General features: G+C 39.7%; 3 protein-coding genes, 1 non-coding gene and 2 pseudogenes across 11 annotated transcripts; 2 read left to right on the forward strand and 4 right to left on the reverse strand.

Annotated features, from left to right (window-relative positions):
* The first annotated feature begins 4,124 nt into the window (after positions 1–4,124).
* Positions 4,125–150,636, forward strand: CLOCK (clock circadian regulator). Of its 8 annotated transcripts, XM_044226110.1 has the most exons (24): positions 4,125–4,300; positions 5,525–5,603; positions 71,125–71,215; positions 74,628–74,760; positions 78,241–78,330; positions 80,964–81,023; positions 84,833–84,981; positions 88,058–88,149; positions 107,196–107,285; positions 113,185–113,305; positions 116,482–116,595; positions 116,722–116,840; positions 118,832–118,914; positions 119,546–119,652; positions 121,689–121,836; positions 122,360–122,435; positions 127,400–127,541; positions 133,029–133,129; positions 133,659–133,748; positions 136,286–136,438; positions 137,296–137,505; positions 138,194–138,399; positions 142,565–142,808; positions 145,493–150,636. In XM_044226110.1, exons 5-24 carry the CDS (start codon positions 78,284–78,286, stop codon positions 145,670–145,672), a joined length of 2,532 nt encoding a protein of 843 aa, XP_044082045.1. In that variant the 5' UTR covers positions 4,125–4,300; positions 5,525–5,603; positions 71,125–71,215; positions 74,628–74,760; positions 78,241–78,283; the 3' UTR covers positions 145,673–150,636. The 8 variants fall into 8 exon arrangements, with proteins under 8 accessions (XP_044082045.1, XP_044082042.1, XP_044082049.1 ...); XM_044226107.1 differs by lacking the exon at positions 74,628–74,760; XM_044226114.1 differs by lacking the exon at positions 74,628–74,760 and having other exon boundaries at positions 138,197–138,399.
* On the reverse strand, positions 55,528–55,612 carry LOC122890654 (annotated as a pseudogene).
* Positions 113,551–113,685, forward strand: LOC122890634. Its single transcript, XR_006381109.1, has one exon. It is a non-coding gene; the product is annotated as a U4 spliceosomal RNA (small nuclear RNA).
* A 3,405-nt stretch (positions 150,637–154,041) lies between the features above and the next one.
* TMEM165 (transmembrane protein 165) lies at positions 154,042–185,335 on the reverse strand. Its single transcript, XM_044226116.1, has 6 exons — positions 184,907–185,335; positions 170,932–171,157; positions 160,299–160,474; positions 159,555–159,737; positions 155,690–155,795; positions 154,042–154,858 (listed from the first exon to the last, which is right to left on the reverse strand). Exons 1-6 carry the CDS (start codon positions 185,111–185,113, stop codon positions 154,782–154,784), a joined length of 975 nt encoding a protein of 324 aa, XP_044082051.1. The 5' UTR covers positions 185,114–185,335; the 3' UTR covers positions 154,042–154,781.
* An 18,970-nt stretch (positions 185,336–204,305) lies between these two features.
* On the reverse strand, positions 204,306–218,933 carry SRD5A3 (steroid 5 alpha-reductase 3). The gene is made up of 5 exons (XM_044224077.1): positions 218,655–218,933; positions 211,885–212,027; positions 209,854–210,051; positions 206,349–206,483; positions 204,306–205,266 (listed from the first exon to the last, which is right to left on the reverse strand). Exons 1-5 carry the CDS (start codon positions 218,873–218,875, stop codon positions 205,007–205,009), a joined length of 957 nt encoding a protein of 318 aa, XP_044080012.1. The 5' UTR covers positions 218,876–218,933; the 3' UTR covers positions 204,306–205,006.
* Positions 218,934–267,059: 48,126 nt separating this feature from the next.
* LOC122890193 lies at positions 267,060–268,821 on the reverse strand (annotated as a pseudogene).
* Positions 268,822–288,358: the final 19,537 nt, after the last annotated feature.

The raw sequence follows: 288,358 nt of genomic DNA on the forward strand, positions 1-288,358 counted from the left end.
GATCCTTAAGTGACTGGGCAGCACTCAGTATCAAACCCCTTAAAGACATCTTGTATTTTTTTTTTTAAGATTTTACTTATTTGACAGAAAGAGACACGGGGAGAGAGGAGAACACATGCAGGCGAAGAGGGAGAAGCAGGCTTCCTGCTGAGCAAGGAGCCTGATGCTATGCAGGCCTTGATCCCAGACTTTGAGATCATGACCGGAGCAGAAAGCAGACGCTTAACACTTAACTACTGAGCCACCCAGGTGCTCCTTGATGCCTTCTTTAACTGTTCCTCTGCACTCTTAGTTATTAAGAGTTATCATATTTTGCTATTTGATTTCAGTTTATCTCCCTTTTGTACTTTAAAACACATTTAAAAAAAATTTTTTTTAAGATTTTTACTTATTTATTTATTTGTTGGAGAGAGAGAACACAAGTAGGAAAAGAGGCAGGCAGAGAGAGAGGGAAGCAGACTCCCTGCCGAGCAGAGAGCCCGATGCGGGACTCAATCCCAGGACCCTGAGATCATGACCTGAGCCGAAGGCAATGGCTTAACCCACTGAGCCACCCAGGCACCCTTTAAAACACATCATTAAGGTTAATGTTTCATAGGATTATAATCTGCCTGCATTCATAATAAGATTCAAAGATAATCCTAAAAATCTTCTTTCTAGCATGTTTTACCTTTCATGTATTCATTCATCCATTCATTCATTCACCTCAGGTACTGAAATAGATGCTGCAAATTCAGTGGTGGACAAAACACATAGTCCTTGCTTCTTGGAGTTTACCCTGTGATGGCGGGGATGTTAGTTAGTAAATGAGAAAACAAATGTCAAATATACATGGAACTTAAACTTAGTATTATGGAAGGAACAGTGGGCAAAACAACAGAGAGTAACTGGGGGTACTCTGTGGGGGAGGGCGGGACAACTGAGAGGAGAGACCCCTACTTAAAAATAGGGTAGTTAGAACTTTGAGACATGAACACTGAGGAATCAGCCATGAGAATAGGTAGAAGGTGGTTCAGGCAAGGGCACAGCATGTACCAATGCCAGAGAACAGGGCGATTAGCAAGGAATTGAAGGAAATTTCTAGGTGGGAGTGTTATGGGAAAAGGAGAAAATGGGAGAAATGAGATTGGAGAGATAGCAAGGGCTAAACAGGGTATCCTGACCGTGATTAGGAATTTGAAATATTTCAATTTGAAATACTGTCAAATAAATACAAATCTTAAAGACCACAAGCTTTCTGTATATTACCAATTATACATATCTTGAATTTCCTATGTTCCAACTTAAACTATAGTGGTGAAACTAGTAATGCCTACAAAAGGATGGATAAGAGAAATATTATGAAAGGGCAAACAGGATTTGGTAACTGACCGGACCCAGGAACTAGGGGGAGAATTTGAGCAAGAGACTTAAGAATTACACAAAAGTGGATCATCATTAGTAACAGCCAACACTAAAGAGCACCTGACTGGCTGAGCTGGTTGCGGGTGTGACTCTTCAGGGTCATGAGTTTGAGCCCCACATTGGGTGTGGAGCCTACTTAAAAAAAATACTAGCCAACACTTAAACGAGATCTCTTATGTGCCAGGTACTATTACTTACACACACACACACACATACACATACACACTACATCTATTTTTTATATCTCAATTATCCCATGAGATAGATTTACTATTCCTCATTTTACAGATGAGAAAAATGAAGAGCAGAGAAATAACTTGCTCAAAGTCATGCAAATATTAAGAGGTGGGATTTCAATCCAGGCACTGTAGTTTCCAATTTTGCACTCTAACAACTAAGCTATACTGTCTCTATCAAGACATCAACTAGGAGAATCAGTTGCAAAAGTGTTGGATGTTCTCAGTGTAAGTAACAGCAATGTATATCAGAAGGAATTAACAGAATATTTAAATTATATATATGTATCTGTATACATATATATATATATATATATTGTGTTTAGGGTGGGGACATAAATTTAGGATCTGTGCAACTATGAGGCAGAATGATGGTTTTAGGGAAAAGTGGAATCTGGAAGTTGGAAAAGTTTTTAAAAACATGATAGTTTACTTCTTGGAGAAAATATGGGAGAAACAGATAAAGTGAATCAAACTGTGGGAAATGTTCATGCAGTGGCAGAGGAGCAGAAAAACAGGACTATCAACAGGTCTTGGTAAATGATTAAACACAAAAAGAGAGAGTAAGGAAGGAGTCAAAGATGAATGAGTTGACAGTAGTGACTAAGAGGACAATGGAACCATTAAAAGGGGCAAAGGTATTTTTGAAGATATGAAGTCTAGAGATGATGTAGAACTGAGGAGGGATCACTTTAGAACAGAACAGAATGTAAACATCCATGCCGCAGGGGAAGCATTCAAACCCTCTGGTCTGGCTACAACCTACTTTATCTGTATTATCAACCTTGCCTCCTCTGGGGCTACCAGCATCCCTTGGAATTTTTAGTAGTAAGTGACTGGTTTAAGCAATAAAACAAACGTATGAAAGAACTAATTTAACTGAAATTTCGGTTATTTAGTCCACACTGGATTCAGGGCATCAAACACGTATCTAGGCCAAATCTCCATCTTTTAATCTGCTTTTTTTCCCAAGTTACCTTTCTTCTTAGAATAACCCATGAGTGAAAAGATGGCTTCAGGCCCCCCTTTTGCTAAATTTAAATCCATTGTCAAAGATAGAGCACCCTTCTTGGTAAAACCAGCCTAAAGCCGAGCATTAACTCAAATATGCTTTCACCCTGGAGTCCTGCCGCAGCCATATGGGCTGAGTGAATAGTTTCCCAAAGGAAATGATCAGAATAGGGAATGAAGAACAAAAAGGTCTACTAAAATCCCTTCTGCTATATAATGGAGTAGCTTAACAAATCCTCTTTCCCCACACTTGACAGGAAAATCCTCAGGTGAAGGATGAGGGGTAAGTTCCTCAGTTTTGATGTTCTTTTTCCTCTGAGCATACAGCAAGAATTTTGTTTGATTATTTTAAAAGGATTTTGTCAGAGTGCACACAAGCTGGGGGAACACAAGGCAGGAGAAGCAGGCTCCCTACTGAGCAAGGAGCCCCATGTGGGATTCGATCCGATCCTAGAGCGCTGGGATCATGACCTGGCCCATCCAGGAGTCCCCATCAAGAATTTTAAATGCTTACTGAGGTGCATGTTACCTCCAAGGGAGCAATTTACAGCCCAAACGGTTATTTTTTTGAAACAAGATGGCTTCTATTTTAAATCCAAAGGACATTCATTACAACAAAAAAAGACTAGGAATTAGGACTGTATAAACTTCTTTTCTAATCACTTAGAACTACTGAAAAGTGCTTTCCCATGTGGACTGTGTTTTATGCATCAAGGGAAGTAATTTCCCCTAACGTAAGTAGGAAGTCACACATTTTTCTAACCAGGGAAGCCGTGCAAATCAGATCCTGGTGTATCCCACTGCTTCATTCCCCATCTTCCACTGAACTGTCGCCAGGCCTTTAAGGCCAGGTGAAAAACTCCCAACGAACACCTCCTGACCTCCTTTAACCTCCCGCTGCAGCCCGGGCGCAGACCCGGCCTCCGCAGGCCCACCCACCAACAAGCAGCGACCCGAGCCGCGCTCCTTTCAGGGAGAAGGAAAAGACGTCTCGGGATGTCTCTCCACCTTCGCAAACAACCTCTCCCAGTCTCAAGAGAGGAAACGCGAGTGATGCCGCTGGAGAATGAAAAAAGCCTTCCGTCTGCCAACACCCAGAAAATCTTCCCCGGCGTGCTGGCCAACAGAGAGAGGGTCCCCTTTCGGGCCTCCGGGTGCCTCATCCGGCAAGGAGCTCTCCCTCCTCCTCCTCGCTCCCCGCAACCGGTGAAAACCAAAGCCGCCCGGACCTAACGCCAACGCTCCCCGGTCCGACCGTACCCTCCACCCGAGCAGGCCCCGCCTCCCCAGCTTTCCAGTAATGAGAGCCGGGAAGGGGGCGCCGGGGAGATCCCGATTTCCCTCCGCAGACGGCGCAGACGCACGGCCCGAGGGAGCCGAAGTCTCATCGGCGCCCGGGATCCCCTCCGCGGTTCCGCGCTGCCTAACGGGGCAAGTCGCATGCGCACGGGGTTGCGCCGGGGAAAGGGAGAGTGAGGGGAGGGGCAAATACTGAGCGCCGGCCGTCGGAGCCCGCGGGGGTCACTGACGACGCATGCGCCAGCAGGGAGCGCAATCACAGACTGGGCTTGCGGCTACCGGCTTAAAAAGGAAACCCCCGAGAGCGAGAGCGCGAAGGAAATCTGGCCGCCGACGCGTGCGCGCTCCCGGTGAGTAGCGCCCCACCGGGTGGGCCCGGGGCCTGAAGTCCGTCGGTAGGCTTGCCTCGGCGGCGCATGCGTGCTCCCGGTGCCGGTGGAGGAGGGGAAGGGAAGGGAGGGGGAGGAGCGGGCGGCAGTAGCGGTGAATTTTTTTGGGGGGGGGGTGCGCCACTCAGCCCCAGGTGCTGCTTGTGCTGGGAGCCGCTGTGTCTCCTGGACGCTCCGGGTTAGTGGTTCCGAGTCACCGCAGCCAGACTCCAGGGTGGGGGAGGGAAAAAGCCGGAGCCGCCGCAAGCCACACGGTAAGGGCGCGGAGAAGGGGAGGGAGCGGGGGGCGGTGTGTGTGTGTGTGTGTGTGTGTGTGTGTGTGTGGCCGGGGGGCGGCGGCCGAGGGAGGGGAAGGCGGGAGCTGAAGCCCAAGTTTTGCCTGTCGCCCTAGTGTGCCTTTTCCCGGGAGTTGGGGTGGAGTCGCGCCCTGGTTGAGGGGCCCTCCGGGGCTGCCGGGGTTACCTGCGGGGCAGGGGCGGGATTGGGGTGCACGGTGGGGCCGGTGGCCGGAGCGCGCCTCCGGGCTGGGGCCGGTTCCAGAGGCCGGGAAAGCCGGAGACGCGGTGCCGAGAGGGCTTTCGCTGGGGACCCGCTAGGCCTTGTGACCCACTTTATTCCTGTCACAACTCGGGCACGTTTGGAGCGGGGCCCAATGGGGCGCCGGGGCGGCCAGCTCCTCCGGGGAACCCCCGCCCTCCCGGCTGCCGGCCCGCGCGCCGCGGTCCGCTGTCCGAGCGGCGGCCTCCGCCCGTGGGCTGGTTCCGTTAGTGGTCGTGGTTCCGGGGCTCGGTTCCCGGGGAACGCGCGGCTTCGCGCGTCCAGCGCGGGAGACTGCGCGGGTTCGAGGGCTCGCGGCGCGGCGCCGGGTCTTCCTTCTGGCGACCCGCGCCTCCCCGCGCCCTGTCACCACCGCGGCTGGCTGTTCTAGATCCCTTTCCGCCCGCGAAGCTGGAGTCTGTGGATCTGGTCCTGGCGCTCTGGCTCCTGGGGTGTAATTTCCAACACGTAGCGCCGCAGAGCTTGTATTCTTCAGAGTGTTTCGTTGGGGTACAGGTCGTCCTGTTGATAAGTCAGCAGGATCCTGAGATAATGTCTTGGCCTCTGATCTGGGGATTGAAGATCGAGTCAGGTGGTCGTTGTCTTGCTCTTAGGAAGGCTTACTAGCCTTTATTTTTTCCTTTACAGTGAAAGAAAAGCACAAGAAGAAAGTTTTACAGTCATTATTGATATGACTATTCTGCTGATCCCCCAAATCAAAAAAAAGGTAATTTCACGTGAAGATTGCTTTCTAAGTTGTCGCTTTATTTTTAGTGATTTGAGAGTTGTGGTATGTTTGTGTCTTCACCTGCTTGAAAAACAAACGTTCTGAAACGGACGTAATTTAGCTAATGAGTTGCTTTCTTCAAAGTTCTCTCCTGGGACACCTCAGATCTGGTTTGTTTTAAAATCTTGTTGGGGGAAGGAAACTAACTCAGGTATTAGGTATTTGAATGAACAGAATGTCATTAGAGGTTAGCCAGAAGACGACAAATGAAAGTGGTGGTGGAGCTAGTCTTGATCAGCCGTGAGAAAAAGAATGAGGAAGCTTTTTGTGCACTGGCATGGAAAGATCTGCAAAATACGTTATAAAGAGGGGGGAACCCCAAGGTGTAGGACAGTGTGAATAATGTGCTTTATGTGTTAAGATGTGGGGGAGGAATAAGAATATGAACTTGTGTTTGCTCTTCAATTATAAAGATACTCTGGGAGGATGCTGGGGAAGTAGTAACAGTGGGAGAGAGGGAGAAGTAGTAGCCTGAGGAAGGGAGGTGGGAAATGAGATTTACACCGTAAATGTCTTTGTATTCAGAAATTTTTTTGACTATGGTACAGACTCATAAACTAGATTAAACAAAAATCCTCCTCTCCCAAATAATTTGCTTTGTGGGTTTTGTCTGTTTGCCTGTCTCTGTTCCATTACTTGTGATTTTGGACATTTTCAGTGTGATTTCTCTTAATGTTTTTTAGAAAAATGAACTAATATTGAAAGAAAGTTTATGATAAGCTGGGCTCTTTCAACTTTGATTTTTAAGATGCTGACGTCACAGACTAACTCATAAAGATGCTTAGTTGTATTTTGCTTTGCTAAAGCACAATGGCATTATTTACTTTGGGCATTATTGCTGGAATATGTTGTTTTCAGAGGGTAGTTTTGTGTCCCTCTTCCTCTTTTTTTAGGAGTCATAGTTGTATAAAATTTTACTTTTTCTAACCACGAAGTTGTGATAAGTCAAGAATATGGACCCCATTACAATTAATAATAGATTTGATTGTCCAGGTATCTTGTTTTTCAGACTGGGAAACTTTTTTCTCTTAAGGAAATCAGACCCGTACCTCAATAAAATGTCAATTTGTAAATATAGTTCTAATGAAAAATTAAAATAAAATGGAGAAGCAGTGTTCTGTTGGTGCAATAAAAACTTTTTATGATTTATGGATTGCTGTAAAAATTGTATTAAGATATATTTTTTTCTCCTATCGTAACCTTTTTAATTAGGTTAAAATTGAAAAAGGGCTTTGTTAGAGTGGATATAATTTTGAGGGGAGGGTACTGAAACTCCCTCTGGTGGCTAATACTGTATAATCAAAATAGTGAACGTTGAGTAGTGGGTGACAGTTGCTATGGGCATTTTTGTTATGTTACCAGTATTCCTTTTTATTTTGTAGGATTGGATAATTGCATTATTTCTGTTTGAACTGTAGGTCTGAAGTAGCCAAGCTTCTGCAAAATGGCATTTATTTTTCATCTGAATTCCATGTGGGTCTATTAATCCTTTTTGAAAAAAATAGAATCACATTTCAGCATTTTACTTAATATTTTTTTAAAATTACCAAAGTAAATTGATGCTCATGAAAGATGAAAACAATACAATATGTATGTAAGTGAAAACCTCCTTTGAAAATTAAACTTTTGTTTCATGTCCCTCTCCAGAGATAGCTGCTGTTAACACTGTTTAATCTTGTAGATCTTTTTCTGTGTGTTTACAAACATAGACTTTTTAATATTGGAAAATGAATTGTCTTTTCTGTCAGTTTGCCTCTACTATGGGCTCTGTTTCTACTCACAGGTCACAGGACAGGAAAACAACCTGGAGTATGTCAGAAAGTTTAACATATGGTGTACTCTTTATACTCATCTTTTCACTTGTGAGGGTCCACTCATCTTGGGGGGCATTTACAGTTTGCAATTAGGTCATACCAGTGTGAGTTTTATCTGGTTGTAGATTGTATTCAGCTGAAAGAGTTGGATTCCTTGGGTTTTGTAGGACTCTTTAGAGTCCACAGTCTAGGGTTTTCTTTGGATTTTGACCCGGTCTTGCAGACCACTAGAAACTCCCTAGATTACATCAACCTCTCCAGGTCCTCTGAAGGCCCGCTCTGTCCTTAGCTAGGAGATGCTGATTGACTTAGATGGAGTCTAGCCTTGGAAGGGAAAAGGAATAGAAAGGCCTTTTGGTCTGGTTTGTGCTTACCTGACAGCAGACAAAGGAGTATGCACACCTTCACTCACCTCCTATTTCCTCCTGCAAGAGAACACTACCTTTCTAATAATTCTTTTCAGGTGATGGAGTGTGCAGAAAGTTCAGGGGATTAATCAAGACTAAATCTTTACTATTTAGTCTTTACTACAATATGTGATATACATAGAAAGGTGCAGTATCAGTGACGCTACTCTCTGTCGGTTTGAAATCTAGTGTAGTTAAAAGAGCATGTGTGTAATGATTTTAACACAAGGTAGGAAATGATTGATTCCAGAAGAAAAATATACATAAGGTTTATAAGGGTGAGAATGTTTCCAGCTTTTTATTTTTACAGGCATGGGGATTGGAGGAGGGGTTTATATCTCAATCTTTTAAATCGTTAAGAAAGGATAGAACAAATTTAGAAAGCTCAAATCTTAGCTTTTAATGAGCAAGGAAGTAAGGAATTAAATTGCCTTGTTATAGGCAAGCACTATAACAAGGACTAATTGATAGTTGCTTTTTTTTTTTGTTTTTACAGTAGTCCAGTGGAAAGAGTCATCTGATGTTTAGTTTGATAATTATAATACAGCCTCTGTTAGATTTCAGGATTGTTAGGAATATTAGGAAATTTAATTCTGTCAGTTAACTGTTACCTACCATCTAATATATCAGAGAGTATTAGTGTTAAAAGTAAATTGCTTCTTATTAACTTTTCTCAAAGGACATATTTAATATACCACCTCCCCATCCATTTTTACTCATAGTGTTATGTCAATTAATATGTTTGCTGCAAATATTTTAAACTATGAAAGCAAACAACAACATTGTAAAAAATTGAAGCTCCATATTACAGCAAATCACTTTGTTTTGTGTCTATTTCCTTCCAGTTCTTTGCAGATGCATACTTTTTTTAATGTGTAGTTTCTTACAGACATTGTACTAGTCAAGACTGCATTTTCCCTTTTACCAAGTCTAAAATTTTAGATGGAGTTGTATGAATTACTTAAAGAATAAAGTGTCAGAGCAATTTATTGCTTACTAATTAACTCTAATTATTATGGCATTTTTATTTATATGTTGCGTTACAACCATTTGTTAGTCATTTATATAGCTCTGTTAGTGTAACTTCTGGGAATTATGTGGATAGGAGATTACTGTTTTTCTCCATGTTTTTAGTTATGCAGGTTTCAAATTATCTAAACCCATCCTCTTTAGTGACGACTGGACTATTTTCGCTACCTGCTTTAGGTGTGTATTTCACAAAGATGTAATTCTGCTTATTGTTTTAAGTCTTAGAAGTCAACAGAAAGAAATCACTTATAAAAAATTTTTTTTATGAATTCCTTTTGACTTATGCTGCTAAGGATGTGACTTACATTTATTTTTCAGGAATATTTTAATTTCTACAATTATGAGGTCAAATAAGACAAAAGTTCAAATAAGACAAAAGTAAGACAAAAATTCCCATCTTTTTTCAGAGTTCACATTTAATCAGGTACTTTAATTTTTAATTCTTACACAGAATAGTGGAAAACAAGAATACAGGTTGGTTCATGTAAAGAGGTTTTGTATTTAAAAACAAAACAAAAAAGTGGGGGCTTTACTAGTAAGGGTTAAGCCATATCTCTAGTTAAGAATTTGTGATTTGTATTAAAATAAAGCTTTAATGTAAATAATTCCTTTGTCTCTTTCTTAATCTCTTCCCCCTAGTTATAAAAATAGCACATCCCTAACATAGAAAGTTTGGGAGACACAAAAAAGCATGAATTAAATTTTTATCACTGGAAATCCCACTACAAAGAGGTGCCATTGTTAACCTTCTGGAATATCTTCTTTCTGCATTTTGTTTAGCCATTTTATAAATATATGTGTACTTAAAGACATATGATATTTACAAAATGGGCTAATAATGCATCTACTGTAGTGCAAATTATTCTATTCACTTAACAACGAATCCTGAACATTTTTATGTGTTTTTCCACAACATGATTATTCTTAATGGCTATGGAGCACTCTAATCTATGTTTGTGTAATAATTTACTAATTCATCTTTTTCAAGTTGGACATTTAAGTGATGAATTTTTAAATGGTGTCACTTTTTTTTTTTTTTAAAGATTTTATTTATTTATTTGACAGACAGAGACCACAAGTAGGCAGAGAGGCAGGCAGAGAGAGAGGGGAGGAGGAAGCAGGCTCCCTGCTGAGCAGAGAGCCCGATATAGGGCTCGATCCCAGGACCCTGGGATCACGACCCGAGCCGAAAGCAGAGGCTTTAACCCACTGAGCCACCCAGGTGCCCCTAAATGGTGTCACTTTTCAATTAGAATTTAAGTAGATACTGTATTTGTATTACTCTCCAGATTAAACTAAAATTTTATGCTTTTTGTTTAAAAATATAAGTATATAATAAATTAATAATGATCCATAATAGTGAATCCAAGGCTTTTATAATGTTTATTTCTAAACTGTGTTTTACTTTGAATTAAACTAACTTTGCATTTCATGAGCATAAATCATTTGGATAACAGTTACCTAGATGAGCCTGCTAAGTAGGGTGGGGATTTATGAATTAGTCCATACATGAATAAAATGAAGTTCAACAGAGAGGTTTCTTTGCTTGCTCCAAAACACTTCCTTAAAAGGAAAATGTAAATACTGAGAAAGAATCCTTCATCACCCAAAAAATTGACATTAGCTTTATTTAGGATTTCTGTGACATTTTATTCTACTCCTAGGTGTCTGGATCTTCCAGTTTAAGTTGGGGAGAAAAACTAAGTTAAATTACTTTCAAGAGAAAATAGATAAGATTTTGTAGACAGTTTAATGCAGTAGTTTTTTTTTTTTTTTTTTAAAGATTTTATTTATTTGTTAGAGAGAGAGAGATACAGAGTGCAAGCACAGGCAGACAGAGTGGCAGGCTAGAGGCAGAGGGAGAAGCAGGCTCCCTGCTGAGCAAGGAGCCTGATGTGGGACTCGATCCCAGGACGCTGGGATCATGACCTGAGCCGAAGGCAGCCGCTTAACCAACTGAGCCACCCAGGCGTCCCAGTTTTTTTTTTTTTTTAAGATTTTATTTATTTATTTGACAGACGGAGATCACAAGTAGGCAGAGAGGCAGGCAGAGAGAGAGAGGAGGAAGCAGGCTCCCCGCTGAGCAGAGAGCCTGATGTGGGGCTCGATCCCAGGACCCTGGGATCATGACCTGAGCCAAAGGCAGAGGCTTTAGCCCACTGAGCCACCCAGGCGCCCCTAATGCAGTAGTTTTTAATGTGCCTTCTATTGTCTATTTTTGGAAGTTCTCAGGTTTAATGAATATACTTTTAAGAGTGACTGCTTTTTTCTCTGTCATGAAAGTACGAAGTTTTTAGATATTATTTTCTCAGCAACAGGACCACATAGTTAAAATGTTTGGTTTTATTCTAAATAAAGCTTATTTGTAGCCTGAAATTTAATAACAAAGACAGCATACTACTTTAACAAGATCGTAATTACTTTCATTGATAGCATAGTGTAGTGATTAAGAGTGCAAGGTTCTAGAGCTAGCCTGCTTGGCATTCAAATCCTGGCTTTACTGCTGGGTGGTTGTATAACCTTGGGCAAATGTTACCTCAATTTCTCATCTGTAAAAGGAAGATAATACTAGTTTATAGTATGATGTGAAGATTAAGTGAGACAAAAATGCAGATTACTTGAGCAAAGAGTATCCCATAGTGAAGTGGTCAATAAATGTTAGCAGTGATTCTGGTTTTGTTATTTTCATAGTGTATATCAGACAGGGCTTTTACCTTTTTTTTTTTTCCCCTCCCAGTTTAAATATATTTAAGTAAGTTGCTTCGAGTTTTGTTTTTATATAGAGAGTTTGGGAGTACTTGATCTTTTTATGTGACTTAGAATAATAAAGTTACTAGAATATGGTTCCAAGATGCATGGTATTGTGTATTTTTCCTTGATGCCCTTTAACAAGTTTTGATTCATGAAACTGGAAACTGGTTTTCTTCTGTGTTGAAACTTAAATTTTAAGTTTAAATTTTAAACTTAAATTTTTCATTTTAATTTGTGGGTTGTTTCCTAAATAAGATTTTTAATACTACAATGAAAAATGTTAGGACTTAAATTTTATTTTATAAGTTTAACATATAATATATTACAATGGAAATATCAGAGATTTTTATTAGAAGTAAGAGAAGTGAGGGAACCATTTGTTAATCGGAAAACCTGTTTCCAACTCTTAACCTGATAAATTTAGTCTCCATCAGAAATGGTGATGATATAATGTATTTATAATTATAAAACTTTCTTAGTTTCCAGATTAAAGTTTATTGTATGAAATAAGTTTATATTTTTTAACTTCTTCTTAGGCCTGATCATGTTCTTTTTCTGTAAGTCTGTTATTTTGTTGGAGCTGATCATTAAAATTTGTAAACTGATTTTTTTTTTTTTTGAAAAGTGTTGTGGTTTTTATGAAAATGGGTCTTGCTCCTTAGAAAAGAATTAAAGTGCCAAAAACTACAAAGAAAGTTATGATAAAGAAAATCACCTAAAATCTCAGGGATGAGCCCTGAGATTGAAATTTTTTTTTCAGTATTTTCTGAGGCATTTGTGTGTATTTACCAGTTGTAGTTTTAAAGTGGAATATGTGCAGTTTTGTAAACTTTCATGTTTTCTGGATGTCTGTGAATAAATACAGATTATCATTATTGAACTGTTAGTCTTTTACTTTGAGTATTTAATTCATTTACTTTTTTACTGCTCAGTTTGCCACTACCATCAACTTTGACTTCTTTGAATTATCTGCTTTGATTCCTTTTTATCCCTTCTGTTTTGCTTTCTTTTAAGTTAAGTTATTTTGATTGTTTTCCCTCCTGTTTGCTTGTGAGTTAAATATTTTTTCATTATATCTTTAGTGGTTATTCTAGAGATTATAACAAGTATACTTGACTTATTATTATAGTACAAATGACTACTATCATTCCCCAATAAGTCCTCCAATGTTTTTGCATCATTATTCTGTATTTTATTTGTACGTATTTTAAACTGCAGAAAGCAGTATTAGGCAGCTAATTTTTGTTAATATTTACCCTTTCTAGGTTTTTTCCTTCCTGTCTTTGTGTGTTTCTTTCTAGGATCATTTTCCTTCTGTTTGAATAGCTTCCTTTTCATATTGGCAACACTACCAACAGTGATTTTTTTTTTTTTGAGACCGTCTTTCACATTTTTTTTTAAAGAATATTATTTACTGAATATGGTATTCTAAGTTGGTAGTTATTTTTTTTCTTTATTAAAAAAATGTTTTGTCTTCTGGCTTTTTGTTGAAGTCAGCTGGCAGTCTTATTGAAGGCAATTATCATCTTATAGTCTGGCTGAGAATAATGTGTCTTTTATTTTTCTTTGACTACTCTTAAGACTTTCTCTTTTGTCTTAGTGTTTTAGCTATTTGACTATAATGTGTTGAGGTGTGCTTTGTAAGTATTTTGCTTTATGTTCATACAACTTTTGGAATTAATAGCTCGATGCCTTTTAGTTTGAGGATGTTCTGTTATTCCTCTTAAAATATTGCTTCTGTTTCCCTCTTTTCAGATTCTAATTTAGATGTTACAGGTCAATGATCATGTTCCACACATCTCTTAAATAGTTTTTTCTCAGTATATCACTCAGGTATCTTCTATTGACCCCTCTTCCATTAGTAAAACTATTTTCTCTTTTGTTGAAACTGGTCTCTTATATTCTTTTTTTTTTTTTTTTAGATTTTATTTATTTATTTGACACAGAGAGAGATCACAAGTAGGCAGGGAGGCGGGCAGAGAGAAAGGGGAAGCAGGCTCCTTGCTGAGTGGAGAGCCAGATGCAGAACTCAATCCTGGGACCCTGAGATCATGACCTGAGCCAAAGGCAGAGGCTTAACCCATTGAGCCACCCGGGTGCCCCTGATTTCTTGTATTCTTAATTTTATGTTGTGATTTTGAGTGCTAGAGCATTAATCCTATTTTATAGATTTTTAATACTCCCAATTCTCTTGAATATATTGGTTAGTTACTTAAATGCTTGTCTTTATTTGTTCCAGTATCTGCATCATCTATTGGTCTGCTTATATGGTTTGTTGTTCTGTTGATTATTGGTCCTGTTTGTTTCCAGCTCTTCACATGTATGCTGAGTTTCTGAAGGAGCTTGTCCATTTCATCTATGTTGTAGAATTTATTGGTAAAGTTGTTTATAATCTTAATATCTTTAAATATCTATAAAATAGTGAATTTTATATATAATCCATAGAGATTCAGTTGGACTTTAAATCTGTGTCTTCTTTTTTTTTTTTTTTTACTTGATCAGTCTGGCTAGAGATTGATTAATTTTTTTAAGGTTCCCAAAAAATCTGCTTTTGGTTTAGCTAATTTTCTCTATCTTTGTTGTTGTTGTTGATGTTTATTTTGTACTTCTGCTCTGAACTTCATTATTTTCTTCCTTTAACTTTGGTTTATGTTTTTCTTTTTCTAGTTTCTTAGGGTACAAGCTGAGGTCATTGATTACCTCTCTGCCTCTGTGCTTCCCTGTGTGCTATAAACTTCCAAGTACTGCTTACATATTTTTATATGTATATATTTTTTCCATTTTCACTCAGTTCAAAATAGTCTCTAATTTACTTGGATCTTATTGTTTACCAATACATTATTTAGAAGTGTGTTAATTTCTAGATATATGAGGATTTTCCAGAGGTCTTTCTGTTATATTCTAGTATCATTGTGATGAGAAAACGTACTTTATATGACTCGGATCCTTTTAATTACATTGAGATTTGTTTTGTGGCCTAGAATATGATCTGTCTTGGTAAATGTTCTTTGTGCATTTGGAAAAGAATACATATTCTGTTGTTACTAGCTGATGTTACATAAATGTGAATTAGGTCAAGTTGGTTGATTGTTTTATAATTTTTTATTGGATACCAGACATTGTGATTAAAAACAAAATAAAGGAAGCATTACTGAGTATGTTTTGCCAGACTGGGTCCCCTTTTTCTTCTAGACAGGTAGAATGGGGAACCAATCATCTTAATTTATATGGAGGTTAGATTACTGTTTTAGTAGTTTGATGATATACTCTTCCTCTTATTTGCCTTATTTGTACAGTGTTGTTTTCCACAGCTTTCACTTCTAAGCCTGATGGTCTTTATCCTCTTAGCAGTGCCAAAGGTGGGAATTTTCACTTTGCTTTTCAAAACTTTTCAGTTAACTATTTAGCCTTCTTACCCTACATGGTTTTAAAATTAATCAGATGTTCTTGTGGAGATAGTAGCTTTTTGAAGTCCCTTGAAGTCCCTGTAGTTGTCCAGTTTTGTTAATCTAGCCCTGTGTGAACACAAAAAGCTCTTTTGAACTCTTGATTCTTTAGCATCAATGTTCTGCACAGGACAAGTATGTTTTTAGCCTCCAGCCCATGCTCATAATCAGGAAATACCTGATTATACCCAGTGATAACTGCAGATCATCTAAACATTTTTTTTTAAAAGATTTTATTTATTTGACAGAAAGAGGCACAGCAAAAGAGGGGAACACAGCAGGGGGTATGGGAGCGGGAGAACCAGGCTTCCTGTGGAGCAGGGAGCCTAATGCGGGGCTCTATCCCAGGACCCTGGGATCATGACCTGAGCTGAAGGCAGAAGCTTTCTGACTAAGCCACCCAGGCGCCCCCCATCTAAACATTTTTAAAAGATTCTCTCTTCTCTAATTTTAGACTGACTTGTTCTCCATCTTTACACATCTTTCTGCGGGCTTTAAGAATAGGATTTTTGTAACTTACTTAGCTTTTCTAGTTGTTCTCAGCAAGAATATTGGGCTACTGTAAGCTGTTCTATTTTCCTTAATATAGACTTCTTATTTTATATTTTAAATATGTGGGAAAAGCGAGATCAGTTTTTTTTTTTTTTTTAAAGATTTTTATTTATTTATTTGACAGACAGATCACAAGTAGGCAGAGAGGCAGGTTAGGAGGAGGGGAGAGGAGGAAGCAGGCTCCCCACCGAGCAGAGAGCCTGATGCGGGGCTCGATCCCAGGACTCTGGGATCATGACCCGAGCTGAAGGCAGAGGCCTTAACCCACTGAGCCACCCAGGTGCCCTGGACTTCTTATTTTTAAAGCTACACAGAATACTTAATTTCCATGAGCTATTTTTTGTTAAGTATTCTATTGCATATTAGGTAGTTGGATTTTAGTTTTTGACCTAGCTTACTTCTTAAAACTCAGGTTTATTTATACATATTAAAGTTTACTCAGTGTAAGTATACACTGATTGAGTTTTGACAGATGTATTCTTGTACCCACCATCACAATCAAGATATAGAAAATTCCTTTCACCCTGAAAAATTCTCTCTCCCCTGGCAACCACTAATATGTTTTCTATTAACACAATTTTGTCTTTTCTGCAAATGTAATATAAAAGAAATCATACTTTATGTTGTCTTCTGGGTCTGGCTTGCATTTAGCTTAATGCTTTTGATACTTCTATCAATAGTTTGTTTCTTTTTATGATTGTGGACTATTTTATTGTGTGGGATATGACATAATTTGTTTATAGTTGTCAGTTGGTGGACATTTGGATTGCTTCCAACTTTTGGCCTTAAACAGAACTGCTAAACTTTTTTAGGACATGGTTTTTCACCTGGGCAAACATCTAGGAATGGAATTGCTGGGATGTATGTTTAATTTTATAAGATGCCATCAAACTATTTTCTCAAGTGGGTGTAATACTTTATATCCTCCTCAGAAACGTGTGAGTTTCTGTTTCTTTTTTTTTTTTATATATAAATATTCTTTTTTTTTTTTTTAAAGATTTTTTATTTATTTGAGAGAGAGAGACAGTGAGAGAGAGCACGAGCGAGGAGAAGGTCAGAGAGCGAAGCAGACTCCCCATGGAGCTGGGAGCCTGATGCGGGACTCGATCCCGGGACTCCAGGATCACGCCCTGAGCCGAAGGCAGTTGTCCAACCAACTGAGCCACCCAGGCGTCCCTGAGTTTCTGTTTCTTTACATTTTTGTCAACACTTGGTATTGTCGCTTTTGAATTTCAGTCATTCTAGTGGTTGTGTAATTGTATATCTCATTGTGGTTTCAGTTTGCATTTTTCTAATGACTAATGATACTGAGCATGTTTCCATGTGCTTATTGGTCATTCTTGCATTTTGTGAAGTGTCTGCTAAAATCTTTTGTTCATTTAGAAAAAAATGGGTTGCTTATTGTAAGCAACGTCAGACATAAAATGTTCTTTTTCTTTAATGTATTTTGATGTGTTCTATTTCTTTAATATATTTTGGTATGAAGTTCTGATCAGATGTTAGAATTGTGAAAGTTACCTCACAACCTTTTCCTTCATTTTCTTGATGGTGTCTTGAAAAGTTTTAAAGTTTGATTTAAATTTTCAGTTCTTTTATGCTTTAGATTTTGTGTTCAAGGAAATATTTATCTACCTCAAAGATTTTTCATATGTTTTCTTGCAGAAGTTTTATAGTTTTAGCTTTTGTGTTTAAGTCTGATTCATTTCAAGTTTTCTTTTTTAAATATATAGTGTGAAGAAAGGGTTGAGATTCTTTAAAAAAATTTTCACCCCCCACATAGATATACAGTTGTTCTAGCACCATTTGTTTAGAAAAGATCATCTTTTCTTCACTGAATTATCTTTCTGTTTTTGTCAAAAATCAACTAAACACGTATGTGTGGGTCTTTATGAAATCTGCTTTAGGTAGGGATCCATATGTCTGTTCTTACATCAGTATCTTAATGTCTTGATGATTATAGCTTTAAGTCTAGTAATGGAAGTTCTCTAGCACTGTGTTTCTTTTTCAAAATTGTTTTTGTTCAGATTCCTTTCATTTCATGTGAATTTTAAGATTAACTTGGCCACTCATATAAAAATGGCTCCTGGGATTGTGATTGATTATATTGAATCTATGGATCGTTTTAGAAAGAATATCTTAATACCAAGTCTTTTGATCCAGAAATACAGTTGAACTCAATTCATTTAGGCCTGTAATTTCTCTCAGGATTGCTTTTATAGTTTTTTAATATACTTTTAGTAGTGGACTTTATCTTGCTCATTCAGCAAGCAATGAGTATCTACTCTGTGCCCCAGGTACTGTTTTAGTTGCTGGTGTTGTAGCAGTGAACAAAGTAGGCAAAGAACCCCTGCTTTGGGGAGCTTATATTCCAACTGGAGGAAGCTAGATGAGAAACCAGTAAGCATGTTAGATGGGTTTTTCTCCAACGGTACTAATGACCATCAGGCTCTAGGGGGTTGTGATATATGAATGTGAGGGGAGTAGGCAGGGTTTACAATTTTAAATTGGTGAAAACAGAGAAGTCTTCATTTAGAAGTCAGTATTTGAGCAGACCTTATTAGTCTTCTATATACATGAATAATGAAACAACTATCAATTTCAGAAGGAGACGGGGAAAGAATGTGGGAGCTTGAGTAAGTGTGCCAAGTATGCTAATTACCTCCTGTGAAATAACTAGGAATCAATAGCATTTAAAATCAGTAAGTATAGTAATAGAGAAGTATACCTAACAGTAGAAAGGTAAACAGTTAACAACGATAATGTGTTTGATTGAACTCTAGTGATGAGAAAGGGAGGAGGGGAAAAAAACCATATTGAATCATAGCTTGTAATAGAGAACCGGAAGGAAAAATATAAAGAAATAGAGGGCTAAGTTCATTATATATGGAGATGATTATAAAGATGTCCATTAGTACAATAATAAAAACCTTATTAAAAGTAACAGAAAGCTATTCTGTAAAATATAAAGAGGATGGGATTAAGCAATATAAGGATGAGTACTCTAATTGTAATGTTTCATTTCATAATGAAGTACCAAATATCTGTACAAAAATAATAATTAAAAATTTAATATTTTAAAGACAAAAAACATTCTAGAGATTTATTCACAAAGACCATAACTGGTAGAAGACCAGAGTATCAAATGAACAAAACCTTAAAGCAGTAGAACACCTAAGTAACCCAAGTAATAAGCAAAATTTGATGGATAAACTGAATTCTGTCTTCAAAATAGACACCATACCTTCTCAAGCACATGTGGAACATATATAAAAATTGATTCTAATTCTAGATTGTAAAGGAAACTTTATGCCAAAAGACAGGAGTAATATAGAGCTACCCACCTAATATGGTAGCTGCTAGCTATACCTAGCAATTTAATTAACATGAAATAAAAGTTAAATTCAGCTTTTAGTCTCACATGCCTCAGTAGGATTGATTGACTTCAGAATGAGGAGAAAAGAATGCAGATTGAAGATAATATAAGTGAACTAAATCATTCTTTTGCATAACAGGGAGTCCATAGACGTAATCTGGTAATAAAGACAAGGTTACGTGACCTATAATTTTGGAGATAAGTATAAAAACAAGTGAAATGCAAAAAGTAGCTGAAAGTGATTGTTTCTAGGCAGCACGACTGCAGATAGGGATAGGCTGGCTGCCTTTCCATTATAAGCCTTTTTTACTGTTTTCTTTTTAAACCATGTATGTATTACATTAATCATATGTAAGTTTTAAGAAATTGGTAAGATAAGTAAAATAAAAATACCCTAGAAACTGTCTTGTATAATAGTTTCTTATCCATTAAACAATAAATATGATTTCATTCCTTTGTATAAAGTGAAAAATACTCTAGTTCTCTTAAGATTTGATTACAGCTAATTTATACTGAAAATACAAGTTTTTTTTTAGGCACCAGTAGCCTCGTCTTCTCTTCTACTTACGAGGATAGCAAGTAGTTCTCTGTGATGGGCATATGCAGCTTCTCTTTACTTGACAAGAATACTTTTTTTTTTTTTCCCAATTTACTTATTTTCAGAAAAACAGTATTCATTATTTTTTCACCACACCCAGTGCTCCATGCAAGCTGTGCCCTCTATAATACCCACCACCTGGTACCTCAACCTCCCACCCCCCCCCGCCACTTCAAACCCCTCAGATTGTTTTTCAGAGTCCATAGTCTCTCATGGTTCATCTCCCCTTCCAATTTACCCAAAAGCCCATACCCTCCCCAATGTCCATAACCCTACCCCCCTTCTCCCAACCCCCTCCCCCCAGCAACCCACAGTTTGTTTCGTGAGATTAAAAGTCACTTATGGTTTGTCTCCCTCCCTATCCCATCTTGTTTCATGGATTCTTCTCCTACCCACTTAAGCCCCCATGTTGCATCACCACTTCCTCATATCAGGGAGATCATATGATAGTTGTCTTTCTCCACTTGACTTATTTCGCTAAGCATGATACGCTCCAGTTCCATCCATGTTGTCGCAAATGGCAAGATTTCGTTTCTTTTGATGGCTGCATAGTATTCCATTGTGTATATATACCACATCTTCTTGATCCATTCATCTGTTGATGGACATCTAGGTTCTTTCCATAGTTTGGCTATTGTGGACATTGCTGCTATAAACATTCGGGTGCACGTGCCCCTTTGGATCACTACGTTTGTATCTTTAGGGTAAATTCCCAGTAGTGCAATTGCTGGGTCATAGGGCAGTTCTATTTTCAACATTTTGAGGAACCTCCATGCTGTTTTCCAGAGTGGTTGCACCAGCTTGCATTCCCACCAACAGTGTAGGAGGGTTCCCCTTTCTCCGCATCCTCGCCAGCATCTGTCATTTCCTGACTTGTTGATTTTAGCCATTCTGACTGGTGTGAGGTGATATCTCATTGTGGTTTTGATTTGTATTTCCCTGATGCCGAGTGATATGGAGCACTTTTTCATGTGTCTGTTGGCCATCTGGATGTCTTCTTTGCAGAAACGTCTGTTCATGTCCTCTGCCCATTTCTTGATTGGATTATTTGTTCTTTGGGTGTTGAGTTTGCTAAGTTCTTTATAGATTTTGGACACTAGTCCTTTATCTGATATGTCGTTTGCAAATATCTTCTCCCATTCTGTCAGTTGTCTTTTGGTTTTGTTCACTGTTTCCTTTGCTGTGCAAAAGCTTTTGATCTTGATGAAATCCCAAAAGTTCATTTTTGCCCTTGCTTCCCTTGCCTTTGGCGATGTTCCTAGGAAGATGTTGCTGCGGCTGAGTTCGAAGAGGTTGCTGCCTGTGTTCTCCTCAAGGATTTTGATAGATTCCTTTCTCACATTGAGGTCCTTAATCCATTTTGAATCTATTTTTGTGTGTGGTGTAAGGAAATGGTCCAATTTCATTTTTCTGCACGTGGCTGTCCAATTTTCCCAACACCATTTATTGAAGAGGCTGTCTTTTTTCCATTGGACATTCTTTCCTGCTTTGTCGAAGATTAGTTGACCATAGAGTTGAGGGTCTATTTCTGGGCTCTCTATTCTGTTCCATTGGTCTATGTGTCTGTTTTTGTGCCAGTACCATGCTGTCTTGATGATGACAGCTTTGTAATAAAGCTTGAAGTCCGGAATTGTGATGCCACCAACTTTGGCTTTGTTTTCAATATCCCTTTGGCTATTCGAGGTCTTTTCTGGTTCCATATAAATTTTAAAATTATTTGTTCCATTTCTTTGAAAAAGATGGATGGTACTTTGATAGGAATTGCATTAAATGTGTAGATTGCTTTAGGTAGCATAGACATTTTCACAATATTTATTCTTCCAATCCAGGAGCATGGAACATTTTTCCATTTCTTTGTGTCTTCCTCAATTTCTTTCATGAGTACTTTATAGTTTTCTGAGTATAGATTCTGTGCCTCTTTGGTTAGGTTTATTCCTAGGTATCTTATGGTTTGCGGTGCAATTGTAAATGGGATTGACTCCTTAATTTCTCTTTCTTCTGTCTTGTTGTTGTTGTAGAGAAATGCAACTGATTTCTGTGCATTGATCTTATATCCTGACACTTTACTGAATTCCTGTATAAGTTCTAGCAGTTTTGGAGTGGAGTCTTTTGGGTTTTCCACATAGAGTATCATATCATCTGCGAAGAGTGATAATTTGACTTTTTCTTTGCCGATTTGGATGCCTTTAATTTCCTTTTGTTGTCTGATTGCTGAGGCTAGGACTTCTAGTACTATGTTGAATAGCAGTGGTGATAATGGAATCCCTGCCGTGTTCCTGACCTTAGTGGAAAAGCTTTCAGTTTTTCTCCATTGAGAATGATATTTGCAGTGGGTTTTTCATAGATGGCTTTGATGATTTTGAGGTATGTGCCCTCTATCCCTACACTTTGAAGGGTTTTGATCAGGAAGGGATGCTGTACTTTGTCAAATGCTTTTTCAGCATCTATTGAGAGTATCATATGGTTCTTGTTCTTTCTTTTATTGATGTGTTGTATCACATTGACTGATTTGCGGATGTTGAACCAACCTTGCAGCCCTGGGATAAATCCCACTTGGTCGTGGTGAATAATCCTTTTAATGTACTGTTGAATCCTATTGGCTAGTATTTTGGTGAGAATTTTTGCATCTGTGTTCATCAAGGATATTGGTCTATAGCTCACTTTTTTGATGGGATTCTTGTCTGGTTTTGGGATCAAGGTGATGTTGGCCTCATAAAATGAGTTTGGGAGTTTTCCTTCCATTTCTATTTTTTGGAACAGTTTCGGGAGAATAGGAATTAGTTCTTCTTTAAATGTTTGGTAGAATTCCCCCGGGAAGCCATCTGGCCCTGGGCTTTTATTTGTTTGGAGATTTTTAATGACTGTTTCAATCTCCTTACTGGTTATGGGTCTGTTCAGGCTTTCTATTTCTTCCTGGTTCAGTTGTGATAGTTTATATGTTTCTAGGAATGCATCCATTTCTTCCAGATTGTCAAATTTGTTGGCGTAGAGTTGCTCATAGTATGTTCTTATAATAGTTTGTATTTCTTTGGTGTTAGTTGTGATCTCTCCTCTTTCATTCATGATTTTATTTATTTGGGTCCTTTCTCTTTTCTTTTTGATAAGTCTGGCCAAGGGTTTATCAATTTTATTAATTCTTTCAAAGAACCAGCTCCTAGTTTGGTTGATTTGTTCTATTGTTTTTTTGGTTTCTATTTCATTGATTTCTGCTCCGATCTTTATGATTTCTCTTCTTCTGCTGGGCTTAGGGTTTCTTTCTTGTTCTTTCTCCAGCTCCTTTAGGTGTAGGGTTAGGTTGTGTACCTGAGACCTTTCTTGTTTTTTGAGAAAGGCTTGTACCGCTATATATTTTCCTCTCAGGACTGCCTTTGTTGTGTCCCACAGATTTTGAACCGTTGTATTTTCATTATCATTTGTTTCCATGATTTTTTTCTATTCTTCTTTAATTTCCCGGTTGACCCATTCATTCTTTAGAAGGATGCTGTTTAGTCTCCATGTATTTGTGTTCTTTCCAAACTTCCTCTTGTGGTTGAGTTCTAGCTTCAGAGCATTGTGGTCTGAAAATATGCAGGGAATGATCCCAATCTTTTGATACCGGTTGAGTCCTGATTTAGGACCGAGGATGTGATCTATTCTGGAGAATGTTCCATGTGCACTAGAGAAGAATGTGTATTCTGTTGCTTTGGGATGAAATGTTCTGAATATATCTGTGATGTCCATCTCATCCAGTGTATCATTTAAGGCCTTTATTTCCCTGTTGATCTTTTGCTTGGATGATCTGTCCATTTCAGTGAGGGGAGTGTTAAAGTCCCCTACTATTATTGTATTATTATTGATGTGTTTCTTTGATTTTGTTGTTAATTGGTTTATATAGTTGGCTGCTCCCATATTAGAGGCATAGATATTTAAAATTGTTAGATCTTCTTGTTGGACAGACCCTTTGAGTAGGATATAGTGTCCTTCCTCATCTCTTATTATAATCATTGGCTTAAAATCTAATTTATCTGATATAAGGATTGCCACTCCTGCTTTTTTCTGATGTCCATTAGCATGGTAAATTCTTTTCCACCCCCTCACTTTAAGTCTGGAGGTGTCTTCGGGTTTAAAATGAGTTTCTTGGAGGCAACATATAGATGGGTTTTGTTTTTTTATCCATTCTGAAACCCTGTGTCTTTTGATTGGGGCATTTAGCCCATTAACATTCAGGGTAACTATTGAGAGAGATGAATTTAGTGCCATTGTATTGCCTGTAAGGTGACTGTTACTGTATATTGTCTCTGTTCCTTTCTGATCTACCACTTGTAGGCTCTCTCTTTGCTTAGAGGACCCCTCTCAGTATTTCCTGTAGAGCTGGTTTGGTGTTTGCAAATTCTTTCAGTTTTTGTTTGTCCTGGAAGCTTTTAATCTCTCCTTCTATTTTCAATGATAGCCTAGCTGGATATAGTATTCTCGGCTACATGTTTTTCTCGTTTAGTGCTCTGAAAATTTGACAAGAATACTCAATTTTGATTTTGGCAGTCAGTAAAAGATTGGGAGCACCTTAAGATTTTAATTTAAATAAATACCTTTCAAACAACAAAAGCATACTTAAGTGGGTCAGTACTCATAGCCTCTAAAGATTTATGATCTATTTCAAAGGCATTTACTCCTTTGGAATTTCTAGGGAATATTTTAAATATAAGGAGTGACATCTTTAATTATGACCCAGGGCAAATTTGAAATTTTTAGTATTTGTAAAATGAAGGTACTCAATATTTAAGGTACCACTTTGTATTAGATAATTTATACACAACTGCTGTAGTTGTTATATTTTTTCAAAATATATTATATCTTATTATGAAGTCATTATGAGAGAGGAAACATAGGTAAGGGTTAGGGTGAAAAAAGTTTTGTTCCATGATCTGAGAATATTACTAGAAAGCATATAGTCAGACTATATCAAGACAATGTCACTTGTTGAATGGGTACAGTATTTGTTTCCCAATTTCCTAGATAGACTGGCTAAGCCAGTTTTTGCAGCTTGACAGTCTGAAATTTGTAGTTTGATAATTCAAATAAGCTTTACAAGTAAATAAGAAAATTAAACATAGAGGGATTAAATATAAATACTAAGCTTAGAGGAACAGTATCACCCAACAAATTCTCAAAAAGAAAATTCAAAAAATAAATAGAAACCATTAAAATAAACAGAAATCCTAGAGTTGAAAAATACAGTGACTGAACTGAAGATTTCAGTAGGTTTAGCAGTAGATTCAACCAAGCAGAAGAAAGAAGATGACAGGGCACTCTATGTAGTCAGAGCAAAATTAAAGGGGAATGAAAATGAGTGAAGAAAGACTTTGCAATGATGAGATACTATTAAACTATGCATTACTGAAATCATGGAGGAAGTTAGGAGGAAAGGAGCAGAATGCTATTTTTTTTTTTTTTTTTTTAAGATTTTGTTTATTTGAGGGAGAGGAAGCATGAGAAGGGGAGGGTCAGAGGGAGAAGCAGACTATCTGCGGGGCAGAGAACCTGATGCGGGACTCGATCCCAGGACTCCAGGATCATGACCTGAGCCAAAGGCAGTTGCTCAACCAACGGAGCCACCCAGGTGCCCCTAAAATGCTAATTTTTAAAGAAATAATGGCTAAGAACTTACCAAATGTAAGGAGAGATTTGGCTATCCAAGTTCATGAAGCAAATAGGTTCCCCCAAATTTTAAACCCAAGAATTGTTTTCTCCAAGACATTATAAAAAGATTATCTAAAGTCAAATGTAAAAGTTTAGACGCATCAAGGGGGAAAAAATTGCTTCCATGTAAGGGTGCCCCCATAAGTCTGTCAGCAGATTTCTCAGCAAAACTTGGCAGTGAGGAGAAAGTGGGATGGATGATCTATTCAAAGTGCCAAAAGAGAAAACCTGCCAACCAAGAAAACTATCCACCAAAATTGTTCAGGATTGGAGGAGAGTTAAAGACTTTCCCAAACAGACAAAAGTTGAGGGTGTCACCACTAGATCTGACCTGCAAGAAATGCTGAGAGGTATTCTTGAAGCTGAAATGAAAGGATGCTACTTAGTAACTTAAAAAAGAATTACAGAACATGTTGGTAAAGGTAAGTATATAATCAAATTCAGAGTATTCTTATGATACAATGTGGTATGTTAATCACTTATCTAGTATAAAGTTTAGAGGGTAAAATTATTAAAAATTGTAGCTGCAGCAGTTTATATGGACCATAAAAAGTAAATTCAACATCAAAAACAAAATATTGGAGGGGGCATGAAAGAATGGAATTTTTGTATGTTTAAGTTGTTAGCTTAAAATAGACTATTACGCTTATAAGATGTATGTAAGCCTCGTGGCAACCACAAAGCAGAACCTGCAGTACATTCACAGAAGACAGAGAAGGGATTCAAAACATACCACCACAGAAAGTCAGTTCACAAAGACAGCAAGACGAAGAAAGGAATGAGGGGACTACACGAAACGGTCAGGAAACAATAAAATGGCATTAGTAAGTTCTTACCTATCAATAATTTGATGCAAATGGATTAAATTTTCTAATCAAAAGGCATAGAGTGGCTGACTGGATTTAAAAACAAGACCGAAGTATAGGCTGCCTACAAGAGACTCATTTTGGCTTTAAGGACACATGTAGGCTCAAATTGAAGGGATGGAAAAAGATAATCTATGCAAATGGAAACCAAAGAGAGCAGGGGTAGCTATACTTATATCAGGCAAAATAGATTTCAAGTCAAAAACTGTCTTAAGAGACAAAGTCATAAAATGAAAAAGGGGTCGATTCATTAAGGTATCTCAATTATATATATACCCTACATTGGAGCATCTAAACACATTAAGAAAATAACAGATAATCACGGGAGAAATAACAATACAAGAATAGTAGAGGACTTCGATACCCTACTTTCAACAATGGACAGATGATCTAAGGAAACAATGGACATGAAATACACTTTACGCATAGAGCAGAACATTCCACCCAGCAGCAGCAGGATACACATTTTTCTCAAGTGTGCATGGAACATTCTTTAGGATAGAGTACATCTTAAGTCACAAAATAAGCCTTAGCAAATGTAGGAAGAATAACTTCATATCCAGTATCTTTTCCAACCACGGTGGAATAAAATTTTAGAAACAACAAGAGGAAAACTGGAAAATTCATAGTTGTATGGAAATAACACCCACCTGAACAATCAACAGGTTAAAGAAAGTAAAAGAAGTGAAAATATAGTTGCTTCTTGAACAACACGGGGTCAAAAATCCTGCATAGTCAAAAATCCACATATAACTTCTGGCTTCCTTTAAACATTACTAATAGCCTACTGTTGACCAGAAGGAAGCCTTTTGGTCAACATAAGCAGTTGACTAAAATATATTTTGTATGTTTTGTGTGTTATATACTGTATTCTTAACAACAAAGCTATAGAAAAGTGTTATTAAAATTATATGAAAAATTTATAGTATGTATATTAAAAAACCCCATATATAAATGGACCTGTGCAGTTCAAATCTTTGGTGCTCAAGAGTAAACTATATCCCTTAAAAATGGGAACACACCAAAACACATGGGATATAGCAAAGACAGTTTTAATAGGGAAGTTCATAGTGATAAATACCTTAGATTAAGAAAAAAGGAAGACAGAAACAAACAATATAACTACACTTCAAGGAACTAGAAAGAAAAAACAACACTCGAGGCCCAGAGTTTGCAGAAGGAGAAAAACAGTTGAAAGAAGAAATAAATGAACTAGAGGCTGGGACAACAATATAAAAGATGAAGGAAACTCATAGCTGGTTCTTTGGAAAGAGGCTCGACAGATCTTTGTCTAGACTTAGAAAAAAAGAAGACTCAAATTCAGAAATGAATGAGGAAACATTACAACTGATACAACAGAAGCGGAAAGGATCGTGAGTCTACTATGAACAATTATATGCCAACAAATTAGTTAGCCTAAAAGGAAGGGTAAGTTCCTAGAAACATAACCTACCAAGATTGAATTATGAAGTAGAAAATATGGAGACTGAAATAGTAATCAAAAACCTGCCGATAAAAGCCCAGGATCAGGTTTCGCTGGTGAGTTCTACCAAACATTTGAAGAATAATTAACACTAGTCTTATGCTCTTCCAAAAATAAAAGAGGAAGGAGTACTCCCAAAGTCATTTTATAAGACAAGCATTATCCTCATACCAAAGCTGGGTTAGGATACTTCAAGAATTCTAGAGGCCAATGTTCCTGAGAAATATAGATGCAAAAATTCTCAGCAGAATCCTAGCAAACTAAATTCAGTGGCATATTAAGAGGTTCATACACCATGATCAAATAGGGTATATCTTTGGGGTACAAGGATGACTCAACATATAAGAGTCATTGAATGTGATAAACAGCATTAATAGAATGAAAGATAAAAATCACAATTTATTATTATTGAATAGATACAGGAAAAGCATTAATAAAGTTAAATGTTCTTCAAGATAAAAACTTTCACAGATTGGGTATAGAAGGCACATACCTAATCTGTGAGAGAGTAAGTATTTGTTGTTTTAAGCCACCCAGTTTGTAGTCCTTTGTTTTGGAAGCCCTAGGAAACTAATGCAAGTCCTATTAAAAAAAAGTGATGTGAAATTAAAACTTAAAAATTGGCACAGGCCTTAAGTAAAACTGCCAAAAATATGAACAAAAAAGTAACATGGAAAAGGCAGATGAGTCAGAATAAAACTCATTTTAGTAAATGGAAAGAAACTTTATAGACAAAATATACTTTGCACTCGATAAACACAAACAGTATAGCAACAAAAAATAGCAAGGTTTATAAAAAATAGAAAACGTAAAAACAGACACATTAATTTACAGGGTGGAGAGCCTTTAAAAAATTTTTATTGTTAATTTTCTAGTTTTGTTACATTATAATTTCTACCAGGATTGTTTTTTAGTACTTTCTGTGGTGATGAAAGTATTCCATAATTGTGCTGAACAGTAGTAGCCACTAGTCATAGGAAGCAATTCGTAAAGAGTATCTTTCCATTTATTTGTATCTTTGATTTCTTTTAGTTGTATTTTGTATTTTTCACTATACACGTTTTTCACTAAGTTGGGGTATTTTATTTGTTTTAATGCTATTGTAAATGCAGTTGCTTTCTTAATTTCCTTTACAGATTGCTCATTGTTAGTGTGTAGAAACATAACTGGTTTTTGTTTGTCAATTTTATATTACGTAGCTTTGCTGAAATCATTTATTGGTTTTAAAAGTTTTTTGCTGGGTGTAGGATCATTAGGGTTTTGTAAATATATGTCATCAGTGAAAAGAGTAAACTTATTTCTTCCTTCCCTATTTAGATGCCTTTTATTTCTTTTTCTTGCCTAATAATTGTTCTAGGTAGGATTTCCAGCACTATGTTGAAGTGATGCCTTGTTCCTAATCTTAGAGGAAAAGCTTTCATTTTTTTCATTTTTGAGTATGATGTTAGCTATAGACATTTCATATTAGGCCTTTATTATGTTGAAGTAGTTCTGTTCCTGGCTTACTGAGTGTTTTTGTCGGGAAATGGCATTTAATTTTGTTGGATGTTTTTTCTGTATCAATTGAAATGTTCATGTGTTTTTTTCTCCTTCATTTTCTTAATGTGGTGTGTTATAGTGGTGTATTTTCATATGTTGAAACATCCTTGCATTCTTGGTATACATACCACTTGATCATAGTATGTAATCCTTTTAATGGGCTGTTGAATTTGGTTTCTTAGTATTTTGTTGAGGGTTTTTACATTGGTATTCATCAGGGATATTACTCTCTGATTTTCTTATTGTGTTTTTTTCTGGTGTTGGTAACAGGGTAATGGTGGCCTTGTAGAATGAATTTGGAAGTGTTGCCTCCTTTTTAATTCTTTGGCAGAGTTTGAGGAGGATTTTTTTTTTTAAGATTTTTATTTGTTTATTTATTTGACAGACAGAGATTACAAGTAGGCAGAGAGGCAGGCAGAGAGAGAGAGAGGAGGAAGCAGGCTCCCTGCTGAGCAGAGAGCCCATGTGGGGCTCCATCCCAGGATCCTGGGATCACGACCTGAGCCGAAGGCAGAGTCTTTAACCCACTGAGCCACCCAGGCACCCCTGAGGAGGATCCTTAAATGTTTTAGAGAATTTTCCTGTGAAGCCATGTGGTCCTGAGCTTTTCTTCCTCTGCGATCTGCTTTTATTTCTTGATTAATAAACCTCAATTATGTCTCTTTACTTCCTGCTAAAAAAGATGAGGATTTAGCTATTTATCCTTAGACTTCTTTTTTTCTCTATATATTCCAGTTTAATACTTACTATATTTAGGGACGCCTGGGTGGCTCGGTTGGTTGGACGACTGCCTTCGGCTCAGGTCATGATCCCGGAGTCCCGGGATCGAGTCCCGCATCGGGCTCCCAGCTCCATGGGGAGTCTGCTTCTCCCTCTGACCTTCACCTCGCTCATGCTCTTTCTCACTGTCTCTCTCTCTCAAATAAATAAATAAAATCTTTAAAAAAAAGGATTTTATTTATTAAAAAAAATACTTATTTTATTTAGTTCTTTCATTAATGTTTTCAACTGTAAATAAAATATTTGAATTCCTCAGATATTGTATTTTAAATCCCTACTATGCAAGTTAAGAACAGTAGGCCTTTTGGGGTACCTGGCTGGCTCAGTTCGTAGAGCATGTGACTCTTGCAGGTTGTAATTTTGAGCCCCCATATGCGATGTAGAGATGACTTAAAAATAAACTCTTTAAATAATAATAAAAAAGAACATCAAGACTTTATCCTTTTCTTTGTCTTGTGTCTTCTACTCCTTCATTTCCATTTCTATCTTTTGTTTTGTATTTGAGTAGGTTTATAATGTAACATTTATGTTTTGTTCTGTAATGACAAGAGTCCAGGCTTGTCAGGTTGATTTTAAATACAGTAAATTGTAGTTATTGAGCTAAGGTTAATTTTTATTCTCGGTGGGTTCAAGGTCATGATGCTAATGGAACTCAAAAAATAAAATATTGCTATCTATGTTAGATTATCTTTATTTACAAATAGGAAGTTTTTCAAAATCTTACTACTAGTTTGCTTTATAATCTGACTTGATTTTCTTACTAGTTTGCTTTATATTGTTTATCTTCTGCCATTATCATCCTTAATTGCTTTTTTCCTTGAAAAAGATACCTTTACCATATCCTCACATGTTTCCTGCTTGAATCATAGCATCTATTATTTGTTGATGGAATCTTTAGTTGTCCTGGAGAGATCTCTTTTAGAGCTCTCTTCCTGCCTGCTTTAGTCATGATAGGTTTGGAAGTCTGTATAGCTTCCATTCAAAGGTATTCCTGCATTTCTGGGTTAGATTTACTGTTTCTTAGATTCCTACTATGTCTCTTTCATGGTATTCTCCCTCTTTCTGGAATGTGTCCTAATTAATGTCAGTATCCAAAATACTTACAAGGTCTAAATTTTTGCTGTCTTCAGATGGCTTTGGCCTGACTCATAATTGCTTGATAGTTCGGCTGGGTGTAGAAATTTAGGTTTAGGTTAATTTTTCCTCAGAACTTGAGGGTTTTGCTCTTTTTCTCTGGGTCAAGATGGTGAGAAGTCTGATGTTATTCTGAGACTTGTTACTTTCTAAAGGACTCCTTTTCTTTCTTTTTGGAAGCTTCAGGATCTTTGTAATTCTGGAATCTTAAAGTTATTTGTCTAGGTATGAATTATTTTTGTCCTCACTGGACCCTTTGGAGTTGATGGGCCCTTTGTGGTTGAAATGCCTGTGTCTTCCATCAGGTGGGAAATGTTCTTTTATTATTTCTTTGGTAATAGTTCTTGGTTTTCTTTGTTCTCCTATTTTGAAATGCTTACCAATAGAATGTTGGCCTTCTGGATTGATTTTACGTCTTTTATCTCTTCTCATGTTTTCTACCTCTTCTTTTTTATTACGTATTCTGACAGATTCCTTCAACTATATCTTTCTGCCTTTCTGTGAATGTCTGTAAATGCATTGTTAATATTCCTTGTATCATTTCAAAAGGCAGCATGGTATAGTAGTTACAAGCTGTGCAGTAGAACCAGACTACCACACTGTGTGGGTTTAGATCTCAACTCCACCACTTAATATATTATCTTAGGTCACTTACTGTAACCAAAATGAAGATAATAACTAGTTTGTGGGCAAAGGAGTTTATATTTGTAAAGCATTTTTAACAGTTATTGGTGTAGCAAAATATGTATTATTGTTTGTTAAATATATAGCATCCTGGTTTTGTTTCATGCAGTGCAGTTTATTCAGGAGTGTCTTGAGGATATTTTGTTTTGTTTTGAGTTTTCTTCTGTACCCTAGGTAATCTGATTCTTCCAGAGTTAATTGATATTACTTATTTATTTTGTTCTTTTTTTTTAGCTACTGTATTTTATTGTGTGTATATAGTTCTCTAATTTCATAAGAAAGAAGAATCTTCCTAAAATAACTCATGATTTTGTTTTAATGGAATATTTTAAACTATACAAGAGTATACAGAATAGAATAATGAAATGACAGAATTCTGTCACCCAGCTTTAATAATGGGGTCTTTTTTCATTTAAACCCTCACTCCTTTCCTAATATTATTTTGAAGCAAATTCCACATGTCATTGTTCTGTATTTCTAAGTATATTTTTAAAACTGAAGACTTTGAGTCTTTTTAAATTTCACAACAATTGATGGGCCCTCTCCTCCATTTGCCTTTACCTTACTTCCATGTTGAAGGAACTGTTCTATGGAATATTTCACATTCTGGGTTTTTCTGATTGCTTTTTCCTGATGTCATTTTATTTGTTTTCTTCCAGTAGTAATGTAAACTGGAAATTTGATCCAAAGTAGTGTTTATTAACTTTTTCTTTTTTCATTACTGTCCCATTAAAGGGCCTTTTTAGAATTTTTTGTTTTCTACCTCCTGAGACCCAGGGGACAGATGATAGTGTTGTGCTTTGGAGGGTAAGAAACTTTTAATTTATCATTTTAAGATCTTTTTACCTTTTGGGTGTGATATTACTCCAGTTAAGAATATATGATCTAGGGGCACCTGGGTGGCTCAGTCATTGGGTGTCTGCCTTCGGCTCCAGTCATGATCCCAGGATCCTGGGATTGAGCATTGGGCTCCCTGCTTGGCGGGAAACCTGTTTCTCCCTCTCCCACTCCCCCTGCTTCTTCTTCTTCTTTTTTTTTTTTTTTAAGATTTTATTTATTTATTTGACAGACAGAGATCACAAGGAGGCAAAGGCAGGCAGAGAGAGAGAGAGGGGGAAGCAGGCTCCCCACTGAGCAGAGAGCCTGATGTGGGGCTCGATCCCAGGGGCCGGAGATCATGATCTGAGCTGAAGGCAGAGGCTTTAACCCACTGAGCCACCCAGGCGCCCCTCACTCCCCCTGCTTCTGTTCCCTCTCTTGCTGTGTCTGTCTCTGTCAAATAAATAAATAGAATCTTTAAAAAAGGAATATATGATCTAAAGGTTTGATCCTATTTTGACTCTTTTCAACAAGAATATTTTATAAGTAGTACTATGTATTACGTATTACCTCAGGGGGTTCTTAATATTTGGTTGTCTCACTTTTGGAGGTGCTAAGATTGATTAGTGCTAAGAGCTCATAAGTTCACATGCAGTTGGTAACCCTATGATCCATTGTGAAATTTACTATTCCTTTTTTCCCTAATTGTTTCAAATCTAATAATGATTATTGCCCATCTGTGTCATTTCTTTTGTTCTTATTAGCTGAAATTCTTTGAAGGACTAGCCCTCTCACTATTAGGTCTCTTTCTCTACCTTGAGATATGGTATCTCTTTGAATAGCTTTTTTGTCATTGCTTTAGGAACTGTTTTATGTATACATAATTTATCATATCCTGCTGGTTCTTAAGTCTCTTTATCCCCCCTCCATTTCTAATATATTGCCTTTTTTCCCCTGCATTTTGAGAACCATACCACACAGTGTCATCATTTTTGCTTAAGCCATTAAAAATAATATAAGAAGAATATAAGAGAAGGAAAGTCTGTTATATTTATTCATGTTCTATTCTTGCCATACTTCCTGATTTTCCAATACTTCTTTTAGATTTTTTTTCTTTTAAGATTAAAAAAAAAATTAACTGAATTAATGTTGTAGTCTTTTATTTTTGTTAATTGATATTTAAAATGGTACTTTTCTGATAGAAGGGTAATGAAAATGCTTTTAATATTGTGGTGAGAAATGTTAATGTTTCTAATCATTTTAACTTTAATTGTTAATAAGACTTACTGGCCATGATTGGATGGTTTTATAAAATCTCACTGGAAATAATAAAAGTACCTACTTCATAGAGATATTATGAGGATTGAGTTAGTTAATACATATATAAATGTATTTTCTGTCTGAAGGACCTCCTTTAGCTATTATTCTAGGGTAGTTTTACTGGTGACAGATTTTCTTTGTTTGCCTTCATTTGTGGATGTTTAATTTCCCTCTCTTTCCTGAAGAATATTTTATCTGGATACAGGATTCTGGGTTGGTAGTTCTTTTTTTTTTCCAGCACTTGAAAAGTGTTTCTGGGCATCAAAAATATGAATGTAAATTGAAATTTTTAATGTTTACTAACTGTGACCATAGTGGTCTAAGTGTTAAAGAATTTTCTTCTACATTATAATTACTATGAGTGTGACATAAATATATTCTTGGTTTTGTTTGTTAAGTTGTTCTTAAACATAAATGCATCTCTTTAGAGCAGACTGCTCTTTTCATGGGATTTATGTATCCATGGATGAATATTACTGATGTTAGAATAAGACTGGTTTTTGTGGAAATTAATAATAAAAAGAAATATAAGGCCATTAGTATGAGGTTTACAAAAGATTATTTTTACTTTTTGTTAAGTATATCTTGAATTAGAATTCAACATATACTTGAATGTATAGCATATTCCTGATAAATTAATCTGTATCTCATAAGTTCACATAGGGATGAAAAACTGGGCAAAGAATTGGTTGATATGTGACAGTATGATGGCTTGTCCAGGTTAGAAAAAAATATGGATTCACTGTGTCCAGTATTCTTTTAACAAAAGTTAATGAAAATGTTTCTCAATAAAAAAATGTAAAACACTAACTTTAGTGTTCACTACTTTCACTTGGAAAGATGCTATTGATTTGACAGTAAAAGCTCTTTCTCTCTCTCTCTCTTTTTTTTTTTTTTTTTGGTAAGTGCTCTTTTCAACTGATTAAAACCATGCACAGTATTTTCAATTCACAGACATATGACACAGGTGACTGTTGTTTTTTTTGAGAATGGTTGAAAGTACAGATGTTGAATTCCAATTCAAGATGCTTTCCAGATCTTGGATTCTAAATAATTCTAGATAAGTTATGTAAGGACTCTAGTCATACTGTTTTTACCTGGATGAACTAAATGATAGCACTTTTCAATATTTATCATCACTGTTTTCATTGGATTCTCTCTCATGTGAGCTTTCTTAATCAGAAGTTTTTCTTATTTTCACCTCCCAAATTTGTAGCAGCCCATTTGGTCCAAAATATCTCCTTTTTAATATCAGGTATTATTGTTAAGGAATTATTGTGTAAGGTATTATTGTGTAAGGAATAGGAAAAACAAAACCACCTTAGATATATGGTGCTTCCATTAAGTGTTCGCCTGATACAAATATTTCAAACTACTTTGGTGTTCTGGATGTTTTTTAGCAATTCGAGGAGATACATTGTAGTGAGATGTTAGATGTGTGAGAGATACATCTTTTGTGAACTGCAGGAAGGAGGATTATTACATGTATAGTGTAGGGGATGTAGAGTGTAGGAAAGGAGAAACGAGTATAAGGCTCTGACCTTGGTATTAATTCTAGTAATTGGTTGGTAACTCTGGAAATTAAGGATATGGAAGTTGATTCTTCTAAAACCATCTGGTCCCCAGTGTGAAGTCTGCTGGATTAAGGTTTAATCTTTCGTCACTAGATTATAGTCTTGAATCTAATGCTGCAGAATATTCATATACTTTTTATTTTCATTACTGTTAATTTCCTAAGGACCTTCATCACTGTGCACTAATTACTACTATTTCTCTCTGCTCTCTTTGAGTGAGGATTCTTTTTCATTCTTCCTGAGTATACTGCTCAGTGGAACAGTTTCTTATTCTCTCTCTTCCTCTTTTAACATTCGTATATTTTTGCTCACAATCTGCTCCCTCAAGTTTTGATTGTCTTTTGTTGCATCAGATTTTGTCTATGTGATTGTTGTTTCTTCATTCAAAAAAACTTAGGACCCCCCCCAAAACCCCAAAACTTAGTATATGTTGCAAAATGTAATTGCCCAGGAGTATCAAACATCATTGTATTTCAGTGCCTAAAACTCCATGAGGCCAGGAATGTGGTGTGTTTTTCTTATCGAACAGACCATAGTGAGCGAATGAATAAGGAGAACAGGATTTTCCAGATTCTTTCCTTAATAGAACTGCTAGTTTTTCAAAAAAATTAACTGAATTAATGTTGTAGTCTTTTATTTTTGTTAATTGATACTTAAAATGGTACTTTTCTGGTAGAAGGGTAATGAAAATGCTTTCAAATATTGTGGTGAGAAATATTAATGTTTCTAATCATTTTAACTTTAATTGTTAATAAGAATTACTGGCCATGATTGGATGGTTTTATAAAATCACACTGGAAATAGAGGCTAATAAAAGTACCTACCTCATAGGGATATTATGAGGATTGAGTTAGTTAATACATATGTAAAGCACTTACAGCAGGGCTTCACACATAGTAAAGTGCTTGGTAATTGTTAATAACTGAGAACGATGCTGGAGACTGACTTCTTTGCCATCATTCTGCAGGAGGTTTTTTTTTTTTTTTTAAGATTTTATTTATTTGATAGATATTACAAGTAGTCACAGAGGCAGGCAGGCAGGGAGAGAGGAGGAAGCAGGCTCCCCTCTGAGTGGAGAGCCCTATGTGGGGCTTGATCCCAGGACCCTGAGACCATGACCTGAGCTGAAGGCAGAGACTTTAACCCATTGAGCCACCTAGACGCCCCATGCAGAAGGATTTCTTGATGGTAGTTATCCATTTCATTCATAGGGAGGTAGGCTGTCGGCCCCAGGCAGTCTTGGGCCTTGCAAAAGCCCCCTAAAAGGCTCATCCTTCACAAGCATTTTTTCCTCAGCTTCCTTCCAAGGGCCCCCTCTGAACCCTCAAGGCTAGTGGGTTGAAAAGAACTTAAGAATGGGTAGTATATCCCAGTCAGGTGATGAAGGTTTGAAATGGGCTCTGCCTTTTACCCCTTTGTGACTCTGTGACTGGGGCAAATTTCTTCGCCTGTTTCCTATGTTATCTGTCTCACCTCCAAGAATGTTATTTTTATCTCCTTTCTTACTCTGAGCAGCCACATTGCACTTATTTTACTTCTACACAAACGCTGACTTCTCTGTTATATCTGGCCCTTTGAACCTGCTGTTCACTTTGGATGAAACACTTTCTCTTCCCTCCTGCCTTTCTTTATCTGGCCAGATCCTGTTCATGCTTCCATTAAATGCTTCTCCTTTAGGAGGCCGTTCCTAACCAATTCTTACCAGACTGGTTTGTTTTTCTGCCATACCTTCCCCTCACAACGTCATGATTCTTAAAGCCTTTCATCCCGTTTGGAGTTGCTCTACATAGTGAGCTCCCACACGGGTTGATGGGATCTGACATGTTCATTGCTGCATCCCCAGTTCCTGGCACATAGGAGGCCCCAATTAATGCTGTATACATGCACGGGAAAAAAAAATAGTAGAGATACTTTTGCTTAGGCTTTGGCTAACATTATCTCCACAGCTGCCCTTGTTTTACAGTATTTTTATTTTATTTTTTCCTGTAAAGCCGCTGAAAGTTAGAAGCTGACTCTGTCACAGTGTAAGAGTGTTTGGAACATTCTGCATTCTTCTTAGATGAATTTTTAGAACCTGGTGAGTTTCACTAGATACCTTCAGTTTTCGTTTTGAGCTCTGAGGTATGTTGTATTTTTTCTTTTTTCTGTGTAATTCATAATTGTTGGTTATAGTAAGGTATACGATCACCTGGCAAGAAGCATAGGACAAAGTATTATAAGAATATTTAGAGCATGATCTCCTACTTGTTTTGATAGCCTTAATTTATCTTTAGAATTTTGGAAAAGAAAATCTAAAAAGAATACTATTTTGTGAAGTGAAAATGATATGAAATTCAAATTTCAGCATCTGTGAATAAAGCTTTATTGGAACACAGTCTCTCTCTCTCTTTTTTTTTTTTTTTAACATAATGTGCATGGCTGTTTTCATGCTCTAGTGGCAGAGTTAATTTAAGTACGTGGTTGCATTAGAGACCCTAGGGCCCAGAAAGCCAAGAGTATTTACTATGTAGTCCTTTTCAGAATAAGTTAACTGACCTATGCTCTTCATGGTTGGAGAGGTATTTATAGGTTGAGTGTTAGTAGGTTTATTTTCAAAATAGGGAAAAAAATACCTTTTCTATCTGAAACCAAGGGTGTTGGGTTTACTAAATTGTAAGTTTCCTAAGGGTAAATACTGTGCCTGTTTTTTAAACAATGGATGCCACCATGGCTATTGTAGGCCTGACACATGGTTGGCACAAAGTCAGTGTTGAGTAAAAGAATAAGATCTGTTATAGCTCTAGTACCTATTATATATATGAATGGTCACAGTAATTCTAGTTTCTTTAAAGGTTTGCTTATTGGGAGTGGGTGTTTTTTGTTGACTGTAGGAGAGAATTAAAAAAAAAAAAACTAAAACAAAACTAGAAGAGAATTTTGATGAAAACCGTAATTTTCTCTGGATCTGTTTTCTACAGATAGCCATGAAATCATTGGCCAGATTTATTTGTCTAAGTTGTTTATAAATTGTTACTTTTTAAAATAAACTAATCCAGAAATTACCAATCTCAGAAACTTAGAAGCCTTCTTCTTATAAAGCTTTAAAATATATGTGTGTAAATATATAAATATATATATAATATATATTTATTTATATATATATTAAAAACTTCTCTTGGATAGCAAGATTCATATATTCATCTTAAGTCGTCTGAAACTTCCCCAACTTATCTGTTGACTATCGTTTTTTAATGAACCTTCCCTGTATAGTTTGCTGAAGAACCCAGCTTTTAAAGTATTATCCTGCAGAACACCTTGTTAATGAGATAGTTTAAGTGGCATTTAGTGGAGGAAAACTGTTTCATATTAAAGGATTCTAGGGAGATCGGACAGCTAAATGCAGTCATTACATGACTGGACTGGATCCTGTGTTGGAGGAGGAAGAAAGCCTTAGAGAACTTCATTTGGTCAGTTAAAAAAAAAAAAGAAAAGAAAAGAAAATATGCATTAAATTAAAATTTTGTGTAATTGTTAAATTTCCTGAAGGTAGTAACTATATTGTGGCTATTTAAGGGAATGTCTTTGTTCTTAAGAGGCATATATTCACATATTTAGGGGTAAAAGGGTATGATAGATACAATCTATTCTCAAATGGTTCAGTAAATGTTTATCCAGATACATTGAGAAAAATGATGCGAATGTTAATTGATCAGTCTGGATAAAATATACATAAAGTTCTTTGAACTATTTGTGCACTTTTCTGAAAGTTTGAAGGTATTTTCAAGTAAAAAGTTTAAAGAAATGGCATTAGCAATTACTAAAAACCTAGAGATTATGTCCAAATACTGTTGCTTTTAAATTATTTACTTTGATTAAAAATACACTTTACAGTGTTTGTCCTTTTTTCAAAATGCTTTCCACACAGCCTCTGTGTACATGGTGGTACTATTCTGAACAATATTTTTTATTGGGTGTTTTATGCTTAATTTGTGGTAGTCAGTGCAGATACTCTGTTCTGTGATTCTTTATTAGATTTAATAAGTTTGACTTATAAATAGTCTATAAAATTTAGTTATTTTATAGTAATGTGGAGATAAAATGAAATAGAACTTAGCAAATGTAAAACTGCTATGCAAAGATGAAGTCTTTATATTAGCAGTATTCTTGCTGATTATCTCATCAGTTTTTTTAATCATAAAATCATAGTTAAATACCAATTAGTAGAATTTAGAACTTGAAAAATTTTAGATATAATGTGTTAAATTTTCTTCTATCTACTACTTTGCTTTAATATAATGTCCACTATAGCTTGTTTTATGGGGCGCCTGGGTGGCTCAGTGGGTTAAGCCTCTGCCTTCGGCTCAGGTCATGATCTCGGAGTCCTGGGATTGAGTCCCGCATCAGGCTCTCTGCTCAGCAGGGAGCCTGCTTCCTCCTCTCTCTCTGCCTGCCTCTCTGCCTACTTGTGATTTCTGTCAAATAAATAAAATCTTTAAAAAAAAAAAAAGTCTATTGTGTTCCCTTAATGCCATAGAGCAGCTTTGTTTTTAAAAGTAGATCTGGTTTTACTGTCTTACATTTATTATATTTGACCTTAAATTTATTATATTTTTAAGGAAATTCAAGAGTAAGGATCTACTGTAGTGGTTTTTAAACTGCTACTAATAATTGATGACCTTTTTGAGCTTTTTATTTTAGTGCCAGACATTATATTCTAAGCATGCTACATTTAGTAATTTATTTCATTTTCACAACAGCCTTATGCTAACACCTTGCCTTGATTTGCTATGCAATTTTAGTTAAAATTGCATAGCCTCAGAAGCCTTAAATTTCTTTTTTTTTTTTCTTTAATCCCCCGCCAAATACAAATTTTGGGAACTGGGGATCTGGAATTAATATAGAAAAATTGGTCAATAGGGGCACCTGAGTGGTTCCATCAGTTGGGTGTCTGTGTCTTGGTTTCTGCTTGGATCACAGTCTCAGGGTTCTGGGATTGAGCCGAGCATTTGGCTCTGTGCTCCACAAGGAGTCTGCTTGAGGATTCTTTCCCCATCTCCCTCTGCCCCTCCCTCTACTTGCACACACACATTGTCTCAGAAGAAAAAAAAAGTCGTCTTACAATTTTTAGGTTGTAAATAATGGGATGGGTCTAACTTCAACCTAGACCTTCTGTTACCTTCATAATTTGGGAAAGATCAGTATATCAAGATCATTCTTCAGTGACTGTATTGATAAAGGAAGTAAATACATCTTTTAATAGCCAATTAAGAAGCAAACTGATGTAGAAATCTTGTTCTCCTAGATTTGAATTTTACCAAGTAAAACAACCAGAAAGTTAAAAATTTTAAAATTAAGGGACTGATACAATATTGCTAACTTTTAAAACTTTTTGCATTGAATTAAACCATGCTTTTTATAAAGTGGATAAATCTTGAGTATCCTTTTGATTAAATTTTATGAAGTCAACACTCGTTTAACCAAGATCAAGATATAGAATATTTTCATCAACCTAGGAGCCTCCTTCATGCCCCCTGACAGTCAACACACATTTCCAAAGGTAACTATTATTCTAACTTCATTTACTATTCATTAGTATTGTCTATTGTTAACCATCTTTTGACTATCTTTTTTGATCAACATCTTGTTTATGTGAGTCACCTATGTTGATTCACACAACATTAACTTACTCTTTTGCATTGCTTTGTAATACTTCATTGTATATTGCCTCAGTTTATCCATTCTACTGTTGATGAACATTTGGATCATTATCAGTTTTTAGCTATTATAAACAATGTTGCTGTGGATATTCTTGAGCATGTCTTTTGGTGCACATATACATGCATTTTTTTTTTTTTGAGTGAATATCTTAAGAGTGAAATTATTGATCACGGTATTTCACTGCTGTGCTTTAATAGGTGCCCCTAATTTTTGAAAATGGTTGGAATTCTTTGTACCTATCAACAGTGTACAAGGGTTCTCATTGCTCTACATCCTCACCAGCAGTTAAAATTATTAGTGTTTTTTAATATTAGCTTCTTTGCCATATATGTGGTGAAAAAATTATTGGAGTTTTAATTTGAAATTCCCTGCTGCCTTTAAGGATTTAGCACATGTTTGTATGCTGGTGACCATTTGGATATCCTCTTTTGAGAAATGCCTTTTCATGTCATTTGACCATTTTTCTGTTGAGTTGTTTTTCTTGTGGATTGGTAGGAGTTCTTTATTTCTAGGGTAAGTTTTTTGTTGGATTAAGTATTGAAGATATGTATCCTACTTCTTTACTCTTTTAACAGTGTATCTTTATTTTTAAAAGTTTTTTTTTTTTTTTTTGATAGAGCACAAGTAGGCAGAGTGGCAGACAGGAGGGCAGGCAGAGGGAGGGGAGAAGCAGGCTCCCTGCTGAGCAGAGAGCCTGATGCAGGACTTGATCCCAGCACTCTGGCATCATGACCTGAGCCAAAGGCAGACACTTAACCGACTGAGCCACCCAGGTGCCCCAGTAGTGTGTCTTTATTAAGAAAATTTCTTAAATTTAATAAAATTCATTTTACCAAATAGTTCTTTTATGGTTTTTGCTTTTTGTGTTTTAAGAAATCTTTGTCTATCCCAAAGCCAAGAAGATATTCTTGTATGTTCTCTCTTACAAACTTGATTGTTTTAACCTTTACACTTAGGTTTAGGCATGGCATATGGTAAGGTTCCTGGTTCATTTTATTTTCCTTATGGAAACCCATTTTGTCAAACATTGTTTGTTGAAGAAAAGATTATCCTTTCCCTGTGGTAAGGCCCTAGTGCCTTTGTTGCAATTCAGATGGGTATTTATTCGTGGGTCTGTTTTTGGGCTCTTCTGCTCCGTGGGCTGTTGTTGTGCCAGTGCCCTACTCCTCTAATTACTATAGCTTGAAATCCTCCAATTATGTTCTTCACAATTGCCTTGGTTTTTATTGGTCTTTTGAATCTCAATAAAAATATTATAGTCAACCCATCAGTTTCCTAAATAGATAACCTTCTTTATAGTGAGCAAGTTTTTCTAAAAAGCAAGTTTAGGGGCACCTGGGTGGCTCAGAGGGCTAAGCCTCTGCCTTCGGCTCAGGTCATGATCTCAGGGTCTTGGGATCGAGCCCCACGTCGGGCTCTCTGCTCAGCGGGGAGCCTGCTTCCTCCTCTCTCTCTGCCTGCCTCTCTGCCTGCTTGTGATCTCTGTCTGTCAAATAAATAAATAAAATCTTTAAAAAAAAAAAGCAAGTTTAATATTATTTATTTAATATTTATATTGGCCAGCTTAATATCAGATCTATAGATCAAATTAGGTATATTGGACATTTTTCAGTATTGAAAATTTCAGAATCTTAGAATTTTATTTTGTGTATGGAGGTCTTATACATCTCTGTTAACTTTTTAAGCTAGGGTAATGATATTGTGGTTATGTTATTTATTGGTCCTTATAATTTATAGATTCACACTGCGGTATTTACAGATGCAGTGATACAGTTTGGGGGTTTACTTTTAATAATACAAAGGAGGGTGGGGAGGAATAGAGAAGGGGCAGTATAGATGTAACCAGATTGACCATGATTTGATTATTGTTGAAAATAGGTGATTTGTAGGTTAATAATTATATTATTCTTTTTACTTTTCTGTGTGTTTGCAAATTTTCATAAAAATAGGTATAAGAAATGTAATGACTGTAGTAGGTTGATACACATATAAGATTCCAGAAGTTCATCATAATATTTAAAAATTCCCCTGGGTATCAGGTCATTACTCTGAAAATCATTTATAAATGAAAGAATCAACCATTTAGTGCTTTTCTGCACAGATTATATTCCAGGATAACCAAATAGTTAAGAGGGAGTTTACCTATGTAGAAGAATCACAGCTGATAAGAAATGTTGAGAAAATAATAGGATTAGAAACTCACCACAGTGCAACTTCTTTTTTTTTTTTTTTTTTAAAGATTTTATTTATTTGACAGAGAGAGAGAAAAGTCGCAAGTAGGCAGAGAGGCAGGCAGAGAGAGAGAGGGGAGAAAGCAGGTTCCCTGCGGAGCAGAGAGCCCGACGTGGGGCTTGATCCCAGGACACTGGGATCATGACCTGAGCGGAAGGCAGAGGCTTTAACCCACTGAGCCACCCAGGTGCCCCCACAGTGCAACTTCTGATGAAATAATGGATCAAGATAATGGTAAGTGATTACTGAAGCCACTAGGTGAAAAGTCTTTTGGGACATGGTTATAATACAGTGGGTAGACCAAGATATGGAATAAGCCTAATTCTCTGACTGATTAGAAATAGAAACTCCTAGTGAAATACAAAAACAACTATTTTAGACTGAAAATTAAAGCAAATTGAGAAGGGAAGTTGTAGTTTGCAGGGTAACTTGTATAATTGTGAGTTTATCATTTTTTTCTTTCTTTGACCCAGTTTTGACCACATGGTGGGCTGAATTGTAGAAATACACAGCGGGTGTAGCAGTTAGCTAAAAGTTTAAGAGAAACCTACATTTCTAGTCAAAGAATAAGGAAGAGGGGTCTGCTTATTTTCCTTTTTCTCTCTCAGACCTGCAATAAGACTATCTCCACTTCTAAAATTGCACTGCCATGGCGGCACTAGCACTTAAAACTCTGAGAGAAGTTGATTTCTCTGGGCAGAGGAATTGGGAAAGGGGCTGCTGGAAACTGGAGCATGTGAGGAAAATCTCAGGGAGAAGAGAGCTGAGAGGAGATTCCCTAATTTTGAGTACAACCCCACAAAGGTCCTACATTTCTCATGAGCTATACATGCACAGAACAGATCCAAAGGAACAAAGCAAAGACCTAGAGAACTGAACTATGATATAAACCACTATTCAGATCCAGGCTTGCCTCTGAGTGTTTCATGCAAAGGATAAACCCAAATAATATAGTTAAAGTAAAGGCTTTAAAAACTGAACTGACATTTGAACTACTACCCATGGAAGGCAATACGGAAATTACAATAAACTTCAGTAAAAAATCAAATTATCCAGAAGGGGTTAATAGAATCTGGAGTTTTATAACCTGATACTCAGGTTATATATGTCTAGGATATAATCCAAAATTACTTGACATACCAAGAAACAGGAAAAACGGACCACTTTTTAAGTGAAAAGATCATGAATGGATGCCAAACCTCAGATGATCCAATGGTGGAGTTTTTAGAGAAAGGCTTTATTTTTTAATTTTTTTTAAAGATTTTATTTATTTATTTGACAGAGACGCACAGAGAGAGAGAGAACACAAGCAGGCTGGCTTCCTGCTGATCAAGGAGCCCAACTTGGGGCTTGATCCCAGGACCCTGGGATCATGACCCTGAGCTGAAGGCAAATGCTTAACAACTGAACCACCCAGGTGCCTCTAGAAAAAGGCTTTAAAACACCTATTGTATCTGTGCTCCTTGAGGTAAAAGTGAACACTTTTGAAATGAATGGAACATAGTTCTCCTCTGAAAAATAGAAATCATGTAAAAGAATGAAATGGGCGGGGCGCCTGGGTGGCTCAGTGGGTTAGGCCGCTGCCTTCGGCTCAGGTCATGATCTCAGGGTCCTGGAATCGAGTCCCGCATCCGGCTCTCTGCTCGGCGGGGAGCCTGCTTCCTCCTCTTTCTCTCTCTACCTGCCTCTCTGCCTACTTGTGATCTCTCTCTGTCAAATAAATAAATAAAATCTTTTAAAAAATAAAAAAATAAAAAAAATTAAAAAAAAAAGAAATGGGCGGCACCTGGGGGCTCAGTGGGTTAAAGCCTCTGCCTTCAGCTCAGGTCATGGTCTCAGGGTCCTGGGATCGAGCCCCACATCAGGCTCTCTGCGCAGCAGGGGGCCTGCTTCCTCCCCTCTTTCTGCCTGACTCTGCTTACTTGTGATCTCTGTCTGTCAAATGGATAAATAAAATCTTTGAAAAAAAAAAAAAAGAATGAAATGGAAATTTCAGAACCAAAAAACAAATAATATATGAAATACAAATTTGCTCTCTGGGCTCAGTAGCAGACATAAAGATAAATCAGTAGAAATCTCAAATCCTGCGTCTTCTGTATCATGAATGTCTCTGTTCTGTAATACTTGTCAAGTCTAGGTTGCACCTTGTGAAACCTGGTCATAGGCCTTCTGGCTGTGAATTAGTCTGCCACTCACACACTCTCTTTTGTCCTTAAATATTCCTACTTGCATGCTACTGAGATGATTTGTCTGTGCAATGTGAGCCCCCATCTCCCTTCCTATTCCACAGATCCAGATAGTGTCTGGATCTGCCGTTTTCTAAGACCTTAACATTTCAGGTGAGGATTTGGCAGTCAGTTTAAATCTGTTTAATCAGGTTTAAAAAATAGTTAATAGTCAACTAAGAGACCCACATATATTTATTTCAGAGTTTTGAAGGTAAATAAGGATAAGACAGAAAAGTGGAAATGGATAGCATATGAGTCATACTGCAAAATCTTAAATGTAAAGGGCGTAAATTTTATCTTAAAGTGTAGATATATTAATTATCTCAGTGAAGAAATGTTGTAGTTTTCTGAATAATCTGTGGTTCAGGATCCATCTAAACATATTTGAACTAGTTTTCAGATAGTTGTGAACTTGTTTTGCCTACTTGGTTACACAAAAGCAACCTGGCAGTTAACCCAAGTTTTAATAGGTCAGAACAACTGCCTGTTTTATAAAGGGATTATACTGCAAAAAAGAGGAATACTTGTGGCCTTAAAAATTGATACATGTTTAGTGGCATTTTACATGGGTCTGGTGGCATTGTCATATTTGTACATAATAGTTTTAAGTTATTAAATAAGTCATGAGCTAGCCCCTAAGCCTGTTATTTCACACTACTACTTAATAACAGGTCCCTGGAAATTTTTATCACTAATAAAATTCTGTACTTCTAGGTTGATACGTTTTATTCATTCATTCTCGCCCTCCCTTTCCTTTCCATTTCACTCCTTCCCTCTCTTCTCCCTCTCCTCAGATCCAGCTCAGAAATTTACATACACCCAGGGGCACCTGGGTGACTCAGTTGGTTAAGCGACCGACCGACTTTTGGTTTTGGCTCAGGTCCTGATCTCATGGGTTGCGGGATGGAGCCCTACATCAGGCTCCATGTGCTCAGTGAGAGTCTGCTTAGGTATTTTCTTGTTCTGTTCCATCCCTCACTTGCTCGCTCCCTGTCTGAAATAAATAAGTAAAATCTTGGGGAGAAAAGAGAAATTTACATACACTTGTCTTTTTAAAACGGGCCAATCCACAAAGGACCAGATTTAATTTATCTTCTTTGGACAAATGTTTGACGCTTAGAAATTATGCCTTTTTTTTTTTTTTAACTCAGTATAGCACATGAAATAGTTGTCCAAAAGGGAAAGAATGCTTTCATATTCTTTTGGATATTAAACTAACTTTTGCCATCCAGAGAAGACATAGAGCCTCTTGGGGCCATATAGCAATAATGTTAGGCTTGAAAGTTGCAGTTGAATTCCTAGAACATGAATTATCATCCACATTATTATTTCTGTTTCCTTGAAGAAACAGAAAATGAAAAGACAGCTCAGAAGTTACAATACTTCAGTAATAAAATACCAAAAAAACAAAAAAGGTTACAAACTACCTGCTATGGTGGTGTGGTCCTTTATCTATTGATGGATCAAATTGTTCTTTAATGTCTTATCTTCCCCAAAGATACTTAATTTTGTCCTCACCAAAGAGAGACTTCTTTGGTCAAGGAATGTGGTAGGCAGAATAATGGTCCTTCAAGATGTCCATTCCCTAACTCCCAGAACCTGTGATTATGTTAGGTTGATTGGCAAAGAGGAATTACAGTTGGGAAGGTTCTCTTGGATTATCGGGGTGGGCCCAGTGTGATCAATTACTAGGGTCTTTGTAAGGGAAAAGGGAGGCAGAAGAGATGACAGCTTGAGAAGCATATGGCCTGCTGCTGGGTTTGAAGATTGAGGAGGGGAGCCATAAGCCAAGGAAGGTGAGAAGCCTTGAGAAGGTTGTAAAGGCAAGGAAACAGTTTTTGCTAAAGTTTCCAGAGAGGAACGTAGCTCTGCTGACACCTTGAGTTTAGCCCAGTGGGGTTGGAACTGGGAGAGAATAAATTTGTGTTTTTTTCATTCCATTAAGTTTGTGGTAATGTGTTTTAGAAGCCATAGGAAACTAATACATGGTACATCCGTTTAGTTTTTCACTAACAACATGAATTTTATATACTGATTAATTGAATCCTGATGTGAATGACAATGTGATTTCCTGTGAATGTTAATTCTAGTTTATTCAGAAGTTTTTTGTGTTGATAATATGTTGGGCCCTGACGTGTGGACCTTGGCTTACCCAGGGGTCTTTTTGTTTGCTCCCTTCTGGGACTGGTGAGAAGTTCACTGTTGTTCAAGAATAGGGAGTATGTCTACAGTGAGGATGGAATGGGGGATGAGGTTAGAGAAATACGAAGTTAGAAAGGAAAATTGGTACTGTGCAATGTGGTAAGAGATGTGACCTTCAGAAGCCTGGTTTCCCCTCCACATGTTTTTCAGTATTTGTGTGATTTGTGCCTGTATTAATAAATGCTGTAAGTTGGAATTTTAAGAAGTTTTTGTCATCAGTATGACTTGCACTGTATAGAATTGTAAGCAGTCATTGCATTTTGCTACAGAACGTCTCATGGAGTGGCTTATCCATGATAAATATACAAAGGATTCAGTGGCAAAAAGGAAGGCATTTAGACAAACACGGAAAAGAAGTAAGCATTTCTGTCTGATATTTCCTGGCCATCTCAGATAAACTTGCCTTATTCCTTTGTGCCTTTTCTGGGATGAGAAATTGTGGAGGCCCAGCAAAGATTAGGAGGCTAGGAGAGGTTGGGGGGTAAAAAAAAGTCAGAAGCATAAATAAATAAGAGCTGTACTGCCAATTTTTAAAAAATCTGTTTTTTGTGTTTTTGAATCAAGCAGATCACATGCTAGCTATCTCAGCTTGTGTGAGCTATGGAGGGATCAGTGTTTGAAACAGAGAATATGGAGAGGCATGTGATTATTTCTAATGGTGAGTTCTAGAATAACTCAGGGGAATGAGCTGGAAGGATTTTGGAGGAGAGAAAGTGTGGAGAGAGTTAACAGCCCTGAAGGAACAAGAGGGTTTATTTTGGGAGTTCATGAGTAGTTCTAACACAGAGAGGGTTGCAGCTGACATCATCTGGAGACACGAGAAGGGAATAATTCAGCAGTGACAGTGAGGAACAGGGAGGTCCACCTCACCACCAGGACTTGGTCATCTGTGACATGGGAGAGGGAAACAAATGTCATTTGAAAGGACTGGAGTTAGAGCAGAACTTCTAGAGGAGAGTGGGGTTTAATTGGGTGCAAGCAAGGCGAAGAGAGTGTGCAAGAATATATTGAGGAAGTAGGAGATTTTGTTAATGATAGCACTATGAGTTCCAGAGAACACAGTTAAAGGAGTTTGGAAATTGGGAAAGGAAGGGAAAAGGGATCGATGTAGGGCTATAAAGAGTGTGTAAGGACAAGAAGCCAGGTAATTGTGTGTTGGAGGGGGGAGGAGGGTCTTGGGCCTCTTTTAGTAACTGATATAAAAGGAAAGTAGGGCATAATGGGATTAGTCTTGATGGTTTCTAAGGCAGGTTATTGTAAATATTGAGGGAGAGAGATTTATCAAGAGCAGCCAGACATACGTGGATTTGTATTGTTTCTGTTGCTGTCCTACAAATTACCACTTAATGACATAAAACAGTAAAAATGTATTATCTTACAGTCAGTCCTGAAGCTCAGAAGTGCCACATGGGTCTTACTGGGCTAAACTCAAGGTGTCAGCAGGGGTGCATTCCTTTCTGGAAAATTCCTTCCTCTTTTTCCAAGGAGAATCTGTTTCTTGTGTTTTTAAGCTTCTTGAAGCCTCATATTCCTTGTGTTATGGCCCCTTTCTTCCACCTTCAAACCCAACAACATTGTATCTTTCTGACACCACTTCTCGGTTTCATAAATTCTCTGACCACAGCCAGGAAAGGTCTCTGGTGTTTTTTGTTTGCTTGTTTGTTCGTTTTAATTTTTTCAATTTTATTTCCAGTTCAGTTAACATGCAGTGTTGCATTAGTTTCAGGTGTACAATAGAGTGACTAAAGACTTCCACACAACACCCTGTGCTCATCACACAAGTGCGCTCCTTGATCCCCTTTGCCTATTCCACCCATCCCACCTCCCCTTCCCTCTGTGAACCACCAGTTTGTTCTCCAGAGTTAAGGGTCTGTTTCTTGTTTGTCTGTCTCTTTTCCCTCCCTCTCTCTACCCCTCTCTCCCTCTCTTTTTCCTTTTGCTCATTTGTTTTGTTTCCACATATGAGTGAAGTCATATGGTATTATGGTATATGAAGTCATACGGCATTTGTCTTTCTCTGATTTAGCATTATACTCTATAGCTCCATCCATGTTGTTGTAAATGGTAAGATTTCATTCTTTTTTATGGCTGAATGATATTCCATTGTGTGTGTGTACACCTATATATACATATGTATATACTACATTTTCTTTATCGCTTCATCTATGAATAGACACTTGGGCTGCTTCCATAATTTGGCTATTGTAAATAATGCTGCTGTAAACATAAGGGTGCATGTATCTGAAAGGTCCTCTGCTTTTAGAGACTCACATGATTGCACTACACCCACAGGTAATTCAGGATGATCTCCCCATCTCAAGATCTTGAACCTTAATCACATCTGCGAAGTCCTTTTTTGCCATGTAAAGTGACATTTTACAGACTCTAGAGATTAGGGCATGAATGATCCTTTTAGCGGCGCCATTATTTTGTCTACAACAGGGCCCCTCTATCTTCCTGCTGAGCCTAGTAAAGAGTCCTGGTGTGGGGGCAGGAGGGCTGTGGAGTGTAGCTTCAGGGTTGTGGTACCTGGTTCCTGTGTAATTCACTTGGACTCAGGCTTCAGTTCTGTACCTTCAGATCTTCTGTGGGACTCAGTGGAGGCTGGGGACAGGCTCAGCCCTCAGTCTCCTCTCTGAAAAAGGAATAAGATGCTCCTAATATTCTGTGGACCAGAATAGTCCACTACATGAGTAGGGATCTCAGGCATTATTTGAAGAAATACATTAATTGAATCATTGGAATACTCTTGTATGTCCTACTAAGAATGTTGTACTAGTTTTTTAATATTTCTTTATTTTAATGAAGCTTCAAAAATACTTCACATTTAGACCTTTGAAAGACAATAGTTCTGGCCGTTTGTTTTTTGTCTGGAGCCAGAATTTCGTCTGGTTTATAGTTCAAGTTTGCTTTGGGGTGTGTTTCTTGTTCTTACTGTCAGTTCTCAGTTTCAGTTAGTTTCAGAAACTCCTATATAGAGAGGTAAGAATGTTTTTCATCTTGCTAATATTTTATCTCCATTCTATATAGGGGTAGGCTAATGTTCCCATTTAGTATTGAGTAAGTTAAGAACTATTTAATTTCATCTTTACTCATGTGTTAATTAATTTAAAAAGCATTTGAATCTTCACAAGTTAAAATTGTTCTCTTAAGAATAATTATCTTTTCAGTTATGATACAAACATTGAGTGATCTGCAGAAGCAAGTTAGAGTTTTTCATAAATCATGATAAACGTAGTGAGGATTACTGCTTGGATTTTGTATTATCCCAGTCAGTTAAGTTTCAGCACTACTTTTAATTAATGTTAGTAGATCCATCAGCTCCAGAAATAATCTGTGATATCAGATTTAACTGACCTAAATTCCAAAGTAGGTCAGTGGGTCAGTAGGTTATTAGGTTAGAAAAAGATCTATTGTAGTTTCCATTTCTTAAACCCAAGTTCCTGAGTTAATCATTTAAAACTAATAATTTAAAGATTATTGATATTTAGTTGAAATTACAAGTTTTTTCTTTAAACTATGGCAACAGTGCATAGGAAAATAGCCCCTGTTGCTCCTATTTTTTAACAATAACATGTTATTTTGTTACTCATACTTTGTTTTCTGGAGTGGATAAACATGTAATTTATGTTCCTGAAGTATCAGGGCTCTAATGTTGGACAATTAAAAAGAAAAGGCAGCACTTCAGTTTTTCTAATTATAATAATCATGCATGCTCATGCAAGAAATTTTAGAATGTAATAAAGAAGAATATTAAAAATTCATAAGCTACTTAACTACAGTTTTACTTTTGGCTTATTTCAATTTATATTTGATATATCTTGGTGCCACTGTTACTGCTATTAGATGCTTAAATTCTTTCTAACTTTACACAGATTTTGCACAGTAGTGCATTGAATACAGAATTTGGCTACACCTTTGATTGTTCCCTTTTTTCTCAAAGTAAAATTACTGGGTCAAAGGGTATAAATATTTTCAGGCTATTGATACATCTCACTAAACTTTTTCTCATCAAACTTTAAGGAAGGGGTTTCCAGTTTACTCTCTTAAAGCAGTACTCAGTGTCTGTTTTCATATCTCCTTCACCAAAGGTATCAAATTCTTTTGTTATTAAATACAATGGACATTTTAGAATCATTGTCTCATGTGCACTGCAATATTAACATTGTCAAATTGTAAAAACATTCTTTTCCTTTAATTTTAGGGATAGTAATCCTTCTTGGCGTTCTTCTGTCTCTTTGATCCTTTGCCATCTCATCTAATTAATAATATTAGCACTAATCATATTTAAAATTCATTTGCTCAGAGTCCACAGTCTGTCATGGTTCGTCTTCCCATCCAATTTCCCCCAACTCTGAGAAACAAACTGAGGGTTTTGGAGGAGACTGGGGTGGGATGTTGGGTGAGTCTCGTGGTGGGTATTATGGAGGGCATGTATTGCATGGTGTACTGGGTGTGGTGCATAAACAATGAATTCTGGAAAGCTGAAAAGAAATTTAAAAAAAATAAAAAAAATAAAATTCATTTGCTGTTTTCTATGTGCTGTCCCAAACATGGAACATATTTAATCCTCAGAACAATGGCATGTACCTACTGTCATATCTCCATTTTAAAAATGAAAAAAAAAAAATGATGCATAGAGATGAACTGACTAGTCTGAGACCCAGAGCTAATAAAGGGACTGAGCTATAATACATACCCAAGAAATCTGTTTTCAGAGCCCATCTCTTTTTTTATTTGTTTGATTCTTATTTAAATTAAAGATTATTTATTTACTTATTTATTTGACAGAGATCACAAGTAGGCAGAGAGGCAGGCAGAGAGAGGGGGGAAACAGGCTCCCCGCTGAGCAGAGAGCCTAACTCAGGGCTCGATCCCAGGACCCTGCGATTATGACCTGAAACAAAGGCAGAGGCTTAACCCACTGAGCCACCCAAGTGCCTCTGATTCTTATTTAAATTACTTAAAAATTTTATTTTATTGAAGTATAGTTTACACACTGTGTTACATGAATTTCAGATGTACAGCATCGTGATGGACAGTTCTATACATTATGCTGTGCTCACCAAAAGAGTAACTACCATTTGTCACCATACAGCACTGTGACAACACCATTGACTGTATTCTCTGTGCTATGCCTTTTATACCCATGACTTAAATTCATTTTGTAACTGGAAGCCTGTATCTTCTACTCCCCTTCCCCTATTTTGCACATCCTTTGATGGGCACCTCTACCTCTGGCAACTACTAGTTTGTTCTTTGTATTTATGGGTCTGTTTCTGTTTTTTTTATTTGTTCATTTGTTTTTTAAGCTTCCATATATGTAAGTGAAATCATATGGTATTTGTCTGCTTATTTCACTTAGGTTAATGCCCTTTTGGTCCATCCATATTGTCACAGATAGCAACATCTTTCTTATGGCTGAGTAATATTCCATTTCCCAGTACCATCTATTGAAGACACTGTCTATATTCTCTCCTCCTTTGTTGTAGATTAATTAACCATATATGCATGGGTTTTTTGCTTTTTTTTTTTTTTCTGTGTTCTCCATTCTGTTTCATTGATCTCTTTGTCCATCTTTGTGCTGGTATCATATTGTTTGGATAACTATAGTTTTATTGTATATCTTGAAATCTCTGATAATGATATTTCCAGCTTTGTTCTTTTCTCAAGATTGCTCTGGCTATTTGGAGTCTTTTGTGGTTCCAGGAACGTGCCAACATGTAGTTGGCATCATTTGTTCTAATTCTGTGAAAAATACCACTGATAATTTTGATGGGTATTAAACTGAATCTCTGGATTCAGTTTAGGGGTAGTATGGATATTTTAACAATATTAATTCTTCCAGTCCATGATCATGGAATATCACTCTGTTTGTGTCATCTTCAGTTTTTTTCATTAATGTTTTATAGTTTTCAAAGTGTAGGCAGAGCTCATTTCTTTAAGTTCCTTGCTCTGCCTCCTTCCCATTTGATTAATCTTCTGGTTTCTGAAATATGAATTTTTTATCCAGTGTCAGCCTTAGCCTTTCTTATATGTTTTTCTTAGAATATCCCATCAGTGTCTTTAATTTACATATTTATTTTGATGGTTCCTGATTTACATCTTCATCCAGTTCTATCTTGAATGCCAAGCTCACTTCTAACCATCCACTGGATGTTTTTCCTCTTGCATATCCCTTAGGTATCTCAAACACAACATGTATAAAACTGAATCCATCATCTGAAATATATGTGAGGTATCTGTAACATAGTGATTAAGAACATAGTTCAAGCTGAATTATCTACATTCATATCTTAGCTTTATTGCTTAGTTTACCTATAGTCTTTGTTTTTTAGCTTCCTCATCAGTAAAATGGAGCTAGTAATAGAGTTTACCTCATATGATTATTGAGAGTATTAAATGAGAGAAGACTGAGGAATGAGGGGCACACAATAAATGTTCAATAAATAGTAGCCACTGCTTTCAGTGTCATTAGTTCTCGTTTTCCTCCAGCTTATTCTTCCTGTGTTTCCTATCCAACCCGTAGATATGTCCAAGCCAAAATTTGGATGATATTCTCAACTGCTTCCTGAAACGCACTTCTGATTATTAATCACCAGGTTCTGTGTAGTTATCTTAATATATTTATTAAAATTCTTTTTTTTTTTGTTTTGTTTTAAAGATTTAACTATTTATTTGAGAGAGCGAGAGCGAGTGTGTGCAAGTGGGGGCTGGGGCAGAGGGAGAGAGACAAGTAGACTCTCCAATGAGTGAGGAGCCTGATGAAGGGCTCAGTCCTAGGACACTGAAATCATGACCTAAGTTGAAGTCAGACGCTAACTGACTGAGCCATTCAGGTGCCCCATTTATTGAAATTCTTTAATTTATATGACCCCTGCCTCATTATTTTGCCTAAACTATTATAATAACCTACTTCTCTTAGTCTCCCTAACTCTAGTCTTGCCTTTCTCATTTCATTCTCTATATTGTAGCCAGAATGATACTTTAAAAGAACAAATCTATTAATTTCACTTCCCTGCTTAAAGTTACTTCAGTGTTTTCATGTTGCCATTGAGGGGCAGGTGATTTTTTTTTTTAAAACTTCATGTGACCTTTCATTATATACATACCTCATCATTCTTATCTCTTACCCCCAGTTTTTACCCCACCCTGTGCCTAGGTTTTTGCTCTGATCATACTGAACTACTTAGAGTACCCTAAAATTGTAGTTATTACTTATGTCTCCAGACCCTTGCATTTACTGTTCTTTTGGCATCACTGTTCTCTGTCTCTCAGCCTGGTGAATTTTATTCATCCTTCAGATCCCAATTTAGGGATTACTTCTTCCAGCAGGCTTCCTCAACCTTTGTGTTCCTCGTATGTATTCACAGAGCACTTTGTGCATGCCTCTGGGAAGTGCCTCAATTGCAGTTGCTGTGTCTGTTTTGCCACTTTAAAACTACCATAACATAGTGTTGGACACTTGTATTGGTGCTTAGTAAATATTTGCTGAATGATAAATATGTGAAGTATAATTTTTAAGGAGCCACTGATATTTATAACAAGTTTTTAAGTTTCTTTGATTTCTAGCTGGGAATAATTTTACATTTATTAGCCATGTATTTTCTTTGTGCCTCATTTAGTTATACTTTTTGCTCATTTTGGAGTTTGGATTTTATTTTATTTTGTTTCACTTTTTAAATTAGCAATAATTGCGCCTCAGATAAACCTCATTGGCTACGATACTGCCACTGTGCAAAGCTTGTTTTACTTTTTTCAAATAAGTCTCAGTTTTAATAATAGCCTCTACACAGTTGCTACTGAAAATTGAAATAGCACACCAAAAAATTTTATTACAGTTCAGTTTTTGAAAACCAGAAAATCTGGCCTATGCACCCTACCAGTTATGCTCTAACCAAACCACCCAAAGTTTTCTGTGTATTTCTTTTGCACAAGTTACTTAGCTTCCAATTTTTGGTGATAGGTTTTATCTTAATAACTTCAAGCTTCTCAAACACAATGGCCACATTCGAAACCTATTAGTGCTTCCTTAGGTCAAATCAAAATGTGGAAGTATATTGAGGTCATTCAAATGTAAACTATAGGATTCCTCACAAATTACTGGTATCAAGTTAGAAAAGATTAAAAAAAAAAGACAGAGCTTATACCATAGATTATCAAAATATTATATAGTTTGCCCTAACGTAGAGCAGCTTTCCCAAGTTGCTACATAATGATTCTAAAATTGCTAGCAAGAAGGAACAGTACAAGAATAAAGTTTATGTTTACATTGGTTCTGTGTCATAATTATTTTCCATGCTGGTATCCTCAGGAAGATCTTTATGATACAGGCAATAATGATGGCTATATCTAAATCTTTCAACACTTCTGATTCAGCCTGTTTGCTTCCGCTTAGATCTTTTTGAAGTGTGCACTGCTGGTTGTGGTAGCGCTGGTATTCGATCAGTCACATCATCCTTCCATCCTTTCTTTCTGAGCTGTTAACAGGGTCCTTCTCTGCCCCTCCTCCTGCTGCTGCGGCTGCGGTCAGTGAGCCCCTGTGGTTTCTTCTTTCTGTCCTCCCATTGGGGTGGATATTCTCATAGAGGAGAAAGGAGTTGGATCCTAGGGTCGAGTCAATTTACTACGGTTCTTTATTAATACTTCGGAGATAGTTTGAGAGGCAGCTGAGCCTTCCTGGGGATTCTCTTCACTAGGCTTCTGAGATGATTCTGGGGCCCAGATCGGGTAAAGCTGCTTTGGTGAATCCACTGAAAGCCTAGGGCCAGGGGTGGGGGGGATGGATTTTAACATTTTTCTGAGTAACTTCTAAATATCCTTATGTGGTAAAGATATTAACCCTTTGTCATGCTGCAAATGTTTAAGCCTTCTGTGCTTTTTTTTTTTTTTTTCCAAGGGGGAGTTACCATTTGTGTTTATTTTGTTAACAAAATTAGGTATCCCTGAGCATTATATCTTCTATTTTTCACAAGAACCCTTTTAGCTCAGAGTTTTGATGCTTAGTTTGGTTAAGTTATTTTCCAGAGATTTCCATCAATGCCTTTCTAAATTCCGAAGGTCTTGAGTTTTATACTGACTCCTCCAGCATGCTCTTTATTAGCTGCTTTAATTCTGACTGGGGAGCACTATTCCAGAGTGCTTAAAACCAACTAGGACATAGGGATCTGGCTTCTGAATTTTGTTTCATGCACATTTTCGGAACTCAGTCCTTTTGCTCTGGTGCTTTTGAGTCAGACCATTTATTTTTTGATTCCTTCAGTTTTCCAGGGTAATGTTTCATTATAAAAAAAAAATCCCCTTTTCTCAAAAATATATCAGTCTTTTCCTATAAAAAATATCCCTTTTTGTTGCTGTGATACTGCATATACAATATATTCTTTATTTTAAAAAATTTAGAATGGGGTACCTGGGTGGCTCAGTTGGTTGGGCCACTGCCTTTGGTTCACATCATAATCCTGGAGTTGTGGGATCGACTCTTGGCATCGGGCTCCCTGCTCAGTGGGGAGTCTGCTTCTCCCTCTGACTCTTCCTTCTCTCATACTCTCTCTCTCTCATTCTCTGTCAAATAAATAAAATCTTAAAAAATTTAGAATGGGCATTAAGTGGGACTAAAGCAAACTTGAGTGTAAAGTTTTGTACTAATTTTGTGGGAAGGTTGAATTGGTCTCAGTTAATTGAGTTACTCACCAGTGCCAGTTGAGTATTAGTATTTGTCAAATACTCCGACAGGTTCCTCGTAATAGATGAATAAATTATTACTCCTATTTTGAAGGAACTTATGATTTAGAAGGCTATTGTCAATGAGAATGTTATAATGATACTCCACTTTTACAATGAAAAATAGTAAGAACACAGTAATTCCTAATTTTCCTTGTCCATAAAAGAGCATTGATAACTGAAATTGACAGGTTTCTGAAGTTTTCAGCACCAAAAAATTTGAGTAAAATTCACCCTAATTTTCCTTCTTGAAGGCGACAATGAAAACTAAAGTATGCACGCACACAAACACACAGAAAGTAGGGAGACAGTGGGAAAAACCAAGTATGAACCAGCCATGTGAATAGTTGACTCTTTAATAATATTATGTAAAGATGATTATCAGTCACTATTGGGTCATGACCTTTTTTATATTAGCTGATGCAGAGATTTCAGTGAAAATAATTCCTCTATGTTCATTGGTGTTTTTAAAGCAAGCATTTGAACTATTGAGAACTAATTCACAGAAAAACTATTAAATAGTAAATACTGTGGCAGCCTCTGTACAGTTGGTGTTATAAAGCATTAGATCATGTCATTAATTTGTACCATGGTCTATTACAGGAAAAGGCCTAAGAAATTCCTTGTTGTAAATTAGTTACTTCAATTTATAAAGTACCTATAATCTCTAACATAGAGTTTCAACTTCTGTTGATCCTTAAATACTTACTGACTTAAAATGAGTAATTGACAGCCTTAATCTAATCTTGGGTACCTTTATTTTTCTGTAATTTTTTACTGTAATAAAAATTCTAATTGAAAAAAAATTGAGTCTCTCATAAATTTTTTTTATTTTAAAGTTCCTAGGTGAAAATACATTTGTGATATAAACTTTAAAATTATATTATTAAAGTGACACTAACTTTCAGGGTTTAAGAAAATTATTATAAAGGGAAAAAGAAAACAAATACAAAGTCACCACTTTGTCCCAAAAAGCTGAATGATCTAAAAAAACAATTCTTGGATGCATAAAGAAGGGGGGGGGAACACAGGAAAACTTGATTACAGGGCAATCTCCCCAAGATTAGAGTCAGACAGGCAAATATAGGAGGTCATAACTTCCTAGAACAGAGACTTAGGAGCTGAAACCATTTCAGAAACCAGTACAGAACTGGAACTGTAATTCTGGTAATTGTAATTGACAATTTGCTGGAGGTTTACTATGGATAACTTTGACAATTAAAAACTCCAAAGGGACCTAGTCACAGGGGGGGCCTTAGCAGTATCGTGAGATTTATCTCTTAAGAGCTCAACCAGGTTCCCATAGTGAATATCAGAAAAATCTCCTCTTGCTTCCAGCAGGAGTGAGGAAAAAAGAACCATTTTGAAATACACCAGCGCCCTCTTTTCTTAACAAGACCCACTCTCAGGGGAAACTAGTTAATGGAAGTCTAACTGATTTGGAGGAAGGAAAATATCAAATGCCTGCCTACTCTAACCATGTTAGTTTAAGGAGGGAGAAAAAAACCTGACAAACTCTGATGAAGTTCACAGTCCAGGCTTACTAAAAGACTGAGACCTAATCATGGACTATCGAATGCTTCCCCTCCCCCAATGCCCCATCACCACATTACTCATGGCCTGTTTATAGCAGTTCCTTTTACCTAGTGCATCATATCCAGCAATTAAGAAAACATTATAAGGCATACCAAAAGACAAAAAACGCAGTTTGAAGGGACAGAGTGAATATCAGAACCAGACATGGCACAAGGGTGTTGGAGTTACCAGATCAGGAATTTAAAGTAACTATAATTAATGTGCTCAGGGATCTAATAGATAAAATAGTCAGTGTGCAAGAACAGGTGGGCAGTGTAAGTGGAGAGATGGAAATCCTAAGAAAAAAAGTAGATAAGGAGTTAAACACTGTACCAGCAATGACGAATACCTTTGGAGGGCTTATTAGACTGGAGACATGAGTAAAGAATTTCTGAGCTGGAGGATATCTTAGTAGAATCTTCAAAAATGAAAAGCGGGTACTGGGTGGGTCAGTCAGTTAAGTGGCTGCCTTTGGCTCAGGTTACAATCCCTGGGTCCTAAGATCGAGTCCAACATTGGGCTCCCTACTCAGTGGGAAGCCTGCTTCTCCCTCTGCCTCTGCTGCTCCCCCTGCTTGTACTCTCTCTTTGTGTCAAATAAATAAATAAATAAATAAATAAATAAAATCTTGGGGAAAAAAAGAGGACAAGACTGAAAAGAACAGAATATCCAGGGACTGTGGTGTTGGACAACTACAAAAGTAACGTTTAGTGGGAATAGCAGGAGAAAGAGGGAAGTTTTGAAATTATAATGACTGAGAATTTCCCCAAGTTAATGTTAGACCCCAAATCACAGATCCAGGAAGTTTGGAGACCACCAAGAAGGATAAATACCCCCCAAAACAACGCCTAGGTGTATCATTTTCAAACTATGGAAAATCATATAGGAAGAAAAAAATCCTGAAAGATGCCAGAGAAAAAAAAACAGCTTACCTGCAGAAGAACAAAGAATTACATTTGACTTCACCTCAGAACCTGTGCAAGTAAGAAGAAAATAGAGCGAAATATTTAAAGTATCGAGAGAAAAACTCACTAACCTAGAATTGTTTTTTCTGTGAAATTATCATTTTTTAAAAAGACTTTATTTATTTGACGGATAGATATCACAAGTAGAGAGAGAGGAGGAAGCAGGCTCCCTGCCGAGCAGAGAGCCCAATGTGGGGCTCGATCATGACCCAAGCCGAAGGCAGAGCTTTAACCCACTGAGCCACCCAGGCACCCCTCCTGTGAAATTATTTTTGAAAAATGAAGAGGAAATAAAGACTTTCTCAAACAAATTGAGGGAATTTGTTGGTAGTAGACCTCCCTTGCAGGAATTATTAAGTTATTTGACTTGAATGAGTCTCACTTGTCAGTTTTTGCTCTTGTTTCCTTTGTTTTTGGTGTCATATCCAAGATACCATTCCAAATCAAGTGTCCTAAAACTTTCTCTTTTGTTTTCCTCTAGGAGTTTTATAGTTTCAAGTCTTTTTTTTTTAAATTTTTTAATTTTTTATAAACATATATTTTTATCCCCAGGGGTACAGGTCTGTGAATTGCCAGGTTTACATACTTCACAGCACTCACCAAAGCACATACCCTCCCCAATGTCCATAACCCCACCCCCCTTCTCTCAACCCCCCTCCCCCCAGCAACCCTCAGTTTGTTTTGTGAGATTAAGAGTCACTTATGGTTTGTCTCCCTCCCAATCCCATCTTGTTTCATTTATTCTTCTCCTACCCACTTAAGCCCCCATGTTGCATCACCACTTCCTCATATCAGGGAGATCATATGATAGTTGTCTTTCTCTGCTTGACTTATTTTACTAAGCATGATACGCTCTAGTTCCATCCACGTTGTCGCAAATGGCAAGATTTCATTTCTTTTGATGGCTGCATGGTATTCCATTGTGTATATATACCACATCTTCTTTATCCATTCATCTGTTGATGGACATCTAGGTTCTTTCCATAGTTTGGCTATTGTGGACATTGCTGCTATAAACATTCGGGTGCACGTGCTCCTTCAGATCACTACGTTTGTATCCTTACGGTAAATATCCAGTAGTGCAATTGCTGGGTCATAGGGCAGTTCTATTTTCAACATTTTGAGGAACCTCCATGCTGTTTTCCAGAGTGGTTGCACCAGCTTGCATTCCCACCAACAGTGTAGGAGGGTTCCCCTTTCTCCATATCCTCGCCAGCATCTGTCATTTCCTGACTTGTTGATTTTAGCCATTCTGACTGGTGTGAGGTGATATCTCATTGTGGTTTTGATTTGTATTTCCCTGATGCCGAGTGATATGGAGCACTTTTTCATGTGTCTGTTGGCCATCTGGATGTCTTCTTTGTAGAAATGTCTGTTTATGTCCTCTGCCCATTTCTTGATTGGATTATTTGTTTTTTGGGTGTTGAGTTTGCTAAGTTCTTTATAGATTTTGGACACTAGTCCTTTATCTGATATGTCGTTTGCAAATATCTTCTCCCATTCTGTCAGTTGTCTTTTGATTTTGTTAACTGTTTCCTTTGCTGTGCAAAAGCTTTTGATCTTGATGAAATCCCAATAGTTCATTTTTGCCCTTGTTTCCCTTGCCTTTGGAGATGTTCCTAGGAAGATGTTGCTGCGGCTGAGTTCAAAGAGGTTGCTGCCTGTGTTCTCCTCAAGGATTTTGATGGATTCCTTTCTCACATTGAGGTCCTTCATCCATTTTGAGTCTATTTTCGTGTGTGGGGTAAGGAAATGGTCCAATTTCATTTTTCTGCATGTGGCTGTCCAATTTTCCCGACACCATTTATTGAAGAGGCTGTCTTTTTTCCATTGGACATTCTTTCCTGCTTTGTCAAAGATTAGTTGACCATGGAGTTGAGGGTCTATTTCTCTGGGCTCTCTATTCTGTTCCATTGATCTATGTGTCTGTTTTTGTGCCAGTACCATGCTGTCTTGATGATGACAGCTTTGTAATAGAGCTTGAAGTCCGAAATTGTGATGCCACCAACTTTGGCTTTCTTTTTCAATATCCCTTTGGCTATTCGAGGTCTTTTCTGGTTCCATATAAATTTTAGAATTATTTGTTCCATTTCTTTGAAAAAGATGGATGGTACTTTGATAGGAATTGCATTAAATGTGTAGATTGCTTTAGGTAGAATAGACATTTTCACAATATTTATTCTTCCAATCCAGGAGCATGGAACACTTTTCCATTTCTTTGTGTCTTCCTCAATTTCTTTCATGAATACTTTATAGTTTTCTGAGTATAGATTCTTAGCCTCTTTGGTTAGGTTTATTCCTAGGTATCTTATGGTTTGGGGTGCAACTGTAAATGGGATTGACTCCTTAATTTCTCTTTCTTCTATCTTGTTGGTGTAGAGAAATGCAACTGATTTCTGTGCATTGATTTTATATCCTGACACTTTACTGAATTCCTGTACAAGTTCTAGCAGTTTTGGAGTGGAGTCTTTTGGGTTTTCCACATAGAGTATCATATCATCTGCGAAGTGATAATTTGACTTTTTCTTTGCTGATTTGGATGCCTTTAATATCCTTTTGTTGTCTGATTGCTGAGGCTAGGACCTCTAGTACTATGTTGAATAGCAGTGGTGATAATGGACATCCCTGCCGTGTTCCTGACCTTAGCGGAAAAGCTTTCAGTTTTTCTCCATTGAGAATGATATTTGCGGTGGGTTTTTCATAGATGGCTTTGATGATAGTGAGGTATGTGCCCTCTGTCTTTACACGTTGAAGAGTTTTGATCAGGAAGGGATGCTGTACTTTGTCAAATGCTTTTTCAGCATCTATTGAGAGTATCATATGGTTCTTGTTCTTTCTTTTATTGATGTGTTGTATCACATTGACTGATTTGCGGATGTTGAACCAACCTTGCAGCCCTGGGATAAATCCCACTTGGTCGTGGTGAATAATCCTTTTAATGTACTGTTGAATCCTATTGGCTAGTATTTTGGTGAGAATTTTTGCATCTGTGTTCATCAAGGATATTGGTCTATAGCTCTCTTTTTTGATGGGATCCTTGTCTGGTTTTGGGATCAAGGTGATGCTGGCCTCATAAAATGAGTTTGGAAGTTTTCCTTCCATTTCTATTTTTTGGAACAGTTTCGGGAGAATAGGAATTAGTTCTTCTTTAAATGTTTGGTAGAATTCCCCCGGGAAGCCGTCTGGCCCTGAGCTTTTGTTTGTTTGGAGATTTTTGATGACTGTTTCAATTTCCTTACTGGTTATGGGTCTGTTCAGGCTTTCTCTTTCTTCCTGGTTCAGTTGTGGTAGTTTATATGTTTCTAGGAATGCATCCATTTCTTCCAGATTGTCAAATTTGTTGGGGTAGGGTTGCCCATAGTATGTTCTTATAATAGTTTGTATTTCTTTGGTGTTAGTTGTGATCTCTCCTCTTTCATTCATGATTTTATTTATTTGGGTCCCTTCTCTTTTCTTTTTGATAAGTCTGGCCAGGGGTTTATCAATTTTATTAATTCTTTCAAAGAACCAGCTCCTAGTTTCGTTGATATGTTCTATTGTTTTTTTGGTTTCTATTTCATTGATTTCTGCTCTGATCTTTATGATTTCTCTTCTCCTCCTGGGCTTAGGGTTTCTTTCTTGTTCTTTCTCCAGCTCCTTTAGGTGTAGGGTTAGGTTGTGTACCTGAGACCTTTCTTGTTTCTTGAGAAAAGCTTGTACCGCTATATATTTTCCTCTCAGGACTGCCTTTGTTGTGTCCCACAGATTTTGAACTGTTGTATTTTCATTATCATTTGGTTCCATGATTTTTTTCTATTCTTCTTTAATTTCCCAGTTGACCCATTCATTCTTTAGAAGGATGCTGTTTAGTCTCCATGTATTGGGGTTCTTTCCAAACTTCCTCTTGTGGTTGAGTTCTAGCTTCAGAGCATTGTTGTCTGAAAATATGCAGGGAATGATCCCAGTCTTTTGATACTGGTTGAGTCCTGATTTAGGACCGAGGATGTGATCTATTCTGGAGAATGTTCCATGTGCACTAAAGAAGAATGTGTATTCTGTTGCTTTGGGATGAAATGTTCTGAATATATCTGTGATGTCCATCTGGTCCAGTGTGTCGTTTAAGGCCTTTATTTCCTTGTTGATCTTTTGCTTGGATGATCTGTCCATTTCAGTGAGGGGAGTGTTAAAGTCCCCTACTATTATTGTATTATTGTTGATGTGTTTCTTTGATTTTGTTATTAATTGGTTTATATAGTTGGCTGCTCCCACGTTGGGGGCATAGATATTTAAAATTGTTAGGTCTTCTTGTTGGACAGATCCTTTGAGTATGATATAGTGTCCTTCATCATCTCTTATTATAGTCTTTGGCTTAAAATATAATTGATCTGATACAAGGATTGCCACTCCTGCTTTTTTCTGATGTGCATTAGCATGGTATATTCTTTTCCACCCCCTCACTTTAAATCTGGAGGTGTCTTTGGGCTTAAAATGAGATGGCTTTTGTTTTTTTATGCATTCTGATACTCTGTGTCTTTTGATTGGGGCATTTAGTCCATTAACATTCAGGGTAACTATTGAGAGAGATGAATTTAGTACAATTGTATTGCCTGTAAGTTGACTGTTACTGTATTTTGTCTCTGTTCCTTTCTGATCTACCACTTGTAGGCTCTCTCTTTGCCTAGAGGACCCCTTTCAGTATTTCCTGTAGAGCTGGTTTGGTGTTTGCAAATTCTTTCAGTTTTTGTTTGTCCTGGAAGCTTTTAATCTCTCCTTCTATTTTCAATGATAGCCTAGCTGGATATAGTATTCTTGGCTGCATGTTTTTCTCGTTTAGTGCTCTGAAAATATCATGCCAGCTCTTTCTGGCCTGCCAGGTCTCTGTGGATAAGTCAGCTGCCAATCTAATACTTTTACCATTGTATGTTATAGACTTCTTTTCCTGGGCTGCTTTCAGGATTTTCTCTGTCACTAAGGCTTGTAAATTTTACTGTTAGGTGACGGGGTGTGGGCCTATTCTTATTGATTTTGAGGGGCATTCTCTGAACCTCCTGAATTTTGATGCTCGTTCCCTTTGCCATATTGGGGAAATTCTCCCCAATAATTCTCTCCAGTATACCTTCTGCTCCCCTCTTTCTCCCTTCTTCTTCTGGAATCCCAATTATTCTAATGTTTTTTCGTCTTACGGTGACACTTATCTCTCGAATTCTCCCCTCATGGTCCAGTAGCTGTTTGTCCCTCTTTTGCTCAGCTTCTTTATTCTCTGTCATTTGGTCTTCTATATCGCTAATTCTTTCTTCTGCCTCATTTATCCTAGCAGTGAGAGCCTCAATTTTTTATTGCACCTCATTAATAGCTTTTTTGATTTCAACTTGGTTAGATTTTAGTTCTTTTATTTCTCCAGAAAGGGCTTTTATATCTCCCGAGATGGTTTCTCTAATATCTTCCATGCCTTTTCGAGTCCGGCTAGAACCTTGAGAATTGTCATTCTGAACTCTAGACATATTACCAATGTCTGTATTGATTAGGTCCCTAGCCTTCGGTACTGCCTCTTGTTCTTTTTTTTTGTGGTGAATTTTTCCGCCTTGTCATTTTGTCCAGATAAGAGTATATGAAGGAGCAAGTAAAATACTAAAAGGGTGGCAACAACCCCAGGAACATATGCTTTAACCAAATCAGAAGAGATCCCAAATCGTGAGGGGGGAGAAAGGGGATAAAAAGAGGTTCAGAAAGAAAGAAAGGGAAAAAAAAAAAAAGAAAAGAAAAAAGAAAAGAATTTAAAAAAGAAAACGAATAAAGAAAAGTTAAAAAAAAGAAAAAATATATATATTAGATAAACTAGTTAAAAAATGTTAAAAAGGAAAAGGGTAAAAGTTAAAAAAAATTTAGCAAAAGAAGAGAAAAAAAAATTACTTTAACTGCAAGACTAAAAAATCACAGGGAGAAAGCCATGAGTTCCGTGCTTTGCTTTCTCCTTCTCTGGAATTCTGCTGCTCTCCTTGGTATTGAAACCGCACTCCTTGGTAGGTGAACTTGGTCGTGGCTGGATTTCTTGTTGATCTTCTGGAGGAGGGGCTTGGTGTAGTGATTCTCAAGTGTCTTTGCCCCAGGTGGAATTGCACCGCCCTTACCAGGGGCCTGGCTGAGTAATGCGCTCAGGTTTGCTTTCAGGAGCTTTTGTTCCCTGAGCGCTTTCCGTAGAGTTCCTGAGGATGGGAATACAAATGGCGGCCTCCTGGTCTCCAGCCCGGAGGAGCCGAGAGCCCGGGGCCCCACTCCGCAGTGCGCCCTCAGAGAACAGCGCCCAGTAACTCCCGTATGCCTGACCTCCGGCCGCGCTCTGAGCTCACTGAGCCTGCGACCGGTTCAAGGTAACCCCGAGCTGCGAGCTTACTGTCGGCTCTGTCTCTGTAGCCGGCTTTCCCGTTCCAATACCCACAAGCTCTGTGACACTCAGACACCCCCGATCCTTTTGTGACCCTGTAGGACCTGAGGCCACGCTGACCCCGCGTGGGCTTCGCCCTGGTTTAGCCTCTGGAGCGATGTCCCTCAGCGGAACAGACTTTTAAAAGTCCCGATTTTGTGCTCTGTTGCTCCGCTGCTTGCTGGGAGCCCCCCCCCCCATCTTCCTGTCGCTTTGGATTCACTTCTCCACCAGTCCTACCTTTCAGAAAGTGGTTGTTTTTCTGTTTCTAGAATTGCTGTTCTTCTTCTCTTCGATCTGCCGATGGATTTGCAGGTGTTTACAATCTTTAGATAAGCTATCTAGCTGATCTCCTGCTAGCTGAAGTAGTCTCAGCCTGCTACTTCTCCGCCATCTTGACTCCTCCCCTATAGTTTCAAGTCTTAATATTTAAGTCTTTCATCCATATTGATTTGGCTTTTGTGTATGGGGTAAGGTAGGATCCACCCAGTTTCAGTCTTTTGCACGTGGATATACTGTTTTCCCAGCGTCGTTTGTTGAAGATACTGTGCGTTCTGATTATGTAGTCTTGGCACACTTGTTGAAGATCATTTGACCATATATACCAAGGTTTATTTCTAGGCTCTCTGTTTTTTACCACTGGTCTATGTGTATGTCTTTATGCCACTTCCATACCATTTGATTACTGTAGCTTTGTAATACCTTTACAGGTTAGGAAGTGTGGGGCCTTCAGCTTTGTTCTTTTTCTCAGGATTGTTTTTGACTAGTTGAGGTCTTTGTTGTTCCATATGAATTTTAGGATTTTTTTTTTCCCAGTTTCTACAAAGAATGCCTTTGGGATTTTGATAGAGATTACATTGAATCCATAGATGACATTGGGTGATATGGACAATTTTGATGATACTAAATCTTCCATAAACATTCTCTGAATGTCCACTGTAAATGTCCCTCCATTTATTTGTGTCTTATTTCTTTCAGCGTTTTTTTGTAGTTTTCAGTGTACAAGTCTTTTGCCTTTTGGGTTAGGTTTGTTACTAATTATTTTATTCATTATGATGCTATTGTAAATGACATTAAAAAAAAATTTCCCTTTGAAAAAAAAAATTTCCCTTTGAGATTGTTTGTTGTTCATGTATAAAACGTGCATTTGATTTTGATGTGTTGATTTTGTGTCTACAACTTTCGCATTTGTTAGTTCTAATGTTTTTTTTTTTTTTTTGAATCTTCGGGGTCTTCTACATATAAGATCATGTAATCTGTGAACAGGGATAATTTTTCTTCATACTTTGTGATTCGTGTAAGCCTTTTATTTCTTACCTGATTACTCTAGGTAGAATTTCCAGTACAATGTTGAATACAAGTGGTAAGAGTAAGCATCATTGCCTTGTTCCTCATCTTAGAGGGAAAGCTTTTAGTTTTTCACTGTTGATCTGATGTTAGCTGTGGATTTTTTCATTTATGACCTTGAGAAAGGTCATAAATCTTATTATTAATTATTTATTAATTAATTATTTAATTATCTTGAGAAAATTTATATTCCTAGTTTATTGTGTATTTTTATCATGAAAGAGTGTTGAATTATGTCAAATGCTTGTTCTGCATTGACATAATCATGTGATTTTTATGGTTTGTTATGTTGATTTGCTGTATCATATTGATTTTGATTGGTATTGATACTGATTTGTATTGATATTGATTGAAACATGCTTGCACTCCAGGGATAAATCCCAGTTGGTCGTGGATATTACCCTTTTAATATGCTCTTGGATTTGGTTTGTTAGTATTTGTTGAGGATTTTTGCACCTATTAAGGATATTGACCTGTACTTTTCTTTACTTATAGGGTTTGGCTGACTGGTTTTGGTGTCAAGGTGATGTTGGCTTCATAAAATGAGTTTGCATGTGTTCCCTCTTTAATTTTTTGGAAGAGTTTGGGAAAGATTGATGTTAATTAATTCTTCTTGAGGTGTTTGGTAGAATTCTCCATTGAATTTTTTGGTCCTGAGCTTTTCTTTGTTGTGAGGTTTTTGATTACTGATTAGGTATCCTTAGTAGTTACATATTTGTGTTCAGATTTTCTCCTTCTTCATGACTCAGTCTTGGTAGGTTGTGCATTTCTAGGAATTTATCTGTTTCTTCTTGTTTATCTAATTGGTATCTAATTGTTCATAGTAAGTAGTCTTTTATGAATCTTTGTATTTCATACAAAGTCAGTTTTAGCACTGCATCTTTCACTTCTGATTTGAATTTTCTCCTCTTTTTCTTAGTCTGCTTAAAGCTTTCTCAATTTTGTTGATCTTTTCTAAAAACTCCTTTTTTCATTTTTTTTCCTATTGTTTATCCTGTTTTGTTTAGTCTTCTTTAGTCTTTATTATTTCCTTCCTTCTGCTGATTTTGGGCTTGTTTGTTCTTTTTCTGGTTCCTTGAGGTATAAAGTTAGGGTTCATTTTTGAGATTTCTCTTTCCTTCCTTTCTTCCTTACTGGATTCTGGGTTGTTTTTTTGTTTTGTTTTGTTTTAATTTTCTGTTTTATTCATTTATGAGATTTACTTATTTATTTTTGAGAGACAGCAGGGCTGGAGGAAGGGGCAGAAGGGTTAGAGAGAATCTCAACCAGACTTTGTGCTGAGCGTGGGCCCTGATGCAGGCCTTGATTTCATGTCCCTGAGATCATGACCTGAACTGAAACCAAGAGTTGGACACTTAACTGACAGCGCCACCCAGGTGCCCTCAAGATATTTTTTCTTTTTTTTAATGTAGTATTTACCAATATAAACTTCCCTATTGGTACTGTTTTTGCTGCATCCCATAAATTTTGATGTGTTATGTTTCTGTCTCCCAAGTATTTTTTAACTTTCATTCTGATATCTTCTTTTATCCACTGTTTAAGGATATGTATTGTTTAGTTTTCATACATGTGTGAATTTTCCATTCTCCTTTTGTTATTAATTGCTAGTTTCATTCCATTGTTGGTTGAAAAGATACTTGGTTCATACCAAATCTTCTTAAATTTGTTAAAACTTATTTTGTGACCTAATATGTGACATGTCCTGGAGAATGTTCCATGTGCAGTGAAGAAGAATGTGTATTCTGCTGCTGTTGGGTGGAATGTTCTGATTTGGTCTGTAATGTTACTCAGGTTGCCTGTTTCCCTGTTGAAATTCTTTCTAGATTTGGTTTTTTTTTTTCCTTTTTTATTTTTTTCAGTGTTCCAAAATTCATTGTTTATGTACCACACCCAGTGTTCCATGCAATACATGCCCTCCTTAATACCTACCACCAGGTTCACCCAACCCCATCCCCCTCCCCTCCAAAACCCTCAGATTGTTTTTCAGAGTCCACAGTCTCTTATGGTTCGTCTCCCCCTTCAATTTTTCTCAACTCCCCTCTCCTCTCCATCTCCCAATATCCTCCATGTTATTCCTTAGGCTCCACATGTAAGTGAAACCATATGATAATTTTGCTTGACTTACTTCACTCAACGTAGTCTCTTCCAGTCCCATCCATGTTGATACAGAAGTTGGGTGTTCATCCTTTCTGATGGAGGCATAATACTCTATTGTATATATGGACCACATCATCTTTATCCATTCATCTGTTGAAGGACATCTTGGTTCTTTCCACAGTTTGGTGACTGTGGCCATTGCTGCTATGAACATTGGGTCTGTCTAGATATTTTATCCTGTTTGATACTGGGGTATGTTCTGATGTTGGGTGTATATACCATTCTTACATCTTTCTGATGAATTGACCGTTTTATCATTATATATTGTCCTGTTTTTTGCCTCTTGTCAGTTTTTTACTTTTTTAGACATAAGTATGGCCACTTCTGCTCTCTTTCAGTTATATTTGCATAGAATATCTTTTCACTTTTACTTTCATCCTCTGTATGTCTTTTTAAATCTAGAGTGAGTCTGTTGTAGACAGCAAATGGTTGGATCTTACTTTTTCTGATCCGTTTAGCTACTCTGTCTTTTGATTGCTGTCTTTAGTCCTTTTATATTTAAAATAATTACTGATAGGGAAGACTTACTGTGTCCATTTTTTAATTTGTTTTTGACTGTTTTGTAGTTTTTTGTCTCTTTGTTCCTCCTGTTGTTTTCTTGGTGGTGGTGGTGGTGATTTTGTTGTTGTTTTTGGTTTTTTTGTGACATGCTTTGATTCCTTTTCCATTTCCTTTTTTTGTATCTTCTATAGGTGTTTTCTTTGTGCTTAGCCATAGGTTTTAAATAAAACATCTCATAGTTTTGACAATCTATAATAAACTGATGGTGCTTTAGAACTCTCTTACATGTCTCACCCTTCTACATTTTATTATCAAAATCACAAGTTACGTCTTTTTATTGTGTAGTTTATTAATGTATTTTGTAGTTATATTTATACATTTGTGTTTTAACTTCTATACTAGAATTAAGTTACTGTTTTCATTTATTTTCCAAGTTATTTTCTCTTAGAAACAATTTATAGAGTTTAACATTTGTTATGCACACTTTTGTGACTAAGTTCTAAACTTGTTTAAAAATTACTTTAAAACTTTTCATGATAAACTTCTACATAAGTTCAGTACATCTAATAAATTTTTTTTGTTGTTTAAACAGAATTTTGAGAGTGATGGTCAGCCATATAGAAGAATATATTGAACCTATAGTTTTCTGAAGAATCAGTTCAAAGATCCAAAACATACAAAAGGTAATGAAAAGGTTGTATCTTAGAGTTTATTTTCAGCAAAATATATAAATGTATCCGTAAATGTATTTTGATATAATAATTTGAGGAATGTTTTATTTTAAAATTTTTCCTGTTGTATTAATTTATTCCAAATGCTTATCGTATCAGCTATATTTAGATGCTACTTTAGATACTGAGAATCTAGTGATGGACAAGACAGAAGCGGTCCCTGCTCTTATTAGGATTGCATTCTAAAGGGAGGGAGGACAAATAATAGACAAACCAATGAAACATTTGTAGTTCAGTGCAGAGAGTAAAATGGATAATGTGATAGAGACTGGTGACTGCTTTCATAATTGAAAGAAATGTGAAATATTTGAAAGCTCTCATTGAAGAGGAATAGTTCAGTTAAGATCTGAATGGCAAGGAAGTGCCAGCCCTGTGAAGATCTGAGAGAGGAGATTTATGGGCAGTAAACAAAAATGACCATGGAATACTTGAGGAACCGAAAGGCAAAATGTGACTAGAGTATAATGAGGGGAAGAGCATATGGAATTTAGGTTGAAGAAGAAAACTGGGAGAGGAGCAGATTTATAAATTTGTAGAAACAGTGTTCTGTAAGGAAGTGCTTTGTAAGAAGTTCTTTCTTTGTAAGAAAGTCAAGTGTTCGCTTTTGCTCTATAATATTTTAGGTACCTGTAAAATTTGTAGAAATATCAAAGGTAGTTGGATATAAGACTCTGAAGTTGAGAATTTGGTGTTAGGGGTATGGATTTGGGATTTATTGGCATAGAGAGATACTTAGAGGAGTATGTCTGGATGAAATTATCTAGGAAGTGTACATAGATTGGGAAGGATTTAGCCTTAGGACATACCAGTATTAATCAGAGGAGAAGGAACAGCCAATGAGATGGGTGAAAAATTAGGAAAGTGTTCTGTCACAGAAGGCAAAAAAAGAAAAGTAATAAATGCAGAAGTGATCAGTTACATCATAAGCTACTAAGAAGTAAAATAGAGAGTAGAGTAAAGCAGCCATTAGATTTGGCAGCCTTGAATGTCTTTTATAACTCTAATAAGAGTGAGCAATCTCAATGGGATTGTGTGAAGGTGATGAAGAGAAAATGGGGTATTTCCAGCTGAAGATGGCAAAAAATGCAATTAAGTTCTATTTCTTCTTGAAACTCCATTAAAGCTAAAGAATTTTTTTTTAACAAAAGACATAACTTCATAAGAACAAAGAGAAGGGGAGAAAAAACAATTACAACAAAATTTTGGAAGCTGAAAAGCAAAAGGAAGTGTGATATCTATCTTAGAATCCTGAGCCACCTGTGAGAATGATGAGAAACTTTATGGCACTGTAGAACCTCTAAAATGTCTGGAATTGTGAGCATGCTTTACTTCTGCAAAGGAGTAAAAATGGGACTAAACACAGTCCGATTTGTTGCCAGTCTAAGAGGTGATTATATTTTATAGATCTTTTCTTGACCTTGGAATTCCAGGCAACTATCCCATCACTATCTTAGCAGAAGGCTAAACATTTATTCTCTAGGAAAGATAAAATAGCATGGGTGAGAATGGGAGTACCATATTGAAAGTAAAGAGATTAAAAACTTAGGCTACCAGATTTTTATAATTTTCAGTCAGTAGTTTAGAAGATTCTTTTCTGGAAATTGTAACCAGCCTAAGAGAAAAGATCTGAAGATACAGACTCAAAGAATTTCTCCAAAGAAATAATCCAACCTGGTATCCCTGCAATAAAGTTGATAGTCAGAAGGCCTATCACACAGAGCTTCAGGGATCCTTTTAGATCCCACCCTTAAATGAGCTGGTAGCCATAGATCACTAAACATTTTAGGAAAACCTCTTATGTAAGAGCCAAATACCATGCCAAAAGAAAATACCAAGTTGGGGGCCAGCAGGCAGGTAAAAATTGAAACACAAAACTGTTGTTTAATAGTTTCAGAGAAGTAAGAGGAGATGCTAAATCCATGAAACATGAAAGAAAAACAATTACATTAGAAATGAAAAACTCAGTGGAAGAGTGGAAAAGTAAAACTGAAATTTTGAGAGTAAAGCAAAGTTAAATGGGAGAGAAAAAAATAAGAAAATTGAAGCAACTGTCAGCATATTCAGTGTTGAAATAATGGGAATTCCAAAAAAGGAGAAAAAGAGTAAAATAGGAGAAATGAAGAATAGAGACTGATTCATCAAACTATCCAGAATTAGAGGACAGAAGTTTCCAAGTAGAAAGAGCCTATAGTAAGAAAATTATGGAAATAAGTCCAAAATAGGACATATCACTGTTAAATTTTAAAACACAAGGGAGCTTCCAGAATAAGAGAAATAGGTCACATGTAAAGATCAGTAATCAGAAAGGCTTTAGGCTTCTTGAGAATACTCTGGACACCAGAAGACATTTGAGCCTTCATAATGCTAAGGGAAAACTTACTTCCAATCCAGTATTCATTATGGAGCTAAACTGTTGATTAAGTACAGACTAATGACAGTTTCAGACTTGTGATACCTAAAAATACTTATCTGCCATGCCCCCTTTCTTGGGGAGTTATTGTAGGAGGTACTCAACACAAATAAAGAAGTAAACTGAAAGGGATGAAGCCATAAGATAGAAGAAACAGAAAGTGCACCTTACGTAGAAACCCAGGAAATCACCAGGAAGTTTGTGAATAATGATCCCGAGATGATCGCTGGTTGCTGTTTATGGAGAACGTCTAGTCCCAACAGGTGTAGGTCAGAAGGTATCAAGATAAATAGGTGTGAGATTACATTGGTAGAATGTGTAATGTGTTTGGAGATACTAAGAGGAGATTTAGACAGGGAAGAGTTTGGGGCTAAATTGGTGATAAGTTTATAGAAAAGTAAGTCAATTATAAAACAATGATTAACTCTAGGGAAAATTATTTAGAAAGGGAAGGCAATTGTACTATGCTGTATGGCTCAGCTGTGAATTGCATTTAGAGTCATCATAATGTTAACTGAATATAACCACCTAGCCAAAATTATGGTACTGGAAATTTGGAAGGCAGCTATGCTCACCACTATACCACCAACGCTGGTACTGGGAATTTGGGCATATATGCACATATATGAAGTAAGGATGGGGAATCAAAGAAAACTAAATTCGTATTTTTCTTAGTGGAATTTAGTGAGTTATGCCTGAAAAATAAGACTTTTTTGAGAGCAAAAGGAGACATTTTTATAATTACATTGGGACAACTTGAATTATTAGGACTGTGTAGGTACCCTCCCTAAAACAGAAGGAATCAAGAAGTCACAAAATAAAGAATATTGGAACATTAACTGCCAGAAGAAATAGTTTAAGAGGTGAAAGTGGTGAAAAGTGGGAAATGGGGATCTTAGGATAGAGGATTTCTGATTTTTTAATAATTCCTATAAAACTTTGTGGCCACTTTAGATCTGAACATGTATACAGTGGTGAAAATAAACACTGCATTTTAAAGGAAGGGAGAGAATGGAATTAAAGATGTTGGAACAACAATTGTGCTGTGCCACACAGTTTTCCTGCGAGAGGGAGCAAAAAAGGAAAGGTAGTACCTGAATGGGGTTGGTGTGTCAAGGGTGTTTTTTTTTTTTAAGGTAAAATACTAAGTTGATAATCAGAAAAATCCATTTATCAAGAGACAAGTTCATGATGTAGGAATGGAAAGCCTTGAGAGGTGACAGCATATGGGATTCAGAGGACTAGTATTATGTCAGTAGATACTGCACAGTTTACTTGTAATATAGAATGTGTTATTTTTGCATAGGGATTCTTTTCCAAAGATGGATTTCCAGGCACTGAGATTTTCTGTTAATTATATTTAATGTTGCATGCTGAATTAAAAACATATCTGCTTCTGTATTTGGCAAAGTTTGAATGTTTTATAATCATATTTTATGATCATGACCTGAGCCACAATCAAGAGTTGGAAGCTCAACTGACAGAAGCACCCAGGTGCCCCAAGAAAAAAGATTTTTAAGAATAAAATTTGATCCATATTAGATTATATAGTTGAAATTTCATGCTGTGTATAGGGACATTGCTTATTTTTAAAAGCTGAATCCTTTGAATCCATAGAATGGAAAGTATGACTCGGGATAGTTTTTTTCGTACTGAAAATGTGAGACCTTGGGTGGTTCTAAAACAAGACCTTTTGGCTGTTCCACCATTACCCTGTGTTTTGATAAAATTAATTTGGCACCATTTAAAGAAGTTAAGAGGAGTCTTCTCATAGTTGGCCCTAGAGTACTTAGTTGGGCTTATTTCACTTTTCCCCTTACCTTTCCCTTAACTGTATCCTGTGTGTCACTTGGCTAGAAAGGGAAAAAAAAAAGATCTTGGACTAGACTGGTAGAGAAACATAGTCTATGTCATTTAGTTAGCAGCACAATAGATGTTTGGAAAGCATATTGTTAATGACATTAGTAAAATAGCCTAATAAAGCATCGGCCTGTATCGTCTAAACCATTTTGGGTTCAGTTATGATGGCCCTTGATATAGTCTAGGCCCTAATTCTTGGGGTCTTTTTTTTCTCCTAGTTTGTTATATTTTCTACCTTTTGATAATTAAAGAAGCATATACTTGGTGCCACTTAAGGCTCAGATCTGGCCTTTTAACTTGAAAGTGAAACCGTTCTTTTTTAATTCACCCAACTTGGCTGTTACCTTTGCACCGTTCTTTTTGTTCTAGTGATAGAACCAGCCTCTGTCATTACCGTGATAGGTTTGTCTCTTAGACCAGAGAGTTGTGCTTGGGTCATCTTTAAAGTCTGCTCTAACTCCCAAATTGTGTAATTCTACGCTTCATCTGCTGATGTTGACCCAGACACTTAAAACCAACATTTTATCTAGTGTTAGTTCTTTTTATTTTTACCTCTGACTCCCCATTCATTTTCTTTTAAGAGCTCTTAGCCCTTTGCAGTCTCACTTCTGTAGCCATTACCACATGGGCACTGCAGCGTCATTGAGCAAGGACCATTCCCTCGCTCCTTCGTGCCTGTACATTTGAAAACAGTGATAGAACAGTTCAGACTCCTGTGTTCTTAGGACAACTTTCATCTGTTCTCACCTAGAGTGCCACCTTAATTTATAGTATTTTCTAAATTTTAAACAAAAGATATAATAGTTAAAGTAGAATTCTCATGCCTCAAAATGGTTAAGGTTTTTATTAGCGTTGAGGTGGTTGTTCAATATTTAATTCGCAGCTATAGGATATGAGTATGTTGTTAGAATAAAACCTGCCTTACACTTTATAAAAACTGTAAAATACAGGATGACAAATTTTAGGCTTATGATTCCATTTTAAAGTAGTAAATCTTAATTCCTTCAATGTAGGTATGAGACTCCTTATAATAAAGCTCTTTCCTCCCTTTTTTTCTCTTCTCTTCCTTTTCTTCTTTTTTTTTTTCTTTTCCTTTCATTTCTTTTCTCTTCATTCGTTTTATTTTTCAGTAATCTCTACACCCAGTGTGGGGCTTGAACCTCTACCCCGAGACTGAACTGCATGCTGTACTGACTGAGCCGGCCAGGCACACCCTAATAAGGCTCTTTTCTACTTGTCTTACCTTCACCCTTCTATCCACTCTTATTCTCATTTTATGCTGTAGTAATTAAACTTTAAGTTGTAACATGACTGGATTTTTCCCTAAAGAAAATGCTAACCCTCTTCAGTCTCTCAAATAGGGTGCTCCCTTGTCTCACAAAGGCCTGTGCCTTTGCAAATTGCCATTCCTGTGGCTTTCCAGCCTTTCACATATTACCTTCTCTTGTCCTCTAGTCTGTTATTTCTCATACCCAAATGGTCATACAAATCACATGGGGACCATGTTAAAGTGTAGATTCTGATTCAGTAGGACTGTCTTCTAACAGGGTCTCAGATGATGCCATCGCTGATGGTCTCTGCACCATATTTTTAGTAACAATCTAGACTTACCTGACAAATTCATTGTCATCAAGAATGTTTCCTCTGACTCCTCTCTGTATACCTTCATTATCCTTTTTATTATTCTTTAGGTATCTGTCTCCCTATTCAATTGCAGATTTTTGCCTACAGGGACTTTGTGTTTTCTTGTTGTATTCCTAAAGCTTAGCCTACTGTTTAATAGAAAATAGGTTTTCAACAAATATTTGTTGTTGATTCGATTTTTAAATTAAAGAATAGTTGACATACAATGTTGTATTAGTTTCAGGTATAAACAGTGAGCAATTGTATACATTATACATGCTCACCATGGTAAGTGTAGTTACCATCTGTTACCATACAGTGTTACTACAGTATTATTGACTGTGTTCCCTATGCTGTACTTTTTATTCCCAGGGCCTATTTATTTTGTAACTGGCAGTTTGTACACCTTACTTCCCTTCACTTAGCTCACTCATCCTCCCACTCCCCTCCGCTCTGGAACTTTCAGGTTTATTCTTTGTATTATGACTCTGTTTCTGTTCCGTTCTGTGTTTTAAATTTCACATATAGGTGAAATCATATGGAATTTGTCTTTGTTTGACTTATTTGATCCAGCATGATACCCTCTATGTTCATCCATGTTGTCAAGATTAGCAAGATTTCATTCTTTTTATGGCTGAGTAATATTCCACTGTACACATAAACATACACACAGCATCTTCTTTATCCGTTCATCTGTCTCAGTGGGCATCTAGGTTATTTACATATCTTGACTCTTGTAAATACTGATGCATGAACATAAGGGTGTATGTATCTTTTTTTGAATTGTAGCCTATTCACAGTTACATACTCTAATCTATATACTAAATATAAAGAGTGGCCTTTTTTACTGCTTTATAATAGAAAATGAATCCTCAATTTTCTTCCCCTGTGTTCATTTTTTTTAGAAGGGAGCCTCACATTTGCCCCAGTTCTAGGTATTTGCTTGAAAATATGTTTTAGCCTTGGGTACAAACCAAAACATTTGAATTCTCTATAATAACATACAGTGTTCCTCAATATTACTATGTCTGTAGAAATAAATTTTTTGAAAACTAATGACTGTTTATTTTTCCTTCCACCCAAGGAGAAGTACAAATGTCTACCACAAGACGAAAACGTAATATGTTATGTTGTTTACCGTAAGCTGTAGTAAAATGAGCTCAATTGTTGACAGGTATGTTTTTAGAGACTCTTTATTTTGAATCCTATAAAGCTATTTTAAAATTATTATTAGAGTAGTGGTCTATATCATACTGATAAAAGGAGTTTCGTATTTAAACATAATTCCTATTATACTTAATTTCCATATTGAGTAAACAGAGTGTAATAGTAAGACATACTGATACTGTCTGTAGCCAAAGTCAGCAGCATATGGTTTATGTCCCGAACAGATCATGAACTGTAATTTTGAGTGTTTGGTCAGAGCTGCTCTGAAAGAAATTGTGACAGTTGCAGATGTTTCCTTGGAATCTTATGGAATCTTCTATCTCCTTACGTCTTATTTTTTTCTCCTTATTGCTGCTAACTCCATCCCTTTAAGTGTTTTAGCATTTGTGATTGATAATTGGTAACTTTAATTAGGATTTTATTAGTTAAAATTACAGTCTTTAAATCATACTCTCACGAGTAGGATAAACCTTGTTTCTTTGATTTTTTTTTTCTCCCAATTTATTTATTTTCAGAAAAACAGTATTCATTATTTTTTCACCACACCCAGTGCTCCATGCAAGCTGTGCCCTCTATAATACCCACCACCTGGTACCCCAACCTCCCACACCCCCGCCACTTCAAACCCCTCAGATTGTTTTTCAGAGTCCATAGTCTCTCATGGTTCACCTCCCCTTCCAATTTACCCAAATTCCCTACTCCTCTCTGTTTCTTTGATTTTAAGACTTTTGTTTGTTTGTTTACGTTTTAACACCTCTGACACTAAGATTCATCTTACAATTGCCTTATCGTAGTTTAATTGGTAGCATTTTTCCCCAATGTGATGGCATATAAAATACTGATAAGTCTTTATAAAGATTAATGGTGTTTTTAATTTGATGAAATACAGTAACATATTTTAAGCTCTTATTCTTTGACAGATCTTTGTTGTTGAGTACTTTTTATATGTTATTTCATTTTACTTCCCAGTAATGCCATGAGATTTTACAACTGAGGAAACAATAGGTCAGGGAGGTTGAATAACTTGTTTAAGGTCACATAGTTAAGTGCTGAGCTGGGATTAGGACCAGTGTTGGTCTGTCTGACACTCAAGTTCCTGTATTTTTATTATAGTGTACTGTGTGATTCTTCCGTAGGGGATTCTTTAAGAGTTTTGTAGCTAGAATTGTATACAGAAGTGACCTTTGACGTCTGGGGCCAGCCCGTCTCCCTTTCCTGTGAGATAAACAGTGAAGATACATACTCTACCAGAACTTAAGACCTAAGGGGCAAGGAGTTTCCTTAGAGAGGCCTGCCTGCAGCACTGCCATAGATTTGGGCTATGCCATATTTTCAGGTGGGCTCTATGTGTAGTTGTCTCCTCAGAGAGGATGTTCCTTCAGTGCTCCTAAGTGGTTAAATATGATTGTGGTATTATGCTTCTTGATGATTGCCAATTCTCATTCTAGACAATATGACATCTAGAGACAACATCATGTTCAGACAGAAGCAGTGATTCTTCATATGAGTTAGTTATCTCTGGGAATATCATGAAAGTTACAGACTTTCTCCTCAGTAATGTGCATATACATACAAAAATTGTCATATATTGCAGTGCACACATGGAACCCTGAAAGTCCAGACATGGAACTATATAATATAAAATTTGTAGATATTCTCAACAGTGGGTCCAACAGACACCATATGTGCCTTTGTAGGCCTCAGAAAGTTGTGGTTAAAGTAGTGAATAGTGAATTCATATAAAGGTCATACATAATTTTTTAATATCACTACTTAGGTTAAGGAATTAGCCACCAGTGCTCTTGATTTTATTTGTTAGAATGCTGTTTCCCTAGATCTTCCCATAACCAACCCCTTCTTGTCAATTAGATCCCCGCTTAAATGTCTGCATCTCAGCATGTCCTTTCCTAACCACTCAGATTAAAGTAACATCACAGTAACTAAAAAATCACCCCTTTTTAAAAAATATAAAACTTGTCATCATATATTTCCTTCTTGATTTGTTTTGTTCTACTAGAAAATAAGCTGTAGGAGAGCAGGGATTTCTGTGTTACCTGTGTTAATGCTCTGTAATCATGTCCAGAGCAGAGCCTGGCACATGAGTATTAGTAAATATTTGTTGCATGAATCAGTAATGAATGAATTGTAGTAATATAAGTATATATAAAAGCTATATACTGTGATGTTTATGAGTGATTTGTGGCTTTATAACATGAATGTCTCAAAATTTTTTAAGCCATGCTATTATAATTAAAAATAATTTCAAATGAATCCTTTTATATAATGACAAATACACTGACTTTCTATAGTTCTCATTGATTACTACCAGTTTGAAACAAGGTATTAACCTCTGATTAAATTAAATTCTGGTTTTAGCATGTTGTATGTATAGTACATAAGTAGTTTTGAAATTCACATTTGTGATAAACTTTTAAAAATGTAATTAAACATGGATTAACTTTAGTTTTCTAATACTTCTTAGAGAACAGGTGAGCAGTTAATTCAATTTGAATTTGTACAATCCTTTAACACTATAAAAATCCTAGGATAGAACTGATTTGATTCACATGTCATTTTGAAATTGCTATTGATCAATGAGTTTGCTCTTATTTTCTCTATCCACTTTCTTTTTTCTTTTAGAGAAGATGGTAGTATTTTTGATGGGTTGGTGGAAGAAGATGACAAGGACAAAGCAAAAAGGTAGTTCAACTTAAGATGTAAAGTAGTAAATAAATAAGTAAATGTAAAAGTAAGTAAATAGTAAATCAGTGATTTCCGAAAGCTGTCTGCTTTAAGAACTTAGGTATATTAGCAAGGTGCAAAAGCTTAGAACATCAATATGCATTTTATAATTTAAGTAAAAGTATCCAGTAAAAGTGCTCATCTCATCACATCATATTACGAGTATATAATATCTATAAGGCATCACTAAGGATGTTAACTTTCATCACTCGGCTAAGGTAGGGTTTGCCAGATTCACCATTATAGTTACTCTTTACCCCTTGACTTACTCTGTTCTTTGGTGGCAAGTTATGAAGTGTAGCCTACCTTCAGAGTAGGGATGGAGGGAATTAAGCTCCACCTCCCATAGGGAGGGATATCTATACACATTTGGAATATTTCTGTAAAAACATTTTCTTCCTTTTTTTTTATGTCTGTAGGGACTCATTGGTTTATTTTATGCTTTAGATTATATACTCCATGCTTTTTTATTTTGTTGCTCAAATTGTTTCAGCTTTGGCGATTGGGAGTTCTTTCAGGGTGGGCCCCTGGGACCTCCACGTGCCTCCATTCTCCCAAGAGAGGAGAAGGTAGACAATGGGGAAAGGGAGAGGAGAATTGTTGGAGAGATATCCTCAAATAGGTGAAGGAATGGGATCTAGGGCCATGGTGGTATTGATAGGGGCTTCTACCTTAAATAAGAGCGTGGGCAGTTAGTTATAGTATCGGGAGTGGGAGAGTCCAGGTAGCATTACAGCAAAGTTTGTGTAGTCCCTCAGAGTGAGTAGTAAACACTTTCTGGGTTTTTTCCCCAGCTATGTTGAACTGTGTGGGTGCTTAGACAAGGGTAGATGTTGTTTTATACATATATATAAAGATAAACATGTAATAAGTAATAGTTCTTACATGTCTGTATTTAGCTAAAAAAAAGGGAGTGGGGATACTGGGATATGAAAAATACAAAATTTAATGAATGGTTAAAATACATCTAAGAAGATTTTGAAGAAAACTATACAATGTTTCAAGGAAATAAAAAGACCTGGATTTGAAACTAAAAATGTATAGGACAACCCCTTATCCCTTAACCTCAGTCTGATGAAGGAAAGTTCTTCAGTCTTGCTTGAATGAAGAGGTAGAAGTATAAGGAATTGACTTGGACATTCTTAAAGGCCAAGCTTATTGATGGGTAAGGTAAGCTAAGGGTATTCTTTTTTTTTTTTTTTTAAAGATTTTATTTATTTATTTGACAGACAGAGATCACAGGCAGGCAGAGAGAGAGGAGGAAGCAGGCTGCCCGCTGAGCAGAGAGCCCGATGTGGGGCTCTATCTCAGGACCCTGGGATCATGACCTGAGCCGAAGGCAGAGGCACCCAGGCACCCCGGGTATTCTATTTTTGAAGATTCTGAAAGTTTGATAATGTTTTTAGGGAACCAGAAATATACTGTGGCTCTGAAAGATATCGGAGAAAGAAAAAAAATCTCACTTTACTATCACAATTAAGGAGTACCACACTGAACTCTGACTAAAACAGTGATGAGTTCAAGTACCTTAGTGTTGACCCAAGAACAAAGGGAGTTTTATAGCCACCCTCAAAATGAACCATCTGTGGCCTGTTCTCAGTGAAGTTATCATAAGGGCTGAGATATTCCATCCTCCATGGAGTATGAAATAAAGTTTGCTTTAGTGGTTGTCATCCAGTGATAGAGTTGGCAGTATATGATTTCTGTATGTTTTCTTCCCCTGGAATAAAAATGGCTGATGTGAATTACTACTTCATGGTAGCTGTGTGGTACTGGACATGTTCTCTTTGTGCCTTGAGTTGTCACCTGTAAAATGAAAAGTGGTAAGAAAGTCTACCTTGTAGGAGTAAATGAGATTTCATCAGTGTGCAATGAATATTGGCTTTTATTTTTATTCCAATTCATGTGTTCAGATACTTCATACATGCTAATTCTCAAATGCTTATTTCTTACTGTTTTCTGAAGGGATATTACTGGATTTGTATATCGAAGCCTCTTGTGCATATCTTTTAAAATATGCAACAGGCAATTTCATCATATCTAAATTCTCTCCAAACCATCTGTCCACCAAAACCAGTATCACATGTTATTATATCATATTAATAAACAGCATTATCAGTAACTTGGGAATCCTTATAGGTTTCCCTTTTGCTTCCCACTGCAAACCAGGTTTGATTTACCTAAAACAGATAGTTCTGCCTCTTAACCCTCAAACCTACGCTATTGTTAACACTGCCACTGCCATGGTTTATAGGCTAGGATGTTGCACTTGCCTCCTACATGGTCATCTGGTGTACAGGCTTGTTTGCCATACAGTAAGTTTTCAAGAGTATTTGTTAAATGACTTTGTTCACCAAGCGTTGATCCTTTCCTCACTCTGATGCCAGAATGATCTTATTAATGAGCTGTTCCATTCCCATAATTTCTTTGCTTTAAAACCTTTCAGTGCCTTCCCATTACTCTCAGGATTAAATTAAAATTCCTTTTTATGTAACATAAAAACTTCATGATTTTTTCCAGCATTTATGTCCCCCACCCAGGCCCCAACTCTAGCATACTGGGGCACAGGAAGCCTATTCATGAGCTGTGTTAGCCATATCAGACTACTAGTGATAGGTTTTTGTTTCTGTACGAGCTTTCTGTACCCGCAGTGCCTTGAGTACACTCCACTACCATCCTTTTCTCAGCCTTCATGATTCACTTCAGTAGATGAGGATGCCATCTCTGGTTCCTCTGAGTCCATTGGAATTTGATAAATTTCTTGAAAGAGCTTGTCTTTTCTCAGTATCCTTAGCCTTTATTAATATAATCTCTGTTATTATAGCAAGCACTCACTGTTTGAAGGAGGAGTAATAATATAGAATATATGCGTCTTTGTTACCAAGCAAAAAATAAATAAAATTGTCCTCAGACCTTTTGAAAAGTGAGTATAAACAAGTTTTGCTTAAACAAGAACTGAATTAGAAAATCTAACTTCACGAAGTATACAATTAGTGTTTAGAGGTATTGTAGAATGATTAGTTGCTATATAAATAATTGTATTTGCTTGTCTAAAGGTCTTGGTGCCACTTGATATATGTTTATTGGTTAGCTACTTCACATACAACAGTACTAATTATTCATTTGGTGGGCATATTTTGAGTGCTTATATTAGTTGTTACCCTTAAGTGCTTAGGTGAAAATATCGGGGCTCTGTTATCAAGGTGTACACAGCCTAATGGAGAGAGAGATGCAGATGCATGGTTCTAGCACGGTGCTAGAGTCTGGCCGTACAGGAATAAAGAGGAAGACTGTATGGATAAGCTTGAGGGTAGATTTTCACTTTTAGATTTGTTTGTAATTTAAAACTTAAAGGAAATGGTTAACTTTCTCCTACCTAGTAATTTTTAATAATTTGTATTTACACATTATACGCACTTCCACAAATATGTCTCAGTAATACTCATAATAGCCAAATAAGTAAAATACAAATTCTTGGTAAATATTAGATCAGATACAACCTATGATTTGAATGAGGTTTGTCTTATTGGCCCTTTTCCCAAGAACATGTTTGCAAGTGCTGAATATGTAAGTTCTTCAGTGATAAACTGAGAAGAAAATTACTGCCCCAGTTAACTGTACATTGTTGGTAACCTGTGGATAAATGTTTATTACACCTATATTGTTGGAAGTACATACGTGTGTAGTTGTGTCCAAAGCGATCATTGTGTTAAACTATGTGTGTAATCAAATGGTTTGAAAGCTGCTTAATTTTTTTTTTCCATCAGAGTATCTAGAAACAAATCTGAAAAGAAACGTAGAGATCAATTTAATGTTCTCATTAAAGAACTGGGATCCATGCTTCCTGGTAATGCTAGGAAGATGGACAAATCTACTGTTCTGCAGAAGAGCATTGATTTTTTACGAAAACATAAAGGTAAAATTTTAACTTTATAAGACAGATTTTTTTAAATAACAGAGTCTCCTTTAAAGCATAATGTGATGGAATCTTGACAGTGATTCTTAAAATTGGATGCTTCCTCACCTTTTTTTCAGAGAAAGTGATCAGTTGCCTTTTTAAAGGTTTCCTGGTATGTCCTTTATTTCATTCAACAAACATTTATTTAATGCCTACTGTATCCTAGGTTCTTGGGGTGCAGAATAGCAGTCCTGGCCCTCAGTTAACTGAAGCCAAGGAAGAAAGATATGGAAACAGCTAATTTACATTGCAGATACTTAAAACATGAGTAGTGTTTATAAACAAAAACTAACCATGAGAACACAGAGGGGAAATAAATGTGTCAAGAAAACCTTAAAAATAGTTGCAGCTAGTCTTCCTTTTAGATTAAGGAGAACAGCATTTCACCTGGAGGAAATAGGAGTAGTGTTGCAAACGCAGAGAAGCAGGAAGTCAGTGTAATTGGAGCATAGTTGAGTTGGAAGATCGTGGGTATATTTCAAAGACAAGAACCACATCATGAGGGCCTTGTATGCTATTTAAAAGATGATTTCAGTGTATGTCTAGGAAATAAATACTGTTCATTAAATAAAGTGATTATTAATCGAAGAAAATAATTTTGACTGAGTTATGAAAAAGTTAAAGAATATTGAATGTTTTGGTAACAGAGATAATAGGTGAAAAACTTGTAGAGGGACATGTCCTTTTCCAGATGGCAAATGAAACCATAAAACGTTTCAGAAGGAGAATTTGTAGCTACTACTTTCAGTCACTCCTCTGGATCTCACTCAGTCATGCATTATCAGGCTGGTTTATGCTTCCCCACCCTTTGAAATTATTTTTGTTAATTTCACAGTTGCCAGCAGCCCCACCTGTCCTGCCAGTCAGACAATAGCAATAGCTTTTTCTTATATCGAATGCACTGGACATTTTTTTAAAAAGTTTTATTTATTATTAGAGAGAGAGAGTGTGTCAGTGTATGAGTGAGGGGAAGCACAGAGGGAGGGAGAGAGAATCCCAATAGGCTCCATGCTTAGTGTGGGGCCAGATTCGGGGCTCTGTCCTAGGATCCTGAGATCATGGCCTGAGCCAAAATCAAGAGTCCAGTGCTCAACCCACTGAGCCACCCAGGTGCCTCTGCGCTGGAAATTTTAATTCATCCACCACTGGCTTTTTCTCCCTTGGCCTGTGTTATCCTGCACTTCTTCATTCGCCTCTCCTCCCTAACTGAAACTCTTTCTTTCCCCCCCAAGATGTCTTCTCTTTTGTGCTCTTGTTTTATACTCTTTCCCTTGGTTATCTCATTCCATAGCTTCAGCTATTGCCTCTCTGTTAAACTACCATATCTGTATTTTTAGATGCAAACGTTTCAGTCTTTTGTTTCCATATAACTTCCAGATCTTTCTTTTGCATGTGCTCAAACTGTGCATCTGAAACTGAGTTCATTTTCGTTTTGTCAAGTCACCTCTTTCTCTCAACTTTCCTTTTTACATTTTTATAACACTACCCTTTCAGGCCCTAGGACTCAAGCCTGAAAAGACAGATTTTTTTTTTCACCTTCCTTAATACTGTATCACAGTTGCCAAATTCTGTTGATTCTTCCGTAAATGTGTCAAAATTGCTTGTCTTCCTTTTTTATTGTCACCATTATCATTATATTTTACCTCTGCAAATCGTATTCTCACTAACCGTAGTGTCCCTTGTTAGCACACCTAGTCCCCTCAGACACTGCAGTTCAATAAATGATTGCTGAATGAAATGAAATCATATGAGTGCATTTGCCCCTGATAATAGAGGATTAATTCTGCATTAAGTAGGTCAGGGGTTTTTTGTTTGTTTGTTTTTGTTTTTTTTTTCCAAAATTGGATATATAATTCTCACAAAAGCAAAGTTTACCTTAAATTAAAAGGGAGTTCTTAAATACTTTTATTAGTACTCTAAGCTTGTGTTTAACTAAACTTGATGGATTTGCTTGTGGATTTAAATTCTTTTTCTGGATGTATATAATTGGTGTGAATTTGAAAAGCATGACTATATTCTACAGAATTAGTAGCTAGATTTCTTAGTTACTTATAATATTGTAATACAGGCATTTTCAATATGCCAAGTGTTGGGTGACAATTTAATATCCTACATTTATATATCTGCTAATAGAACATCAAAACCGCTTGGTCCCTACTTTTCACTGCAAAGTTGAATATTTTTTATAGAGTAAAATCTGTGATACAGATTTTTATTTTGCCAAGTTGTTGAATATGTCTGTATTTAAAAATGGAAAAATATTTGTTAACTAAATAGTTCAAGTTTCATCATTTTTAGCTTTCTCATAACTAAATCCATTAGAAAAATGTTGCAAAATAAACTAATAATTTTGTTAAAACATGTGCCCCAAGCCAGGGATTTCCAGATTTCTGACGAGTTCCTTACCACTAAGAAAACATTCAAGAGGACACTAAGCAAAATCACTCTGGGATTATTACTTTAAAGTTTTTCTGCAAATTTTAGTCTCCTTGATTAGTTCGGAATAGAGCACCTCAGGTTGGGAGGAATCTTTCTGCCTGGTAATAGGTAAACCTAAAGTCATCTTAGTTAAAAGCAGACTGATTGACTGACCTCCTTGGCTCCTTTCCTCCAGGTTCATGTCGGATTGCTCTAGCTAGGTTCCACTATTTGAATGTCAAGAGAAAGATGATTCTTCCCAGTGCTTGTTTCTAGTATGCCTATTTTGATTCTTATTTGGTCATTATGTCAAGCAGGAAGCATTCTCAGGCCTTCAGCAATACAGCAATACCAAAGCTCCCCAAAGAAAAACCAAAGACTGGTATTTCCAAAAGACCGAATCCAAGGAGATAACTTGCCACGTTAGTGCATGTGTTTCACCATACCCAAACCTGGGTCTCCTGATACCTACCTAAAACCAATAAATATTACTGCTTGTGGTTCTCATCTTAAGTAGAGAGGGAGGAGAGAATGCAACTTGTTGGACTTTTGAATCACCCCTTGCCCCTACCCTGTGTTTGGAGTATGCCACTAATGTGTCAAATAATCTTTACAGAAATCACTGCACAGTCAGATGCCAGTGAAATTCGACAGGACTGGAAACCTACATTCCTTAGTAATGAAGAATTTACACAATTAATGTTAGAGGTATGTTTAGATTTAATTTTTGAAAAGTTTGTTTTCCTCAAAAAAATCATTGAGGTGATGAATATTAGTATGGTTTTAACAATATTAATTTAATATTGGAAAGTCTTAATTCCCTGTAAATCAATAAACTATATCTTCAATTAAAATTAATATATGTATAAGTAAATAGTATTATGTGGCAAGGTAGTGTTAAACTTTTATATTTTTTAATATTATATGATTTTTGAGAGGTTTAGTAAAAGTCAGAAACCTATAGCTATCAAGTTCTCTACCTGAGGCCACTAACAACATTCAAGTGAAGAATAATGTATTTTATTCATCACATTAAATATTATTTATGCCCAGGTGCCCCTGGCTGGCTCGGTAAAACCTGAGACTCCTGATCTCTGCGTCATGAGTTTAAGCCCCATATTGGGTATAGAGATTACTTAAAAATAAAAATCTTTAAATATTATTATGAAATGTATACTACTGGGCCAAGGATAATTTTTAACAAATTGAAATTCACCTAAATACAATGTGGAATGATAATAAATGAGGTATTTTGGAAATATTAAAATATTGAATATACATTGAAAGAACCTTTCTTAATTTAAGTAGAAACTTCTAAAAGGAAATAAGTAAGTGTAACAAAATTATTTTTGAAAATAGTTCAGAACATGCTTGCTTATAATTGAAAAAACTCAATACCTCATACAGTCAATTATTAAATCCAGAAACATTTTGAGTCCCTCATATCTATCAATTTTACTTTTCTCCTTTTTAATCATTTCCTGTGTAGAATAATATAGGTATCATCTTTGTATACAAAGTACACAGCTCATTATCAAATTTCCATGAAAACTTAGATAGGAAACAGAGGTGGTATACTTTGGCAGTAACAGTTAAGGACAAGAAAAATAAACTCTTAACAAAGTAGACATAGAGCTGAAGAAAGCAATTGAGATAGAGATGTTAGAGTTATTCTAACAGATAATTTACATCTCCTAAACCCTGTTAGTTTGGATATATTATTTTAGCCCATAAGCATTTATCTATGTCATGTATATGTGTGTAATGACCATATTGCAAGTGTCTAAAGTCTAAAGCAATGTGAGATACTTTGGAAATTAATGAGTTATTTTTCTGTTGATACTTTAGATAGAACAGTTAATTGCTGGATTGCTTAGGTACATATTCAGCAGAAATGTTGCCATATGAAAATTTGTTGGACTGTAAATATATATATACATATATATATTTATTGCTGTGCTTTAAATCTGAACAGTAATTGAACATATTTCACATATTAACTCAATGAATGCTCACAGTAATCTTATGAAGTAGAGTCTGTTAGTATCCCTTTCTCACTTGCCTCAGATGAGGAAATGGAGGAACAAAGGGATTATATTACCCAAAACAGAGGAAGTAGCTCAGCTAGGATTCACTGCAGCCTCTGCGCTCCATGGCCTGAGCCTCTGTGCACACTGCCACTCATGAAACTTCTTTTCAGTGAAAGCTAGCCAAAGAACAGATCTTGTAGCTCAAAAACCAGCAACCGGGTCCTTAAATTAGCGGACACTTTAGTTACAAACCAAATAATAGTCTGTAATTTTAAGAGTCTTTTTCCTAAAAGGTAAGTGTTCTTCTGTAACAAAATTGTTTTATTACTTCTAGAGTTTATAGGAGTGGTCTGTAATAGCCTTCTGATCTACTCATCACTAAACTCATTGAAGTTGTCCAAAATTATCTTGTTAGATATAAGTAATGTGTTTATGAAAGTGTACACACATCCTAATGTCTAAACAGAGAAGGGAAATAACTCACTTAATCATTCCTTAATTTTTGTTTTATGATTATAACCTCAATGCAGTTGTTTAATAAGCTCTTCTATATTAATCATAAAATACCCACTTTGTTTTATTGGTATGAAACATTTCTTATAAATTCACAAATTTGTATAATATCTTCACTTGTTTCTTAATATCTTAATGAAGGTAAATTTCCTAATAGGCTATACAGAGAAGCATTATCTCCAAATTTTCTTTACACTGGTCAGATTTTTTTATTATTATTTGTTAAGACACAGTACTACATAACATAGGTAACTACAAAAAATAAATAAATTTGGAAATTAGAACATTGTAATATGCAACAGAGAAAATTGGAACATATTAAAAAATTTTGAAAACATGAATCGTCGTATTATCCTTGCAACTTTTAAGATTACTAAAAAGTGTGATATTTATTTATTAATAAAGACTTTTTGCTTTTTAATGAATATTAACAGCTACTATATATTAACTACATGTACAATATATCTACTACTATGTATTAGCTACTATATATTATATATATTCTAACATTAATATGCCAAGATATGTATAAGATACAAGGAGGACATGTATAAATGTGTAGATATATTACAACCTTGGTCCACCTAAACTAGTTGTGTTACTGTTGGCCACTTGTGTTGATTAGATTACAGACAAGCAGTCCTGAAAGCATTTTCAGCAGAATTTTAAATATAGGCTCTATCTTAGAATATTAATATTTAATATTAGAAGATATTAAATCATTCAGCTCATTTTATGGATTAGGTTCAGCAAAGTTGCAACTTGTCCAAGGTCAGGTAGCTAATTAATTTAAGAACTGGGAAATTTACAACTTGTGTGTTGGCTGTTTCTCACCTTTCCTCTATTGCCACCCGTCTGTCTCCCTTTTATCTTTATTGCCTGAGGAATATTCCTTCTTATCCTTGGGAGGGAGGAGGGTAGCTTGAGAATTGTCTAGGAAATCAGGAGGATTTAGGTTGATCAGATCTTTCTACAAAGTCATCTATGTGAAATAATCTAGTATGTACCTCATTCCCCTTGGCAGCTGGCCACTCTCTCCAGTAATTTATAAGGGAAGGGCTAGTGCCCTGTCAGCCTTATCTTAGATACAGATCCACAAGGAGGTACTGTCCCTTTCTCTAAACTTCCATTTTAAGTTTTTATTTTAATTCCAGTTAGTTAACATATAGTGTTATATTAGTTTCAAGGGTATAATACAGTGATTAAGCAGTTCTGTACATCACCCATTGCTCATCAGAAGTGTACTCCTTCGTCCCCATCAGCTCTTTAACCCCTTTCCCTACCCACCTCCCCTCTGGTAACCATCAGTTTGTTCTCTAGAGTTAAGAGTCTGTTTCTTGGTCTGTCTCTCCCTCTTTTTTCCTTTGCTCGTTTGTTTGGTTTCTTAAGTTCCACGTATCAGTGAAATCTTATGACTGACTTAGTTCACTTAGCATTATATTCTGTAGCTCCTTCCATGTTGTTGCAAATGGCAAGATTTCATTCTTTTTATGGCTGAATAATACTTCATTGTATATTTGTGTGTGTGTGGGTGTGTGTGTGTGTGTGTACGTACATAAATACATACCACATCTTTCTTACCCGTTTATCAGTTGAATGGACACTTGGGCTGTTTCCATATCTTTGCTGTTATAAATAATGCCGCTATAAACATCAAGGTGCATGTATCCCTTTGAATTAGTGTTGTATTCTGTGGGTAGATACCTAGTAGTGTGATTGCTTGATCATAGGGTAGTTCTATTTTTAACTTTCTAAGGAGCTTCCATACTGTCTTCCACAGTGGTACACCAGTTTGCATTCCCACCAACAATGCAAGAATGCTCCATTTTCTCCACATCCTTACCAACACCAGTTTTTTCTTGTGTTGTTGATTTAGCCATTCTAACAGGTGTAAGGTGATAATCCCATTGTAGTATTGATTTGAATTTCGCTGATAAGTGACGATGAGCATCTTTTCATGTGTCTTTTGGCCATCTGTATGTTTTTGGAGAAATGTCTGTTCATGTCTTCTGCCCATTTTTTTTTAATTGGTTATTTGGTTTTGGGGTCTTGAATTTTATAAGTATTTCGAATGCTAACCCTTTATCAGATAATGTCATTTGTAAATATCTTGTCCCCTTCCATAGGTTGCCTTTTAGTTTTGTTGATTATTTCCTTTGCAAAAGCTTTTTATTTTGATGTAATCACTATCGTTTATTTTTGCTTTTGTTTCTCTTGCCTCAGCAGACCTATCTAGAAGAAGTTTGCCATGGCTCATATCAGAGACTTTACTACCTATTCTCTCTTCTAGGATTTTCAAGTCTCATATTGAGGTCTTTAATCCATTTCAAATTTATTTTCGGGTTTGGTGTAAGAAAGTGGTCTGGTTTCATTCTTTTGCATATTGTCCAGTTTTTCCAGCAGTGTTTGCTGAAGAGACTGTTTCCCATTGGATATTCTTTCCTGCTTTGTTGGTTATTGACCATATAATTGTGGGTTTATTTCAGGGTTTTCTATTCTGTTCCATTGATCTGTATGTCTGTTTTTGTGCTAGTACCCCACTGTTTTGATTCCTACAGGTTTATAATATAATATAACTTTAAGTCCAGAATTGTGAGGCCTCCAGCTTTGCTTTTCTTTTTCAAGATTGCTTTGGTTATTTGGGGTCTTTTGTGGTTCCATACAAATTTTAGGATCATTTCTTCTAGTTCCATAAAAGATGCTATTGGTATTTTGATAGGGATTGCATTAAATGTGTAGATTGCTTTGGGATTTTTAACAATATTTGCTTTCCCAGTCCATGATCATGGAATGTCTTCCCATTTTTTTGTGTCACCTTCCATTTCTTTAGTAAGTGTTTTACAGTTTTCAGAGCGTAAGTCTTTCATCTCTTTGGTTAGGTTTATTCCTAGGTATCTCCTTAATTTGGTGCAATTGTAAATGGGATTGTTTTCTTAACTTCTCTTTGTGCTGCTTTATTATTGGTATCTAGAAGTGCAGCAGATTTCTGTAGATTGATTACTGAATTAGTGTATCAGTTCTTGTGATTTAGTGTAGCAGTTTGTTGGTGGAATCTTTTGGGTTTTCTATATACAGGATCATGTCATCTGCAAATAGTGAAAGTTTTCCTTCTTTCTTACAGATTTGGATGCCTTATATTGCTTTCTGTTGTCTGATTGCTGTAGCTAGTAAGTCCAGTACTGTGTTGAATTAAAGTGGTAAGAGTGGATAGCATTGTGTTCCTCCTGACCATAGCAGAAAAGCTATTTTTCCCCCATTAAGGATGTTAGTCATTTGAGTTTTCTATATACAGTATCCTGTCAACTGCAAATAGTGGAAGTTTTGCTTCTTCCTTACCAAATTGGATGCCTTTTATTTCTTTTCTTGGTTGATTGTTGTGGCCAGAACTTCCAGTGCTGTGTTGAATAAAAGTGCTAAGATTGGACATGATTGTCTTGTTCTTGACTTAAGGGAAAAGCTCTCAGTATTACAGCACTGAGTCTGATGTTAGCTGGGTGTTTTCATCTTTGGCTTTTATTATGTTAAGGTATGTTCCCCTAAACCCACTTTATTGAAATCTTTAATCATGAATGGGTGTTGCACTTTGTCAGATACTTTTTCTGCATCTATTGAGATACTCATATGGTTTGTATCCTTTCTCTTACTGACTTGATGTATCACATTAATTCATTTGTGAATATTGAATCACTGTATCCCAGAAATAAATCCCACTTGATTGTGATGAATGCTTTTTAAAATGTATTGTTGGATTTGGTTTGTTGATATTTTGTTAAGGATTTTGCACTTACATTCATCAGGGATGAACTACAGGGATTGCCCTGTAGTTCTCTTTTTCTCTCTCTTTCTTTTTCTTCTTTTAGTTTTTTAGTGGGTTTTCATATCAGGGTAAGTGGTGGCTTCACAAAATGAATTTGGAAGCTTTCCTTCCCCTCGGTTTTTTGGAAGAGTTTGAAAAGCATAGCTATTATCTTTGAATATTTGGTAGAGTTCACCTGTGAAGCCATCTGGTCCTAGGTTTTTGTTCGTTGGGAGTTTTTTTTTTTTTTTTTTTTAAAGATTTTATTTTATTTATTTGAGAGAGAGAGACAGTGAGAGAGAGAATGAGCGAGGAGAAGGTCAGAGAGCGAAGCAGACTCCCCATGGAGCTGGGAGCCTGATGTGGGACTCGATCCCGGGACTCCAGGATCACGCCCTGAGCCGGAGGCAGCGTTGGGAGTTTTTTGATTACTGATTCCATTTCTTTCTGGTAGTTGGTCTGTTTAAATTTTTATTTTCCTGTTCAGTTTTGGTAGGTTATTTGTTTCCAGGAATTTGTCCATTTCTTCTATGTTGTCCAATTTGTTGGCATGTAGTATTTTATAATGTTTCAATTATATTTCTGTACAAACTCACACCCTAAGATCAAGAGTCCTATGTTTCACTGACTGAGCTAGTCAAGCATTCCAGTCTTTGTTTTCTAATTTTTTAAATTTAAGTTAATTAGCATATAATATATTATTTATTTCAGGGGCACAGGTTTGTGATTCATTAGTCTTACACAACACACAGTGCTCACTACAACATATACCCTTCTCAGTGTCCATCCCCCAGCCACCCCATCCACCGCCGCCGTCCCCTCCTGCAAGCTCAGTTTGTTTCCTAATTTAAGAGTCTCTTATGGTTTGTCTCCCCCGGTTTCATCTTGTTTCATGTTTTTTTCTCTTTCTTGTGGTCCTATACCTTGTTTCTTAAATTCCACATTGAGATCATACGATAATTTTCTTTCTCTGGTTGACTTATTTCACTTAGCATAATACCCTCTAGTTCCATCCATGTTGTCACAAACTGCAAGATTTCTTTTTTTGATGGCTACATAATGTTCCATCAAATACATATATATACCACATCTTCTTTATCCATTCAGTTGTCAATGGACATCTGGGCCCTTTCCATAGTTTGGCTACTATAGACATTGATGCTATCAACATTGGGTGCAGTTGCCCCTTTGGGTCACTACCTTTGTATCTTTGGGATAAATCCCCAGTAGTGCAATTGCTGGGTCCTAGGGTAGCTCTATTTTCAACTTTCTGAGGACCTACATCCTCTTTTCCAGAGTGGCTGCACCAGCTTGCACGGCCACCAGCAAGTGTTCCCATTTCTCCACATCCTTGCCAGCACCTGTTATTTCCTGACCTGTTGATTTTAGCCATTCTGACTGGTGTGAGGTGGTATCTTAACTGTGTTTTTGATTTGTATTAGCCTGATGCGGAATGATGCTAAGCACTTTTTCATGTGTCTGTTGGCCATTTGGATGTCTTCTTTGGAGAAATGTCTGTTCATGTCTTCTGCCTTTTTTTGATTGGATTATTTGTTCTTTGGGTGTTAGGTTTGATAAGTTCTTTATTGATTTTGGAGACTAACACTTAACCTCATAAGACATTTGGAAATCTCTTCTCCCATTCTGTTGGTTGTCTTTTGGTTTTGTCAACTGTTTCCTTTGTTGTGCGAAAGCTTTTGATCTTGATGAAGTCCCAGTATTTCATTTTTGCCTTTGTTTTCCTTACCTTTGGAGACGTGTTTAGCAAGAAATTGCTGTGGCTGAGGTCACAGAGGTTGCTGCCTATGTTCTCGTCTAGGATTTAGATAGATTTCTGTGTCCCATTTAGGTCTTTCGTCCATTTTGTCTATTTTTTGTGTGTGGTATAAGGAAACGGTCCAGTTTCATCCTTTGCATTTGGCTGTCCAGTACCATGTGCTGAAGAGACTTCGTTCCATTGGACATTCTTTCTTGTCTAGACAAAGATTAGTTGACCATAGAGTTGAGGGTCCATTTCTGGGTTTTCTGTTCTGTTCCATCGATCTATGTGTCTTTTTTTGTGCAAGTAACATGCTGTCTTGATGATTACAGCTTTGTAGTAGAGCTTGAAGTCTAGGAGTGTGATGCCACCAGCTTTGGTTTTCTTTTTCAACATCCCTTTGGATATTTGGGGGTCTTTTCTGGTTCTGTACAAATTTTAGGATTATTCATTCCAGTTCTGTGAAAATAAGTTGATGGTATTTTGATACCGATTGGGTTGAATGTGTAGATTGCTCTAGGTAGCAGGGGCATTTTAACAATATTTGTCCTTCCCATCCATGAGCATGGAAAGATTTTCTAATTCTTTGTGTCTTCCTCAATTTCTTTCATGAGTATTCTGTGTTTTTCTGAGTATTTCTTTGGCTCTTTGTTTGGTTTATTCTGAGATATCTTAATGATTTTTGGTGTAGTTGTAAATGGGATTGATTTCTTAAATTCTTTTTCCTGTCTCACTGTTCATGTATAAAATGCAACTGATGTCTGTGCATTGATTTTATATCCTGACACTTTGCTGAATTCCTGTATCAGTTATAGCAATTTTGGGGTGGAGTCTTTTGGATTTTCCACATAGAGTATCATGTCATCTGCAAAGAGTGAGAGTTTGAATTCTTTGCTGATTTGGATGCCTTTTATTTCTTCCTTTGTCTGATTGCTGAGTCTAGGATTTCTAGTACTGTGTCAAACAACATTGGTAAGAGTGGCCATCCTGCCATGTTCGCTGTGGGCTTTTCATGGATGATGGCTTTTATGATGTTGAGGTATGTACCCTCTCTCCCTACACTATGAAGAGTTTTAATCTAGAAAGCATGTTACTTTGTCAAATGCTTTTTTTTGCATCTATTGAAAGGATCGTATGGTTCTTAGTCTTTGTTTTATTAATGTAGTGTATCACATTGATTGATTTTTGGATGTTCAACCAACCTTGCAGCCCAGGAATATATCCCACTTGGTCATGCTGAATAATCCTTTTAATGTACTATTGGATGCTATTGGCTAGTACCTTGGTGAGAACTTTGGTATCCATGTTCATCAGGGATTTTGGTCTGTATTTCTTCTTTTTGATGGGGTCTTTATATGGTTTTGGGATCAAGATAATGCTGGCCTCATAGAAAGAGTTTGGGAGTTTTCCTTCTGTTTTGAGTTTTCTGAAACAGTTTCAGAAGAAAAGGTATTAGTTCTTCTTTAAATGTTTGATACAATTCCTCTGCGAAGCCATCTGATCCTAGGCTCCTGTTTGTTTGGAGATTTTTGATTACTGCTTCATCTCCTTGCTGGTTATGGGTCTGTTGAGGTTTTCTATTTCTTCCTGTTTCAGTTTTGATAGTTTGTATGTCTCTAGGAATACATCCATTTCTTCCAGATTGTCTCATTTGTCAGCATGTAATTGCTCATGATATGTTCTTACAGTTGTTTGTATTTCTTTGATGTTGGTTGTGATCTCTCCTCTTTCATTCATGATTTTATTTATTTGGGTATTTGCTCTTTTCTTTTGGGTAAGTCTGGCTGGGGCTTTGTCAATCTTACTCTTTGAGAGAACCAGCTCCTAGTTTCATTTATCTGTCCTACTGTTCTTTTGTTTCTGTTTCATTGATTTCTGCTGAGTCTTTAGTATTTCTCTTCTCCTGCTGGGTTTAGGCATTATTTGCTGTTCTTTTTCCAGCTCCTTTAAGTGTAAGGTTAGGTTGTGTATTTGAGACCTTTCTTATTTCTTGAGAAAAGCTTGAAGTGCTATCCATTTCTCTTTTAGGACTGCCTTTGCTACTTCCCAGAGATTTTGAACAGTTGTATTTTCATTTGTTTCCATGAATTTTTAAAATTTTTCTTTAATTTCCTGGTTGACCCTTTGATTCTTTAGTAGGGTGCTCTTTTACCTCCATGTACTTGAGTTCTTCCCACCTTTCCTCTTGTAGTTGAGTTCCGGATTCAAAGCATTGTGTTCTGAAAATATGCATGGACTGATCTCGGTCTTTTTACTGGTGGAGACCTGATTTGTGACCCACGATGGGATCTATTCTGGAAAATGTTCCATGTGCACTCAAGAAGACTGTGTATTTCTTTGCTTTGGTATGGAATGTTCTGAATGTATCTGTGAAGTCCATCTGGTCCAGCATGTCATTCTGTGCCCTTGTTTTCTTGAGAGTTTGCTTAGATGATCTGTCCATTGCAGTGAGGGGCATGTTAAAATTCCCTACTATTATTGTATGAGTATCTGTGTGTTTGATTTTATTATTAATTGGCTTATGTAATTGGTTGCTCCCATGTTAAGGGCATAAATATGTATAGTTGTTAGATATAGTGTCCTTCCTCATCTCTTATTATAGTCTTTGGTTTAAAATCTAATTTGTCTAATGTGAGGATTGGCACCACAGCTTGCTTTTGATGTCCGTTAGCATGGTAAATCGTTTTCTGCCCTGGCCCCACTTTTAATCTGGAGGTGTCTTTTGGTCTAAAATGAGTCTCTTGCGGAGAGTGTATTGATGGGTCTTGCTTTTTAAAAAACCTATTCTTGTACCCTATGTCTTTTGATTAGGACATTTAGCCCATTTACATTCAGGGTAACTATTGAAAGATATGAACTTAGTGCCATTGTATTGCCTATAAGGTGACTGTTACTGTATGTTGTCTCTGTTTTTTTCTGGTCTGTGTTACTTTGGGGCTCTCTCTTTGCTTAGAGGATCCCTTTCAATATCTCTTGCAGGGATGGTTTAATGATCACAAATTCTTTTAGTTTCTCTTTGTCCTGGAAGCTTTTTATATGTCCTATTTTGAATAACATCATAGCTGGATAAAGTATTACTGATTACATATTTTTCTCATTTAGCACCTTCAATATATCATGCCTGTACTTTCTGACTTAGGAGGTCTCTGTGGATAGGTCTGTTGTTAGTCTCGTGTTTTTACCCTTGTAGGTTACAAATCTCTTCTCCGGAGCTGCTTTCAGGATTTTCTGTCTCTGATATTTTACGTCTTACTCTTAGATGTCAGGGTGTTGAACTGTTTTTTATTTTGAGGGGATTCTCTGAGCCTCCTGGACTTTGATACCTATTTTCTTCCCAAGATTAGGAATTTCTTTGCTATAATTTGCTCCAGTGTACTTTCTGCTCCTCTCTCTCTTTTCCTGTTCTTATGAGATCCCAATTACTCTAATATTGTTTGCTTTATGTTGTCACTTACTTCTTGAGTTCTCCTCTTGTGATCCAGTAGTTGTTCATCTCTCTTTTTCTCAGCTTCTTTATTCTCCATTGTTTGGGCTTCTTTATCACTAATTCTGTCTTCTGCCTCATTTATCCTAGCAGGTAGGGCCTCCATTTTTAATTGTATCTTATTAATTGCCTTTTTATTTCAACTTGGTTAGATTTCAGTTCTTTTATTTCTCTGGAAAGGGATTCTCTAGTGGCTCCTATGTTTTTTTCAAGCCCAGCTAGTTTATTTAAAATCATTATTCTGAACTGTAGTTCTGACATCTTATGTCCATATTGATTAGCAGTCAGTATTACTTCTTATTCTCTTTGTTGAGGTGAGTTTTTCTGTTTTGTCATTCTTTCCAGAGAAGAATAGATGAAGAACAGAACAAAATACTAAAAGGGCAACAACAGTCCCAGGGAAATATACACTAAACAAATCAGAAGAGACCCAATACCGGGGGTGGGGGGAAGTGGTAAATATAATCAGGTAGGTGAGCTGAATAGAGCAGTATACTGGATTCTATGCGTATTTTTGGTTTGTGTTTATAGAAAACTAGATCCCAAAATTCTAACAAAGGAAAAACCTGTATATGTACAAAAATAAAATTAAATACAATGAAAAGATAGAATGTAACTGTAAAAATGAAATTAAAAAACAAGAAAAAACAAAAGAGAAAGAAAAGAATCAACAACAACAGAAAGGGATACAAATAACAACAACAAAGGTGAACAGAACAGAGCAGTACACTATCTCCTGAGAGTATTTTGGTCAGTTTGTTAGGAGAAATCACCTCTCAGAATTGTAAAGAAAGAGAAAAATATATATAAAAATCATATTAAATGGATTGAGAGGATTGAATGTAAATGTAAAGGTGAAAATTAAAAAAAAAAAAGAAAAAGAATGTGTGGGATGCCTCGGTGGCTCAGTTGGTTAAGCCACTGTCTTTGGCTCAGGTCATGATCCCAGGTTTCTGGGATCAAATCCCACATCAGGCTCCTTACTCAGCAGGGAGCCTGCTTCTTTCTCCACCCTGCCTGCTTCTGTGCGCGCTCTCTCTCTCTCTCTCTCTCTGACAAATGAATAAAATCTTTAAAAAAAAGAGAGAGAGAATATGATCAGACAGGTGAATAGAACAGAGCTATATACTAGATATTGGGTATATTTTGGTGTGTTAGAAGAAACTGCATCCCAAAATTTTAAAGAAAGAAAAACTTAGATATATATACAAAAATAAGGTTAAATACAATGAAGGGTTAGAATGTGACTGTAAGAATGAAAACTAAAAATATATTTAAAGAAAGGTTGATAAAATAGGAAGTTGATTGAAAAAGGAAAGAAGAAAAATTTTAAAGAAAAAACATTTTAAAAATTAAAGTCGGAAGACTAAAGAATCATGGGACAAGTCATGAGTTCTATGTGCTGTATTCCCTTAATACTGGAGTTTTGCAGTTCTCATTGATCGGTAAACTTGGTCTTCGCTGGATGTTCTTGCTGATCTTCTGGGGGAGGGACCTGTTGCAGTGATTCTCAGAATATCTTTGCTCGAGGTGGAATTGCACCACCCTTGCCAGGGGCCAGACTAAGTAATCTGCTCTGGTTTGCTCTTATGTGTCTGTTGTTCCCTGAAGGTTTTCCCTGCAGCTTTAGAGGAGGAGAATGAAAATGGCAGTCTTCTCATCTCTGTTCCCAGAGCTGAGAGCTCAGGGCCCAACTCCTCAGTGAACCCTTAGAGAAAAGAAGTCAGTCATTCCTGTGTCCCTAGTCTCTGGCCACCATGTGCTCACCCAGCCTATGACCGAACATTTCAGTCTCTGGCACACAACCCCATGCGAAGTATCCAAACTCAGCAGACTCTGTGGCATGCCTCTGCACTGCTCCTCCTGGGGGAGGAACAGGCGTCTCTCCATGGTTCTCCTGCTTGCTGGGCTGCTGCTCGAAGAGGAGGGCAGTTATGGCAGCCCTGAGCCGAGAGCCCTCTCTTGGGCTGACTCTTTGTGGCTGGCTTCCCCGCTCCAATACGAACCCCTGGGTCTTCCTGTAACCCTGATGATCCCGAGACTGCACTGCCCTGTGAGCCTTCTACCTCCTGCTTAGTTGCCTAAGCGTCATCCTTTCACTGGAGCAGACTTCTGAAAGTTCTGATTTTTTGTGCTCCTTGCTCTGTCACTTGCAGATGGCTGGCCGATGGAGCCTCCCTCCCCCACTGTCTTCCCATATATCACTTTGGATTCACTTCTCTGTACCTCCTACCTTACAGAAAGTGGTTGCTTTGCTATTCCTGGAGTTGTAGCTATTTTCTTAGATCTCCAGTTGAGTTTGCAGGTGTTCAGAATAGTTTGATAGCTATCTAGTTGAATTCCTGGGGCCAGACAAAATTAAGGTTTCCTACTCCTCTGCCATCTTGGAAGTCACCCCATCTTTGTTATAAAGTTTAATTTGTCCTATGTAAATATTACTATTCTGGCTTTATTTTTTTTTTCTTCCAAGTTTTTATTTAAATTCCAGCTAGTTAACATATAGTACAATATTAGTTTCAGGTGTAGAATATAGTGACTCATCACTTACATACAATAGTCACTGGTCATCACAAGTACCCTCCTTAATGCCCATCATGTGTTTGGCACCCACCCTCCCCAAACTCCCCCCACCTCTCCTCCAGTAATCATCAATTTGTTCTCTATAGTTGAGTGTTTCTTGGTTTGCCTCTTTTTTTGACATCCACTTGCACAATAAATATTTCTCCATCCCCTCACTTTCAATCTGCAGGTATCTTTAGGTCTAAAATGAGTGTCTTCTAATCAGCATATAGATGGGTCTTGTTTTTTTATCCATCCTGTCACTCTATATCTTTTGATTGGATCATTTAGTCCATTTGTATTCAAAGTAATTATCCAAAGGTATGTATTTATTGCCCTTTTAATATCTGTTTTGTGGTTGTTTCTGAAGATTTTCTCTGATCCTTTCTTGTCTTTTCTCTTTGATGGTTTGCTGGTTTTCTTTAGTGATATATTCGGATGTATTCCTGTCTGTTCTTTGCATATTTATTAGTATCTTTGATCTGTTGTTATCATTAAGTTTGTATATAACATCTTCTGCATATAGCAGTCTATATTAAGTTGATGGTTGCTTAAGTTTGAACCCATTCTTTACACCTCTCCTGCCCATGTTTTAGGTAAATGGTGTCATATTTTATACCCTTTTATTTTTAAGTTGCTTGACTGATATTTTACAGAAATACTCATTTTTCTTGCTTTTGTGTTTTCTGTCTTCACACTTGTCTCATTTGGTCTCTCTTTTCGACTCTTAGTCCCCTTCAGTATTTCTTGCATGGCTCATTTAGTGGTTGTGAATTCATTTAGTTTCGCTTGCCTGGGAAAACCTTTTTTGTTGTTGTTGCCTGGGAAATTCTTTATCTCTCCTTCTGTTATGAATGATAGCCTTTTTTTCTTTTTTTAAAGATTTTATTTATTTACTTATTACTTTGACAGAGAGAGACATAGCAAGAGAGGGAACACAAGTCAGGGAGCAGGAGAGGGAGAAGTAGGCTTCCTGCTGAGCAGGGAGCCTGATATGAGACTCGATCCTAGGACTCTGGGATCATGACCTGAGCTGAAGGCAGACGCTTAATGACTGAGCCACCCAGGCACCCCTGCATGATAGCCTTGTTGTGTAGAGTGGTTTTGGCTGCAGGTTTTTTTTTCCCATTAAGTACTTTGAATGTATCATGCCCACTCCCTTCTGGCTTGGAACGTGTCCGTTGAAAAATCCCCCTCTAATCTTAGGGAGTTTCCCTTGTATGTAACTGTTGTCTTTTGTCTTGCTGCTTTTAGATTTTTTTCTTTACCACTGGATTTGCTTTTGTTGATTTTGTTGGGGGTTCTCTGTGCCTCTTGGGTCTGGATATCTGTTTTCTTCTCCAGACTGGGGAAGTTTTCAGCTATTATCTCTTCAAATAAATTTTCTGCCCTCTTTACTCTCTCTTCTTCTGGGACTCCTATAATATGAATGGTACTAAGTTTGATGGGAGTCACTGAGTTCCCTAAGTCTATTCTCATTTAGTGTTATTCTTTTTTCTCTCTTTTCTTCAGCTTGATTATTTTCCATGACTCTGTCTTGTAGGTCATTCATTCATTCCTCTGCTCTTCCATTCTACTGTTTATTCCATCAGGTATATTTCTCATTTTGTTCATTGAGCTCTTTATCTCTGCTCTGTTATTCCTTATCTCTGTGTTGAGAGCCTTGCTGATATCTTCCACTCTTTTCTCAAGTCTGGTGAACATATTTAGGGTCATTACTTTAAAATTCTCTATCAGCCATGTTAGTTATATCTATTTTACTTAGGTCTCTGCCTGTGGCCTTGCCCTTTTATTTTATTTAAGACAAATTCCTGTGCTTTCTCATTTTGTTTAAGTCTCTGGCTGCTGCTTTGTGCTAGGAAAGTCACCTTCATCTCCTGTTCTTGAGGGTAATGGCCTAATGAAGGAGAGGTTTCATAATGCCCTGCTAAGGTAGTGTTACCTCTTCCCCAGAGCCTAGCGCTTCAAGGAGTATCTCCAGCGTGTGCTGTGTATTTTCTGCTGTTGTGTCCTGGCCACTTTATCCCTTAGGCAAGTCGTCTGCAGAGGCTCTCTTCACCTGTTGTGAAATGAGACCTGTCACTACCACCAGTGGAACTGAGGCCCTGTAAGACTTCTGGGTGGGGAGAAGTGGTGTGGCCACGGGTTTGGGCTGGGTTTTGGGGGTGGTGTGTTGGGGGGCCATCACACTGGGACTGACACAAATGTGACTGGAAAGAGTGGTTTTTCTGGAGCACAGAAGGGTGGCGCTCGGTGTAAAGGAGTTAAGTAGGGAGTGCTGAGGCTGCCCTCGTTCCCACAGGGCTGTGTGCTTAGGCTGAGGGATGGGAGAGGGAAATGGTACCTGCCAGTTCCTTTGTTCATGGTGGGGGTCTTTCTATGAATGCTGTCTCTCTGGGATATTCTGAGATGAGCAAATAACCTCCCCACTGTATGTCCCACCTGCTCTTTAGATCTCCATTTCCGCACTGTGTCCGCAGGATGTTTGCCCTGCCTTCTTCCCCAGTGACCCCGGATTCTCCCGAGCCACACCTGCAGATCTTTAGAACTCTAGTGTTAAGCCCTGCTGATTGCCAGAACTCATGAAATTTGGCCCCTCTTACATTCCACGCCCAGGTGCTATGGGGATTTGTTTTCCTTTTGTACTCCCCTGTGTGCTAGTCTGTCTTTCGTCAGTCTCTGTTACTGGGGCTCCCTCCCCACTGTAGCAGCCCGTCTTTTTCACTGCCTCTCTGCATTTTCCTACCTTCTTCGATGTGGCCTCTTCTCTACCTTTAGTTGTTTGCTCTGCCAGTCTTCAGATGGATTTCTGGGATATTTAGGGTGATTTGATAGTTATCAACTTGTATTTGGGGACAAGGTATAGCTAGGATCCTGCTATTCTGCCACCATCATTGAAGACAAACAGTTTTAACTAATGAACTCTTCCCATTATATCATACAGTATGGGAAAAGGGATAAGCCTCACAAGCTTCAGTCTTGGGAGTAGGATGTCCTTCCCTCTCTCACTTTCTCGTCCATATCTCTCCAGTCTTCCTCCTTAGGGCCCTCCTCAAGACCCCTTAAGTTTTTGGTGTGCCATCCACTGTGCTCGAAAATTATATCCTTCCTCTCAGAAGAAGTCCTGGGCCCTGGGTCCGTCCTTGTGTTAAGACTTTTGTGGTACGTTGGTGGAGGCTTTTCTCTGCTTAGTCTTTGCCTGTGTCGAAGATGAAAGGCTAGGCTCTGGTTCTGGCAATGGGCTTATGTTATTAAGAATTCTGATTTCAGTTCATTCTCTTCACAGAAGAGAGCTTCACTCAGCTTCTAGCAGATATCCTAAGAGCAAATACAGATCATCATAATAAATATTAATTTACTTTCAGAGATAACCGGATCTAGCTTCACATGAATTATGTTCTTCTTAACCCATTCATTATGAAATAATAATACAGGCATTATTGTACTAAGGAGTTTTGGTAAAAATAATTTCATGAATTTTCTTTTCTTCTTTTTTCTTTTTTTAAGATTTCTTTATTGACTTGAGAGAGAGAGCCAGCACATACACATATGTGTGTGTGGAGGTGGGGGTGGTAAGAGGTAGGGGGAGAAAAAGAGAAGGAGAAGGGGGAGAGAGAGAGAGAAGGAGTTTGTGTACCTTAAGCAGACTCCCTGCTGAGTGCAGAGCCCAACACAGGGCTCAATCTCATGACCCTGAAATCATGACCTGAACTGAAATTTAGAGTAGGCACTTAACTGACTGAGCTACCCAGGTAACCCTTGAATTTTCTTAAATTACAAGGTTCTCTTTCTCTTTCTCTCTCTCTCTCTCTCTCTCTCACACACACACACACACACACACACACGCTCAGCCAAGATGGGTTTTTCTGAGCCATTCTAGAAGATAGGCATCTCCTCAAAGGAAGTTCTTTCTGACATCCAGATCTGTCCCCCAGTAGAAGGTGAGATGAGGTGGAGGGTGCCTTTTTCCATATATTCAGCAATTCTTCAACAGTTATTTTGAAGTAGGAGATGACTCTTAACTCCCAGGTCCATACATTATATACTACAGATTTTTTTTTATCTACTACATGCCACATATCTGCGAGGTGCTGCAAGGTGCTGTACATATAATAACAGTGTTCAAGAAGATATGTATGGTTCTTACCAGCAGTTGCTATCCTTTGAGAGAGCCCTATAGTTAAAAAGAATTTTAAATTTAGCATGATAGCCGTTTTGATAAGCAGAGAGGAACTCTTCTTATGGTGTGTCTTTTCTGCTGTGTATCTTCAGCATCTTTTTCACTGGATCTTCTTTTTTTTTTTTTTTTCTTCCCAATTTATTTATTTTCAGAAAAACATTATTCATTATTTTTTCACCACACCCAGTGCTCCATGCAAGCCGTGCCCTCTATAATACCCACCACCTGGTACCCCTACCTCCCACGTTTTCCTTCAACCTGCATATATAGTTCAGTTACTTCCCTTGATACTTGGTCCCCTTAGAACTTGTCCTTTTCCTTCCTTCCCTCTGAAGTTCATAAACGAGTACTTTGTAATGGACAATATCTACTGTCTCTAAACTCAGTGTAGTCTGATGCACCTTGCTACTGACATAACTCTTAAAAGTCATCAAAATTCACTTGTCATTTTCTTAGTCCTTATCCTATTTGATCTCTTTTTATAGTGAACAGTCCCTCTTTCTCCTCACTCACCTTGTCATTTGTTCTTCCACTGCCTTCCTTGACAGTGTCTTTATTCTCTGTCATTTTCTCTGGCCCTTGTCCTCCTCCTCATCCCCATGTGTAGATAATTATTCCAAGGATTTGTCTTTGGCATGCTTCTGTCTTTTGCAGATCTCATTTCTTCAGCTGTCACTTCTGTGCCTAGGGTTTTCAAGTGAAAATACTTTATAAAATATAAAGTACAGGGTTGCTTTATTGTTAATTATCTTATCCCCTGTACTAGCTTCTCTCTGAACTCTAACTTCCCATTTCTCAAAGTTTGCCTCATTCTCTGTTCTTACTGCTACTCATTTCATTCATATTTTCATTAACTTCCCTGACTTCCAGAAGCCACTGAAATTTTCCTGACTTAATTCTGTTTCTTCTGAATCCATGTAATACTGCTTGTAGACTACTTTTGAATGAAGTCCTTGTGTCTTGACCTGGTATTCAAGGCCTTTCATGATCTGACCCAGCCTACTTTTTCAGCTTAATTTCCCTTTCACTTTAACCTCATGTATCTCCTTAAGTTTCAGTGGAACATCTTTTTATTAATATACCCAAAAGGTGGGAATGTGTTCTTTTGTGCCAGACATATCATTGATGTCATGTCAGATACCAGCATCTTCAAATAAGGCAGTTCTCTTAAAATGTACATATAGTAATGATAGAACATTACGTATCTGTTTTAGAAGGCAACTCTCCCATGTATGACCATATTGTGATCTTTTTCCCCCCAGAAACATTTAAGAATGCACAAAGATATGTACTAAGGTGTTGTCAAGGGAAAAGTTAGCATTTGGCAGCACTCTGGAAATTACACACTAAGTACTTTGTCATTTAATTAGATTTTTTTTTCTGTCCTATAGTTTTTTTCTTTTCGCTTAACTGACCATTATGTTTAATTTCAGGCTCTTGATGGTTTTTTTTTAGCAATCATGACAGATGGAAGCATAATATATGTGTCTGAGAGTATAACTTCATTACTTGAACATTTACCAGTAAGTATCCTGTGATCTTTTTCTTATTTAAGACCTATTTTAAATGTTCTAAAGTATGAGGAAGAGGATCTCCAGAGCAGTGTTGAACAGTTGTTAGAGTCAGGGGAAGAGCTTTAACCATGTCTCCCTATTTGGCAGTAACTAATATTTAACTGCCACTGTATCTAACCTCTGCCCTTCTTACTCTCATGCTGTTCTCAGGGTTTCCTTTTTAATCAGCGTGGTGACAGTGTTGCTAAGTTACTGGAAATACCTTAAGAATAAGTAAATTTGGGGGGAGTTATTTGTTCCTTTTAGAGGAACTCAAGTAATTTTCTCAAAAAAATAACTTAGAATAACATACTAAAAATAATAGGTACAGAGTTTTTTGTTCTGTGCTAGAAATGAGAATTTGATAATGACCATATTCAGTTTATTTTCAATATGACCAAGCGAATTAGAAAAGAATTATATTGTATAATTTTGATCAGGATGATGAATACCTGAATTATATCTTATTGCTTGCTGTTTTATTAAACGTGTATTTGTTGACTACTCTGTGTCACCCTGTTATGCTGGGTGCTGTGCTGTGTTGACAGTTTTTATGAATTTAAAGTTTGTAATTGTTTAAAAAATGTAATTCTTATTTAAGATAGGACTTGTATAAATATTCTGAAGTTATTTATAAATTACTCTTTAATTGCCCATCTTTTGAAGATTTATAAGAATACAAAGTAAACTCTTCTATAAAGGTCTCTTTCAAGAGATAGCAAAAAGCACTATCACCCTTCCTTTGATTATTCTGCTACTTTATATGTTACCAAAAGAATAGACTCCACACTTTAAGATCAGATTCTACAGCACGTCTAGTTAGGATTTAGGTGTTTGATCATTAATGTTTTTCTTCTCAATGCAAACCCTCTTTGCCCTCACATTCCCTCCTGTTTTTTTTTTTTAACTTTTAATTTTAGAACTGGTTTTATATTTACAGAAAAATGAAGAAGATAGTACAGAGAGTTCCCATATGCCGCATGCCCAGTTTCCTCTCTTACTCACATCTTCTGGATCTTTTTAGTTGATTGTGTAAGCCAAAGCTTATAGACTGGCAGGTGTACTTTTTTGGCAGAGAAGATTGCTAGTGATCCAGTAGACCCATTTTATTTCATTCTGAGTTAAGAGTAGCCTTTTTTTAAAACAGTTTTTTGCTTTTCTCTGCTTACTGTACTTTCCCTCACATCACTGACATTGCTGAATTATAGGTTATTTAATGATTTGAAAACATAAGCACAAGTGTCTTTTGAGAAAATGAAATAATACTTGTTTAGGATTATGCATAATAGGAGAAAACAGTATGTGCTTTCCTATTTTGAGTTGTCATTAAAAATTAACTGTAACAGGGCACCTGGGTGGCTAGTGGGTTAAGCCTCTGCCTTCGGCACAGGTCATGATCTCCGGGTCCTGCGATAGAGGCCTGCATTGGGCTCTCTGCTCAGCAGGGAGCCTGCTTCCCTTGCTTTCTCTGCCTGCCTCTCTGTCTACTTGTGATCTCTCTCTCTGTGTCAAATAAATAAATAAAATATTTTAAAAAATGGAGTGTAACAAATAGTTTAAAGTAATTTTTTCATTTTAATATGCAAACCTTTTTTGTCTAAAATAGAATTTTGGCTGTTGCCTGAAAGGCAAGAAACATTAGCAAATCCCAAAATTAGGCTTTAGTGTTTATAATTCAGTTCTCTTGAGAAATTAGAATTTGCCATCTTAGTGTTCACTGGGACTTAAAATTTTTAAATTCTAATTCTGACTATAAAATTATAAAACTGATACTTTAGGTCCTGCAAAAAGAACATTTTTCTTTGTCACTTCATACTTATGAAATTAACTTAGGTACATTTTAACTATTTGTGGCTAACAATTAGGAGAAGGGATTTTGTTGATTTTTTAACCCCCTTCTTGGTTTGACATTCTGTGACAAAATCATAGGGTCATAGAACCTCAGCATCAGAAGGGATTTAGACCTCCTCAGCCCAGCCTGCCTTTATGTTATCAGCAGACATGTTCCCAGAGAAATTGGATTTAATTATACAAACATTTAGTAAAAGTGGCAACACAGAAAGTCAGGCCTCTTGACTGGGAACTTAAAATTGGTTAACACTTGACAACTTAAGACTTGATTTCCTCACACTTGCTTAAATGTGCTCCTGAGAGAGAGAGTATATTAAACTTATAATCACCTGTAATGTGGGGCGGGGAGGGGGGTGTGGGCAGGAGAATGATTAACCGTGTTACAGTGTGACAGAGTCCAGGAGTGAAAGTGCTGCTCTGAAGATCCTTTTCCTTTCCTTTTCTGTTCTTCTTAACTTGTTAGTTGGGAATTATAAACATAAGTGTGTTTTAAGAAAGTCAGTACAGACTTTGGTATAAATATAGTATGCCACAATATAATTTAGAATTTTTTTGAATAGTTATATAATGATTTTGAAAGCTTATTTGATAGGGCCAGAATTTTTGTTCCTGGTGCCTGTACCAAAAGAACATAGTTATTATATCCAACATATATTTGACATTTTTCTCAGAGGAGCTTTTAATCCTTTTTAAGCAACTTGTGTTTATATTTCCAAACTAAAAGCAGTTATCTGACTGTTGGTTGTCTCCCTGAAAGAAAAGGAAATTGGTGGGAGTGAATAGTTTCCGCTTAATGGTCCCATTGACCTACTGTAGAGAAGAACAGAAAGACCTGAATGATGGAGTAATTCCATTCCTGGGTATTGACCCAAAGAAAACATGAATACTAGTTCAGAAAGATACATGTACCCCTATGTTTATTGCAGCATTATTTAGGATAGCTAAGGTGTGGAAGGAACCCAAGTGTTCATCTATAGATGAATGGATGAAGAAGGTGTGGTGTATATATATAATGGAATACTACTCAGCCATAAAAAGAATGAAATCTTGCCATCTGCAACAACATGGATGGACCTAGAGGTTATTAAGTTAAATAAGTCAGAGAACGACATATCCTAAATAGTTTCCCTTATGTGTGGAATCTGAAAAAGAAAAGAAATGAATAAAAAGATCCCAATAGACTCTTAAACACAGAGAAGAAACTAATGGGTGCCAGAGGAGATGGGGGAGGATGGATAAAATAGGAGAAGAGGATTAAGAGGCACAAATTTCCAGTTTAAGAAAAGGAAAGAAAGAAAACAGTCTGTTGATTTAGGTCACATTATAAACAGCAGATTTTATATTCCTTCTTCATGAAAATGATTGAGAGGGATAGAAGGATCCAGATAGCTACCATTTTCTTTTCTTTTCTTTGAATTGTGTTTGGGAACTGAGTGGGTGGTATGCCAACATCAAGTATGATTACCTTCATTTAGAGATTTTAAATGTAGTGGTTAAAGGAAAGTTTGACACATTAATTAATTCATTAGTTGCCTGCTAACTCTGACATTTCAGATTATCAAGTGTCAGGGGAAGCAGAGTGGTGGGGAAGCATTACCTGTGACCATACCACTCTATACTAGCCATTCATATTTTCTCTATAAATATGAAACCTCCTATAAGTTTATAGGTGGAAAAGCAAGGGTAACATGGCTCACATCATAATTTACTGGAATAGAAGAAATTGAAGATAAGAATAAATAATAGAAAACAATAATCATTTCCAAAATGAAAGTTTTAGTTTTTCAAATTGGTGTCTTATTTTTCTGTTAAGACAATTTTTATATTGGTACCAATGCATAGATTATTGATACTTTATTTCATCAATAAAAAGCAGTTTTCTAGCTTTTGTTCTTATTCATGCTTCAATTTTTAGTTTATTACTTCTGGAGATTTTTCAGACTTTCAGAAAAATCTCATTAAAATACAGATATATTTTTGGTATCGTTATCCCTTAAGCTTTATCAAATAAATCCTTAGCCCAAAATATTTTACTGTACTGATGACATTTATGTGCAAAGCATTGTGCCAGTGCTGCCTTGATTTGAAGGACAGGAGATAAAGGTGTAAGAGATAGGGCATAGCAGGACATAGACATTAGAGATAGGGTAGCAGGACATAGACATTAAAATAGAACCAATTTTTTTTAATGAAAAAGGAATGATATGAGTAATAAATACTAAAGGAATTTTATTTTTACTGTGGATTATGGTGTTTAGAGAATGCTTTTTTAAAAAAATTCATTTCAGGGGTAGAATTTAATGATTCACAGCTGTGTATAACCCCCAGTGCTCCTGTTACATCAAGTACCCTCCTTAATGCCCATCACCCAATTATCCCTTCCCCTCCAGCAGCCCTCAGTTTGTTTCCTAGAGTTCAGCATCTCTTATGGTTTGCTTCCCTCTCAATTTTCATCTTATTTTATTTTTCCTTCCTTCCCCTATGTTCATCTGTTTTTGTTTCTTCAATTCCACATGAGTGGAATCATATGTTAGTTGTCTTTCTCTGACTGACTGATTTCACTTAGCATAATACCCTCTAGTTCCGTCCACGTCATTGCAAAGAGCAAGAAGAGAATGCTTTTTTGGAGGAAATAATTTGAATTAAACTTTGAAAGGTAGAGAGTACAAATCTGGAAAGAGGAGGGAAGGATATTCTATTTCATGGGGTGGACAGTGAGGGCTAGAAAAAAAGAAAATGTGTGGAGAGAAGCAAAACATCCTTTCTTACCTCTCACTAGCCCCCATGCTTGTCTTTTATTGTTCTTTGAGGGTTTTTTCCTTTGTTTTGCTTTTTTTTTTTTTCCCCTTATAACAAAGTGTTTAGTGTTTAAAATAGAAACAGTGGAAGTGCTTTGGTTGAATGCAGGGGCATAGACCTTTAGCCCGGCCTCCACAACACCTTCTCACTCCCCTTGCCCTCCACCCCTTCCTCCACAGTTCTTGGCATACCACTTCACTGTTCCCAGAATTCCATGTGGCAGTTTGAAAATGTAGAGAAACCAAGTCAAATGGACTGGATTTAATAGGAAATGTGAAGTCACTGAAGTTTTGTCATGATTCTTTTAAAATTATTATTATGTTATTATTTTTATTTATCTGAGAGAGAGTGCACATGTGCCTGAGTGCGGAAGAAGGCAGAGTGGGAGGGAGAAGCAGACTCCCTGCTGAGCATGGAGTCTGAGGCAGGCTTGATTCCAGGACCCTGAGATCATGACCTGAGCCAAAGGTAGATAGATACTTAACCAAGCGAGCCACCCAGCTGCCCCTCCTTAGTAGTCCTCAAGGGTAGGAACTGTCTTAACCGTTTTTTATTCCACAACCATGGCACATCATAGACAACCTGATGTTTGTCAAATTATTTTTGGTTACTAAACCATGGTTAAAGCCCTATTTTTAGCAAGGATTGTAAAGCTTAACATACTACTTAACATACTACTTGCCTCTTTTGTTATCTAAAAGGAAGGCTTTTTGTCAGTGGGATACAGGATAGATGGCAGGAAAAAATGAAATAAAAAAGAAAAGACACACTAGACAATTGAAATAACACCGAAATCAAATCTTCTCTTCACTTAGCCAGTGGCTAATGCTTTGGTCCTTTGTTATAGTGTACACCACCATAATTTATGGTAAGGTTGTATCTCCTAGCCAAAGATACTTGTATTAAACCTTCTTAGTCCTGTTATATAGTAAATGTTCAAATTTGGTGAAACTCACGTTTGCAAATAATTTATCAGACTTTCACAGTCCTATTGATCATTGATCTGATGACGCTCATAGCAGAGGCTTGGGAGTCATGTTAACCTTCTTCCACCTTCTCTTGTTTTTTGAGCTGTGCTTTAGAACTTAGAGTTTGTCAGTTTTTATAGATGATTGAAAGTTAGCTATATGCTCATGTGGTGTTTTAAGAAAGATGATATACTTTTAAAATGTACTTGAATCGCTAAAATTATTGTGTTTTTTAAAAATTTCTTTTTTAGTCTGATCTTGTGGATCAAAGTATATTTAATTTTATCCCAGAGGGGGAACATTCAGAGGTTTATAAAATACTCTCTACTCATCTGCTGGAAAGTGATTCGTTAACCCCTGAATATTTAAAATGTAAGTAGTCACTGTCAAGCAAAAAGTTAAATGTATTTGGTTGCACTTTCCTTTAGTTTTATAACAAACACAGTTTAGTTTTTGTAACAAACACAGACATGTCAAACCATATCAACACATAGCATCATGCCATATACCCTATTAGATCCTTTTTAAATATTAATATATACATAATGGAATTATGACCATATTAAAAGTCTGCACTCTCTTTCAGGGTATATTGAAACCCACTCTTTTTTGTTGTAATAGTTTTGCCAGTGGCAGTATCGTAGCCAATGAGGTTTATCCGAGGCGCGATTATTGCTAATTGAAAAATACATTTCACACAGAAGTGGAACCTGGCAATAAATTATGAAAAAATATTTTTGAAAAAAAATAAAAAAGAAAAGAAAAAATATTTTTGTATGTAATGAGAGAAAATAGTCTTATTTTTACCATCACTGACCAATTGAACACTGGAACTGTAGAAAAAAGTAACTTCTGTATTTCAGAATATTATTATGTAAAGGAAATTGCTTTATTAATTAAACTGAATTAAGTTATCATTTATTGTATATATTTAATATGCCTGGAACTTGGGCTATCTCATAAGAGTGCCAAGAATAGTGAAAAATAGTCCTTGCCTTCAAGAAGTACAAAATACTGTGGTATAATTAGACGTTTCTCTTAGATTCATTTGACAAATTAATTTGACCAGACTGTTTCATTTTCTTCACTAAATTACCCCTTGTTTAATCTGAAATTATTATAACACTTTAGTATTTAATCACTTTTTTTTCGTGATTTAAAATATTTGAGTTTTCTGGTAATACTGCTTAATCATTTTAAAAGTAATTTTTATTTTGAACCCTGAAATTCTGTAGCATACTTACTAAAAATAGACACACACACACTCACGTTTATGTGTAACTATGTGTGAATGTATATCTTTGTTAAGAACAGATTAGGAGGAGTCAAGAAGAACTAGAGATAAGGAGAATCCATTTGAAGCCTAGTTCTTATGACACTGACCAATAGACCATTCCAGGAAAGAGATCTGGACTGGACACAGAGGCAGTTGTGTGTCTGTAAATAGGGCTTGGCGTCATGGATTGAATGGCACTGTTTAAGGTAAACATATAGAACAAAGAGGAGAAAGTTGGAACTCTGGGCCATAGCAGTAGGTGGATAGAGGAGAGATGGTCCACGTTAGCGACCTTTGTAAGGGCAGAATTGACTGGAGAACTGAATGCAGGCAAGCTTCTGGCAGAAAGACAGCTCTCGGACTTCTGCTTCCAAGATCAGAGGTGAGGTTGGCAACAGTACTTTTTGATAGAGAAAAGCTTTAATTAAATGACTTCCTGACCCCCTAGTTAAACAATTAGTATACAAAACAAATTTATTTCTCTCCCAAAAGTGTTGATGCCAAGTGAATAATGTGATATATAACAGGGAAAATTGCTTAGAAAATTCAGGATCCTACAAACTGGTCGTTTGGGCCATAGTGAAGATGGGGTGATACAGGTGGTGTGATTTGTGTCCAGAGAAGGAAATTGGGCTCACTAGTTCATCCTAAGGAGTTTGAGTTTTATTTTTTACATAATGAGGAACTAGTGAAAGGGATTTGGGGGAAAACAAAAAAAGTGGTCTGAAAAAAAGTATACCTCAGGTGAAAAATTTTGGAAGGACCAGACTGGAGGTAAGAATAGCAATAGAAGTAAGGGTGGAAAGAAAAACCTATATATGAGTGATGAGTAAATGAACTCAGGAGGACTTGGCATTAGGCACAGGTGACCAAGTGGCCAGGGATCATAAGTGAGGAAGGTTTTAGGAAGAAAGTAGTTCGATCTGCTGAGTTTGATAATAAAGCCTTTTGTGGTAAGGACAGAAGAGTATGAGTTTGATGCTGTGAGTGAAAAGAGGCGTTACTAGTCCTTGAGTGCTGAAATAATGATGAAGGTACTATTAGTCTAAGACTAGTAGGCAAGATTTAATTATAGTGGCACGAGTGTAGAAGCTTAAAAGAATACATTTTGCAGCTACTTGAATGCAGCGTAATTTCTCTACTAAATTGGTGGTATTGGATGCTAAGTTGGAAAAAATGACTAGTGAGAGCTTGGTGAAATAAACAGCAGGTCCTGGTGACAGGTTAGTTTTGGGGCATATGATAGAGAAGAGACCAAATTGGTAGGGTTTCCAACTGGGGAGATAACACACATAAGACAGAGGAGAACAGCTGGCTTAGAAGAAAGAGGGATAAATTCACTTCCAGATATTTCGAGTTTAAGTTGCTTGGTGGGACAATCAAGTAGAAATGTCCTAAAGCAAATAATGATATGAGATTTGGTCTTAAACATAAAATGTTAGAATTAGAGAGAGATTTAGGAGTAAATAAATTTACCAATGCCAATAAATTTATAAGGGGATAGTAAAAGATAAAAAGGAACTCTTGTGAATGCTCATAGTTTGAAAATTGATTGATGGAGAGTTTATGGAAATAGTAAGGTAGGAAGGTTAAGTTTCGTGTTATGGAGATGAAAATGTAATGAGTCTTAAAGAGGTAGAAACAACGAGGAAAGATCACTGATTGTATTGTTAACTCAATACAAATGTTGGTGATCTTAAAAAGAAATTTCTTCAGAGGTGTAAGGACTAACACCACATTTTATGAAAGTTCAGGGAGATGAATCTATGGAAATAGAGCACATAATAAAAAGGAAGATCCATGATCCTAAAAAGAGTAGCATGAAAAACCCTTTGTTTAAGGTGGAAAGACCTCAACAAATTTTAAAATTGGAAAGTAAGGACCCAAAGAGAATGTATGGATGCTAAAGGAATGAATGACCGTGGAGTAGCCCTAGTCCTAGAAAAGTTCGGAAAGACTGTTTGAGGTGGAGAAAAGCATTAGCTTTGTAATGGGAAGCAAAACCTTTCTTTCACATGAGAGTGAAGAATGAGAAGGAAAAACAGATGAAAGTGGGGAAATATACAGTTGCTTATAACAGAAGATATGTCTCCTCTATTAAGAATAAGATGAGATCGCCTTCTAAAGATATTTTACTTTTATGAACTAAACAAAATGTCATTGAGGACTTCTGTTGGAGAAAATAATGATTATAAACTTACACAACTTTTATCATGTTATAGATCATTCATTATGACAAATCACAAATATATCACATTTTTTCTCATTTCAGCAAAAAATCAGTTAGAATTCTGTTGCCATATGCTTCGAGGAACAATAGACCCAAAGGAGCCGTCTACCTATGAATATGTGAAATTTATAGGAAATTTCAAATCTTTAAATAGTGGTGAGTTAAAAATATGGTGAATTTTAAGTTGGTTCTTTAGAATTTTAAAGACACAGATGTTTGAACATCAATAATTATTAGATTTTACTGGAGTAACTGATGATAAGTATTTCCTTGTTTTTTTAGTATCCACTTCAGCACACAATGGTTTTGAAGGGACTATACAACGCACACACAGGCCTTCTTATGATGATAGAGTTTGTTTTGTAGCTACTGTGAGATTAGCTACACCTCAGTTCATCAAGGTATGTCTCTATCTTCCAAAGAGGATTTCACTTCATATTATGAGAACTAGCTTTATGTAATTTTTTTGTTGTTTCCAGAATAACTGATAGTTCTTACAAACATTAAAGCAGTAATGATCATGAGCCATTAAATATACGTGGTTGTGATAATTTTTTTAAATTTAAAATCAGTTAATTAACATATATTGTTTTATAAGTTTCAGAAGTAGAATTTAGTGATTCATTAGTTGAATACAACACCCAGTGCTCTTTACTTCCAAGTGCCCTCCTTAATGCCTATCAGCCAGTTACACCATCCCCCAGCCCCCGTCCCTCTAGCAACCCTCAGTTTGTTTCCCAGAGTCAAAAGTCTCTTACGGTTTCTCTCCCTCTCTGATTTCATCTTAATTTATTTTGAAGCAAATGAGTTGTCAAGGCACTCATTAAATTATAACTAATTTAAAAATACATATCCTTTGCAGTTAACCAGTGGTTATATATCACCACTGTCCTGCTTTTGTGCAAAATGTTAGGTTACTTTTTTATATAGTTCACAATCTATACTCAAGGGGAAAGACCAAAAATCTAGGTGATTTTTAAAGATTGCTTTTGAAATTTTCTTTTGAAATATGCAAGTGACCTTTTACTGCATATAATTTTACCTTTTTAATTTTAAAATTCAGTTAAATAATGTATTTTATTCCCTGGGGCTCAAGAGGTAGATGATTAGTAGTAGACAAGTGGGAAAATAGTTCAGCCACTAGAAAGTGGCTTGAAATAAGCCAGGCTAAGATTTTAAATTTAGAGGGAGACTGTATTCTAGAAGTAGCAGTTTGAGAACCTTAGTCCAGTCTTGTTCTGCTTGTTTTGTTCTTAGGAAATGATAGCAGTGGCTAACATTTGCTGATGGCTGCATACTTCATATGTACAGTCTCATTTAATTATTCTGATAACTTTATAAGATAGATGCTAGTATGAACCTCATTTTATATGTAAGGAAACTGAGGCTTTGGGAAGTTACTTGCTCAAAGTTGCAGCTGTTAAGTGGTAGATTAATTACATTTCCCATTTTCTCAAAGCCCAAACTCTTAATTCACTTCAGTGAGCTATAAGAGGTCATTCAAGGACACAGAGGAGGTTGGACTGCATTGCTGAGTATGACTAGGGTCTAGGATTATTGTGAGTGGAGGGCATAGGGATGGTGGAAGATGAGGTTAGACCAGCAAGCAGCGTCCAGAAATAAAATATGTTTCTTTGTTGTTTCCCCATGCTAAAGAGTTTAAACTTTATCCTAACCGGATGAGAAATCATCAAGGTTTTTAAGCAGGGAAGTCGTAATCTTACTTGAGTATCAGAAGGTAACTGTGGCCAGACAGAGTAAAAGATGGGTTAAAGAACAGGGAGACTTGTCTGGGGAGAAACTATGGCAATAACATGAGCCAGAGATGGCAAGTCTAGAGTCTAATAAGACCCTGCAGATGGATGGGATTACGTTTGTTTGTTTGTTTGTTTGTTTTTTTAAAATTAGAAGGTGAAATTGAAAGGATTTGGTAACAGCCGTTTAGGTGGTTTTTAAAAGGGGAAAACGAGAGTGTCTTGTGACTATCGGATTTCTAGACTGATGGCACAGCACAGGTATGCCTCCAGGAACGAGATACAAAACTGTGTGCATATAAGGAGTAAGGCAGCTAGTTCATTTGAGGACATACGGAGTTTGTGATGCGTGGGGACATCCAGACAGAAATGTAGAACTGTCATTCAGGAGAGAGATCTGAATTTAGAATTAGAGTTCTACAGGCATGTGAGTGAATAGAGAAATATGTTGAGTGAGAAATACTTCCCCAGAATTCTGCCTGTTTATTGTCACATTCTTTAATACTAGAAAATTAAAATGTGATTAAAAAATAATTTAGGGAAAAATGATCTAATAATGAGTTTCATGGCTGACAATATTTAGGATTCTCCTAAGGGCACAGAACAGTATTTCTAAATTTTAATTAATTTGCTTTTAGGAAATGTGCACTGTTGAGGAACCTAATGAAGAGTTTACATCCAGGCATAGTTTAGAATGGAAGTTCCTATTTCTAGATCACAGGTAACTTCATTTTAAATTCCATTAAAAGCTAAACGTCACCTAAGTCTTGAAATTAATGGGTTTCAGAGACAAAATTTTTCTAATGAGATGTTCAATCCATTATCCATTTTTCAAAACTTAAGATTGCCCCCAAAGCTGATTTCTTTTTTTAAGATTTACTTTATTTTTTATTTTTTTTTTAAGATTTTATTTATTTATTTGAGAGAGAGAGACAGTGAGAGAGAGCACGAGCGAGGAGAAGGTCAGAGAGCAAAGCAGACTCCCCATGGAGCTGGGAGCCTGATGCGGGACTCGATCCCGGGACTCCAGGATCACGCCCTGAGCCGAAGGCAGTCGTCCAACCAACTGAGCCACCCAGGCGTCCCTATTTTTTATTTTTTAAAGATTTTTAAAATTTATTCATCCGAGAGAGAGATCAAGCAAGAGTGCAAGCAGTGGGAGAGTGTCAGAGGGAGAAGGAAAAGCAGGCTCCCCATTAAGGAGCCCAACACGGGCTCCAAACCCCAGAATCATGATCTGAGCCAAAGGCAGATGCCTAACCGACTGAGCCATGTGCCCCCCAAAAACTGATGTCTAGTTGAAGTATTTCTTATTATGGAAAAGTTATAATATTGATTGTTTTCTAATTTAGGGCACCACCTATAATAGGATATTTGCCATTTGAAGTTCTGGGAACATCGGGCTATGATTACTATCACGTGGATGACCTAGAAAATTTGGCAAAGTGTCATGAGCATTGTAAGTAGATTTTAATGTTTCTGGTGATAATAACTGCTTCTGGTCAACTAAATAGTGTAGTAATAGAGGGTGGTAAAATGCAGACTTGTAACCATTTTTGTGTTTGTTTTAAAAAAATACTGGAGGATTTCCTTTTTTGGAAGATTTTTACTTTATAGCCAATCCAGTAGGAATTATAGATCAAACTTAAACTTGTTTCTGTTTTACATATTTTAATCTGTAATAGTAAGTACAGGTTTATAATATGGCATCTAATGAACCTTGTTTTTGAAGTGTATAAGTTCTAAATCTGGAGTAAGAGAAATAGATTGCTTTGAAAATACTGTAACCTTAGTTCATGAGTTTTAATACCCAGGCATCTAATTCTGCCCAGGAGGCGAGTACACATTTAAAGAAACTCTTAGAAAGCCACAATGAATGCTTAATGTGACCTGTTGTGTTGTGGTTATTAGCAGCAGGACCAGTAGCCTCTCGTTGTGCCTGGCTGACACAATTGTAAACGATTTATGTATGTTATCTCCGTTATTCATTACCAGAGTTATAGAAAGTAGATATTCTTGTGATCTCCGTGAGTAATGTGAGGTACAGCAAAGCCAAGTAATTTACTGACAATCGCACAACTCATTAGTGGCAGAGCCAGGATTAGAACCTAGACCCTTTACCACATGCTGTTCTTTTTTTGTTTCAGAAATGTGTTTTATTTGCTTCTCCGGTTCTCCTCCCCAAATCCTACCCTCTTGAAGTGTCCTCTAAAGCTTAATTAGGTATTTTAGATATTTTCATGATGTCTTAGGCTGGTCTAGTAAGCCTCTATATGAAAAACAAACCATGTTACATAACAGCATCAACTAAATGGAAGATTTCAGAGTAAAGCTATTTCAGCAGAAAAAGAACATTATTCACTCCCTGTGATGGGGCACTAAGCTCTATGATCTATTGACAAGATTGGACACTTCTCTTGACTAGCTGGGTAATTTTGGACAAGCAGTTGAGTTTGTGGACCTCGGTTTCCTCATGGAGAGAGAGAGGGAGAGGGAGATTGATTCCTGACCAGCATTTCTTAAGGTTTGTTTCATAGAATGCTAGACCATTAAAAACAGATTTTATGGTCAAGGAAAACTGGGAAACACTTCATAATCAATCCCTACCACCACCTCCTCACCCCCAGAATCATGGCATAAATTAGCATACTCAAAGTTTTAAAAAGAAAAACTAAGTAAAACTATTTAACAATGCTTCCCAAATTAATTTAACTATAGAACTCTTTTTTTTTTGCTTAATATGTTATAAGACTTCAGAATTTATAATCTACAGAGAATGTTTTGAGTAATTCTATACTTACCAGTTACTTTAAACAATTAACTTATTCTGATTTTCTTTTTTTTTTAAATTTTTATTTATTTATTTATTTATTAATTTTAGATTTTTATTTATTTATTTGACAGACAGAGATCACAAGTAGGCAGAGAGGCAGGCAGCGAGAGAGGAGGAAGCAGGCTCCCTGCTGAGCAGAGAGCCCGATGTGGGGCTCGATCCCAGGACCCTGGGATCATGACCTGAGCCAAAGGCAGAGGCTTAACCCACTGAGCTACCCAGGCGCCCCTTATTCTGATTTTCATTAAAGTTTTGAATTAAGTGCTCCAAAGGTGCTGTCTCTACCAGGGTACCTGTGAGGGGAAAAACCTCAAATGGGACTATTTATTGCTGTTATCCTTAGTCCATGTTACTAGGAGGAAGCCAATATGTGACTGCTTCATTCTTAAGTATTTGGAAATGTATCATGTGTGACAGGTTTCTGAGATCAGCGCTGACTTTAAGGTGGGCACCGTGGAAGATCCGTTAATTGCTTGGGACCTTAAGCTTAAGGCCTGTAGAATAATCTCTGTGGAATAACATTTTCTTACAACTGATATATATGTTATTGAAAAGCCAGAGAATTGTGTTTATAGATTTAAATATAAATGATAGCTTTGACTAAAAACCAGATTCATAGCTAATGATATGAATCAATAAATTTTTTCTCTTTTTCTTCTTAGTAATGCAATATGGGAAAGGCAAATCATGTTATTATAGGTTCCTCACCAAGGGACAGCAGTGGATTTGGCTTCAAACTCATTATTACATCACTTATCATCAGTGGAATTCAAGGCCAGAGTTTATTGTTTGTACTCACACCGTAGTAAGGTAATAATCCTTTTATAGCATTTCTGAATTACAGAAACACTGATAGTTTGGCAATGTAATTTTTAGGCATAACTTGTTAAGAACTACAGTGGTCTTTCTCTTAATTTTTTATGCATGTTTTCAATGCATTATTAAAGGCATTATATGGAGATAGAACGGAGGTAATATACATATATAATTCTTGACGTGAATGTCATAGTTTAGAGCAGAAGCTGTAACTGTCTTTTATGTACCAAAGTCCATCGTGTAAAAGGAGCACTGGAGTAGATAAGCATACTTTTTCTTTATTTAATTCCTCTTAAGTATTGTGAGTCACAGATCATTTACAGAAGCATATAAAACTTCTGAGATACCTAGGTTAAGATAGAACACTATAGATGTGTTCTAGGTTTGGGTAGTGCATAGCAGATACTGTGGAATCTGTGATGAACAAGTAAGACACATAACAAACACGGAACACATCTCTACGTTATTTTAAGTGAATGATTAAGCACGAAAATTCTGGTTTTTTTTTCCATTTTAGTTATGCAGAAGTTAGGGCTGAAAGACGACGAGAACTTGGCATTGAAGAGTCTCTACCTGAGACAGCTGCTGACAAAGTATGTATTTTAGAGTTTTAAAAAAAATTATTTCTTTCCAATGAAAGGCAAGACTCAATATGAGAAAAGTATTTTTCAAATATTTCATTGCTTCACTTGTGACAGGGTTATAAATTATACATTACTATTTATTTTTATTTTAAATTTAATATTTTAAAATCTTTTCTGCTTCTAAAAAAGATTTGAAGGGCCTCCTATTTAGTGAGAGACATATTATCTCGGATTTAAACTACCATTTACTAAGATCCTGCAATGTGCAAGGCTCTGGCTAGTTCTTCATATGAAGTATGAAGAGTCATTTATTCCTCAGACATCTTTATCTCATAGGTAATATCCCCATTTTGAAAATGTTGAAACTGAGGCTTTAAGTGGGGGGAGTCTCCCCTAAAGACACATGGCTTGGAGTTGTAGTCAGAATTTAAACTGTGGTTTCTCTTTTCATTAATACCAGGTGGAAGTTTAGTATATTAGTTACTTACTGTTGTGTAACAAAACTTAATGATATAAAAATAATACACATTTATTATCTCATAGTTTTTCTGGGTCAGAGATCTAGGCAGTTTAGATGGGCCCTGTGCTTCGAGGGCCAGGGTCTCTCACAAGGCTGTAATCAAGGTGTCAGTGGGGGCAACAGTCAACTCAAGGTTCCCCTGGAGCAGAATCTGTTTCTGAGCTTCCTCAGTGCTTGTTGGAAGGATGGGGTTCCTTAGCAGTTGTTGGACTGACAGCCTTGATTTATTGCTGGCTAATGGCCAGAGACAACCTTCAGTTCCTTTCCAGGTAGCTGTTTCCATCTGAGCAAGTAGGTAAGAAGATCCAGGGAGAGACACCAGCAGCAAGATGGAAGTCAGTCTTTTGTAACCTATTCACAGAAATAATAGCCCATCACTTTTATCTGTTCTGTTCATTAGAAACAAATCACTAGGTTCAGTCTTTAGGGGAGGGATTATGCAGGGTGGTGACTAGCAGGAAGTGGGGATCATGTGAGCTGGGTCAGAAGCTACCCACAACAGTTACTTGCAATGTGCAGAAAATGAGTGGAATGAAAAGAATCAAGCATCTGTTCAAAAAGTGAGTTAAATAGGCAGCATTGCCAGGGTCAGTGTGGGAGATTGTCAGTTTTTCCACAGCCCTTATTAAGAACTCTTTCCATGTGCCAGGAAGTACTGGACATGGCTCCAGATGTTCAGAATACATCAGTGAATAACCAGAGAAGTGCTCGGCAGTCACAGATCCCACGTGAAAGAATATTTTCAAAGAGGCTTTGTATGCTTAGTGGAAGAAGATCGGGTATATTTTAGTGAAATACATTTTCCGAGAAAAGCGCTTAACTAGGGTTCCTTGAAGTGAGGGAGGACAGTTCTAGAAATTAAAGTAAGATAGAGGTCATTCCTCCTTGCTTTGTTTTCTCTTATGCCAGTGTATAATTAGTAAATTCAACTAGCCCTACTTCCAGAATATACTCTGCCTATGTCACTCCAGCTCTGCTTACTCTTACTACCACAGTCCTCTTAGAGATTAGGGAAGAGGTCCATTTGACACATGTTTTTGAGAAACTTTAATGTGTGGATGGATTTGAAGGTCGTGAATCTAAATGTGGTCACCAGGGAATGAGTGGAGAGAGAGAGAAAGAGAGAGAGGATGAGGAAGGGCTAAGTCCTAGGGCACTCCATCATTAAGACGTGAAGGAGACTCAAGGGAAATATCCAGTGAAGTGTGAATAAAACCAGGAAACTGAGTTGTCCTAGAAGCCAGGAAAAAGTGTGTCCATGAGGAGTGAACAGTTAGCTTTGTCAGAGTCACCTATAGTAGATTAAATTGGATGAGCACTGAGAAGTGAGCAGAGTTTAACAACATGTATTCGTTGATCAATAAGAGCAGATTGGGTGGAATAATAATAGGAGTGAGAGCCTAATTAGGGTGGGCTTAAGAGAGAGTTTTCTGGGACAAGGGGATTTAGCGAGGAGGGAAGGTTTCCGTACAAAGGAGAGGAGTCGGGCAGTAGTAGGAAGAAGAAGTAGGCTTAAAAGAAGTTTTTGCTTTTTAAGGTAGGAGAAATAATAGCATGTTTGTATACTGATGAGAATGCTCTGTTGGAGAGAGAAGAATTACTGATAGAGACAGAGGTAGAAATGCTAGAGCAATGTTCTCGAACAGATGAGAGAGGGGTCCATAGTGGAAACATAGGGCTTGGCTAGTGGAAAAATTATTCAGTGAGAGAAGCAAGCTATGGCCTTTAGGCCAAATCTGGTCCTCTGCCTGGTTTTGTAACACCCACAAGCTAAAAATGTGTTTTCCAGGGCTGCCTGGGTGGCTCAGTGGGTTAAGCCTCTGCCTTCAGCTCAGGTCATGATCTAAGGGTCCTGGGATCACGTCCCACATCGGGCTCTCTGCTAGGCAGGGAGCCTGCTTCCTCCTCTCTCTCTCTCTCTTCCTCTCTCTCTCTCTCTTTTTCTCTCTGCCTGCCTCTCTGCCTACTTGTGATCTCTCTCTGTCAAATAAATAAAATCTTTAAAAAAATATATATGTTTTCCACATGTTCTTAAGTGATTGAAACAAAAAAAGCCAAAGAAGAATAGTATTTGTGACACATGAAAATTACAGCTTCCGATTCCACAGCCACACTCAGTTATTCGTATATGGCCTATGGTTGCTTTTGTGCTGCAACAGCAGAGTTGAATGGTTGCAGCAAAAACTGTGTGGCCCTCAAAGTCTATGATACTGACTCTCTGCCCCTCCCAGACTGTGTCTGCTGATCCCTGCTCTGTGGTGACATGAAGAAAGGCAGAATATATGAGTACAGATGCTGCCAAGTAGATTGATAGAATGATGGGAGTATAAAGCTGTGCTCTTCAGTCAAACAGGAAGCAGAGGAACTGGCTAAGAGTGAGGTTAGGACAGGACTTGTTGGAGGTTTGGGAAGAGGGGAACAAGGATTAAATTGTTTTCTAGGAGAGTAGGAAAGGGAACAAACGAGGTAATTTTAGTCTGGCAGGCAGGATTAAGGGCCTGCTTGAGGTTCTTGGCCATTAATTTAGAGAGAGAACAGTCACCATGTTGAATTTCTTCAGCCATGTTTAGAATAGATTAAGAATTTGGCTTAACCAGCAGTCCCCTGGGATTTTTCCAGGGGAGTGTGGTGAAGGAAGATAGGAGCAGGAGAGTTGATGATACCCCTAAGGGTGTGGTTATGATGGCTAACCATGAATTTAAGCTGGGTAAAGAGGAGAGAAGACAAAGTGAGAGAGGGATTGTGAAAATGGGGTAGAATCAATGTATTTTTTGTTCTGCTAAAGGGTTATTGGAGTTGAGGTACTAAAGAGAAATGTGGAAGATGCTGCTCCTAGAGGAGGGTGTTTGAAATTGAGATTATGGAAGGTTTATTCTTAGTGGTAATGACAACCGAATGAGTGACTGAGGACAGGTAGAAATCAAGAAATCAAGGCATCAAGGAAGAGAGAACTCATGATGTTGAACATGTGAATTAATACTGATATTGGTAACTGTGGAAGTAGGAATTAGTGAGGGTAAGACAGAGCCAGGAGCAGAAATTTCAATTCAGGTGCTTAGTGAGGAGTGGCCACAAGGTCAGTAGATTACTGACCATAGCAATGAGAGTTAGTCATAGAGTGATAATGTGAAATTCTGGCTGTGAGTTTTGGGAAGAAGGAAAGGGAAGTGTTCTGGAAAGAGCAGTAGGAGGACTTTTGTTCCTCTCCAGAGCAGGCTCTGACTGTTAAAAGATAGAAAAGAGCCACCACTTAAAAGACCACATTTTGTTTATCCATCATCTAGTGATGGACACTTGGGTAGCATACATATTGTGAATCATTCCGCTATGAACATGGGGGTACAAATACTTGTTTGAGTCTCTGCTTTCAGAGTGTTTACCTAGAAATGGAATTACTGAATCATGTAGTAATTTTATACTTAATTTTTTGAGGAACTGTCATACTGTTTTCTATAGTAGGTTCACTATTTTATATTCCCACCAGCGGTGTACAAAGGTTCCAATTTATCCTTGTCAGCACTGAGGTTTTTTTTGGTTGTAAGTCATATTCATCTTGATGGGTTTGAAGTGGTATATATCTCATGGCTTTGGTATGCATTACCTTAATGATTACTGACATTGAAATCTTTTCAGTGTGTTTTATTGGCCATTAATATATCTTCTTGGGAGAAATGTCTTTGTAACTTTGTTTTTAAATTTGGATTGTTTTTTAAAATATTTTATTTATTTATTTGACAGAGAGAGAGAGATCCCAAGTAGGCAGAGAGGCAGGCAGAGAAAGAGGAAAAGCAGGCTCACTGCTGAGCAGAGAGCCCAGTGCGGGGCTCAATCCCAGGACTCTGAGATCATGACCTGAGCCGAAGGCAGAGGCTTAACCCACTGAGCCACCCAGGCACCCCCAGATCTAATTTTCTAGATCTGTTGAACTGTAGGGTTCAGCTGTAGGGTTCTTTGTATATTCTGGGTGTTAATCCCTTATCAGATTTGTGGTTTGCAAATGTTATCTGCCATCCCATGGGCAGGCTGTCTTTCTATTCTCTTTATAGTGTTTGATGCACTTTTGCTGCCCATGCTTTCAGTGTCACATCCAAGAAGTCATTGCCCAGTCCAGTGTCATAAAGCTTTTCCCCTTTTCTTCTAAAAGTTTTATAGTTTCAGTTCTTACGCTTAGATTTTTGATCCATTTAACTTAATTTTTGTATGTGGTATGAGTTAAGAGTCCAGCTTCTTTCTTCTGCGTCTGTTTCTGTAGAGAATGAAGCCAAAATTTTCTGGCAATAGAAAAATTTTTATTTCTTTTCCTAATATTACACAGGTAAATATTATATAGGTACCTCTGCCTTGTTGTGGGTAAAAACTGATTTTGGGGAGGAAGGGGGTTAGCAGGCTGTATTGCTAATTAGGGATCTCTGAACTGAACTACAAGAAAACATATTTTACTCTGTCTCCTTAGAGCCAAGATTCTGGGTCTGATAATCGTATAAACACAGTCAGTCTCAAGGAAGCTTTAGAAAGGTTTGATCACAGCCCAACCCCTTCTGCTTCCTCCCGGAGTTCAAGAAAATCATCTCACACAGCTGTCTCAGACCCTTCCTGTGAGTACCCTAACTTGAAAGCACTCTCTCTCAAGAGAGTGCTTTAAATTGTGTTACTGGTGTCAGCATTTTTCATCAAATGCTACTTTATTTTTTTACATGATAAGGTTTACTGTAGCATTGCTTACGTTAGAAACACTGTTTTTAAATTTATTATTTTTTTTAGTTGAAGTATAACGTACAGTGTTATATTAGCTTCAGGTGTACAATATAATGACTTAATTCTGTACATTCTGCTCATTATGATGATAAATGCACTCTTAATCTCCTTCACCAATTTAAGAAACAAAACAAGTTAACAAAGAAAAAGACAAAAAGCCAGACTCCTAAATATAGAAGAGCATGGTTTGTTGTCAGAGGGGAGGTGGGTGGGAAGATGGGTAAAATGCTACTTCAAAATGATAAATTTATACTTTTCTGAAATATACTAACCTTTCCAATGAGCAAAAGCCATGTTGCTCACATTGAACAAAGGATTAAGTTTATAAAATAGGGTATTAAATATTTAGGTAGTAGTATTGGTATTGTTAAGTTGCCTTTAATCGTCCCTCAAAAAACCGAAACTGTTTATTCATTTTTTACTGGTAGAACCAGTGTTCTTTAAGTTGGCTTTTTTGTTTGTTTTGTTTTTTAAGATTTTATTTATTTATTTATTTATTTAGAGAAAGGGAGTGAGCCAGTGCACGACTTGGGGGGAGGGGCAGAGGGAGATGGAGAAGCAGATTCCTCACTGAGCAGGAAACCTGATGAGAGGCTTGATCCCAGGATCCTGCGATCATGACCTGAGCAGAAGGTAGAAGCTTAACTAATTAAGTCACCCAGGCACCTATTTTAAGGTTGCTTTCTGAAAGTTTTTGCTTTTTTTTTTTTTTTAATTTATTCTGGTACCCTATGTCTTTTGATTAGGACATTTAGTCCATTTATCTTCAGAGTAACTATTGAAAGATGTAGATTTAGTGCCATTGTATTGCCTGTAAAGTTACTGTTACTGTATATTGTCTCTGTTCCTTTCTGGTCCGTGTTTCTTTTGGGCTCTGTATTCGCTTAAAGGATCCTTTTTAATTTTTTTTTGCAAAGCTTGTTTAGTGATCACAAATTCTTTTAGTTTCTCTTTGTCCTGGAAGCTTTTTATGTTTCCTTCTATTTTGAATGGCATCCTAGCTGGATAATGTATTCTTGGCTGCATATTTTTTTCATTTAGCACCCCAAATGTATTATGCCAGTCCTTTCTGGTCTGTCAGGTCTCTGGATAGGTCTCCTGCCAGTCTGTTGTTTCTGCCTTTGTAGGTTACAGACCTGTTGTTCACTGTAATATGCTCCATTATACTTAATGCACCCTCCCCTGGCCATCCTCCTCTTCTGGGATCCCAATTATTCTAATACTGTTTTGTTTTATGGTATCACTTATCTCTTAAATTCTCCCCTTACAATCCAGTAGTTGTTTATCTCTTAGCTTCTTTATACTCTGTTATTTTGTCTTCTGTATCACTATTTCTCTTCTGCCTCATTTATTCTAACAGTTAGGGCCTCCATTTTTTATTGCATCTCATTAGTAGACTTTTTAAATATATTGTTATGTATTGTATCTTTATAGTTGTTATTCTGAACTCTAGTTCTGAGCCTTACTTTTCATATTGATTAGGTCCCTGATAGTCAGTCAGTATCACCTGTTACTCTCTTTTTTGAGGTGAATGTTTCCATCTTGTCATTCTATCCAAAGAATAGATGAATGAAAGAATAAAATATTAAAATGGCAACAATGACCCCAGAGAAATATGCACAAAACAAATCAGAAAAGACCCAAGACTGAATTTAAAAAAAAAAAGTACAATTAGACAGTGAACAGAAAAGAGCAATACACTGGATGCTGTGTGTATTTTGGTCTGTTTATTAGAAAACTAGATCTGGGGGTGCCTGGGTGTCTCAGTGGGTTTAGCCTCTACCTTTGGCTCAGGTCATGATCTCAGAGTCCTGGGATCGAGCCCTGCATCAGGCTTTCTGCTCAGCAGGGAGCCTGCTTTTCCTCTCTCTCTGCCTGCCTCTCTGCCTACTTGTGACTCTCTCTCTCTGTCAAATAAATAAATAAAATCTTTAAAAAAAAAACTAGATCTAGAAATTGTAAAGAAAAAAAATATGTACACAAATAAAATTAAGTACAATGAAAGGATAGAATGTAACTGTAAAAATGATAGTTAAAATACCAAAAAAAAAAAAAAAAGAAAAAGAAGGAATGTAAACAGAAAGATAAACAGAACAGAACAATACACTATATCCTGAGTATATTTTGGTTTGTTAGAAGAAACTACCTGTCAATATTATAAAGAAAATACATGTACAAAAATAAAATTTTAAATACATTGAAAGGATAGAATGTAACTGTAAAAATGAAAATTAAAGACTTTTACAAAAAAAAAGGAGAAAAATGAATATGATCAAATAGGTGAAGAGAATAGAACCATACATTAGTTTCTGGGTGTGTGTTGGTCTGTTTGTTAAAGGAAACTGCATCCCAAGATTGTAAAGAAAGAACAACTTATATACAAAAATAAAATTAAATACAATGAGAGGATTGAATGTAAATGTAAAAATGAAAGTTAAAAAGATTTCTAAGAAGTTCATAAAATAAAAATTGGTTGAAAGAGGAAAGAGGAAAAAGAATTAATTTAAAAAAATTAAAAATCGGGGGTGCCTGGGTGGCTCAGTGGGCTCAGTGAGCCTTCAGCTCAGGTCATGATCTCAGGGTCCTGGGATGGAGTCCCGCATCGGGCTCTCTGCTCAGCAGGGAGCCTGCTTCCTCCTCTCTCTCTCTCCCTGCCTCTCTGCCTACTTGTGATCTCTCTCTGTCAAATAAATAAATAAAATCTTAAAAAAAAAATTAAAAATCGTGGGAAGAAGACCATTTATTATATAACCTGTCTTCCCCTAGTGCTTGAGATTTGCAGTTCTCTGTGATCAGTAAACTTGGTCTTGCCGATCTTCTGGGGGAGGGGCCTCTTGCATTGATTCTTGAGTGTCTTTGCCCCTGGTGGAATGGTAACCACCCTTGCCAGGGGCCAGGCTAATCTGTGCCTGATTGCTCCTTGTGGCTTTTGTTCCCTGAAGGTTTTCCATGCTGCTTTAGAGGGTGAGGATGAGGTTGGTGTCTTCCCAGTAACCAGTGGAGCAGAGAGCTCAGTGCCACACTGCTAAGTGCACCCTCGGGGAAAAGCAGTCAATGACTACAGTCTCCCTTGTTTCTGCTCACGTGGCCTGTGACCCAGCATTTCTGTTTCAGTCACATGCCCCATTTTGAGTCTCCAAACCCTGAAGACTTCCGTGGCGCATCCTCATGCCACTTCCGGAGGGTTCGCTGCGGTTCTGCTGTGTCCCGGTGTGTGGTATACGGCAACCCCAAGATGGGAGCCGACTCCTGGGCTCACTGATGATAGGCAGCTTCCCTGCTCTGATGCCGCCTGGAAACTCGTCCACACTCAGGCAGTCCCAGTCTTCTTGTGACCCTGGGGATCCTGAGACTACATCATCCCACTTAGTATTCCGTCCTGCTTCCGCCACCTGAGCACCTTTCACGCGGGGACGTCTGTCACCTGAGCAGGCTTCTAAAAGTTCTGATTTTGCACTCCACTGCTGTATCATTTTCCAGTAGCCAGCTTTTGGAGGCTTCCTCCCCCGCAGTTAGTTCATCTTCAGACATATGGCCTCAGCTTCACTTCTCTGCACCTGCTGTCTTGCAGAGAGTGGTCGCTTTGCTATTTGTAGAGTTGCAGCTGTTCTTTTCTTAGATCTGCAGTTGAGTTCACAGGTGTTCAGAATGAGTTGATAGCTGTCTAGCTGAATTCCCGGGGCCAGACAGAATTAAGGTTTCCTATTTCTCTGCCATCTTGGACTAACTCCTGAATGTTATTTTTAATTCTTAATTTTTAATGAAGACTTGCATAATTATCATTGGATTAGTAACCTTCTTTTGTTTAAAGAGTTTAGCAGTTTAATTTCCCAGGGTATTACAACCATGTAAGGAAAAAGGAGGTTGTTGGAACCACTGAACACCATAGGTAGAACATTAAAGAGGTGTTAAACATAGAATTTCTTAAATCTTAGGGGAAAAAGTTTTTCCTTTGTAGCTATGTTTCTCTTTTTATACATTTTATTTTACTGTGGTATGAATACTTCAACTGAGATCTATCCTGTTAAGTTTTCCAGCTTACAGTCCATTATTGTTGGCTCTAGGTACCGTGTTGTAGTGCAGATCTCTAGAGCTTATTCGTTGTACTTAATGGCAATGTTACGCCCATTGATTATTAACTCTTTATTTTCCTTATCCCCCCAGTCCTTGTCAGTCACCATTCTACTCTGATTCAGTGAATTTCTCTGTTTTAAATACCTCATAGAAGGGAGTCAGGCAGTACTTGTCTTTCATTCACTGGCTTTTTCCACATAGCATGATGTCCTCAGGATTGATACGTTTTGTCTTATCTTGCAAAATTTCATTCATTTTAAAGATTGAGTAGTATTTCATTGTATATATATTACCATATATTTGTTTTTCCATTCATCTCTCGTTTTGATTGTTTCCACATCTTGGCTATTAAGAATAGTACGAGATCACTCTGCAGCCATCATGGAGAATAGTGCTGCCGTGAGCACAGGAGTGCAAATCCCTCTGAGATCCTGATTTAAATTCTTTTGGCTAAATACCCAGAAGTGGAATTGCTGGATCACATGTGGTAGTTCTATTTTTAATTTTTTTAGAAACTTCCATTACGGTTTCCCACAGTGGCTGCACCATTTCATAACCCCACCAATTTTAAGTGTGGAAGGTTCCAGTTTCTTTACATTCTTAGCAACACTTCTTGTTTTTTTATAATAGCCATCTTGTCACGGGTGAAGTTGTGTCTCATTGTGGTTTTGGTTTGCATTTCCCTGATGGTGAGTGACCTTGAACATTTCTTTTTTTTTTTTTTTTTAAAGATTTTATTTATTTATTTGACAGAGAGAGATCACAAGTAGGCAGAGAGAGAGAGGAGGAAGCAGGCTCCCTGCTGAGCAGAGAGCCCGATGCGGGACTCGATCCCAGGACCCTGAGATCATGACCTGAGCCGAAGGCAGCGGCTTAACCCACTGAGCCACCCAGGCGCCCTTGAACATTTCATATTCTAGCTGGCTGTTTGTGTATCTTCTTGAAGAAATGTCTTTTTGTCTGTAGGCCATTTTTAAATGGGATTATTATTATTTTTTTTTTTACGATTGAACTCTAGGAGTAGTAACCATTTTTAAATATAAAGTTTTCCTATTTCAGATATATTCTTTGTCCTTAAGAAAGAAGTAATTAAAGTGATTCCTCTTATTGTCATAGACTTCACTTCTATGAAATAATTTAGAAAAATAATTGAAAGTTTATTTTTAATTTATTGAATCCATCTTGAGATTTATCTTTGCAAATTATATTTTGTTAAGTACTAACACTGTTTCATTTTTGTTGACTAACCTCAGCAACACCAACAAAGATCCCAACGGACACAAGCACTCCTCCCAGACCACATTTACCAGCTCACGAAAAGATGGCATCGAGGAGGGCATCATTCAGTAGTCAGGTAAACTTTATCTAGGTAGTACTCGTCTGAATAAAGATTTATTATAAGGGGGGAAATCATGTAAATTTTTAGAAATTCATTAATTCATTACCCCTTTTTATAAAGATCAGAATTGCTGTTGATAAATAATACTTGAGATCTTTCCCTTTTTGTGAAATCATTCTCAGACATACTCCTTTTGATTATTTTCCAGGTAAAATGTTAGATATTTCTTTTACTTAAGGAAAGTTAATAATTTAGAGCAATTTCATATCTGATTTCGAATACCAGTCACCTTCAGTTATGTCCATTTCATTATTATTGAGAGCCCATGCAAGGTAATGTGGCAGACGACTTAGAAGATGAAAGGATAAATAGGGAATGGGTGCATCCAGGGTAGAGGGGCCATATGCATGCCTGTACGCCGCCAAAAATGTTATGAGGCAAATTGTAGTTCAGTTATAAAGATACCATGGTGCTATTTCTGGTGGAAGGACTTATGGATGGGAATAATTGTCACTCCAGTGTTATTTTTTGTTTTGCTTCCTAGTCCATAAATTCCCAATCTGTTGGTCAGTCGTTAACACAGCCAGCGATGTCTCAAGCTGCAAATTTACCAATTCCACAAGGCATGTCCCAGGTATTTTTTGTTTGTTTGTTTCAGTTAAGTATTTTAAAATGATAAATTGTTTTTAAGCTAATAGAGATTTTAAAAAATATATACTTCTTAATGCAGTGACTCTCACCTGTTGGCATTTATAATGTCTGGGGGATATTTCTGATTGTTGGTGATCTGATCAGTGATCTAATTGTGGAGTGTCACTGGCCCTTAATAGACAAGGGCCAGGGATGCTAGTTGTCTTTCAGGATGCAGGACAGTTTTGTGCAACAAGGAATTATCCCGGTTTATGTGCTATGACACCCCCACTGGGAGACACTATAGACAGATCTCATATTTCATTGAACGATAAAGCCAAATACTTTGTCTCTTAGTTCTGTGATATTATTTCCCGTTATTCTGCCTTCTATGTTTGTATCTATTATTTGCATTTAATAGAAATCCTTTCAGTGTTGACAATGTTGACAATGTTTACCCAAAAGTATAAATAACTTTTGTTAGGATAAAATACAACATTTTAAATATTTCTTAAAGGCATGAGGGAGCTAAGGCACAAAACTCGTAATGTTTTCTCCTACTTATTGTGATCTAATATAAGATACGGTCTGATGATTGTCAATTCAAAAGACAGAGTTCTATACTTTTTGAAAGGTAATATTCAGTATCTTCAACACAAACTTTTGAAGATAGAGAAAAAGGCTTTTTGGAGGGCTTTGCTCACTTTTAGATGCAGTTCACTGTAGGAGACTTTTTTTTTTTTTTAGATTTTATTTATTTGAGAGAGCGCACAAGTTGCAGGGAGGAGCGGATTTCCTGCTGAGCGGGGAGCCCAGTGTGGGCTCGATTCCAGGACCTCGGGATCTTGACCTGAGCCATAGGCAGATGCTTAATTGACTGAGCCACCCAGGTGCCCCTGTAGGAGACTATTTTAAGATTAAGACAATTTCCAATAAATTGGAATTCTTCCTGCAATATCCTGTGCTAAATATTCATGGAAATAATTAAATGAGCAGGATACACTTAAGTGATGAATCACTAAGTGTGACTAAATTTCAAGCAGTAGTAAATAGAAGCTGTTTATGACTCAAGTAAAACCATGAAATAAGATTGAAAATCCTGGAAGTAGAATAGCTGTTTGCATTCATGTATGCATTTATTCATTCATAATTGCTTAGTCTATAAAAGTCTACATTTCATACTTGTGAACATACAACTGTGAATAGTTTCAGCTGAAAATATGAATAAAAATATGGTTAGTTATCTGTTAGATTTTTATAACCTTCTAATGATGTGTACAAAGAGGCCATTCTAGGGATGACCGAATTTGATGTGAATAACTCTAGGAGCAGGCTACTTTTTCATTTGTTACATGATAGAAATTAAGTAACTTGTTCCAGGAAATGATAGAGCCCCAGTATGAGCTCTGGTCTTTTTGTTTTTTGTTGTTGTTATTTATCTTAGAAGAGAGCAAGGACGCATGTTCACAGGCAAGGGAGACACAGAGGGAGAAAGAGAAAAAGTCTTCGGGTCCTGAAAGAGGAGAGGGAGAAAGAGAAAGTCTCATGCAGACTTTGTGTTGAGTGTGAGCCTGACACAGGGTTCAATCTCAGGACCTGGAGACCATGACCTGAACCAAAATCAAGAATGGGTGGCTCAGTGGGTTAAGCCGCTGCCTTCGGCTCAGGTCATGATCCCAGGGTCCTGGGATCGAGTCCCAAGTCGGGCTCTCTGCTCAGCAGGGAGCTTGCTTCCTCCTCTCTCTCTGCCTGCCTCTCCATCTACTTGTGATCTCTGTCTGTCAAATAAATAAATAAAATCTTTGAAAAAAAAAAAAAAAAAGAATTGCAGGCTTGACCAACTGAGCGCTGGTCTTCCAATGCCAGTGTGTACTTGTAATCAGGCAGGATCTGGTCAGAAATCAGAAGCCATACCAGAAATTTGAAATAGGGATAATAATAAAAAAATTTATTAACAGGGTAACAGGGAATCCTAAGTAATACAGGGATAATGGATGTAGAGAACAGCCACTAACTGTGAGAGGGGGGAGTATAGTATGCAAAGAAGGAGCAACTTGGAAAACTCCCCCAGGCCTCCTCAACTTTTCTTCCTCCAGGCCAAGTTGAAACTCAGTTTCCAATGGGGCTGGTGTGGCTATAGCCACTGGATGAGAGAGAGGTTCACTGAGGTACCACAGACCAGGGCTGGAGTGCAGGAAGCCACCAGCTGGGTTACCAGCAGGAATTGCAGGGGAGCCTCCCATAAGGATGCCAGTAAGACTTGCTGGAAAGTCACGGGCTACTCCTTTTGCAGTATCCCTCCAGCACCATCCACGGACATGACTCAGTTTGTGTCTGCTGACAAAGGAGAAATGTTTATAGGGTCCAGCTCCAGTAGCAGAAAACCTAGCAAAGGCGGGTGAATTAGGAGCTAAGAGATAATACATTGAAAACTAGTGTAACATTCTTAGCTTGTGATATATACTAATTTTTCACATCACACAATTATGAAGAGTAAATGATTCTAAAATATGTTACACTTTTCTCAAACTGGTACTTCAGTTTCAGTTTTCAGCTCAATTAGGAGCCATGCAGCATCTAAAAGACCAATTAGAGCAACGGACACGGATGATAGAGGCAAATATTCATCGACAACAAGAAGAACTAAGAAAAATTCAAGAACAGCTTCAAATGGTCCATGGTCAAGGGCTGCAGGTAAAGTTATTATATTTGAATACAAACAAAACAAATGCTATTCACATTTTGGTTTCTTAGGAAAATTGACTTTTCTTAATTAAAAATGAGAAGCAAGAGATAACATTTCATCAGTTTAGTTCAATAAATACTCATTGGTTACCTACTCAGTATGATGGCATTTACACTCTGATTCATTCCTAAGAGTATTTCCATCAACATCGTTGTTTCTCCAAATTAAAGTCCTCTTTTTAGCAATCTAATTTTTAGTAAATTTAAACCCATAATATTGTGTTTTGTGTAGATTTCTAGGTACATGTAGGTAGAGTTTATAAATCAATCATCAATCATTATTTTAGTAAACTTCTGATAGATATAATTCTAGTTAGTGTTATTTGATCAGTAGACAGGGCCACTAAAGTTGTATCTTTCAGAAGAAACTAGGATTTTGGAGAAGGGAAACTAAGTGAAAAAAAGCTACTTCTGTCTGATGCCAGACATTATAAACAATGATTGATGAAAAACTGCCTGTCCATAGATTTTTGAGTAGCACTGAGTTGGGGTAATGCTAGCTGGTAGAACAAACAGTGACCAACATGTAAAATATTCAAACAAGTAGAGGTTTTGAAATTTATCACCCTTTTTCTGACAGTTGGAAACATGATAAGGTTATGGGATGACTGGAAGAATGGATAAGATGGGTTTTTTCCAGTAATTATTTATTGCTAATTGATCACTGAAAAAGACTTAACCATCCTGTTATTTGCTTTTTAAACTTAATTTGTAGCTTGTTTTTGCATTCTCTTTTTTAAATTGCTCTCATTCTTCTTTGTTTTTAGTTTACAAAGCTCATTTTAATGTAATCTTTATTTTTAAAGATGTTTTTACAACAGTCAACCCCTGGTTTGAGTTTTGGTTCTGTTCAACTTTCTTCTGGAAATTCATCTAACATCCAGCAACTCACACCTATAAATATGCAGGGCCAGGTCATTCAAACTAACCAGATTCAAAGTGGAATGAATACTGGACACATTGGCACAACTCAGCATATGATACCGCAGCAGACTTTACAGAGTACATCAAGTCAGGTAACGGACCAAGTGCAGTGAGCTCTGGAGTGTTGAGTGACTGAAATGTACACTATTGCAGAAATGAAAAGGAAGGTCTATTGGAAATAATTCCATATTTTAGCTTTTAATAGTAATAATTAGAAGTTTAGTTTTGAGGGTGGTCATTAAAATATTTTGTGCAAAATTGTTAAAATGTCAATGTTATAAATGCTTTCAGTATCTTGACATTTAAAAATTTTGCAGTTTGTTAAAAATGAACATATGGGCTACTTCTGTATGTTATAAAGGTTTGACTTACAAAAGAGGGTGACCAGGAAACACATTACTATGAAGAATAAGCTGTTACAGTAGTGATAGTTTAATCAGTAATCTGGGAAATTTGATGCAGGTAATTGGTATTCATTAGTGACTGTAAATCCCAAGACTTCAGATGAAATCTATCAATATGTCTAACATCCATCACTCACTCTGGGCATTTAACAGAAGTTCTAAAGTTCATAGTTTATATTCCAACAAGATACTAAAGACTAATTCATTCTCAATTACTACAGGTTTTTTTCCTTTGTAGTTAGAGTTCTCCCAGAGTAATATGTCCTGCTTCTCCTTTTTTGGTCATGTCAACTATTGTTAGAGTAATGAATAGTAGATGCATATTTCAAAAAAAAAATTTTAATTTAATTCATCTGTAATATCTTCTGTTTTCTAGCAGAGTCAACAGAATGTGTTGAGTGGGCACAGCCAACAAACCTCTCTTCCCAGTCAGACACAGAGCCCTCTCGCAGCCCCGCTGTACAACACTGTGGTGATCTCCCAGCCGGCAGCCGGCAGCATGGTCCAGATCCCGTCTAGCATGCCACAGAGCAGTACGCCGAGTGCTGCAGTAACTACATTCACTCAGGACAGACAGATCAGGTAGTTGCCATAATTCAGTCATTCCAAAGTTGTACAAGTTGATGAATTAAAAAAATGATATGATTTTTAAAAATTTGATTTTAGTTTGTAGCCAACTCCCACCAGCATTCTTGAATTAGAACGAAACATGCAGAGGGGTTCTGGATGGTTCTGTTGTTTAAGTGTCTGCCTTCGGTTCGTGTCATGGGCCATCTCAGTGTCCTGGGATCAAGTCCCGCGTCGTGCTCCCTGCTCAGTGGGGAGTCTGCTTCCTCCTCTCCTCCCTTCTCAGGCTCTCTCTCTCTTGCTATCCCTCTCTTCTCTCTCTCAATTAAAGCAAGAAAAATGCAGAATATGTCCATTGTTTAAGGATGTTATAATAAAACAGTAACAATAAATTTTGTTTCCTGTCCAAAAATGTTCTACTGAATGTTACAGAGTCCAGTATCCATAGCACACCGTTACAGGAGTTTTATGCCAGGCTTTGTATGATTCTGAAACTGTAAACGTTTTAATACAAATGTTGATGAGTTTTCATGCAGTAACAATGGCTAAGGTTTATACTCCCATGATTTGTATGGGTTATGGAATAAAAGTAGCTTCCCTTTCTTGAGTTTGTTGAGTACTGTGCTAGGTGCTCAAAATAGACTATCTCATTGAATTTTTTTTTTAAGATGTCTTTTATTTCCCAGATAAGAAAAGAATGAGTTGGTAGTAATTTGGTTAGGGGCTTGTAGGTAGTTAAAGGGGTAATGAGTAGTTTCTAAATTTAACCCTGGGTATCTGATTTCAAAACTCAAGTACTTAAGTTTATAGTACACTAAACTTTTGTAGGCCATCCTAGAAAAACAGGCATTTATGACTTATTTGAGTGGCAGTCCAAATAGTTGACATAGAAACAAATATTTTGAAGAAATGTCGTTATTTCAAATTATTGGGAAGCTTTCTCTTAACTACTGTGGGATCTCTATGGTCTTAAAACTTCTATTTTAAATACTTCTTAGTTTTTATTTTACTGTAATACAAGTAGGGTGCTGCTTTTATAATACAATTTTGCTGTATTAAACTACCTAATAGATTTGATTAAAATCCTATTACTTTCCAGTAATAGTGGAAAGTAAAGTGCTCTCACTCCAGGCAGTGAGAGCACAGAGAGCTTATTGCTTCTCTTTGGAACTCAGTTCCTCAAGTGAAGTCCAACTTCTCGCTTCAACATTCTAAAAGGAGGTATTATGAATACCTTCCATAGAAATGTAGAGGATTACTTTTAAAGCCTGAGGAAGACATCGTTAATCTAGAATGCTGATGTGCATTTTGGAGGATACAATTTAGCAACTATTTGTGGACTTTTTTTTTTTTTGAGGTGAAAATACATGTTTCAGCAACCATTGGCATTCTACTTAAGTGAATATGGCACATTCCTTGTCCCAAGAGAATGATCAGACTTACAAGCCATAGAGGGTTAAACAAATCAGTATTATTTGTCATGATAAATACTTCTTCCTAGGTCTTTAGAAAAAGGAAGTTAGTTTTATGGGTTGAGGCAAACAGGTGAAGAGAGGAGTGTGGTCAAGGCCAAGCTTCACAGAGGAGGTACTTGGCCTGAGTCTTAAAGAGCTAGACTTTTTCATGTGGCAGGGACTCTTACAAGGGTATTCTGAACAAAAGGAATATGAAATCATAGAAGTGAGCATTAAGCATTAAGTAGATTGAAGAATGTGTCTTGGTGCCAGAGATGGATGAAGTATTCTCATCACATTCTATCAGTGATCAGATAGGGGAATTTCTTTTAAGATTAGAGATAAATGAGCATTTAGTACTTCTATGCCCAGGCCACTTTGAAAATGTTACTTTCTCTTTGGGCATCATTCTCTGTATGTCAGTTTTTAAATTATTTTCTACATATTTTTTGCATTAAGTAATACATTCAGCCCTGAAGTATATAAAATAAGAGTATTTTATTTTCAGGATTTGGTATGGATTCAAAAATGGATTTATTTTGTCTTACAGACCACATAAATAATAAAGTTAATTTCTACTAACTTTAATACCATTATGTACTTGACACGGTGTATAACTGCAGTGATGTCGTGCTCCAGTCACAGTGGAGTCATAGCTCTGTAATGGCCAATGTTAGAAACTAACTTCATCTCACAGAAAAGGCAAATAGAAATACTATTGTTCCCTGAACAGGTATCATTTTTTGTTGTTGTTTTATTAAAATAGAAGAAGGAAGGTGGGGAGGGAGCAAATATTAGTGAATTCTAACACAGTGGGTGTATGCTACATTGATGAATTTACAAATTGAGGATATTTTTATTCAGTGTTAGAAGGTCATTTAATTTTGAATTATGTTCATAAGGTACAACTTGCAGTATAAGTATCTTCTGTAAACTTAATAGAAAGGTCTTGAAAAATTCCTTATGATAGCTTTAAGTTTATTCATGATTAGCAAAGTGAACACATGCCACATATAGCTGATTCCCCAAGTACCTAGAATTTTATAAAAGGAAGATATTTTTTAACAGGTTTAAAACTTTTTTTTTTCATTGTGGTAAAATATACATGAAATTTACCACATCGGCTATTTTAACATGTACATTTCTTTGGCATTGAGTTCATTTATACTGTTGGGACCATCACTACCATCAATCTCTGTAACTTTTTCCTTACTTTTTTTTTCCCCCCTCCAGAACTTTTTTCTTAGTCCCAAACTGAAACTCTGCCCCATTGAACAATAATTCCCCATTCCCCATTCCAGGACCCTCTAGGTCCTGGAAGCCACCATCCTGCTTTCTAAGCACATAAATCGATGACTCTGACTACTCTAGACACTCTAGATTACTGATGGAATCATACAATATGTGTGTCTTTTGTGACTGGCTTATTTCACTTAGCATAATGTTCTCAAGGTTTGTCCATGTTGTAGCATGTGTCAGAATGTTATTCCTTTTATTTTTAGATATTTATTTATTCATTCATTTGTTCATTCATTCATTTAGAGAGTGCAAGTGGGGAGGGACAGATGAGAGAGGATCTTAAGCAGGCTGCACATTCAGAGCCCAGTGTGGGTCTTGATCTCAGGACGCTGAGATCATGACCTGAGCCGAAATCTAGAGTCGAATGCTTAACCTACTGAGCCACCCAGGTGCTCCGATTTTATTCCTTTTTAAGGCTAAATAATATTTCATTGTGTGAATACACCGTGTTTTGTTACTCACTCATTGATGGACACTTGGGTTGCATCCATCTTTTGGCCATTGTGAATCATGCTGTGAACATGAGTGCACAAGTATCTGAGATCCTGCTTTCAGTTCTTTTTAGGTATATACCCAGAATTGGGATTGCTGGATCGTGGTGATTCTGTATTTAATTTTTTGAGAACAGTCCTACTGTTTTCCTTAGTAGCTGCACTATTTTATTATTCCTACCAGCAGTGCATGTTGTAATTTCTCCACATCTTCACCAGCACTAATTTGTTTTATAATGGCCATCCTGACGGGTGTGATTCACATTTCCCTGTGCATCTTTCCATTTGCTTATTGACCATTTGTAGATCTTCTTTAGAAAACCATCTATTCCAGACCTTTGCCCATTTTTTAATCAGATTGGTTATTGTTGAGTTACAGGATTGTTTTATATAATCTATATCAGATATAGGATTTGCAGATAATTTCCTCTCACAGACTAGGAGAAAGAGAAATTGTCTTTCCCTGTGCTGATAGTGTCCTTTGATATACAAAAGTTTTTAATTTTGATGTCTGGTTTATCTTTCTGCCTGTGTTTTTAGCGTCCTATCCAAGAAATCACTGCCCAATCCAGTGTCATGAGACTTAGTTTCGTAGTTGTAGCTCTTATGTTTAGTGCTTTAATCCAGTCTGACTTAAATTTTTTATGTGCTGAATGGTAAAGATCCAACGTCATTCTTTCGCATATAGTTGTCCAAAAAATTTATATTTTTGTTTGTGATCATTTCATTTTGCTACATACATTTTTGTTTTACTGGTATTCCTAAAGGCATCTTTAAAAACATGAAACAGGAAACGAAATTGGAACGTACAGCTTTTAAATACTAAACGGGCAGTATCATTGGGTATTATCTTAGAGGAGTATTCAGCCCACCGCCTTTTATAATATATCCCTTGCACTTCTGACTCCCCTTCTTCTCTTTCTTTCCTCTTCACAGATTTTCTCAAGGTCAGCAGCTTGTGACCAAATTAGTAACTGCTCCCGTAGCTTGTGGGGCGGTCATGGTACCTAGCACAATGCTCATGGGTCAGGTGGTGACGGCCTACCCTACCTTTGCTCCACAACAGCAGCCGCCGCAGACACTGTCAGTCCCGCAGCCGCCGAGCTCCCAGGAGCAGCAGCTCGCTCCGGTTCAGCAACCGGCTCAGGCTCAGCTGACGCAGCCGCAGCAGTTCTTACAGGTAATTCCCCCGCGGGGGAGCTCTCCCGTTTCCTTTTACAGAGTGAAATTAGGCACCCAAAGAACAACTTTGTAAATCATCTGAAAAATCCACAAAAGCTTATTGTATAAGTTAAATTTCTGGAAGGGCAGAAAGCTTGTCCTCGTTAGCTGTTCTTTCTTCCCTTGTTTGGTCTTTGGAAGACATTTAGCTCTGCCATGGGCATACCCGCTTATCTGAACTCCTGGATAGAATGAGGAGCTACTTGCTGTCCACATCAAGGTACTTTATATAGAGCTCCGTCTGGCTGGAGTTTCTGGAATTCAAACCCTGTCTTCCTTTTAGTGGCCCATCAAACATACGCTCCTACAGGCCAGGGGCATCAAAAGGGATTTTTGGAAAAATTAGAGGCATTACCTTAAATGATTATGTTGGGTTAAATCTTAGAAATGATGTTTTGGTTGTAAGTTAATGTCAGAGGAGAAATACTGTGGCGGTACACACACACACACACACACACACACACATACACGCTCTGAAGTCAGGCTGCCCGGAGACGGAGTCCCTGCTCTTCCACATGCTGTGTGCCCTTTGGCAGGTCACTTACTAACTCAGTGTCTTCGTCTATAATATGGAGGTGCTCACAGTTCATACCTTGTGGGTAAACAGTGTGCGCAGGTCACTGAACATACAGGCACAGAACTAGCTGTAATTTATGAGCACTGTCTTGGTCAATGGAGTAAACACTCAAGATTAGCCAAATATGCAGACACGTATTTCATCACGTATCTCCTGTATCTCAGTAGACTGGATCTGTTTATCTAAAGGGTAGAGAAGAAAGTTAACCTAGGTTGGGATCCTCAGCTGGGAATTCAGCAGGATACGTTTCTGGACCTCAGCACCCTCCTTGGAGCACACAGTAGCAGGTTTGACTCCTGGAAATCCAGCTTCTTTGTTCTGGCCTACGGGGAGCAGTTTTGAATCCAGGCTAGCCTAGATTCTTCTGGAGACCGGTCCATCGAGGCCAGCCACATACCAGATCATCAGTTTTAGAGTCCTGCAGATGTATGGTTATGTGTATATGCTGGTATGATTACAGAATTCGGTATTAGGCTGTATACTCAGGCATAAATACATCCTTACTCTACCACCCTTAGTGTTAATGGTGCAAATGGAGTTCTTGGAGAGAACAGAAAACTAAAACAGGTTAGTTGCCTCAATACCTCTGAGAGTCCTGATGACAGCCCCTTAGACCCGAAGCCTGTACTGCAGCTCTTAGTGACTAGGTTAGCTGTTGTTATAAATGAATTAATAACTAGAATTTACAATAAGTTATAAACTGTTTTCTATAGAAAGTCATACTCAATGACAATTGAGCAAAACCTTAAAAAAGGAGAGAACCTGCCTTAAGATCTCAGTCTCCTAAATCAGGGAACAAGGGCCCTTGAACAAGCACAAGAACAAGCATTCTCTTCTCCCTTGCTTCTGAAAGAATTCCAGAGACATGAGACCCCTAAAGAAATAAGATCAACAGTATCGTTTAGAAATACACTTCTGTGTAGAGAGTGAATATAAATTTGGCTTCTCTGATTATATAACATCTCGTTCCAAAATATTCCTCTGTTGTAATTCTGTAAAGCTCACAAATATCCTGAGTTTTTTGTTACAAAAGCTTTTCCTAAATAAGAGAAAGAAGTTTGTCCAGGTCTTTGGCAAAGCTTAAGGTTCTAAGATCTGCCCGTGTGTGTGTGTGTATACGCGCTCGTGCCCTTTCTATGCATTTGCGAAGGTCTCCCATCACAGTCCCGTGTTTGGATTAGGAGCCCTACATCAGTTTGTGTTGCCAGTAGTGAGGAAGAAGAGTCATTGTAAAAATTGGGCTAATTTTCTTTGTATCACCAGAAATCGGAATCAGGTGAAAGAAACTGGCTCATGGAGTTGAGACTTGCCCAAGGTTACCCAGCTGATAAATGGCAGAGCACAGCTCAGATCCAGGGTTTCTGGCATCACATCCTGTGCCCTTGTGTTTTTTTGTTGTTGTTTTGTTTTTTAAACCACACTGCTACATATATAGGACTTAAGTCTCTCACTTTGCCCTCATTTTTGTGGTACTTCTAAATAATAATGTTAATATTTAATCTTCATAAAGACCCACTGTGGAGGCACTTTATCTTTATTTTGTAAATGAAGAAACCGAGGCCCAGAGAAGTAAGTAGTTTTTTACAAGTCTCAGTCTTGGGAATGGCTTCGCCAGTCTGAGCCCCGCGGCCCACCCTCCTGGCTCCTGAAGGGCTGCTCTGACCCTCCGCGGAAGGCCCTGTCTGACTGCGGAGTATCTGTGTTTCATGCATTCTCAGCTGTGCTCGCATTTTACTCATGTTACTGTCTGCTTAAAATTGCGGTCTTTAAGGTGTACAGAGGGAAAAAGTATGTGTGGTTGTCTCTATAGAATGCTTTCTATACCAAAAAATATCTAGCTCATTTCCCTTAAAAAATAAATTTTAAAAAATTCTATATTGTCAAAAAGAAAGGAAATGTCATAAGCATTTTCCAAAATATTATTTTTAAATGAAAATATAAAAAATGATGTAGATTATGTGGAATTGAAGGATTCTGTCCCTGTCCAGAGTAGAAAACTTGAGTAAATCTCGATGCGGACAGATTAACCGGGTAAAGCAGTGCTGCATAATGCACTTGTCTTTTAGACTTCAAGGTTGCTCCCCGGGAGTCCTTCTGCTCAGCTCATCCTCTCCGCCGCGGTCCCGCTACAGCAGAGCGGTTTCCCTCCGTCGCGGCACCTGCAGCACCAGGCGCCACCGCAGCAGCCACTGCACCGGCACAGGACTGACGGGCCGAGCGACCCTTCCAAGGTTCAGCCGCAGTAGCGCACGCGCCTCCTCTCTGACCTCGGGGGAGGAAGGGCTTGTCCAGAGCAGTTGCTCAGACGATCTGAGGCTGCAAGGAAAAGTTCCAGCAGTTGCACAAGATGCAGTGTTGAGTGTCGTAGTTTCTGGGATTGGTTAGCAGGGAAAACGCTGCCTAGAGCTCCAGAAGTCCGTGCAATACCAGCCAGCAGGAGAGGATCACGGGGCCATGGCCAGTTCTGACAGTGTTTTCCTCGCCCAGCGATTTTCTCGATGGAAAGAGTGTATTGCCAAATGTTAAGAAGCTCAGCTATGAAACATGACCTCCAGTCAATCAGAAAGGCACTAACAATGTTAGTAACTTTTAGTGGTTCTGTGCCTGTTTCTGTGTTACAGAGGACACACCACTGTCACGGCAGGGCTTGCTTACAAGGATGCCATGAAGACAGTCCAGTAGATGCAGTAGGCCCCCTTCCCCATTCCCTCTCCCCTTTTCAGATAATGATTGGATAGTCATTAATTTCAGAATGTTGTGTGGTTCAAATTCTCTATGTATAGATGCTGTAAAAAATTATGTATATGTCTGGATAAAAGGAGAAGAAAGCAAAACATTTTGTAAGCTGCATGAAAGCATCTCCTCGTAGGTCTATTTCCTTAGATTGACACCATGTACAAACCAGTACTTTCTCTGTTTCCCCTTTTGTTTACAACACAGTAGTGTTCTGCTCACTTTCCGGGGCACAAGGCTTTTTGTTCATACTTTGGCTGTGATGTCACAGTTTGTTCCGTGAGGTATGATGTGCTGCTGGGAATGGATATTTTTTTCCAGGTTAAATTATTGAAGCAACAGGATTTCCAGAAATATCCCTCATTTCATTATTTTTCATGTAGGTTTGAAAATAGGATTTGCACTGCTTTATTTTAGATGGTTGGAAGTTTTGGTCACATATTTTGATATAGTTCATAGTTGGAAATAGTTGTGTAAACGGCTTTCAATAAGCCTGAAAGTCATTTCAAGAATGTTCCAGTTATAGGCGTAAAATTTGCACACAAAAGATTTTAGGCACTTTTTAACATTCTCACTGGTGGGAATTTTAACTTTTAGGATTTGTTGGAATCTTTTTATTATATCCTTCACAATTTCAATGCTTCTTTTAGTCAGAAATGATTCAGGGTTATTTGAGAGAAAAAAAAACAAACCCATAGTGCCTTGATTTTGATTCAGGTGATAACTCACCATCTTGATCTCATTGTCTGGTTTCAGTAGCAGTTTCGAAACCTTAGTACATTTTTAACAGCATGTGGGTGTCAGTGCCATTAAGATTCTCCTCAGTTCCCAGGAAGACTGCTTTGAGTCTCTTGGACTGGAGGTACAAGTAACTTGGGGTGGGGGGGGGTGACATCCAAAACACTACCAGAGTCATTGATGTGATCACACAATTATTTCCCTAAATCAACATCTTCCTTTCAAGCTAAACAGTTAAGAATTACCTGTAAGTATTTTCTCAATGTGATGTTGATATTCCTACAAAGAAAAAAGAAGGGGTAGGAATTGGCTTTGCCTTCACTGTAACAATAGAATATTGTAAACTCACATGCTTTCTAAACATGAACTAAGATTTCATTTGGCAATATTAGATTCTAAAGGTAATAAATTCCAACAGAAATTACATAAAGCATTTTATAGATTTTTATGGTACTAATAATTAAATTTACAACTATAGAGCAAAGGATAATTAATGGAAGTATCTTATTAGAGTATCAAAAATTATTACTGAGGAAAGGGAGAATGGCAAGCTGGTAATATATCAAAATTGATCTTAAAAGAAAATGTATAACAGAACTGAGGCTGTTAAGCAGAAGGTTTTGAGCAATGAAAACAACCTACTACAGAATTGCTCTTAAGCTCAGTTCTTAGGACTTTTCTGTCCTCCACTTTGCTCTCATCCCGAAGGGATATACTTTGTCTTTCTGTAGACAACTGTACTTGGGCACACTTAAACTAAAAAGTTATATTGAAAAAGAAAATAACCAAAGAAAGTTGGTACCTACCCTTCTACAAAAGAAGTGTCACTAGATACCAATCAATAATTAACATATCAAGAAGCTCCTCTTCTAGCTAAATGATCTGGATGAAGAGATTTCTGACTTCCTCGTGAATGTCACGAACAGTTGGCGGAGTGTGTGTGTAACTGGAGCACAGGTACACAGAGACGAAACTGATGTGGTACAACACGGCAACAGTATTCATTTTCTCCCCTTTCAAACTGCCTTTCTCAACCTTATGGCATCCCATATGTATTTGAGTTGTGCCTCATTTGTTCAGTGGCAGTACCTAGCGGTATGGGGGACAGAAGGTACGAAGAACTGTTCTGTTGAGATTCAGCCTCTCAACACCATACTTAGAAGGAACGCCGGCCAGCTGGGGGCACGGTGTACTTAGGTCGACAAAGGCAGAGCGTAAGACAAGCCACAAGGTACAGCTGTAGACTGTTCACATTCTCCTCCACCAGTTCCTTCAAGTATTTTCCATATTTGGGAAGGAGAATTAGACAAGACGTCATTTTATAATTCCTGTTGTTCTTCACAGCTCATTTTTGCCCGTGGAGTGGATTGCTGAAATGAAAGGAGCGGCTAGCTGCTGTCCCTTTTCTGGCAGCACGAACCGTTGTCCTAGAGCGAGGGAGCACCAGCTGCCTCGGCTCCTTCTGTGTTGTCCTCCTGCTCTCCTTGAACTTGGATTGCAGAGCTGTCCCTCCCCCCACCCCCCAGTCACTGAGACCTGACGTTCTGGTGAAGATTCCGCAGTTGCCTCTTGTTCATTTCTGGAGCCAAAGTTGTTCCTTAAAATCCCAAATCTGCATAATGAAAAAATACCAACTAGAGACACGTTTCAGCTACTTCAGGGTCATTACCCTCCCTCTGCTTTACTTTCACAGAGATTAGATTTTTCTTAAAAAACATCTTGTTCTGGGTGGCACTTTTTGGTCCGAAACTGTTGAAGCCCTGGGGAAATGTTAGCTGCTGTGCGGCCACCCTGCTGGGGACACCTCGCGGGAGGACAGCGAGGATCAGTCAGGCTGCTGCTGAGAGTGGGGTCAGACCAGAACCCGGACACTCCAAAGTTACTCCCATTTTCGGTAGAACGTATCAGAGAACAAGCTAACAGGAGGGATGGGGAAGGCACGTGAGCGAATACGACCCTTCGCCTCCAAACTCTGTCCTAAGCTGAGGGGGTCATTTGCATCCCATGCTCTGCTTTGTCACTTAAATTTGGTTTAGGAATGTACTAGAAATCAGAGGATGCCAGGGACGTTGAGAAGTTGCTTACAGAATACTCCGTGCAGAACAGTGAAAATGTGATTTGGTTCCTGCCGAAGCACTAGTTTGTGGTCATTGCCTTAAAGCGGTCCGCTTGCGGTTCGCTCGCGCGGAGGCGGCGCGGCGCCCTGCAGGGCAGGTGCTCCGGGGAGGGGAGCCTCAGTGCGAGAAGCCTTGGAAAGGGGCCCCTTCAAGTAGCACTTTCTCTGGCCCCACACAATCCTTTAAAATGATTTTAAACTGGATATTACTCAACTTGTTTTCTGATGTTTCCACTACAGTGAGGTAAACCTTTTCATTTTTGTAACGTGGAAGGCAAATAGCAGTTTACTCTAGGATTGACCATTTCTTCCTTTTTCTTTTGCTCTAGTTCTTTGATGATTGCAAAAGTTTGTCAGTGAACATTTGTGTAAAAACTCATTCGAGTCTGTGACCTTTCCGATATCTGTGACCCTTCTCTTCAGCCTCTGGGAGTCGATGTTGGAAGGTGTAAACACTGGAAATTACTATTGCCGAGTGAGTCTAGCCAGGAGTAGGCGGACTGGGATTTTCGAATGGTGGAAAAGAAACGGCACAAAGGCACTTGGCATTTTACTAGTGATTGGAGAGCGAGACCCTCTGAAGTTTGTTTGGGTTGGGTGAGCATTCCTCTGAAAGGAGCTTCTGAAATAAATGCAAAGGAAAAGAGTCGACTATTTTTATAGCATATTTAATATATTTGTATATAACTAGGAGTATAGTAGGAACCCTCCACATGCCTCCCCCTTTTCTAAGTTTCTCCCCCTTTGCCATAGCACTAGTAGAGCCTCATCTGCATGAGTAACGTGCCTGCTGTCAGCCTACCACGAGATAGTGCTGCTGCTTCCGAGACAGGTGAGAGGACCCACCTCTCATGCCCGGGGATCCGTTCTGTAGGACGAGCACACACTCTCCCAACAACATACCGCAGTCTGAAAGCATCATTTTGAAATGTAACAAGCACTTTATTGCAACTACTCATTTTGATAAAGTTGATTACCTTAGGCATTACCATTTCTAAAGGATCCCCGAATCATCACTTAGGTGAAATTTAAAAATAACACATTTCTGAGAAATGTTTAGATCCAGTGAACCGTAGCAGGTTTATGGGAGTGATTTCAAGGTAGCCAAATGAATTTTGACTTTGGTTTTGAATGTGGTGGAGTCAGGAGATTGTAAAATGCCTAGTTCCATTTCGACACTATTGTAAACCTATCTTGCCTATCGTGTGGACACCAAAAGAGACCAATGAGCCTGTTTATTTTCAGAGGTCTAGGAAAATTGCATCAGTGTGAATAGATGTACAGAACTAACCTAAAAGTGACTGGTAGTAATATTTTAGAATACAATAATTTCAAGAACTATTCTGGGTGTTTTAAATGTGCTCTGAAATGTTGGCATGTCATTTCAGTGTTTCCATTTGAATTGCTCTTGTAATATTTTTGCACAAAAAGGACTGAGAAAAAGACTACTTTGGTTGAAGAAAAGTATAATTTGGTCTTATTTTAAATGTCTCCTGTGGAAACACTGGGGATGCATTTTGTTGGTATAGTTATTAATTCAGGATATTCAAAACAGTATTGAACAGCTCACAAGAAATTAAGCAAACGTGGACGTTTAAAAATTAAAACTTTCTTTCCATGTGACTGTTTTTGCATATTTTTCCCCTTGTCGTAATTTAACACTACATTCCTTGTTTTTCGTAAATAAAATAATACTCTGCAGGTTCTGCTTTGAGTATTTAACCATATTTTGTAAGCTGCCTGTTCCTAGAGAAACGGTCTTTAGTGGAATTAGGATAGTCTATGAAGAGACTGTTTAAGTGGAATCCATCACCACCACCAGCAAACACTGAGGTGCTGCATTAAGTGACAATCAAAATAGTGAGTATTTATGGAAGAATTTAGAAAGTGATTTTAAAGACGCAATTGCTTTGAAAGCAGTTCTCTGGGTTTCTTGAATGAAAATGGCTAAATGTATTTATTTATATTTTAAAATATCTTTTGTGTTGTTTTCTCATCAAAGTGATTTCACAGTGTCATGTATTTAATTTGTGGTTTATTTTGTTTTGCTTCATGATCTTTTATGTAAAGAACTGACTCTTCTTACCTGGGGCGCAGTCTCTGGCCCTCACGAGGACTGTCCCGGGCCAATCCCAATCTGTGTCACTTCAGGACGGCAGTGCGGGGCCCAAAGCCAGATGCCCTTGCACTTCCTCCTGTTCTCAACTCAGTTAAGAAAAAATAAAGGTAACTCCTTCCGAATCTGCTCTGTACAGCTCCAGCCTTTTTCTAGTTTCACTTGCTGCCTTTTCTATTCTATCGGTACTTTTTATATGATTACTTCCCCAACGCAGCCAAAGGCCAGTATGACAGAACCAATGGCACACACTGTGTTTTGCCCATTTGGGGAAATGTTAGTAAGACGATCAGCATCTTCTAATGGCCGTCACTATCCTATCCATATTAAAATCCATTTAAAGTTCTTAAATATAGGTAGAACAATGTATGTGCACTGTACTCTTCTACAAAAAACGTTTGCTGTTTTTATATAGTGACTGTTGCTTGGACCTTTAAAAACAAAACAAATCCTTCATACACAGCACTATCCAGTGAGAGTAGTGTTTGAGCCTTTGAAGCCTAGAAACTCGGAGGATGCTTCTTACCCAGTATACGTTGGAACAGAATTTTCCACGTTAGGGCTCCCCGAGTGAGCCCCACAGGCCAGGGACAGGGCATACTGTCTAGTTCCCGGGACCCCTTCAAGAATGGTAACGAAAGCATGTCAACCACAAGTTGGAGCTAATCACGTAAAAAATGTTGAACTCCGAGGGCTACATTGAAAATGTGATGTTTTCAAATGTATGCTTTTAAATTTCTGAGGAAACGAACTGTGACATCGCTTTAAAAATGACATTCGGATGTTGTGTGTGTGTGCTGAGTTGGTCTGTGCGGGCGCGACTCACTGCGGGCAGTGGAGCCGCCAGTGCCGGAGAGGCCGGCGCAGGGAAGGCTGGATCGCCCTGTGACTGAAGCACGGAGAACGAGACAATCGAGCAAAAACAGTGGCCAGGGAATGTCCTTTTTTTTTTTTTAAATTCATGACAGCCAGAACAGCTATAATTCTTAGACCATTCTAGAAAGATTTTGAAATCTTATTTTACTATGGCTGAAGCTAGGGAAGGGCCTCATGTGGCACTTGCACATTCACTCTACGTAGAGATTGAAGCCCAAAGATGAGTCACACTCAGTGCTGTACTGAAACCAGTTAGTGCAAAAAAAGTTTTATCTTTGTAAATTTTTAATTGTTAACATCAGTTAGTAGCTGTAAAAACATACAACAAATTCTTTCTCATGTTCTGTGTGGTTTCTCGGTGTGCTACTATTGACATTGCTGTCCTTACTGCTTGGTTCTTGGTTTTAAATAAAAATTAGATGTAGCCCATTGTTCTTAAACCTCCAAAAGGGTAGAGCTATAAATGGCTAATTGGCTTTAAGAACACCTACTTTTCCTAAAGCAAACATTTAACTGAAATCCAAACTGATTAAAAAAAACGAGACTGCCATTTTCTAGGTACTGTCTTCTGCCCAAATCCTACATTGCACAGAAGCAGGAAGGGATAATGAATGGTTTCCATGGTGCTACATTAGGTTCTCTGATGATTTGCATGAGCTGAGTTTGTTAGTACAATATTACATAAAATGTGGATCATTCTGTTACCAACTTACTCTTGACTGCCATTTCAATTTGGTGTTACAGTTGCTTACCCTTGTTTTTCAGAGCTGTCCTTTGAGAAGAGGTAAAATGTCTTATTAACCTACCTCCACTCAGGCCTCTTGGTATCTGATCATTTCTCCAGCTTATGATGTGCATAGTTTTTTAAAACTACATGTCCTATTAAAATGCTCTTTCCCACAGACTTTTGTAATGTTTTCAGAACCGAAAATCCTAGCAAAAGAGCCAAGCAGTAGCATTGGTTGGTTTTTTTTTTTTTTTGTAAATGTAAAAATAATTAGATCCAGACTTTGTTTCCTTATTCAATTTTAAAAATAAAAAATACCTCAGTGCTGTTTTTCAGTATCACCTGCATTTCTCAAAAAATAACACTTGCTTTATGTGGCACGTAACTTACACGAATCACATTATTTTGGATTTTAAAGGAAGACTATTAAATATTTTAAAATCAGTGACATTTTCTTTTATTATATTCAGCAATGGAGTCTTAACAGTATTCGTGATTTTTACCTTGTACCTTCAAGACTGAGCTACCAAATTCTGTGAGTAGTTCTGTCCTGTTAGAAGGTTGTGGTGCCTCAGAAAGCTACGCTGTCATTCAAGGACCGCTCCCGGCTCGTTCTCCGGCCAGGCTGTCTGCACTGCTGGGCCGGGCTGTGATGGGACCAGCTGCTGCCTAACAAGGACTCATCCATTCTCTTCTTGCAGAAGATAAAATGTAATTACTCGTTGGCCCTGTTTCCAGTCATCTAAGGCTGTACTAGGGGAATCAGTGGTGTATTCTGGGGTCTTGCCTGAAATTTCTCTGAAGTATTTTTACACGTGGGCCTTGTGTTTACGACCCTATAATGGCCCTTGTTATGCTGGCTAGAGAACTCCTTAAAAGAGTTTCCAAAAATGACTTTTTCATCAATATGTGCTGTTGCTACTTTTACAAGGCTATTAAATAGCAGGGCTACTGCGCATGCGAACAGAACCGAGGAGGCCGGGAGAAGTGGTGATGCTGTTTGGATAGAATCATTAATAGTCAGACTGACGTGACTGTGATTACTGCAGTCAGTGTGATAAAAAGCCTGGTGGTTATGGGCTCTAGAATCAAACTGGTCTGACGCACTGTTCTACCATCCAACTTTTTTTTAACCTTGTTAGTAGCTACTATGTCCCAGAGTGATCTGAGGTAGTTAAAGACAGGCTTTCGAAGATGCCTGGCTCCTGTTTTTTAACATCAACTTTAGAAACTGGTCTATAAATATTACTACTACTTTGATAAGTTACTGTTACAAACTCACTTATAAAATGCACAAGGGAAAACAAGCTCTGGTCATACCACTTTTATTTACACTGTATCTATGTTACATTGTTTATTCAATATAGAAAAAATATGAATACACTCATAGTATTCTCTTTTAATTTAGTAATTCCACATTGTCAAATATTGACTGTTTTTATATTGGGTGTCCTACCCAATTAAAAAAAAAAGAAAAAAAAAAAGGAGGGAGAATGGACCTGGCAAACAATTCTCATCCTAACAGTAATACATTATTCATTCTTAAAAAGCAAAATCAAATTTTAAAAGACTTTGTGATTACACTGCTTTCTGGCTTAAGGAACTACTTTAAAAGCTAAAAATTCATTCCTCCCAAGAAAACTTTTAAGGCAAATAAATCACTCAGCGATCCAGGAGAAAACAGATCTTCGTCATTAAAGGGGTCGGTGCTAAAAGAAAATCAAGGATAGACCCCATTGTACAGTGGTTCTATGTATCATTGTCCTACCAGAAAACCCAAAAATATTTAAAAAAAACAGTGACCATAAGAACATAATTGTGCTGGAGAAAAGAAAAACCCACACTTAGATATCAGGTTTCTTAAAAATCCATGTTGCAAATAGAATCAATGATTACTTCTTTCGGACATAATACTTTTTCATTAAATGGTACAAACTCACAAATCAATGCTACAAAATACAGTCTTTTCCGTCACTTTTAGTTATAATGTACACTATGTACATAAACAGTTACCTATCTTAAATGAAATACAAACGAGCAAACGGCTTGTTAAAAACCAGAATCGGGACTTATAAACAGTGCAGAAAAGGCAAAGGCCAAAAATACGATGCCTCCTATGATTGTCACTGTAAGAGAAGAGAAAAAAAGTGCAATCAGGCAAAATTCCTCTATGAGGGAGCTCAGATGTTGCCCATTATTCTTCCAATCTCTTGAACTAACCTTGAAAGTAAACTAGAAACACTCAAACCACACTTCCACAGCAGAGAATACGACCTACGCCTGACTGGGCAGTCCTCATCCACTGCTTCTCCAGCACTGTTTCCAGAAACAACAATTCTATTAAAATTGAGACAGTGCTGAGAAGCAGCAACAGAACTCTAACTCCTCTCAAAACCCAGTCACTAAAGAAAATGCTCAGCAGCCTCTGACAAGCAAAGAGACTTTTTCTATTCCGCTTGTAGGCCCTTTCGGCTACACAGGAACTCTTCAGTGGAATCCATAAACCGTCTCCACCTATGAACCCCAATCTGACAAAACACACGTGGAAGGCCTGGAAGCTTGATTTCCCACGTGATGATTTTTTTGCTTAAATACATTGATAAAAAGGGACTATAAATGCGATAAGGCTTTTAGATGAATTCGTACTTTCCTAAATCTATGCACGTAAACAGTCCACGTGTCCAACAGCAGCGGCAATGAACTAGACCTCTAGGAGATCATCACTGCAGCGACCAAGGGTGCTCCAGAAGTAAAAACTTAAACTCCCCTTTCTCTCTCAGTAATTCTAGAAGTTAAAACAAACGGTACTGTCTTTGTAATCTAATAAAAAAGAGTGCCTGGATGGCTCCCAATTAAGCATCTGATTCTTGATCTCTGGGTGAGTTCAAGGCCCGAGTTGAGCGCTCCGTGCTGGGTGTGGAGCCTACTTCAAAAAGAATAAAAAGCCGAAGACTCACCAGTTCTGACAGAGATTTTTTGTGCGATCATTCTTCCTCCGATCACTGCCAGGCCGGTGCATAAGCAGTGGCCCACTGTCCCGCCCACTGCGACGCCGTACGGGTCCTGGAAGCAAGTATAGGAACGCTCGTTTGAAAGCAGCTGAAATGGTTACCCGAGAACCGGTCGTCACTGAAAATGGACAACAGCCGCCTAAAAATGGCTCCACGGGTCCAAGTGTGTCATTTACGAAAAGCGTAAGCGCTGCTCGAAGGGATATGTTCCAGCTACATCTAGGAACAGAGCTACAAGCGGCAGAAACGTTTCTGAGACTGAAACAGCACGAACCCAGCCTTTGGGCCGCTGCCGCCCCTCATTCACGGCGCTTCAGTGACGGGAGCTGCTGGGACTCCGCCCAGAGCGCTCCCCGCGGGTGCGGCCCGAGGTCCGCTCTCCTGAGGCGCCGCCGCGAGCGCTTCCAGCACAGAGCCTGCCTGCCTTCCCTCCCGGTCCTCGGCGCTTTGACTCAGCGCAGGAACATCGTACTCATTCGTCAGTGCTTGCTTCCAGCACAACATGGAGGTGCTCAGACTGGGAAGACCAGCCAGAGCTCTCCAGAAAAGCAAGCCCTGGAGAACAAGCAGGAAGATCTGACTCTGTTTTGTGGAGGAGAGAACATACTAGGAGGCAAAGGGCCACTGATAAGAGACGACTGCAGACCTTGTTAACATAGAACATAACATGGTAGAGGTCAGCTCGGGAAGGACCCTATCTAAAAGCTTAGCATTTGGACTTTTTAACAAGATTTTACTTATTTGACAGAGATCACAAGTAGGCAGAGAGCCCACCACAGGACTTGATCCCAGAACCCCTGGATCATGACCTGAGCCAAGGCAGAGGCTTTATCCCACTGAGCCACTCAGGCGTCCCAGAATTTGGACTTTTTAAGACACTGGTGGTTTTTTTGCCGGAGAGTCACAGAACAGGTTTATGCTTTAGAAGTCCGGTGCAGAGAGTGAACTGAAGGGAACGAGAAGGGAACAAAATTAAAGGTAAGGTGGTCAAGGGAGATGCTATCGCCTGGACTTGGGGAGGGAGACTGGAAGCAGAGAAAACCAGGTAGATGGGGAATTTTAGGAGGCATAAGTGATCTACCTTAGTGATAAGGGAGTGTTAGGTGTTAAGGAAGAGAAAAATCGGGCCTGACATCCGTATTTCTCACCCACAATTCTCTGGATGAATTGCAATACTACCAGCATGACTTAAAAAGTTAGTGGAAGGAATGAAGACGGGGTTTACGGGTGCCGACGGGAGTGAAGAGCGGAGAGGTTCAGAGGCAGTTGAGTTCAATGGTGAGTAAACTAAGAGAATGACCCTGAGCGCGAATACAGCCGAAGGCAAGCAGCCGGGAGGGGACCACAGTGGCAGGGCAGCCCCGGGAAGCCGGCGGCGGCAGCCAGGCACGGAGCCTCCCGGGACGAGCCGCCCCGTGGCTGCAGGGAACACTCGGCCCCACACGTCCACAGAGCCGGTGCGGTCAGTCGCTGGGGGCCAGTGGGTTTAGAGGGCAAGAAAATGGACCAACACCCGTTTCCCCTCAGAGCCAAGCCCGTGAGACTGGAGGGGGAGGAGAGAGGGGGGCACCTGCAGGAGAACGGAACTGAGGGAAGCGGCAAAACCCTTACATGACAAAACTCGCGCATGCCAGAAGGCTCACGAAATTGGGCTGGGAGTTGGGCTGGGAGAACGGCAAAGATTTCAGCAACCCAGTGGGGACGTGGAGCGGGGCGGGGATGTGGCATGCAGCAGGGACAGCACTGCCACTGAGGGGGCGGGCGGGGGGGTGAGCCGCGCTCCCCCGTGAAGGGGGGGGCAGCAGCGTGGGACTGCGGCGCTCAGATGCTGCACATTCGCGCCTCTCAGCTGGCATCCTAAGACGGGGCCATTCTACAGGGAAGTGATGCTTGAAAAATCAACAGATTAAGTTCAATTAAAGTTTCTTGGATACAGAAGTTTTCAGTCTTTGTCATTTGCCAAATTGATTTGACCCAGGTACTTTGGAACCTTATCCCTTACCCCTCCCCTTTTTTTCCAATCTTAGTACCTAATGAACATCTCAAAGGACGCAGTGTTGGAAGCAGAAATAAAGTTCAGATTAAAATGAACTGAACTGCATTTCAGCATGGTTTATATAAAAAATTACCAAAAAAAAGCTAGGAATGTTAAGGGAACAAAAACAGAACACCCGTACGTCTGCTCCTGAAGAGCTCACCACGTGTCCCCTCGGTGCTGGCAGCAGGGCAGGTGGCTGACGGCGCTGTGGCAGGGCCCCTGCGTGCCTTCTCTGCTTCCTCCACACAACCACCCCATAAAGTAGAGAAATGCCCCATCTTCAGACAAAACAGGGCGCAGTGACCTGGTCACAAGACACAAGCCTGCTCGGCACGCACCAGGCTGCCAGGTAGCGGCGGGACCGAGGGAACACAGGCACAGCGGACCCGGACCTTTCATAAGGCCCTCCGTGCCACACAGACGATACTGTTAAGAAAAATGCAGTGATTTCTTCCATCATGACCGCCCACCACCACCACCAAAAGCTCACTTCCTTTCACGACCCAATCCTGGCCATCTGAAAGCCAACAAAAAAGGCTAGAGATCAAAAAAATATAGGGCACGGCCACTATGGGGATATTTTGCAAGAAAGTTTTAAAATACAGGACTTGAGTGAAAAACTGAGTTACTTTTGTTTTTTTAAGTACAGCATTTTTTTGCTTCTGGCCGGGCCTGACTTCAGCCCTGTCCTGGCCTTTAGCTCTTGTCTGAAACTGGGGCCGATGTTAAGGAACTTGTTCTTTTGTGGCAGGTGTCCCCCAGGAGCTAAGGACACCTTCAAATCAAGCTCGTTATCTAAATCCTACCGTTGGGTAAAAAGTGTAATTTAATAGGTATAAAAAAGACCCTGTATCCGCTAAGACCAGAAGAGAGAGAGAAGGAGCAGCAGCGCCGCTTTCTGCCACCCCCTCCCAGGACATCTTAAGAAACCGGTGTGAACGGTTAAGACGCCTCATGAGAAACTAATTCCTCCCAGGAGAAAGGTGAAAATTTTAAAAACAACCCCCACCCCAAAGCTATCCTTTAAATAAATGGCATCTGACAACTACAAGCAAGATCTAGAAGGAAACGCAAGAAGGCAGCCTTAGCTTCCAGTCCTTGCCCCTGCTACCAACTGGCTTATCTTCGGACAAGTGGCTGAGTGTCTGCCTCAGGTTCTGCATCTTTAGAGCAAAGGAGAGGACAAAGTGATCAGAAATCTCTTCCAGTTTAGCACTCAGGCCTTAGTATTCGGGACTAAGATCCGCCAAACTCTACATCCAGAAGCAAGTCAAGTGTAACCGCACTCGCCAGAGACAAGCACCGGGAGCGTCTCAAGCTCCATCTTCTGCTCGCCGAGGAGTGGATACTCCCAGAACTACCCAGAACTTCATACATAAATGAACTCACTTCCCCACGCTGGACAGTTAGGCTGTTGTTAACATTCTACTGAGTGGTATCTTGTAAAGCGACCCCCGCAATACTACAGGTCTAAGGAGAGACAAAACCAAGTCAAGGCAACTGGCCCAGTATCATTCCGGCAAAATCGAAGGGAAGAGGATCAACGAGAGAAATGTAAAGACGCCAGTTCGGCCGGGACACAATGCCATCTGATGCAGAAATGGGACACCGACATTTTAAAGAGAATCAGGATAATTAGGTCTAAAGCAGTCCAGCACATGAAGCAGTCCCTCGGCCCAGACTGACCGTCCAAGGTCCTCTGGAGCAAAGTAACATCGTTAGGCTTAGTCTCACTATTAATCCAGAAGCAGCCGTTTCTCAGGTATCACTCACCTCTCTGGCTGCCAGAACAATTGTCGTTAGTTGTGAGCGATCACCCCACTCTGCTAAGAATGTTAACGTCAGAGCCTGAACAAAGATGGGCGAGATAAAATGCAGCCATCTTTTCTGGGGTATCGTGGTGCTGGCTCCCGTTTCAACATCTCCTGGTCCGTTTAAGAGCTTGGTTCGCTGAAACTAAATTTTTAAAAGGAGAGAGAGAGAGAGGGGCAGATTAATCCCAGGAAGCAAATCAAAATAGTACAAAATTACTTAATCTTTTAAAAAGTGTTTAAATTTTATAGACTATGCTCCCAGAAACTAAAATTACGTGACCCCAAACTTTTCTTCTGAACCTCTCACACACGACGACAAACACTATACTCTCAATTCTCCCATTCCTCTGCCACAAAATCAGGATTTACTGCGCACTCACCCTCCTCAATGCTGTGGGAAGCCACGTAACACACACGCATAGTTCCTGCTTCGCGGGAGCTTATCCCCGCGGGGGGAGGCGCCTGCCCACACGAGGTCGGCACTCGGCGCAGCGGCCCCGCCCACCACAGCCCCACTCGCCCCGAGACCCATCACCGACAGCCCTGAGATCGCAAACCGGGCGCGACAAGCCATCGACGAGCCATCTCTGGGTGGCCCGCACACATCACACGGGGAGGGACAGCCACTGACGAACCTCAGGACAGTGAGGGTGCTTAGCTGAGTGCTTTTTTGGTCCGGATATTTTATACTGCCATGACTTACTTCCTCGTCTTTTTTCTTTAATTCCGCTTGAACTTCTTCCAGTTCCTCTTGACCTTCATCTGGACTCATCTTCAAGCCTTCTCGAAGCATTCTAATGCCAAAAATGGCAAATAACGCCGTGGAAACATAGTACGTATACACCCTGGGGATGACGGTGGTGGCGTAGCCGAACAGAACTGGAAGAAAACGCAGCAGTGTGTCCAGTGAACGAGCATGCGCACAACCAACCCACGCAGTCGTGCACTTCGGGAATCCTAACTCAGCCCTGGTCTCGGGGCGCCTGGGGGGCTCAGGTCATGACCGCAGGGTCCGGGGACCAAGCCCCGTGTCTGCTCCTGCTCAGCGGCAGAGCTGGCTTGAGATTCTCTCTCCCTCTCCTCCTCCCCCACTCACACACACACTCTCTCTTTCAAATAAATAAATCTTTCTTTTTTTAAAAGATTTTATTTATTTATTTGACAGAGAGAGACCACAAGTAGGCAGAGAGGCAGGCAGAGAGAGAGGAGGAAGCAGGCTCCCTGCTGAGCAGAGAGCCCGATGCGCGACTCGATCCCAGGACCCTGAGATCCTGACCTGAGCCGAAGGCAGCGGCTTAACCCACTGAGCCACCCAGGCGCCCTCAAATAAATAAATCTTAACCCGAACTTTGTTCTAAAGGAAAATGGTTCAAATGAGAAGCTAATCTAATCCGTATTAAACCTTAAATAATTCCACTTCTTTCCCTCCACCAATTCTGGATGCTTCAATCAAGCCAGTGGTCTAATCCAATGAAATCGGCGGTCCCGTCCGGTCTGGCTAAAGATGGCACGTCTTCCCCGGGGAGATGACGAACTTCCTCTCCAGGCACACTCAGCCAGGCACTGGCTTGCCACGCGTCATGCAGGGCACAGTACCTCAGGGAGAAAGTTAACGCTGATGCCCTCTAAGGATCCTGGGATCCTATAACCTGGAAGCTGGGTACCACCTTCATATGTAAGCGGTATTTCTTCATCACAGTTCTTTAAATTATAAACTTCTATAATGAAACATCACGACAAGATTCTCATGGTAGGTGTGATTCCAACTCTGCTCCTTTTAAACTACTTGAATTAGATCTCATAAAAGAAAATTCCTATACATATATTGAAATAACATTTACAGCAGACTCAAATTTATTCAGTACCACTCTTTCCTATCATTAAAAAGAGGACAACTGTAGAAGTTATACAAAAAACTATACTTGGAACGATATCAAGAGTCCAGAGCCTAATTATGAAACACAATTATACCAGTATTCTCAGTTCAGTATTTAAAACTTAAAAACTATGGAAAGGCCAGAGGATGTTTCCATACACATAATTAATGCAATTACTTTAAGATTTTATTTATTTGACAGAGACACAGCAAGAGAGGGAACACAAGCAGGGGGAGTGGGAGAGGGAGAAACGGCCCTCCGCTAAGCATGGAGCCCAAGGCGGGTCTCGATCCCAGGGCCCTGAGATAATGACCTGAGCCAAAGGCAGAGGCTTTAACCGACTGAGCCACCCAGGCGCCCTAAATGCAATTACTCTCTACTTCACACACTCTTTTTATAAAATGAGGACACTTAAAATCTGCCTGAACACTAAATGTATAACCACATCAAATGTATTCCCAGTTCACTACATGACAAAATTGAAAATTTTAAAATCCTGTTTAGAAAGACATCAAATCTATGCTTATGTGTACATGTTTTAATTTTATGTATGAACATGTATATCTGCACAGATGTGTGTGCACATCCATGATACACCAATTTTCTAGCTCCGTCCACTGAAACAAGGCCACAAAGCAAAGACACCTCAGGAATGAGGCCACTTCAAGGGCAGACCCCGGTTTCTCGCGGCATTCCTCTGGAAAAGGCTCCTCAGGCAAACAGCTAACTCCAGGGCTGGGCAGACGGGCACAAGCTGCGCCTGCACTACCTCGTCAGGCGGGAAAACAAGCGTGAGCAAAACCAATGATGGGGAGCATGACATGAGGACCAGGAGCCGGCCTGCAGGGGCTCCCAGCAGTCGGATCTGGAACAATTTAAGCACATAGTTAAGTCATTAAAACCCACTGAAAATGTGAATTCCCAAGTTTATTACTGACAACACAGAGACAAGCCCATGGGATAGGAAGGAGCTCTTAGCGCCCTGTGCCGGGGCCCGTGGGCAACGGTGACGGGGCCCCAGCAGGAGAAAGCCACCGTTCCGCAGTCATCAAGGGAACGCTGACATCATGTGAGAATCAGCCCAACAGTGGGGACAGAGTATCCGTATTGTCTTACAGTGTCCCCTTAAAGTCTGCATTTTGCAGGGAAGAAGATACAAGCAAGAGAAATGCTGACATCAGTGAGGGACAGAGGGACATCGTGTTCTCCCAGACGTGACACTCTGAAGGGACAAACATCCCCTACGCCGTATTCTGGTCAAGAATACACAATCTTAAAGCAATCACGAGAAAACAGACAAACACAAGATGAGAAATCCATGAGAAGGGGAGGGAGTGTAGTCTTTAAAAAATATATTAATATTGTAAAACATGAGAAAAGGCTATGGAAGTATTTCAGATTAAAAGACTAAAAAGAACCAAATGTAATACCTTCCCTAGACTCGCTCCTCTACAGGAGGGGAAAAACTGCTAGTTTTAGGTCGGCTGACTAACACAGAGCTGGTAAAACATGCACCACTCTATCCATGTATATAAATCTGTATATAAATTATGTGTATATGTACATTCTTACCTACAAAGCATGTATAGGTCACGTATATTTACAAATATATAAAGCATGTATGTACATACACATGCATAATTTTATTTAGATATGGACAGGTCACAAACACTAAAGCAAATGAGGTAAAATGTTAACAGTGAATCTGGATAAAAGGTACATAGGTGTTTGTACTGTTTTATTTATGCAACTTTGTAAGTTCAAAATAATTTCCATAAAAGCTTTAAATTTAAAAATGGAATGAAGCAAGCCTCTTTAAGTCTCCTAAACTCAGTTTTCCTTCTACTTTCAGATAATCTAAAAAGCAAAACAAAAAAAAAACCCTGATACTTACAGACACTTCCAACGCCATGTTTTCTGCCTCACATCTCCAGAGAAAGCAGAAAACGACCTGCTTTCTTCTACTTTTTCTTCTCCTGGCTACTGTCCCTGTATTTCCTCCTGCTTTGGAAACCTTCCCTCAGACACTCAGGCACTTTTGCTCTGGGAACAGGGAGACGTTACTTGTCTTTAAGCAAGTACTTTGCAACAGTCAGAACAGAGCTGCACGTCCTGGTCCTTCTACACCTTGGCGATGTGGAAGTTCCCAGAAAAATCCCTTGGACGGAGACAGAGATCTGGGACTCGCCGACTTTCAGGTAATTAAGCTGAGAAACTCTGCATAAGGACACTGTGTGAAGGGGGGAAGACAGGCCAAGAATAAAACTGGGGGGAATATGAATATTCATTGGCACAAAATTTTCCCCCAGAGACAGAAACAGTAATTACCCTGTAAACACAGGGCGACACACGAGCCAAGAGAATAAAAAGGTGGGGACAGCCAGGAATGTGGCGTGAGGGGCTCACGGAAATGCAAACTGGACTCTAATGAGGAAAGCGGATCACTGAAGCCTTTCCGAGGGCGTCAGAAGCAGAAATCGGATGATGCGTGGAGAATGAGATGGGCGAAAGGCGAGGAGGAAGCAGCAATGGAACCCCGAAGCACACAGGACTAGACCGCGTCGTGGAAGGGCCGAGATCGGCCAGGTGAACCCCGCGGCGAAGTGAAGGGCCTGCCTAGCACTGAGCCCTCCAGCAGCGTCTGAGAGAGACAAGACCTACAAGTGCAAGCTCCAAACCCGGACTGACGCAGGGACAGACAAAGGGGCCACGATGACTACTTTCTCAAGGACTTCCCCAAAGTCTGACTTCTCTTTCCTAAAACTCATCTGCCTGACATGTGCTTCAGGTTAAGGAGTCAGTCAGGCTCCCCTTTCTCTCATCCCTTCTTCGCTTCCCTTCTGTCCCCTTTACAGCAGTGTGCCTTTTGCCCAGCTTTCTATGGTGCATCTCCCCAAAGTATGGAAAAATATAGACCCTCGGGCAGCAAAGAGGGGGGCCTAAAACCACTGGGGTCCTCATTCAAGGCATCATAAACCAGACACAAGGCTTTGGGGCTTCCCTGTCTTATGCAAGTTTCTGGTAAGGTCATGACATCAGAAATAATGGCATTTCGTTTACTGGAACTAACACTCAGGGCATTAGAAATACGGAGTTTCAGCCTTGGCAGGAATGACAGTTTTCACGGAGAAATCCTGCCTCTTTCATTCCCCAACCACTGCCAATGAATGCCTTTTCCCTAAGGCAGAGTCTTGTTACCACAAAGCAAAGAGAGCATCCGAAGGCAACACCAAAGACTGTGGGGTCTTCTCTCGCCCCAGTGACACTCCAAGCAGGCTGCCGTGTCTAAAGCGGAGTTGTCATGAGATGCGTGTCACATTCATTTCACTTCAAACACCAAGTCAAATGACTTCAGACCGAAAGCAAGCCCGGCCTGGATGATTTACTGTTCACCTATTAGAGCCACTACGGCAGGTCAGGCCGTAGACAGTTTCCGCAAACTGAACGACCTAACTCTGCAGCTCCCCGGCCTGGCAAAATGTATTCAAAATACATGATGTGATACAGTTTTTAAACAAAACTCCTTATTGGCAGAAGTACACTGAAATGAACAATATTCCCATTTTCTCGATCATTTCTAAATACAGCCAGTTAAACAAGGTACTTCTAAGGAAAAGACTAATGTGTATACGAAGAGTCATTGGATAAATTTCAGAGAAACTCTTTTTGGTATACTTGATGGTTTCCAATTCTCTGCTTTCAACAAAATCAAGAGCAGTATTTAAAATCTTACTTAGTGTTACTGCCAGCTGGTAAACCATTAAACATTATTGTGATGACAGACCAGTATATAATTTTTAGCCTAAAACTCAGGAGGACTCCAATGAACTGAGTACAGTTATAACAAAATTTCTTACTATCTACTTATTTAGGTCAATAAAATTTCCCCGCCTTTACCTCTCTATTAAAAAAACATAAAGATTAGAGTTGAGGCTAAACCTTACTTCATTTAGTCAATAAAAATATTTGTCCACAGACATATAAACTAATTAAAAGAACAGTTCTGGGGCGCCTGGGTGGCTCAGTCGGTTAAGCATTTGACTTTTGATCCTAGCTCAGTTCTCAATCTCAGGCTGAAGTCAAGCCCCACACTGGCCTCCACACTGGGCACAGAACCTGCTTAAAAACAAACAGTTCAATCATTTCATTAAGAGATGCATGTCCAAATTTGAAAAAATGTTTTAGGTAGTGTGATATACTAGCTAAACAAATGTAATATAAATGTATTTAGTTTGTGATATATTTTGCATTTAATCAACTGTGTACTATTAAGAACTGTAACTTCATCTATAAACAATAGTAACATTTGGAGACTTAAAGAAAACTGCCAGTCTCGGGTGCCTGGGTGGCTCAGTGGGGTAAGCCTCTCTCTGCCTTCGGCTCAGGTCATGGTCTCAGGGACCTGGGATCAAGCCAGGGCCATCATCGGGCTCTCTGCTCAGCAGGGAGCCTGCTTCCCCCCCAACCCTGCCTGCCTCTCTGCCTACTTGTGATCCCTCCCTCTGTCAAATAAATCAATCTTTAAAAAAACAAAGAAGAAGAAGAAAACTGTTAGTCTCTTTTAAAATTCAATTTATGGGGGCATCTGGGTGGCTCAGTTGGTTAAGCCTCCGACTCTTGACTTCTGATCAGATCGTGATCTCAAGGTCCTGAGATCAAATCCCACATCAGTCTCCACATTCAGCGAGGAGTCTGCTTGAGATTTTCTCTCCCTCTCTCCCAGCCCTCCCCCTGCATGTGCACTCTCTAAAATAACTAAATCAATCTTTAAAAAAATTTTTCCATTTGTATGCATATTTGTGCAGCAGATGACAGTGTTGACCAAGCTAGATCCGAACAAGCAAAATCCGTAAAAGATTTTGAGGCACAGAGTTATAATCATTTCTCTGGTATTATTCAAACTCATTCCCAACACACGACTTCACCAACAACTCGCTCCACTTTTCCTATTCTCTATATCAAAATTTGCTTTTGAAAAAAAAATTGTTTTTATTATGAATTATGAATAACACTAAAGCAAACTTCTAAAATGTGAGAAGTAGATTATTTTAATCTGTAAAATATTCATGTGTAATAGGTTTAACATGACATAAACCATAACAGGCATCCAAGCAGCCAAAAACGAATTTGCTCTGTATTTGAAGAACTAGCTTCCATGCAAGTTCGGAGAGGTGCGGAGGGGTGAAGGACCCAGCACCCGCAACACTACACAGACCTCAGCCCTCCAAGGGAAATGGGAACTCGGCGTGATCGTCTCCACTCCACAGAGGGGGCACTGAGGCTCACTGGTTAAGGAACTAACTCATCAGCAGGCCACTACTAGCAGTGAGGTTCCCACCAAGGCCTGACTCACAGGGGAAAGCTGTTTTCCGCCCGACTGGGTCGCTTGGGGTGGTTTCTGAAACAGCGACTCAACTATGCTTCATGATTTTGTGTTAAGTTTACTTTCTCGTGGTCTAATTCTTTGAAAAACTGAAGCCGATACAACAGTAACACAAACTGGGAATCTGAGAACATTTCATCCCTGTATTATAATGGGTAAGAAGAGCTTAATCAAACACAACAAACTGAAAGTGACTCTTGTTACTGATTACTGTATGTCCTTCAACAGCTACTGCTTTCCAACATGCCCTTGAAATGTCCTGCAATCTATAATCCTCTGTTGGGACTTGAGTCCTATTTCTAAGAAATCAGACAGAAGCTTATCTGGACTGAAAAACAAACAAACAAACAAACAAACCAAACAAACAAAAAAACCCAGAAGGGTATACACAGGCAAACCAAGGATAAAAAACTAGTGAATAAATGAGGAGTATGGATCTGGGCTGTGACGAGCTGAAATTTTTTAAAATTACTGTTATGTTAGTCACCATACAGCACATCATTAGTTTTTGATGTAATGTTCCATGATTCATTGTTTCCGTGTAACATCAGTGCTCCATGCAATCCGTGCCCTCCTTAATACCCATCACCAGGCTCACCCATACCTCCTCCCCTCTAAAGCCCTCAGTTTGTTTCCCCAAGTCCATAGACTCTCATGGATCATTTTTCCCTTCCTTCTCTTAATGTCCTCCATGCTACTCCTTCCGTTCCACAGGTAAGTGAAACCATGTAAGACTTTGTTTGACTTTTAGCATAATTTCCTCCAGTCCCATCCATGTTGATGCAAAAGTTGGGTATTCATCCTTTCTGATGGCTAATATTCCATTGTGTATATGGACCACATCTTCTTTATCCATTTGTCTATTAAAGGGCATCTTGGCTCTTTCCATAGTTTGGCTATTGTGGACATTGCCGCTATGAACGTTGGGGTGCATGTGGCCCTTCTTTTCACTACATCTGTATCTTTGGGGTAAATACCCAGTGGTGCAATTGCTAGGTCACAGGGTAGCTCTATTTTTAATTTTTTGAGGAACTTCCATACAGTTTTCCAAAGTGGCTGCACCAATTTTCATTCCCACCAACAAGTGTAAGAGGGTTCCCCTTTCTCCACACCCTCAAGAATACTTACCATTTCTTGCCATGTCGATTTTTGTCATTCTAACTGGTGTAAAGTGGTATGTCATTGTGATTTTGATTTCAATTTCCCTGATAGCTAATGATGATGAACATTTTTTCGTGTGTCTGTTGGCCATTTTTATGTCTTCTTTGGAGAAGTGCCTGTTAGTGTCTTCTACCGATTTTTTTTTTTAAGATTTTATTTATTTATTTGACAGACAGAGATCACAAGTAGGCAGAGAGGCAGGCAGCAGGCAAAGAGTGAGAGAGGAGAAAGCAGGCTCCCTGCTGAGCAGAGAGCCCGATGTGGGGCTCCATCCCAGGACCCTGGGATCATGACCTGAGCCAAAGGCAGAGGCTATAACCCACTGAGCCACCCAGGCGCCCCCTTCTACCGATTTTTTTGACATGATTATCTGTTTTGTGTGTGTTGAGTTTGAGAAGTTCTCTATAGATCTTGGATATCAGCCCTCCGTCTATAGTGTCATTTGCGTATCTTCTCCCACTCTGTGGGTTGCCTCTTTGTTTTATTGACTGTTTCCTTTGCTGTGCAGAAGCTTTTGATCTTGATGAAGTCCCCAAAGTTCATTTTCCATTTTGTTTCCCTTGCCTTTGGAGACAAGTCTTGAAAGAAGTTGCTGTGGCCAGTGTCAAAGAGGTTATGTTCTCCTATGTTCTCCTCTAGGATTTTGATGGATTCCTGTCTCACACTGAGGTCTTTCATCCACTTAGAGTTTATCTTTGTGTCTGGTATAAGAGTACGGTCCAGTTCCATTCTTCTGTATATAGCTGTCCAATTTTCTCAGCACCATTTACTGAAGAGACTTTTTTCCACTGGACATTTTTTCCTGTTTTGTTGAAGATTAGTTGACCATAGGGTTGAGGATCCATATCTGAGCTTTCTACTCTGTTCCACTGATCTATGTGTCTGTTTTTGTGCCAGTACCATGCTGTCCTGGTGATCACAGCTTTGTAATATAGCTTGAAACCAGGCAATGTGATGCCCTCAGCTTTTTCTTTTTCAACATTTCCTTAGCGATTCGGGGTCTTTTCTTGTTTAATACAAATTTTAGGACTGTTTGTTCCAGCACTTTGAAAAATGCCATTGGCATTTTGATTGGGATGGCACTGAAAGTACAGATTGCTCAGGGTAGCATAGACATTGTCACAAAGTTTATTCTTCCAATCCCTGAGCATGGACTGTTCTTCCATCTTTCTAGTGTCTTCTTCAATTTCTATCATGAGTGTTTTGTACTTCCAAGTACTAACCAAGTAAAGCATATATTCTTTACTTGGATTAGGTTTATTCCAAGGTATCTTGTGGTTTTGGTGCTATTGTAAATGGAATCCATTCTCTAATTTCTCTTTCTACAGTTGCATTGTTAGTGTATCAGAAAGCAACCTGATTTCTGGACGCTGATTTTGTATCCTGCCACATTACTAAATTACTGTATGAGTTCTAGTAATTTCGGGATGGAGACTTTGGGGTTTTCCACATAGAGGATCATGTCATCTGTGAAGAGAAAGTTTGACTTCTTTGCCAATTTGAATACCTCTCATTTCTTTTTGTTGTCTGATTGCTGTTGCTAGGCCTTCTAGTACTGCGTTGAACAATAGTGGTGATGGTGGGCATCCTTGTCATGTTCCTGATCTCAATGGGAAGGCTCTTAGCTTTCCCCCACTGAGAATGATACTCGCTGTAGGGTTTTTCATAGATGGATTTTATGAAGCTGAGGAATGTTCTCTCTATCCCTATACTCTGAAGAGTTTTAATCAGAGAAGGATGCTATATTTTGTCAAATGCTTTTTCTGCAATCAATTGAGAGGACTATATGGTTCTTCTCTCTTCTCTATGTCTTCTGTCACACTGATTGATTTGTGAACATCGAACTACCCTTGCATCCCAGGGATAAATCCCACCTAGTCATGATGGATAATCTTTTTAATGTACTGTTGGATCCTATTAGCTAGGACCTTGTTGAGAATTTTGGCATCCACATTCATCAGGGATACGGGTCTCAAATTCGCTGGTTTGGGGACCAAGGTAATGTTGGCCTTATAGAAAGAGACTGGAAGCCCTGGACGCTTGTTTTTTGGGAGGTTTTTGATCACTGCTTCGATCTCGTAATGGGTTATTGGTCTATTCAGGTTGTCAATTTCTTCCTGTTTCAGTCTTGGCAGTTTACAGGTTTCCAGGAATGCATCAACTTCTTCCAGGTTGCTTAATTTATTGTGATATAGCTGTGGATAATAATTTCTAATAATTGTATTTATTTCCTTTGTGTTAGTTGTGATCTCTCCCCTTTTGTTCATAATTTTATTAATTTGGGTCCTTTCTCTTTTCTTTTGGATAAGTCTGGCCAGTGGTCTGTCAATCTTATTAATTCTGTCAAAGAACCAGCTTCTAGTTTCATTAACATGTTCTACTGTATTTCTGATTTCTAATTCATTGATCTCTCCTCTAATCCTAGTAATTTCCCTTCTCATGTGTGGGTTAGGTTTAATTTGTTGTTGATTCTCCAGATCTTTAAGGTGTAAAGACAGTGTGTGTATTCAGGACTTTCCTATTGTTTTGAGTGAGGCTTAGATGGCTATGTATTTCTTCCTTAGGACCACCTTTGCCGTAGGCAGTAGGTTTTGGATCTATGTGTCTTCGTTCTCATTGGTTTCCATAAATTGATTAAGTTCTTCTTTGATTTCCTGATGGGTCCCCAAATATTGTTGAGCAGGATGGTCTTCAGCTTCCAAGTGTCTGAACTTCTTCCAAACTTTGAAATTTTAATTTTAAAAGTACAACATGGTTTTTAGTAATGTACGTAACTGAAACTATTTTCTGTTTACTTAATTCTGGAACTGTGTCAACCCAAGTGCACCTGACTAGCTAGTCAATGACTCAGTGCCCCACACCATGCTTTCTCCTCAATTCAATAAGGTCATGGAGGAGGAAAAAAGCACACTCACCTGATAAGCACGTCATTAGGCCCAAGGCCAGCATAGCCCCAGCCAACACCGTCAGCCGATTATAGCGCATTGCCATGATGGCTGCTATAAAAAATGTCTTATCACCCAGTTCAGACACAATGATAACTGATATGGCAGCAACAAATGCATGGATAAATCCCAAGTTCGTCTGGGTAGCTGGATCTTCTTTATTGCCATGAACCGGGGCAGCTGGTGTAAATCCTTTCTGAAATAAAAAAGATACATACAGCTGTATCAGCTATTTTTTGGAAAAAATCATTACTTAAAATTCTTTTTTTTTTTTTTTTAAAGATTTTATTTATTTATTTGACAGAGAGAGATCACAAGTAGGCAGAGAGGCAGGCAGACAGAGAGAGAGGAGGAAGCAGGCTCCCTGCTGAGCAGAGAGCCCGATGTGGGACTCGATCCCAGGACCCTGAGATCATGACCTGAGCCGAAGGCAGCGGCTTAACCCACTGAGCCACCCAGGCGCCCCTTAAAATTCTTTTATTTTTCAATGTGAACTGAAGCTTTTCTGTCACTATCATTAACTCACTAAGCACTCTGAAAGCCATTTGTAATGACCAAAAACTTCTAACTGATAGATGCTACAATGCAGATCAAAGTATAATTCTGCAAAATAATTTTTTTAAGGAGACCAGCTACAGCCAAATATTAAAATTACTCTATTTCCCAAGCACTGGAGATTAGTTCTTAGCTATGTCTCATTCAAATTTTTATTTGTAACTTGAATGGAAGAGTCAGATATATTTACTAAACATTCAAGTCAAAGGAAGCAGAGAGAAGTTGCTTTAACATTTTACAGGGCAAAATAGGATCTAGAAAGTTCTCAACAGGCTAGAGCAAGAAATGGCTCTAGCTGTGATTTAATATAGCTGGACATAAAAATACATAGAGAACTTATAAAATACCAAAAAACCCCAATAATCTGATTAAAATGGGCAGAGGACCCAAACAGATATTTTCCCAAAGACATCCAGACGGCCAACAGCCACATGGAATGACGCCCCACATCACTCATCATCAGGGAAATGCAAATCACAACCACAATGAGGTACCACCTCACACCTGTCAGAATGGCTAGGATCATAAAGATAAGATACACAAGTTGGTGAGGACGTGGAGAAAAAGGAACCCTCGTGCACCTGGTGGGAATGTAAACTGATGCAGCCAATGTGGAAAACAGTACGGGGGCTCTTCAAAAACTTAAAAATAGAACGACCCTAGGAACCAGTACAGAGTATTTACCCAAAGCAAACAAAAACACTAATTTGAAAAGATCTATGCACTTCTATGTTTACTGCAGCATTATTTAAAATAGCCAGACAGGGAAAGAACCTAAGTGTTCACCAACAAAAGAAGAAACAGTATTCTCTCTCTCACACACACACACACACGCACGCAATGAGTATTACTCAGCCATTAAAAAAATGAGTCTTGAGGGGCACCTGGGTGGCTCAGTGGGTTAAAGCCTCTGCCTTCAGCTCGGGTCATGCTCCCAGGGTCCTGGGATCGAGCCCCGCATCGGGCTCTCTGCTCGGCAGGGAGCCTGCTTCCTCACCTGCCTCTCTGCCTACTTGTGATCTCTGTCAAATAAATAAATAAATAATGAGTCTTGAGGCGCCTGCATGGCTCAATCCGTTAAGCATTTGCCTTGACCTCTCACGTCATGATCCTGGGGTCCTGGGATCAGCGCCCTGAGTCGGGCTCCCTGCTCAGTGGGAGTCTGCTTCTCCCTCTCCCATTACCCCTGCTTGTGTGCTCTCTCTCTAATAAATACATAAAGTCTTTAAAAAAAAAATAAGATCTTGCCACTGCAACAACACGGACAGACCTAGAGGGTATTATGGTAAGCGAAACCAGAGAAAGACAATAACATCTGGTTTCACTTACGCATAGAATCTAAAAAACAAAACAAAAAAGCAAGCAAAACACAGGAACAGACTCATAATTGCAGAGAACTGATAGTTGCCAGAGGGGTGGGGGTGGGAGGACGGGCAAAATGGGGGAAGGGGAGTGGGGGTACAGGCCTGCAGCTACGGAGGGAGTGCATCATGGGAAAGAAGGACAGCCCAGGGAATACGGTCAACGGTGCATGGTTACCTTGTCTGGTGACAGACAGTAGGCACACCTGTGAGGTAGCAACCATACACAGCTGTCGCATCACCATGCTGTGCATCTGAAACTCCCGTAATGCTGCGTGTCAACTACACGTCAATAAAAAAAATTAAAACTGGGGCACCTGGGTGGCTCAGTTGGTTAAGCAACTGCCTTCGGCTCAGGTCATGATCCTGGAGTCCCAGGATCAAGTCCCACATCAGGCCCTCTGCTCATCAGGGAGTCGGCTTCTCCCTCTGCCCCTTGCCCCTTTCACGCTCACTCTCTCTCTCTCAAATAAATAAAATCTTTTAAAAAAAAATTAAAACTTAAAAAGATGTACACATACAGAGCTGGATATATGACAGTGCTATGCCAGTGTCTAAACAATCCTAGGAGGTGTCTCGTGGTCTAATAAAAAACGACAAACCTGGGGTGCCTGGGTGGCTCAGTGGGTTAAGCCTCTGCCTTCGGCTCAGGTCATGACCTCAGGGTCCTGGGATCGAGCCCTGCATCGGGCTCTCTGCTCAGCGGGGAGCCTGTTTCCCCCTCTCTCTCTGCCTTTCTCTCTGCCTACTGTGATCTCTCTCTGTGTTAATTAAAAAAAAAAAAACAAAAAAAAACAAAAAAAACCCGAGAAACCTAAGTCTTGGTTGGCATTAAGGTCATTTTAAGCTGAAATGTGACCATGCTCCAAGAAGCAAGAAGTACCTGAAGTACTTTTTAATAGGTAGTGACAAGTCCATTATTCTGTGTTGCCCAGCTCTCACCCAAAGTCCTGCACAGTTCTGGGGCACCACCGTGGAGAAGGCTCTGCCCCCTGAAGATCATCCCAGACAGAAGAGGCTCTCAAGCTAGGGGGTGGCAGGCTGTTGAGAGGCCACGACCAGCCTGTGTCAGCTAAGAATGTTTTTTATAGAAGCATCTGGGTGGCTCAGTCATTAAGCATCTGCCTTCAGCTCGGGTCATGATCCCGGGATCAAGTCCCGCATTGGGCTCCCTGGTCCTCAGGAAGCCTGTTCTTCCTCTCCCTCTCCCCCTGCTCATGTCCCCTCTCTGGATACGTCTCTCTCTCTCTGTGTCCAAAAAATAAAATCCTTAAAAGAAAGAATTTTTTTTTTACATTTTTAAGGGGTTGCAAAAAATAAAAAGAGGGGCAGAAAGGGGAGAGATGGAAGAAGGAAGGGAAAATTATGCAACAGAGACCTTAAAAACCTAAAATATTACCTGGCCCGTTAAAAAAAAGTTTCCAACTCAGGCTCTAAAACAATCAAAGAAGAGACAAAGAGAAACTAGGTGCCTATGTTCCCATGGCCGCAAAAAGTCTGCGGGTCTGTATCTACACTGCGGGGTCCCAAGAGATAGAACTAGAAAGTCGCAGGTGCTAGCTTTAGGGGGCAGATTTTAGCTTCCCCTAGAGAAAAGAGTTCTCCCCCAAGCCAGCCATGTGAGGCCATACTGGATGGCTAGAGAAGGCAGCCAGTCTCCTCCTCTGTGTCAGAGTTCCAGAGAAGAGGCCCTCCCCTCACAGGACATGCACTGTGTCGGAGGTCCGCCACCAGGACCATTTTGTCCCTCAGGGGTCTTAACGCAATGTCCAGAGACGCTGTCACAACTGAGGGTGAACTCCTGGCATGTGACAGGCAAAAGCCACAGGTGCTGCTATGGACAGATCGCCATGCTCAGGACGGCCCCAACGTCCACAGCGAAGAATTCATCTCTAGTTCCCAGGCCGGGAAACTGTGGGCTAGACAAATCGCTTCTGAATGTCTCCTCCCAGCCTAACAGCCAACCTTTAATTAACTTTTAAAGCCCATGAATCTCTAGAAACCTAAGAGATGAAAAAAAGAAAGAAACTCCAGAAACACATATGATATTTGACAGGGTAAAAAACAGAAGTATTTTGATTTACAAAGGTCCTAGTCAGAGATGTCAGAGGTTAAGAATAAAATTCTAAATTCTTAGTGCACACGGCATTCCTCAACTCACGACAGGAACGGGAGTCCCAATTCCACAGTAAAGATCAGCAAGATTTAAGCATTTATCAGACGAGACCTCTGAGCTAAAAACTGGGGCAATTTAATGTTTTAGAAAATATCTGATGTTAGGACTAAATCAAAAGGACAGCCTTGGAAGCCAGCTCTTTATTAACCAACTACCATTTTAAGAAATTCTTGCTTTCTTGGGCACTTGGGTGGCTCAGTTGGTTGAGCGACTGCCTTCAGCTTAGGTCCTGGTCCCGGAGTCCAGGGATGGAGCCCCACATCGGGCTCTTCCCAGCGGGGAGTCTCCTTCTCCCTCTGACCTTCCCTCCTCTCCTGCTCTCTCAAATAAACAAACTCTTAAAAAAAAAGAAATTCTTGCTTTCTCTCCATGACCATTTTAGCTCCATCTATGCTGACGGTCCTTTAATGATGAGCTTCCTTTCTCTTCAAATACCCTAGATCATTAAGCATCATTAAAAAAAATAAGCATTTCAACTTGGCTCTCATTAATACAACCATTTTCCTCCTGTATGAAGGAATTTCACTGCAAAGTATTTAGGATCTGAAATCCAAGAAAACGTTTAGGAATAAATATACACCATTTATAATCAATTAGCTCTAAGCTCAAAACCAGAAAATGTTTACTTTTAAAAACACAGGGATCAAAACTGCGTATTCTCCTGACCTTATAATTCCCAACCATAAAGCCCTGGACTTATTACTCAGCCTGTTTCTCTGTGATATGACGACAAAATAAAACTTGCCTTGCAAGGACAACAAAACAAAAAACCACATATTCTTAAAAACTTGCTATATATACAACACAAGAAAATCAACCTGCAGCTTTTATCATATATTAGGCTAGTCTTGGAAATCCAAAAAAATAGTGTTAAACCACCAACCACTGTGATAAGAATTGAAAACTGAAGCATCAGGGTATTACGGAGGTCGATTTTTAAAACTTTAAAAAATTTTTAAAATGCTAATAACAGGGTCAGAAAATGATCACTGGTTGTCAAAGACCTAACTGCTTACAGTGTGCAGGGAGCGTCTCCTTTTTCTAATTCACCTTCAGGGTAACTTGTAGCGGTTTAATGCGTGGCTCTGGAATCAGACTGCCCGGGGCCACAGCCAAGGCCTTACCACTTACTGTACGACCTTGGGCCCAGAAGCTTACCTCCCCGTGACTCAAGCTGTAGGGCTGCTGTGAAAATTAAATGAGCTCCCACACAGAAAGCTTTAGGATGATGCCTAGCCACATAGAGGCACTCAGGGACACACAGCAACCACAATGTACCACAATGGCCAGTTTCATCCCTGTAAAACGAAATTGGTTCGTTAAGTTGGTCACTAACGATAAGCCTCACGCTCCCTATGGAAGAATGGGCCAGAGCAGCAGCGTCCAGCAGAAAATAACGCAAGCCACAGAATTTACATTTTCTGGTAGCCACGTTTTAAAAATGTAAAAACAGATAAAGTTACTTTTAATAATATTTTACTCAACCCGACATAGCCAAAGCACTACTCTGGGAACATGGCATTCCTTTTTCTCCACATGGACATCTACCTACTCAGCACACCCAGCTCACGCACGTCCCCACTTCCAAGCCACAGTTTTCCAGTGCGGAAGGAGGGCCACATGGCTCGGGCTACAGTTCTGGGCAGCGCAACACAAGAATCTGTTGAGCTTCTGATAACCACCAGCCTTCAGTCACGCAGTCCTACCGCCCTTCCTACATCCTTTTTCTGATTCGCCTTGGTTCCCCAAGATCCAGTTTACAGAGAAGCTCGTAAGCAAGTCCTAGCCCGACGCCTCCCACCCCTAACCACCTGCGAGCCTCAGGAGAAAGTGAATGCATTCCGTGGGCACGGCAGGTACACGTCTGAAGCGAAGTTTATGACAGGAGCCCTAGGGGAGTTCATCTCTCTGTACTAGAAACATGTGCAAATGTAATGTCATCCGTAGTAACAGACGACAAAGTAACTAAATGTCCATCGACAGGGAACTGGTTAAACAAAGGGTTGCTCTGTGTATCAGAATGTTTTCTAAAATAGAAGAAAAGTAAAAATTAGAATGTTTTATTTATACCAATAAAGAAAAATCGGGAAGATATTTTTAAATTGGAAAAAAGCAGCTATTATGCGTGTAGTCATTGTGTGTGTGTGTGTGGAGGGGTGCGGAGGGAGGGCGGTATAGTACGGTATCGCTGTTAATGCATGCCAGGTCTCAGTGATCAGTTAACAGGGGGTGTTTACAGGAAAGAAACCAGGATGACCACAACAGGAGTTGGCAAACTTTTTCTTTGAGAGAGAGAGACAGTGAGAGAGAGCATGAGCGAGGAGAAGGTCAGAGAGCGAAGCAGACTCCCCATGGAGCTGGGAGCCCGATGTGGGACTCGATCCCGGGACTCCAGGATCACGCCCTGAGCCGGAGGCAGTCGTCCAACCAACTGCGCCACCCAGGCGTCGGCAAACTTTTTCTTAAAGGGACAATGTTTAATCTCACGGGCCACAAAGTCTCTGCGGTAACTACGCAACCCCAGATGTTGGAGCTGGAGAACAGCCACAGAGACTTTAATGAAAGAGCATTGCTCTGCTCCAGTAAAAAACTTTCTTTATGGGGCACCTGGATGGCTCAGTGGGTTAAGCCTCTGCCCTTGGCTCAGGTCATGATCTCAGGGTCCTGGGATCGAGCCCCAAATCGGGCTCTTTCCTCAGCGGGGAGCCTGCTTCCCTCTCTCTCTCTGCCTGCCTCTCTGCCTACTTGTGATCTGTCAAATAAATAAAAAAATATTAAAAAACAAACAAAAACAAAAAATAACCTAGGAGCCAGTGGTAAAACGTAGTCTGCTGACTCCTCAAATTAGAATACAAGAGGAGGAGGAGACATACTGTTTCACTCTATGTTCTTTGTACTTGTGGGGTTTTTCTGTGGGGTTTTTTTTTTTTTTGGTGTTTTCCATACACATGACTACAGACACCTGCTGTGTATCGCTTCAAAAATCTCTCGACCCAATCTCTCGCTCTGCTTATGGAGAAACAATTCTTCAAAGGCTATTCATGGGTTTCAGGCAGGTTCAACCAGAAAGCAGGGGCTCTGTACCCCTTCACTGCCTGGCAGTCTGGAGAAGCTACACCTGTGGGGCAACCTCTAACCAACGCGGGAAGTGGGCTCTCATTTTGTCAGCCTCCCTGAAGCCTCAGCAGGATTCGGGACCAGCCCCTCCAACTTCAAAATGCACCGGGGCACATGCCCTTACCTCACTGCGAGGACGGACAACCGGAAAGATTACAGGCATGTTCTGAGAACAGGGAGTAAACCCATCAGATGCATGGCTGGGGTACGACGAGAAAGATAAACTGAGCCCAAACTGAAACTCCTGTTTGTTCTGACCAGCAAGAAGCCCTGAAAAGTCTGAGCAGAAGCCACAAATGCGATCAAGGCACTGTGGCTAATAGATCAGGGCAGAAAGCAGAGAAGGCTGGCAGCCACTGGACCAGTGAATGAGGAGATCAGCCGCATAAGACCAATGTTGAAGACACTTCGCAGAAAGGACAATTCTGCACATGATGGAAAGGGAAAACATCAAGAGAACTTGAAAAAGTGGTCGTGCGGGGGGAATGGATCAAAGACAATGGTAAGGTTTTCTGCTGGGTGTACTGGGAGGAATATTTATATTCCTACAAAGTGTGTGGGCAAGTGGGAAAAAAACAAGGTTTAGTTTCAGATACGTTCACCGGGAGGCAGTAAAAAGCATTTCAAATGAAAGCTTCCAAGAGGCCACCAGAACTGGGACACCTGAGCGGAGTCCAGCCCAGTCTCGAGGTGTGCGTCTGCTTGCTGACAGCCTACACTGATCAGCTAGGGCTCCTCGAGTAGATGGGATTTCCAAGGGAAAGGGAAACTAGATTAAGTTGAAAAAACGAGCCTCAGAGAAAGTCTTTACTTGGGGGAGGGGGCGGAGCGGGGGAAAAAAACAGCAGCAACACTACAACTGTCTTAAACAGTCAGAGGGCCAGGCAGGAGAGCACCACAGATGGTCAAGTTAGGGGCAGGCACCACTCGCTCAGCTACTAACTAGATGCCAAGTATTTTAATATATGCCATTTAACCAGCTTCTCAAAAACCTGAGCACTGTTATCTCAACATAACCTAAGAGGAGAGACTGAAACTTACTAAGACTCAAGGACATCCGGCCAAGACGGGGTAAAGGCTCTTAAAGAGGAGGGTGAACAGTGTGAAATGAGAGCTGAAAAGGACCCCCAGAATGTAGCAAGTAGGGAGGTTTAGGTACCCTTCAAAACCGAATTTCAGTGAAAAGACAAAGACCGAAGCCAAAAAGGAAGACTAGAGTGAGGCAAAAGAGCAGTTAATTCCCTAATCCCCAGTGAGAAATATGGTCAAGGGGCGTCTGGGTGGCTCAGTGGGTTAAGCATGTGCCTTTGGTTCAGGTCATGATGCCACGGTCTTAAGATCGAGTCCTGCATCAGGCTCCCTGCTCAGTGGGGAGCCTGCTTCTCCCTCTGCCTGCCGCTCTCCCTCTCTCTCTGACAAATAAATAAAACCTTTCCAAAAAATCTAATTTATAAAACTGAAGAATATAAACAAACACAGTCAAGTAGTTAAGTTATTGGTCTTTTTCTCCCCTTCTCCAAAAAGGAGAAGACTATGGGCTGGTGTCAGCAGACAGAAAGGAGCCAATGAAAGGGAGAGAATAAAGACTGTGAGGAGGACAAGTAGTAGAGGTCAGAAGAGAACAGGCACGGGACACGGAGAAGAGGTGGAAAGGATGGCAGTCTGGCCCCACACACGGAGAAAGGCAGAAGTGGAGATGCTCCAGGTGGTTCACAGGCTGGGACTGTAACTCTGGGATCCCACTATCCAGTTACATTGTAAGACCAGTCAGTGGTGAAACGCCAGTGTCTGCCTTTGTTCAGATACCACCATTTCAGTATCTGAATTTGGGGGTCAGATGCAAATGATTTATATCTTGAGATGCGAAAAAAAAAAATTGCTGAATAAGACTCATACTCAATTAAAATTATTTCCAAACTGAAAGATGGAACGGGGGGGGGGCTAAGTTCTTCCTTTAGAAAAGTGTTCCTTCTCTTCACCTTCAAGAGAAGGATGAACATGCCAACAAGGCAAACAACAGCTCCTACTTGAGTCCTAGAGTTCAGATGAGCACACCGCGGCAGTGACTGAACGAAAGCGGCCTGGGAACCCCAGGGGCACCTCCAAACGGCCGCCCATGCCTGTGAAACAAGGGCTGGTCTACCTCCAAGAAGACAGCAAGAAAGCCGATTGACAAAGGTCATCATATAAGAGGTGAAATCTGGAGATAAAGGGGTCTAGAGGAAAATGTTTAGAATTGGCTGAAAGCGGTCTCCTCACTGTTACTTTACCATAATAACAAGTCAGAAATGCCTTTCCCACAAGATGGAAAATGTGCACAAAAATATATGTGCAATTTAAATAAGACACCATGGAAAAACCTGGTTTTAAAAGACTTGTACGGGTGCCTGGGTGGCGCAGTCAGTGAAGCATCAAGACTCTTGATTTCAGCTCAGGTGGTGACCACAGGGTCCTGAGATGTAGCCCTGTATCCTGTGACCCGGGCGCCGGGTTCAGCAGGGAGTCGGCTTGAGATGCTCCCTCTCCCTCTGCCTCTTCCCCTGCTCGTATATGCTCTCTCCCTAAATAAAAAGTTTTTAATTAATAAGCAAATATAAAAAATAAGAGATTGTATTTAAAGATAAAATTGTGTTTTATTATAAATTTCACTAGAATGTCTTTTTATCTGTGAATGGTTAGGTTTGATGTTTTTTACTTTTTATGTTACTTGTTAATTCATATTAGAATACTATGTATTTAATAGATTTTTGTAAATGCATTTTAATGAGTTAAACCTTATTTTTGTTAATTTTATAATGTATTTATAAAGTGAGATTTGAAATGTATTAAATGTATTTAGCTTCACTGATTTTTTTTTTAATTGCTTTGACAGTAGAATACCACCAAACAAAATCTGTAACATAATGATCACTTCATTCTGACAGAGCAATCATGAGTAAGACAAGAGTCACCTGACAGCCTCTATCTTTGCTATAAAGAGGCTAGAACTGAGCAGTTGGGGTTGGGTGGATGGAGCATGAGTGCAACCTCATGAAAATGGAAAAATGTTTATAAAATTATCACACAGGTAGTGATCTGAAGGGGCACGGCATCCGAATGTTTACAGCAGCAATGTCCACAAGAGCCAAACTATGGAAAGAACCTAGATGTCCATCAACAGATGAATGGATAGAGAAGAGGTGGTATATATACACAATGGAATACTATGCAGCCATCAAAAGGAATGAAATCTTGCCATTTGCAATGACATGGATGGAACTAGCAGGTATTAGGCTGAGCGAAATAAGTCAATCAGAAAGACAAACATCATATGATCTCTCTGATATGAGGAATTTGAGAGGCAAGGTGGGGAGTTGTGGGGGGCAGGGAAGGAAATAATGAAACAAGATGGGATCGGGAGGGAGACAAAACCGTAAGATACTCTTAATCTCACAAAACAAACAGGGTTGCTGGGGGCTGAAGGGGCGGGGAGAGGGCGGCTGGGTTACGGACATTGGGAGGGTATGTTCTATGAAGTGTGTAAGCCTGATGATTCACATACCTGCACCCCTGGGACAAATAATACATTATATGTCAATACAAAAATTAAATAAATAAAAAAATAAAATATTGCACAGAAGGCCTTCTCACAGTTCAAAGATAATAAATAAAAGAAATGCCAAGAAACAGTAAAGCAGAAATACAGTAACAAGAATTTGTACTGGGTGAGGTAATAGGCTTTTGTGGCTTTATCAACTGTGCTATGCAACCAGAGCCGTTCTGTGAACATCCAGAATACGCAGCTAATTGTAAACTGCCTTATAAAATCTGTCTGATCTCCCTCAACTAAATGGACCTAAGGCTTCTTGGATTACATGCTCTGCCCAGGGAAAGAAAAAGAAAAAAACAAAACAAAACCTAAGTAAATCACTAGAAGCAAAAACTGCATAAATGAAAGGATCCAAGTGACCAACAACTATTCTTCCCATGGGTTTGTAAACTGGGGTTTATTTGTAACTGTCAGTAGAGAGTGAAGCCCCAACTTTTTTAGCTGATTATTGGGGGGGGGGGGGACAATGTAGAAAGCCCTGTCAGAAGTTCAGTTATCTTGCTTCAAAGTATCCTGAGGTATAACATTTTCATAAAACATCCTACATGTGAATGTCTGCCAGTGAAGGAGAGATTCTCCCCCACCCATTTTCAGAAGTCCACTCTCACACAGCAGCATGAAAAAAAGTAAATTTAAATAACCTACCCTTTTAAAAGCTCCTGGGCGTAGCTGTAAAGCAAACTGGTTGAAACTTCCAGATACCCAGCAACAATCAGCCTTTGCTTATATAGTTATTAAATTGAACTCTGACCATATCTTACTTATAACAGGACAAAAAAACCAAAGGATCCTTAAATTACATAGTGTAGAAAACATGTTTTAGTTTAGAAAGAACAATCTCTTCCAAAATGCTGTAGCACCCTAGAGAAAAAACCTGAGCCTTATCAAAACCTTAGATGAAAACATGACTAAAACAAGATAATCAGATTCTACCACAATACAGAACAATTTAGAATAAATCCCTATCTTTGGGCACCTGGGTGGCTCATCAGGTTAAGTGTCTCCCTTCTACTCAGGTCATGATCCCTGGAATGAGCCCCTAGTAGGGCCCCTTGCTCAGCGGGGAGCCTGCCACTCCCTCTGCTTGTGCTAACACATAAATAAATAAAATCTTAAAATAAAAAAAATTCCTATCTTAAAAGAACCACCAAGAATACAGCTGACCCTGAACAATGCAGGATTAGAGGTGCTGAGCCACCCCCCAACAGACAGTAGAAAATCTGCACATAACTTTGGGCTCCCCAAAACTTAACTACTAATAGCCTACTGCTGACAGAAAGGCTTATCGATAACACACACTGATATGAATTAGCACGTATTTTGTATGTTACACACATTTTACACTGTGTTCTTGTAATAAAGTAAGCTAAAGAAAAGAAAATATTACAATCGTAAGGAAGAGAAAATACATTTACAGTACTGTATTGAAAAAAACCCACATATTAGTGGACCCATACACTTCAAACCCATTGTTCAAGGGTCCACTGTGCGTCAAAATATTTAAGACAAAAATCATATTATATTGTGCCTGCCCCTTCCCTTCCCATCTCCAGTTTTAAAGACAAGGATCCTTAAGTCCACGTAAATACAGTCATGGCACACTGCTGTCTTTATTTTACAAGGCTAGATTTTTCCTTGCTGCCTAAAAAGGTATTATTAGTAGCCACACCTACCACTATTTATATCTCAAAAATCACTATGTGACTAAAACTATGATGATGAAAGGCCTGGAATGTTACATTCAAAATCTCTCTCACTCACAAAGTTACTTAACCAAAAGTAGTCTAGTTTGAAAATAATGAGTTAATGACAGATAATGAGCTTAAATGACACAAACCTAAAGGATAAACACTAAGAATACATTTGATGAATCAGCATTTTAGTTCCATTTCATAAGTGGAAATGGCTAGCCGGGTCAGCTGAGCCCGGGAGTGACAGGCAAGAGAGAAATCACTTTTAACTAGAAGTTTTAGGGAAGTCTTCAACGAGTAGGTATCTGCTGAGTAGGTATCTGGAGAGGTGGGGACGGTTCAGACAGCCCGCCCCAAGCTCAGGAACCATTTTTGGGAGGTTCCCCGCTGGGGAGACGGGCCACAGAGTACGTGGCACATGTCCAGGCTGAGTGGCTTGAGTACTGCCTATGAGCAAGGGAGTGGTGTCCAAAAAGCCTGGAGGCTGACTGGGGCCAAATCAGGAAGAAATCTCAACATCCGGCAGAAGAGGATGGACTGAAGTCAGTATGCGGGGGCAACTCACTGAGGGTTTCTGAGCAGTAGGAGAGAACTCCATTACAGAAAGACGCGTTAGGCGGTGTCTGGCTAAATGCAGCCTGCCTGGGCGGAGGGAGGAGAGGCGGAACCGCAAACCTCCCCCACGAGAAGAGACCCCAGAGGCCTCAATTCAGGAGTCCTAACTGGAAATGGGGACAAAGCTTTCTGGCTACAGGGAAGGCATTTAAAAATGCCGCCGAGGGTCTGCATACAAGCGACTCAGTGATTCTAGTAACGTAAATTAAGACGTTAATAAGACCAAAGGGCCGGGTTCTGGTATGGTCGGGAATTTAGGTTTTGCCATCCCACACCGCCGCAGCACTCTGACTGGCTATTCCTCTGCATTCCCGAGGGCTACTTGCTGCAAGCCAGAGCACGTTTTCAAAAAAGTGAGTCACGCTTCATAATCCACATACATTGGGCAAAACACACAGGTCGTGCAAAACTGAATCCGGGGAAGCGTCTGGGACGAGCGGTTTCAACACCGAAACGTCCGATGCTGTTATCCTCAGGGAACACGAAAAGCTTCCATCGTCCTCGGTTAAAAACTTCCTACCCGGGACGGGTATCTGCCGCTCTTGAGGACACCGCGGGTCAACAAGAAGCTCATCCCTCGGCCGCAGCATCCCGGCGCCCCCGGGCGGGAAGCTTCCCGCGGACGCCGGGCGGGGCGCTCCCTTCCCCTCCCCCATAAAGAGCCGGGCGAGGCCGGGCCCGACCCGGGAAGAAGCGCCCTCCACCGTCTCCACCCGCAAGGAGCGGCGGCGGGCTCCCCTCCCCCTCGCCGGCCGCCGGGGCCGAGCAGGGCGCTGCCCGCGGCCGCGAGCCTGGTACCCAGCGCACCGGCTCCGCAGCCGGCCCGGCCCGTCCTGCTCACCTCGGCCCGGGCTGGCTCGGGGCCCTGCACGGCCGCGGGCTGCGGCTGCAGCTGCTGGGGAGGCGCCGGCGGTTCCTTGTTCCGGTGGCTAAGGTCTTCGTCGGGGACGGAGCGGACGCCGGTCGGGGCCCACGGCAGCGCGAAGAGCAGGAGCAGAAGCAGCTGGGGCGCCGATGCGCGGCCACTCCCCCGGGCCGCCGCCGCCATCCCGCCGGCCCAGACGGCCACGCACGGGCGCCGCAGGAGGAAGTGCCGGCGACGGGAAACGTCGACCCCAAGCGCCCCCGCCGTGCGTCCCTCACGCGTCGCCGCCGCCGCCGCCGCTCAGTGAGATACCGACACCATGCGGGAAGTGGCAAGGACGCGCGAGAAGCTTAGAGCAGGCCGGCGTCCGCAGCGACCGCCTCGGCCCTCCCCCTCTCCCGCGGCGGCCACAGGACTCAGCCAACTGTCTCGCTGCGGCCCAGCCCAATTCCTCAGGGCCCCGCCCCTGCCCGTGACAGCCTCCCATTGGCCCGGCGTCCTCCTCGGCGTCGTGACGTCCGCGTGCAGGTTGAGGTGCGGCTCACGCCCTCCTCCCATTGGACCCAGCGCTCCGGGGAGGTGTCCGGCCGCGTGACGTTCCTCGCCTCGCATCCCTCTCGCGCTCCACGCGTATCCTTCCTCCCAGGTGTCTGCCCGGCGACCCGGGACCGCCCGGCCGGTTGCTTGTGCTCCCGCCCGAGTTTTCGGCCCTAATATCCGGGCCGGCCTACGCTTCCCTTAGCCCGTCCTAGGTGTTGAATTAGTTGGAGCGCTGTGGTTACGTGGCGCTCGCTGTGGGGACCGCCACACCTAGCCCGGGGCCGCACTCTCTATTCTCGGTGCCGCCTTGAACGTGCGGCCATCTATGGAGGGCGGTGTTGGAGAGTCAAGTGCGATTTAAAACAAATCTCTGAAATGGGACTTCGGAAATTAGAGGCGAAAATCCTCAAGACTTGTTTTAGATATTTGTTTGCCTGTAATTATCCCCAGACCAGAAACATTTTAAAGCCTTTCTATTTTGGATTTTTTTTATTCCGCACCTATGTTAGACTGGTCTCCTAACATGTTTGGCTTTTGAAATTAGGTGTTTGGGTGGCTCAGTGTCAGCAACCAACTCTTGATTGTGTCTCAGGTCATGATTTTGGGGGCCTGCGATCCCAGCCCCAAGCTTGGTGGCGCTCCGAGCTGCTTAAGATTCTCTCCTTCTTTCTTTGCCCCTGTCCTACCCTCTCAACCTGCCCTCCCTCTCTATAAATAACAACAACAACAACAAAAAAGTACTGAGTGTCTAGGATTTTTGGCAGACAAGAGTAGAAAACAGGAAAAGACGGTTGTTGGTTGGGCTTGAAAGTACTTGTACATCTTATACCAAAAAGGTTGAGCTATTTAGTTGTCAGAAATTTGACTAAGAGAGTGCTGTGCCAAGCAATAGTCTAAATACTTAACATAAATACACATACATTAAGCCTGTACTTTGTAAAGAGCCATGGAATTTACCTATTAAATACTAGAACAAGAAATGAATCCACAAAAACAACATGGCAAAGTGGGCAAACGTACTTTGAGTTCACCGAAGATATCACCTTAGGTAGTCAGGCAGTAAAGCTTCTGTGCGTGCTGTTCTGTGATTAACTTCCTCTGTTGTACCACTGTAAACTCCTACTCATTCTTCGAAAACCTGTTCAGGCCCAACCTCTAAGAAGTCTTCCTCCAACACCCCCCCTTACAGAATTCGTTACCCCTGGCATCATGCTGCTATAGCTCATACACACTTCTCTTGGTGTGTTAGTAACCAGGGTGCCTCCTACACAGTGTGGGGTACAGATGTTGTGCCTTTCAATTCATCCCTAAAGTGCAAATGCTCAAGCCCTCACAGACCAGTCATAGATATCCCAGAAGTCCAACTGTCTTACTCCCCATGCCCTCTCCTTTATGCATACAGGATTTTCTTTTTCTTTCTTTCTTTTTTTTTTAAGATTTTACTTCTTTATTTGACAGAGATCACAAGTAGGCAGAGAGGCAGGCAGAGAGGGAGAGAGGAGGAAGCAGGCTCCCTGCTGAGCAGAGAGCCTGATGCAGGGCTCCATCCCAGGACCCTGAGATCATGACCTGAGCTGAAGGCAGAGGCTTTAACCCACTGAGCCACCCAGGCACCCTTTTCTTTTTCCTTTTTTTAAAAAAGATTTTATTTCTTTGTCAGAGGGAAAGAATACAAGCAGGCAGAGCAGTAGGCAGAGGGAGAGGGAGAAGAAGCAGCAGGATTCCCATGTAGCAGGGAGCTGGATGTGGGGCTCAATCCTAGGACCCTGGGATCATGATCTGAGCAGAAGGCAGCTGCTTAAGCGATTGAGCCACTCAGGAGCCCACATGCCTACAGCATTTTCTGTGCTTCAGAGGTATTTGAAAGGGAGTCTGAGCCAGAAGGGTAAATGTGGCAAAACTGGCCATGTGTCCCTGATTCCTGGAAGGCACTTGGCTTATTTTCTGGGGTGGGCCACCCACACTCCAGAACTCTCTAACAGGAAGCGCGCCTGGCCCAATTCCCAGTGAGCTGAGGCAGTGAGGATGAATGGATGACAGCTACAAGGAGCTGAGGCATAGCGCTGCGTGTGAGGTGGCTCCGGGGTGAGGCAGCAAGGCTGTTTACTGAAGTAAAGCAAAGTAAACAGGCAACGCCTTGTCACCATGGGGAACCTTTCCAGTAGGGTCAGTGCCGTGTCAGAATGTGAGCCCGTTCAGCCTGTCCCAGTCTCACCTTGATCCCATGGACTTTAGGCTTTGCCAGCTTAGGCCCCAGGTGTCAGATTTTCAAAGTAATGAATTCTTTGCCCGATCTGGGGGACTAATCAGAACCCTGGCTCCCTTAGTCTGAGGATTTTCGTCATCATTCTAATAACCTTACCACTGACTAACTCCCTTAAAAAAAAAAGTCTAAAGGCATAGATTTCCTGATATATTTCGTGGCAAACACTGAGCTACTTACTTGACCCCCTATCCAAGAAGGATGTGAGAGACTTGACAATTTCACGATGGTTTTTTTGGTTTGGTTTGGTTTTTGTCCAGCCTATACAGATGGAGCCTCACAACAGTCTCACTGACAGGCATCCTTCTGGTGAAGAAACCTCACCATATACGTGTAACACTGTCTTTTAATGCTTTTTGATTCCTACCTCCTTACTGAGTCTTGAGCTTTTAGATGGTAAGATCGTGCATTCTATGTTCCCTAGCACCTAGCAGATTTCCCAACATGGGAGTATTGGTAGCCATCATTACAGTAATAATAGTAGTAATAAATCACTATTGCGTGCTTATTCTGACCCAGGCAGTGCACTGAATATGTCACATCAATGACCTTACAAGGTAGGTACCAGTATCCTCATTTTTACAAGTGAGAAATCTGAGACTTAGGTCAAGAAACTTTCCCAAAATTAACAGCTAATAAGTGGGAGAATTGTACTAGATGCCTCTTTGTTGAATTTAATTGTGCCCTACTTACTGATCGAAATATAAAACCAGCCCAATTAATGGAGAACATTTCCACTATCCATTAGAGGAAAATGCCTCTCCCCACTCCAAGTTTCCATGGGGAGGACTGTTTCCTGGCTCTCTCAGAGACGTAACCATTTTATCACTGATGTTATAAAGTAAATTTGGCCAGAGTAAGCTAGAACACTGGGCTTAGCTCTACCACCTTTTTCCTCTCCGGAGGTACAGCCCACAGGGTGAATTAATCTCTCTGAGCCCCGTACTGCCGGAATTCTGGAATTCGGTATTAGCCCAGCACACCTGGCTACCAGACTTAAAGTCCCTCCTTCCAACCTAACCACCTAATCTCACTCTTAGTTTCCCTCCTCAACTTTTCAGAAGTAATGAAGAGGCAAGCTGTTTCCTGGGCTCCCTTAGAGAGCTTTTCTGCACTCTCAAATCACCAAGGGGTGGATGAAAGCTTTTTACTTTAAACAGTCCAGAGAGTAAAGACTGGTAAGAGAAGCCAGAACAGGGAGTAATGAGAAAGAAGCAGAAACCAGAAACTTCATGCTAAGAGTCAGTTGTGCAGGTCACTCAAAATTAAAGAGAAGGCGCTTGGCAAATTGATGTGTAGGTAAATGACAAATAGCAATTTACAACTTGCTTGACCTCCTCGACTCCTGACGCACTTTCAGTATGTGAACTGAAGCATACTGCTACCCACGGGCTCTCCAAACCCCTCCGATAACAGGGATCTGGGCCTTGTAGGGGACCTTTGCTGGCCCAGAGGAAAGAGGGATGCCCTTCTAGGCCCATTCTCAGACTTGTCCGAGATTTCTGCAAACAGGCTGACAATTCAGGAAGACTGCCGATGACCCACTTTACTTCCACTTCTCGAACTATCTGCTTGCTATCTGCTTCTGGGTGTTTCATGGGCATTTCAAACAAAGTATGAGCAAAACAGGTCTTTTGATTTCCCCCTAGAAACCTATTCCTTTCCTAGTCTTCCCATCTCAGTAAACCAGCCCCCACCCCCCACACCCGTTAGAGTCCGCTAATTTCCTCCAGCCCACATCCCATCCATCAGCAAGTTCTGTTGTCTCTGGCTCGAAAGTAGATCCTGAGTCTGTTCACCTCCTTCTAGCTCCTAGTCCAACGTAACCACCTTGGCCAAAGCGGGTGTTATTTCTCACCCCGACTCTGAAAAGAGACTTCTAAAGTAACAGCCTCTCTGCTTCCACTCTTGCCAATCTGTAATCTAACCAGCAGTCTGGTGTGCTTTCACAATGAAAATAAGTCATTTCATTTCCCTGCTTTACATTATCTAATGGCTTCTATTATCTAATTATCTAATGCCCTTAGAATAAAGTCCAAGGTCCCTCTCTCTGAATTAAAGTTCTGTGTTCTAACCCCTGCCTTCTGTGTGACTTCATCCCTTGGCTTTCTCTACCTCATGTGCCGTGTCCAACCAAGCCTGTTTTCACCTCAAGACCTTTGTCCAGTACTTGTTGTTACTCTCATTGGCTCACTCTTTCTTTAGATCTTCTGATCATGTAGGGTAAATACCACTTCCTCAAGGGAGACCTTCCTGCCCATCCTCCTGAAGTGGGTATACCCCTCCCTCCCCTCCCCCTACTCACTCTGTCTCTCCTGCTCCTCCTCCTCCTCCTTCTTTTTAGCTTTTTCATAGTACTTATCACTATCTGGATTTGTCCTGATTTTCTGATCATTTACTCATTATATTTATTATCTGTATTCCTCAACCAAAAGATAAACTCCATCAGGACAGGAGTCCTACCTGTTTTGCTCACTGTATCCCCAAGGTCTAAAATAGTGCCAGGCCACAGAACACTCTCTGATATGAGTAAAACATTAATTTAATGAAATTGTGAGAGTGAAAAGATGAAGACAGATCTAGACATAGACACAGTCTGGCTCAGGAACACAGATTTCCGATCTTGTCATACGTTCATGCTTGAAGGTCAGTCTCATTCCGCACTCAGACATCCACCCAAAAGGCCTGAGCAGCTCTGCAGGGTCTTCTGTGCCTTCTTTGTCTTTGGCCTAGTTCTAAGCGACAGAGTTCATTCTACTTTCTGTTTACATCCCGGTGTCCTCAAGTTCATTCACAGCCAAAGATAAAAATCAATCTCTAACTCACCAAGAACTCTTCAACCCACAACACTTCTCTTCCCAAATGATGGCCTCGTCCATTTAAGCTGATTGCCACTGAGACTCCAACCTCTATCCCCTCAGCACCTCCCCCAGATTAGGGAACATGCTCTCAATTCCAGATCCCTCCATTGTCAAGTTAATGCAAGAAGTTTGGTGATGCTGTCCAGGGTGGAGAGCTGGTTGGGAGCAATGTTCTTTCACTAAAATAAGGACTGAATATTAGTAAGGTATTAGGTCAAAATCACGTGGACTAGAGGAATATAAATTTATTTGACTAGATGAAGGTCTTTAAAATGAAAAATAGGTCAGAGCCATGGAATGGAAGCACCCACTTCCCTGTTTCCCTCCTGCCTTGCCTTGTCAGCAGAGCTTGAACCCCATGCCAGTGTCTGTGGACACTGAGACCTGTCCCTCTGTCCACAGAGAGACCTGCGGAACTGGTACTAATGTGGCATCTCAAGGGTGGAGGAGTGCCTCAGTTCCACCAGAAACATCTGTGGACTCCACCAATTCGAGAATGTTCCTATGGAAAATGATGCAAAATTTTTATGCAAAATTTCCTGGCTTTTGAATTAGGATTATACTCCACTAAATATAAGAGAAAATCCAAAACAGCATCTAGGGTAAATTAGATTGGAATGTTTTTCTCTTGCAAGAGGCAGCTGAGAACTAATTCAGGAGCTCCACGGTGATGAGGGATCTGGGCTCTTCCCAGCTTTCTGCTCTATCCTGCCTAGGCTGTGTCTTTACCTCCAGGTCCTGGCAGCCTGTTTCAGGAAGCAGGATGGAGGATTGACTGGAGCAAGAAGAGGACACAAGTGTCTTTTAAGGAACTGCCAGAAAGCACATCTGTTTATATCTGGGCAAGAACCTAGCCCCATGGCCACAGTTATTGCAATGGAAGTTGGGAAATAAAACAAATGTGTGTGTGTGTGTGTGTGTGTGTGTGTGTGTACATAGAGAGAGAAATAAATTAATTTTAAAACATTGGCTCAAGTGATTAGGAGCTAGTGAGGCTGAAATGCTTTGGTCAGGCCAGTAAGTGGAAAACTCAGCAATATTTTTTTATTACAGTTCTGGGGCAGAATTCCTTCTTCAGGTAACCTCATATTTTTCTCTCAAGGCCTCCAGTTTATTAGATGAAACCCACCTACATCCTTGAGGGAAATCTCCTTCACTTAAAATGATCACAGATGTTGGGGTGCCTGGCTGGCTCAAGTTGGTGGGCACGTGACCTCTGATCTTCAAGGTGTGAGTTCCAGCCCCAGATTGGTATGCAGATTACTTAGAAGATATATTTTTTTAAATGCCTGTAGGGGCATCTGGGTGGCTCAGTTCACTAAGCGTCTGCCTTCGGCTCAAGTCATGATCCCAGGGTCCTGGGACTGAGTCCCACGTCGGGCTCCTTGCTCAGCAGGAAGTCTGCTTCTCCCTCTCCTCCTCGTGCTCTCTCTCAAACAAATAAATAAAATTTAAAAAATAAAAAATGATTGTAGATGCTAATCACATCTATAAAATATCTTCACGGACACATCTAGACTAGTGTTTGAACAAATAATTAAGCACCATAGCCTAGCTAAGCTGACACATAAAATTAACTATTACAGTCACTAATTCAAATTAAAAAAAAAAAAAAAAAACCCACCTATCGGGGCATTGGGTTTGGCTGGCAGCCTGCCAGTTTGTTATCCTTCCTCCACACGCTGGAGCAGGAAGCTTGGTCCTTTATAGACCTACAGTATAAAAGAACCCAAGCCAGACACCCTCCGTAGAACCGGAACCACCCCCCCGCATGGTAACAAGAAGCCTGCAGGGAATGTCCCAAAGCCCCACCCTTCCTGGGAGACTACCGAAACAGATAGCTGGTCTCTCGTGTGTGTGTGTGTGTGTGTGTGTGTGTGTGTGTGTGTGTGTGTGTGTTATAACACCACTGTGTTGATGAGATGCTGTATGGTAAACAACATGATTTCCTCTCTGACCCCTTTCTAACTCATAACATTTTTACTATAAAATCCTGGTTTCTGGCACTCAGTAGTCCTTTAGAGAGGCCCAGGAAGGAGAGGTGGGTAGGAAGGTAGGGAGCCCGGGCTAACAAAAGTCCCATGGCTTTTCGGTCTATAATCGCCGCCACTCACCCAGGAAGGCCACTCTTGTCCACACACTCCTCAGACAGCTCTTCCTCACTTGTTTTTGTCTTTCAAAGTTAACTTTATAGAGTCAGCCTTGAAAACGGAGACATGATGCAAAAGACTTGTAAGATACATATACATATATAAAGTGTATCTTATAAGATATATCTATATCTCATAAATCTGTATTACGCATGTTTACTTTCTGATTCTTGTATGTATTGCAATGTTCTTCCTGATTTTTTAAACAGTGATGATACCTTTCAGGGTGATTCTGTGCACACATGCACCTTTTCTCAGTCTATTTTAAGAAGACAAGCATTAGAAATGGGGCTAAAATGGGCCCATTAAAAGCACTGACGTACAAATTATACCACTTAAGAATCCATTATGTTATTAAAAGGCAAGAAGATAGAAGTAAAATTGTCTTGGGTAAATATGCATCTTTTCTATGTTTCGTAATTCTTGCAATAAATGAATTTCATACAACAATCATACAAAAAATTAAAACAATTATAATTATAATAAGTGGATCTTTTTTAGCTTTATGAGACGCAAATTTGATTTATCTGGTATAAGTTCTATTCCCTGTTGTTTCATTCTCAAATGTTAGTCCTCCCTATTGTAATTTTGTTTCTCAGGCAGTTACTGGAAGGAGTCATTTCAGAAGAAACCAAGAGTAGAAGGGGGACCCATACTATGGTGACCATTTCTCAGATCTTTGGAAAAATAGCTTTTTCTAGTTAGAAATCAGAGAATGCTGATAGAAGGGTAGTCAGACAGGTTTACTTTTAATAATGTACCTGAGTTTCACCCTCATTTGAAAGGAAATTTATCCTTGATAAATTCATTCTTTTAGACGGCAGAAACCATAATTTTCATGAGTATGCCAACCCATTGGAAGAATTGTCCTAAATTGTTCTTTCGTGACATCTGTTTTGGATCAAATAGAAACAGATTTTTCCTTATGCAAAAGAATGCACTCCAGCGCACAGTTACATTGTTTTACTCTTTTTTTTTTTTTTAAAGATTTTATTTATTTATTTGACAGAGAGAGATCACAAGTAGGAAGAGTGGCAGGCAGAGAGAGAGGAGGAAGCAGGCTCCCTGCCGAGCAGAGAGCCCGATGCGGGACTCGATCCCAGGACCCTGAGATCATGACCTGAGCCGAAGGCAGCGGCTTAACCCACTGAGCCACCCAGGTGCCCCATTGTTTTACTCTTAACATAGATTACATGTCTACTAGCTGCTAAGTTTTGTATGGAACACATTAAGAACATGCATTTTCTTGCATTTCGTGATCTTCTCTACACTTTTGAAGCATTTGTAGCTGCGAACTGTCTTCAGGAATGGCTTACAACAAACATCTGTCATGCAGTCAAGGGTGGCTACATACTTCGTTGGGCCCAGTGCAAAATGAAAATGTGGGACCTCTTTAAAAATCAGGGAAAATAGAGCCTGGGTGGCTCAGTCAGTTAAGCGTTCTGCTTTTGATTTTTGGCTCAGGTCATGATCTCAGGGTCGTGCAATGAAGCCCGGGGTCGGGCTCTGCGCTGGGCATGGAGCCTGCTTAAGGTTCTCTCCTCCCTCTGCCTCTCCCTCCCCAGTCACTCTCTCTCTCTCTTTTAAGAAAAAAGCAAATGCAGGGGGAAAAGTGAACTTAATTGAAGGTACTAATGTGACACATGAATAACTACATGAATTTAAGAATTGCAAAATAATATGTAATAATATGCCATCATTATAACACAATAAATAATAATAGCTCATTAATGTGATTATCTTGATTGATTATGAAATTCTTCTGGCTTACTAGTCTGAAAATTCACCAAGATTTATCCTGTCATTTTATTTTTCATTTTCCATACATAAGAAATTCATTGCATGCAGTTTCTTTTTCAGTAGATATGACTGAAAGCAACATCAGTCACTCTTGGCAACTGCAAGATCTCAAGTAGATCATTTCCATTTTGGAAAAGATCTTTCTGTTGATGCAACTGCTAAGAATGTTTTATAGGCTGTGACAACACTAAGATAATTTTCTAATAAATTATTTTGGAAATACACATTTTGGTACTTCGGAAGTGTTGATTCTTGTGAAACCATTTTCTCCCAACAGATTTAATTTCTCAATTAGTTTTATGTAAATCTGAATTTTATTGTAAGTATAAATTTAGACAATGGCATCTTAATGTTTCCTGAAACTTGTGGAAGTCATGCAAGCAACTAATGTGGCTTCATGATTTGACTATAACTCAGAGGGTCTGTTTATGCAAGTGTGACAGGAATAAAGAAGCGAGCTTTCTAACTGGGCCCATAACTTTTAATTAAATACTCTCTCCTTCACTAGGCAAATCAGGGTGCTGTTGCTCCATCAAGGAGCAGAAGAACTTGCCTTGAGGTCTTTATTGTTTCACTCACTATAAAAGAGTTTGGATTTTATGGTCATGAAGACAGACCTTGTCAAGCCATGAAAATGACAGGCAGTCCTGAGTATTGTAAGGCAATAAAATGCTCAAGGGTAACCATGCCCTTGTGAACCTCTACTAACCAGTTTTAAAGTCTATCCATATCCCCAAATGCCTTTTCATCTTGATAAGTCTATACCCTATTAATGAATAAAATTTATTAGCATGTATGCCCCAAATGGTATACTCAGGTGATTATTCATTTCTGACATATTCTCATGTTATCAGGTGCTTCTGCACCTAAATCCCCACACCCAAATAAAGATGCAATCCAGTGGATGCAAGCAAAACTCATCTGACTTAAAAGCTCATGTCCCTGTCATGTAAATCAACAGTAAGAACAATAACATTTAATAACGTGACAATCTGAAAAGTTGTCCTGAGAAGGGAAAAACATTAGAGCATGTAATATCATGAGTGTGGGTGGGGTAAACTGATTTGCTCTACATGTTCTGGAATTCTAGACTGGAAAAATAAAACTTTTGAAGAATGAAAGAGAGAGTTTTATAAAAGACAAAAGTTGTATGATAAACTTAGAGGATACAAGATCACCAAAGATGTTACTGAGATTATGAACAAAATAGATTTAGGTTAATTTATAAAGGTTAATACATTATTTAGAAAAATCGGGAATTTTGAGGTCTCTTCCAACTCCAAGTTTCTGAGCTTGATTTCATGGAAGGCACTATCCACTAACAAAGTTTACTCTCAGAATTTTAATCCCTGGAGTATAGAAGAGAAGAAAGGGAATCCATTCTTATTTCATTGCCCCTCACCAACTGCTGTGGTCCTGAATTGCATGATGACTCTGAAATCTAAATTTTTTCCTGTGTCTTGAAAGCAAAATCATGGAAGGAGACTCCAATAGATAATTTTATTTTTTTAAATTTTTAATTTTTTTGAGTTTCTTTTCCCATGGCAATACAAATTTGTTTTTTATTTATTTCCAAAATACTACCAAATATCCACCCTCACTTCCCCAAGCAGTTTCCTTATTAGCTTTATTTTTTTTTCCCCAACAGATAATTTTAGATGGGAAGGGAGAAAGATGAATTGGAAATGCAATTTGGCCACAATTAGGTGGGAATGAGAAGTGGAATATTGAACTAACATCCACCCTTTTCAATCGTTAACATGGGTCATATTTTGCACTGAAAATGACTTAATCTCACCATTTCATAAGCACAGAATTGGTGGCACCTGGCGATTTTTTTTTTTTTTTTTTTTTGCTACTGCACCACTTTAATTCCTACAAACACAGGGCTCTTTCTGAAAGATCCTCACCACCACCCCATCAGTGTGCCTTCCAAAGCGGATTGAAGTACACCCAGCCATCACCCTCCTGGATAAAATACTTGGGCTGCCAGGGTGTGTGGAGGTTCTCCTGCTTCTGTTCCTCCACCCGTTGCTTCTCCTCCGGGCGCCGCTTCTGCTCGGTGGCAGCATCAATGTCCCCCAGCCGCAGGTATCTGGTCACCTCCTGCCGGAGGTTCCTGGACTCCATGGGCCCCTGCTTCTCCAGAGTTCTGAGCTTCTTGGGATACACTGGCAGTGTGGTCGTGTCGATGACCCTGGTCTCTCCGCTGTTGTAGGTCAGTGGAGCATGTGACTCTTGATCTCAGAGTTGTAAATTCGAGTCCCACGTTGGGTGCAGAGATTACTCAAAAATAAAATCTTGAAAGAAACAAGCTCAGGATTGAAGGAGTATTATGGAGGATCAGATTAAGTTCTTTCCAACTTATTGAATTATATACACTTCCCCTGGCATGGGTTTTTGTTTTTTCTTTAACCTCAAACATTTTATCTAAAACACTTGTCAAAAATTATGGTCATAGTTACAGCAGGCCACAGAGTAATAGGTCTAGAGGTCAAGAAGCAAAAAAAAAATCTCAAAGTGCCGATTTTGTTTTAAGTGTAGGAGAGGAACAAGAATGAAAGATACAGGCTTCATGTTGAAGAGTAAGCACTTTCCTCTTCACTAAACCTTAATCTTAATATTTTGAAGAATAAATATATGTATTCCAATTTCCCATAAATGCTGCATTTCTTTTATAAAACCTGATAAATATATGAGGGTGGGATTGTAACAATATATGGATTCCTAAGCATTTCTTTTGACCAAACTTCATTGTATTTACCATAATTTTACCATAATTGTTACTGGCTTCTGGGTGGCATAAATGCACAATTGATCACTGTTTTTCATACATGTGAGTAGAAATGATGCTCAGTGTTCATCAGGCAGGTATTATTGTAATTCTGCAACAAAGTAAAGGCAGGAGATTAGTATTATGCAGAAAACAGTGACAACAAAAACATTCTCTAGATGAATATTTATTTATTTATTTATTTATTTTTAAAGATTTTATTTATTTATTTGTCAGAGAGAGAGAGCACAGGCAGACAGAGAGGCAGGCAGAGGCAGAGGGAGAAGCAGGCTCCCTGCCGAGCAAGGAGCCCGATGCGGGATTCGATCCCAGGATGCCGGGATCATGACCTGAGCCGAAGGCAGCTGCTTAACCAACTGAGCCACCCAGGCGTCCCTCTAGATGAATATTTATTGAGTGTCTATTACGTACCAGACACTCTGCTGGGGCTGGGGATACATCTACAAGCAAAACAAAACAAAACAGAAAACCCCCAAACAACATTTTAGATTCCAATGAAGAGAGACAGACAATAAGATAATAAACATAAGTGGAAAAGCACATTAGAGAGATTTTTTTTAGAAGAGAGAGCATCCGTTAGCTCTTTGCCGTTGAACAAACCACCTCAAAATGAAGAGGCTCAAAACAGTGTTTGTTAATGCTCCTAAGAGCAAAGGGGGTTGGAAATGAGAGAGGGCTAGGCTGCAACTTTAAGTAAGAAGGTGACCTCATTGAGAAGGTGACTGTGGTAATTAGGCTCTTGGATGGCTCCCCTTAACCCCACCTCCTGGCCATGCTGCCTTTGTATAATCCCCTTCCTCTGGACGTGGACTGGAACTAGTGACTGCCTCCCGACAAACGGGATTTGGCAAGAGCACCGGGATGTCCCTTCCAAGATCAGGCTACAAAGAGATGGTGTCCCCCGCCTTGCACACCCGTGCTTGCTCGCTCTGATGGGACTGGGTACTGTGCTGTGAGCTGCTTTGCGGTGAGACCTGCGTGGTGGGGAGCTGAGGGAGGCTCCTGGCCCTTAGGTCAGCAGCTCACACAGAGCTGAATCCTGCTGACAGCCAGGTGAGCAAGCTGGGAGGTGGGTCCTGCCCCAGGGGAGCTTACGGTTGAGATCTCAGCCCAGGTGCCACCTCAACTGCAGTAAATCCTTGGGATGGAAGCACCCCGCTCAGTGGCTCCTGAAATCCTGAGGCCCAGAAACGGTCAGAGGTCTGCTGTTTGAAGCTGGAGTACTTGGTCACACAGTGATAGGAAACAAATACAGTGACTCAAAGGATGTGAGGGAGTTAGCCGTGTGGCCGCTCTCTAGGGGAAAACATTCCAGGTGGAGGGCACAGCCAGTGCCAAGGCCTACCAGAGGAGCAGGACTGACACGTGTAAGGACGGGCACAGAGGCCACTGTGTGGGAGGCGTGGATGAGGGCACACGGAGGAGCTGAGCAAGAGAGGTGACTGGGGGCCAGATCATGTGGGGGCTAGGAGGTTATCATAGGAACTTGGGCCTTTATCTGAAAAAAAGTGGGAGCCGTTGCAAGGTCTTGAGAGAGTATGACATGATCTGATACAGGCTTTTGAAGGATCACTCTGGCTTGTGTTGAAAATCAGCCGGAAGGAATAAGGGAGAAAGCAGAGAGACCAATTAGGAGTCTATCAGATCAAGATGGTAGTCAGGAGAGTTATGATAACAGGGATGGACTCTGGATGTGTTCTGAAGGTGGAACCGCAGATCGGTTTGTGGAGTGTTAAAGGAGGACAGTCAGGGAAGATGCCATCATGTTTGAGAAAAAAAAAAGTAGGTGGATCAGGTGTGGGGAATAGAAAATCAGAAACTAGCTTAATCATGTCAAAACTCGAGATATCTGGTATATATCAAGTAGAGGTGCTAAATAAGCCATTGGGTATATGAGCCCAGAGCTCAGGAGCCGTGTTTAGGCCAGATGCCTAAACACAGGAGTTGTCAGCATATAAACAGCATTTAAGAGACCAGATGAGATCACCAACTACAGGGAGAGAAAGGGACCAGGAACTTCGAATCATTGCACTCCAAGCATTGGTAGGTTAGTAGAGTGGGAGCAGCTAGGGAGCTAGGACGAGAACCCAGGGGTGTTGTGTCTTGGAAACAATTAGAGCAAGTGACCGGCTGCTGCTGCTGTGTCAGGACAGATCCCGAGAAGCAACCACCAGGTTTAGTGGGGTCCCTGGAGATCTTTCCCAGAGAAGCTTCACTGGAGTCATGTGATCTACGAAAGGGGACTTAACAGTGGGAGCAGAACCAAAGCTAGTGAGAATATAACCAATCTTTCTAGTTTTGCTGCAAAAAATCGAAAACCAAAACCAGCACACAAACCAACCAACCAAACCCCCAGGAATGGCTTTGTTATCTAGTGAGGGAAATGGAGTTAGAAGGTTTTAGAAAGATACCTGCTTCTAGAAATGTTGAGGAAAGGGCAAACGTGATGACCTAGCGGGAGGAAGAATGGCCAAGTATTCTCCTTGGGTAGAATCTGGTGCTCAAGAAGGGGGACCGAGCTTTAGGAAGAAATCCAGAGATACCATTTATAGTTTCAGGAGAAAATTGTGAGGACTTTGAAGTGAGCAAAAATAGTACTGGTGTCCTTCCTATCATACTTTTTGCGTTCTCTACCCTAGTCTTTGAGCTATTTTACAACTCCTAGAGAATGGATAGGAATGCAAATAGTTTCCACAGACATACAAATGAACTTTGTCCGATGGAGGCACAATTGCTTTCCCTCCCCTGCTGAAGAGGCTAATTTTGAAGCTATTGAGCAATTATTTTGCATCTATTACATTCACTTTGGCACGCCTTGGTACCCATATATGTGTCTTTTAGGAAGTCTTCTTTGAATTGTTTCTAACATTTACTGGTTCCTTCCTTAATGAGTAAAGTAAAATTGTTGGCACATGTTTATCTTATATTTGCATGAGGATCATGATTTTACGTTTCAAAAAAGTATCCTTCAATAATAGTAAGGAGGGAAAGTAGCATACGGAGGGACAGATGTCTTAGGTGGGTGGAGGAGGTGGTGGGAATGTGGGGGGTGGTTCTCTTCCAGTAGCTTCATTTTCCTGGGGATAGAGATGTAACATAGTCAGCTGAGTGGGAGAGGGAATGGACTAGAGAATTTTCGTATGATTGCACCATGGAAGACCAGTTGAGGTTAGTGGTCATGAATTGGAAGTGGGCTGTCTGCGGACTGTATTTCTCTAGCCACTGCTCAATTGTGTGGGCACATATACCCATCGGGAGTTGAAATCTAACCAGGGTTGTGGCTTTGCTAAATCAGTAAGAAGAGGCAATGCCAAGAGGCAAGAGTTGAAGATAAATGTGAAGGAGGAATGATGGTGACTTCCTGGAATTTAAGCAGGGTAAGGCTATTAGAGAAGACTTATGGGTGAAGGACTATAAAAATGCCATGAGCTCAACAGATTAAAGGTCCCAGTAGGATGGCAAGACTGTTGGAATTGCAGTCCTAGAACAAAGAGCTGCAAAGGCAGGAGTCGGTAGTGAGAAAGTAAGCAAAATATTTTCTGTTTGGGGCTGGAATTCTGGCATCCAAACCGACATTCTACTGTTTGAGGGTCACTCACCTGCTGTCCACCAGACTCCCCCTTTTGTAAGTGGAAGCACAGATGTTTTGCACAGACTGCTTAATTCTACCTTCTCCTAGTTTTATTCTTCTTTCTCAATGAGATGATTCCATGAAATCAAGTCTTTTTTTTTTTTTTTTCGAGTGAACAGAATCTGCAGATAGGCAGCACAATGAACCTGGCCTCTATGCTATGGAAGGTTGTGCGGTAGGAATACTGCACAAAGGACACCAGACACAAAGATTGAGTGGGGCGGAGACGCAGCCTGAGCTCTGCTCACTGGGCAGCTGTCCCATTACCAGTGGTCTTTTATGCCCACAAAGGGTCATGCTCTGCTACTATGGGGATGTTCTGAGTGATATCTTTTTTTCTAATTCCCAGGAAGGTGTCATATAGGCCAAGGAGTCCTGATAAAAACCACACACATCCTATGAAGTTTTACCAGAGGGCTAGACTCAGGAAGCAGGGTTATCTTTCTGCTCAGAAACCCTTTGTGTTTTTTGCGTTTTCTTTTTTTTTTAAGATTTTTTTTTTTTCTTACTTGACAGAGAGAGAGAGAGATCACAAGTAGGCAGGCAGAGAGAGGGGGAAGCAGGCTCCCTGCTGAGCAGAGAGCCTGATGTGGGGATCAATCCCAGGACCCCGGGATCATGACCTGAGCCAAAGGCAGAGGCTTTTTTTTTTTTTTTTTTTATTTGACAGCGAGAGATCACAAGCAGGCAGAGAGGCAGGCAGAGAGAGAGGAGGAAGCAGGCTCCCCACTGAGCAGAGAGCCCGATGCGGGACTCGATCCCAGGACTCTGAGATCATGACCTGAGCCGAAGGCAGCGGCTTTAACCCACTGAGCCACCCAGGCGCCCCCCACCCCCGTGTTCTTTTATCGTCTACAGGCTTCAAGAGTTTAGAATCTTCTCTTCCCTCACCCCTTTCCTTCCAAAGATTTTATTTGACAGTGAGAGAGCACACACACAAGCATGGGGGAGGGGCAGAGGGAGAGAGAAAAGCAGGCTCCCTGCTGAGCAGGCAGGGAGACTCAATCCCAGGACCCCAAGATCACGACCTGAGCCAAAGGCAGATGCTCAACTAACTGAGCCTCCCCGGTGCCCAGAAAATCTTTTTCAAGGAAGAGACTCAACGCTAAACTTTCTCAATTAGGTGCATATAGTAGCTCTTTATAATTCAGTTTTTACTTGAATAATTAAATTTTGCTTTCCCTAAAATCAAAACCTGGCTTTCTACATCACTGGTATTTGAGAAACATGATGTGTGTAGCATTTATTATTTGTGGATCACTGCCAGCTCCCCTGCTTCTTGCCCATTTATTCAAAAAAATCTTAGGTTAGGCTAATATATATAATTTATAAAACCAGTTAAATGATTTTTCCCCTGATAAGCAATGTGAAGAGTGGGCAGAAATTGCTTTAGGGGCGCCTGGGTGGCTCAGTGGGTTAAAGCCTCCGCCTTCGGCTCAGGTCATGATCTCAGGGTCCTGGGATTGAGCCCTGCATTGGGCTCTCTGCTCGGCGGGGAGCCTGCTTCCTCTTCTCTCTCTCTTTGTCTGCCCCTCTACTTACTTGTGATCTGTCTGTCAAATAAATAAATAAAATCTTAAAAAAATTGCTTTAGACAGGTGTAAAAAATTTCTACTTGCTTAGTTACTATTTTAAGATCTTCTTTCAAATATTGGTTCACTTTGAGGTTCATTACTCATCAATGTCCTTGAATTCTCAGGTAGTTATACAAAAATTTATAGTCTCCTTAAATTATTGAGTATCCTATAATCTAGCAATTATTATTACCTAGCAATAATCACTCATTATATTAAAAATGTAATCACTCATTATATTAAAATGTAACACAGACACGCCCCTGTGGAGAAAAAGTGATCCACTCACTGATGGCAAATGTTAGTAAAGAGGATGAGCTACAGCTTGGAGACTTAAAAAAAGCAAAGGCTATTTTCAGCACACTTTGACAGTCGGTAGTTAGTCCAGGGAATGCTGTAGAGAGGTAGTCGGTCACCTGCCCTTAGGAGCAACAGAATGACAGGTTGAGGGTTGGCAACGAGGGTGGCAGAAGCTCAAGAGCCTCCAGCCCCAACCTATTTCTGGCTTCTCCACGCATGGGTTTGCCCACTCCCCCTGTTGGGGTGCAGAGAGCATTTTCACTATCACTCAGAACAATCCCGATTGTGATCTCCCAAGCACAGCACAATTCTCCGATGTTCTCCACAGTGAAGCTTTTGTCAAAGACCATGCTACTTTGTTCTGACCCCCTTTGAGGACATTACTACTTCCTCTTTAGCCTTCACCTGGAAATGGAGTGTTTGGGCAAGGAGAGGAGAGGGAAAGTAAAAGACATGGAAGTGAGTGTGACAGACAGGAGGGGACAATAGCGGGTGGTGAGCTTGAGACAAGGACACTGGGGACTGGGAATGCCTTCTAATAGCCCCTGACAGGGTTCTTCACAGGGGATCTCATCATTTCACTTAAAAGTACAATGAAATTCCAGAACATCATTCAAATTCCTAGACTAACCTGGGTCTGAAAGGACATGCTAAAGCAAAATACATTTCTCCCCCAAGTAGTTTGCTATTAGAAAGCATTTGTGTCATTTGTGTGGAAATTAAGACCAAATTGCAATATGCTTTACATTTCCAGTGTGGAAAGTTTAGCTCTGAGTCCTGCTCCTGAGGATGGGGCCCCCAAATGAGAAATGAAACAAATAGGTCATTTGTTGGAAGAGACTGAGCAACTCATTGAGGTGGTATTTGATGGATGGGAGAGAAAACGCTACAGCAGAATTATTTTTAGAACTTTAGAAGGTGCTTTCATGTGCTTATACCGCAAGTTTAGATTAAGAAGAATCTCAGGCTAGCAGCTTCGTTTTTACTACTCCAAGGACGAGGGCGGGAGGATGGGCTTTCACTGCACTTGGTTATGCGTCTGAATAATAATGAGGTTCTTTCTCCCACAGCAAGGTACCTATTCGTGCAAAACTTCACTAGCTAGTAGTAATATGACACCTGCACAAAAGCCATCAAGTTAATGCCTTCGTCACGAAGCCAGGAAATCCTGTGCTGCACAAATGTGCGGTTTTTACAGAGTTGCTCAGGCTGTGGTGCTACTTTTCCAGTTGTTTTTCTTTTAAACCATGCATTTATTGCCCTTTGATTTAATCATGGGTATTTTCTTAAACAGACTGTTTTAGTGTAAACTTTATTCCTAAAAATCTTCAGATTCACTTTATTAAAACAGTTCAAGCTCAGGCAAACCTTAATCCAGCGTGAGTAACTCCACATGAACGAGGCTACAGCACTGGCCCCCTCTGCGGCGAAGGTCAGTCCATTCATGAAGGAGCGCTACACGTAAATATAAAAATATTTTATTTTCAGATGCTTTCACTTTTAAGGTACTTCCTTGAAAGGCATGTCAAAAGAAGTATTAAATAAAAGTGGTTTCCTATGATTTGAAGGGGAGAGGAGTGGAAACCGCTGTTGCTGGTTACGTAACTGAAAATCTTCATGGCTGTATGTGAAGGTATACACTATCTCCAACAAACTCATTTCCCCCTAAATCTGTTGCTGTGAAATTATATACTGTGATTTCCAAAAGCTCTTCTGCTTTTACTGAACTGCAACAGTTGCTGCGCACTGCTATACTGCTTCTTATGTAGTCCAGCTCATCTGTCCCCAGCAAAAAGCCACGGATGGTCTCATCTCTTCCTCTGGGGACGTAGGTGCATGTGTGAAGCCGTTGGCATATTCTTGGTTAGTTTGCTTGCAAGGCAGCTTGGAGAAGTCTCATCTACTTGTTAGCAGTTGGTTGGTTTTATAAAGCATCTCAGAAGGCAGACACAGCACTCCCAGGCCTGCCAGAAGGATTTCCTCTTTGAAGATTCGTTTTCTTGCGGGGTCTTGCTTTGCTCATTTGGTGAAGACTTTTGGGTGTAGAAACGGAATGCAGAGTTACAAACAGTTCTGCAGAAACTGTGCTTTGGTCCCTAGACTTTGTTGTCCTGAGGAATCGCACCTGTCACCTGGTTTGCATGCTTCATGACTGAGGTTACCTTAAAACAGGAATGGCAGGAAAGCTTTCCTATGCTTTGGATAGGAGACAAATTTGCTTTTGTAGAATTTGTGGCTGAGGAAAGCAGACAGCGCCTGGCTGAAGAAAACATATGTCACCACCAGCCACCAAGTTAAGTTGTGGAGCCCAAAGGTGACAGCCATGGAAATGTAGATCATCAGCTCTGCTAAGTAGTTCGGGGAAGAAACATATTCAAACCAGTCTCCAAAAGGGATTCGGTGGTTACAGTGAATGACCACCCCTGAAACAGAAACAGAAACAGAAGGCCACCTGAACAAACGAAATTGTAGAAAGAGAATTTACCACTTCAGGCCCCAAGTCATTTCCAAAAACTCAGATTGCTGACCTGTGTGCAAACCCATTTCCCGTCACACTTCCACTGTCAACCTACTATGTATTAAAAAGTTACATGCCAGGGTGCCTGGGTGGCTCCGTGTGTTAACGCCTCTGCCTTTGGCTCAGGTCATGATCCTAGAGTCCTGGGATCGAGCCCCACATCGGGCTCTCTGCTCAGCAAGGAGCCTGCTTCCCCCTCTCTCTCTGCCTGCCTCTCTGCCTACTTGTGATCTCTGTCTGTCAAATAAATAAATAAAATCTTTAAAAAAAAAAAAGTTACATGCCTAGGTTACACTATCAACTGAAAATAAGCACAGAGGAAAACCTGTTTCTCCATTAGGCCTCCAAGTTAGTCATTAAGAGTCATTAAGAGGCATGAGCTCAAATCCTGACTCTACCACTCACATGCTGTGGAACTTTAGAAAAGCTGCTTAACAGCTCGGTGCCTCAGTTTCCCCATTTGTAAAGGGAGAATAAGACTGTCCCCAACTCAACTAAGCACTGTGAGACTCTATGTAAAGTTCCCGGAACCAGGCCTGGCACAGAATAAGCAGTGGATAAATGCTGAATAGTATTATTCCACTCTTAGTATTTCAAAAAACCCAATGAAAACTGTACCTGTGCTAAGTCAATACAAGCTAACTAAAAAGTTAAGGTTTTTTTTTTTTTTTTTTTGCTGCAGCTGGAATGACCCTAATTCAGCAGGGTAACGGGAATGTTCACGTGTCCGCTGTGCAGGCCCCCAGATGTGGACACAGAATAGAATTATAGAGCGTGAGGGCTAGATGGAGCCGGGGAAGTGTTTCAGCATAACGCTCTCGTTTTACAAAGGGGAAGATTGAGATCCAGAGAGAGGTCTTGTCAAAAAGGAGCATCTGATAGATGAGTCCATTAATTTAGGGCAGGAGGGGAAAAAATAAAGGAACAGAGATAACTAACTTCTGAGGGTTCAGATTTCCCACGCAATGGCTGTGAAAGTCCCCTCACCTGCTTTATTTTTCCTGAGATTGCCGAGAATGACATGGCACTTGTACTGATGGACAGACGACCAGATAAACATCAGCATTCCGAGGATATGGAACCACCGAGCTTGCATCAAGAGATTTTTCCCTATCACATAGACTACAGAAAAAAAGAATTAGCTTATTAGCCAGCCTGCAACATTTCAGAGGCTTGGGGAATGATACAGCTAGTAGAACCATACAGTTAGGAGAACACAATTACCCACTATTTTGTTCCTCGTGACTAGAAAATTATCCTGACCGAATGTACCAGGTCTCGGGGTGGTGGGGGAGCGCTGTCCTGTGGGTGAGGGGGTAGGCTCCTCATCCAGGGGCAGCTTCAGTGGCCCCCGACAGAGAGTGCCACATGGACACGCTCTCCTGCTGCCTCTTTAAATGCTTCAAGCACAGAGGTTGGCTCTGTGTCCTACTCTTGTGATGCACTCTTGTGTGGTGACACTGCTTTCCATTTCTATTTCTAAACCTGGTGTTGTGTCTTCTTTCTTACGGTCTACTGTCAGTAAGACACTTTCTAAAGGAATCTCACCCTGAGCTGCCACCCTAAGCCGTTCAGGGGAGACACTGAATGCAGAGCACAGACTTGACTGGCTCCAGCCAGCAAAGAAAATCACTAGAAGTCACAGCTCACGGTGGGGCTTCCCAAAAGAGAAGAAGTGTAAATTGCAAGACGAAAACACAAACTATCCTTTTCTGATTAGAGAGAACCATGTTAGATTTAGCTCAGAAGTAGAAACACTCAAAATACTATCTTCCTCTTTCTTCTCCAGCTACCAAGAAGACAGGAAGGATGCAGGTCTTCTGAGGACTGGCATCAGAAAAGCAAATTCAGGACTTCCTTATGATCAGCAGGAAGCAGTCAGGTTAGTCAGGAACTTGACTGAAGAAACAAAGCTGTCCATTGACTGCAGATTGGATTGACAGTGGGGAAGAGCCTGAGGGTCTGGAGCCAAGAGACAGCCCCTACAGAGTTGATTCTGGTAAGAGAACTGAAAATATGCGATTCCCTATGGGCACCGGGAGGGATGACTAATGACAGCTAACGACTAACGAGAGTCCACCAATGTCTACATGTGTTAATTTCTTTTAAAATTTCTTTTAAAAACCTATAGTTTACTATAGACTCTTAATGTTTACTAGACTTAGCCATTTAATGAAAGGGTTATATTTTTACAGGTTAAAAATAAACAAAATATGAAAAATAGTTTTAAATCGGAGGGCTTTAAGAGCAAGTCATTTTAGGATTAAAAACTGAAGCAAGTGTTTGAGAGTTCTCTTTGCTGCCAGGTTACCTACTCTGAATCAGAGAAAGTACCTATGAGGGAAAGATTCCTAAGAATAAGTTGGAATTATAATGCAGGAAAGGGGAGGCAAGTGGAAGGCTGAGAATCCAATCTGTGTAGTATTTAACTCTTTGTTTATTCGTTGTTTACTGACTGAGTGTCTACTGAGCCTGGCATCTCACACAGGGATAGAGCAGTGAGTACGTAAGGTAAGATCTCAGTCCTCAGGAACCCACGTTCCAGTGGCAAGGGACAGACAGAAACTCGTAGGCAAACCGATGACCAAGACAAGTTCAGGTAGAGAGGGCACTCAGGAGAAAATAAAATACAACAGTGTAATGGGAAGTGGCTGAAGGTAGACCCTCTAGACTTTGAAGACCAGGAGACGAGGGGGCAGCTTGTAGACATCCTTCCTTTCTCTTCCCTTTCACAAGAACCCTCTGAAATCAGGATGCGTCCCTGATTACAGATGAAGGTACTGAGGTTCAGGGTGGTTAAGTAAGCCAGAATTCAGACTCTGTCTATTCCTATCAGACCCCATGGCTGACACATGCCTGTGTGTTCTCTCTCAGTGAATTCCTGAAACCGGTTTGCCTCATATTGTCCCAAATGCCTGCATATGACTTCTTGAAAGACAAGTAGGTGAAACAGAGGACAGCTTCAGAAAGGAGTGTCTAGGAAGCTATTTCTGGGAGTGTCTCAGCTGCTTTTTCTTGACTGTTTATTTGGTGGGGAAGGCAGAAGCTGGGGTCAAGCTAGTAGACAAAGCTCCAGAAGAGATACGTAATGCCAACGGAGGCCAACAGACTGAAAGCTAGCGGGTTAGCTGCGTGCTTCGGAAAGCTTCTTTGGGTGGAAATCCTAGCACTGTGCACCATGAATAATAGTTCAGACCTTGATACGGGCTGCACATGAGTGCCACAGCAGAACATTCGGGAGGAAACACTGACTTGATTCAATTCAGGGGAATCAGATGGAGAGATGCTAGCTGAGTGGCTGAAGCCCATAAATAATTCATGAATTAAGAAAAATCATTACTAAATTGTACTCTAATGTCATTCCTTAAGCCAAAGAGACCTTGGGGTTGTGCTATAGCGACAGAGAGAGGATGCTCAAGGGGCTATTCTGATGCCGAAATCAAACCTGAGGAGAAAGTTCACTGAGTACTGGAAACACCCAGACTTTGGTCTCTATTTACACGGACAGACAGGACACCCGAAGACTTGAACTAAGAGAAAACAGTCATGAATGCTCTGCCCTGCAGTGTGTGGGCAGAAGGACACCCAAGGCGAAGCAGGGTGACTTCGCCTCAACACTAAAAACTAACGTGAGTCACCCCAAATGACTTGAGTTCTGTGTGTAAAAAGCACGCATTGTTTTTACGAAAAAGATAGTCCTATATGTTAGATCTCCAGCCTCCCTTCCCCCTGCAAAGCACACTTCATTTCCTCCTCATAAACAAAGGTCATGATTTTGCTCCCCTCTTCCCCGGCCAGTGGGAGCTCAGCAATGTTCAGACACAACCCGGACTCTCCACAGTACGCTTTTGTCCTCTCCCCTCAGGCTGCCTCCCTTGAAGAAAAGCTTTGTTGTGATCAGAATCATCCTAAGAATGAAATGGCAACAAAATGGCTCTCTGCTCCCTCTTCAAATCAAAACGGTTCACGCCACCCCTTCTCCTCTGGTTTTCTGAGATTTAATCCCGTACCACCCTTTCCCTTCCACACACACACCTGAGGGAGACTGAGCCTTTGGTGGAGCAACTTGGCGGACCCTTTCTCCTGCTCTTGGGTGTTCCTCTGCTTCCTATCCAACTCTTGCCCATACTCCCTCTTTCTTTCCAGAGTAACTCCGCCTGAGGTCACGGACTTCAGTCCCACCAAGGGAGACCCACATCCCAATTCTTTGTACTTACAGCAAGCCTCCTCAACACCTGGTACTTTACTATCTTTACCACGGGCATTAGTGCTTACGTTGGTGTCTCTCAGATTTCAGCAATTATGTAACAGTTAATGTATATACCCTTGGGCGTGTTGACTTTTGCCAAGACTGGTAGAGTTCAAACTCTTAAATGCAAAGTGGGTTGGGCAGGTCTGTTTTCAAACTTTTGTCAAGCTTGGTGGAGTGCTTTGGCTGAACAGCACTTCACACGCCCAGTGACTCGGCTGACAGGCCCCAGGGACCACTCACCATGCCTGCCGTCCATTGGCACTTGGCTGAGCACAGTCAGGCCGGTGAGGACATAGTAGACGAGTCCAAAACAGTACTGCACGACGTGAATCACGGCATTGGAGAAGACACTGACATAGAAGCATTCGAAGAGCCTTCGCAAGCTGTGTAGCCACAGAAATACTAACACTAAGAATGCGGACAGTGCCAGCTCACCCCCTATAATTCAGAACACAACATGTTAGCATCTCTCTTTCTGGGATTAATGCAAAGTCATTATTATTTTTCCTGCTGTTCCACGGAGTATTAAATAAGATTAGAGCTAGGAGAGGGCCCTAGAACATCATCTAGCCTAACGCTTTTTTTTTTTTTTTTTTTTTTAAAGTCATGAGGAACTAAGCCAAGTGAAGTTAAGGAATTTGACTAGAGACAAACTCAGATCTCTGGCCTCCCCATCATTGGAAAGCCTTCTGGTTACACGCCATGTCACTGCAAAGGAGTCTGTGCACGCAGAACCTGATGCCTGTGGACCTCTGGTTCCTGGCGCTAACAGCCAGATGAAGATGGTCGCGAAGAATGCCCGGATGACCTCTAATAACCCCACCCAGTGGGATCCCTGGGTCAGGGGAGATGAGACACAGGCACCCAGACAGGCAGAAAAGGGGACAGGAACAGAGACAGAGGGAAATATGCATTTCTTTCCGTATTAAACAAACAAAAAACAAAATCATACTCTCAGGGGACTGTGAGCCTCGAGATCTATCTCCCTACCTGCTTCCCACCCCTCTGCCAAAAGAATTCAGAAAAAGTACTAGTTTTTAAAATGACATAACACCTAGATGTTTTAGTTTTTTAAATGAATGTCACACCTACACACACACAGACACATACACACCCATCATTAGAATTAAGGATACAGTTTAACGAATTTTTACAAACGAAACCAACATATTCCACCCATACATCCAGCATCCAGATCAAGAAACAGAACACAACCAGCGCTCCCTTGTCTCCCCTCCAGGCACTGCCTCCCCCCAACAAAGGTAAGCCCTATCTAGACTTCTGTCAGTACAGAATGGCACTGCCTACTCTTCTATTTTAAATACAGCAAATCCTAGTTTTAACTCTTTAGGAATAGGTTAAAACAAATATACAAATAAAACTCCTCACAACCAACCTTCTGAATTCCAGAACCCCAGCTAGGCCCACAGTAAACAAAGGGAGAGATGAAGTAATGGGTGAAGTGGGAACCACTGAGGTCTCCGCCAGTCCCAAATAGGACGTGCATAGTTCTTCCCTCGGGCTGTCGTCTTTTGCAACAAGTTCCCCTGGTTCTGCAGAAAAGGACTGTTCCCATGGAGCCAGTGGTGGAACAAAGGACAGAGATAGCACCAGGACAATTTGTTTCTAATTCAGCCCCTCACCCTCTCCCTGACACTAAATGAGGCTGCCTTATGGTTTTCACCTTCAATTCCTGCTTTCTAAAATTGTTCCATGCATCCTTTATTTGAGGTTGAGTGAGGTGAATTTAAAGGCTATTTTATAATCATCTGTTGATAATCATCAACAACTGTTCAGAGCCAATTTTATTATATAACTATTGCTTATAGTATAACCAATATTTTTAACTGGTGATCGAGGGTAAGTTCTATTCTATTTTGGTTCAGCTAGAGATATGACAAATGTTTCAAGGCAAACCTAACGGAGCCCAAGAGCTTTCGCACAGTGTAAAGACTTCTGCATAAATATATCGATAGCACTAAAAATATCAGAAGGAGCACAGCCAGTCTTGTACACAGCATAGCACTCGCTGGGGAGGCAGGGATGAAGAGCGGACTCTTGGTCGGCCGTGATCTCAGTGAAGGACATGGAGACATCCCCGTGGCCACTGGGTTAGGAAGCACGCAGAACTCTTTTTTTGGCCTCACCCTCCACTTCCGGGGCCCACACAGGAGGAGACTAAGGGGACTGTGAAATACCAGGAACAGCTCCCTGCAGGCAGGAAAGGCAGGAACAGGACGAAACGGTTCTAACTAGCCCATGGAGTTGTACCTTGGAACTGGGCAGCCCCGAGAATTCTGAGCAGACCGTGAAGCCAGTTTGGAAAAGGCACTCCCAGGAACAGAGACCGAGTAAGGTGCCAAAGCAGGAAGCCGTTCCACAGCACTGAGATGATGTAGAAGTGAGAAAAGTACCTGCAAGGTTAAACCAGTTAATCAGAGGAGGTCCTCTTTAAAGCATTAAGCAGGAAGACTATTTTTAGACTCTGGAGCCTCTTTCCCCGTTTCCCAACGTGTACTTTTGTTTTTTTAATAGAACCTGAATCCTGCAGGCGTTCAGACTTTTAAAATCTGCTTTCAAAGGATGGGACCAGTTAACTCCGGAAAAAGAGGCCACCTGAGGTTAACAAGACCGTGATTGATCTTGTTAAACCTGGAAAGAGGGTCAATTAGCAACCTTTCTTCTCTCTGGGTGAGAGGATTGGCTCAAGTTCCAACGGAGGGGGCACCAGACCCTGGCAAAGAGAACCTAGGTTGTGCCAACAGAAGCCAAATGTGTGAAAGATTTCTAAATCCTGGGCAATGTTGCTGCAACAGCCATAGAGCCTGTTACACAAGATTTACAAAACCACAAGCTCTCGGGGCTGCCAGAAGCCTTAAAGATTTTCTGATTCAGTGTTTTTCCGAAATTGTGTTGACCAAATTACTTTATAATAGCATGACCTGAACTCATAAAACGAGGAACCAAATCCTGATGGTTACACCTTTCATCAAGTACAGCGCCTATTTTGTAATCAACACAGTTACAAATGAAATACAAGTAAAACTAGAGCCTGTGGACACCGAAGTTAGCAAGGTTCCCTTAATGTGAAGGAGGACGCTGGTTTACCTAAAGGAGATCACCTACTATGGCACAAAGGCCTAACAGGTTCTTCTGAGGTCACTTTACCCATCCTTCTCCTACTTTTATTTAAGTAAATTCAAAATCTTTCGGACTCTGCAGGTTGTCCTCCGTGGCCTTCAACACATCACTTTGTATCAAGCCTCTTCCTTGTCACAACAAAATAGACCGAGCTCAGGGATTCTTCTTCCAGAAGATCCAGACGATTGTATCAGACTTTACAGCAATCCCCGCCCCATCCACCCCAGACCCTGCCCACAACCAGGTCTGACAAATACTGATCTCATCTGATCATTCCAGAGCAACCCATTTAATTCTCCTGACTCCTGTTACAAATTCTATCACTAGATCTGCCCTTGCCGAGCTAGCCTGTTGTTCCTGATTCCGACCTTCTCCAGGCTCAACAGCTTAGTTTCCTCCAAAGTTCATCCTTGTATTTCCAATACTCCCTTCCCTACCTGGCCACTGGTTTTTGGTTGCCTTCCAGGGTCTTTCTTAAGACATGCTTCCTAGAACTGAGCCCAGGTATGGTTTGAGTTGCAGGAGCAGGGCAGAATGTCAGCAGCCCCTTGCTCTGAAGGCTTCCATGCAAAGGAGAGGGGTTGACTTCTGAAAAGCATCTTCTGGGCCAGCCAGTCTACCTACTTCATTTCTTCACAAGTATTTATTGAGAACTTAGAACGTGCTGGGCAATGTTCTAGGATCTGGGAACTCAGCAGGGAGCAAACAGACCAGGTCTCTGCCTTGATGTTTACCCTCAGCATATGGTCAACGAATCAACCTATAGACATGTAGCATAATACTGGTTTAGGGGGCAGAGAGGGTGCAGAGGGGAGGCCAAGGGTGGTCCAAGATGGCCTCTCTGGAAGTGATATTGGCTAGAATGAATAACCTTAGTGAGCTTCTATGGGAAAGAATTTTCGAGGCAGAGGAAATGACAACCACATAGGCTCTGAGGAACAATAAAGGCCACATGTGTGTAGAAGCAGATGCTGTAGGGTCTTACAAGGACCTGGCTTTTATTCAGTGTGACAGGGAGCCATGTGTGCAGAGTGACTTAAATAACAGGTTTTAAAATCCTTCTGGCTAATGGAAAAGTTCTGGAAATTGATAGTGGTGATGGCTGCACAGCAATGTGAATGTATACAACACCAATGAACTGTACACCTGAAAAGGGTTAAAATGTTAAGTGTTATGTCATGTATATTTTACACACACACACACACACACACAGCATTGCTTATTCACTTCACTCTCTTTAAAGTTAGAAAAAAAATCCCTCTGGTAAGTAGGCAGAAACAATTCTGTAAAGTTCACTTGGTTATCTTGTGGCAGGTGAGAAAATGAAGGCTCAGATGTTAAGTTACATATCCAAGGTCACACAGTAAGTGGCAGCATTTAGCTCCAAACTCAGCCCTATGACTCTGAAGTTAAAATCACCCGGTAGCACTACCTTTCTCTCTTTTTTTTGCTAAAGTAGGTGCTACGGCCGGCGTGGAGTCCAACACGGGGTTGAACTCTTAATCCTGAGAGCAAGATCGGAGCTGAGAACAGTATTTGGACACTCAACCAGCTGAGCCACCCAGATGCCCCCACACCGCTACACCTCTAATTCATGCAACCTAGACCCACCTGAACCTGAACTTTTCTGTCTCTGGATCACATATGTCAATTTATACCATGTTAAAAGGCCCCTTTAGCCTCCAACAACAGATCTAAGAATTCTACCCCTTTTGTTTTAGACATTCTCCCTCTTTTTCCTCCCTTGGCACTTTACTTAACTGCAGCACTGTTTTCCAAGCCCGTGGGAAGAGGGATAAGGTGATCCTTATGGTAACACAGGACTTGGCACCAACAAGCACTGCTTTAATAAATATTTCAGGGCTAAATAGAAGCTAGGGGCTGCTCTAGGGTTGCAACAATGAAAACCACAGATAATCCAGCCCTTATGGCACTTATACTCACACTCACACACAAAAGTAAAATTCATAGTATGCCAGCAGGCAGTTACTGTTACTGAGAAAATGAAAGCCAGGAAGAGAAGAAATATGGGAGGGGGTGGGTGGTCATGGTGGTAGAATTATACTTTGAAACAGGGTGGATAGGCAGTACCTCACTGAGAAGGTAATATTTGAGTAGAATTATAGGAAGTAAGGACATAAACCATGTATGTGGCTATATGGGGAAAGAGCTTTCTAGATAGAGGGAACAGGCAGTGCAAAGGCCCTGAGGTAAGAAAGAAGACTAGCAGAGAGGCATACAGGGCTGGACTGGCACCACATGGGGGTTAACTATAGGTCACAAAGTCAGTGAGGTGGTGGGAACAAAACAGTATAAGGTCTTGGGCTCTTCCTGTGAGTAAGGTGGAAGCCACTGGATGATTCTGAGCCAGGAGGCAGGATCTAATAATACAGGTTTACAGATAGCTGAGACTGATCCAAGGCCCCATTATGGGAGTTATGGGGTTAACTAAGACGTGAACTAATGTTTACTGGTTCTGACTAGGTGCCTGGCCTGTGCTAAGTACTTTAATGTCGTCACCACCTATATAGCAAAGAGGTGTTATTATACAAGCAAGCCTTTTGCCTGGACCATCATAACAGCCTCTTACTCAGTCTTCTCCACACAATGGCTAGTCACCCTTTCAAAAACAGCAATCACACCATGTCACGCCTCCTTCCCTGTCCTAAAGAGTTCAGCGGCTTTCCATACACTCGGAATAAAATCTCATCTCCACCGTGGCCCTGGTGAGCCAGCCCTGCCTCCCCCAGTGAGCTCATCTCCTGCCCCACCCCTCCCTTACCATCCTCTCCAGTGTTGTCACTGTCACTGTCACAACCACCCTACTTTGCTGGTGATCAAGTAATCCTGCTCGATTTCCTCTGAGGCACTTATTACCATCCAAAATTACCTTGTTTTGTAAGATTTGTTTACATATTTACTGCCTGTTTGATAAGAACAAAAGCTCTTGGCACGTAAGTACTCTATAAACCTTTTGTTAATCAACAAACCAACTAAATCTAAACCCTGTTTTTCTTAAATTCATTCAAGACAGAGTGATCAAGAACCTTATTATTTGTCAGGCACTGAACCAGGGATATGGTAACAAACAAGACAATGTAAACTTACGGCCAGTTTATAGTCTAGAGCAAGGGTTCTTAACACTTTTCTTCCCTGGACTCCACTGGCAGTCTGGGGAAGGGAACTGGCCACTTTTCAAAATGTTACTTCGATCATAAAATACGTAGGGATTACCAAGGAAATCAATTATATTGAAATATAGGTAACACAACTACTAAAAAAAGAAATTTGTGATATAGTAATATATGTGCTTAATTACTGTATCAAATAACAAGATCTAGGGATTCATCCTTGTGGTGATGAAAATATTTTGATGTCTCTTCAATATTTTTAATGTGATATAAAAAAATCTTTCACCATATTGCAAGTACTGCTAATTCTACCATGGTTCATTAAATACATTTATCATTAAGGAAATGCTAAATTTTGGCTAGAGATCAGTGAAATAAAGATGTAATTTTTTTTCTAACTCAGGTTTGCCCTGAATTCTGTGCACAGGTCCCCTGGTTATGACTGCTGTACCCCTGGAGAAAAGTGTGGATGGCTCTTTGCTTCCAGAGCTCAATTCAGTTGCAAGGCTTTGATACCATTTTGAAACTTAGAAGCAGAAGTACTTCTATACACATTGCACAAGTCAAGAGCAATTGTGACTCATGTTGACATCACCTATTTATTCAGATTTTCTCGGAAATTAACAATCTACGAACCAAAAGGAAAACAAGAAAAGTACCATCACCTTAATTTAGGGGAAAAACCCTACCCAACAGTGGTAATGGAATTGAACATGCCATGAACTGATTTAAGGTTTTATTCTTGTCTCCTTAGGAAAAACTAACCCCAAACAAAATTATGTAAGCACCATTTTAGATGCAGAAATGTGAATGCAGAAATATGATTTACAGCTGCCTCTAAGTATAAAAATTACAGGTTCACTTTTAAGAGTACAACTGAATTTCGCACAAGGAAAAATATTTAAATATAGTATCTAGGCACATTTGTCTTTCTTTCTTGGCCTGGACTTGCTCTATCTTCTTCCAATACTAAAAGAAATGGTTTAAATAACAAAAAAACCAAAAATGAAAACAAAACATCATTTGGACATCATGGGAGGTTCTACTCTAGAATTCTAGAAGAAGAAAAAGGTGTAAATTATGGGAGAAATTACAAGCCCAAAGAGTAGTAATGAATAAAGGAAAGGTACCAGGTCTGTTTTCTTAGCTGTCACCTAATCAAGTGCTTGAGCACTAACAGCTGGGGAATGGGAGCCAGAGAAACAGCGGAGTGCAGGGAATGACTTGAAATATGTCCTTTAATCTAGGGACATCAATCTCCTTTTCAGAATTCAGAAAACAATTCGTCAGAATTCACACTAAGAAATATTTTTGCTTCACTTTATAACAGTAAAAAATGATAATCTGGGAATGCCATTGCTATAAAGCCCAAAAGGATGTACTGCAATCAAACTTGATTAAAAATAGGATAATGGATAATGTTTGCTTAAAAAGAGCCTCTAGGGGCGCCTGGGTGGCTCAGTGGGTTAAGCCGCTGCCTTTGGCTCAGGTCATGATCTCAGGGTCCTGGGATCGAGTCCCGCATCCGGCTCTCTGCTCAGCAGGGAGCCTGCTTCCTCCTCTCTTTCTCTGCCTGCCTCTCTGCCTACTTGTGATCTCTCTCTGTCAAATAAATAAATAAAATCTTTAAAAAAAAAAAAAAGAGCCTCTAATAAATACAGGGTTTGACTAATTTGTCCTAAATACTTCTACCTCTTCCCAGGGCCTCATTCCCTTTCTTCTTCCTGTGAATGTCCTACATCTTCCTTCTCAGTGTTAACACCTGAAGAATCTCTTTCCCAACAGACCAAAGTGGGGGCGATTATCCATGTTTCAGAAGCCAAGTTACATTCAGCCACATTCTTGTCTGTGGACCTGGGACCCTGTCTCTGAGAGGTTCATGCGATAACCTGGGGTTTTAATACATTTGAAACCTTATCACGTTCCTCCAGATTCCTTCCTAAACGTTCAACTTTCGATGCACCTTCAAGACAGAAGAGCCACTGCTGTTCTCCTACCGTCCAGAAGTGCTTGGCTGACTCTTCTCAGCTATGTTCTGAATTCAAAGTAAAACAATAAAAAAACCCCAAACAAAGCAAACTACAAGTCTTTACAATTCTGAAAGAACCCTACTTAAGCCCTAACGATTTAGATTTAATCTTTCACTGAACTTGGTTATGAAACCTGTTGAAAGTCAAAGCTTCGGGGTCAGTCTCGACAAAAATGCGCACTCCTGGGCCAAGGTGCTAGTGAGGAGGGTCGGTGTGGCCGAAGGAGGTGCCGCCCTGTGACCAGCGGCTCGCCCCTCGTCCTGACTTCGAAGGTCGGAGACAAATGAGAGAAGCAAAGGCGAAGGGCGGGCCTGCCTTCATGTCTACAAGTGAGTGACCTCAAGTTAGATCGAGCCCTACAGTGCAGGGGAGGGCTAAAAGGAAACTTTGGGACCAAAAGGCTATAACCTGACGCCGGGTGACCAGGCCTACATTCGGAAGCGCTACTTCCCCCCAGGGGAAGACTCGGTGCGGCCACACGTTCACGTTCACGTTCACGCGCGGCTCCGCATCCTCGGTGTCCGCGAGCTCTTGGGGCATTTCGCCCCCCCGGGCCACGACGCGGACGCGGCCGTGCCCCTAGAGACCCGCCGAGGCCCGCCGCGCCCGGAGACCTGTCAGGGCCTCCCGGGCCCGGGGGCCCCGCGCCCGCCTCTGCTGCCCCCTGCCGGCTGCCTGGGCCGGGCGCCCCGGGCTCTCCGCGCCTCGGCTTCCCGGGCTCGAGCCGGGGCGCGGTTACCTCTTGGGGACATCAAAGACCCGGCAGGCGGCCGGGCGCGACGGCCCCTCACGCTTGGTTTTCCCATAGCGGATCAGGTCCTGGAAAAGCGCGCAGCCCGGGAGCAGGCCGGGCGGCACTAGCTGCAGCAGCAGGGTCAGCAGGAAGGCGGCGGTCAGCGTGAGCCACAGAGCGCGCAGTGGGTTCAGCGCCCAGAGCTCGGCCACAGCCCAGGGAGCCATAGCCGACGCTTCGGGCCTCGGTGTTCCCAGGGCCCGAACCACCCGCCAGCGCTGCAGCGGCCGCTCGCGCGCCGCACACCGGGTGGGCGGGACGTCGGTGACGCAGCGCGGGACGCGGACGTGCGCGGCCCCGCCCAGGGCACGCCCCGGGGGCGGGGTCACGCTGGCGCTCCTTGGTTGTCCTCAGTCTCTAGTCTGACTCACGGACCTGTAGGCGAACCCCAAAAGATGATTCAACAATGTGATGCGAACAGCTGCAAGCCTGATTGCTGTATTTTTCAGTGGAAAAATGGAAACAATCCTGAATGGTGCACTCTATTTAGTTAAGTTGTGTTGCAATAACACGTTGTAATATCATGCAGACATTAACATGGTAATGATGAAGGCGGTAGAAACACGGAACGCAGTTTAGGGTAGCAGGAACAGGAGGTTAAGTGAAGATAAGTCGACTGTAAAATACATAGCTGTGATTGCAAACAACCATATGGTCAAATTGGCCTTCTGGCTGGGAAATGAGGGCTTTTCGTATGACTTAGGATCTCTTCGGCGGAGTCACCCCTTCATTTTTCTTCATTGTTTTTAGGTTGACACCGCAGAAATGCAGCTGGTCTTTCTAGGACATCTTTCCAGACAAGCTACTTGCAGGGACCAAGCTTCCTGGGTGACAGGGATTCTCTTTTAATTCTTTGACTTGGGAAAGGTTGCAAAGCAAGACAGGGGTGTGTGTGTGTGTGTGTGCGTGCGCGCGCGCGCACATGTCTGTAAGAAAATAGGAAATATTGACGCTAGAGGGAAAAGTCATCTTTCTTTTCCTCTCACTGTCTCTCTCTTCGTTCAGATTTTAGCCAAAAGAGTGTACAGCTCACATTCAGACAAACCCCCTGTGGAGGGCAGTGGCTGAACAGGAAGTCACAAGTCAAACCCTGCTGAGAGCATTTGTATATGTTTAAATCCTTTCAGGAGTGAATTATTTCAGAAGTGGAAAACCAGGCTAACGTCTGTTAGAAAGATCATTACCAATAAGCATAAGCCAGTTTTTTACCTTTCTTCATTTAATTACCAGTGCTATATGATAAACAAATCTCTGGCTTTGCCAGCAGTAAATGACCATGCAGTTCTACTAGTTCTTGAGGCCAAAAACCTTGCACTCAACCTTGATTCCTCTCTTTCTCTCACAGCCTAACTACAGTTAGCAAATGCTGGTGGTTGAGCCTTCAAAATTTGAAACCCAAATTCAATCAATTCAGTGAAACCTTTGGAGTCAGTGCTTTACTACAGACCCCAGCCAGCTCAATAAGTAAGAAAAAGAAAGGAAAGTTCTAAGGACTGCAAAATAAGAAACAAGCTGTCATTATTTGGAGATAGTCAGAAACTCCAATAGAGTCTAAGATAAGATATTAGAACTCACTGGACATTTTGGTAAGGTTGCTGAATACCAAAATCAGTTTATAACTGTTGATCATTTTATTTCCCAGCAAAACCAGAAGATAAATGTTTTAAAGATTTGACTTTAAATAAAATACTATGTTTAGGACTAAATCTCATAAGAGATAGGTAAGTCTTTTTCAAAGAAAAGAAAATCATACTTGTATTATAAAGGACATATCTAAAATGAGAGCTATACTAAGCTCACAGACTGGTTAAGATGATAATTCTCCCCAAAGTGATTTATGGAATAGATATAATCCTGATTAAATACTAACTTTTTGTGGAACTTAGCAAGTTGATTCTAAAATTTATATGGAAGGAGCACCTGGGTAGCTCTGTCAGTTGAGTGTCAGACGCTTGGTTTCAGCTCAGGTTATGATCTTGGGATCATGAGATTGAGCCTCACCTTGGGTTCTGTGGTCAGTGGAGTGTCTGCTTGAGATTCTCTCCCTCTCTCTCTACCCCTCCCCCTGCTCTCACTCTCTTTCTCTCTAAAGTAAATAAATAAATCCTTAAAAAATTTTATATGGAAGTCAGAAGGGCTAAAGATGGCCAAGGCACAGTTGAAGATGAAGGAGAAGGTTGGAGGATCACTCTATGAGACATGGAAGCTACCAGAGCTATAGTAGTAATGACGTCTGTGTGGTAAGGAAGTAGGGATAGACAACAGACAATGGAGCATGGTGGAGAGCCCAGAAACAAATCCCTATTATACACTTGACAGTATGATTGAGGTTGTGTGATACATCAGTTGGGAAAGGATGTACTTAAAATAAGTGAGGCTAGGACAAATGTGTAAACCTCAGGAGATAGACAAGAGTGGTGACATGGAAGTGAGAGAAAGAAATAGGACCCCTTCCTCACTCCATCAGTAAAAAATCAATTCCAAGTGGATTAAATACCCAATGTGTAAGGCAAAAATAAATCTAGAAGGTAATGTAGGAGACTACTTTCTCCTGTATCTTCTAGAAGGTTATATAAGAAATTGATCTCATGGTAGGAAAGTTCCTTCTCCCCAAGATATAAAAAACAACTAGGGGTGTCTGGGTGGCTCAGTGGGTTGAGCCTCTGCCTTCGGCTCAAGTCATGATCCCAGGGTCCTGGGATCGAGCCCCGCATCGAGCCCTGCATCGGGCTCTCTGTTCAGCAGGGAGCCTGCTTCCCCCCTCTCTCTGCCTGCCTATCTGCCTACTTGTGATCTCTCCCTCTCTCTCTGTCAAATAAATAAATAAAATCTTTTAAAAAATGCTCTTAAAAAAAAAACAACTAGAAGAAGACATCAGTACATTCTACAACATTAAAATAAAAATCTTATTTTAAATAAGAGTGAAATAGAGTGAAATACAAGGCACAGAATGGGGAAGGGTATTTGTTATACATATAATCAATATAGGATTAAATTAAAATTTTTTTTAATGCAAATAAGAAAAAGACAGGCAACTTGATAGAAAAATGGGTTAAAGACTTGAGTGGGCACTTTCCCAAAGATACTCAGATTACTAAGAACATACAAAAATGTGATCAATCATATGAATAATCAGGGAATTGAAAATTAAACTAAAATAAAATATAATATTACATCAGAATGGCTAAAATTAAAATAACTGAGATACTGAATGTTGAAGTTCTAGAGCAGCTAGAATCATTGAACAGTGCTGAGGCACTGTTAAATTGTTACAACCACTTTGGGAAACAGGTTGGCATTAGCTAGCGAAGTTAAAGATACCATATTTATGACTTAGTACTTCCACTCCTGGATGTATGTTAGAGCAAGACACATGCATGTGCTCCAGGAGAGGTAGACAATAATATTCAAAGGACATTCATGATAGTTCAAAACTGGAAACAGCCCAAATGTCTATCAGCAATAGAATTTGCAGACCATTTGCAGACCATCCAATATTCTAGCATGATTGCAAGGAACATAATATAGCTCCATGCGATATGGATAAATCTTACCAACAATGTTGGGTGAGAAAAGGCAAGACACAAATTACATACTGTATAATCCTACTTACATAAAGTTTGAAAGTACAAAAGAAAAGCAAAAACACGATTGTTATAAAAAGCAGTTCATTGTTATAAAAAGCAGCACAAATTACACTCTGTATAATCCTACTTACATAAAGTTTAAAAGGACGAAAGAAAAGCAAAAACATGATTGTTATAAAAAGCAGTTCTCTTTTTTAAAAAAAACTAACATATAATGTGTTATTTGTTTCAGGGGTACAGGTGTGTGATTCATCAGTCTTACATAATTCACAACTCTCACCATACATAGCACATACCCTCCCCAACGTCCATCACCCAACCACCCATCATCCCTACCACCTCCCACCCCTCCAGCAACCCTCCTGAGATTAAGAATCTCTTATGGTTTGTCTCCCTCTGGTTTCATCTTGTTTCATTTTCCTTCCCTTCCCCTATGACCCTCAAGGCAGGTCACTTTCAAGGGAGTGAAGTTTGTGTTTGGTAAGGAATTTGCATGAGAGACTTCTGGGGTGCTGGTGGTGTTCTATTTATTGACCTGTGTGGTGTTTATTTTACATAGGTGTTTACTTTATAATTACTGTTATGCTGTATACTTGTGTTTCATGTACTTTTATGTATTTTTATTGCTCTTCACAATAAAAAGTATTAGAAAAGCATATTCATAATCTGATCATTTCTTACCAAGTCATTCCTGCTACCCGGGTCCAAGCCACTTTCATCTCTCCATAGTATTATTATAATAGCTTCCTAACTAGTATCCTACTTCTACTCCTTGTCCCCCTTACAATCTATTCTCAGCACAGTAGCCAGAGTAATCTTGTCAGAAATGTTAGTAAATCATGTCTCCCCTCTGCTGAAAACTCTCTACCTGTCTGCTTTCTATATGTTTACCTTAGATCCAGTTTCCTGGGCAATGGTTCTATCTTTTCATTTAGTTGTCTTTCTCAACTGAAAAAACAACATAAATAATTGGTCCAAGCTTTTGATACTTCTGCCTGGCACAACCAAATGCCAAACTACTTGGAAGAGATTGTCAGAGAAAAAGAACTCCTGCTAAAGATGGGTTCCTAAAAAGGTACTGAGTTCATATTGAATCAATCTACTAGGAGTGACAAAAATCAGGAATACAGGGGCACCTGGGTGGCTCAGTGGATTAAGGCCTCTGCCTTTGGCTCAGGTCATGGTCCCGGCGTCCTGGGATCGAGCCCCACATCAGGCTCCCTGCTCAGCGGGAAGCCTGCTTCTCCCTCTCCCACTTTCTTTGCTGTGTTCCCTCTCTTACTGTGTCTCTCCCTGTCAAATAAATAAAATCTTTAAAAAAAAATCAGGAATACAGAATTCTAACAAATTGAAATAACTAAATCACAGTCTGAAAGGTATAAAATAAGTACATTAAAAATGATCAAAGACACAATAAAAAGAAAAGAATCAAAACCCTAGAAATAAAGCACTATTGGAAAAGACCAGGCAAGTTTTATAGATGCAAATGTAAGTTCTAGAAAAGGCAAAAGTGGGGAATGGGGTGGGTTGGGGGGCTGCCTGGGTGGCACTGTTGGTTTTGGTTTTGGCTCAGGTCATGGTCTTGGGGTCATGGCCTTAGGGTCCTAGGATTGAGCCCTGAGTCAGACTCTGCACTCAGCATGGAGTCTTCTTGGGAATCTCTCTTCCTCTCCCTCTATGACCCCCAAAGAAATAAATAAACAGATCTTAAAAAAAAAAAAGGCAAAAAGTGATTGAATAGCTCATTATAGAGTTGAAAAGAGACTGGGAAGCTAAATCTGTGTTAGATACTCAGAAAGCAGTGAAAATTGATAGAAATGGAAAATGAAAGAAGGAAAGAAACAAGGAGGAGGAAGGAAGTGGGCCAACCTATAATCAATAGGAGGTTGGAAGGAAAGAAGAGACAAAATGCAACAGATAAAGTTTGAAAAGGTAGCAGTTGAGAATTTTTCCAATTTGACTAAAATTGTGACTCTTCACATGTAAGGAACATAATGAAACTTGAGCAGAATAAATGAAAATAGCCATCTGGACCAGAAGTCAAAATGAGAAGTCAGATCACACACACACACACACACACACACACACACACAATCTTAAAGGCAGCTAGAGGAAAAAGGAAAATTACCTAGAGGAGTAATAATTAGACCAACAACAGTAATAATATAATTCAGAAATCAGTGGAACCACATTTCAAAATATTAAAGCAAAGTAACTGTCAATTAGAATTTACACATAAGAAACTACCATTCAAGAATAATAGAATCTTTGAGAATTAAAGAAATGTGATTTATCATTCATAAGGTCCCACTGAAAAAAGTACATGAGCATGTCCTCTAGAAAGAAGGAAATCAAGCCCAGAGGGAAAGAGTGAGATGTAGTGAGCAGTGGTAAGTAATGTAATTGGGAAGTGTGAGTGTTATTCAGGTTACTAAATGAGCACTGATTTCACAAGATAATGTTATTGATAAACTTGTATAAAAATAAAATTGGAATAAAATACTAGATAACAATTAAGATGTGATAAAGTGGTACATTTCTTTTAAGGTCTTTGTGTTGGGGAAGATAGGAACTACCATGTTTGACTTAAAGCCTCAAGTTAATGTTAAAAATATAAGGTCAACAAGTATAATATAAGTGGGATTCAAACCAGTCTGTATGTGATGGGGAAAGGAATAAAGGAAAATATATAAATGGCCAATAAGCATGGCAAAAGTTCCTCAACATTGTTACCTATCAGCAAAATGCAAACCCAAACCTCGGTGAGATACCACTTCCCACCCAGGGGTAGAACTATGATCAGACAATAACAAATGTGGAGAAATCAGAAGCCTCATACACTACTAGTGGGAGGGTAAAATGGTAAACCTACCTTGAAAAACAGTCTGGGGGCAACTGGGTGGCTCAGTCGCCTCTGCCTTCAGCTCAGGTCATGATCCCAGGGTCCTGAGATCGAATCCTGCATCAGGCTCCCTGCTGAGCAGGAAGCCTGCTTCTCCTTCTCCCACTCTCCCTGGTTGTATTCCCTCTCTTGTTGTCTCTTTCTTTCTGTCAAATAAACAAATAAAATCTTAAAAAAAAAAAAAGGAAAAATGCTCTGGAAATTCCTCAGCAAGTTAAACATGGAGATACCATGTGGTCTAGCAATTACCCTGCTAGGCATATAACCACAAGAATTGAAAAACATATGCCCACACAGAAGCTTGTGCATGCCCGGTTGCAGCAGCATTCTTCCTATTAGGCAAAGGTGGAAACAATCCAAATGTCTATCAACTGAGGTGTTGCAGAACAGAAGGTGGTATATCCATACAATGCAATAATATGTGGCCATAAGAACGAATGAAGGCCCAATACGTGCTATGACACAGATGAATCTTGAAAACAGTATGCTAAGTCAAAGAAACCAGTCACAAAAGCCCACAGAACAATGCATTGAGATTTGGAGGGTGGTATAATGTATCACTCCCCTTTCCCTCTTCTAGCTCCCAACGGGCAGTCTTGGCAAGACCTAAGAGCCCAGAGTCTGCTGAGCCTCTCAGTCTCAATTTCCTTTCCCAAGTTCATCAAGCAGGTAAGGCATTCTTTCTCCCATGGGGAGAAGTGAATGGCAGGGACTGGAGAAGCATATCTGGTCTTGTCCTCCTGTACTTTTTCTTCCTTTATCTTGGTAACCCCTCTGAACATTGCCTGGTACATTTGTTTATTCACTCATACACCAACTGTTGATTAAGGCCTCACCTTGGGCACAGTGCATAGTGCGGAATAGAAAGACTGGGCTGTAGCCTCCGGGAGCTGGCATTTTGGTTGGGGGGATGACAACATGAAACATCTGAACAGCGGCAAAACAGTCTGATCAGGGGGCGCCTGGGTGGCTCAGTGGGTTAAGCCTCTGCCTTCGGCTCAGGTCATGATCTCAGGGTCCTGGGATTGAGCCCCACATCGGGCTCTCTGCTCAGCAGGGAGCCTGCTTCCCCCTCTCTCTCTGCCTACTTGTGATCTCTCTCTATCAAATAAATAAATAAAAATCTTTAAAAAAAAAAACAAAAAACAAACAAACAAACAAAAAACAGTCTGATCAGTCCCTTTCGGTGTCGGATATTCCAAGGCTTGGTCCTGAGATTCCTTTCAGCTCCTTTTCCACTCACTTCTTTGGGGATCTCATGTCTCAGGGATTGAAATAATGCCAAGTCCTCACCCTTTCCCTAGAATTATTCTAGACTGTCTCATTTTAAAAGTGAATATTTAAAAGTCATCTTAAATGCATCTCTAAAAGTGATTTCTGATCTTCCCTCCCTCCCTACTTTTCCCCATGCAAATCTACCCATGTATCCATCTTCCTAGGAGGTGGTTATCTCTCTTGCTCAAAAATCTTGGTCTTACCTTGTCTTCTCATACACCACATCTAATTCACCTCATAATCCTGCTAGTTTTACCTTCAAAATATGTCTAGAATTTGATACCATTTCAGTATCTCTATGACTTCCACTCTCATTCAAGTCCCCATCACTTCCTGCCCGCCTGGATTATGATAATAATCTTCTTCTTTTTTTTTTTTTTTTAGATAATAATTTCAACTGGTATTAAATTTTTATTTTTATTTATTTATTTATTTATTTTTAACATCCAATCACTTTACTTAAAATATTCAAACCATTTGTGTATATATATACAGCATACATCTCTACTGTTTACCGTCTCAAAGCATTTTTTTTTCCAATTTATTTATTTTCAGAAAAACAGTATTCATTATTTTTTCACCACACCCAGTGCTCCATGCAAGCTGTGCCCTCTATAATACCCACCACCTGGTACCCCAACCTCCCACCCCCCCGCCACTTCATAATCTTCTTTTTTTTAAAATTTTATTTATTTATTTGACACAGAGAGATCACAAGTAGGCAGAGAAGCAGGCAGAGAGAGAGAGAGAGGAGGAAGCAGGCTCCCTGCCAAGCAGAGGGCCTGATGCAGGACTTGATCCCAGGACCCTGAGATCATGACCTGAGCCAAAGGCAGAGGCTTAACCCACTGAGCCACCCAGGCACTCGATAATAATCTTGCTAATTCTCGCTTCTACTTTGGTCTCTAAGGTTCATTCCCCTCATAGCAGCTGGAGTGTTTCCTTCTAAAGGTGAAGTCGGATCGGATCATGCTACACCTCTGCTAAACCCTCTAGTGGCTTTCCTTGTACTTGGAGGAACATCCAAAATCCTTACAATGGCGTCCTTGGTCTTCCCTGGTCTGGCCTCCGCTACCTCTTTGACTTCATCTACTCCTTCTCTTGCCACGTCCCCCTATTCCCTTCACACTGGCCTCTGTATTGCTCTCAAACTGCTAAGCTTGTTCTTGCCTTATGGCCTTTCTATTTTTGTTGCATTTGACCAGGCAGCTCTCCCCCAGTTATCTGCATGAATGCTTCCCTCGATTCTACTGGGTTCCCACTCAAAATTAAGAGACATTCACCCTATATAAAATAGTACCTCCCTCCTTTGCACTCCCTCCCCCTAATATTCTCCACATCATTTATTGCAGTCTGACAATATCATGCATTCCATCACTTATGTGTTTGTTATCTGTCTTTTCCACAAAAATAAATGCACCAGGGGGCAGTAATTGTTTTATTCCCTGTTTTTCTAATTCCCGAGTCACTGCCTGCCATATAGCTACTCAATGTATAATGTTGAATGATTGAATAATGAATCATTCCATTTCTATTCAAGGCATCAATACAAGAAATGTAAGGCAGCATATACTTCACTGCCAAATCAATAGTATAGAAATGCATATTTTTGCATATCATTTTCATAATTATTACAGTCTAATAATTATATGCAACAACCATCCGTTCATTATTACATAAAACAAGTGGGATTGATGTCCTATTATTTTATTTAGGTTAATAACAAAACCTGACATGAGTAATGGATAAAACATGAGGAAATGGGACAATTGAAAGGAAGAGAGTGGGAGTTAAACTTTCCTTCCTATATGACTTACATCATTAAAAAAAATACATTTCATTAATGTGCTTCCTATTCCATATAGTATGTTCAATTCATATAACACAGACGCTCATTTCCTAAGTTAAATCTACATTTTCTAATTGGCATAAAAAGGAATAATGTTTTTTGAGAGAAAACATTTGGGTCATAGGCACAGGACACTGGAAATTGATTAAGCTTGATTCATCTGTCTTAGCAAAAATCTTTAGAAAGATGAGTGAAAATATTTTAACAACATCTGCTCCTTGAAATTCCTTGCCAATATTATTTTACCTGAAACCCTCTCTTTCTATGCAGTGGATTATATTCTCACCAACAAAGTTAGTATTATTTGTATTTTCTTTTAACAATGTGCTTTATTATAAAGGGATTCTGACCTAAAAGCACTACTAATTTTAGACATGGGTCCTACTTAAGTGTTTTCCTGAATTTCTTTACATTGTTACCCCATAATGTAAAGAAGAGAACATTTCCTGAAGTATGGAACCTGATCAATAGAAACTAATCTGTTCATTCAACACATATTATTCCACGTCCTTCTGTGTCTTGAACATACTGTGGAGAGCTGGACGCTCAAAGAATGAATAAGACCATCTTACAAGGAGCTGGGTTATAAACTGAAACTCCTTCTTCTACTTTCTTTCTTATCCTAAAGGAATCTGTCTCCTTTAAACTGTTCTTGCCCATTTGCAAGGACAGCCTTGAGAGAGCAATGGGCAGTGTATGCTACTGACCAAGTAAATGCTGGAAAAAACCCCCAGCCTGACTCCTAGCAAGAAAAACATAAAACCTCACAACTAATGATCTTTCCTCAGTTTCTATTCCCTGAAACATCACATATGTCTTTCAACCAAAAATTACTAGGCAAGAAAAAACAGTGTGAAGAGACAAAGCAAACACTACAAGATTCAGATATGGAAGAGATTTGGAAATTACTATGTTTTATCATCTCTAAATGAAAAAAAGTGGACAATATGCAAGACCAGATGGGTAGCTAAAGCAGAGAGATTCAGACTCTAAGAATTCAAAAGAAATGCTGTAAGTCAAAAACAGTGTAACAGAAATGAAGAATATCTTGAAAGGGCTGATCGCTAAACTGTACATGGCTCTGGCGGGAATCAGTGAGTTTGAAGATACTTCAACAGAAATCCCCCAGACTGAAATGCAAACAAACAAACAAACAAAAAAGAAAATGGAAAAATTGAACAGAATGTCAAAGAATTGTGGGGGCCAATTACAAAGAAGGTGATCTCTGCATAATGGAACTATCAGAGGGAGCAGGAGGAGAAAGGAACAGCAAGATATCTAATAATAATGGCTGAGAATTTTCAAAATCAATGGCAGACCCCAAACCGCAGACCCAGAAAGCTCAGAGAACATCAGTAGAATAAATACCAAAAAATCCACGCCTAGCCATATTGGATTAATGTTGCAGAAAACCAAAGACAGAAAAAGTCTTGAAAACCTATAGAGGAACAAGGATAGCAGTTAGACTGGATTTCTAAAAACCAGAGGCAACCAAGATGTCTCTCAATAGGCGAATGAATGAACAAACCACGATACATCCATACAGTTGCATAGAGATCAGTAATAAAAAGAAATGAGCTATCAAGCCTCCCAAAGACATGCATGGATCAGATATGAATATTGCTAAGTGAAAGAAAACTATGTACCGAGAAGGCTGCATTCCATATGATTTTAACCACAGGACATCATTCTGGAAAAAGACAATTGTAGAGTGTAAAAAAAAAAAGAGAAAGCCATTGCCAGGGGCTTGGCAGGTGAGTAGGGAGGGACGAATATTTAAGGTGATGAAACCACTTGTATCATGTTGTAATAGTCGATACATGACACTCATTTGATACAATCTATGGAACTGTACAGTGCAAAGAGTGAATACTGATGTAAACTTTAGATTTAGCTAATAAAAAATCTGAAAAGGAAAACAAGTAAACTGTTCTTGGTGACTCAGTGATTGTAATGTACAGTTTTGATTCCAAACTCTGGCCTTTTTTCATGGTCAGTGGGCGTTATTTGTAGAAATGGTTTAGGCACAGGTTTTGTATGTTTTTATGTAGTGGCTTATAGTGACTTTCTTATTTATTTGACAGAGAGAGTTAGAGAGTGAGAGCACATGTACAAGCAGGGAGGGGACAGAGGGAGAGGCAGACTCCCCGCTAAGCAAGGAGCTTAATGTGGGGCTCCAACCCAAGACCCTTGGATCCTGACCTAGTCGAAGGCAGATGCTTAACTTACTGAGCCACTCAGGTGTCCCAATAGCGACTTACTTGCACAAGTGCTAAAGAATACCTTAGAATTCTGTTATAAATATTCCTGAAGATGTCATATAGTCACATATTTACAATAATATTTTGTTTTTTGCTAGTGAAGCAGCAATCTGTTTTATTTTTACTTTGAGAGGGAAAGGTCTGCAGGAAGATACATTGTTGGGTGTGGTATTTGGCAGTTTCAAGACCAGGGAATCAGGGTTTAGGGCAGCCAACTAGATAACCATGAACAAGCCACGTTACCACTCTGGGTCTCAGTTTGCTCATTTGTAGAACAAGGGGCTAGATTGTATAAAAAAAGTCTCAAGCTTAATATACATAAGGGTCATCTGGTGTTTTTGCTAAAATGTACATTCCTATTCAGCAGATGGGGGACAGAGCCCGAGATTCCGCATTTCTAACAAGCTCTCAGGTAATGAACACCTGCACTGCTGATGCATGGCCCACATTCTGAGTGGTGAAGGCAAGATTGGCATTGTTCAATAGAAAGATAAGGTGAACTACATGTATAATTTTAAATGTCTAGAAGCCACATTAAAAAGGTAAAATAAATAGGTAAAATTAATTTTGGTAGTATGTTTTAAACCCGAATCAAAAATAGTATTGCAACATCATCAATATAAAATGATGAATGAGATATTTAATACTTGTTTCCACATTAAGTCTTTGAAGTCTGGTGTGTGCACATTTCAATTTGGACTAGTCAATTTCAAGTGCTCAACAGCCACACAGGGCTAGACCATCTCCGCTGCCCATTTCAACGCTGAGAGCATTTTGCCACAATTCGTTTACTTTCCAAGTCAAATAGGCTCCTGCCTCCAGGTGGCGCTAATGTTCTTTGTTTCGTCCTTGAAAACTTGTTTTCGCTGCATGATAGCACTACAAAGGCCACTAAACATTATTTATTTACCCATTTAGTTTCTTCCCTTCAATCATTCATTTCATAATTTATGTTTACAGCGCATATTAATAGTAAGCATATTATATCCTCTGTAACTTTGTACAATAACTAAAGCCCAACAAAATTATTGGTAATTATGCCACAGTGAATTATGGAGGACATACATAAAATCACTGTTAGCCATTCTTGGAATGATGAGCTATAGAAGATTGATGTCTGATTATTTAATATTTGTAGGCATAGTATGGTGACCAGCTATTTAATAGAGCACAAGTGGAAATAGAATTGTTGACTTTAAATAATTCCTGATTTAAATAGTAACTTTGTGACATGGTTGTTATATGAAGAGGAGGAAAATATTTCTCCTTCTTTTTTTTTTTTTAAAGATTTTATTTATTTCACAGAGAGAGAGGGAGATCACAAGTTGGCAGAGGGGCAGGCAGAGAGAGGGAGGAGGAAGCAGTCTCCCTGCTGAGCAGAGAGCCCGATGTGGGGCTCGATCCCAGAACCCTGGGTTCATGACCTGAGCCGAAGGCAGAAGCGTTAACCCACTGAGCCATCCAGGTTCCCCTTCTCCTTCAGTTTTATATAATACAGGATGACTGGCATTTTGCATTGGTGGTTTACATGTTGAATTTTCTGAAAGGGAAATGAATACAAAATTAATTTTCAATTTCAACCCTGTAATTTTGTCTATATTTCAGGCATACTATTCCTGGGAGATTACATTTTCTGCAAGAATAATTTTAATACTTAGGCTTAGTTTTAAGAAGATTTGTCCAATCTCCAGTTTTTTGAAGGCTTAAATTGTTTCTTTTGAGTGTGTCTCTAAAGATAAAAATATGTCAGGTACGGTGAACAACAGGTTTAAATACGTTAACTCAAAAAAAAAGTGTGTAAACTAATCTTCACAGTAAACCGGTAAGTAGGTACTTTCATTATCCCCACATTTCAAGAGAGGAAATGGGTGCATTGGGGATTTAAGAACTTGCGCTGGGCACATGGCCATTAGGAGGCAGAGCATGGGGGCCCCGGATGGCTCAAAGGGTTAAGGTCCAACTCTTGGTTTTGGCTCAGGTATGATCTCATGGGTCGTTAGATGGAGCCTTGAATTGGGTTCCATGCCCAGTGGGGAGTTGTCTTGAGATTCTTTCTCTTTCTCTCTCTCTCACTCTCTCAGAAATAAATAAATAAATGTTAGAAAAATTTAAAGAAGTAGAGCATAAATTTAAATCTAGTCTGTTGGATCCTACCGTTCATTTCCATAATACTAAGCTACATTGAAGAAGCTCTTTTCCTCTGTCTTAAGCTGAAATTGCTGATCAGTTGACAAGATAGTCAACAAGAACTACAGTCCACAATATCCAAGTTGAGGGAGGGGGTTGTCTTTTATAATGATAAAAGCTAACATATTTAAAATAAGGTCAGAGAGCAAAAATTTCAGGTAACTTTAGGTTTTAGTTCTTGTGACTCTCTAATGACAACCTAAACCAAGTCATTGAAACTTTATTTCTATATCTATAAGATTTGAACAGACATTACTTCAAAGAAGTCATATAAATGGCCAACAGACACATGAAAATATGGTCCACATCACTCAGTATCAGGGAAGTAAAATCAAAACTACAGTGAGATACCACCTCACACCAGTCAGAATGGCTAAAATGAACAAGTCAGGAAACAACAGATGTGGGTAAGGATGCAGAGAAAGGGAACCCCCTTTACACTGTTGGTGAGAACGCAAATGGTGCAGCTGCTCTGGAAAACAGCATGGAGGTTCCTCAAAAAGTTGAAAATAGAGCTACCCTATGACTGAGCAATCACACTACTGGGTATTCACGCCAAAGATACAAATGTAGTGATTCAAAACCCAGTGTTTATAGCAGCAACGTCCACAATAGCCAAAATATGGAAAGAGCCCAGATGTCCATCTGCAGCTGAATGGATAAAGAAGAGGTGGTATATGAACACCATGAAATATTACTCAGCCGTCAATAAGAATGAAATCTTGCCATTTGCCATGATGTGGATGGAACTAGAGGGTATCATGCTAAGTGAAATAAGTCAATCAGAGAAAGACAATTATACAGATTTCACTCCTATGTAGAATTTAAGAAACAAAACAGATGGACATAGGGGAAGGGAAGGAAAAATAAAATAAGATGAAATCAGAGAGGGAGACAAACCATAAGAAACTCTTAACTATAGGAAACAAACTGAAGATTGCTGGAGAGGAGAGTGGGGGGTGGTGAGACACCTGGGTGAGGGCACTAAGGAGGGCACGTGACGTAACGAGCACTGGCTGTTGTAGGCAGCTGATGAATCAGTAAACTCTACCTCTGAAACTAGTAATACACTATATGTTAACTGATTTTAAATTAAAAAAAATTGAATGAATAGGAAATCTCTTTCATGGTTGTATAGCTTGAATTCATGATGTAAGATTTCTGACAACTCTCATCATAATATAAATTCCTCCCACATAACCATTGTAAAAATATATGCATTATATTGTATCAGGCCTGGATTTCCCAGCAGTTTTTATGTCCTCTCTTTTTGATGCATATAATACAAAATGGTGTGTGCGTGTGTATGTGATAGAATTCAGTTCAAATCCTTTCTTGCTGCCCCCGGCACGGTTACCTTGGGTAGCTTAGTGAAGCTCTCTTGGAACATCAATTTCCTCACCTGAAAATCAAGGTTGAGATATATATATATGTTAGTATATATAATTATATATTTATATATCTATATATAGATAGATAGATATCTATATATTTATATATATTTATATAGAGAATTATATATATATCTACATATATATATATAATTTCCTGAGGGTACGTCATAAGAATTAAGTGAGATGATATATGCAAAGTCTCTAGCATAACTTAATACTCAATAATGTTAATTTTGTAGAATAAGAGAATTATCTATAAACTACATCCATGCCTGCTGACTTTACTTTTTTAGGGGAACTTGATATCCATTGACAAATGGAGCATAAAAATGAGGCTACTCCTCAGACAAAGAAAGTCTTCTCCCCCCAACTCCCCCAATTCTCCATTTTTTGATGGAATTGGGCCAAGTTCATCTAACGTATGCAGCAAACTGCTTTAGTTCTTTGCTTTGGCAATGAAAACCAGTCTGTTAAGTAATCTTGTTGAAGGGCTTATGAAGACATTATGGTACTTGGCTTCCTATCTTATCCTAGTCGCCTGGATGAAAAATCTGTCTTTCCTTCCTATCTTTCAGACAAAGGATTTATAACTACTTTAGCATATTACTGAAGCAAAGAGACACTGTGGAATCATGCCTCTGGGCTGACTTTTGTAGGTCCTGATTTAGATGCCTTGCTTAAGGTTCGCAGGAGGAAAAAATACATTGTTTTCAAAATATCAACATTTCCTGATATAAAAAGGGACTCTTTTCTTTTTGATTTCTTTTTTTCTTTTTTTTTTCTTTCTTCTCTTTCTCCCTCTTCCATTTCTTCCTCCTCCCCCTCCCATCTCCACCTTTTTTCTTCTCTGTGTGTGTGACTACATCTGAGAACAAATAAATCTTAAAACTTTTCACTAGGTTCTTGAAAACCAGCCCAAATGATTTTTCCTCACCAAATTCCCTCTTTTGTAGCTGGCCAGGAACAAAGCCACCCTAAGCCAAGTGGTCATGGTTCACTACACACATACGGAGAAGGAAAATCTATTTTAATTCCCCAAAGATTAAGGGACAGTCTGCTTCTGACACTAGAAGGGGGTCCTGGAAAAAATGATTCATGGACAGAACATGATCTCAGAATATCCTCCAAGGATTCAGAAGATGCCCAAACAAATATGAAGTCTGTGAATTTCCCCGTGTCCTGTGTTCGGAAAAGGAGCAGAGAGCTAGAGAAAAGAGGGAAAACTTTATCAAGTAGAAAGACAGACAATGGCCCCGACATGGATATTATCTTAGAGTGGACAGGGAGATTCAAACTTGATGGTTTTGGATTATGTACAAGGTTCAATTAAGGGAGAATTTTCCTACAGAGGAAGCTGGTCCATTCTATGGAGTAGCTGCAAAGTGGATAGTGACATGGGGTAAACCGGGAGTGGGAGATAACCCAGAAGTGATAGTGAGTTAGCCTCTCCCACACCCTCACACGCCCCTCACCCACTCCACCTGCACTCAATGTCCCCGTTATTGAGGGATCAATGGTAAGGTACAGCGGAGCGTGGAAGTGGGAGAGGCTTCATGACCACACAGATCTGGCTTGGAATGAATCTCTGCTTTCCTAAGTGACTCTGGCAAGTCACTGAGCTACCCCGAGCCTCAATTTCCTCCTCTGGAAATGCAAATATTATCTGCCTGATAACCTAACGAAGTTGTTGTGAGAATCACATTAGGTAATGGAAAGGAAAAGTGCTTTGCAAATTATCAAGCGCTTTGCAAATGTGGTCTAATGATAGCAATGACCTATGGAACGGATGAATCTTATGTCTGTGGATTTCTGCAGACTGAAGGTTCAGGTTCGCTGATGAAATCTTCTCTTTTCTTTGTCTAATAACAGATGGGAAGCTGGTCAGCTCCCATCAGATGGAATTAATCATACGGCAGAGTATTGTCCTCAGGCTCTCAGCTCCCTGTAGCCCTGCTCACAAGCATGCTGCCTTACTCCCTGCTCTGCACCGGACGTCAAACTAGACAACTTAGCCAGGCTTTCTTACGCTCTTGTCTGCCGAGGAGAAAACACAGAATCCAGAAATGAAGCCACTTGCTCAAGTTCACGCAGCCATGAAGTGGGAGGGGCAGGATTCTAAGGCAGGAGCCTTCTTTATTTTCCTCACAGGGTATGGAGGCGAGTATAGTTCTCCCTAGTTTTCTCCACCTTACCTCCCTCCCTCCCTCCCCTGCCAACTCCTCTCTCCCGCACCCCCTCCCCCTCTTCCCACCTTTTCTTCCTTGAGGTATGAAGCTTTCTTTACTACATAACCAGGGGAAATTTTATTTATTTATTTATTATTATTATTTTTTTAACCAGGGGAAATTTAAAAAGAATTAAGACACACATGAGCAAGACTTGGAAGTCTTTTTTTGCTAAATGTGTTTTTGTTCCTGAATTTTCAGGGACAACACCAAAGAAGTGAAACCACAGATACATGAAGTTTCCCTGGTGGTTACAGCCTACATGGCTTTGTGTCTGTCTTTCTAAGAGGTTTTTTTTTTTTTTTTTTTTTAATGTTTATGTTAACTGCACAGGAGCTACATGAATCATGAATGTATTTCCACTTTAAGTTCTTTTTTTTCTTTTGAACAAAATTTATTTATTTATTTATTTATTTATTATTATGTTCATTTAACCAGCATATAGTACATCATAAGTTTTTGTTCCATTGTAAATTCTAAATATTGAATAATACAGATCAAATTATAGTCTCTTCTGATCTCCTTTATCCCTCTCATTCTCTCTCTCTCAAATAAATAAATAAAATCTTAAAAAGAAAAAAGAAACCGGTTTAAAAAAAATAGTATGAAGCCACAGTGATTTAAGTACTTCCTTACCGATTGACTTGCAGGTGATTTCCGTTCCAACACAAACAATAAAACAATATTCCAACGAGTGATCTCGTACTCCTGTGATGTTTCTCTGGGGTAGATCTTATAATGTGAATCTGGATATGACAAAATTGGTTAATTGGCCTCCATCCCCCACCTAAATCTTGTTTTCGAAAGGCAGTTAAAGAACACTTACCTTGAACTCTTGGGATTCTCTCATTTCAGTATAGCCAGTTTTATACAACACAATTTTTCTGGTCTTTATTTTTGTGCTACAGACTGACTGAAAAGTACTGGGATTTTTTTTGGGAAAAGTATTGTTTGTGTTACTCTTGCAATAATCAAGTATACACTTGACCCAGTTGTGTGTTTATGTACGTATAGTTAGTGAATTAATAGCCTAATCCAAACTGCCCTCCCAAATGCCTATACTAACTTACACTCCTGCCAGCACGGGCGAGAAAACACATTTCCTCAAATCCTCACCACACCTAATATTTTCAAACATGAAACGCTATGCCATTCTGGTGGGATGGATGAAAAGGATAATTCATCCCTGTACCAATTTGAGTTTTTACCCTAATTTTCTTCTTAGAGCAGAAATGCCCTCCTTAAGTTCTTATGTCCTCATTAAGCAGTGGGGAGACCCTTTCCCAGATCTATTCCTTCTCAGCACCCCTACTTGGGGCTGGAGAAAATGCCTGGAATCGTGGTGAGGTTCAGAGTTCCATATGCAACAGGGCTCTGGGTCCCAAACTGGAAATTCTCATAGTATCCCAATCCATGATCCAATTCTGAAATATGAAGCTATATTTAGAAATTCTTCAGAGATGCCATAAAATAATCACATGCTTACTCTCCCCTTGCTATGTTTCTATGGTGGGTGTATTCTGTGCCTAGTCTGTTAAAATGGTTAGTTATCAGGACCTGCACTGCAGCATTTGAACAATACCTATGTATTTTTTGATTACAAAAATACTACATGTGCATTATTCAATACCTGAAAAATTTAAAGGGAGTACAAAGTAGAAAACTATCTTCCACTCAGAGGCAACCATTGTTGCTGAAGTATCTTGAAGAAAATGCATTTTCAGATATAAGCATATCTGTCTTCTATCCAGATTTCATAAAGTCTCCTATAGTCATTTTTTTTATAACCACCCAAAGAGGTTATTTTCTCTTACTTCCTCTGTTATTTTGTTTATGGGTATGTTCCTGCATTGCTCATTTGGAATACAATACAGTTGGCCCTTGAACAATGAGGAGGTTAGGGGCATTGACCCTCAAGCTATCGAAAATCTGCATATAACTTTTGGCTCCCCCCAAACATAACCACTCATAGCTTACTGTTGACTGGAAACCTTACCATTAACATAAACAGTTAATTAACACAGATTTTGTATGTTAGATGTGTTATATTCTGTATTCTCACAATAAAGTAAGCTAAAGAAAATGTTAAGAAAATCATAAGGAAGAGAAAATACCTTTAGAGTAACATACTGTATTTAATGAAAAAAATTCTGCATATAAGCAGACCTGCACAGTTCAAGCCCATGTTATTCAAGGGTCAACTGTATATCTTTAAACTTATAGTTTAAACCGAGCATGAAATGGTCACTCCTCCCGCATGCCTACTTATAGCTCATCAATGTAGGGGGCTCTCTTGGCTCAGTGGGACTTCAGACTCTGAGGTGCTGTGGGTCCTCAGGGTAGACAGGCCTCTTACACTATTCTGGAGCAATAGGGCAATGCTATAATTGTCTCGCAGTCTGCTCAAGAACCCCCCCCCCAACTTTGCACAAGGATTAAGAACCCCAAATGGCAAAAAATACAAATCCTCTCTGCAACTGTTCTCAGAAAACATAGATCCAAGGAGGGGCCTCAGGCTCCTGAGAAGAAGCCCAGCCACGTGGGCCAGACCGGGCGTCAGGGAGAAGGGATGTCAGGTTTCACAGGAAACAGCACTTGCCCAGTGTCCTTGCTCTTTTACTGAGCTCCTTCACTGCTCCCCTTGCTGGGATGGGGGAGGCAAAGATACCTTATCGCCCCCATTCCCCAGGGCAGCAAGAATCAACTGGCTGGCAATTTTGCCCCCCAAGTTCTTGGAGACCGTTTTTCTTTCATAAGCACAAAGGAAGTACTCTTTATTATGGCTAAGATAAATGCTCTATAATTTTCCCAGACGGTTAAGAGGAATGTTGAATTAAACGCTCTGATGATTTCAGTTCTATTGTGAATATGATTTGTTGGCCGCCATTTGTTTCCTTTCTGGGTGCACAGTTTATTTGATTGACTCTGAACATAAAGTGATGACTGAAATGGTTTGACTTAGAGTAGAGGGTGTCACCCTATCATAGAGGAAGTGCTTTCTGAAATTTCCCACCTTATGAGATGGGCCTGTGGTTCCTGGCAGCAATTTGTGAACAATAAAGCCTTATTTCCCAATACTGGTCATTGTTTATAAGTGCCATCAGATCTTTGGATTGATTGGCTGAAAGTAAGTGGTTCCCTGGCCCTGCAGGACCTCATTAGCGCATCAGGAATGGAGATCAGTTAAACGGGCCAGTAGCTAGCTTTTGGAAGAGTTGGTCGAAGATTCTTATTTTGCTTGTAATTTTGGTGGTGTTCTCAAGGGAGGGCTCAATGTTCAAGCCAAAGATGCTTGTGTTGGGATTACAGAAGAAAGCTCTACTTTCTAGGGTGAGCATAGTAGGATATGGGCCAGCCAGCCAAGGGGTATCACACTTAGCTGTGGCCTTGGAAGGGCCACCCGAAAGGAAATTGGGGTTTAGGGGGAGAAATAATGAGAGAGGATAAAGGGGAGAGAATCTGAAAGTGAGGAGGAAGAGAATGAATGGGGCTCAGGGTGGCGAAGTGTGGTGTCAATGGTACCAGCAAAGGCCTTTGGCTGGGGGCAAGTGGGTTCTGGGGTCACCCTGTTTTCATTCACCAACTCCCTAAAACACAAGGCACCTCAAAGTCCTTGGGAGCTTCCTTAATTCTCAGAAAAGCGCTATTTAGACTAGTGCAAGCCTGGAGGGATGAGCAATGAAGGCCTCTCAGCTTCATCGCTGAGCTTCTTTATGGAACCAAGAGTGACTAGAACCATAAAGACTTTCCAGTTTTTTTCCATTATTCAAGTACATGTATCACTCAGATCAAGGGTTGTTATACTTGAGGTGATACCAAGGGAACCCCTTAAAAGGTAAGTATCACATTCTGTTCCCTCAGATCAACACTTCCTTTCAACTAGTCCAAGGATCTTCAGGCTCCAGGAGATTTTGGCTAAGACCCCAGAGCTGGTGTCTTTAATAGTGGGGGATGGGAAATGACAGAAATTACAATTTCTGAGCCTCATTTCCCTTGTCTGAAAATGGAAATGTGTGGATTGAAATAAAGGTTGAGGGTATAGGAGCTTTGTAAACTGTATGGTGCTATATAAATATTTTTATCCTTTGGAAGGAATGATGTATTTAAAAAGAGATGTTGCAAGCAGCAGACTGCCCTATACAGGGAGATACTCAAAACTATATTAGTACCATATATCTGGTATATGGAAATGATGATGTACATACCTTATACATGCAGGTTTCTCCACTATCCAATAAGTAGAGTGTTCCTATGAAAACTTTTGCAAACCAAAATGGTGTAAGGCAAAGAAATACTTACCATTAATGTATATGGAAACACGTTTGAGCATTTCCAGACCCAAATAATAACCTCTCTTAGGCTTTTCTGAAACTTTAGCACCCATCTTGCTAATGGATGCACAAAATAAATCCAGACAAAGCACAGATGCTCACAGACACAGTTCAAAGCTATGGTGGCTTGGTTCGGGGCTTTGATGCTGAATACAGTTCCTGGGGAAGGAGCTTGGCAGGGCACCCCTTGCCCACTGCTCAGGGTGTGTGTTTCCTCTATACCTCCTTGTTGCAACACAAATGCGGAATTCTATTTCTCCCTTTCACCTTTTTCTGTAAAATCAAAATCCTCTTCAAATTTCTTTCAGTTAGTGAGACCGGGTACCGATGTAGGTCTTCTGTAAAAGGAAAGTGGCATAATGTGAACTTTTGGAAAAGTTGGGGATACCTGTATATAAATTGTGCCTAAAATTCTGAGGAACAATGTAGGATATATGCATGCATATATAGAGAAACAGAGCCAGTAGGATCGATCGCTGTATCTATCTACCCCTCCACCTACCTATCTACATCTTTAGGTCAAGAGATTTGTTGTAAGAAATCAACTTACACAGTTGTGGAGGCAGAAAAGTCTAGAACCAGGACAGTCTAGACCCAGGACAATGGGGTAGGTCCAATCCAAGTCTGAAGGCCCCAGAAGCAGGAGAGCAGATAGTGTGACAGCTGAATCCAAGTCTGGGGGGAAGAGAAAACTGATGTCCCAACTTAAGGACCGCACCAGAGGGAGAGAAAGAGATCAAGAGCATATGAATGCTCCCTTACTCTGCCTTTTTTTTTTTTTTTTTTTTCTGCCTTTTATTCTATCCAGGCCTTGAGTGGATTGGAGGAGGGCGGCCAGCACCCAGAAGGGCAAACTACTGAGCGTACCGATTCCAGTGTTAATCTCATCCAGAAACATTCTGCTGAACACACCTCAAAGTAATGTCTAACCAAATATCTGAGCACCCCATGGCCCAGCCAATTTGACATATAAAATTAACACCATCACAGGGCCCCTGGGTGGCCTAGTTGTTTGGATGGCCAATTCTTGACTTCATCTCAGGTCAGATCTCGGGGTTGTGAGATTGAGCCCTTACTGGGCTCCATGCTCAGTGGGAAGCTGGCTTGAGATTCTTTCCCTCTGCCCCCTTTCCACTACCTACTCGCTCTCTCTCTCAAACAAATAAATAAATCTTAAAAAAAAAATGAGTGAAATAAATCAAGCAGAGAGAGTCAATTATCATATGGTTTCACTTATTTGTGGAGCATTACAAATAACATGGAGGACATGGGGAGATAGAGAGGAGAAGGTAGTTGAGGGAAATTGGAAGGGGAGATAAACCATGAGAGACTATGGAAAAACAATCTGAGGGTTTTGAAGGGCAGGGGGATGCGAGGTTGGGGGACCCTGGTGGTGGGTAGTGTGGAGGGGACGTATTGCATGGAGCACTAGGTGTGCTGCATCAACAATGAATTCTGGTACAATGACAAGAAATTAAATAAATAAAAACAATTTAAAAAAATTAAGCATCATATACTTCCTTTAGAGTGAAACTCTAAACAGAAGATGGAAATCTGCCGCTTCCAGTGGGCGACGGGAGAAGAATTAGGCACAAACAAGTCAGCTGCAAGAGACTGGGAGCAGGGGACAACCGTCGAAAAGACGCTGCCGCGAGCAACTCCACAGTCTCACTTTTATTAGATAGAAACTGGGTGTGGTGAAAAAATAATGAATACTGTTTTTCTGAAAATAAATAAATTGGAAAAAAAAAAAAAGAAACAAGAGCCAACAGAAGAACCGATGAAGGTCAAACGTTAGTCCCCTGTCTTGTGGACAAGCAAGGAGGAGGATAAAGTTTATAGTTAAGCAAGCACATTCGGAGGACTCATCTAACCAACAACGGGCGCTTCTGGGAAAGAGGAGCGATAATGGAAAAGGGAAGCAGGCGGTATTTCGTTCCACCCTGAGCTGACCGGGCATTCCCGGGTGCGCGGCTTCACGGTGGTGGTGGTATATCGCCCTTTCTCCCCAGCGACCTGTTGCCAGTATAGGTTTTTCTTAAGGCCCTATCTAAATGTGCTTGGCAACTAGTAAAATCCTCCAGGGACTATAGTTTAAGTAACAAATTGTTCCGAGGGGCAGTAGCAGAAATCATCTAGGGAAAAGAATGTAAGTATGCACACCTACTGTAAGAGTTTGTACAGGAGCTCAAAACACAGTATAGGGCATGGAACTGTGAAAACACCTGAGGGGACGTGGTCCAAGTGAGAAAGGTTCAGGGGGTTTGGATTTATTCCAGACCAGAATTTTAGCAGCGCTAACAAAATGGATGGACTAGAACTCTACAAATGGTTCCCTGTACTTCACTTTTTGGGCTGGTAGTTTAATTTGATAATGCTGGTGTCTGCGTCATTGTCTGCGGCTGGACCCGTATGTGTGGTCATGACGATGTGTTCACTAACTAGAACAGAACCCTTTCTGCAGAACCTGACCTGTAGAGTGGAGAACTAGGTTGGAGTCACTGTACAATATCTTGGATTTTGCACTTGTGATGTGCGTCTGTGCTGTACTTGCAATATCACCTTAAGAAAATAATCTCATCTCTTTAAAAGGTTTCCTTATTTGTATATAATGAGATGTAGAAAAATTTTGTTTTAATGGTTATTATGGGAATTCATTTTTAAGGACAGACCAGCTGTATCATTTAAAAGTCTGCTACAGGGGCACCTGGGTGGCTCAGTCAGTTAAGCATCTGCCTTTGGCTCGGGTCATGATCCCAGGGTCCTTCCTGGGATCGCTCCCCATCAGGCTCCCTGCTCCATGGGGAGTCCATCAGCCCCACACCCCTGCTCAGGCTCTCTCTGTCTCTCAAATAAATAAATAAAAAAAAATTTTTTTTTTAAGTCTGCTACGAGTGACAAAAAAAGCTCAGCTTAAAATTGTCTAAGGAAAAAGGGAAGTTACTGGCTTGGTAAATGAAAAGTTCAGGGTAGGGCTGGTGTATTTGTTTCCAAATTGCTACAGCCTTGGTGGCTTAAAACTACAGAAATTCATTTAACAGTTCTGGAGGCCAGAAATCTGAGATCAAGATGTTGGCAGGGCTGTATTCCCCCCAGATGCTCTGGGGCCTTGTTTCTTCTAGCATATCATGGCTACCTGGCATCCTTGGTGTTCCTTAGGGTTGGAACCACAGCCAGAACTACAAGTGGAATGATTACAACCATTACTCCCCTCTCTGCCTTCATCTTCATATCAACTTCTCCTTTGTGCGTCTGTGTTTTCTCTTCTTTGGTCTGCTTCAAATCTTCCTTTCTTTATAGGAATGTATGTGATTCCATTTAAGCCTGGATAATCCCGGGTATGTTTGTCCTCACATTTTTTTGCCATATAAGATAATAGTCACTTTTTGCCATATAAGGTAGCATTTACATGTTCCAGGGACTAGGAGGTAGATACATTTTTATGGCCACCAATCAACCCACCACAGACACTGGCTTCAGATATTTCTGGCATCTGGCCCACATTATGCCATCAGAACTCGGTTTCATACCATCTTTCAGCTACCCTTCATGTGTGGCTTTGGTCTCAGGCTTCATTTATAGAAGATGGTGGCAGGAGCCCTCAATTTTATATCCTCACAGCATCATGTGTGGCTGAGTCAGATCCTCTCCCTCAGCCTCGGAGAAAGTCTCATCTCATAGGGCTTCCTTGCATCCGAAGAGTCACTTAATCTGTTCCCAAACCAGTCACTAGGACCAGTGGGATGAGAGACTCTGATTGGCTTGGCCAGGGTATCAGCTATTCTGGGACTAAATGGAATGAGAACTGGGAGAATGACTCCCTAAAGAAAAAATAAAGGCTATTACCACAAGAACGGGAGGTGGATACTGGGTGGCAAGTTAAGAAACAAAATAATTCAAAGAACCTGCCCCCCACCCAGTTATCTAATGCATTAGCTTGATTGATAAGATGCTTCAATAAGCCCTTTACTGATGTAAGAGAAGAAAGCTACTTTGTGTAATATAGAAAAGAAAGGGGGAGATTGTGGGAGCCTGTGCATGATCTGGGGATTTGAGTGGGAGGGGAGATACCAGAAGGGTCCAACTTGGATTTGGTAGAAGTGTGTACTGTGTGAGATGAAACCTCCATGGTCTCCATGAACCTTCAGTAATTCTAGAAAATTTATGATATACTTAATTAAATCAATGAGATTTCTTATTGGAATGGTGAAGGTGTTGAATTTGTATCAAGCTGGGGTTTAGCCAAAATGTAGATGGCTCTTGCAGATGAAGTTGAGAGCAAAGACCTGGATTATATGTAAAATAGGGCTAATGACACTCTCTTCATAGGGCTGTGTGCACGGGGGTGGGGTGCGTGTGGGGTGTCAACTGAGATCAAGTATTTGGAAATGTTTTCAAACTGAAAAAGGATACACTCCTGGGAGTTACCCTTGTATTGTTTTCATGACTCACCTCATGAATTCATACCATGTAGCCTGTTCATTTCCTCAGAATCATCCCCAGATACTTAATCAGGGAATCAGTCAAGAATGTAGATAAATCTGCTGAAATCCATCTTCCCACCAACAAAGACCTTAGAGCACATCCCCACTGATGGTAGGGTGTCTTGGCAAACAAGGCTGCCATCTATGGCTTCTTGGGTGGACGACAATGCCAGAGATGGAGCTGAGCTTCAACAAGTCAAACAGAAGTTACCTGGGCTCTGGACTTGGGGCACATCCCTAAGTGTGGCTGCATCTGTCAGTCTTCTGAAATCGTGTGCCAAATGTGTGTGGGGAGGCAGATGCTTGTGTATGCTTCTCCCATTGTCCTGGGAAGAGGGTTCATGGCTTTCAACAGATCTTCAGAGGAGTCATGACCCCTCAGAGGTTAAGTACTACTGACTTGTAACATTTCTGGTGATGAGACTTTGTTGAAAGGTAAATGAAGAAACCTGAGAATTATAAACCTGCTCAATGGTCAGCTCACTTAGGCTGGCTTTTCTTTGAGGCTCTGGTGTGCCACTCTGACATAAACATTTTAGGGAAAAAGCAAAACATTTTGTTTTGTATAGACATGCTTTCCTTCTTTAAAAACAGTTTACTTTGTGTCTTTTTAAATTGGAAAGGTAATACTACTTTTAGAAAATGTAGGTACTAAAGAAAAGCAAAAAGATATTTTAAAAAACCATTCAAATACCTCATGGAAAAGTTTGCTGACAGCAGTCTAATGAGCATAAACTTTGGTGTCAGATACACCTGAGTTTGTATTCTGTGAAATTTTGGGAAAGTTGCTTCATCTCCTCTAGTCCATTTTCTGATTAATAAAATTGAAGTACTAATTGTACTTACATCATTGTGTTCTTGGAGATTAAATGAGAAAATGCATATATAGTGCTTAGCACAGTGCCTGGCATGCAGTAAGTACTTAATATATGATAGGGTCTGGTCATGACTATTGTTTTCTTTCCAATCTTTTCTACATAAGGAGATCATATTATTTTTTGTATGATACGGTTTTATATCCTGCCTTTTTTCTCTTTTCATTATAGTCATCCCCCATACCATTATATACTCCTTATAAATGTTAGTTTTAGTGGATAGTATGTTTTGTTAAACCCAGGGGATATATTCAAATTTACTTGGCAATTCCTAAGTTGGGAATTGGGTGTCTTTTTGATTTTTAACTACTCTAAATGTAGGTCATCATGAGCAACTTGGGATTTGCTGGTTTTCTAGTATCCAAATGAGATGGTGCCCTCAATGTATTTTAGGCAAATATGCTTTTGAAACCAGTTTGTTTTGCAGAACAGTGGGGATTTTTGCAGTGAATATATATGATTGTTTGAAGACAGCTGAAAGGCTGCAAGATGGAGAAACATTATTGTGAATTTTATTTTTGTCTGCTGATTTGGCTTCTGGGAACACCCAATTCTATAGTTTCAATTCAGAGCAAAAGGAGGAGGGAAAATACAAGAGAAATTAAAAAAAAAAAAAAGAGGGGTGCTGGAGTTACATAAGTATTTGAGTTTTTCGGCTGAGAAAATGACTCTCAAATCACAGTGACTTAAATAAATTAGAAGTTGGTCTTTTCTCTCATGGAACAGTTATAGTGTAATGGCCCAGGACTGGCATGGGGACTTCAAGGACCTGGCCTACTTCCATCTGTTGTTCTCATCCTCACAGTCCACAATAGCTCACTCATCCAGCATTTGTGGGAAGGAGAAAATGGGAAGAAAGCAAGCATCTGCTATTTAGGAATTTGTGCGCACCACTTCAGCTCGCATTCTGGTGGCTAGAATATGATCAATGTTGCAAGGGACACTGGGAAATGTAGTTTTTATTCTGGGCATCCTTGTATCCTGCAACATATCTGGGTTTCTATTTCTATAGGAGAAGAGGGGAACAGATATTGAGGGACAACAGAGAAATTTAAAACAAAAAGTAAAACAGAAAAGACCCAGGGTGTTGGATAATAGGGGAGTAAGAAGAGAATAAGGACTCCTTATCAGGGCAATGAATGTATCAGGAATGCAACTCACTTTGTCCTGTACATTACCCCTCCTCCATCTTATTTAGATCTTATTTGGTCATAGTTTCTCCGGCTTTTTCTTTTCCTTTCCTTGGTATTACCCTTCTACCAGTGAAGTCCCATTTTGCTAATGTCTTTTCCATTCAACAAGCATTCAGAAAGTAGGGGGATAGCAAGCTAGGACACATTCCATTGAGGGACTGAGGAACTTACAGTCCAGTGGCTGGTGGAGACAAACACCCAATGAAGCCACCAGACAAACACCCAATGAAGCATGATTAGTATAAATAAGGATGGAATACTCTGTTGGAAGTCAGTAGGGGTATTGTCAGTAAGGGGCTCTAGGGAAAGAGGGAACTTTTCTAACTAGAGTGGAGCTGGGGACTGGTTTAGAAAGGTTCATAGAGGTGGACTTGGGACTGTATCTTGGGGCTCCTGGGTGGCTAAATTGGTTTGGCGTTGGACTCTTGATTTTGGCTAAGATCATGATCTTGGGGTAGTGAAATTGAGCCTCATGTCGGGCTCTGTGCTGAGGGGCAGTCTGATTGAGATTTTCTCTCTCTCTCCCTCTGCCCCACCCCCCCCACTTGCACATGCATGCTCTCTCTCTCTAAATAAAATCTTTTAAAAAAGCTAACTGAGGGATTTTTAAGTGAGGAGTGAAAAGGTATTTGTTAGGCTCATAGGATGTGGTGAGGAGAAGGAGCTGTAGGAAGCACAAGAAAACATCCTCCTTGTGTGAAATCATAGTTATAAGATGATAAAAGGCCAATTAAAATGGGTTTAAGCATAAAGGGAAAATTGTTGGCTCACATAATTGAATATTCTAAGGGGATGGGAAATGCAGAGCCAGTTTCAGAATCAGCTGGATCCAAGCATTCGATGGCTGGCATTAGGCTTGGGCTTCTTCCTTCTCCAGACTCTGTTTTCTATATGTTGACTTCTGTTAGGCAGGATCTTCCTATGAGATGGCAGAGATGGCCACAAACACTCAGGTTTCCATCTAGTCTCTGAGATGCCCCAGTGGAGAGAGAGTTTGTTTTTTCTAATGGTTTCAGCTGAAGCTTTTGGATGATCTCTGATTGGGCTGGCTTGTACCATCTTCCCAACCTGGAATATGAGTGTGGTAGGGCAGCCACCTGAGGGCGGTTTGGTGTTGAATCCAAGGTGAGTTAGGTGCCGGTTCCTGAGGGAAGATGGGTAATATTAGCAGAAGAAGGAAAAGTGGTTGGGCAGAACAGCCCAACATGGGCTGTTGAACAGATCAACATGGAAGTTTATTGAGGGAGCTCTTGTTATCCAGGGTAGGTAGAGGACAAGACCATTGATGGAGGGCTTTGGATGCTGTTGTGCAGAGCGTGGGCTTTTGTTGTGTGCTATTGAAGGGTTTTAATCAGAAGTAACACGGTCCTTTCATGTATTATTGGTAACCGAACTGTGTAGTTAAGTTTAATTCTTTGTGTTGTGCATTCTGTGGGTTTTGACAAATGCGTAATGACATGTATCCACTTTTACAGTATCATACAGTACAGTTTTACTGTCTTAAAAATCCCTCATACTTTTTGTCTGTACTGTCATTTGCAAATATCTTCTCCCATTCCGTGGGTTGCCTCTTTGTTTTCTTGACTGTTTCCTTTGCTGTGCAGAAGCTTTTGATTTTGATGAAGTCCCAAAAGTTCATTTTCGCTTTTGTTTCCTTTGCCTTTGGAGACATATCTTGAAAGAAGTTGCTGTGGCCAATGTCAAAGAGGTTACTGCCTATGTTCTCCTCTAGGATTCTGATGGATTCCTGTCTCACATTGAGGTCTTTTATCCATTTTGAGTTTATCTTTGTGTACGGTGTAAGAGAATGGTCGAGTTTCATTCTTCTACATATAGCTGTCCAGTTTTCCCAGCACCTTTATTGAAGAAACTATCTTTTTTCCACTGTATATTTTTTCCTGTTTTGTGGAAGATTATTTGACCATAGAGTTGAGGGTCCATATCTGGGCTCTCTACTCTGTTCCACTAGTCTATAAAGAACTCCTCAAACTCAACACACACAAAACAGACAATCATATCAAAAAATGGGCAGAAGATATGAACAGACACTTCTCCAATGAAGACATACAAATGGCTATCAGACACATGAAAAAATGTTCATCATCACTAGCCCTCAGGGAGATTCAAATTAAAACCACATTAAGATTATCACCTTACACCAGTTAGAATGACCAAAATTAGCAAGACAAGAAACAACATGTGTTGGAGGGGATGTGGAGAAAGGGGAACACTCTTCCATTGTTGGTGGGAATGCAAGTTTGTGCAGCCTCTTTGGAGAACAGTGTGGAGAGTCCTCAAGAAATTAAAAATAGAACTTCCCTATGACCCTGCAATTGCACTACTGGGTATTTGCCCCAAAGATACAGATGTCGTGAAAAGAAGGGCCATCTGTACCTCAATGTTTATAGCAGCAATGGCCACAGTCACCAAACTATGGAAAGAACCAAGAGGCCCTTCAATGGATGAATGGATAAGGAAGATGTGGTCCATATACACTATGGAGTATTATGCCTCCATCAGAAAGGATGAATACCCAACTTTTGTAGCAACATGGACGGGACTGGAAGAGATTATGCTGAGTGAAATAAGTCAAGCAGAGAGAGTCAATTATCATACGGTTTCACTTATTTGTGGAGCATAACAAATAGCATGGAGGACATGGGGAGAAAGAGAGGAGAAGGAAGTTGGGGGAAATTGCAAGGGGAGGTGAACCATGAGAGACTATGGACTCTGAAAAACAACCTGAGGGTTTTGAAGGGGTGGGGGGTGGAAGGTTGGGGTACCAGGTGGTGGGTATTATAGAGGGCATGGATTGCATGGAGCACTGGGTGTGGTGCAAAAATAATGAATATTGTTATGCTGAAAACAAATAAAAAATAAATTAAAAAAAAAAACCAAGAAAAAAATATCCCACATACTTTACCTACTGATCCTTCTGTCCTTCCAAACCTCTGGAAACTACTGGTTTTTTTTCACTGTCTCCATCATTTTGCCTTTTCCAGAATGTCAGACAGTTGGAGTCATAGAATATGTATCCTTTTTAGATTGACTTCTTGCATTTAGTGATATGCATTTAAAGTTCCTGCAAGCCTTTATGGGGCTTGATAGCTCATTCCTTTTTATTGCTGATATTCCACTGTATGGATATACCACTTTGTTTATCCACTTACTTACTGAAGAACATCTTTGTTACTTCCCTATTTTGACAATTTCATAATTGCCAATTTGTGTGCAGGTTTTTATGCGAACATAAGTCTTCAACTCACTTGGGTAAATAAACACCAAGGATTGTGATTGCTAGATCAAACATGGTCTCTTTTATTTGCTCTCACATTTATTAATTTACTCGATTTTCAAAAGGGCTCTCTGGGCCGAGGCATACTTATTTTTCCATTTTTTTTTTTTATGAGAAACCAAGGCTTTAAGACGTCAAATAAAACATGTAAATTCACATCGTTGGTGAATGTGTGACCCAGATTCTTTATCCATTCTTTTCGCACGGTCTGAAGTTTAAAATAAAACACTTAGCTGGAGCCAGAAAAATTCTCATGATCTCAGCCCAAATCACTCAAACAATGAGACCAGGTCAGTCCGGCAAAGGAGTGGGGGAAGCAGTAAGGTTCTTTTTAGCGTCTTCCTGGGCCCACACCCAGGGTCTGTCTTTCAGACAGACGTTCTCTCCCCTCCTCCCCAGGATCAAAAGGCATCGTTACTATTACTTTGGAAACTGCCCAGTAACCAGCCGGATAACTAGATGAAGTCATCCAAATAATTGTTATTATTAATGACTCAGTGTGCTACCCCTCCCAGATAAAATGTGCATTTTCGTAGTGGCTTTTAAGGTCTTCACTTGAAAAAGTAAAAATGGTGGGAATTTTCAGCAACGGGCAGGAAGGGCTTAAGAAGAGTGGAAAGAAATGATGTGCGATCTCCCAGTGCCCCCCAAATATCCCTCACAGTTAGTTTGGAATAAGTGTCATGCCCACAGATAATGACATGTATTCTTTCATTTCATTCCTAGATGACAGAATACATGTCACCCCACCGAATGGAAAGACATTATTCATGGACGAAACCACTCAGGTAGAGTCTCCGTTCCTTCCGGTAGCTTTGCCTTAACATCCCGTGTTAATTACCAACTCGTAGTTAACTACCTTTGCTGAGATACATCCCCTTTGTTGATGGACAGGGGCGGCATGACAAGAGGGTGGTTTGGAGTATTTTAGTCCTCTCTCTTTGCTCTTCCGGCCATTGCAAATAATTATACAATCTGAAAAAAATCAGTGTGCTGGTTACACAAATGTAGCTTCCTGACAGATCTCTTCCAAGCAGGTGGGGTTGGCCCTATGTCCCTCCTTTGTGGAAACTGTGTTGCTGCCACTGAGAAAGGCTTCTCACAGGGTTTAGAAAATAAAATAAACATTGCTAGTGTGAATTCTGATCTTATCCCTCAAACATCGAAAGAGCAGTGTCTTGATTATCACAATAGGTCGCTGGCCTCCATCCAGCATACTCTATTTTTACAATAAAAGTGACTCAGATTCCTTCCTTTTGCCTTTAAAATTTTAGTAGCTAACTGGCAAAGCCCTGGCCTTGGGCATCTCTGATGTTATGAGAATCTTTGGATAATCCTGGAGTCTTACAGTAAATGAAAGCATTGCTTACCTGAATAGTGTTCCTATTTTAAAGAGAGGATTTCTGGGTTTTAGTCTGTCTGAATAAAGTTTTATCTCTTTCTGACACCTCAGGGGAGCTGTAGCCTAGGCATCTGCTGCTGCAGGGTGAGCACAATATAACTTAAAGCCACTCCCAAAAAGAATAATCGATGGGAGGTAGTGATTTTGCAAGGGAAAGGTTTTTTTTCTTTTAAGATTTTATTTACTTATGTATTTATTTATTTATTGGGCATGAGTGGGTTGGGGGGTGGGATGGAGAGTGGAGAGGATTTGGGGGGAAGGTGCTGGGGGGAGGGGAGGAGGGAAGGGGAGAGAGGGAATCTTAAGCAAGCACCACACCCAGACTGCTGTGGGACTCAATCTCAGGACCCTGAGATCATGACCCTGAGATCATGACCCGAGCCAAAATCAAGAGTTGAAAGCTTAACTAACTGAACAGCCCAGGTGCCCCTGCAAGTGGAGGTGTTCATCCAGTTCATTCTGGGTGCCAGAATCCAGATGAGATATTTGGGGTTCAGCTCACATGAGCATTTGGAACAACACTGGTAAAGTATTTAACCTGATGTATCTTTTAATGCCCCTCATGGCGTCAGAATAAAGACCAAATCCCTAACAAGGCTCCAGGGCCCTTGGAGATCTTCCCTTCTAATGACTGCAGTGTTTCCCTGGCCCCAGGCACTTCGTGCTCCTGCAGAACTCCAGCCTGCTGGGTTCAAGTTGTTTACCATTCTAACTCCCCTGCTAAGCTGTTGGCCCTGGACTTGCATTCCAAAGCACAGGGTGTGGAATTCTGTAGCAATCTGTAAATATCTGCTGAACCAAGGAGTGAAAACAATTCCTTGATGTACCCCAACTACAGGATGAGCTACCAACACTTTACTGAAGAGTTCTCTTAAGCAAATGTCTTAAAAAGCACAGTATTAAGTATGTGACGAGAACGGGTCTGGTATTAACGCGTCTCTCCTCACCGCGAACTCAGTAACCCCTGCAGTGGAGAGAGGCCAAGGGAATCATTCTGCCGTGGCTCCATGTGTCTTGGCTCACGTTCTTTCTTGGCCCTGGGTCTGCGTTGTCCCAGAGGCTCTTTTCTGTACCATATTCGTCTACACTTCACGTTTACGTGTGCTGCGATGGGCTCTTTCCTTTATTGGGGTTTTGATAGAAATCACTAGGATTTCTCAGTCTATCTGAATGAAGTTGTACAAAAGTCACAGTCTCAGGAGACCCAATTTTACAGCGTTGGGTGGGGGTGGGGTGGTGGATCTTGTTGTTTCTAATTTGCTCTTGCCAGACCTCTACATGGCCTGACCTTGAAGAAGCCTTGTGCTATACTGAATGTTTATGTCCTTCCTACCCCCAAATTCATATGTTGAATCCCAGCCCCCAACGTGATGACATTTTAGAGGTGAAACCTTTGGTGGGTGATTAGTAAGAGCTCTCTTGTCCCTTCCACCGCGTGAGGACACAGTGAGAAGATGGCCAGGAAGGAACCAGGAAGCAGGTTCTCACCAGGTATGGGAACTGCTCGCGCCTCAATCTTGGACTTTCGGGCTTCAGAATTGTGAGAAATAAAGATTTGTTGCTTGAGCCACCCACTTTATGGTACTTTTTATCATAGCAGCCTAAACGGACCGAGACACCTGGTTTCCTTCAGTGTGCCCTCTGTAGAAAGCAGAGGCTTATTGTCTCTTCCTGGGGCACTTTGTTCTCTGTCCTGTCCTACCTCATGGTTTTATGTTGGAGCGGTGGGAAGTGTTGTCAGAACCACCACCACCACCATTGTCGCCTCTGCTGCCACCACTGTCGCTAGCACCGGCACCTTCTCATTACTGTCACCATCTGTCACCATCAACACTCTGCTGTCACTTCCTTGCTTCAGTTACAGGGCTGGGTAACTCACCCAGGTTCATCCACTGAGTCCTCGTGACAGCCTTATGGAGTTGGTATCACGGGAATCTTGCCTTTGCAGAGGAGGTAATGGAGGCGCAGGACTCTGACTTGCTCAAAGTCACATAGCTATCAAAGGACCCTTGTAGTCTGGCTCTTGGGCTTGTATATTGCAGCCACCTGGGTTTTTCTTGGAATAAGTTCCCCTCTGTATTCTGCATTACACTATGCTGCACCTTCCATCACCCTAAGCTCTAGCTGCCAGAGGGTTTTTTTATTTTTTATTTTTTATTTTTTTTAACGGTATACTCACCTTCATGTGGACCTTAGAGGCAGAGCCATGGAAACAAAATGTTTTCCTTTTATGTGGTCTTCGTTTCTTTGGTCTGCCTTTCTTTCCAGCTGACAGTCATCTTTTGACCTTGTGCTGATGATGCGTGGGTATTGGGTACTTTTCCAGTGATAAAGAGAATCCTGCCAGAAGAATGATGTGATAATAGGAAGTAGTGGGGTTAAGTTTTTGGGTGAAGTATTTGGGAGGGAAATCCAGGGCAAGAATGTCTGAGACCCTCTGGTATAATATTGCAGAGTGACGTAGGCTTCGTACTGCCCCTTTCTAGCACTCTTTAGAATTTTCGAAAACGGAAACTCATCTATCTTTACCACAGCTTTGTGAACGAGGCCGGGTAGGAATTATTGTTCCTTTTTGCCAAAGAGAAAACAGTGGCTCAAAAAGTTAAATGATTTGCTGTAGGTCCTCCAGCTACTAAGCAGCGAATCAGGGCAAGGGCTTCTGTTTCCTGGTTCTGCTTTCACTAGAACACCCCTTTTCTCTATCATGGTCTGAGCAGATGAAGAGTAAAAATAGACACACTCAATCTTTATCATTTAAAATTTTCTTTTGTTGTTGCCCCAGAAAACAATGAATGAAAAATGAACTTGGAGTCCCTGTTGAGTGGCTTGGCTATTGTGAGAACCTTCCTTCGCACCAGCGAGTTATGGTTGGAGTTTAAGATGAGTACGTTCAGAAGGGCCAAGACTTTGGTTGCTGGACCAATGATGTTTGATTTTTTTTTGTTCAGAAATCAGTCTTATACTAGTCCGGATTTTTGAAGTCAACCATTTTGTGTGATTGTGAGAAAGTCACCCATTACTTTGTTTCCATCTCTGTTTTTCATCCTGTCCCAGGTGATGGGGGAATTATTATGCTTGAAGTGTACAGAAGTGGAAGAAAAAAGATGGTTCTGGTGTTTCCAAATGATATAATTCTATTCAGTTCTGTCATTGAACATTGCACCCTGTGTTTGCATGGTTTCTACTTTTACTTTCACCTTTCCGCCTTTTACCAGGCTGTTTATTTTTTCATCATGAGAATGGATTATTCTTATAATAACAACAAAAAACTCATATAAAATGACTGGCAACCCACTAACTCTATTTATTTTAATTCTGCCTTAAGCCTCCAAAGTGGAATGAAGAATGAGTGCAAAATTTGGTTTGTAAATGATGGGGAAGCCCCCATCTAACTCTAAGAATTCTTTATATTTTTTACTCTATGCACCTGCATACTCTATTTACTTAAGTGAAAGTTCTTCATTTTCATTTAATTCAATGAAATTTTGTTCCATGCCTACTTTTGGCTAGTTACTGATTTGATTCCCTAAACAGTAAGACATAGTGCCTGCCCTTCCAGATATGACAGCTTGGTGGATGAGAAATGAAAAAATGTTGTTTCCCTAAGATGTTCTTTTGAGGCAGAAATAGGGTCCTAACACACATGGAATTGAAGGCTTCCAGGCACATCCCTTTCCAGTGCTGCCTTGCCAGCCCCCTTGGTGTCCATCTTTCATCTGCTCCTGCTGCAGAGGCAGGTTTTCAGTCATCCCAGGTGCTCAATCCTTCACGTGATGATGTCATCCCATTTCTCCTTTGGCCGGTCCAGCCCCAGGCTCATAACATTGAGCCATTTCTCACCTCACCTTTCCCCAACTTTTACATTACATGGGAAAAGCATCCTTTATCCCTAATCCTAATATATTCTCACACACAGACCACAAAGGAGAGTTGCCCTCTGTTATCCCAGTCACATAGGGATACAAATTATAAATGTAGAAATTAAAATTACAAAAAATTATTAAAAAATAAACAAAGAGAACACAGAAAAACCACCCACTTTTTGGTTGCAACGCCCCTGTCCCTTAGAGCTCCCACGATGCTTCAAGTTAAGCTCCTTCAGGTCAGGGAATGGGTCTCTCTTGCTCACTTGTATATTCCCCAATGCCCAGTCTAGAGCCCGAACCAGGGTAGGCACTCACCAAATGTTTGTTGAGTGGATGGATGACTAAGTGACTCAGGCATGCATCCCTGTGAACTTGGCCAAGGACAAGCTGAGTGGCAGACACCATGCTGCACTCAAAATTATCCCTTCCTTGGACACTGGCTGACTGTCCTTGGAACATGTTTGTGTGACTTGGCCTTCTCTTCCCTCAGGATGAGTTCATTTCCCAGGAGGCTCCTCAGACCCTTATGCAAAAAAACCTTGGCAGACCCACCCTAGGAGCCCTCCAGATTTGCCCAGGCCCTGTCTGGATCCTGGCGTGAAGATGGCCTGGGTTCAAGCCAGGGTTCAGCCACACAAACAATGACAGCTGGAATGTCAAGGGCAAGGACAAGAACCATGAGCGGGAAGAATGGTTACTTTTGATGGGGAAGGTAAAGGAAGGCTTGGGCAGGTGATCAGGGTGAGGACCAGCTGCAGACGCAGGGTCACAGAGCGCCCAGGAGCACAGTGTTCTGTCAGAAAGCCCACTGTGGAGAGTAATATTGAAAGAAGAAGAAATAATGATTGTTTAGGGACATTTGTGGATTTTATTCCCAAGGCCAAGAGAAACAAACTGACCTGAGTTTGGGAAGTGTCAGATGAAGGATGGGTTGCAGGGCGAGAGATTGGAAAGCTGCTTAGGAAGCTCCATCAGTCACCCAAGGAAGAGGCTGGAGACCGACCAAGGGTGGGGCAATGGCAATGAAAAGTCTCCTCCACCACAGAGTGGTCCTTTGTCTACTTATTTGTGCATATTTGTGTATTCACAACACTTCCAAGCCCAGTGTCAGGCCCAGAAGTAGTGGTCAGTAGATGTCTGTAGAATGAATGAGTGAATAAAGCACAGATGGAGAAGACACTGGGGGTGAAGAATCCGTAGGCTCTGGGCGGGGAGTGTGTGTGTGCGGGGAGTAAGTTGGTGAGAGAAATAGAGAAGATGAAGATAAGATGAGGTTTTTAGGTATTGCTGGGATGGTCCTCTCCAACGTGGGAGTTCAATGGAAAGCAGAAGCAGATAGAGGTTGAGAGAGGATTATGACAGCTTCGAACGAGCCCACATTCTATGTCAGGCATGCTTCTAAATGCTTCATGGGTAGTGACTTATTTTATCCTTATGATAACCTTATGTAGTAAGTACTAGTATTCTTTGATAGATGAGGACACTGAGGCTCAAGAAGGTTAGATAACATCCTGTAGTCACAGCTAACAAGAGGCACAGCCAGAATTTGAACACTTGTCTGTTGCTTTGGGACCTGTGGCCTGTGGCATTTGAGAAAACTGACCAAATATGCAGTTGTTAGAATGTACCCCACATGCCATGTTGAAAATGTTTTTCATGCCTCTTTGGTATTATGGTCAGTTCTGTGATATTAACTAGGTATGTTAGTTATGGTTCTTCAGAGAAACAATAGGATGTATGTCTATCTATCTGTCTATCATCTACTTGTCTGTCTGTCTATCTATCCACCCACCTACCTATCTATCTAGATTCATTTTAAGGAGTCAGCTCACATGATTGTGGGGGCTTGGCAAGTCCAAACTTTGCAGGGTAGGCTGGCAGACTGGAGAAACAGGGAAGGGCTGCAGCTTGAGTCTGAATGTGGCCTGCTGGACTTCGTCTTCTGTGAGGTCAGTTTTTTCTACTAATGCTTTCCGTCTGAATGGATGAAGCCCACCCCCCCACCCCGCCTCTTAGAGGGTAATCCACTTTACTCAAAGCCTACTGGTTTAGATGTTAATATCTCGAAGTGTCCTCACACTAGACACTAGACATCTAGAATAATATTTGACCAAATACCTGGGTATCATGGCCTAGCTAAGTTGACTCCTAAAATTAACTCTCACACCAAGGCTCAGAAAATAGGGACAGTGGCAAGTACTTAGCATATACCACAGGCGGCCTTGCTGAAGCAGGATTGCTAAAGTTGGAAAGTCTGAAAACTTCACAAAAAGGTTTGAGATGTTTTAGGCTTGCATTATCCACATTTATGACCTTTCGAATAATACATCTGGTAACGGGTTGATGCTGCCAGGGAATATATGGTTAACTATGGCTTCTAGATATATTTAATATTTCTAAGACTATAGAGTGAAATGACTGTGGTCATATTAATGCAACCAATCTCCAGTTTATCAAATATCATGGTAGTAAAAGGAAGGCTGTTTCAGACATATGGAGGGTATTTCCGTCCTACAGGGAGCATGTGAGTTTTGTGTCTGGCCCTGACTTCCCAGAAATGGTGAGCAGCGTGTCACAGGCAGCCAGGGAGCCCTGGGTTCAAGTACCACCACAGCCCAATCTAAATATCAACTTACTTTCCTCCTTTTGAATCAATACACTTAGATTCCCACATGTTTTCTGTGTGAGCATTTTTCTTGAATATTTATTGGCCTGGGTTATGTTACCTCCCCCCCAATATATATTTATTCTGGGACTAGCACTTTTAAATTCTCAGAAATTACCACAAGTATTGACATTTATTTTCTAGGCTCCAAAAACCATCATCTATGCTGTTGGAAAGATGTCATTTGGTGTCTGGCTAGTTAAGAAATGGAGACATGGAAACCCAATCTTAGTTTGGGGTTCTAGAACGCCTTTTTGAGAGTATGGTTTTTAACTGCATATGAGAATATGCTAAAGATAAAAGTATATTTAGGCTTTCTAGAGTACTTTACAAACATGAGTTCATTCTTTCTGTGCTCTTACGATGTTATGCAAAATACCATTATATTTTCAGTGGAGTCAGTAAAACCTTTAAAGAGGTAAATTGGCCTAAACTACTTGGTGGTCAAGCCAGGAATTAAACTCTTGTCTCCAGATTCCCTGACCAGGGAGCTCTGGGAAGAGGTGAAGATCTGGTTCACATCCTGGGAGGTCTGGTGGAAAGAGTATAAACTCTGAGGTCACAGGTTCAAATCTCAAATCCAATAAAGGTATTTTATTGAGCTGATTGCTACAGTGAGCACCTGGCTCTGAAGAACCTTATAGAAGGCACCTCAAAAATAATTCCTCCATTGGGCAGGAAGCTGGGGTTCATCTGGGGGTGTTAATTCTTTTTCTCTTCTGGGCTATGGCTACATGCAGGCTCAGTAGTCTTCCTTGCTTTTTGGGCAAAATCTCTGAGCAGAAAATCTGGAGATACATTGGTAGGACCTTGAGTTGGAATCTGGTGTTGTAAGCAAGGCTGTCCACCATAGCGATACTGAAATCAGGTGGGCCAAAGGGAATGTTTGCTGCAGACCTCCATCTTTCCCTCAGTGGTTTCTGATAATGTGGGAACTTTATGATAATGTGGGAACTGATAAAGGGGAACTTCATGTGGGATTGCACATAGGTGGCTGGAGCTCTGTGAAATAATGTCTGATGTGAATGCTATTGGTCTCCTGTGAGCTCTGCACAGCTCTCACCATGGTGGCAGCCCCTGGACTAGTATAGCTCCTCAGTCTGATGCCCCCATCTCTGCCGTGTCCCACTGAGGCATATCACAGCCTCAGTCTGATGCCCCCATCTCTGCCGTGTCCCACTGAGGCATATCACAGCCACTGAGGTGGGGAGAATCCTTTTTGCCTGACTTCATACCTTATATTCTGACTTTGATCCCTAAAGCATTAAGGCAAGGAGAATCTGGGAAACTTCTGTGAAGTTGCAAATATCATCTGGAAAAGGAACATCTCGATCCACTGCGACCTCTTCCTGCACTATCTTGGATCAGCTAATGTGTTTTGTACCAGAGAGCACAGAGTTGAGGAAATATGAAGACAGATGGATAGTTTTTGTTGTGGGAATCAGGAGGCTGGACAGAGCTGAGAAGAATTGGGTGCCTTCTTTTCCTTTTCGAAGTCCAGGCAGAAAAGGCAAAGAGTCAGGAAGAAGCAACTCACATGCTCAGGGTCTTCTGTGTGTCAGTCATTTTATAATATTATATCTTATTTAATCTTCATAGCACTTCACATTTCTATAAAGCTTATTATTTCCAAGGAGATCAAAGCAGCACAAGTATAGAGAGAACAAATAACTTTCCCAAGGTCACTGAGCTAGGAAGACACAGAGGAAGGTTTTGAACCCTGGTCTATCTAATACTACAGTCTGAGCAATCATATAACAGCTGAATGGAGAAAAGAAAGGAGAAAAACCGGGAGTTAATGACATTGGAGGTGAGCACTTGAACGGTGGGTTGAACCATAGATTTTGATTTCAGTTTGCACTCTCAACCATCCAAGCAGTTCTCAGAATGAATTCCACAGGTAGAAGCAAGCATTCATGTGCAAAAGGCCTTGGGGATTGAGCTGGCTACAAGTTCAGTGAGCCATCAGGTGCTGCTACTGCTAAGCCTGCGACGTGTCCTCACTTTACATAATAGACTCAACGGAAAGTGGACGAAGTCATAGGCTCAATGTGCTTTGTTCTGTTTAGAATCTACCTGGATGTCCATTTTCTAGTCACCAGATTTTAAGGGACTCCAGGAGACTTCCAAACAAGATTGTTCGCTGAAAGAACCAACAGGAAATTGAGTGGTATAGAAAGTCTGATGTGGGAGGTGTATTGTGGGCAGGAGCTAGAAACTAGAGGAAGGAAACACGGAGGGAGACAAGGTGACTGTTTTCAGATACTTATAGGGCCTGTATGGCGATTTGCACTTAAGACATTGGAAGTAGGCAAATAGAAGGGAAGGAAGGAAGCCCTTATTTATTGAGATCTATGTGTATCAGTTGCTGCACCTGCTTCAAGTACTTGACCGTTAAGGAAGATGCAAACATTGAGCTGTAATGTCCATTGGTGTGAGAGGATTCCTCTTTGACATTTCAGAGACTGGATTAATGTCGACAGAGATATTGCAGAAGGAGATTTTGGCATTATATGAGCAGTTTGAATAGAAGATGAATGACCTCTCAGATCTATTCACAATTACGACTGCGTGGATAATCTCGGCCACTTGCTCATCCTTCAAGATCATTGAGAATAGGACATTCGTCAGTGAGATAGATTAAAGTGAAAATAAAGATCTTCAAAGACCAAGATAAAAAATTCTAAAATCTTCCTAAAAAAAAAAAAGCAGACTATGTACAAGGGACATGAGTCTTTTTGAAATCAGAATCGGAGATGAAGCATAAGATACCACTCTATGATGATAAAATACAAAAAATGTAAGATTTGATAATTCTGATCACTGGTCAGATAATTCCATTTGAGGAAAGAGGGACCCTCATGTGCTAGTGAATGTGAATTGATGTAGTCATTCTGGGAAACAATCTGGTGCTCCTTCGAGAAACTGAGAAGGATGCATATTCTCTGTCACCCACAATCCCTTTTCTAGTCATATGCTCCAGAGGAACTCTTGCACAGGTATAAGGAATCACATAGGAGCATTTTAATATATTGTGGCAACATCGTTTGTGATGATAGGGAGTTGGAGGGGACTTGCCCATCACAATGGGAATGGGTAACTAAATCAGAGTGATTATCTAGTACAGAATACTATGCAATAGTCACGGTTCAGCGAATTAGATGTATCTACAGTTTAAATGGATTGATCTTAAAAACACAGTGAGAAGAGCAGAAAGTTGAATAAGATTTATATGCAATATCGCTTACAGAAGATAAAAACACATGTGTAAAATTGTTATTTATCTTCTAATACTACATTGAGATGCAAGGACGCTTATCATAAACATGAATGTGGGGCAGGAAATGGAAGCAGAGCTGTGAAGGGTATGGAGGGGGAGATGGGGCACAATAGAATAAAAGAAAGTAACAGAAGGATTGTGCACAGAGAACATGTAGACTTCTATACCTCCATTAATGTGCTGTGACCTGAAAAGATTTACAAAATTTTCTAAACAGCAGGAAAAATACAACTTATGCTTTTCATAAATGTAGGTGAAATGTTAACTTATGTGTTGGCCTGTTTGCCAATTCATCTTTTCAAATTACATATTCATTCATTTCATCATTTAATACATTTTCATTGAGCACCCACTATTTACCTGGTAATGGTCATTCTAAGGGATGGGGAATACAGCTGTGTATGACACACTCACAGGAAAATACCCAGAATTGCTGGGTCAGGGTGTAAGCACATTACAATTTTAATAGATATTGCTAAATTGTCTTCCAAAGTCTATACCAACTGGTATTTTTTATTAGGTGGTCTGTTTTCTGATATGGTTTTAGCAGGGATCCTTTCTAATTATTTGCTTCTCTAAGGGCAGATGAAGGGATTGATAGGGAGGGAGCCGGAAAAAAAGCCCAAGGGAATTTGGGATTAGAGTATTTGTATATTGTGTGAGCGGAGACAACCTGGTCCTGGGTGGAAGAATGGTAGCTCAGGGAAAATTGTGAGGTGTGTCAGACACATGATCCCTAGGCTTGCCCTGCCCTGGGCATTTTCCCTCTTGGGTCATTTAACAGTGGCCTCTGATATCAAGCACCTGCCATGGCAAGGGGAGAGGAAAACTCACTTCATTAGCAATTGTCACACTTCAGCAGGGGTGCAGTGTTTGTGCCCATGGCCAGCACCCCTACTAGGCTTCCAGTGAGTTCCCATCCAACTGTCACAGCCCTAGATGGCAGCCTGTGGGCTCCACCCAGGGCCCTTGGTGGAAACAGGATGTCATGTTTCCAAGCAGGGTGAGCAGCAGCTGCTTATCTGCCGTGGTCAGTATGGCAGACAGAAACATTCTCTGTGACCTTCCTTCCTTGGAGTGTTTGAAAACCATGACCCCACTCCCCTTTATGGAGGAGGTAACTGAGGAGTTTTAACTAAGTGGAGCATAAACATAAAATGTTTGTATTTTCTCCAATTATTGATTTCTTTTTAAAAAAGATTTTATTTATTTATTTCAGAGAGGGAGGGGGAGAGAGAGAGAGAGAGAGAGAGAGACTGAGCAGGAAGGCAGAGGGGGAGGGAGAAAGAATCTGAAGCAGACTCTGCACTGAGTGTGGAGCCCAACATGGGACTCAGTTCCATGACCACAAGATCATGACCTGAGCCAAAACCAAGAGTTGGATGCTTAACTGACTGAGCCACCAGGTGCCCCTCCAATTATTGATTTCTATAGTGTTCAAGTGAATTTCCATTTTCCCACTCTTTAACATCTTTGGCAGGTTCCACAATGTTCTGCCTTCTTTAAGTTATAAAAATTTCAGTCCATTTTGGTTTAAAAATTCAATCTCAGACTCAGTTTAATCTAATCTCCTACTTCATCTAAACCATGGGTTTAACCTGAAGCCTGGGGGATGTGGGGCAGGAGTTTATAAACTGCCTTTTCACTTTCCATCAGACCTAGCACTTTGGAATAGAGATGGAGGCGCTAGGCAAGGGGGTGGGGAATGGGGGAGAAAAAGTCTATCTTGAGATACAGACCTCATTTCTCTCCTGGCTCTACCGGTATATTTTCCCAGGGGTAGTGCTATTGTCCTTTTAGGTAGGATGATTCTGGGTGGAAACGTTCTGCGGTTTTCTGAACATTTAACATTTCTCCATCCCCAATAAAAATCCCCAATAGCATGTTCATCTGTATAACTTACTAGCTTCTTGACTTTGTGCAAGTTTCCTCACTTCTGTGTATCCCAATCTGCTCATCTAGAAAATGGGGAGAATAAAAGTACATTCTTCATAGGACTTTTGGGAGAATTAAATATGAACTTTGTGAAGGGCTTGATATAGTGCCTGGTATTTTCCAGCACTAAATGTTAGCTATGGTAATAATTACTGAAATGAGTGGTTTTATGAAATTGAACAAAGTTTCTCCTAAAACACAATCATTTATTAACATTTTTATTTATTTTTGTTTTGGTCTCTTTTCTACTGGTTTTAACATACCAAATGGCCTGGAAGTCAAGTCATGCAAACTTTGTGGCAAAACTGCCTTGTTCTATTCTACCATAGATTTTAACTGAATGGCAGATTTTCTGAGTTAACCTGATTGTTTTTGGGTTGAGGGGACATGAGCCTTCAATTCACCCATTTTAACCTCTTTTTCCAAATACTCTATCAGTTTTTCTTTTCCTTCAGTCTCCTCCAGGGAATTGCTTTTCTTACTTGAAGGGCAGAGGAAACAGAGCAGGTAATCGATGTCTGAATAAAGGTGATAGAAATGATGGTTGTTGAGATGAAAATGAAAATCAACACTTAACGTTGTCCTCCATGGTCTTTTAATGACTTGTGGCCAAAAGCATTATATTGTTTTTATAAAAGGGAACAAAATATACACTGGGTTTTGTTGAAATGCCAGGAAGAATGAAGCTTTTGAGAATAGGAAGCATTTTTCTATGGCTTTACCACTCCTGTGATTATGTTAATGCTGGGGAGGGTGAGCAGGGACCTTGGTACAATATGACGGCTATGAATCCTATCTCCTCCCATACTCACATTTTAGATTCCAAGCTTCGGTAACAAAATTGAATTAAAAGAGCTCCCTGAGCAGTGTGCTGTATACCTAACCCCATCTCTCACTATTTTTGTGCTCTCTCTTTTTATATCAAAGCACATTTTAGAAGATAGGGTCAAATAACTTATGTTGGTAATTGTATGCAAACTAAGAATCTGCACGTAGAAGTGAGATAGATAGAGAAAAATATTCTACATTTCATTCAACTTTTTAAAAAACTTAATACAAAAATAACTGGTTTAGGTCTTTAATTTGTTCCTGAAAAAAAATCTAAGCCATAGAAGTTTTTTTTTTTTTCCCCAATTTATTTATTTTCAGAAAAACAGTATTCATTATTTTTTCACCACACCCAGCGCTCCATGCAAGCTGTGCCCTCTATAATACCCACCACCTGGTACCCCAACCTCCCACCCCCCCGCCACTTCAAATCCCTCAGACTGTTTTTCAGAGTCCATAGTCTCTCATGGTTCACCTCCCCTTCCAATTTACCCAAATTCCCTACTACTCTCTAACGCCCCTTGTCCTCCATGCTATTGGTTATGCTCCACAAATGAGTGAAACCATATGATAATTGACTCTCTCTGCTTGACTGATTTCACTCAGCATAATCTCTTCCAGTCCCGTCCATGTTGCTACAAAAGTTGGATATTCGTCCTTTCTGATGGAGGCATAATACTCCATAGTGTATATGGACCACATCTTCCTTATCCATTCATCCGTTGAAGGGCATCTTGGTTCTTTCCATAGTTTGGCGACTGTGGCCATTGCTGCTATAAACATTGGGGTACAGATGGCCCTTCTTTTCACGACATCTGTATCTTTGGGGTAAATACCCAGGAGTGCAATTGCAGGGTCGTAGGGAAGCTCTATTTTTAATTTCTTGAGGAATCTCCACACTGTTCTCCAAAGAGGCTGCACCAACTTGCATTCCCACCAACAGTGGAAGAGGGTTCCCCTTTCTCCACATCCTCTCCAACACATGTTGTTTCCTGTTTTGTTAATTTTGGCCATTCTAACTGGTGTAAGGTGATATCTCAATGTGGTTTTAATTTGAATCTCCCTGAGGGCTAATGATGATGAGCATTTTTTCATGTGTCTGATAGCCATTTGTATGTCTTGATTGGAGAAGTGTCTGTTCATATCTTCTGCCCATTTTTTGATGTGTTTGTCTGTTTCGTGTGGGTTGAGTTTGAGGAGTTCATTATAGATCCTGGATATCAACCTTTTGTCTGTACTGTCATTTGCAAATATCTTCTCCCATTCCGTGGGTTGCCTCTTTGTTTTTTTGACTGTTTCCTTTGCTGTGCAGAAGCTTTTGATTTTGATGAAGTCCCAGAAGTTTATTTTCGCTTTTGTTTCCTTTGCCTTTGGAGATGTATCTTGAAAGAAGTTGCTGTGGCTGATATCGAAGAGATTACTGCCTATGTTCTCCTCTAAGATTCTGATAGATTCCTGTCTCACGTTGAGGTCTTTTATCCATTTTGAGTTGATCTTTGTGTACGGTGTAAGAGAATGGTCGAGTTTCATTCTTCTACATATAGCTGTCCAGTTTTCCCAGCACCATTTATTGAAGAGACTGTCTTTTTTCCACTGTATATTTTTTCCTATTTTGTCGAAGATTAATTGACCATAGAGTTGAGGGTCCATATCAGGGCTCTCTACTCTGTTCCACTGGTCTATGTGTCTGTTTTTATGCCAGTACCATGCTGTCTTGGTGATCACAGCTTTGTAATAAAGCTTGAAATCAGGTAAGGTGATGCCGCCAGCTTTATTTTTGTTTTTCAACATTTCCTTAGCGATTCGGGGTCTCTTCTGATTCCATACAAATTTTAGGATTATTTGCTCCAGCTCTTTGAAGAATGCCGGTGGAATTTTGATCGGAATGGCATTAAAAGTATAGATTGCTCTAGGCAGTATAGACATTTTAACAATGTTTATTCTTCCGATCCAAGAGCATGGAATTAAGCCATAGAAGTTTTGAAGTAAATTTTATCACCTGAAGTATTGGGGAGGGGGAGGACCTATTTTCTGAGTCACTTGCTAGCAGAAGAAATTCCTTTTTCATAGAGGGGGACCAGTTATTAGAAATCAGACGTGCAGGATGCTGGGTAGTTCAGTTGGCTAATCATCTGCCTTCAGCTCAGTTCATGACCCCAGGGTCCGGAATCGAGTCCTGCATCAGCCTCCTGGCTCAGCAAGGACCCTGCTTTTCCCTCCCTTTCCTTGTATGCTCTTTCTCTCTCTCAGACAAACAAATAAAATCTTTTAAAAAAATAAAGTAAATTTTAAAAAGTAAAAAAAGGAATCAGCCTTGTAACTGGTACTACACGGGTTGCTTGGTGATGGTTTTTTGGATCGCCTGAAATTACAGTATGGTTAATCCTACTTAGCTACCAGTGAGCTTGGCATACAGTAGGCACATAATAAATGTCTGATAATGGAATGAAGAAATGATACACACTGTCCATTGCTCAAAGCATCTGTGGCTTTCTCTGTTCATCAAGCTGACTTCTATCAGGTGTTTTGTTTTTGTTTTGTTTTGTTTTGACTTTCATTGACCTTTATTAAATGAAGGACTCTAGGGGCAAGCAGAAGGGTCAAGAGTAACAGCAGGAGCAAATATAAAAGTATAAAATCTAAAGTGTAGCACTGGGGAATGTGTGCAGGATTGAACCATGCCCACAGAGACCTTGGGGGCACAAGGCTGAGAACTAGCCATAGCCCATCCTCTAAGGGAATCTGAAGAGCACGTGCAGGGCTCTTGACTGGGGGTGGAAGTGGCTTGAATGGGGCCCAACCTTGGGCCTTGAAGTAGGAGACGAGTTGTGTGGGTACTTCTGCAAGCACAGTCTGTGCCAGTGACTCCCAATGGGGGAATTCTGGAAGTGGTGGTAGGACACAAACTGCACTATGTCACAGGCAGCTGCCACCCCAGAGCATGCATGCAAGGGTCCACCATCAGCATCCAGATGCTCCATGGCCTTGAAGTCAGCACCACCCACACCTACGATGATCATTGACATGGGCAGGTGAGAGGCATGCACCACAGCCTCACATGTGGCCTCCACATCTGTCACAGCACCATTAGTCAGCAGCAACAGCACGAAGTGTTGCAAGGCAGTCCTCTGATATGCAGCCTGGGTTGCCAACCTAGCCAATGGTTGATGATGGGTACAAAGTTGGTGGTGCTATAGAGGCGAACTTGGGGCAGGGCTTGGTGGTAAGCATCCACAATGCCCTGGAAGCCTGTGCAGTAGGGGTTACTGCAGTCAAAGTTCAAGGAAAATTCATGGGAGACCTGCTAATCAGGGGGTACCTGGGCCCCAAATCCAAATGCTGGGATAGCTTGTCTGAATCATAGTCCTGAATTATGCTGCCCACACTCCACAGTGCTGTCAGGTACTCATTGACCCCTGCTGGGCTCAGGTAGTACAGGGAGTTGGAGGAGGAAGGATCTCCATTGGAGCCCGTGAAGTCAATGTCTACAGTGAAGTTAATTTGACAGCCTCGCATCACGTAGTCCAGGAACGAATACAGTGTTTTTAGCTGGCAAATCTTGACACAAACAGTCACAGTGTTCTTGCAGATTTTCTTTTTCTGCTTTTTCTCAGGGTGGATCCAGTCAAACTCAGCGGGGACTGCTTGCAGCTGGGCCAAGCTGGTGTAGAAGGTACCAATAAGATCATGTGAACCATCACTGTCATAATCTGAGCATCGCACCTGGATGGGTGTGCTGGGATCTCCCCCACAGAAATGCTGAAGGGGAACAGAGAAGTGTTTCCATGTAAGATTCTAGTTGTTCTTGATTACCTCAGATCTGTATGCCAGGTGCCATTTCCCATCACCTTGATGGAAGAACTCCAAGAATGGATCCAATTTCTCCAGGAAGTCCTTATCTAGGTTTATGGCCTCCACCTCCATGGTCACTATACGACTATCCTTCATCTTCTGAGTGGATCCCTCTTCTAGGGAACACTCAGCCCCTCCTAGGAAGTCATTCCCCAGCTCATTATGTCTATGTCATAAATGCCAAATCAGAGCTTCCGGACTGTTTCAAAGTGGTACTCAAGTTGCAGTCTTGGAGAACTTGGGGCTCGAACAGTTCCGTACTCGCTCAGTTCGCCAAGCTCAGTCCAGCTTCCCCTTCCCACATCCTGTAAAAGGATGCAGAATGGGTCAGACTTGGAGCCGATGTCCTTGTCAATGAGGTGGTCACAGGAAATGGATAGCTGAACCAAGGTCACGCAGTGGGCCATCTCCTTCGCCACGTCACAAAATGGCCACCAGCCTTGTTTGTGTTTTTTTAAAATTGCATCAACCTCTGCAGTTGTAGCTGCTTCTTTTTTTTTTTCCCTTATTCACTTTTGGGAGACAAAACCTACTCTTTCTAACTAGCGAGTTGGCCTTCCTATCTGCGAGAGAGGACCAGGTAAGCTGAATTTCATGGATTGTGGCCATGAAAAGTTAAGTTCTGACTCTTAGTTATTGAAAAATGTTCTATGTTTGGTAATAATATAGTTCTGTTGCACCTTTTTTTTTTTTTAAAGCTTTTATTTATTTATTTGACAGACAGAGATCACAAGTAGGCAGAGGCACGCGGTAGAGGGGACGGGCGGGAAGCAGGCTCCCGGCCAAACAGAGAGCCCAATTCGGGGCTCCATCCCAGGACTCTGGGATCATGACCTGAGCCAAAGGCAGATGCTGTAACCCACTGAGCCACTCAGGTGCTCCCTGTCACACCTTTGTTAAAGGTCATCAATATTTTGAATTCTTGGTGATTTGTGATGGTGGAAAATTACACATTTTGAATAAATCTTGAAAATCTAGCTTTTGAGTCACAGATTTTTTAAATAAGATTTTATTTATTCTTTTGTCAGAGAGAGAATGCACAAGCAGAGGGAACAGCAGGTAGAGGGAGGAGCAGGCACCCTGCTGAACAAGGAGCCTGATGTGGGACTGGATCCCAGGACCCCAGGATCATGACCTGAGCTGAAGGCAGATGCTTAACTGACTGAGCCACCTAGGTGTCCCAAGTTATAGGTTTCTGAATCAATAATTTAATAAAAGCCTGAGTGTTTGAGTTAGTTGCTATAATTAAACTCTGCTGATTAGAGGGAAAAATTATTACTCACTGAGGGGTGACTACTTTTTGGCTTTAGGAGAAAAGAGCTTGTGGTCTTAATGCACTTTTGATCAAATTTGTCTCCTTTTTAGGAACAAACATGTTTGACGATTTTACCCAAGAGCTTAGAGCCAACAAGGAGATTTCCTTTTATTTTTTATTTTTCCAAATTTGAAAGAAAAGCTTCCCACCCAGAGTCTAGAGACTAGCTTTGTCAGGTGTACTAGCCTTGTGAAATCTGGAATTGTCAATCTGTGAATGTATAGAAAAAAATCTTGGCTTATCTATGACTGTCTTTCATTTTTCATTTTCCAGTACTCGGTGGTCAGGGTGAGAGTTTGTAGTATTGTCTTTGGAAGTTTCCAGTGCCATTTCTTGTTTTCATTCCCATCTTACTTTCAAGGGATTATAGAATATATATTTCTTTTTTAAAAATTTCAATTCAATTAATTAACATATAGTGTATTATTAGTTTCAGAGGTAGAGGTCAGTGATTCATCAGTTGCATATAACACCCAGTGTTCATTACATCACGTGCCCTCCTTAATGCCCATCACCTATTACTCCATCTGCCCACCCACCTCCTCTCCAGCAACCCTCGGATGTTTCCTATGGTTAAGAGTATCTTGTGTTTTGTCTCCCTCTCTGATTTCATCTTATTTTGTTTTTGTCTCCATTCCCCTATGATCATCTGTTTTGTTTCTTAAATTCCACATGGAACACTGGGTGTGGTACATAAACATGAATCTTGGAACACTGGAAAAAAATTAAATTAAAAAAAATCCCACACGAGTGAAATCACATGATAATTATCCTTCTCTGATTGGCTTATTTCATTTAGCATAATACCCTCTAGTTCCATCCATGTCATTGCAGATGGTTAAGATTTCATTATTTTTGATGGCTGAGTAATATTCCATTGTAAAATATGGAAAGAGCCCAGATGTCCATTGACAGATGAATGGATATAGAATATATATTTCTGTAGTCTTTCCTTGTTTTTAAACATCCCCCCCCCAACTATTTCCCTGTCCCTAACTCTATGAAGTTTCAAGCGATAAACTGTCAGGGGAAAAATTGATGGATGAACAGAAAGAAAAATGAATCCAATTTACATTTAAAATGTCCAGTTGAAGCTTTGAAACTAAGAAAAAATACCTAAAATAAACTGAGGCTTTCAGGTAAAAATTATATCATTGTTATTATTTTTAATGGTGATAGCAATAATCAATGGCTAACACATGTGGAAAAATCTAAACGTGTTTTCTATCAGAAGCAAATTTTAAAGTGGATGATCAATAAAGTAAAACTGCTTGCTATCTTAATCTTGTTATTATTGTATAGTACTGGGTCATCTTTGTAAAGTAGTGGTGTTTGTGTGTACTTACTTCAAAGGAGATGTCAATTTGAGAATAATAACTATTGAGATGTTATTAGTTCTTATGATTGCCATAGAATAGGTAATAAATCAAATTTTTCTGAACTTCAAAATTAAAATGAATGAATGGGCTTATAGAAAATAATTCTAATCAGGAACATTTATTGAAGGGTTATGGCATGTCAGGTATAGAATAAATGCTCTCTTTGTATTATTTCATCTAATTATTTCAATAATCCAATGCCACAGGGAGTCCTATTACTCTATGTGGTAGATGAGGAAATTGAGGTTTATGAATTATATAACTTGTCCAGGTAATGGAGGTAAGGTAATGATGACAAGCTAGATGGAATAGTATCTGTTATCAAATGCTTTTTCTATGCCAGAGATTTTCACATATGTTATTGAGTTTAATCTTTAAGATAATTCTGTGGGGTAAGGCATGGATATTCCCACTTTACAGATAAGGAAATTGACTTTCAGCAATGTAAGGTACCTTGCTCAAGGCAATGCAGGTAGAAAGTGATGAAGGTATCCAAATCTTCTGACTCCAAAGCAGAAATGGGTCTCAAATTGTTAAAATGGGGACACCTGGAAGTCATTGTCTTTGTAGATTGCAATTAGGAACACCATGCTCTTTTTGGGACATGGGAGAAAGAATGGTATATTTACTTCCATCATAGACTGAGTACAACTTTAGTAACAAAAAATAATCTACATGTAAGATATAAAAAAAAGAGCTTGTGGCATTGATCCAAGGATGCTACCCAGCTCACCCTTCAAGACAGAACCTACTGTGGGGAAAGCAGTGAGCCATAAGCTGTTGCACATTTGGGGTCAGCTCCAGCACTCACGCAAAAGCCAAGTCCCAGCCAGTGACTGGGCATGACAGAGATACAAGAGCTGGGCTATTTCTGTTTCAACGTGGAAATTCTCAATGGGCAATCTTCACTCTGACCTTCTTATGAGGCTGGCTGGGATTTTCACAGAGGTCACTGTAGTCTGAGTCTCTTGCTATAAAGTCATTCTTCCCTCCCTCTCTCCTGTCACAGGTGTCAGACGAGAAACATGATCTGGAGTTTCTTTTTCTTGACCTGCAGGAGCAGGAGCAGGTCCTTCTCCCCTTTGTCTTTCATAAGCATTTCCCCCAATACACCTATTTATTATATTTCTAATTCTGCTTTCTGGAGTTCCTATTTCTGGGAGTCCCCCAAATCATGCAAAATCTAAAACACTATTGTCTGTGAAAAAATAACAATGAGCCATTGAACTAATTGTTGTTTATTAATATTTGTTTGCTATTTTATTATTCATTTTGTCACTTGCTAGTATTTTCCAGCAGTAGGTGATAATACCAACAGCTTAAGAAAAAGTTATAAAAAGGCAAGCACTTTAAAAGTGGAGATAATCTGGGGCGCCTGGGTGGCTCAGTGGGTTAAGCCTCTGCCTTTGGCTCAGGTCATGATCCTGGGTCCTGGAATAGAGCCCCGCATCCGGCTCTCTGCTCAGCAGGGAGCCTGCTTCCCCCCCCCCCCCCGCCTGCCTCTCTGCCTACTTGTGATCTCTCTCTGTCAAATAAATAAAATAAAAATCTTTATTTAAAAAAAATGAAGATAATCTATTCATGAGTCTAGTTTTTTGGGGGAAGAGACTGCCATTATCTTATGTAGTTATCTCATATCTTTGTTAAACTCGTTAATAAGATAATCAAAATATAATCATGTGGGGTTTTTAATTTTGCAAACTCAGAAATTGATTTTCTTCTCAGTTATGGATGAACTGACCAAGGAAGATTGATTCATGTCAACTAAATTCACACTAAACTAATTTCTAAACCCAAATTCCAGCTAACTGATTTATAAGGAGACATATATGAGTCCCAATCAATTAATAGAGGCACCACTTGTATAGTTTGTTATAAAGTACTTATTATTATCGTCCTTATAATTGCTATTACAGATACCATTACTATCAAACAGAGATAGGTTGACTAGTAATCAGAATTTAGGTAGTCTGAACCGTGTTGATGACATAAAGACAAATCATTCTTTTACTTGACATTTTCAACTTAAATTTTTATTATTTTTTCTTCTTTGTAAAAGCAGTATATATCATTGTAGAAAACAGAAAGTACAGACAAGCCAACAACAAAGCAAAATAAGACAAACAACAAAGAAACTATTTATAATCTCACTACTCAGAGGTTATTCCTGTTAATATTTTGGTGTGTATTTTTCCCATCATTACTTACTAGGCATACCTAAAAATATTTAAATACACCATACCATACGCATTCTTTTATATCTTGTCTTTTTACTCAGCAATATAACTTCAACATTTTTTCATTGTTTTAAATATTCCTCTGCTACTTTTGGGTTATATCCTAAATATTCGTAACTACTTTGGGGTTATATCATGTACCAAGGTTATGATCTTTTGCCTTAGAAAAGTGAACATGTACATAAAATGTTGCATACAAATTTTGGGAATTTTATTGCCTAAAAACTGTGTATATATTTCCTATCTCGGCCTTTAACACTGTAGACTGCTACATAGCATTCTAACCAGTTTAAGTTAATATTATAATGTATTTAATCAGATTCCTGTGGTTGTCTTTTCCCTATTATCAACAATGTGATTGGGATCTTTTATATTTGTCATTTTAATATTCCTTCACATTAAAATTCCCAATACTACAACTTCATAGTTAAAACTTAGCTTAAAAATTTCATTATTAATGACCATCTTGTATTCATGAAGAAGAGAGAAGACAACTCCTGAAAGATTTTTTTCTTTGGGAGTGCTATGCTAAATCCAGTAATGTTGATATTTGAATCAGTTTTTGAAATATCTGTGCAATGGTTTTAGTGACACGTGCTTTAAAGATTGTAAAAGGTAGTAAATATTTTGTTTTTAGTGTTTAATTTTTTGTGTATGTTTGTATGTATGCATGTATGTATTTATTTCCAGTATAGTTAGCATACAGTACTATTTTAGTTTCAGGTGTACAGTACAATGATTCAATAACTCTATACATTACTCAGTGCTCATCATAATTGTACTCTTTTTTTTTTTTAAAGATTTTATTTATTTATTTGACAGAGAGAGATCACGAGTAGGCACAGAGGCAGGCAGAGAGAGAGAGGAGGAAGCAGGCTCCCTGCTGAGCAGAGAGCCGATGCGGGACTCCATCCCAGGACCCTGAGATCCTGACCTGAGCCGAAGGCAGTGGCTTAACCCGCTGAGCCACCCAGGCGCCCCCATAATTGTACTCTTAATTCCTTCACTTATTTCACCCATCCTCATACCTACTTTCCCTCTCGTTCCCTGTATTTAAGAGCCTACTTTCTTGTCTCCTTTCTTCTTTGTTTTTTTCTTAAATTCCACATATGAGTGAAATTGTACGGTAATTATCTTTTTCTGACTGGCTTATTTTACTTAGTTATAAACCCTTTAGATCCATCTGTGTTGTTGCAAATGGCAAGATATCATTCTTTCTTATGGTTGAGTAATATTCCATTGTGCGTGTGTGTACATATATAGGTTTATATATACACATACCATATCTTCTTTGTCCATTTATCTATTGATGGACAGTTGGGCTGCTTTCATGTTTTAGCTCTTGTAAATATAGCATGGAGAACATTAGGAGAAGGAAGGGAAAAATGAGAGAGGCAGGAATTGGAGGGGGAGTGGAACCATGAGAGACTATGGACTCTGAGAAATAAACTGAGGGTTTTAGAGGCGAGGAGGGTGAGGGGATGGGTGAGCCTGGTGAAGGGTATTAAGAAGGGCACATGCTGCATGGAGCACTAGGTGTTATAGGCAAACAATGAATCTTGGAATACTACATCAAATGATGTGTTGTATGGTGGCTAACATAACATAGTAATAATTTAAAAAGTAAACAAAGCTGCAATAAACATAGAGGTACATGCATCTTTTCTAACTAGTGCTTTGTGTTCTTTGAGTAAATACCCAGTAGTGGAATTACTGGATCCTAAGGTAGTTCTATTTTTAGTTTTTTTGAAGAAACTTACAGTATTTTCTGCAGTAGCTGTACCAGTTTGCATTCCCACCAACATTACATGAGGGTTCATTTTCCTACACATTCTTGCCAACACCTGTTGTTTCTTGAGTTTTTTATTTTAGCCATTCTGATGGGTGCGAGGTGATACCTCTTTGTGGTTTCGATTTGCGTTTCCTTGCTGTTTCGTGATGGACATCTTTTCATGTGTCTGTTAGCCATCTGTATGTCTTCTGTGGAAAAAGGTCTGTTCATGTCTTCTGCCCATTTTTAAATTAGATTATTTTTTTGTGTGTGTGTTCAGTTTTATAAGTTCTTTATGTATGTCTTTTGCAAATATCTTCTCCCATTGAATAGGTTGCCTTTTGTTTTGTTGCTTGTTTCCTTCGCTGTGCAGAAGCCTTTTATTTTGACATAATCTCAATAGTTTATTTTTGCTTTTGTTTCCCTTGCCTTAGAAGACATAACTAGTAAAATGTTTCTGTGGCTGATATCAGAGAAATTACTGCTTCTGCTCTCTTGTAGGATTTTTATGGTTTCAGGTCTCACATTTAGGTCTTAATCCATTTTGAGTTCCGTTGTGTATGGAGTGAGGAAGTGGTCCAGTTTCATTCTTTTGCATGCAATTGTCCAGTTTTCCCAACACCATTTGTTGAACAGACTTTTTTCTGTTGTATATTCTTGCCTTTTTTGTTGTAGATTAGTTGACCATATAATTGTGGGTTCATTTCTGGGCTTTCTATTCTATGTGTCTATTTTTGTGCCAGTATCAAAGGTGGTAAATTTTTAACTTTGAAAGTGAATTTGATTTTTAAAAATAGTCCTAAAGTCTTTGGAAGAAAGTTATTTTAATGAATTGTCTAAATAAGCCAAATAGTAGCATTTTGGTTATAATCCAAGATATTCATTTTTGGGGGGGGGGCTTGACACTGGTTCTGTGACTGGTACAAAAGGAGACTTTCCAAAAGAGAACAAAGAAAACACCACAAGAATAAATGTGTAACTTCCCAAAATGACTACTTGTATTAGAAATTCACTTATACAAATACGAATGATTTAAGAGAAAATCTATATCATTGATGTGATGGTTAATTTCAGATGTCAGTTTAGCTAGGCTATGGTATCAATTTTTTGTCAAATACCAGTCTAGATGTTGCTTTGAAGGTATTTTTTTTTAAATGAGATTGACATATACATATACATATACATATACTTATCCAGTAGACTTTGAATAAAGCAGATCAGCCTCCATTAGGTGGGTAGGTCTCATCGAATTATTTGAAGGCTGAGGTCCCCGAACAGGAAAGAAATCTGCCTCTAGAATGCAATATAGAAATCCTGCCTGAGTTTGTAGTGTCTGGACTCAAGACTGCAACATCAACTCCTGCACAAATTTCTAGTCTTCAGTTTGCCCTATAGATTTTAGACATGCCAGACTCTACACTCATTGAAGCCAATTCCTTAAAATAAATCTGTCTCTACATATATCCTATTGGTTCTCTTTCACTGGTGAACTTTGAATAACGCAACTGACAATTGCTGTTCCCAGAGTCTTAAAGACATCTCTTCTGTTGTGTGCTATCCTTATTATTATCAGTTATGAGGAGAAAGACTTGTTGACTCTGTCTCAGATTTTGAAGTCTGTATTCCTTTGAGCTGATGGCCCATGGTCTAACTCCAGGTAAAGTACTGTAGATTTTAAAATCCTTGAGAAAAGTGTTTGTTTAAAGAAATCAACTTTCTAAAATTGTATTGGGACCATATACTTATCCTTATTATTTTTAATTGTGGTAAAATAAATGTAGTAAAAACTTACAATCTTAGCCATTTTTAAGAAAGATTTTTGTACCCCTGGGACAATTTAAAATTATTTAAGAGATAATTTTAAAAATACCTCAAGGGAAAAAAAAAAAAAGATTTTATTTATTTATTTGACAGAGAGGGAGAACACCAGCAGGGGGAGCAGAAGAGGGAGAAGCAGGCTCCCCAGTGCGCAGGATGTCCAATGTGGGACTCAAATCCCAGGACCCCTGAGCTGAAGGCAGATGCTTAACTGACTGAGCCACCCAGGCACCCCCAATCTTAACCATTTATAAGCATACAGTTCAGTAGTGTTAAATATATTCATGTTGTTGTGAAACAGACTTCCAGAACTCTTTGTCTTTCAAAAAACAAGAGTTTATACCCATTAAACAACAACTCCCAATTTGCTTCTCCTAGAAACCACCATACTACTTTCTGTTTCTACAAGTTTGACTACTCTAGATACTTCATATAAGTGGAATCCTATACTATTTGTCTTTTTTGCCTGGTTTATTTCCCTTCGTACAATGTCGTCGAGGTTCATCCATGTTATAGCATATATCAGAATTTCCTTCCTTTTTAAGGCTAAATAATATTCCATTATAGGCATCACCACATTTTATTTATCTATTCATCTAGCAATGGACATTTGGGTTGCTTCCACCTTATGGCTATTGTGAATAGTGCTGCTATAATCATAGATGTACAAATATCTCTGAGCCCTGCTCTTAATTCTTTTTGATATACATCCAGAAGTGGAATTGCTGGATCGCATGGTAGTTCTATGTTTAATTTTTTTGAGGAAATACCATACTGTTTTCAGTAGTGGATATTCCACATTTTTGTGCCCAGCAACAGGGCAGAAAAGTTCCAATTTCTCCATATCCTTGCCAACATTTATTATTTTCTGTTTATTTGATAGTGGCCATCCTAATGGGTATAAAGTAGTAGTTCTTTGTGATTTTGACATCCATTACCTTAATGGCTAGTGATGTTGAGCATCTTTTCATGTACTTACTGGCCATTTTTATGTCTTCTTCGGAGAAATGTCTACTCAAGTCCTTTGCCCATTTTTAAATTGTTTTTGTTATTGTTGTTGAGTTGTATGATTTCTTTATAAATATATATTCATATGTATATTCTAAAGAAATAAATATTTATATGAATAGTCATATAAATATATATATTTCCTGGATATTAATCTCTTATCAGATATATGATTTACAAATATTTCCTTCTATTCCACGACTTGCCTTTTCATTCTGTTGATTATTTCTTTTGGTACAGATGTTTTCAATTTTAATACAGTCCAGTTTATCTATTTTTGTTGTTGTTGGCCATGCTTTTAGTGTCTTAAGGACCATTTATTCTTTATCTAAAATCACTCCATATTTATGTATATCACACCAGATGAGTAGTCCATATATCTTTCCAATAATACACATGTTTTTGCCTGCAGTAGCACTCAACTTATTCCCCTGTCAACACATTCTCACAGGAATCTTAGCAAAAATGTCTTAGGCAGGGGATTTGGGTTGTTTTTTTTTTCATGACTATGGCCAAGACTTGGTCATCATGATTCACTACGGCTCTAAAGTGAGTGAGAAGGACATTTGGAAGTAATTTTCTGTCACAACAGCTAGCACCAAGTAGATATCTAGGTCATATTTATTAAATGATTGAATGATTGTCTTGTTCCTTGGCATCTGAAAATATTTTCAGAATTATTTTCATGTTTCTTTTAGTCTTGCCACAGTCATTCCTTCAGCCTGAGTATATGCAATTTGCATGATTGGAAAATCAGGTTGATTTGCTGAACAGGTTGCTGTTTCAACAGAGTGCCTAGAGATTATTGTTTTGAATGAATGATGTCATCTCTCTAAGGCAAGTTGATGTGATAGTGAAAAGTGGAGGCTCCGAGGGCTTGAAGGCTAATTTCAGGTTACATACTGAAGGGAAAACAAGAGAGCCAGTTGTGGAAGCTGAAAATTCAAAATCTTATACTGTATCACTACACGGTGAATAAATGGCCTTTTACTATATAAACAAAGATTGCCAGAGAAAATCTTGACAAGCAATGGCTCTAAGTGCAACTACTAGATTAAGAGCTCCTTGAAGCCAAGGGCCACATCTGTCAATCCGTGTATTCCCAGCAAACACACATATGCAAGCATGTATGCACACTTGTGTGCACACACATGGATACACACAATGAGAACACATCTCAAAGAGAAATAAACTTTTGTGTCAGTTCTTTTACTTAGAGTTAGATTCCATGTGTGTTTGTATAATTGAATTATAGACACATAGTGGAAGTGTCTAAATATAGCTGATTGTGAATGTCCAGTTGACAAATATTTTATCAGGTTAGGAGAATTCTAATAAATTAATGAAAATGATTCAAAAGTGTGTGAGAATACGTTCTGATTTCAGCTGTGAGCTGAACTTGTGGCAAGAAATACCGTATTTTCTAATTTTTCCTAGACCAAAATGAGAAACTAACTGAGTGCCTTAAAAATATTTATTGTTTTGTGTCTTCTTTTTGGAGACCCTGACTTGTTTCTCTTTGTTTTTTGATATCACCACACTGGTTTCCCCAGAGGACATTGACGTTGACAGAGAAAAGCCAAATGAACCTTTGTGACTTCATCCAAATGTCATAACAAAAGCCAGTCTTAGCATGTTTCTGAAGGATCGACTTTCAAGCAGGAACTGGGTTGTTTTGGAAACTTAGCTAATGACATTGTTATTATTTCTCATGAGTGATAATTTCTCATGAGGGATTGACAGATCAATCCCACTTGCATTTAGTGTAATCCCTATAGACCTGAGAGATGACCCATCAGCACAGAAGTTGTGTGGCCCCGAAGCTTGGTCAAAGCTCTCTTCTTGGCAAGAAGGATGTGAAATTTGCCTCTGGGATTTTTACATTTGTCTTTCAACTACCCCCTCCCCCTCCATAATATTTTTAAAATAAGTATACCTAAAGACTTTGAACCATCTCTCATCCTGAGACTATTTATAGATTTTGAAAAATTTGAAGGGTAAATCTGCAAAGCACAACCGATATGAGTAAAAATTCAGACAAGACACGCGTTACAGGTATTAAGATTCATCTGATTTTCGCTTTTTAATTGTGCCATGCACACAGTAGGATTGCAATAAATATTTATTGAATGATGAATGGATGAAGTGATTTTGGAAATAAGGAGGAAATCCTGGTGGCATTGTAAGTAACCATAAAAAGTATGTTTTTAGAGATATCACTGGGATACAATCATATCTTCTTGACCTTCCTAGGTCTTTATTGATGTGTTTTGACTGATACTAAGAAGATGCTAGTTTGAAAGGGGATGCCTATAATTTAAAAACATGATTTTTACCATCTCCTAACACTTTACAAAGGTCAAGAGGTTAGATAAACAACTTCCTACAGCTGCTGCTACATCTGGCACACGCCTGCAGCAGAAAGTGTGCGCTGAAAAGATAAACACGTCAGGTTGTATCTACTTGACTGCCTATGCTTTTTTGCATCTGAACTTGACCCTTAACAATTAATATTAAAACCAGTCTTGACATTAGTGAATAAAAATTCAAAAGAAGTTATGCTGGATTGAAATTACCAGCGTCCCAAGGGAACACATTTCTCTGATGGTTTTGAGGTTAACTTTGATTTTGTAATCCTGGCTCAACATCTTATCTTTGTTGTTTCCCTCTGGGAGCCATCTCATGTTGATTTCTGCACAGTCAGGTCCCTTATGGTCCTCTACTTGATTAACGCTGAACATGAATTGTTCTGTCTAGATTGATTTACTTATATATGGATCTTTGCCAAATTTTACTCCATTTTGTGACCTCTTGAGGATGCTTCCAGCTCTGAAATTCTGTGACACTGGATATATCTAAAATTAGCAGGTGATTCTTTAGAAGTCATCACATGGAGTTCTGTACTAGCTTTCAAGTGAAGTAATCTGTTGACTGATTATCTTGTATATTTCTTATAAGTACTACCGATGACTGGAAGCCTTGAAAAACCCACTGGACTGGATCTTTCCACAGAAGACTTGACAAAATAAACTGTAGGGAGGAGGCATGACTTTATGACATTCACTCATTGTATTTGTGGTGAAGCTGGGAAGGCCCTCTGTAAACACTTATTGAATTAAACAAAGACCTCTCAATTCCAAGTTGATTTTTCTATCCACAAAACCATGGAGACTTTCTAAAAAAGACTGGCAAACATAATATTGTTGATTCTTTTATTTGCTAACTAAGCACCCAAATGCCATTATTCACATTGTTTGGAACTGTTTATATATTCCTATCTCAAATATTTTTAATAGAGTCAGGTTATGTCTCTATATATTAGCCTTAGATCTGTGAGCTTTATAATTTCAATCTCCCCTCCATTTTTTTTTTTTTTTTTTGCCATAGATAACCTTGATATAAGTGAACTGGCTTTATTATTCTTATTATTTTAAGGACAGCTGAAATTTCTAGAAAAACATCTGAATATTCCATTTCCTTTTGTGGTGGCAGGCACAGACTCTGTGGTGGTCATTTCTGTATTGATCCTTGACCAACAAATGCAGGTATCCAGGCATGATGTTTACACTCTGTTTTTACCAAATTGCTGGGTGAGCACTTTACAAGATCACAGAGTGTTCTCTATCTCCTGATTAGCATTTAGAGAACTTTGGCAACTGGGATGGAGCCATAGGAGGGAAGCAGTCGGCTATTTAAATGGAGGAAAGTCACTCTGTGGCTGATAAGATGGAGGAGTGATGAATTGCAAACGGCCTTTCAGCCTTAGGAATTCACAGTGCGGGTCTATCGCGAACCCCGCCAGCATCTGATGAACTTTTACTTTTCACAACATCATCTGAGGGCAGTGATAGGGGCAAAGAAACGTCTGCGCATGGTCTGCAGTGGATACTTGTCAGTCGGTTTACAGATAATCTACAGACCATGGAGTATTTTGCTGACATACTTAAGACCAGAAACACAGCAGCAGGAAATGTTAAGTTCAGAAGGCTTCTGGGAATAGGAGTCACCAGATTACAGTATAATAGTTCTGTTTTAAGAGCGGCCAAAATATTGTTGATAAATACTAGGTTCTGGACTGGGCCAAAGCTCTATAAACGCATTTTAAAAAGACTTAGTAATACCATACCTGTTGACATGATAAAATAGTAATAAATCTCCAGGGGAGAACTGTGTGAAGCCCCTTCATCTACAAGGAGAATCATGGTTTGGGGGGAAAAAAAGGATGGTTGACACTGTTTGGTTTCTAGTTATGCTCCGTTGGTATACATTTGTAACTTACACATTATCTGTGTGAAGATGGGGATGGTGGGGGTAGAGCATCCCTACCATCTGGCCCCATGCCTGGCATATCACAGTTATTAAGTAAACATTTGTGAATGAACAAAAGGATAGAAATATGCCTCATTGAGTCACATGCTTGGCTTTTCTCATCGATACCTGTTTTGAGTTAGGCTCCAACAGTTAGGTCAGCATGTGCCCAGCAAGACTATCAAGTCATAATATGGATGGATGGGTATGGCTTATGGAGTTAGGCTTTATTTATGTACTTTCTTGATGGCTACTAGGTGTTCAATGCTGGGGAGATGGACAAAGAGGAATGAGAATGATACATGATCAAAGAGATTTTCATGTAGGTTGGGAGACAAGACTAAAAGACTTCCAACAATATCATATTCACGGGAGTCTAAATGATCTAGTACTAAACTGTCTATGCTAGATTGTGTCATCTTGGGAACTACTGCTCTCATTATCTTTTTTTTTTTTTTTTTTCTACTTTAGACAGTTCTTGGCATTAAACGGAATCATTGAACGTTAGGGTGAATGGCACTCAGATCGCTCAGATATCTTTGATACCTTCTGCCTAAGTTCTTTTTTCTTTTAGATGAGAGCAATGAGAGGTTAAGGGCCTTGCCCAAGATCACATCATTCCATAGCTGGTGGCAATGTTCACTAATTTCCCTAGGATTTTGGTTCCAAAGTATGCTAGAGCCCCAGGCTCATACCAGGAGTTGCTTTGTTTCTAAATGAGATCTTTGTTTTGTCATAACACAATTGCTATTGCATGGGGTCTAAGACAGAGGCAACTTACACTGAAATCTCCTCTTCGGCAAATATGGCCAAGTTAGTTCCCACTGTGTCTGTGCTTTCTTTATTTCTTTCCTCATTTTTTTAAAAAATTAAATTTAAATTTTGTTTTTTCTTTATTAAAATAAAAAAACAGGCCCTTGGGATTATGCTCATAATCTGCACTGTGTAAGAAATGTTGGAATCTGCTAATGTCATCTGATATTTAACAGCTAACATTTCTTGAGCCCAAAGGCACAGGCCTCTGCTCACTCAATGCCCTTAACTGTCATAACCATCATATGCGGCAGATACAGAGGCTTAGAGAGTTTAAGGAACTTGTTTAGCTTCTCTGATACACTGTATGCTGGGGTTATGCTGTAAAAACCCAAGTTGGGCTTCAGAGCCTGAGCTCTTAACTGCAATTCCATACTATTCATAGATTTTTTAAAAAAATTTATTTATTTGACAGACAGATCACAAGTAGGCAGAGAGGCAGGCAGAGAGAGACAGGAGGAGGAAGAGGCAGGCTCCCTGCTGAGCAGAGAGCCCCATGTGGGACTCGATTCCAGGACCCTGAGATCATGACCCGAGCCGAAGGCAGAGGCTTTAACCACTGAGCCACCCAGGCGCCTCTATTCATGGATTTTTTTTAAAGATTTTATTTATTTATTTGAGAGAGTGAATGAGAGAAAGAGCATGAGTTGGGGGTGTAGGGGGCGGTGGGCAGAGAGAAGAGGAGAAGCAAACTCCCCGCTGAGCAGGGAGCCTGATGCGGGGCTCGATCCCAGGACCCCAGGATCATGACCCGAGCTGAAGGCAGACACTTAAACAAATGAGCCACCCAGCAGCCCTATATTCATGTATTTTAAATATTGGATTCCTAGAAGTTGGCGTGGTGGGCACCCACTGTACTTCTGAGCTATTGAAACATTCCAACATCCATCCAAAGTCTTGGCTGTGCTCTTTAGCTAGGCTCTGTGTCCACCTGGTCCCTCTTCAATGTTTGCATCTTCTCAAGAAGGGTGATAGCAGTGCCCAGCCTATCGTGGGGGACTGGCGGGCTAGTTGGGAATTTAAACACAGGAGTCATAACCCACCAGCTCTTACGTTTGCCATGACTATTCCTCCTCCTCCTCCTCCTCTTCCTCCTTCTTTTTCTCCTTTTCCTTATTTCCCTCCTCCTTCTTTATTTTTTTCTTCTACTAGTCAGATTTAGTGAAAAATCTGGAAAGACTGAATTGATTTGAAAAGGTTACAACAATTATAGAACTTGTGTTACCTTAGAGAACTGGCAATTTGGTGAAAAGCTAATTATTTTAAGTGTTTCTCCTTTTCCTCAGCCCATTTATTTATTGATTTATTTATGTATGTAATAGAGGAATGGAGAAAAAAGAAGTGACCTCCATGGCTTCAGTGTAGCTCACTCCTAGTCTCTCTAGTGGAATCTCCTGCTCTGCGGAGCATTGGAGTCTAGGACATCTAACCTGTTCAGAGATCGGATGGGCAGGTGGGCTTTCAGATTTGATGGGGACCTTGGAATTCAGCTTAGCAAATGAGCTGTTAAAAAGTTGAGACAAAACTGAGAGAGGACCCCTGACTCTTAGGGCGGGATGGTGGCCTCTTGGAGCAGGAAGTGTTCTGATGTGCTGACAATGAGGAAACAGACCATGTTTTTGTTTATTTTCTCATAAAGTGCTGATGAACAAACGAGGGAGTTGCATTAAGGGGCTCTGAAGGCAAGCTGTGAAAAGAGATTGGGGTTTATCAGCCTTTTGGCCTGGTTTCCTCTGGAAAGAATGCTTATGACATGGCCCAGCTCCGCAAGTCTGTGTGTCCACCCGCCCCCACCTCCATGCCCCTCCTCCCCTCACACAAACCTGATAACTTTGATTGCCTCAAACTGATGTCAGCCCTTTTTGGCAGATGGGGAGATGGTGGGCCTCAAGGATTTCTTAATAACAGAAATAAATGCATGAAAGATAAAGCCAATTTCCACACACTAAAAAACCCTATTTCTGCTGTGTGTTTGTGTGTGTGTGTGTGTGTGTGTGTAATGATGCATGATAGTTCTGAATCTAATTTCTGGACTCATTTAATGAGGTCCCTAGGAAATTGGTTAGGGGTGGGCAGTAGGAGAGGGGTTTTGTTGGGAGGAATATTTGTATTATTTTGGATCTAAGATCTTACTTGATACAACAAATAGAGGGCAGTCAGGAATATGAGGAAAGCGTTGCCTTTAGCTATGAATAAATCTGTCACTTTGGAAGATAAACATTCTTAAACAACATACCTTAAAAAATATGAACTTTGAATCCTTGGTAGAGCAAGACATGGAATAAGGAAATAAATGATCAAATTTTATAAAATTAAATACAATCCAGAAGCTTGCTTTGCTGCTAGACTCTGTGTGTACAAGTTTTACGAAGAGTGATTCTAGAACAAGATAATCATTACTCCTTAGCGGCAGTTTCATCAGCTTCAAAGGTCATTCCACCTTCCTCTGGGAGAGAGATGAAGTCTGTTTCCCCTGAGTGAGAGTTGACATCGTAGGAGGAAGGTAATGTCTGGTGAAATAACTCACTAAAAATCAAGTTTGACCAGTGTACTTCTCAGCCGAGGGATTTAAAATGCTTCACAGATGATAGCAATTTTAACCACTGTGGCCTAGAGTAATTCCAAGGAATAAAAAACAGCAATAAACGTTTCAGACTGGATTTGGCCCGATACTGAAGGTTTTTTCAGGTGTTTTTTTTTTTTTAATTTCTTGCAATGCATGAATATACAAAGAAAATAATAATAAGGTTTTGGAAGTGATTGGATTATACATTGGAAGGAGATGAAATATTTGATGTGAAACTCAATCTGCTCAGAAATAAAGACCAGCATGAACTTTGCTCTTTTTTTTTTTTTTTTTACTGTATATTTTAATACATGTGAGGATCAAGTATCTGGCAGCTGAACATTTACTGCAGGATGCAAAAGGTTAACGTGGTCTAGCGAAGTCTTCAGCTTGGGACTCACCAACGATGAAGAACTGTGCAAGTTGGTGGAGCCAGGTAACGACGTGGATAGAGCTATTTCATTCCTTTTGGAGTGACACACTGATGGATTGTCACCGGGAGGTAGTGAGTGTATGAGAAACAGGGGCAGGTGTTCACGTTACTAAACTTCCATAAGCCTCAGTGTCCTCACAGGAAGGTGGAGGTGATGACTGTGGGCTCTTGAGGCAGATGCTAGAGCTGATTCCCAGCTGTGTGAGTGACTAGCAGTCAGATGGTGAGCCAGGCTTCTCTCGTCTCCGTGCCTCAGTTTCCTCATCTCTAGAAGGAGATACCACGTGAACCTCCTAGGGTTGTGAGGCTTAAATGAATTAACACTTGTAAGGTGCTTAGAATGATGCCTGGGACAGACTAGATACCTAATAAACGTTTGCTACTATTATTGATAAATGTCACATGTGTCTGGATTCTTCTTTAGAATCTGCCTTGATTCTGGTTTTCTACCTAGAAAGTGCACGGGGTGATGAAATGCCATTTAAAACTAAAAGGTGCAGCACTTCCTAGTTGTAAGGTACAACTGAAGCCAAAGGCTGAGTTTATTATTAAATGTCATTGTGTTGCTTTGAAGAGCTCTCGTAATACCAGGGGTCTAGACATCCTAGCACTTTAATGTGACCTACCGAAACAAAAATAATAACATGCATGTCTTATAAAAATACTATACAGGAAGACCTCAGATCAAAGATACCATTTAAATATGGAACATTAGTATTTTTATTTTGGTATTACTCAGACTTTCCTACATAAAAAGAAAAAAAACATGATTTTGGTGAAAAATTCCCCTAGTTTTGTTTTGATATGAGGTAACTACAGAAATAAAGAAGTCGGATTAGCGTAATCAAAACCAAAATTACAATACCGTGTTGCAAATATTATGAATTTATTTGGAAAGTTTCAACCTCAGCATCTTTAGCGCTTTCTCCCCTCACATTGCTGACAAGGACTCATTAAAATTCATGATGTTGTGTATCGTAACATTTTGACTTTACCAGTTTGAAATAAAATTTTTTAAAAATTTTGATTAATAGCTCAAAGCACTGTTAGAGATCACCAAGACCACATTCCTCACTTCACAAAAGGAAACTGGGGCCCAGAGAGAAACAATACTTCACTCAGCTGGGTGATGGTATAGCCCAGACTAGAACAAGGACCTCCTGATGCGGTCCCAGCCCTCCAGTCACTTTTCTTCTGCCTTCTAGAAAGCCATAGCAAGGCTAGACATAGCAAGGCTGTTTCTCATTCAGAACTGGTGAGTATTTTGTGCTTTCAGTTTATAGACTGGTCCTGCCGAGAGGTAGGTGAACCTAGACTCTGAAAGCACTCTTGAATATAACCACCTTCCTTGACCACCTTGAATATAACTACCTTCCTTCGTAGGTAGGAAGCTTTCCTGAATATGCAGGAGAGGTAAGGACAACCACCCTTCACTGGGAGCTTACTATGGGACAGGCACTTTCTAAGCTCTTCACAGAGGTTTTCCCTCTTGATTATCAAAGCCACTTTATGAGATAAGTCCCCATTCTATCTAGGAAATGCTGAAGCTTAGAGTTTAGTAACCTACACAAGGTCAGTGGCAGAGTTAAGACCCAACAGAGACATTCTGATGGCAAAGCCCCAACTTTTAACCCATACAGTTCAAGTCCCTGTCCCCAAGATGTCATTGGTCAAATTCATCAAATAACTGCTCAAATAACGACTCAGTTTTCTACTTTGCTGGTGTAGGGAGTTGATTTCCATCACCTGGAAGTTTCTCACTCTCTTCTGGTGCCACCATGGTCGTTGATTCAGCTTCCCGGGAGTGCAGGAACACAGCACCACAAATTGGATGGCTTAAAACCAGAGAAATTTATTCACTTACAGTTCTGGAGGCTAGAACTCTGAAATGAAGGTGTTCGCAGGGATGCTCTTCCTCTGAAGCCTCTAGGGAAGAATCCTTCTTTGCCTCTCCTAACTTCTCCTGGTTCCCAGCAGTCCTTCGTGTTCCTTTTTAGCTACATTGTTTCAATCCCTTCCTCCATCCTCAGATGGCCTTCTTCCCTGTGTGTTTATGTCTGTATCCCAATCTCTTTTTCTCTCTTATAAAGACACCAGCCATTGGATTTAGAACCTGCCCTCATCCAGTATGACCTCCTCTTAACTAATTATATCTGCAAAGACTCTATTTCCAAATTGGGTCACATTCTGAAGTTCTGGCCACACAAATTTTGGGAGGGCACTTTTCAACCCTCTATTGTTGTTTTCCCTGGGAAATATGACCTAGGTGAAACTCTACCCCCCCGAGAAATGACATATTATTTTTCTCTAGGGCCC

Source organism: Neovison vison, chromosome 11 (genome assembly GCF_020171115.1).
Source record: "Neovison vison isolate M4711 chromosome 11, ASM_NN_V1, whole genome shotgun sequence".
Lineage (NCBI taxonomy): Eukaryota > Metazoa > Chordata > Mammalia > Carnivora > Mustelidae > Neogale > Neogale vison.

What these genes read in the sequence shown, in the direction of transcription:
- CLOCK (XM_044226110.1), top strand. Translation starts at nt 78,284, where the DNA reads ATGTTGTTTACCGTAAGCTGTAGTAAAATGAGCTCAATTGTTGACAG. An exon ending in GGCAAAGTGTCATGAGCATT is followed by an intron (nt 119,653 to 121,688) that starts GTAAGTAGATTT and finishes TTTTCTTCTTAG; the next exon opens with TAATGCAATATGGGAAAGGC. An exon ending in AGCCGCAGCAGTTCTTACAG is followed by an intron (nt 142,809 to 145,492) that starts GTAATTCCCCCG and finishes CTTGTCTTTTAG; the next exon opens with ACTTCAAGGTTGCTCCCCGG.
- TMEM165 (XM_044226116.1), bottom strand. Translation starts at nt 185,113, where the DNA reads ATGGCGGCGGCGGCCCGGGGGAGTGGCCGCGCATCGGCGCCCCAGCTG. An exon ending in CCGAGCCAGCCCGGGCCGAG is followed by an intron (nt 171,158 to 184,906) that starts GTGAGCAGGACG and finishes TTTTTATTTCAG; the next exon opens with AAAGGATTTACACCAGCTGC. An exon ending in CCTAATGACGTGCTTATCAG is followed by an intron (nt 160,475 to 170,931) that starts GTGAGTGTGCTT and finishes GTTTTCTTCCAG; the next exon opens with TTCTGTTCGGCTACGCCACC.
- SRD5A3 (XM_044224077.1), bottom strand. Translation starts at nt 218,875, where the DNA reads ATGGCTCCCTGGGCTGTGGCCGAGCTCTGGGCGCTGAACCCACTGCGC. An exon ending in GTCTTTGATGTCCCCAAGAG is followed by an intron (nt 212,028 to 218,654) that starts GTAACCGCGCCC and finishes TTAACCTTGCAG; the next exon opens with GTACTTTTCTCACTTCTACA. An exon ending in TCTCAGGAAAAATAAAGCAG is followed by an intron (nt 205,267 to 206,348) that starts GTGAGGGGACTT and finishes TTTCTGTTTCAG; the next exon opens with GGGTGGTCATTCACTGTAAC.